The sequence below is a fragment of the Perna viridis genome, chromosome 11 (assembly GCF_037379345.1).
Source record: "Perna viridis isolate PV_CMFRI_1.1 ecotype Kerala chromosome 11, ASM3737934v1, whole genome shotgun sequence".
Lineage (NCBI taxonomy): Eukaryota > Metazoa > Mollusca > Bivalvia > Mytilida > Mytilidae > Perna > Perna viridis.
The window spans coordinates 34,872,874-35,127,686 of NC_142455.1; the positions used below are offsets into that span (position 1 = coordinate 34,872,874).

A 254,813-nucleotide genomic window follows, 5' to 3' on the forward strand; every position below is an offset into this window, starting at 1 on the left:
TCGTTAATCAAGTGACACTCCCTCGTAAGTAAATCTAGAGCGCGAACATTAGCACATGATGTAACTGGATAGGACAACCTCTGATGGAATATAATACAAATACAGTCACACAAAGTATGTAATACATATAGGAAGTCCTATGGAGTGAGGTAACTCTACTATCTTACTTGCTAGTAAATTACTATTAACACACATATCATGCACGGCGAGGATAAACATAGTATGTGGATACAAGAATACATACATATATATAATCAAGACCTAACTACACCACATCTCTAGAATCGTTGCGAGGTTATATAATATTGCAAATAACGTGCATCCCCTCCTAAAATTTACACACGAGATATCTGATCAACAAATATAATTTCTAGATGTACTGGTTTATATAGGAGAACGGTTTAAGAATAACAAAACACCGGGTATCAATTTATATCGTAAACCCACAGTCAACTTCCAATACTTATAAAAATCATCCCACCCAACCTCTGTCTTCGAAGGATTCATAATTGGGGAGTAATACGATTCATTAGAAAATCAACGCAGAGATAGAACTATTCAAGAACAAACTTTACCAAAGGGTTTACAATTTGGATGAAAGTAATCCATGGATACTAAACACGCTTGAGAATCTTGAATAAAAAAACACGTTAGAGTATAAAACTAAAAATGAGAGATGATCTTCGTTTTAGCTACATGTACTTAATTCAATCCATTGTTTAAACAAAAAAGATGTTTGAAAAAAACACTGGCATTTCACTGCAAATGACAAAGAAGCACATGCATTATTTCCCAGACCCCCGATAATAGCTTACAGAAAAAAAACGAAATTATAAAAAAATATCTAACCTCCTCAAAATTATAGACACTCACAGAAAATGGAAAATTAAATAAATATTCAGGTAAAAACAGATTCACCGGGTGTAGTAATCTCGGTCAAAGTAAAATATATTTGACTCTATTGATATGAAATCCTGGAGTACCTGATGAGAATGTACGGCCTTGGTCATCTTGAGGTAAATGATATCGAAACACAAATTGCTACTTCTTATGTGTACATTGAACATTACTTAGGGAATAACTTTAAGTCTAACATTTTGACATATTTTTCAAGTTATGCCACCTGATCGTCTTTTCAAAATCTAGCCAGGTATTTAGACGTGGACTAAATCATGACTTTTAGTTTCAGATAAACATACAATGTCATAATTCTAAATCAGATTAAAAAAAACCTGGCCGTGCTCAACGTAGAATAACCGCAAATACGTTTCATTTTTTGTGTGAAAAAAGTTTGAAAGCTTGAAAGCATCCTCGAAATGTATGTAAAAATACTAATCAGATCAAATGACGAATATGTGCACTGCAACTGTGTAAGTTACAATCAGGAAACCAAACAAATAAAACAAACAAACAAACAAACAAACAAAACAAAAAAAAAAGAATTATTCTTTTGATTATATTTGCATTCATGTTTCAATTTGAATTTTTCACCTAATTATTATTACCAATTTTAGTGACAATATGAATTTGAAAAGTCCTATGATCAGTAAACCAATAATTTTGATCAGTGTACAAGAGAAACCAGTCAGTACTTTATCGTGTAGAGAGACAAATACAATTACGAAGTGTTATCGTTAAGCTGAGAGTTGCTTGACATAACAGAAATATATTAATGTTTCTAAATGAAAATTAACAAAATTCTTACCTAACCATGGTAACCAATTATATTATAGTAGATGACGTAGTGTACGTTGTTAACATTATTACACATGTAACCTAATGGAAATGCATCATGTCTCTTTTTCGCCACACAAATAATGCTTAAGGTTACATAAATGAACAAAATGACAGACACATCCAACACCGGCATTTATAAAACGAAAGAATACTTTAATTGCAAACGACTTTTTAATGATTTCATTCAATGACACGGAATGATATCTGTTTTTTCAATATAATAAATACGTAACAAATCACCATCATCATCACTAAATTGAAATAAGTCGCTAGAACTAATGCATTTACAAAATAATCATTATTGAAAATGTTTTTTTTGTAACACAAGTGATAAACAATCTTAACTGTCATAACAAAATGTCGGTAAATGAAGAAAAAGTGTGTCCTGATCCATTGCGATGCGATCCATATTTGTTCCCAAGTATAGTTTGATTTCAACCCGGTTCAAACTTAATCCTATTCGTTTTTACGTTTAAGTCATGAGAATGCTCTGAATAAAAAAAAATAGAAAATGATACACATTTCCTTACAATAAAGGATCAATTACCGTTTAAGTAGATAACTCCTATTTCTGTCATATCAGAAAACATGGCTAATTTATTATTATTATTATCACGGGCTTTCAAAATAACTTAACTGTTTTGATGATAACTATGCTAATTGTTGGTCCTTCATTTGCATTTGAACAAAATTATGGGTAATGGTTGTCTTGCTAAGAACTCTTGTTGCATTTTATGGGATTATGATCTCACCGATATATTATGTGCGTAATACCACCACTAATACTCACTTAATCATCGTAGATTTTTATCATTTTTAAACAGCATATACGTTCCCTTAAAACACGCAGGAATTGAAATTTCTCCCCATTTATCATTTTCCAAACACAAATACACTATATTTCCATTCACAATTGTCTCATTAATTTCATCTGATACCTAAACTTCGGTTTTGTTTGTATCTGAACTTGCCACATATGATTGTAATCACGCCTAAATACTTTAACTCCGCCGCATTTGTCACTCTGTATGTCTTTTTTGCTTTCGCGCTCAGGTTTCTGTGTGTTGCTGACGTGCATTGGGGAAAATATTTGAATTGAAATACCTGTGTATAATGTTGTTTAGGGATCAGTTACAAGCCTGTCCTGTGTTGTGACGGTTTCATTGTCGTTCATTGAAGACCAATGAGTGGACTTGAACATTTTTCATCCGGATGAGGTTGTTTGCTCGTCGATATATCAACCATATCCATGATCGTTATTCTACTTGATTTATCATTTTTAGACATTTAAATTTAAAAAAATAGTAAGGAATTATTCTGTTTTAAATATATTAATTCAAAATGTCTTCATCCTAATTGAAATGACCATCAGTTGTTTTCGTTTGTTAGACCTTATTACCAAAGAAATCTCAATTTTAAGAATGTAACATTAAAAGCCATACAAGTCCGTTTATGTAATACTTAAAATTGTCGTCAAACTGTTTGTGTAATTAGTTTTATAAACTATAATAAATTAGCTTCCTTTCTTTGAAATTTGAACTTCTTTCATCGATGAATGTGAGCTCTCAATGTTCATAGAATAATATATTATACATTTCTACCATACTTTCAAGGTTATATTTAGTTTACTGTAATCTAAACGCTTTCAAATGAACCGATTGTCCTGAAGTACTCAGATAAATATTCACGGAAGTAATAATAACATAAGAAAGAAGTGTGTATATGTGTGTACATTGTAAGTATATTAATTAGATTTTGAACAGTATAAACCTAAGCTTACGCATGACAAAGTATCGACGTTGTACAATATTAAATTGGTTTTGTTTTTTATCATTTAAATAGAACTACGTGATGTAAACTAACTAAAGTTGATTATTTCATAATCTCCCTTCAACAGAAACGAAAGTACAACATTGTATTACATACAATTTGCCTATTTCGAAAGTTGAAATGGTACACAATAAGTAGATTATTACAAAAAAGCCTTTCAAAAGTTTCCAACAACAAACAAAGATTAAATAGACTAAAAGATGTGTTTTTGCCTTTTTAAATGGATGTCAATAAGTGGTAGTATGTTACTTTTCTTTTCCTAAGTATTCGAGAAAATGAGTGAAACGTGAGGATGTTATATTATTTTATTTTGTCATAAACTGTTCAAGAAAAAGAAACTTCGAAAAGTTGAAGTCCAAACTAAGTAAACGGTGTTTTTGACATACAACGTGGTTACAGTCCTAATTATATGAGACATACATTTCTTAGTAATAGATAGGTTTACGACGAAACATGTACTGGATTAACTCAAAAAGAATGCTCGTCCCATCTTCTCCATATTTAGTTGCTGATATTGTTTCTGATCTCTTGTGATGATCTAGATACGTTTTGCTATATATATGGATTGATTTACTACTGTGTTAAAATGTCCGGAGATATCCATCAAGGTCCCAACGAGGAAGCGACAATCCAAAGACAGGATATTGGTGGTAAAGAACTAATAACAGTAGCAGTGGACATCGGTACAGCTTTCTCTGGGTTTGCGTTCCTCAGTCGGAAGGATTTCAAGATCAATCCCTTGAAAGTACAATGTAAAATATGGCCTGTTGGGGAGCTAGGAACGTTAGTTAAGGATAAGAGTATTATTCTGTTGAACAATGAAAAGAAATATGTTGCCTTTGGTTATGAAGCAGAGAAGATGTATAATGAAATGGGTATAGACCAAGCAAAGGAACACTACTATTTTGCCTATTTCAAGATGTCTTTGTACAAGTCCAAGGTACATATTAATAGGTTTATACTATTTCACATACTTTGTAGTAAAATTTGGGACAGAGTATAATACATGTGCGTATTGCAAAAACAATATCATAAAATGATGGCTTTGTTAAATAAATGCGGTTTTTATCCAATGTTGACCCATTGGAACACTTTTATGGTTACATTATATTGAAACATTTGTATCAAGCCCACAATGCCGCTTATTGTTTTAGATACAACTTGTTATACGAAATTTGTGTTAAGGACAAACTGATGTATTTTTAAAAATCAAAATGCACAAAGATTGTTAAAATACCAATTCACGATTAATAATCATGGATTAAATCTTGGTTGCTTCTTGGTCTGTAATAGCACTAAAGTGACTATTTTCTCCGAAGCTCAAACTTTTTAACGGGTACCTGTGTAGATTCTTTATTTCATAAAGTTACAGTTAATAAGGAGTTCTTTTCAAAAAAGGAATCGATATCTTATAATTTAGTTTTAGGTTTCTTTGCTCATTTTTAACTTTTTTCCAAATAATAGTGTGCAATTGTTTGTCTTTCAGTATGCTCTGAGCTAATGATTTCATTCAGAGCTTGTACTGCTCATTGAAGACTTACGGTACCACAGATTAACCTTCCATTCAAATTATATGATCTTTTCAGATCTTTTTTATCCTGTAGTGATGTTACAACTTAAAAGCAACTTATCATTTTTCCGTGTTACAATAATTTACGATCGGCTAGCGGAAGAAATATAATGCATCCTTTCTGTAATTATAATACATAAATCACATATTTATTATTTAGAGTTTATTTTGTAGTCACTGCGCAAAAACATGAGGCTTACCGATGCTATGGGAAGACAACTGCGAGGCCGCGTGGTATTTTCGGAATCCATCCGCTACTTGAAAAACCAAGCTATGATGTTGCTTGAAAAATCAAGTGTTTACAAAGAGGAGGATGTAAAATGGATCTTAACTTTACCTGCTATATGGAGCGAATCTGCAAAACAGTTCATGATCTGGTGTTGCACTGAGGTAACAATATTTAAATATACATTTGCATACAATTTCAAGTGGTCAATTACTCCTTGACAAAGATAAAAAAATAATTTTACATTGACCCAGGACACAGAATAAGAGTAATCAAGGCAATCAAGGTTATAGCGGTAATCAAGCAAATGTAATCCAGGGACAAAGGCCAGACATGAAAAACAGACATACACAACAAAGAACATAAAGTAACTAAAATCATACATCTAAAGTAACAAAAACAAATGAGCAACTTGACTCCAGTATAAAAAGGGGAGCATGGACCAGGTGCACTGGTAGGGTAAGCGTCCTCTGCTTTTCTAGAAACACCCGCCGAGTTGCCCATGAAAAGTCAAGTCCGGGGTATACAAACGAGGAAAGGAAAGGCAAGCTCTGGAATACCTATGAGTTGTGATATGAACACTCCATACGTAGTTGCTGAAGGGATGTTGCCACAGATGAAAGGAAAGATGACAATTCTTAATGAAAAGTCATCACGTAAAGTTTGGTCAATAGCGTTCCTCTACCATCAATTTCTAAGTGTAGGTCAGGATATGAGGCTGATTTCAGAGTATCTGTAGTATTCTTTATCTCAAGTTCTTTGGGGTCGATGCAATGAATAAAATTCAAGAATTAGGATTGTTTTAATATAATACGTCATCTATATAGCGGAAGCTTACGACATTTAGATTATAATACTGCCTTGCCCTTCAACATATAATGCTAGTCCTCCAGCACAGTCAGGGAAATTCCATTGTAATATAAACAACAGGAAGCTTAAGAAAAAAAATTATAAAGTTGTCTACTTAGTACTATTAAATTTGTCTTCTTAGAAAACTTAGAAAAAAAAATTATGCTATAAATTGTTAATTGTAATGCAGACTCCATTGCCTTAGAAATCGATGGTAAAGGAAAACTATTGACCAAACGTAACGGCAAAGGTGCTGACTTTTCATTCAAAATTGTCAACTTTCCTTTCATCTGTGTCAACATCCCTTCCGCACCTACGTAAGGAATGTTCATATCACAACTCGTACGTTACGCAAGAGCTTGCCCACAATTCGCAGACTTTCTGTATCGCGCTAGAGCTCTAACAAATAGGCTTCTGGAACAGGGTAATGTTGATACAAGATTGAAGTCATCACCAAGGAAATTTTATGGTCGTCATCATGAACTCGTGGATCATTATGCTGTATCCATCTGCACAGTGAAAAATGATTTATTCAACGAGTCATAGTTTTTCTACTTGACTTTTTATGAGCAACTCGGCGGGTGTTTCTAGAAAAGCAGAGGACGCTTACCCTACCATTGCACCTGGTCCATGCTTTATGGAAATAAAAATAACTTTATCTACCAAAACCGAACTAATGTTTAAAAAAATAATTCATTCATTTAATAATCAACATTTCTTGTCTACATGCTAGTACCTCGTGTTTCCTCTTTCGTCTACCCTGGACTTTATATGAGCAACTCGGCGGCTGCTTCTAGAAAAGCAGAGAACGCTTACTCTACAGGTGGACCTGGTCCATGCTCCCTGTTTTTAGTGGAGTCCGAGTTGCTCATTTGCTTTTGTTACTTTGTATGTAAGATTTTAGTTACTATATTTTCTTTGTTGTGTATGTCTGTTTTCCATGTCTGGTCTTTGTCCCTGGATTACATTCGTTTGATTACCGCTATAACCTTGGTTCCCTTGCTTACTCTCTGACTTTCAATAATTGAATTTCGAAATATCAATGTTAGTGTAAACATGGCATATTTTACGCCAGTTGCTCATTTACTTATGTTACTTTATATGTATTATTTTATTTACTTCGTGTTCTTTGTTGTGTTTGTCTCTTTTCCATGTCTGGTCTTTGCCCCTGGATTTCATTATTTTGATTTTTTACTGGAATCTTGGTTCCCTTGATTACTCTTTTACATTTGTTATTATATTTATTTCTAAGGCCGGTATTAGAACGGATAGGCTAAAGATTGCATTAGAACCAGAATCGGCAGCCCTTTTTTGTCACTACCAAGAACTTGATCGTTATGAAAGAGATGGTCAGGTGTCAGTTCAAACGTTTAGAAGTGATACGAAGTTTCTCGTTCTAGATTTAGGAGGTAAATATATTTCTGAGTGGCTCAATAATTAAAGAATGTATACACCTTACAAGAACTACATGTTACATGTAATGACCATTCTGTAAGTAATTCCTCGTTTTCATATTGATAGTACATGTAAGAAGGGAGAGTCGAATATAGTGATTTAAATATAACCATTGAGCCTTAAATAGATGAACATTACCTATTTCACAATATACAATTTTCTTGTAAGATGTAATACGTACATTTTTATAACATAGCCGTTTCCACTTTACCATAACATCTTTATAAGAAGTACATATACAATGTATACAAGACCGTGAAACAACAGTGTACACAATATTATGGTTGGGTGAACAAAGAACAAACCGGTAGCTTACTGCAGACCTATTTGGATGCCTCATAGAAAAATTTCGACCTTGCAAAGTTAATTAACGAAACACATATTGAAGTATCGCTACTCTTTGCAAGATAAGTCCAAAATACTTTCAATATACCAAAACCTGCTACAATTCGAATTTAACAATTGTCGAATTCTGCATTTATATTTTTTTCATACATTTTTAAATGAGTTTTATAATATAAATAGTCAAACAGATACTTTTCGAGGTATATCAATTATAGGTGGCACGGTGGATATTACAGCATATATTGTAAAGAAAGGATCTACCCTGAACACATTGCATGAGATTTATAGAGCATCAGGAGGAGCTTGTGGGGGACGGAAGGTAGATGAGGCTTTTGAGGAATTTTGGAGAAGTGTTTTGAGTTCAGAAACCTGGGAAGAACTTAAAACAGAGTACAGAGATGAAATAAACGAATTTTTTACCATGTTTGAACTTAAAAAAAGAAGCTACAAAGACAGAGAAAACGTCATTTTAATTTTGCCTGAATGCATTAAAGAAATAGAGAACATATCAGAACTACTAAACAACTATTCTGACATGCCTTTACAGATTAAAAGGGGGAAAATAACATTTCCACAAAAACTATTCTTAAGTTTTTTTGACAATTCTTTAAAACAGCTTACTAAAATCTTGGAAAATTTATTAAATCAAGAAGAATTGTCAGGAGTCCATGCTATGTTGATGGTAGGCGGATACTCAGAATCGTCGGTCGTCCAAAACGCAATTAAACAGGTGGTAGATAAAAGGCCAGCGGTTAAGATAATTATTCCAACTGAAGCAGGATCCGCAGTCGTAAAGGGCGCATGTATTTATGGCTTTGCGCCAGATATCATTATCGAGCGTGTTTCCCGTCATACATACGGCGTTAGTACGAGGATAAACTTTGACGAAACACGTCATTCTCGCAACTCGATACACTGTGATGGACACTATATTGAAAACGTATTTCATAAGTTTGTATGTGCAGGAGATACAATTCCGATTGGTCACACTGTGACATATTCGTTCTATGCTCGACCATCGAACTCAGAGATAGAACTGTTTGCATCAACAGCAAAAAACCCAATCTACACTTGGGATCCAAATATGGATGAAGATTCTACATTCAGAATAGGCGAGGTAAAATTCCCAAACTTTGCAGAAAACGATATCGGAAGAAAGGTTGAGGTCAGTATGGTATTTGGCGATACACACCTAATTGTTTTTGCAATGTTTAGTTCTGGTGAAAGGATCGAAAGCAAACTAACATTGTTAAAATGACATATGTTATACAAATATCTCTTTCTATCAAATATCATGTAAACAAAGTTCGTTTTGGTGACATAAAGAAATACACACAAGAAGATTATTCAATGCTTCTCCAGATTATTACTAAAGACGTTTTATGATCATGATCACAGTTAGGGTGGCCGATATAAAGTGTTTGTCTCATTTGTGATATCCTCAAATAGATGTCATGACCTTCCGATTTCGAAACCCAACAATCTGACGTTTATTAGATTGTTTTGTAATGCATTGTGAGGAGTGATGTTGTCTGAACAGGACATGTTTGCCATCTGGAGACACTGATGTCACTGTGTTTAGATGGAATAATATAATTTTACACATATAATTTTTAAATATTCCGTAGTCTACATTGTGTATGCAGATCGTCTCTGTTTTCCCAATTCGGTGATGTCATTGGAATTTGATAATCCTGAATTAATCTTCTTTTTTGTATTTTATATACTACAGTATTGCCTGGTTATTCTTTTATTAAAATGGTGTCCATACATACACCAGGCATTGGGAGGCGCATGGTAATTATTTTTCATCCACTGCATATCCCAACTGCATCTTTTTTTATTTTATTTGGTGCAAACTTTGTTTCTTAATTTTGGTATCTTTAAAATCATTGATTGATTGATCGTTGGGGATTAACGCCCGAGCAGCAATATTTCAGCTATATTCAGGGGATGAAATTAAATGGATGATCAAATGAACATAAATGACAATGAAATGAAAAAAAGGATGGGTCACAAGGATAATAGGGTCAACAAATTTTGATTGGCAATAGAAAAGGGGGGATGGGTAGGGTCGGGCAATTTAGCCTCCTGTGGCGGAGCGCAAAGGTTCCTAATCCTATTGAATACCTCAGAAGGGTTCTTTTACGTGCAAGGAACGTGGCATCTTTCCCAACACCATGCACCACTATGATTTGCTGTCAGATTTTCCGTATTATAGCCTGACAACCCCAGCATGTAACACGTCAGGGGTATCCCATTCTACCACCTGGGGCACACATCCCAGAACACATTGCTGAGCACTATTTAGTCGCCTTTTACGACAAGCTTAGCGCGGCTGCAGGCCTAGTCTTTTGACACCCGGACGTGCACGGGGCTACTACATACGCAGAATAGGTACTGCAAGAACTTACAGATGCAATGACGACATTAAAAGTATAGGGAACCTTTCAAACCAATATAACAATAGCATAAATGTAATGAATTTATCTGACAAAAATCAAAGACGGAATTCGAGTTATGGCAATTGCCACTAAACGTCACCTAAGATGTATGATGTCTTTATAGATGGTCTTCTGCCTTTCATACAAAAAACTTCCTGGCCTTCATCACATTCAAACAAAACTATATTCTATACATCTTACTCTACTACACTCCCTTTACGAAATAAGTCTTGACACTCCTGTTTCTGAACCTTCCGTTTCATTATACAGACTTGTTGCCATTATTTTGGATATTGGTTACCACAGACTTTTTAAACAATTCGTGGGAAAAGTTAAGATGAAGAAAAACGATCATTTCTTCCACATTCCTTTGTCAACAAAGGTATAGATGTAATAAATTTGGCTAACATCCCCTATCACAAAAACGTAACTAACTAAATTTCCCCATATTTCAAGGATAAATCTATACCGATTATTTCATATTCCTACAGTTCACCCATTACATCCAAAATTTTCAATTATTAAAAAAAACTATTGCACACCCTCGAGATTAAGGACTTCAAAGCCAATTCGCCTGACTGTTCTTGCAAAAACTCTCCATTCAAACATGATCCTTCCGGTCACGTCATTACGGGAGATTAAGCATCATCGAAAACTAATTTCTGCGTAATATCCTTCTAAATGTCATGAATACAATGAACCACGCTCTATAAATTGGACATTTAATTTTTAAGTTCTTATGGATGCCATGGAGGACTACGCAATGGAATAGATGAAAGATATTGATTCTCTGTGATATTATTTCAATATGGATCCTGAAAAATTCGAAAGATCTTTTGGAGACTCTCAATCAAGGATTATAATCAGCATGAAATAATATCAAAAACAATGAGTTTTCAACACTGTATACTTTCAGTCCCCATATCCAATTAAAATCCCGACTCAAAGCATTATACATAGTTGTTTTTGCAAAAAAATAGTGCACATAGATAGAAATATATAGTTCTTGATAGAAATTCCTTATAATTTATAAAAGAATAATTCAAAATCATCTTTCAAGTAACTTGTTTTTAAATGCTGATTTTATTTATCGACAACATATTTGTTCAGTGAAGTGGACGCGTTTTTTAAGAAACGGTCGGCATTCCAATTGGAACAAATTGTGCTCAACTACTTGCTGACCTATTTCGTCACTCTTATGAGGCCGACTTTATAACTGATCTGATCCAAAAGAAGGAACTATCGTTTAGATAGATCTTTTAATCTCCGCTATATAGATGGCGGTTTTTTATTAGCAATCCTAGTTTCCAAGGTTTGATACAACGCATCTACCCCAAAGAACTTGAGATAAAGGATACTACAGATACTGTGAAGTCAGCATTGACTACACTTAGGAATCAATGGTCACCACTACAGAAGTTTTATGGGCGTCACCATGATCGTTACGATGTAGCCATCTGCATCATGAAACATTGTTTTGTTCAACCTGTCATGGTTTTTTCTTTCTTTTTTCGTCTATTCTGGACTTGACTTTTTATGAGCAACTCGGCAAGTGTTTTCAGATAAGCAGAAGTCCGAGTTGTTCATTCACTTTTGTAACTTGGCATGTATTATTTCGGTTTTTTTGTGTTCTTTGTTGTGTGTGTCTGTTTTCAATGACTGGACTTTGTCAATGGATATTATTCTTCTAATTATCGCTAAAATCTTGGTTCCCTTCATTACTCTTTGTTGTGTCCTACTTATCTTTTTCAAATTCGACCAAAAGGTTGTATTGTTTTATTAGTATATTCGTAAATATATGTAACCTTCTTTTGAGAATAGGTATATACAAATTTCATATGCCATATAATTATGTTGAGCTCAGAAATATCAAGACTGATTGTGCAGTATTTTTTTTGTAAATCCTTTGTTGTTTAGAATTGGATTTGTGTCAGATCTGGTTGACTGAGATTTAAATGTTATAATATACCGATAGTAGGTAAGGTTAAAAAGAGATAACCCCTGGAAGCAAAATGTCAGCCCAAGGCCACCAAATGATCTTCAATTACAACGTGGAAATTTTCACACCACACCAAAGTGCAGGCTGGTCCCGAAATACCGATATACACAGGTGCAGCGAACGAGTAACATAAAAAGAAAGTAAAGGTGTACACAAAACAATACATAGAGAGGCAAGAAATTCCTGACTTTGCACAGGCACAAAGAATGCGGTGGAGTTAAATGCTTTGGCGTGATTACTTACCGTTTTAAAATTTTGCCACTGTGGAAAAAATATCACACAATTTAACACGTCAAAAAATGAGCTAAAAATATCTGAATGCATTGTCATAACGAACATAAGGAAAATGTATATAAATTACACAGATGTACAAACTAGAGACTACTAACAGTTAAAAGACATGCCCGCTCCAGACCATTTGAAACCTACAAAAATACATATTCTGCCCGTGCTAGGTTGGGAACCACTGTACACCATAAGTCATACAATAAGGACACAACCAATGTCATGTCAAAACCTGCTTTTTAATATAGTGTTTTAATTTCTGTGTAAAAACCATATGAGCGAATCAATGCAAATAATAAACATTGCAATCGTTAGCGATTTGACATCAAAATCAAACCTCGGTTAAGTTAAAAAAATACGCCTACAAATAAGTTCCTAGTTACAACGGAAATAACGCAAATGAAAATAAATTACATAAATTTACAAACTAAGAACTACCTAAAGTTAACTGACATGTCAGGTCCAGATCAGTTTAAACCTACAAAAAAGTATGTCCCCATCGTATGTAAAATCAATCCTTATTTTTCTCTTGCGGGTATGCAAACCACGGTACACAACCCATGTCATTCGAAACAGTGCTTTAAATATAATGTTTTAATTTCTATGTAATGTCCCTATGAGCAAATTTAATAAAATAAACAAAAAATGCTATCTTTAACGGTTTGACAATGATATTATAACTACATCCCTTACGGATGAGCCTATTAAACGGTTTAGTTAACTAATTTGAGGAGTATAGAGCTTTCCGTGCGTGTAGAATATTACCGCAACAACACAGGGTGAGAGATATCTGCGCGCATTAATCCTTGCAAGTACATCTGTATTTGAGAATGAGTTCCTTGTATCGGTTTCAACAAATGTGAATGTATTTACGAGCTTGTGATATCGAAGACCTTGATGTAGTAATTTCCGAAATACTATTACATATACGAGCAAATCGAACCAAAAGTGATATGTAAACACTATATGTTGGTGACAAGGGGACGTTACAATCTTCAAACAGATAGTTGACAATAGAGAATGAAAAATAATCCCTTTCCTATCGTTAATTTTAGTATTAAGTTTACCATTACCGATATGAATACTACAATTAAGAAACGGACAATTTTTAATTATCAATATTACGTTAATTCAAAGACAGGTCTACAGGATATATATCTTGAGTATACGTAGTTTAACTACATGCTAAATCTTAATGATAAATGAGAAATTGTTCGTTTCATTTTTTTTTCAATAATGTTGGCTTTTGTACTAATGCATGTTCTAGTTACAGTAGATCACATGAAATTGACTAAGGGGATATATGGCAGCTTTGTTTTGCCATGACTATCGTGAGCCTCAAATTTTAATGGTTTTCCGGGATTCTTGTAAATTGTCTTATTTCTGCTACTTTTTTCGAATTTAAACCTCACATTGCTTTATTCTTAAATCTGGATGAATAGGAACAATTGACTACCGAGCAGTAACAGTAATCGTACTGATCAATTGAGTGTTGAACGACTTATTGAAATATAAAGAAAAAATGTTTTTGTTTAAGCTGCATATCTATATTTTATCATGTTTTGGGAATTTGCAGGAGACCACAGAGGTACTACATGTACTTGACGTTGATAACATTGGGAAATTTGTATGAATTAAGTGACAGTCTCTTTAAGAAAAAGGCACTAGGTAAAACATGGTATTGGAAAAATCCACCATTCGAAAGTGCATTTTGACTATTTGTGCCAATAGATATTAAAATCACATGATTTTCATATATTTTTTGTAAACTGCATTACATTTTACATTAAAATGCCCTAAAATGAATATTTCAAGGGCAGATAACTTTTTTCAAAACCTCATTTTTCTAGCATCATGGTCTTCTTTTAATAAAGAAGGCTTCCTAGAGTGAAGTTATATTGTCAGACAAGTGCCTTTTATATGCATATCCCTGATTATTCCCATTTAGCCTGATTCGTACAATAACTTACATTTAACAAGGAACAACGTAATCTTGGTTATATCAATAAAGTTATTATATTAACAGTATTGTATATAAATGTCCATTGTCTGGTTTTGTGAATATGAGAATAATAATGACACTGAACCAGTTGTATCATCAGACCTCGTTGTTTACTACGGAATACCTCGAATATTCATCTACAATACCAATGACGTATTTATCATTTCGGCTGGAACTTCTGTCTTCTGTTGCAGTCAAACTGTAGGTTGTGAAACAAGGTATAAAAGATTATTGCATTTCTGAAAAAAGTGGTCAATTTTAGAGAATGTACATTTTTAGTCGATAGGTGTTTGCTTATTCATTGTTTTGCAGCTGTTCATTAAAAGCGACGTGTCAGTAATGTAAGATCACAATTTATATTGCATAACAAGTTTACAGCTTAAACCAGGTAGTATTTTATTCTTAACGTATCAAGGAAATCACATAAATGTTTTGTTTGGTCCAACTAATTTGTTATGGCCCTGTAAATACATATTTATGGTGGAGGTCATTTAATGATATTTCGTCAATATGCTATGTCTTAATAGTTTAAGAACCTTTTGTATTGTACAACAAAATGTATGATCAAATCTTGTCATGTGAAAGCAGGAAGACAGATAAATATATCTGAACCGAAAATAGAAAATGGAAAATAAGTAGATTTATGCTTAAATTTAATCTTTGTGTGTGTGTACCTGCCATAGAGTTATGTAAAGCCAATTAATAGGGCTGTGCTATTGTCAACGAAATTTAAATGCGATCATAAAGTTATTCATCAAGGAAGTAATAAAGTGTTTGGCACAATCGAAGGGATGGTAAATCAACAACTATTGTACAAATATCGTGTACAACTTAGGTAGGCGAAGGTAGGATTACAAAAATGTATATCATATATGTACGAAAATGGTGTTCACCTATAAATATGGTTCAAGTTATAAATATAATTCAATTCTGCATTTGATAGTTCTAACTGAAAATAGAGAAGTAATAACTCAACAACATTCAACTTACGCAAGACCCATATGATAAACCATCTGTTACACACCTTTTTCTCATAATTTGCATCGTTCGAATGAAAAAAATATGGACAAAAACCCACATCATTTCTCAAATCAGGTTTGACAATATAACCGACAAATGAGTTGTTAAACTTATAAAACTCTATACAATTAAGTACAAATTCATTTGATAACCAGTCATATTCCAGATAATGTATTAAAACAACAATTTCAGATGAACCACTTTTTGTATAGTAATCTCCGATTGCTTATAACATGGACGCTTGTTTAAATCTCCTGTCAAATTGCGTCTGTATAATCATATTGCACTTTATTTTTTTTATTTATCTATTATCTATTTATATCTTCTTAGGGTTTACGTACAACAGTAACATTACCACCTGACAAGAAATTATAAGCATCTAGACCAATTTACCATATAAGATGGAAAAATACTATAACAGGAACATAATAATAATGTAAAAAAAAAACGTAAAAAACAGTTTTAATAATACAAGATGCTCCAGTGAGCCTGAGTCGCTCACCTTAAAAGATGTTTGCTTTTCAAGTGCAATAAATCTAACAATAAGTTGTCCAACAACTTTGGCTCCATGAAGACTTCGGTAGGACTTATAATGAGGATCATTTCATCAAACGAAAGTTTCGTTCCGTTTTATTATAGTTGTCAAGATATTGATTGACAACTTTGATCCCTGGAGACTTTTGTAGGCCTTATAATAAGAATCATTTCACCAATCGAAAGTTTCATTCTATCTATCATAGTTTTCAAGATATAGGCTGAAAACTGTAAAAGAAAAAAGTCATTTTTCAAATCTCAAGGGCAATACCCCTTACATGGAGTTTTCTGACAACTTTGATCCCTGAAGACTTTTGTAGGCCTTATAATAAAAATCATTTCAACAATCGAAAGTTTCATTCTAACTATCATAGTTTTCAAGATATAGGCTGAAAAATGTAAAAGAAAAAAGTCATTTTTCAACTCTCAAGGGCAATACCCCTTACATGGAGTTTTCTGACAACTTTGATCCCTGGAGACTTTTGTAGGCCTTATAATAAAAATCATTTCAACAACCGAAAGTTTCATTCTATCTATCATAGTTTTCAAGATATAGGCTGAAAACTGTAAAAGAAAAAAGTCATGTTTCAACTCTCAAGGGCAATACCCCTTACATGGAGTTTTCTGACAACTTTGATCCCTGGAGACTTTTGTAGGACTTATAATAAAAATCATTTCAACAATCGAAAGTTTCATTCTAACTATCATAGTTTTCAAGATATAGGCTGAAAACTGTAAAAGAAAAAAGTCATGTTTCAACTCTCAAGGGCAATACCCCTTACATGGAGTTTTCTGACAACTTTGATCCCTGGAGACTTTTGTAGGCCTTATAATAAAAATCATTTCAACAATCGAAAGTTTCATTCTAACTATCATAGTTTTCAAGATATAGGCTGAAAACTGTAAAAGAAAAAAGTCATGTTTCAACTCTCAAGGGCAATACCCCTTACATGGAGTTTTCTGACAACTTTGATCCCTGGAGACTTTTGTAGGACTTATAATAAAAATCATTTCAACAATCGAAAGTTTCATTCTAACTATCATAGTTTTCAAGATATAGGCTGAAAACTGTAAAAGAAAAAAGTCATTTTTCAAATCTCAAGGGCAATACCCCTTACATGGAGTTTTCTGACAACTTTGATCCCTGAAGACTTTTGTAGGCCTTATAATAAAAATCATTTCAACAATCGAAAGTTTCATTCTAACTATCATAGTTTTCAAGATATAGGCTGAAAAATGTAAAAGAAAAAAGTCATTTTTCAACTCTCAAGGGCAATACCCCTTACATGGAGTTTTCTGACAACTTTGATCCCTGGAGACTTTTGTAGGCCTTATAATAAAAATCATTTCAACAACCGAAAGTTTCATTCTATCTATCATAGTTTTCAAGATATAGGCTGAAAACTGTAAAAGAAAAAAGTCATGTTTCAACTCTCAAGGGCAATACCCCTTACATGGAGTTTTCTGACAACTTTGATCCCTGGAGACTTTTGTAGGACTTATAATAAAAATCATTTCAACAATCGAAAGTTTCATTCTAACTATCATAGTTTTCAAGATATAGGCTGAAAACTGTAAAAGAAAAAAGTCATGTTTCAACTCTCAAGGGCAATACCCCTTACATGGAGTTTTCTGACAACTTTGATCCCTGGAGACTTTTGTAGGCCTTATAATAAAAATCATTTCAACAATCGAAAGTTTCATTCTAACTATCATAGTTTTCAAGATATAGGCTGAAAACTGTAAAAGAAAAAAGTCATGTTTCAACTCTCAAGGGCAATACCCCTTACATGGAGTTTTCTGACAACTTTGATCCCTGGAGACTTTTGTAGGACTTATAATAAGAATCATTTCAACAATCGAAAGTTTCATTCTATCTATCATAGTTTTCAAGATATAGGCTGAAAACTGTAAAAGAAAAAAGTCATGTTTCAACTCTCAAGGGCAATACCCCTTACATGGAGTTTTCTGACAACTTTGATCCCTGGTGACTTTTGTAGGACTTATAATAAAAATCATTTCAACAATCGAAAGTTTCATTCTAACTATCATAGTTTTCAAGATATAGGCTGAAAACTGTAAAAGAAAAAAGTCATGTTTCAACTCTCAAGGGCAATACCCCTTACATGGAGTTTTCTGACAACTTTGATCCCTGGTGACTTTTGTAGGACTTATAATAAAAATCATTTCAACAATCGAAAGTTTCATTCTAACTATCATAGTTTTCAAGATATAGGCTGAAAACTGTAAAAGAAAAAAATCATGTTTCAACTCTCAAGGGCAATACCCCTTACATGGAGTTTTCTGACAACTTTTATCCCTGGAGACTTTTGTAAGTCTTAAAATAAGGATATTTCAGTAATGAAAGATATTGGACAAACCTAATGGTTTTGGAAATATATGCAGAAAACTACTGTATGACCCCTATATTCTATTTTAGTAAAGGCGGCAATTTTTTTTAACCTATCAAAAATCCAAACGGTCATTTTGTTAAGGATACCCTTAAAAAACAAAAACCAAAAAATACCAACTTACATTGTTTTCTGTAGAGTAGTTTCTGGGGAGAATATATTTGAGAGTAATAACATCAAAAACGGCAAAAAATGTCCAATAACTCCAACATGGGTCAGCTGATTTTCATCAAAATGTGACCAGATATAGATCACATCATGCTTAATACTTTTAAAAGCAAAAATCTACTGTCTGATCCCTATGTTCTACTTTCAATAACGCCAGCCATGTTTTTTAACCGATCAAAAATCCAAAAAGTCATTTTGTGTAGCATACTCTAAGGAATAGTCATTATAAGTTTCATGCAAATCTATTAAGTAGTTTCAGAGGAGAAGATGTTTGAAGAAATTGTTAACGACGACGACGGACGCCAAGTGATGGCAATAGCTACGGCCATGTGAGCTAAAAAGAGTAAAGTTATTATCGCTATTTTGTTTAAAATTCCTTTGATCTTGCTATACAATAATTTTCAATGTCACGCCAGTCGAGAGCGGATGAAAATTATCGCTAGTTTCTATGTCCCCGCGTGACATACAAGCAACAGCGTAGGAATAACCATCTGTTTGTGTACTGCGTATAAAATAACGGCTAATTTGTGGCAATATTTCTTATTCTATAATGGAAAATGATTAAATACAGTAACTTACCCGATTAGAATGAATAAATCCCAAAATTATTTAACAAATTTTAAACGCGATCGTCATAGTTTTTAAAAAAATGTGTATCACAGCTGCACAACATACGTGTTATCACGTAGCACATCGCTAAAAAATTGTCTCGAAAGGAAATTTTGCAGTGCTTGTAAAACGTATATATTAAGATCAAGAAAACTAATACCTTACAATTCAAGAAAATAGCGATAAACAGATTATTAAATATTTTCTTTTCAACTCGCGGGACGAGATAAGCACGAGAAACTCCCTCTCGTTGAAAAATATTAAATACTCTTATTAATATTCTAGGTATGAAGCGTGGTGTATATTTTATGACCTTTGTCATATATATTTTCATCATAGTACCATGGTTGATATAGAAAAGAATATAATATTTTCGTCTTTTTATTGAGATAAATACTCTTTGCAACTGCGAAAGTACAGGTAAATTGTGATAATATTATTCAAAATATTAGAGATCAATTTTGTCCTATTTTCTTATAAATACATATATTCAAAGATTTTATATGTATAAATGCTGTTTATGTTATAAATCATTCTTGACTTTTTGTTATTTCATATGAAAAAGTCAAGAATGATTTATAACATAAACAACATTTATATATATCTTTGAATCAAACTTCTATTAACTGTCAAAGATGGTCTGCAGTCCTACCACAACACTTGTAACTCCCGTAGTGGTATTAATTTAATGTGAATCCTGAAAAATTCGAAAGATCGTTTGGAGACAATCAGTTCAAGATTATTATCTGCATATAATGGCATTAAAACCTATGATTTTTCAACGTTGTGTACTTCTATTCCCCACACTCAGTTAAAATCCCGACTAACAAACATTTTCCAAAACAGATGGTACACCTAGATACAAATATCTAGTTCTTTGCAGAGATTTCTCATACTTTGTAAGAAATAATTCCAAATCATCTTCCAGATATACAGAGGAAGATGTTTAAAAATGCTGGCATTTTTAATCGACAACATATTTGTCCAGTGTGGTGGACGTGTTTTTCAACCAACGGTCGGCATCCCAATGGGAACAAATTGTGCTCCTTTACTTGCTGATCCGAAAGAAAGAACATCGTTTGGCTAGATCCTTTAATCTCAGTTTCCGATATATAGATGACGTATTATCTTTAAACAATCCTATTTCGGGGATCCGATACATTGCATCTACCCCAAAGAACTTGAGATAAAGGATACTACAGACACCGTGAAGTCAGCCTCATATCTTGACCTATACTTAGAAATAGATGGTAAAGGAAAACTATTGACCAAACTTTACGACAAACGTGATTACTTTTCATTCAAAATTGTCAACTTTCCTGTCATCTGTGGTAACATCCCTTCAGCACCTGCGTATTGAGTGTTCATATCACAACTCAAAAGTTATGCCAGAGCTTGCCGAAACTACGCAGACTTTTTGTATCGCGCTAGAACTCTAACAAATAGGCGCCCCGTGCAGGTCCAGGTATTAAAAGAATAGGCCAGCAGCAGCACTAAGCTTGTCGTAAAAGGCGACTAAACAGTGCTCAAAACCCTAGCCGGGGGCTAGGGCGCTCTGCCCACAGAGCAACTGGGATGTGTGCCCCAGGTGGTGGAATGGGGTACCCCTGGCGTGTTACATGCTGGGGTTGTCAGGCTATAATACGGAAAACCTGACCGCAAACCAAAGTGGTGCGCCGTGTTGGGAAAGATGCCACGTTCCTCACACGTTAAAAAACTCTACTGTGGTATTCTCAAGGAAAAAGGAACCATAGGGCTCCGCCACAGGAGGCTAAATTGCCCGACCCTACCCACCTCGCTCTATTTCCAGTAGCAATACAAATTATTGACCCAATTGTCCTTGTGTCCCATCCCTTTTTCATTTCATCATCTCATGTTCATTTTATCATCAATTTCATGTTCATCGTCTGAATATATCTGAAATATTGCTGCTCGGACGTTAAACCCCAACAAACAAACAAACAAACTAACAAACAGGCTTCTGACACAGGGTTATATTGCTACAAGATTGAAGTCATCACTACAGAAGTTTTATGGTCATCATTAACCCGTGGATCGTTATGGTGTATCCATCTGCACCATGAAAACGGATTTATTCAATGAGTCATAGTTTTCCTTTCCTCGATTGTCTTCACTGGGCTTGACTTTTTATGAGCAACTAGGTGGGTGTTTCTAGAAAAGCAGAGGACGCTTCCCCTATCGGTGCACCTGGTCCATGTTCCAGTTTTTTTAGTGGAGTCCGAGTTGCTCATTTACTTTTGTTACTTTGTATGTATGATTGTAGCTACTTTATGTTCTTTGTTGTGTATGTCTGCTTTCCATGTCTGGTCTTTGTCCCTGGATTGCCGCTATGACCTTGGTTCCCTTGACTACTCTTTCTACAATATTAAAATATTGAAACATCTAAAATGTTTCGATATACAACAATATGAATGACAGTGTGACTTGTATTCTTCCTACATCGTATTAATGTTGATTTCATTTATTATGTCAAACCTATTAGCCATTTTTAAAAGTATTTGACTATTTTATTCTTTTTGGGAATATTTTATTTGACCGAACATATAGTCATGCTTTCATATACAAATACCAATTATGTGAATATTATTTGTTTTTCAGAGTAATACTTTCAAAGATGACTAGTGTCAATCAACAGAAACAGAGAAACGAGCTTGTAACTGTAGCACTAGATATTGGAACAGCTTACTCGGGATATACCTACCTAAGTAGAAGTAATTTTGATATAAATCCTTTGAATGTGAAATGTGAAAACTGGCATGTTGGGGAGCTAGGTACTGTGCCTAAAGATAAGAGTATTATTCTCTTGGATAACGCCAAGAAATGCATTGCTTTTGGATGCGAAGCTGAGGACATGTACCATGAAATGAAAACGGATCAAGCAAAACAGCACTATTAATTTTGCATATTTCAAGATGTCTTTGTACAAGTTAAAGGTTTGTTTAAGAAATGAATCACAGCAACCCCATTATATTATTGTTTTAAAATGGGTGTGCCACTTTATTTGTCCCGATAAATTTCTATTTTAAGAGGATTAGTTTTTTTTTTAATTTTCTAAGAATAATCAAAGGAACCAAGGTTATAGCGGTAATCAAAAGAATATACTCAAGGAACAAAGACCAGACATGGAAAACAGAAAAACACAACAGAGAACATTACGTAAGTAAAATCATAAATATAAAGTAACAAAAGCAAATGAGCAACTCGGACTTTACTAAAAAACTGGAAGCATGGACAAGGTGGACCTGTAGGGTAAGCGTCCTCTGTTTTTTTTTAGAAACACCCGCCGAGTTGTTGATAGACAATAGAGGAAAGAAAACAATGACAAGCTGAAAAATAAGTTTTTATGGTACAGATGGATACATCGTAACGATCCAAAAGTTTATGATGACGACCATAGAACTTCTGTAGTGAGGAATTCAATCTTGTAGCAGAGTATCCCTATTTGTTAGAATTCTAGTGCGATACACGAAGTTTGTGTAATTTTGACATGTTCTGGCATAACATATGAGTTGTGATATGTACACTCCATACGCAGGTGCTGAACTAATGTTGCCACAGAAGAAAAATAAGGTGGCAAATCAGAATGAAAAGTCATCCCGTTTGTTGTAAGACTTGGTCAATATTTTTCCTTTACCATCGATTTCTAAGAGTAGGTCAAGATATTAGGCTGATATCACAGTGTCTATAGTTTCCTTTATATCGAGTTCTTTGGGGAAACTGAGATCAAAGGATATTATTTCTTTCCTTCGGGTCAGATCAGCCTTATAATAGTAAAAGGAAAATGTCAGTGAGTAGAGAAGCACAATTTGTTCCCATCGGAATGCCGACCGTTCGTTGAAAAACGCGTCCACCACACTGGGCAAATATGTTGTCAATTAAAAAAAAAACCTTTTGTAAACATCTTCCTCAGTATATTTGTATCTAGGTGTACCGCCTTTTTTGAAAAACAACGATGTGAAATGTTTTAAAGAGGGGATTTGAACTGAGTATGGGGAATAAAAGTATACTGTGTTGAAATATCATACATTTTAATGCTATTATATTCTGTTAGTAGTTTCCAAAAGATTTTTCGAATTTTTCAGGATCCACATTGACTTAATACCACTACGGGAGTAACAAGTCTTCTGGTAGGACTGCAGACAACTGTGAGTATAGTAGTTAAATATTTTGAAAGAGATTTGGTGGTACATTTTGCATATACAGCCATGTAACGTTGATTGTATGGATTCTTGTGGAGTTTAGGAATCCAGAACATAGACGGTAAATGACAATTATCGTCCTTGGTAGAGAGATTAAAGGAGGATAGCACAGATTTATGGTTTTCCACAATTTTTTCGTTTGAGAGTGTGGTAGTAGTATAAGTCTTAGCACTGCTTTTATTTGATACAATTGATAAATATTCTAAATGATGCAATTTATGCGTTACACGAAATGCCGACGGTTAAATAGCAACATTTTGCTGTTAATAAAGCTACTGTATTCTACTCCGTTTGAAAGGCGTCGGTCACTATATATTTTTACCAACGTTTTGCCACAGCATTGGTCTCAAAGCCTTTTAAAGACATCATATTATAACACTATTTCGTGTATTTTGTAGTCTTTAAAGAGGAACATGTGGCTTAATCTGGGAGAAAACTGCAAGGTAACATTGAATTTTCTGAGTCTATTCGCTACCTAAAAGACAGTGCCCTGGATCTGCTGCGGACATCTAACATCTATACGGAAGCGGACGTAAGATGGGTGATAACTTTACCCGCCATATGGAGCGAATCAGCAAAACAGTTTATGATATGCTGTTGTAAGGAGGTAGTTTAAGGGAGCTTTAATTTCTGGTACGAACAATATTTTTATAGGTCAGTTAAAATATTTAATTATAGCAAAACAGATTTGAACACAAGGAAGATTCAGCACGAAGCCCTTTTGTTACTCGTCACAGTCACAGAAAATATAAGAGCTATAATACCTTCAGTGAAAGTTTTAGTTTCCTTGTAAACAAGAAATTGTGTTGAAATTTTACTAGACCTTTTTCTCAACCGTTATATACAATAATGTTTGGTTTCTAAATAAGTAACTACTGCTAACGTCTTTTTGAAGGCCGGTATACAGACAGAGAAGCTAAAAGTTGCTTTAGAATCAGAATCAGCAGCTCTTTTTTGTCACTACCAGAAGTTTATTAGACAAGAAGAAAATTGCCAAGTAACTGTTGAGACGTTCAAACCTGAAAACAAATTCCTTGTCCTTTTTAGGAGGTATCATACCTGCGCTTGGTATTATTGAACATTTATATTCTAAATTCACCCTGTTCACCCGAACATAAAATATTTATGTGCATAAATTCAATTCATATATCTTCCTTACGAACAGAATCAAAAAGCCTTATCACGGAACCATTGCGAACGCTTTTAATAAAAAAAAACTATAACTAAATACATCTCATATGTTCTCTATTTATTGCATGTGACACGAGTTATAAATAAAGAAGCAAAAAAATTGACAGATCAATAATATTTGTATTTGAAACAATAATGTTGAATTAGAACATGTTACTTCGTGATCAGCCAAATTATTTAGATTAACCGTCGATAAATGATGATGATTTTAATATGATTTCCAAGAAAATATCCAAGTAAATTGGTCGGATAAGAAGACTTAGACCATCTATGTCAAAATTCTATGACAAAAGTTTCTAACTGTATCACATTGTATTATTTTGGTAATTTTAAGTTCTTTGTGTGTGTGTTTGTGTCTGTTTTCCATGTCTGGTCTTTGTCCCTGGATTACATACTTTTGATTTCTGCTAAAACCCTGATTAGTCTTTAACTATTGTTTTACTGTATTGTGAAGGTCAACATAAAATGTAATATTAATGCAATGTTTAAGTTACAGCTCGCATAGTGTACTTATATGTATTTATCTTGTCTAAAAAAGGCTATTATAGTCAAAGATCAAGAGAGGAGTATACATTAACTACCAATAATTGCACTACATTGAAGTAAGTAGTAATTTCAAGCTCTTTTATTTCATTGTTGCCAGTTGGAAAATTTAAGAATTTTTCTCCGAAATTAAACTGTTGAAATGAAAATTATATTATTAACAACATTTAAAGAATTCATGACTATCAATTTACTACTTAAGCAAACATAAAAGTCGAAGCAATCTAAGTCCCAATATGTTAAATAATGTATCATCCAGGAAATAATCATAATTGCACCCACAAGCATATAAAAAACTTTTTTCGTTGTCTCCTTTTATTTCTCATCTCTTTTATTTGATCTTCCGAAATGAAACTGGAAGTTCAACCAAGAGAAACAAATTTGACCGTTAATTCTATGAATAAATTCCAAGAATAAAGACTACGCAGGGAAATAGACACACAAAGACACACAAAACAAGCAACATGAAACAACTAAGACATCATGTTAAAAAAAACTAAAATAGCAATTCCGGACTTCACTAATGATTGCGAGCTTAGACCAGTTGACCTGGCTTGATAAGCATCCCCTGCGTTTAAAATAAAAAACAAAAGTAAAGTTACTCGTATCATCTGGGTTAGATGAAAAGTGGAGGAGAAATCAAAGAAACCAATGAAATATGTACACCGTCAAATGCTTCATACCCAGGACCTTTAACCATATTTAAGGACGTAAGATGTTTGGAAATTTAAAAAAATGTAATGATTTTGACTATCCAAATGCAAATATTCTATTTTGAGCTAACCTAGCCAAAGGTCATGAGAGCTTTTTCCACCACTTGGCATCAGTCGTCGTCGTCGTCCGTCGTTCTTATCAATAACAAAAAAACTTTTCTCTGAAACTACATGACCAAATAAAGTAAAACTTGGTATTAGTGTTCCTCATGATATTCGTTATAGTACAGATGGTGGCGGTTTTGATCCGTCGAAAATATGTCTACCTTTACTAAAAGTAGAACATATGGGTCAGACAGAACTGGTTCGCATATACATTGTATCTCAAAAACCGTAAGGTTAAGCAAAATTCTGATTCAAATGTAAAAGTTTTAAGCAAGATCTATCTGATTTCAAATTGTTTTACGTTCTTTTTATTTTTGGCTATTTTTGAAGTGTTACCTTTAAGAAATCCTTTCCCCTAATATTACTCGACAAATTGAAACTAAATTTAGTATGAATGTTCATTAGGGTATTGCGCACACATCTCATCTGGAGATTTCTATTTCGTCAAAAAACATGGCCGCTGTAACTACTTGTGAAAATAGAACAAAGGGGTCATCAGAAATGTTTCTCATAAATCTCCAATACTATAAGGAAAAGCCAAATTCTTATATTTGCCAAAATGATCCTTATGATAAGGCCTACAAAAGTCTCATGGTTGGAAGTTGTTGGACGACTCCTTGTGAGAGTTATTGCCCTCGAAAGGTGCAAAATGATGTTTTTAGCAGTATTCAGCCATATCTTGAAAGCTATGATACATATAAAGAAACTTTCATTTGTTGAAATGATCCTCATGATAAATTCTACCGAAGTCTTCTGAGCCAAAATTATCGGCCAAGTGTTAGAATTATTGCCCATGAAAGCCACTATTTTACCAGGTGAGCGATTCAGGGTCCTGTGAGTCCTTTGTTAGTGGCAATATACCAATATCTTCAGTCTATTGATTATATCTTTCACATTTTATCGGTTATAGTCATGAATTATGTCTGTACACTGACTTTCAAAGAAGAACTAGCATGCTACCGAAATAACTTCATAGATAGGAATAGGTCAACATTTTTTTTAAATAATTACAACGGAAGTATCCCTGTTGTCATCAGAATTTACCTAATAATTACAACGGAAGTATCCCTGTTGTCATCAGAATTTACCTAATAATTACAACGGAAGTATCCCTGTTGTCATCAGAATTTACCTAATAATTACAACGGAAGTATCCCTGTTGTCATCAGAATTTACCTTTTTCATTTTATATAAATTTCATTATGTCAAGCGAATGTATGTTAATTCTGATTTTCACATTATGTACGTAATCAGTTTGTTACTTGTTTTCATGTTGTAGCCTTGGATAGGAATTTTTAGGTCTCCTTTTGTTTTTTTATACTTCTGGTAATTTTGCCATTTTAGATGTGTCTAGCCACAAACCTATTCTATTATGCCGTAAATGCTCCTTCAAAAACTTCATGTTAGGTAGCTCTAGTGGGTGATATTTAAATTTTGTTCTAATTAATTGTATCATATCTGTATTTGAAAGAGTAATCAAGGGAACCAAGTTTATAGCGGTAATCAAACGAATGTAATAGAGTGACAAAGACCAGACATGGAAAACAGACATACACAACAAAGAACACAAAGCAACTAAAATCATACATACAAAGTAACAAAAGCAAATGAGCAACTCGGACTCCACTAAAAACTGGGAGCATGGACCAGGTGCACCGGTAGGGTAAGCGTCCTCTGCTTTTCTAGAAACACCCGCCGAGTTGCTCATAAAAAGTCAAGTCCGGGGTAGACAATCGAGGAAAGGAAAACTATGACTCGTTGAATAAATCAATTTTCGTGGTGCAGATGGATACACCATAACGATCCACGAGATCAGACCATACAACTTCTGTAAGTGATGACTTCAATCTTGTAGCAACATAACCCTGTTCCAAAAGCCTATTTGTTAGAGTTCTAGCGCTATACAAAAAGTATGCGTAGTTCGGCAAGCTCTGGCATAACTTATGAGTTGTGATATGAACACTTCATACGCAGGAGCCGAGGGGATGTTACCACAGATGAAAGGAAAGTTGACAATTCTGAATGAAAAGTCATCACGTTTGTCGTAAAGTTTGGTCAATAGTTTTCCTTTACCATCGATTTCTAAGTGTAGGTCAAGATATGAGGCTGACTTCATAGGGTCTGCAATACCTCTTTATCTCAAGTTCTTTTGGGTAGATGCAATGTATCAAATCCCCAAAATTAGGATCTAGCCAAACGATATTCTTTCTTTCTGATCAAATCAGCTATAAAGTCAGCCTCATAAGAGTGAAGAAATAGGTCAGCATGTAAAGGAGCACAATTTGTTCCAATTGGAATGCCGACCGTTTCTTGAAAAACACGTCCACCACACTGGACAAATATGTTGTCGATTAAAAATTCCAGCATTTTGTAAACATCTTCAATAAAGATCTTCCAAAATATGTTCAACATCACCAAATGATGGTAAAATTTACATTGAATATTTCGAAAAACCGATATCCTTCATCAGCATAAAACTAACAAAGTTCAAGATCAAAACATAAATTCTGAAGCTGAATCGCAAGTTGGTCGATTGTACCTTTATCAAAGGCACACATAAACAAGTGATAAGGAATCTAAATGAAAACGAGAACTTGTTTTTTTAATCAAAAACTAAAATGAATTAATGTGGAACGTGGAAAACAATTTAGGAAAGTCAAATTATAGTAGTACAGGGTATTGATGTATAGCATATAGCGCTTCAGACCAGAACCTAAAAATGGATTATTTTTTCTCGTTTATTCCATCTGAAGAAATTATTTTTAATTTTTCCATGCAAAGGCTTTCCCGAGACACGCTTTTACATTTTGATTAGTTGTTATTATGTTCTATGATAGTAACAACAATGTTGTGGAGATCCTCCTGGGTGTGTCCGGCAGATCTAAGATGGTGACTTACGGGGAGGGCTTGTTTACATTTGTAGTCTCTGTAATGACCATTCATGCGTCTGTTGAAAGGTTGTTCTGTTTAGGCAACGTACTGCATACCTTATCGGCAATGGAGAAGGTATATGGTGTTTTCAGTTGTAATTCGGTTACAATCTTATTGTAAACCGCACATTAATTTAAAACCCGCAATCTGACAACCCTGGTGCTGGCTTGATTTTAGCGATCTTATCTGATATTTTACTCTTAAAGACTGCCTCTGGTTGTTTTTATAGTACATTTAATGTGTCTATAACACTTTAAAAGTAAGTTTCGTTTCATTCATTCATTCATGCACTAGGTGAAAATGTTCTAATACTGCAGTGTCATGTATTCAAACATTTCTGTCTAAAATCAGATGGAAAACTAGCTAGCTAGTGTTTTCTACTTAATAAGCATGCAATGCAATGACAACTAAGAATAAAATTAAGAAAATATATCAAATATTTGAATGGAGGCTATTTAGAGGACACTTCCATACCAAATCTGCAAAAAAAGTTGAATTCGCGATATATACCATTGATATAAAATTTGCCATAAATCATTTAGTTTTCAACAAGTTTCTGTAAAACTTAACAATTGGACTCAGAAATGAATATTTGTTTTAAATGAAGCATTTATTTGAGTTTTAAAAATAAGCCGGTTTAAAAGATACGAGATCACAATTAACTCCCCTTGACTTTTCGTTGTATATAGTTTCTTTTTTTATGTATTTCTTACTGATTTTGTTCGTAGCCGTTCTAGACTTTAATGCTTAGTATTTGCTGCAGAAATGCAGGGCAAGGATCAAATTTACAAGGGATTTTTTTTCAATTTTTTTATTTCATTTTGAAGGTATGGCTTCGTCATGTAGAAGAAGGTAAAAATTTAGGACATTTCGTAAAGGTTACTTCTCATGTCTAAGAGGTCTCTGAAGCATAGGTGCTCAAATTAAAAAAAATAATGATGATTTTTTTTCTGACTCTCTTATAGAAATCTGCTGTTTTACATGTTTCTATATTGATGAGGTTTTATTGAGTTTAACGCGGTGGAAAATCAATTTTGATTTGTTAAAATGCACTACGAAATTAATTATGTTCTCGTACCTTAAGCATCATATTTTTTATATAATTATTCAGACACTGCCAATGCTAGAGTTGTAATAAATAGGAGAAAATATCATTAAACAAACGATGTTTTTCGTTCTACAAAGTTGTAGTTTTACATAACTTAAGTCCTTCTGAATACATATCTTCATTTTGGAGAAAACATCTATACCCATCTTAAATCAAACAAATAATAAAGGATAACATGTACTAACTGCTGCCCCGTGCAGGTCCGGGTGTCAAAAGAATAGGCCTGCAGCAGCGCTAAGCTTGTCGTAAAAGGCGACTTAATAGTGCTCATCAACCTAGCCGGGGGCTAGGCGCTCTGCCCACAAGGCAACTGGGATGTGTGCCCCAGGTGGTAGAATGGGTAACCCCTGGCATGTTACATGCTGGGGTTGTCAGGCTATAATACGGAAAACCTGAGCGCTAACCATAGTGGTGCACCGTGTTTGGAGAGATGTCACGTTCCTCGCACGTTAAAGAACCCTGCTATGTTATTCGATAGGAGTAGGAAACTTTGCGCTCCGCCACAGGAGGCCAAATTGCCCGACCTTACCCATCCCCCTTTTTCTAGTGGCAATCAAAATTTGTCGACCTTTTTGTCCTTGTGTCCCATCCTTTTTTTTATTTCATCATCATTTCATGTGCATTTGATCATCCATTTCATGTTCATCGTCGATCATAAAATTGCAAGCATGTCACACTTAGGCTAGATGTTGTTTATTACTTTTTCTTAATTGGGAATGTGTGGGTTTTTGACATTCATGTAGCACCCTTCTGTTTAAAAGAACGCTACTTAGTATGTGTGTATAATTTTAACATTATTATTCCAGTAACTTAAAACTTATGTGTTTGGTAAGTGACGTCTTCTATCAGTGGAAGTGCAATAGTGTTCCGGGTCACCGATGTGACTGTAAACTGTGCTGGTGATGCTATCAACGTATACAATGGTAAGACAAATACAAAAAAACCATTAAAAAAATGCAATATTTACGTATCTATCAGAAAATAAGTCTAATGAGTTTTCATGTATATAGCTTAATGATAGGTTGTAAATGGCTGTTTCATTATCGGTCAATAAAGTGATTGTGATTTAAGATGCTTTTCTTTATGAATTTTCTTGTTGAATACACTTCATCTGCAACAAAATAACGTTGAACTAGGGTTAAATTGAGTTATGATTTCTGGGTTTGGACGACCATAGTATTCAATGTTTAAATACATTTTCTATTAGGAACATCGACCAGTGGCAATCAAATTTACTTAAATTAATATTCGATAACAACAGCAGTATTTGAATACCAAGAAGCAGCTTCTGGTCATGTGTTTTTAAGTTCACATCAGACGGGGATAACACGTCATCAAACAACGAAAAAGGATATGAAATGTACCTGATCTCTGGAAATGATTTTTGTGAGCAACTATGCATATTTTGTGTTTTGCTTCTTTTATCAAAAATATTCTGTATTCGTTATACAGCTTATCTCTTGAGAACCCCTTCTCTTCTTTGACATCTATGGCAACACCACCTGCGCTAGGTCCCACGCTCTAGACCACTCGGCCAACTTGTCTATAAAATTATAGCTTTCGTTACCCGAGTGATACTTCCTCGTTGGTAAATCTAGAGCGCAAACATTAGCACATGGTGTAACTGAACAGGACAACCTCTGTTTCAAATTTCAAAGATTAGTAGATTTGTTTGTTAAGTGGAAGAAATAATTATTAAAAGCGTATGCCAAGGAAGAAAAATTGGGCCGCTTTTAATATAAGTGTGATATTTTTTATGTAATGCAGAGAATGAAAAGTAGGTATGTCAAAGTCTGAAAACTAAACTGCATTCTGATGGCAGAGCAATATCCCTCTAATAACGTAAGATGGTAGCCAGGTTTAAGGATGCTTTTTTAATTAAGTATCTCTCGGAATGTAGTCTGGCATATCCCCTGTCCTCCTGACATCACTTATAGCAACACGGCGATGCACCATTGAGAAACACAAGTAATTATCTATTGTGTTTTGGATTTGGCATTGTTTTCGATGGTTGGTGTCAATGTTTGGAGTGTAAATTAACAATGTTCTTTATTGTTTTCATAGCTGGATCAGGGTGTTATGGTATTGGATAAAATTTAACAACAAACGCAACAGAACAGTATTTATCTAGTCGTGGTTTCCGATCAGCTTATGCCATGTGTGTAAATGTTGTCAAATAAAGCTTGTCTGTTCATTTTTGGTTTGTGTTGGTATTTTTTGTTTCCTTTTCATGCCGGCTTAAATATATCTCCAAGATTGGTAATTTTAGGTTTAAAAATTATATAGCCTACACTAGCTTTGTCACTTGATAAAAGATATAATATAATTAAAATAGGTCGGAGTTTTGTTGGACTTGGGATCCGATGTATGGTTCCAGTGTTGTCATGATCACCTTTGCCGGAAGTTGTGATAATTCATTTAACATGTTAAACAAATTATCGGAAATCAATTACACAACGGATAATGAAATGTGTTAGTCCTTTGTTGAACGCATATAATGTTTTTGATTTTACATGCAACTTGTTTGTGCATTTTCGCGAAAAATTATAATAATGAAATATTGAAACGTATTGGCATGTTTAAATTCAAGCAGAAGATTTATGATCACTACATGTCTGTTTTGTATTTTTTCTATTTTGAATTTTGGAAGAAACATTAAGAAGATATTCATTTAATAAAATATTCAAGAAGTTAGAAGACCTCAGGTTTTGCGATTTAAATATTTTTTTTTCAAAACTAATTGGTTTTATTGTGACGTAATACAAGAGAACACATTGCGTTCAAGTTTTAAAAAGATAAATCTATATGTGCACAAGAGACACTCGAACAATAAAATCCGTGACATAATTTACAAATATCATTTCAATGGTTTATTTTTTAACTTTAAGTTAATAGTTTTGTACTCTATAAATATGTGGTATATTTGGCAACGAGTAAAGATATACATGGAAGTGGTACCTGTTGGACATCGATAAGCGCTCTTCATAGGGATGGTATATGCGTTGGACAGCGAGGAGAGCTTTACACTGACGACTGGTATATTTGTGTTCATGACGAAAAGAGCTCCCCTTAAAAGTAGTTTATGTTCAGGGAAGGACAAGGAGAGCTCTCACTAAAGGTGTAGGACAACGACCAGAACTCTATATATCTACATATATATTCAGTAGCATTGTCTTGCACTTATAAAAAACAGAATATTAAGAAAACAGTAAAACATTTTTTAAATCCCCAAAATATGTGTGGAAAATAAAACTTAATGCATGAAAAATCTATTTGCACATTATAGAGTGTTTATTTGTGTAAGCATTAAAATCCAAAATATACCAGGTAGATTTTCCTGAAACTTACAAATATTGACTTACTATTGTTTCCATGTTCGATGTAGGACGGGCACTGAACATAATTCCGGATGCCAGGTAGTGTATCGTGAAAGCACTCATATCCGTCCCAAATCCTCGGACAGTAACTTCCGTTGTAGATCTGTGGTGTTTCAAGTTGTTTTTTTACAGCATGCGATAGCAGCGTTGCTGCATTTTATCCAACGCGAACAATTCTCTTCTCTCGTTAAAACATTGCACACTTTAGTCGTAAATGTTGAGTTTGTTACATCAGCTGGAATCCTTGTGCCCACTTCATATTTTGATTTGCCTGAGGCAATTTATAATTCTCCTTTGTGATATAAGTTATTATTTTTCGGAAATAAAAATTGATAACACAAAGAACAAGTCAAGAGTTTGAAATACTGCTGCGGATGAGTACTAGCTACAGAACGACCTACACGTTCCATTCCGATTTGCAATGTTTGAATTTAAGTCTACAACTATGATGACCTTTCAAGCATTTTGTTTACCCTGGCACTAGTGGTTTTTACAAAATTGTTCTAAAAATGTGTCTGTATACTCCTTGGTTTATTTCAAATGACAATAATTTACTAGCAATTATCGCCTATTAGATAATTGGATTTAAATCGGCAGATGGTGCACATGCTCGCCGCTGTTTTTGAGATTTTGAGCAGCACCCACAGAGTTAATTTGAACTTTCTCAATTGACGCTACCAATTTATCATAATTTGTCTTGTATTGAAATAAAAATAGTTATGGAGTGACCATTTGATATTTATGGGGAGGAGGCTAGGATCAAATTTGAAATAAAAAGGCAGGACGCACCAATCCAGGAAACAATATCAGGACAGCGCTGCTCCAGAAAAAAAGGCAGAATTCACAAATTGGCTATAAAATTTATGGTCTATTCTACAAACAAATCATGCCCAGGATCAAATTTTCCTGAAAAAAAGGCTGGATGAAATTTTTGATCCTAGCTCCCCCCATAAATACCAAATGGTTGCTCCCTTATCAACTTAACAATCTTGTCCCCTCTCTAGATAATTGAAGGATCTATGTCTACTATTAAATGTTTAACATACCTTAAATATGTGCTGATTGAAACTAATGTTCCAGACCCATTTTCAAAAAGCCCTCCCTTTTTAATAAAAAAATGTTTTAATTTTCTATCTGACAAATCGGTGGTGGATCCAGAAATTTTCATAGGAGGGGACCCATTAAACAGGGTCCAACATTGGTCACACATGGGTGATTTTCTATATTTCCCACTATAAAAGGGGGGCTGGATCTGTCACTGTATATTTTTTGCACATAGTTATATACCATGGCTAAGCTTCAAAGTTACTTTTTTGTATTTTGCTTGTAATTAATCACCTATTTATCAAATTGTTCTTCTTTAAAGAGGGGGGCCTGTTTTGCTTTCAAGCTGTTAAAATATCTAAATAGCATAGATAACCAGTTTCCACTCTGTTCTACCTGAAATCTTACCATGATATTATGTTTTCTATTGTCACTAAATCTTTCTGTTGTGTTTCGTGCCGATTTTCCATCTCTATTTTTTTGTCAATTTCAGGGATGTATATTTTTGTGCTTTTTTTGTCCTTTCGGTTTTATCGGTTTTTTCCTTGTTTCAGTGCCATTCGGAGGTTCTCCAGCAAATAGAGTTACCGGCCTTTGGTGAAGTTCCGTGATCGTTAATTCAAAACAGACTGTTTTTGTGAGAATGAAAGGGATTTTACTGTCATTATGGAATATTTTGGAACTGTAAAGGTAATTAATCATTAAATTGGTATTCCGGGAGACGATTAGTGCCAACGAAACCACGAGACAGAACGCATTTGACAGCGAAAACGGCACAAAGAAAAAGCGGGTGAAATTTTTGTAATTCGCATGCCAGCAAAATGGCGGGTTATTTAGCTGCCTTGTTTATATTAGAGACAGAGGGAAAATGTCAGAGATGGTGAAAATACCGAGAAACCACAAATTGTCCCAAGCACCTGTGTGAAAAATACACTTACAATAAAATGACATCTGCAGCTGACTAAAACATCTTGACAAAAATGTATACCAAAACGAAAACTTGCATTCTTGTTTATTATTTTTTTTCCAGTAAACTATCTAGTCTTTTTGGCAGATATTCTTCGGCAGTTGATATTTTCTATATCAAGGTTATTCTTGTTTTGGATGTGATGATAAAACTGAGCTATATACTAACTGTCTTTTGCCTTAACTATTACTGTTATAAAGAACACAAAGTAATATTCTTGGCATTAATCATATAAAGCATAATAAAATGACCAAACTGTATCCAAGAAATAATAAACGTAAATACATGTAATAATTCACGGAATATTGTCAAGACCTAGTTACTAATTAAACCCCACTCCGTGTACTATGTGCCTGTCTACAAGCAAGCATTTATTATTATTTTGTGCCCGTGTGTCGTAATATATCTTAAAGTAAGAGTTTGAGAATTTGTGATTGTTTTGTTATCGTGGATTTTTTGTAGAGTTACTGAAATATACGTTACCGTTATGGTAACCTGTAAAGGTATTTACTGTTTTTGATTTAAGTTATACACTGGTACATATGTTTCGTTTCATAATATTTGTTCTTGTTTCTACATATTTACTTCAATCATATCGTTTCACTATTACCCGAAAAAAAGTACAAAAAAGGATACTCTAGAAACATAATTGTAATAAGCTGGCATAGCTCGTGTGTCAAAATGTTCCTACGTTAATTAAGCTTTTCATTCAGCTTCTGTCTCTATCTCTGGTATATTGTATGTAGATATGATAATTGTATATGATTTCATTTATACTTATAAGCCTAAGATCTTGGAATAACAAATTATCTGGTATTCGCTAGTTGGTCTAAATGTGTTCTTTAAACAACGCTACATTGCAAAACAAAGCTAGTAACTAATTAAAGGAAATATATAGAATGTATACATGTATGCAATTTCTTTCTTGAAAATTATGCTGACAAATATGATATATGTTCGCATATTACAGGATAAAAATGTTAAATTAAGGTTTTACATCGACTTCATATTACATTCGAAAAAAGTGTCATATTTAAGGAAGAACATTGAAAAGCTGTGAAGCGTCACAGAATAAATATTTTGAATACCTCCTTTTTGTCTCAAAAGATTATCCTAAAATTTGATTTAAATATGTTTTATCTTTTTGCTAGCGTTTATGAATAAACTATTCCTTGTAAGCTGTATTAGAAGATAATATTTTGAATGGTCAAGTCAGCAGAACCAAACTGACTGTTTTGCAACGTCAATGACTATGAGAATTGTACAACATAAATGCGTATATGTAACTCTGATCTGTTCCGTATTAAGTACAGTAAATGGACAATGTTCTGGCAATGTACAAACTCTAAGTGTTGAGTATTCTGCTATTTCGTTTCACCACCAGGATATCCTCATGGTTATGCTACGTAAGTATTTTATTAATAGATCACATATTGAAATGTCAGATCGATTAGATATCATATACGATTTTTAGCAATTAATTTACAGAACCATTTTTAAAATAAATATATTATACAATTTGACTTTTGACTATATAAAAATGTAAAAATAAAAAAAAATACCTATCGATACATGAGTAAAGTTTGTGCGCACCTTTCGGTAAAAATCGATTGGCTGTGACCACATACACAACTATATATAAATAAATCAAAGATGCGTGGTGTTGTTAGGTGTTTAACAATGGAAAGTATAACGATTGGAAACAATACTATGGTTAGCTGAATCAATAGGATGTAGGTTGATTCCCAAGCACCTTTAAAAAGTGAATAAATATTATGAACATATATGCCTATATCTTGCTCAGCATTATCATTACATAAAAAACATTTTACGTTAATTGTGTAATATTTAAAAAAAAAAAAAACACTTACTCATATATCTATATACATATACCGCTTAAATACAATTAAAAAAAGGCACTGGCAATGCTAGAGTTGAAATAAGAAGGGGAAAAAGGGGAAACGTCTCTGATCTAACGATGCTTTTTGTTCTACATTTCTATATTTTTACATAATTTAATTCATTTTGGAGACACACATACACCTGTCTCCTTGTTAAATCAACAATATCAAAGACGATAACCTGTATTAACTGCCAGATCCATACACAATCAGTAGACTTTGATCTCAAAATTGCAACCATATTACACAAAGGCTGGATATGCTTTTTTGTTTGTATGAATTTTAAATTATTATTCCAGTAACTTAGCATGTTCTTGGTTAGTAACATCATCTATCAGTGGAAGTACAATACTGTTCCGAGTAACCGATATGAATTTAAATTGTGCTGGTGATGCCATCAACGTATACAATGGTAAGATAAATACATATTCACATTACTTTATTTCTCAAATTTAATACTTATACATAATAATATCGGTACGTAAGTTAAAGTTTTTTGGAAAGTCATTAACACACTTGGTTGTTAACGACTTAAAGGTTATCGGTAAACAAACTGACTGTGAATGAACAAATCTTATAGCTGCTTATTCTATATGTATTGTTTATCTATCATTTATTGTGAAAAAGGAGGTTAAAAGTTTCGTCCTCATTAGGTCAACGTCTTACTAAAGTTCAAATAAGTGACCTTGTCTAGGTTTGGAGAACTATAGCATTCAATACTAAACTACAGGAACATTGACCAATGGCAATCAGATTCACACAAATAAATGTTCAACAACGATATTGGGATACCAAGAAGCAGCTTCCGGTAATGTGTATTCAACGTTCACATCAGATAGTGATAACTCGTCGCCTAACCTCGAAAAGGGATATAAAATGTATCTGATCTCTGGAAAAGATTTCGGTGAGCAACCATGCGTATTTAGTGGTTTGTCTTCTAATAAAAACAAATGTTGTATTGTTATAGCTTTTCCCCCGAGAAAACGGGTGCAAGCGACTTTTTTAAGATATGAGGCTGGTAGAAAGGGCAATATTAACAAAAGCAATTACACATATCCCTGTTTCACATGCCCAATATTTATTTGTATAATTGTATGTATTTTAAGTGTGTGGACCTCAGGGTTACAAGCATCATTGTCGGATGAAGTATCTGAATATTTCATTACAAATAAAAGTAGAATGCAATTTTTTCCTGTATTAGAAGATATACTCAGGATTAATCAAAAGGAACAATAATCAAAAACAGAAACAAAAAACAAAACGAAACAAAACAAAACCCAAAAAGAATTTGTATTTCTACTTCCTGATTATTTAGTCTATGATTTCTTAAATGATGTTGAATTAAGAACTTATACCAATATTATTATTTTGCAGGTTTGAAACGTACATTTCCATTTGTCTATAACATCAAAAAATGAAAACAAAATCAAAGAGTGAAAAGAAGAAGTGAAAACAGCATTTTAAAATAGCAATGACCGTAATAATAATTTTATCAATTATAGGTCACTACCCGTGGAGATTTAAATTTACAATCTACGATAGCGATTTCATTATGGAAACTTGTCACATCGAGAGAAAATATTTTTTTATGATTGAGGCTTACCGAGATACATGTATCAGTACTATGAAAATTCCTCGGTGTGTGAGAAGCTAATGTTGCAGAATGTGTTTCTTAGTTTAAAGTTTTCAAATGTGCAAAGGCAGAAATGCTAGCTAACGACACTGTGAAGTCAGCCTCATATCTTGACCTACACTTAGAAATCGATGGTAAAAGAAAACTATTGACCAAACTTTACGACAAACGTGATGACTTTTCATTCAGAATTGTCAACTTTCCATTCATCTGTAGTAACACTCCTTTAGCACCTGCGTATGGAGTGTTCATATCACAATTCATACGTGATGCAAAGCTTGCAGAAACTACGCAGACTATTTGTATCGCGCTAGAATTCTAACAAATAGGTTTCTGGAACAGGGTTATGTTGCTACAAAATTGAAGTCAATACTTCAGAGGTTTTATGGTCGTCATTATAACGGATCGTTATGATGTATCCATCTGCAGCATGAACACTGATTTATTCAACGGGTCATAGTTTTCCTTTCCTCGTTTGTCTACCCCGGGCTTGACTTTAATGAGCAACTCGGTGTGTGTTTCTAGAAAAGCAGAGGACGCTTACCCTACCGGTGCACCTGGCCCATGCTCCCAGTTTTCAGTGGAGTCCGAGTTGCTCAGTTGCTTTTGTTACTTTGTATGTTTGATTTTAGTTACTTCATGTTCTTTGTTATGTATGTCTGTTTTGCATGTCTGTTCATTGTCTCTGGATTACATTCTTGTGATCACCACTAGAACTTTGATTCCCTTGATTACTCTTTCAGAAATAAGAATTGCACTTGGACAATTATGGCATCGAAAATCGAAGCTCATATTTTCCTACAACTTAAATTTACAGATGTAGAGCATCATGCCACCTGCAATTATGACTATTTAGAGATAAAGAAATCCGGTATGTTCAATATGATTGAGGTAAAATGTCAACTCTAAAAGGATGATTATAGTAAATCACATAGATCATTGTGAACAAATCAAGAGATAAAATTATCAAAACCAAAGGACGCTAACCGTGGTTACCTGTTAAAAACTTGGTGTATACAGACTTGACAATTGTCTCCTTATATTTCGAATGTGTTATAGTTCGAAAGATCACAAAATATCAGTACTCCCCTACACATATTTCACATTCATACTTTTTTCCACGTTGCTTTATTTTGATTTTTGAAACGCATTTCTATTTCAAGAAACCACTGTAGCTAAATTATAACAGAATGACAGATGGGAGCCGACAGGAACATATACAAGCAGTGGCTCTTCGTTTTCTGTTAGATTTTATTGCGATGACATTACACAAAAACGTGGTTTCCTGTTGTCTTTTATGGAGATTGGTAAGTGTAATAACTAGAATCATTTCTTATGACTTCAGAAAAAAAAGTAACCAATATGAGTAATTTCACAAATATTTGAAGGTGAGTTATACGTGCGTTACTTCATTTGCAATAGGAAAACCTATAGTTGTTGTCAGACGATAAAGTACAAGTTCACCCTTATGCAGCTCTTATACATGTCTTATCGAATATACATGATTTTAGAAATATTCAACAGTATGGTCTCGACGAATAAATTAAGAAAAGTGGAGCCATGATCAAGTGTAATAACGAAATTATCGTTCTAATAAATGGTAAAAATAGTAAAACAAGTGTAGTCAAAAAGGCAAGTCCGTATAACAAATAATAATATCAAGCGATAGGTAGGAAACCGTAATGATCCTGACTTGCTACAAGCATTTAAAATTGTAATGGTAGATTAAACCAACCATATTATGTTCTTATTTTGCAATGAAAGTGTATTTTCTCTTAAATGAGGATTTTAAATCCTTGATGTTACACCTCTTGATCCGCCACTGAAGAGTTTTAACTGCATTTGGAGAAATGTTTGTTTTAGAAATTGAATCAATAGACTCTGCTTATGCCTTTTTTTTTAACCTTTTTCACACTTGGCTATCTTGCGGTCAAGTTTATAAGCAATACCATAATGCCGATAAATAATAGTAATACAAATATCGAAGTGTCAACAAATGAACCAAATCCAACTACATGGCCTGAACATGAAAACAGGGAATACAAACAATCGACAAAGACAATGTAGCAAACCGAATTGGAAAGCTTACACATAAACACTTATATATAAAGGTAGAAGGGGTAATTAAAAAATAAAGCACGTACATAATGAACTCCAAAAAAAAAAAAAAAACGTGAGGGAGGTGTTTCGTAAGGGTAAACATGTGATGCCCAGCCAGCGCGTGGCCCCAATCACATTACAAGTGAGTGTAATCCGGTAAAAGTATTGGTACAGTAATTAAGCTCTCCAATACGAGTCACTTTGGGGACCCCCAAAAAAGGCAATTTTTAATTCAAAAAAGTATCATGATGTGAAAAAAAAATGTGAATTTATCCAAAATCAACAAATTAAAATAATATAATAATACATTACAAGAAACACGGGATAATACGCATGTACCAACTATTTATGTAACAATCCCGGAACATAGCATGGTATTATATTTGATTATTCATGCGAACATCGATAAAACAACCTAACATTATACAAGTGTAATTGTAAATGAGAAAATACCGTAGTGAATCCTTTGATTTGCTCATATACAGTTATAACAAAGGAGCTAAAAAAAACCGCGGTTAGTATCTGTCCAGTTCAAATTAGTTGTCATTGCGGTAAGAACTGGAAATAAATTGAAGAGATGATGTAACGTCTGTGAGAAAAACCTCATGTAGGTAAATCATATTGTGATAACAATCATACATTTTTTGTAGTTACGATATTATATGAACCATATTTTGAATAAACTGATAACCAGACAATGAAAACTTTCTACATAAACTTGCTGTTATCAGTTTTGTGTTACATTAATGCATCTTATTATTCAACAGATGTTCCTACAACACAGGAAGAAACTGCATCATCGGAAATTATAAATGGACATTCAACTAATAATTTACGGAAGTCTTATCATATGGGAATGTGTGTTCATATGGACAGCTGTGGTTCTATTTATTTATAACAGATGCATTTTTAACTTTATTTTGCACAAATAACCAAACATTATATTGAGGCATAGAAAAAACAGTGAATAATGACACTGTCATACTTTGAGATACAGCTCCAACGTTTGGGAATATTTTTTACACGCTTGCTTCCGTTTCATAGATTATAGATTCGCTCTGAATACAGTAAAACATATTTATGCACACCAGTTTAAATTGTTTAACGTCAAGCGAGTCGCATAAGTCTGAACATGCTTAAAGGTTTGTGTGCCTATGTGTTCATTAAAATTTAGAAGCACGTTACACGAACGCGAGAGATACGTTTGCAACACGATCATGTGCGCTTGATCATATATGTAGATCGTTGAATGGAAGGTTTAGCGTCTCTCTAACGACAAAGAAACTTTTGTCTAACGTAAGCCTGACGACATGAAAACCCTATCAATGTTTTGTTAATCAGTTAAGAAAGCAGTGAGGGTCTCTATAACTAATGCATAAGTAGTTTTAGCTTTTTATTGAAACACGGACACTAATAAATGGTCAATGAATGCATTTGTATTACATAATTAATGGCTGATGAAGCAACTTCAATGTAGGATATAATCAGTTTGTGTAAAGCTGTTGCCCTCCAAACTTACGTGTGAAATTCGCAGGTCCGGCCAAACAAATATAAGTATTTTTGATTTAACGTATTTTATTTATTATCTCGAAACTTCATGCTGAATGTATCCTGGTTTTTTTTGTCAAAATCCGTGTTCTTGGAAGTTCATGTAAAGATCACATTCTCAAGAGTAATGGATCAAATGTGAAATGTACACTCCATTGGCTTGTGATGTTCTAATTATGTCACTAAGAAAGTAAAAATTCTCAATTGGTAAGTCAAAATCATTATTGTTGACATAAAGCTTGGATTTCAAATGTCCAGTACATTAATGCATCTTATTATTCAACAGATGTTCCTACAACACAGGAAGAAACTGCATCATCGGAAATTATAAATGGACATTCAACTAATAATTTACGGAAGTCTTATCATATGGGAATGTGTGTTCATATGGACAGCTGTGGTTCTATTTATTTATAACAGATGCATTTTTAACTTTATTTTGCACAAATAACCAAACATTATATTGAGGCATAGAAAAAACAGTGAATAATGACACTGTCATACTTTGAGATACAGCTCCAACGTTTGGGAATATTTTTTACACGCTTGCTTCCGTTTCATAGATTATAGATTCGCTCTGAATACAGTAAAACATATTTATGCACACCAGTTTAAATTGTTTAACGTCAAGCGAGTCGCATAAGTCTGAACATGCTTAAAGGTTTGTGTGCCTATGTGTTCATTAAAATTTAGAAGCACGTTACACGAACGCGAGAGATACGTTTGCAACACGATCATGTGCGCTTGATCATATATGTAGATCGTTGAATGGAAGGTTTAGCGTCTCTCTAACGACAAAGAAACTTTTGTCTAACGTAAGCCTGACGACATGAAAACCCTATCAATGTTTTGTTAATCAGTTAAGAAAGCAGTGAGGGTCTCTATAACTAATGCATAAGTAGTTTTAGCTTTTTATTGAAACACGGACACTAATAAATGGTCAATGAATGCATTTGTATTACATAATTAATGGCTGATGAAGCAACTTCAATGTAGGATATAATCAGTTTGTGTAAAGCTGTTGCCCTCCAAACTTACGTGTGAAATTCGCAGGTCCGGCCAAACAAATATAAGTATTTTTGATTTAACGTATTTTATTTATTATCTCGAAACTTCATGCTGAATGTATCCTGGTTTTTTTTGTCAAAATCCGTGTTCTTGGAAGTTCATGTAAAGATCACATTCTCAAGAGTAATGGATCAAATGTGAAATGTACACTCCATTGGCTTGTGATGTTCTAATTATGTCACTAAGAAAGTAAAAATTCTCAATTGGGAAGTCAAAATCATTATTGTTGACATAAAGCTTGGATTTCAAATGTCCAGTATTATCTATGTGCAATTTTATGTTCTATTTAGAATGAAGCAGAGGAAAGGGTATCAGTATTTTTATTTAATTTTATGATATTTGGAAATATTAGACACTTGGAGCCAGAAATAATTCAAAGAATAAAGATTAAATTAAATTAATTGAAAGAATAATCAAGGAAACCAAGATTCTATCGGAAAACAAAAGAATGTAATCCAAGGAGAAAGAGCAAATATATAAACCAGACACACACAACAAATTTCATCAACCATAAACTACCCAAAATAATAAGTACGAAGCAACAAAAGTAAATGAAAAACGCGGACTCCACTAGTAACTGGGAGCATGGACCAGGTGCAACGATAGTGTGAGCGTCCTCTGCTTTACTAGATATCGGTTCTCATGGTGCAGATTGGTCCACTCTAATGATTGACCATAAAACTGCTGTAGTAATGACTTCAATTTTGTAGCAATATAACTTGATTGAATTTTCAATTCAAAAGGTATCATGATCTGAATAAAATAAAAAAAAATGTCTTTTCTGAAATCAACATTGCAATATTTCATGAAACCTTCGTGTAAAAGGGTTACAAATCCAAAGCAATACACAAGATACAACACTGCAAAACGCACTTTACATTTATTGGGTCACTTTCATTCACCTTGTTTTGGTGACATGATCAGCTGTATGTACGGAAAGTCTATATGATTATAAACAATAACACATAAAAGTTTTCACACCATAAAGCGCATAGCAGAGTTCGTTATGAACAACTAGGCACTACATTTAAAGGAAAATAATCTAGTATATGTATCTAAACTGCCTAATGAATACAAAACATTGAGAAGACTCTGATTCTCGTAAGTATTTATATTACGCACTGTTCAAGAATTTACATGTTCCGAATTGCTCTAGTTACTACGCAGTACAAAATATAGACAATAAAAAGTACAATAATTCTGTCAAAATAACTTAACAATTACAGTATACCTTAACAGTTGGTACAAAGGCTTTTGTACAATAAATAATCATAATCAAGTGATGTCAAACAGTCGTACCTACAGTACAATATGAAAATCATAAATATCATTTCAAAAAAAGTGCTGCGGGAAACATTATATCAGTTTAGATTGTTTAGATTCTCAGCACTTTACCGTTGAAAATGTTCATGTGTATCTGGTTAGCTCGAAATACGAATTGCCTCTGGCAAAATTCCCGCCAGTATCAATCTGAACTCAAAGCATTATAAATCAATACCTTAAATATCTGACCAATTTCACGGTTGTTCGAACCTGAACTACCTGAATCTATTCCCAGAACAAATATACCTTGAATAAATAAAATAAGACCCTACAATAAAAATATAAACTGTACTGAAATATGAAATAATTAGTATAAAGCAAATGCAAAAATACACAAACAAACTAAAATACTATCTTACCACGCATTCCTCAAGCTACAAAATGACGCTCCGTTATTTATAATAGTCTGGAAGGACGATGCCTTAAACAGAAATGGTTGCTTTTCTGGTAAGGAAGACTAAAGTTGTTAGATACTCCGCTTTCCGACGTCTACATGCTGGTAAACTAGACTGTCTGATAAGTACAGGTGACGTCAGTCCCTACTCCTGAGACATATAACTATGGACGAAGTGACCATCAACGATATCCCCAGCATCAGCGGAAGCCCTTCTCTGTGACTCCTCAGACTAGGCGTTCCCATTCAAGCTGGCATTGTCAAATAGTTCATCCATATTCCATTTTCTTCAGCAAGAGTATTCTGTCTACTGTCTACATGGATCCAATATCGGACTCTGCATTTACTGTCGATTATATTTCATCAACTGATTCGTCTTCCTTTGTTTTTGCTGTCTTTCGTTTAGATCTTTGGTGTGGCACAGGTTTTGTTTTTTATGCAGTAGGTTCCTGGTATCTTTTATATCCCACGGGAAGGAACAAGTTTCGTTGAAGCTTCTTTCTGTTTCCTTTTCGGGTGACAGCAATGTCTGGATAAAGTTGGTCTACAACCACGTAAGGTGTATCACCCAACTTGTCTACCAACTTGCGTCGTACGTCAAAAACTATCTTCTATAGAACACAATCTCCCTTCTAATCTCATCTTTAATTCAGATATCGGACCCCTCCTTCCAGGTTGCCTGCGCTTTTCATGATGACTCTGCTGCCAGTTGATAAGCGTTGACTGAAACTTGTATTTATATATATTTTGTCGTCGGCATCTTCTTGACCCTGTGAAGGCTACAATCATGGTATGTTGAAATGCAAGGATGTCATCCAAAGAGAACAAACTATGGTGCACCTCCTATTGACTCGTGAAAAGCACAGTTACAAGCGTGGATCCTAGTAAGTCACTACTGGCATATTAAAGTATGGGAACATTTGCAAGAAATTCCTTCAAGTACTGGAAGGTATGATCTTGCTTGGTTCCCCTTTGCCATGGTTTCTGCTGTTGTTTCCTCAATTGGTTGGCTTCAACAGTAACTGTTCGATTTATAGTATTCTTGTTAACAAGGTATCATTGTGTCGTGCCAGTTCTTTTTCTCTGAGTGTAAAAGTTCGCAAAAGTCAAATATCATGGTGATTTAAGGTCGGATCTCTCCACATTCAATGTCCAGTAAGTTCTTCAATGGCATAGCTGCTTAATAGTTCCTACAGTAGGTATGGCTTAATGTTAAAAATGTTGAACCACTGTCTATTACACTTTACATTCAAATCATTGAATACAATTTCAGTCTCTGTAGGATGCACAAATAAATCTGGTGAAATTGATAAGGGACCTTGTAATGTGATTTCTGCACATAGGACTTTCGATGGCCCTGTTACATAGGCTTTTTCTCGTGATAAAGGCTGTTGGTCTTTGTTAAGAATAGTAGTGCAAGACTTCCTAATATGACGAAATTGTCCACATCTAAAGTACTTAGTTTCCTGGGTTCTTGGTCTGTTCTTGGCTTGATCTGATTTTGCTTGATCTTATTGTGGCTCATCTTTTGAAGAGACCTTCGATTTTTGTCCACAATCTCTACCCCTACAGCTGAATTGAATTTCCAACCTGTCCATTCTAGTATTGAGCTGGTGAATATTCTTTTTCCAATGTTCCATCTGAAATTGTTGAATGGGCTCAGATGATCTGGCAATTTAAGCAGCCTGTGGCTTCGTTCGTGGCATGGTGCTTCTTTTTCTGTCTTCATGATCTGTCTCTAAAGCAATCAACTCATTAAAGTCTTTGATGCAATAAAACTTGTGTCCTGTGATGTTCTTCAGCTATGTCTACAAATCAGTCCATAACAAAGAGTACAGCATGGTGTTTCTGTCATTTTGGTTCACTATTCCCTTTTCCAGTGCTCGACCGGTAATGGCTTCGACTCTTCAACTCTACTTAGTGACTCATCTTCAGCTTGTCTGTCACGGTAGAACTGAGCAAGGATATCATGCGTCTCCGTTCGGTGATATCTCCTGACGGTTTAGATGATGTCTTTTATGGTTGTACAGCTTATTCTGCGATAATTCAAGTAACCTCATTTCCCTATAATTCATAAATTTTTCTCCTCGGTTGTTACTGCCAGAGAAATCGTAAATTCTTGGTTGTTCTCTTAACCAACTCTCATTGGTCTTCTGCTCTTAATCCTCTGATTTTGTATCATACTCAACCCTTAGCCTTTATTTCTCCGCCGGTTGCTGGATAACTCTTCATGCAGTCCTTTACAACTTCTAGTTTGTAACCTTTTTCTCATCCTTTCTTTAGAATTTCTAATAAGGCACGATTTTCCAATGATACTTTTGGTTGTATAAGAACTTTTGTTTTTTTTAATTTGACATAAACATAGCCTAAAATAAACTAAATACAAATATGGGATGATATTGTTTTATCTGTTTCAATTTTTGAATGCATTGATAATTCTATAACAATTTAAAAAATGTAGGCAAATTTGCCTCAATACCACAAAAACGAGAACAATTACGTGTCGGAGTTAAATTTTGACTGTATGTTTTCAATTTCAACGACTTTGTTTAGGGTTAGAATAGAAGATTATTTACAAACTTTAGTATTTTTTTGTAACGCTAAGGCCGGAACTTTTCATCAATTATCATCAAAATCAATCCACTTCGCTAAAGTAAAGTAGGAGAAACAAATACACACATCAATATCACTGATATCAATGATAAATGCTTATTATCTTTTCAGTGCTTACTAAACAAATAAAACAAATAAATCATAACTCAAAAAGAGTAACAATCAAAACAACAAATATGAAATTAATCAATAATAAAATTGTAAGTAAAAAAAAGAATTGGGCTAAAGGAAAACTAAAGGCATATAAGGTTTTTGTTTTGGTCTTTTGTCATTTACTTTATTTATGTATCTACAGTTCTACAAGCCTAGGTAATTGTACAATTTCTTTGTTCATATATTAATTGTTTGTTTTAATAACCTAGAACTGTTATAAATGCTGCCATAATAGAAACTTAAATCACAAGTCTGCCAATAGATGTGATTGCAATAAAAGTCCTATATGAAAGTAAAGAGAAATTATAGTCACTGCTTCTTTGACAAACACTCGGAATATAAAAAAAATGGAAGAGACAGAGTTGGCTCTGAGACACAAAGATACATCTATGATGACCAGTTAACCTGCTGGGTATTGCTTCTTTGTGCTGGCACAGCACAAACGTGAATCAGCGTGTCAATCTTGTACAAAACCGATTCTTTATAATTACTCATAAGTGGTCATCTAAATATGAATGAAATATCTTCTAAAGGGAGTAAAAACACTATTGTGGTAGTGTTGGTTTTGAGCACTTCTTGTAAACAGTTTTTTTTTACATTTTGATCTTTCTATATTTTTGATTCTAATACTGCTAATGAGAGATTACTCTTTAAAACACGTAAACAGCATATCGAAATTTGCAAATATATGACTTTATTCAATCGGTCAATCAAAAAGGAACAGACAGCATTACGCAAGCAGGGAAATAGTCTGGGAGGGAGACAGAGAGATCGTTGTATTCTAGAAGTTTCCCGGAACAAATAGAAATCTATCTGCCCTTAAATCAACAGGAATCGTTATTGACAAAACTTATTATGAATTGTTTTAAAAATGTCATGAAAACATTTAATGATCCTGGCGCTTTGTGACATTGCTTAAGTTATGTATCAAGTGATTTTAACTGTATATTAAGGATTTTTTTTATTTTCAAAGTAATGAAATGACTATTTATATTTCATTTCCATATCGAATTTGGTAATAATATATGATTGTTACTTGTGTATTCAATCAATTTTGTTTTCAGGTAATTCATCTTCGCAATCAAGGAACAATGATTCCAGTGTGCTATCAAGTAGCAAAACGCTTCCAGTAATAGTTACAGTGTGCATTCTTGTAATTGTCCTTATACCGTCCGTTATATTGAGACTGAATTGATACATGTATGAATTACACCAAAACTGACGAACGCATTACAAGGAACATAATATCATATCTTCCTCAGCATAAAATTCATAAAACTATATGCATATACACCTGATGTTTTATATCTTTATTACATGGGTACCATAAGTCTGTTGATAAACGATACGATGTTAAAGACATAGCCTACTATTTAGATCTAGCAATAAGATTTTTTTGATAAGATATAATTAAAATAAATATCTACTTTCAATTTATGTAGTTGGTGAAAAAAAAATAAGGGTAGCGGTCCTATGTAAATAGTTAAGACGTCTTCTCTATCAAATTGTTTTTAATCTACAGAATAGGTAGTTTAGTCAGTATAATTTTTATAGACATGTTTTAAACGCAGGTATGTCGGAGTGCCACCTGGTGTATGTAACATTATTAAATCACAATGAATTAAATGAAATGTAAGGACTCTGCAAAAAACTGATTTTTTATAGGTTCAGCCTTTTTTGTTATTGTTTTAAAGTATATAAATTCCTAGATCGCATACAAATATGACCAATAATAACCCAGTTATTTTTTACAGATGATAGAGAGTCGCAATTACCTCAAATTAGGAACATAAAGATATACGGTCACCGAGTTAGCAGAAAAGATATTTGCAAAAAAATTAATAATTATAATTAAAATGGCGGGAAAATAATGCGGTATTTGATATGTTTGGTTAGGTTGTATATTGCTAGACTTTTTATGCCAGATCTGGGGCGCAATCACTGATAGGCAGCTTTAATATAACTCCCCTTCAAATATTTCTCTTAGGAGAGAGTAATCAAGGGAACCAAGGTTATAGCGGTAATCAAAAGAATGCAATCCAAGGAAAAAGACCAGACATGGAAAACAGACATACACAACAAAGAACATAAAGTAACTAAAATCATACATACAAAGTAACAAAAGCAAATGAGCAACTCGGACTCCACTATAAACTGGGAGCATAGACAATTGTGTCTTTTAAACCATCTGGAAAGGAGTTGAGAAAATCAGTGAAGATTATTCAGAATAGCTTCGTCAACATGGGTTCTTTAGGGAACTTTCTCTGTTTAAGCTCAAATACGATTCCTTTCTTTATTTAAAAAAATTAAGCCAAATAGAATAAAAGTAGGATGACGGATTTAGTATTTTCAGCCTATCGTGAATTATTTGATACTTAATTAGTATATACTGGCTCACCGAGAGCAGTGTATAGCACAAATACTTGGTACTCACTAGATTACTAGTCAGATTTGTTTGACCTGACTTCTTTCACAGACTGAAACCTGCAGTACAACAAAGTACGATCCTCTAAAAAACCATTCCTTATATTGCACGTGTAAAAATTGCGCGGTGGTTAATTTGACTTGAGTTTACTTGTTTACACTAGTTTTCATTCATTTTGTATCTCCAATGTTCTATCTATAAGAAAAATAATATTTGTTCATGTTAAGAATAAATGGACTGATTACGGGTAAATACCGTGGCAACAAGAGCTATTAGAATTGAACAAATTTATTTCTATCCAAGACTTACTTTGTCCGATATCTAGTTTTTTCTTTTTATTTATCAATTATTTTTTTCGACTTATTTTTCATAAGCCGTCCGACGGTAACGTCGACTAACTTTGTGAACAGGAATTCCCCGGAATCCCTTTAACACCATAAACGCATTGATAATAACGTTAAAAGCAATCTAGAAGCAATAGTAGGATATGTCTTTAATGATAATGATATAGATGCGAGCGTTTAACATTTTACTTATTTCATCTGCATTTATTGGCGTGTATGTGTCATTTTGATTAACAACATTATGAAATAAAACGAAATTAAATTTACTATCTAACCGAGAACCGCTTTGTTATTCCTGCAAAAAGGAGAATTTATTCCAGCTTTACCTATTTGAATAATGTTCAATAATGGAGAAATAAGGTTTTTAACATGAATAAAATAAAACCGTAGAGTTTGTTATCATTGGCAATGTAACGGCATGAATAAATGTGAGCTTTTTATCACTGTAACGGCATAACGTATTCGCCACACTCCTGGCATTTCCATATCAATAAAACGACGCATATTTATAAGAATTTTTATCTCAACACCAATACGGCACACCATACTATTAGCAATAGGATCCCTTCTTTGTTTATGGTTAACTGACTTTTATCTAAAAGATACCTGAATTTAGATTCCGGTAGCGGTGCCATTGAAAAACAAACAAAAAAAAAAAGAAACAAATATCATTATCTTCAGGATTGCTCTCCCAATAATTCAAGCTACCTAGAGTTATTACTATAATAACTATATGAACACCAATAAAATATATGTCTATGTTGATAACAGAATTGTTAAAAGATTGCTGCCTGTGAAATCACAAATATCTATTCAACATGACATTAAAGTTCTCTTATATCTTGGACAATCCGTATTGTGATATTTTTCTTCATTTTGTTTAATTATTTTTGAAATGTTTAATGTATTGTCATAGGTCATCCACAACTATATCCAAAGTATTTTGAAAACATTTTATAAAATTGTTTATATTATAGTAAAAAAGGTCAAGACAACATAATGAAATGAGCTAAATTTGCAAAAATTAGAATTGAATACATATGTTTAAAATTAGTTTCAAAAGGTATTACGCAGTGGAACCTTGATCTGCTTGAGCAAAGTATTATTTATTCAATGGCCTTTTTTATATACCAAATATTTCCCAGATAAATAAATTTGGTCAAACCAATATAGCTATTGCTTAATATTTAGGAAAAAAAAACAATTCTTATTGCCAACTTGTTAATTGTTACAAATCAGTGGAAACTTGCTGTGGATATTTGATCAGTATCATTGAAAGTAACATCCAGAGCATTGCCATGCGCATGTGCAAGCACAAACAGACAAGAAAATGTTTGGAATTACAGATGTTGAACTGGTTTAGGATTTTCCATGCAGATGAAGATGATTTTATAACGCGCTAGTTTCGGCAAGCTCTGGCATAACGTATGAGTTGTGATAAAGGAAAGTTGACAATTCTGAATGAAAAGTCATCACGTTTGTCGTAAAGTTTGGTCAATATTTTTCCGTTACTATTGATTTCTAAGTGTAGGTCAAGATATGAGGCTGACTTCACAGTGTCTGTAGTATCCTTTATCTCAAGTTCTGTTGGATAGATGCGATGTATCAAATCCCCGAAATTAGGATTGTTTAAAGATAATACGTCATCTATATAGCGGAAACTGAGATTGAAGGATCTAGCCAAACGATATTTTTTTCTTTCTGATCAGATCAACTATAAAGTCAGCCTCATAAGAGTAAAGGAATAGGTCAGTAAGTAAAGGAGCACAATTTGTTCCCATTGGAATGCCAACCGTTTGTTGAAAAACACGTCCACCACACTGGATAAATATGTTGTCGATTAAAAATTCCAGCATTTTGTAAACATCTTCCTCTGTATATTTGGAAGATGGAACTACGTATACTGCACCAGTTCAAGTAAAACTTAGTATTAATGTTCCTTGATTATTCTTGGTATTCTGTATAGAACCAATGTTGGGATTTTTGATCCGTCGAAAAATATGGCTACCCTTACTAAAATAGAATATAGGGTTCAGACAGAAGTTGTTCGCATATATCTCGAAAACCATTAGTTTAAGCAAAATTCGTTTACAAACGTAAAAGTGTTTAGCATGATGAGATATATCTGATTTCATTTTTTTTGTTGCTTTAATCTGTTAAGCCGTGCTGGAGTTATTGCCACTTTAAGGCTTTATTTTACTTAATTTAGTATGAGTGTTCCCTAGGGTATTCCGCATATATCTCATTTGAGGATTTCTGATCCGGCAAAAAAACCTGACCGCTGTAAATAATAAATAGAACAAATGGGTCATCAGAAATTTTTTCTCATATTTCTCCAAGACTATTAGGTATAGCCAAATGCTTTAATTTGTCGAAATGATCCTGATTTCAAGGCCTATAAAAGTCTGCAATGGATCGGAGTTGTCGGACGACTCCTTGGTACAGTAATTCCTTTGAAATACAAAAAACTATGTTTTAGCAGGATTCAGCCAATATCATGAAAACTATAATAGATATAAAGAAATTTCCGTTTGATGAAATAATCCTTCTGATAAGTCCTACCAAAGTGTTCTGAGGCAAACTTTTCGGACAAGTCCTTGTCAGAGTAAGTGCCCTCAAAAGTCATTTCAACAAGATGAGCGATTCAGGCTCTTAGGAGTCTCTTGTTAGTGGCAATATACTAACCTAACATCTCCAGTCTATGGATTACATGTTTTACAAGTTATCGGTTATGGTCATGAATGTTGTTTGTACACCGTTTTCTAAGAAGAGCTAGCCAATATTGATGTTTCTAACAATCAACCAATTATTATCATCTTTATTTGAAATAATGTATTTTCTTTCGTTAATAACAATAACATTAAGATGAATACGAAAATATTAATTAACGTCTATATTACCTAAAAATTTAAATTACGCATTTTGATATATAAAATCTATTGGGTTATGTTTCAATTTAAAAGTACTTCAATCTATTTGTTGTTCTGATGAAATGGCAATATATACGTAGATTCAACTGTAACACAAGAAGCATTGATTGTTCAAAGCACATAGCACAGGTAACCACTTTTCATCAGTTCAGGTAAGAACACCCTTTTTGTTCTGATACATATGTCATATGTATTAAACAAGTACAGAATACAGTGCTCATTTTGTAAACACAATTGTCCTGATCTTTATTTATAAAGATACAATTATCAGTTTCTGTGTTGAATAACTATAGTTTCGTTAGTCAAACACATGTTTTACCATTGCTATATATCTGTGTATAAATCCATGTTGTGATTTTTTGTATTTGATTTCTTAAGCATATTTTTCCATTTAAATCAAGAATACTAACTCGGGGGTGTGGTTAAAAAATGAAGGGTTTATTTCAGTTAAATGTAAATTTCTCATTATTTGATTTGACTCGCTTCGTCCGAATATTGGCAATGTGAAGTTTGTGTTGTGCTGAATTTTGAAAATATGTGTCAGTAAGGGAAACAAAGCTTTTCACCAGCCTGATTATGTTAGCTAACATAGGGTGCGAGACGTTTGCGTTTGCTTAAAATAAATCGATAAGTAAAATTCGGTTATATGACTTAACGGCACCCGAGTATATTAATAAGAACAAAGGGTAAACTACGGTTTAAGCAATGACTTCAGTAATTGTATATACTTGAAAGTTGTTTTACAGCTTGTCAGCATCTTTTATATATTTTGCATGTGTCATTCATGCTTGAATGTGTTTCAAAAACCTGAAACACTTTCTAAAAGGGCTGATCAATGAAACCATGGTACTTCTCTGTCTAATAATTAGGCAAAATGTGTATAGGGTGTGGCATATGAAGAAATAAAAACGCAAAAAGTATATTGCATTACCCATTTATTTATTCCTCATAACCTCAAAAATAATAATCAAATTTGTTTTGTAAAGATTGCACTTTTCAAACAATGTTAGGTCAATATTTGCACAATGGGAAAATGGCAGAAATTGTTTCCCGCACTTTTTTCCCTCTACAAGCAATCAGAATATAAATCGACGTCTCAAAAAATAATAAAGAGAACCATAATGTCAGCAAAATTCAAAAGAATGTACTCTAGGGACAACGACAAGACATGGGAAAAAGACAAGCAAAGAACATAGAATAACCAAAATAATACATACAAAGTAACGAAAATAAATGATCAACTCTGATTCCTATAAAAACGTAAAGCATGGACCAGGTGCACCCGAAGGAGTTTTCTACTTTTCTGGAAACACCTACCCAGTTGCTCATCAACAGTCAAGTGCAGGGAAGACAAAAAGGGAAAGGTAATCGATGACACATTGGAAAAATCAGTTTTCATGGTGCAGATGGATACACCGTAATAATCCACGAGTTCATAATGACGACCATACAACTTCTGCAGTGATGACTTTAATATTATAGCAACACAACCCTGTTTCAGAACCCTAATTGTAAGACATTAGCGCGATACAAAAAAAATTGCGTAGTTACGGTAAGCTATGGCATAACGCACGAGTTGTGATATGAAAACGCCATAGGCAGGAGCTGAAGGGATAGATGGAAGGAACGTTGACAATACGGAATAAACAGTCATCGCGATTGTCGTATACTGTGAATGTACTATTGTTCTTGGGTGCAGATTTTTGTGCTTTTCGTGGGAAGGCAAAACCAGGACATTTGTTGCCCAACGAAAAAGATCTCATTGATTTGTATACTGAAAAACTCACAACCACAACCACAGATTCAAGAATCTTCGAAGTTGTGTTTCTTCTCTAATCTTGATAAAATTGTTATCTACGAATTAAAGTACATTCACAGTAGTTTGGTCGATAGTTTTTCTTGACTATCGATCTCTAAATGTAGGTCAAGTGCCTGTAGTATCCTTTATCTTATGTTCTATAGGGAAGATGCGGTGAATTAAATCCCCGAAAGTGCCCGGTAAACGATGATCATTCTTTTTTGATCAAATCAACTATAAAGTCAACCTCATAAGTAGCATATGTGCTTTATGATTAATTTGAATAGCTTTCAGGTTGTTTGTTAGATGATACTATGAAATATATGAGGAAAGAAAACAAACTGAGAAAAACGACATGCCACCCATTGCCTCATTATTACACAGAATGGTACCTGAATGTTTGTGGAAAAAATAAAATGTTCTTAAAGATGTGAATTATATATCCTTCGATATTTAAATTGACTTCATTTTAATTATACAAAAATAGTATTAGTTAACTGGAATTCCCAGTAAACCGATACTTTGGTCGACCCTCAATTAGTTTTAAAATTATTGGATAGGCTGTAGGAATGATATCACATTTCCATTATTGATATTCCTTATACGATAGGGAAGAAATACAATGCCGTTAATTCATAAAAAAAGACACAAAGAGCTTAAAAGGCAATATATATTTAACGTTTTACTCATCAACACGTCATGTCATTGTTTATGTTAGTATAGTGTGGGCTGTAGTTCCTCTGTCAACATGATTATAGCGATTCGTAGAAGGCATAGGGAAATCTTTGGAATTGTCATGTTAAAAGTGGGTTCTCTTTTATTGATTTTCTTTCTTCGTTTCAGCATTGACAATGTATCCACGTGCGCGAAAAAATTAATAAATCTTTAAAAGTATCTTGTATATATAATGCAGAGTGGTCCAATGATCTGTGTATGAGGCATACACCCCGCGTGGCGAAAACACAACTACTTTGTGCATCATTTTCAGGACTTGAACAGGATTGAGCAAGTAAATTAGTTACACTCTGTCGATCTTCCTTTGTCGCTGGGTTATATCAATTAACAAGCCCGATAGACTTAATTATGACCAAGAGGAAGCTTGGGTGGCTTCTTTTATCTTTACATGGTTTAGAGAGCCTCGTGACACAGGTGTATGACTTCGACAATTGAAATATAATTGCATTTCATTTGTCTTACGAATTTTGAAATATAGCAATTTTTACATGGAGAATTTGACACATTTGTTTTATTATTAAAATTGATAAATGCCGTACCCATGTTAAAATGAGAACAAACTATCCCGTCCACGAATTATGTCTTATATATATTTATTTATATTTCTGAAGCTGGTTTGAACAATAAAAAGGTTAATTAAACTACAAAACGATCATCCGAACACAAAACAGACCCCGTTATATTGAATGCCGAGCAGCCAGGTTGGTAATGCCTGACCACAGATGCATTCTAAATAGACTATTTTAATATTTATATTTGTCCTTTGAATGTGGATGAGTCACTCATCACATCTTAGTACCTGGGGGGGGGGGGGGGGGCATAGGGAAAGAGTAATCAAGGGAATCAAGGTTCTAGTGATAATCAAAAGAATGTAATCCAGAGACAAGGAACAGACATACAAAACAAACATACATAACAAAGAACATGAAGTAACATGAAGTAACTAAAATCATACATACAAAGTAACAAAAGCAACTGAGAAACTCGGTCTCCACTAAAACCTGAGAGCATGGACCAGGTGCACCGGTAGGATAAGCGTCCTCTGCTTGTTTAAAAACACCCACCGAGTTGCTCATAAAAAGTCAAGTTCGGGGTAGACAAACGAGGAAAGGAAAACTATGACCCGTTGAATAAATCAGTTTTCATGGTGCTGATGGATACACCATAACGAGTTCATTATGACGACCATAAAACATCTGTAGTGATGACTGCAATCTTGTAGCAACATAACCCTGCTCCAGAACCCTATTTGTTAGAGTTCAAGCGCGATACAAAATGTCTGCGTAGTTTCGGCAAACTCTGGCATAACATATGAGTTGTGATATGAACACTCCATACGCAGGAGCCGAAGGGATGTTGCCACAGATGTGAGGAAAGTTGACAATTCTGAATGAAAAGTCATCACGTTTGTCGTAAAGTTTGGCCACTAGTTTTCCTTTACCATCGATTTCTACGTGTAGGTCAAGATATGAAAGTTAACAACAAAATTCAATGAGGTACTCGAACTATACTAAAACCTTGGAAAATGGACCAGACGCACCGGTAGGTTAAGCGTCCTGTGTTTTTTTTTCTGAAGCACCCTCGAATAGCTAAAAAAGTCAAGTCCTGGGTAGACTAAAGAGAAAAGCAAAACTATGATACATTGAATAAATTGGTTCTAATGGTGCTGACAGATACATCGTAACGATCGATCTACGAATTTATGATGACGCATATAAAAGTTCTGTAGAAATGACTTAACTTTTGTAGCAATATAATCTTGTTCCAGAGGCCTTATTGTGAGAAAAATCTGCCCAGCTTTACTTTCTTCTTTTTGTCTTCCGTCTTGTTTCTCTACGGTGTATGTATGCAAATAGGATAATGCATATGATTTTATGTATACTTATATGCATAATAACATTTTTCCTCAAAATATTATACTAAAATTTGATTAAATTATATGTCTATCGTTTTGCTAGCATTTAGCTAGTTACTAAACTATTCATCGTAAGCTGTTTTAAAATATTGCTAGACTATTTTGAATGGCCACAATAGCAAGCCTGCAGTAACGAACACTGCCCAGGATTATGAAAACCGTACAGCAAAAACTGGTATATGTACCTCTAATGTGTTCCGTATTGAGTACAGTAAATGGACAATGTTCTGGCAGTGTTCAAACTCTAAGTGTTGGGTATTCTGCTATTTCGGTTTCCCCACCGGGATATCCTCATGGTTATGCTACGTAAGTATTGTATTAATAGATAACGTCTTGAAATGTCAAACTAATTAGATATAATATATGATGTTTAGCGATTATTTTATGAAACCATTTTTAAAATAAATATATGATACAATTTGACTTTTGACTATTCAAAAATTCAAAAATAAAAAAAAAATATCCTTTGATACATGAGTATAATTTGTGCGCATCTTTCGTTAAAAATCGTTTGGTTGCGACCGCATACTTAACTGTATATAAATAAATCAAGATGCATAGTGTGGTTAGGTGTTTAACAATGGATAGGATAGCGATACTATGGTAAGCTGAATCAATAGGATATAGGCTGACTTCCCAAGCATCTTTGAAAAGTGAATAAATGTTATGAACATTAATTTTATTATATGCATATATCTTGCTCGGCATTATCATAACATGAAAAAAAAACATTTTGCGTTGTGTAATATTTATATAGAAAAATATATACCGCTTAAGTACAATTCCTTAAAAAAATTAAGACATTGGCAATGCTAGAGTTGAAATAAGAAGGGGAAAATGTCTCTGATCTAACGATGCTTTCCGTTCTACAACTCTATATTTTTACATAATTTTATTCCTTTTGGAGACACCCATACACCTGTCTCCTTAAATTAACAATATCAAAGACGATAACCTGTATTAACTGCCAGATCCATACAAAATCAGTAGACTTTGATCTCAAAATTGCAACCATATTACACAAAGGCTGGATATGTTTTTGTTGGAAAAAAGTGAATTTGTTTTTTTGTTTTGTTTTGTTTTTTGTTTTGTTTTGTTTTTTGTTTTTGTTTTTTGTTTTTTTTTTGGTTATGCATTTATCACCATCTATTTCATGTTTAAAATGAACGCTACTTAGTATGTTTGTATGAATTTTAAATTATTTTCCAGTAACTTAGCATGTTCTTGGTTAGTAACCTCATCTATCAGTGGAAGTACAATACTATTTCGAGTCACCGATATGAATTTAAATTGTGCTGGTGATGCCATCAATGTATACAATGGTAAGATAAATACATAAACACATTACTTTAATTCTCAAATTTAATACTTATACATAATACTGCCGGTTCCAAAGTTAAAGTTTTTTTGGAAAGTCATTAATGCACTTGGTTGTTAACGACTTTAAGGTTATCGGTAAACAAACTGACTGTGAATGAACAAATCTTATAGATGCTTATTCTATATGTATTGTTTATCTATCATTTATTGTGAAAAGGGAGGTTAAAAGTTTCGTCCTCATCAGGTCAACGTCTTACTAAAGTTAAAATAAGTGACCTTGTCTAGGTTTGGAGAACTATAGCATTCAATACTAAACTACAGGAACATCGACCAATGGCAATCAAATTCACACAAATCAATGTTCAACAACAATATTGGGATACCAAGAAGCAGCTTCCGGTAATGTGTATTCAACGTTCACATCAGATAGTGATAACTCGTCGCCTAACCTCGAAAAGGGATATAAAATGTATCTGATCTCTGGAAAAGATTTCGGTGAGCAACTATGCGTATTTAGTGGTTTGTCTTGTAATAAAAACAAATGTTGTATTCGTTATAGCTTTTTCCCCGAGAAAACGGGTGCAAGCGATTATATTAAGATCTGAGGCTGATATGTAGGGCAATATTAACAAAAGCAATTAAACATATCCCTGTTTTACATGCCCAATAATTATGTGTATAATTGTATGTATTTTAAGCATGCGGACCTCAGGTAGTAGAATACATTTTTTTTCCTCTATCAGAAAATATACTCATGATTAATCAAAAACAACAATAATCAAAAATAAAACAAAACAAAACAAAAACAAAAACAAAAACAAAAAAAAAACCAAACAAACAAAACAAAACAAAACAAAACACAAAAGGAATTTGTATTTCTATTTCCTGATTATCTAGTTGATGATTTCTGTTTTATGAAACTGTCATCTGTGTACTTTTAAAGAAAACGGATGTTAAATTAAGAACTTGTATCAATATTATTATTTTGCATGTTTGAAACATACATTTCCATTTGTCTATAACATCAAAAAAATGAAAACAAAATCAAAGAATGTAATGAAAGAAAAAATGAAAATATTCGAGGACTTCAAGACTAAACCACCTGACTGTTCTTGCTAAACCTCTCCATTCAAATATGGTCCTTCTAGTCACGTCGTTACGGGAGATTAAAACATTATCGAAAACCAATCTCTGCGTAATATCCTTTCTAAAGGTCCCAAGTACCGCGAACCACGCTCCATAAATTGGAATTATAACTTTAAAGTTCTTATGGATGCTGTCAAGGACTATGCATGAAAATGGATAAAACGAGAACAAGAAGACATTGATTCTCTGTCAGAGTGGTTAAAGGCCGTGAGGTCTTTAATTTTGAAACGAATGAAGGTTTTAAGTAGGTTAATGAGTGCCAAGGCTACAACAGTTTTCAAAGACCCCGATGTAGCAAAAACATTGTCTGCTATACATGACAAGTATGTTGTCGTACCAGCAGACAAAGCCCAAACCAACATTGTTTTTGTATGCAAAACGTTTTATATCCAATGTTTATTATCAGAGGCAGACGTAGAAAATAATAGCAGTGGTAAGACCTACACTGCTACCACTCTCTCCAAAGAAGAGATTGTGGAAAACTATAAATCTGTGCTATCCTATTTTGGTCTCTCTGCCAGTGACGATGATTGGGATTTACCGTCTATGTACTGGATTCCTAAACTTCACATGCAAACAACGTTTCATAGCTGGATCTGCAAAATGTACCACCAAACCTTTTTCAAAACTTTTAACTTCTATACTCACAACTGTCAAAGAGGGTTTGCAGTCCTACCACAACACTTGTTACTCCCGTAGTGGTATTAATTCAATGCGGATCTTGAAAAATTCGAAAGATCTTTTTGACACAATCAGTTCAAGACGATTATCTGAATATAATAGGATTACAACCTATGATTTTTCAACACTGTATACTTCTATTCTCCATACTCAGTTAAACTCCTGACAAAAAACATTATACATCGTTGTTTTTCCAAAAAAGATGGTACACCTGATACAAATATATAGTTCTTGGTACATATTCCTCATACTTTGTAAGAAATAATTCCAAATCATCTCCACATATACAGAGGAAGTTGTTAACAAAATGCTGGAATTTTTATTCGACAACAAATTTGTCCAGTGTGGTGGACGTGTTTTTCAACAAACGGTCGGCATTCCAATGGGAAAAAATTGTGCTCCTTTACTTTCTGACCTATTCCTTCACTCTTCTGAGGCTGATTTTATAGCTGATCTGATCAGAAAGAAAGAATATCGTTTGGCGAGATTCTTCAATCTCAGTTTCCGCTATATAGATGACGTGTTATCTTTAAACAATCCTAATTTCGGGGATTTGATACATCGCATCTACCCTAAAGAACATGAGATAATGGATACTACAGAAACTGTGAAGTCAGCCTCATATATTGACCTACACTTAGATATCGATGGTAAAAAAAAATATTGACCAAACTTTACGACAAACGGGATGACTTTTCATTCAGAATTGTCAACTTTCCTTTCACCTGTGGCAACATCCCTTCAGCACCAGCGTATGGAGTGTTCATATCACAATTCATATGTTATGCCAGAGCTTGCCGAAACTACGCAGACTTTTTGTATCGCGCTAGAACTCTAACAAATAGGCTTCTGGAACAGAGTTATGTTACTACAAGATTGAAATCATCACTACAGAAGTTTTATTGTCGTCATCATGAACACGTGGATCGTTATGTTGTATCCATCTGCAACATGAAAACTGATTTATTCGATGGGTCATGGTTTTCCTTTCCTCGTTAGTCTACCCCGGACTTGACCTTTTTTTATGAGCAACTCGGCGGGTGTTTCTAGAAAAGCAGAGGATGCTTACGCTGCCGGTGCACCTGGTCCATGCTCCCAGTTTTTATTGGAGTCCGAGTTGCTCATTTGATTTTGATATTTGTATGTATGATTTCAGTTACTTTATGTTCTTTGTTGTGTATGTCTGTTTTCCATGTCTGGTCTTTTTCCCTGGATTACATTCTTTTGATTACCGCTATAACCTTGGTTCCCTTGATTACTCTTTTAAAGCAAACAGGCAATGCGCCATCAACAGAGTTTTTTTCTGAAGAAATGCAAGTGTATATTTATGATTTATTTTTTTGTTTTTGTCTCGATGGATCAAAATTACCAAATTGAAAAAAAATCTAATCTAGGCAGTAATTAAAAGGAAGAGACAAAGGAAAATCTGTATACCAAATTGCAAAATCAGAGTAAAATGTCGGTGATGTCAATGTTTGTAGTGTAAATGAACATCTTTATGTTTACCTTATAGCTGGGTCTGGTTGTTCTGGTGCTAAACAAAGTTTAACGGCAAGCACAGTGGAACAGTACCTATCCAGTCCCGGTTTCCCATCGGAATATGAGTTGTATGTACATATTTAACATATGGAATTTGTTTTGTTTTAGATTGTTTTGTTTGTTTTTGTTTTTTTTTGTTGATAATTTTGTTGGCTTAATTAAAGATCTAAAATTGGTCATAATAGCTAAAGGGGTATATTGATATATAACCTAAATTGCCTCGGTCATTCAAGTAAGTTAAATTCGAAAAATTAGAGAAGATTAGTATACTTCAAAACTTATGTTTGACTCGAGCAATGATCTGTCTATATAGATGACGTATTATCTTTAAAAAATCCTAATTTTGGGGATTTGATATATCGCATCCACCCTAAAGAACATGAGATAAAGATACTATAGACACTGTAAAGTCAGCCTCATATCTTGACCTACTTAGAAAGCGATGGTAAAGAAAACTATTGACCAACATTTACGACAAACGTGATGACTTTTCATTCAGAATTGTCAACTTTCCTTTCATCTGTGGTAATACTCCTTCAGCACCTGCGTATGGAGTGTTCATATCACAACTCATATGTTATGCCAGAGCTTGCCGAAACTACGCAGACTTTTATCTATCGCGCTAGAATTCTATCCAATAGGCCTCTGGAACAGGGGTATGTTGCTACAAGATTGAAGTCAACACTACAGAGGTTTTACGGTCGTCATCACGTTATGATGTATCCATCTGCAGCATGAAAACTGATTTATTCAACGAGTCATAGTTTTCCATTCCTCGTTTGTCTACCCCGGACTTGACTTTTAATGAGCAACTCGGGGGGTGTTTTTAAACAAGCAGAGGACGCTTATCCTACCGGTGCACCTGGTCCATGCTCTCAGGTTTTAGTGGAGACCGAGTTTCTCAGTTGCTTTTGTTACTTTGTATGTATGATTTTAGTTACTTCATGTTCTTTGTTATGTATGTTTGTTTTGTATGTCTGTTCCTTGTCTCTGGATTACATTCTTTTGATTATCACTAGAACCTTGATTCCCTTGATTACTCTTTCAGAAATAAGAATTGCACATGGACAATTATGGCATCGAAAATCGAAGCTCATATTTTCCTGCAACTTAAATTTATAGATGTAGAATATCATGCCAGCTGCAGTTATGACTACTTAGAGATAAAGGAATCCGGTATGTTCAATATGATTTAGGTAAAAGGTCAACTCTCAAAGCATGATTGTAGTAAATCATGTAGATCATTGTGAACAAATTTAGGGATAAAATTATCAAAACCAAAGGATGCTAATCGTGGTTACCTGTTAAAGACAATTGTCTCCTTATATTTCGAATGTGTTTTTCTGCATATATCGAAAGATCATCAAATATCAGTAATCCCCTACACATATTTCACATTCATACTTTTTTCCACGTTGCTTTATTTTGACGTTTGAAACGCATTTCTATTTTAAGAAACCACTGTAGCTAAATTATGTCAGAATGACAGATGGGAGCCGACAGAAACATATACAAGCAGTGGCTCTTCGTTTTCTGTTAGATTTTATTCCGATGACATTACACAAAAACGTGGTTTCCTGTTGTCTTTTATTGAGATTGGTAAGTGTAATAACTAGAATCATTTCTTATGACTACAGAAAAAAAGTAACCAATATGAGTAATTTCACAAATATTTGAAGGTAAGTTATACATGTGTAACTTCATTTGCTTTGCAAAGGCAAACCTATAGTGGTTGTCAGTACAAATTCATTTTTATGTAGCTCTTATACATGTCTTATCGAATATACAGGATTTTAAAAATATTGATAAGTATGGTCTCGACGAATAAATTAAGAAAAGTGGAGCCATGATCAAGTGTAATGACAAAATTATCGTTGTAATAAATGGTAAAAAATAGTAAAATAAGTGTAGTCAAAACGAAAAGTCCGTATAACAAAAAATAATGATATCAAGTCAAAAACCGATAAGTAGGAAAGAATCGTAATGATCCTGACTTGCTACAAGCATTTAAAATTGTAATGGTAGATTAAACCAACCATATTATGTTCTTATTTTGCAATGAAAGTGTATTTTTCTCTTAAAGGAGAATTTTAAATCCTTGATGTTACACCTCTTGATCCGCCACAGAAGAGTTTTAACTGCATTTGGATAAATGCTTATTTTTTTAATTGAATCAATTGACTCTGCTTATGCCTTTTGTTTACCTTTTTTATACTTAGGTATCTTGCGGTCAAGTTTACAAACAATATCACAATGCCGATAAATAATAGTAAAACAAATATCGAAGTGTCAACAAATGAACAAAATCCATCTACATGGCCTGAACATGAAAACAGGGAAACAAACAATCGACAAAGACAATGTAGCAAGCCGAATTGAAAAGCTTACACATAAACACTTATATATAAAGGTAGAAGGGGTAATTAAAAAATAAAGCACGTGCATAATGAACTCAAAAAAAAACGTGAGTGAGGTGTTCCGTAATGGTAAACATTTGATGCCCAGCCAGCGCGCGGCACCAATCACATTACAAGTGAGTGTAATCCGGTAAAGTATTGGTACAGTAATGAAGCTCTCCAACACGAGTCACTTTGGGGGCAATTTTTATTTCAACAAAATATCATGATGTGAATAAAAAAAATTGTGAATTGATCCAAAATCAACAAATTAAAATAGTATAATAATAAATTACAATAAAGCACGAGATAATACGCATGTACCAACTATTTATGTAACAATCCCGGAACATAGCATGATATTATATTTGATTTGATGCGAACATCGATAAAACAACCTAACATTATACAATTGTAATTGTAAATGAGAAAATACCGTATTGAATCCTTTGATTTGCTCATATACAGTTATAACAAAGGAGCTAAAAAACTGCGGTTAGTATCTGTCAAGTTTAAATTAGTTGTCATTCCGGTAAGAACTGGAAATAAATTGAAGATATATTGTAACGTCTGTGAGAAAAACTTCATGTTGGTCAATCATATTGTGATGACAATCATACAACTTCTGTAGTTACGATATTACATGGTTTTACAAATTCTGAACGTCTCCGTGGTTAAAAAATTTATTTGACAAAATCCGTGCACTCACAAATCCATGTATTAACATGTATGTAAATACTATTGGCCTGAGAGTAAATGCTTACAATTGGAAGTAAAAACATCATGTTTGACACGACGTTTGGATTTAAAACATCCTGGACCTGTATTAACTATGTACAGTTTGATATTCAGCTACAAATGAAGCACAAAAAAGTGAAACAGTGATTTTGTTTTTTTAAGTTTATGATATTTTTGACAGATTAGATATAAGTATATAAGATTCCTTAAAACTATGAACAATCAAGGAATAAGCAGACAAAGAAATTAAAGGACTGGGATATTCGCAAATAATTTAAACAGTGTTGACGGAATTTGAAAAAAAGACATTAAAAAAATGTTGGCTTTTGTTATTGTAAATTGTTTTAAAATTATATATACATATATGAAAACTAATCTAAACGTATATGATAATAAAGCTCTTCACAATTAATATTCATATGAATCATATTTTGAATGAACTGATAACCACACAATGAAACTTTCGACATAAACCTGCTATTATCAGTTTTGTGTTACATTAATGCATCTTATTATTCGACAGATGTTCCTACAACACAGGAAGAAAGTACATCATCGGAAATTACAAATAGATATTGAACTAATAATTTACATAAGTTTTATCATATGGGAATGTGTGTTCATGTGGACAGCTGTGGTTATATTTATTTATAACAGATGCATTTTTAACTTTATTTTGCACAAATAACCAAACATTATGTTGAGGCATAGAAAAAAAAAACAGTGAATAGTGACCCTGTCAAACTTTGAGATACAGCTCCAACGTTTGAGAATATTTTTTTACACGCTTGCTTCCGTTTCATAGATTATAGATTCGCTCTGAATACAGTAAAACATATTTATGAACACCAGCTTAAATTGTTTAACGTCAGGCGAGTCGCATAAGTCTGAACATGCTTAAAGTTTTGTGTGCCTATGTGTTCATTTAAATTTAGAAGCACGTTACACGAACGCGAGAGGTGCGTTTGCAACACGATCATGTGCGCTTGATCATATATGTAGATCGTTGAATTGAAGTTTTAGCGTCTTTCTAACGACAAAGCAACGTTTGTCTAACGTAAGCCTGACGACATCAAAACCCTATCAATGTTTTGTTAATCAGTTAAAAAAGCAGTGAGGGTCTCAATAACTAATGCATAAGTAGTGTTAGCTTTTTATTGAAACACGGAAACTAATAAATGGTCAATGAATGCATTTGTATTGCATAGTAAATTCCCAACGATGTTCGAGTCCCGCGGAGGGAACGACAAAAAATTGCTTCGCAAAATTGACAGTCCTTACATCGTTGTGAATTTTTCAGACCCTTCTATAAGTTTACGTTATCTTCCCTGTATCAATTTGATCCGATGGAGCAGTGTAGAGAATAGAGTCGTCACATTCTGAGACGTTGTATAATATTGATTTGTTGTGACATGCATCATTAATTTGATCCTCTATCCTACATAATAACACCTAGATGAACTGTCCCGTACTACCATACATCGTGTGCTAAGTTACACCCCTAGATTAATCCTACGAGGAGGAATCACCCGGCCAGCGAAAGCTATATTTTTTTATATAGCCTAGCTGGTCGAGTGGTCTAGGGCGCTGGACTTAGTGCAGGCGGTGTTGCCATAGATATCACAGTGGTACGAGTTCGAGTCCTGCGGAGGGAACAGTTCTAACATCGTTGTGAATTTTTCAGACCCTTCTATAAGTTTACGTTATCTTCCCTGTATCAATTTGATCCGATGGAGTAGTGTAGAGAATAGAGTCGTCACATTCTGAGACGTTATATATATATATATATGATTGGTATTTTTGTATTTTATCGATCATTCAAAAAAGAACTGTCAACATTTGGCGAGCACGGTAATTGTCAGGGAAAAGAAAGATGGTTCTGTCCTATAATTTTTGAAGATTAAATGGAATTGATCCGCCTTTTAAAAGTTCAGGAATTGTTATAGACAAAGCTTAAAATGAATTGTTAATATAATTACATGAAACAATTATATGAACTTATTCCTGACACGAGTTGTTAGAATAAGTGGCAATTAATTTTCAATGGTTACATGTATTTGTACATAGAATTTCAATTGAAAAAGGATCCTTTGCTTCAAATAAAATAACTGTTGTAATTCATTTGATAATCAACCTTTTTTTTCAGACATTTTATTTCCTCACTCAAACAACGATGCCAGTGTGCTATCAAGTAGCAAAAGCAACAATAATGAAAAAGCAGTTGGTGAAATAACTGCAAAAACAGTTGGAGGAACTATTTCATCATTAATCGTTATATGTTTTGTCATAGTGATGTATGTAAAGATTAAAAAATCGAGTGCAGTATCTGTGAGTGTGAGTAATGATCACAGTTCAGTGGGCATCGATAAATGATATAACTTACAGCAATCAAACAAAAGATTTAGTATCTACGAATGTCTTATAAGGAACACAATCCCGCATAAATATCTATAAATGTGCAGAATAACGTATTCGTAGAATTCAGACGACGATAACCAACTCAATAATTCATAAATAGTTTAAATACTATTTTCATTATGTATTTAAATACTTAATTGTAATGACTGTTCATCCACACGTTTTACGATTAGAACTTCGCTGGATGGGATACTTAATGATTCGTATCTATATCATATCTGTACCATAATGTTTTCAATAGACACAGACCCAGTTATATTCAAGACTATTATAGTAATGCCCATTGTTTTATTTCTTCTTTTTTCTTTGTTGTTTTAATGTCCACAGGCAACACAACTTCATTTCAACCAAATTTCAGAAATCAAATCTATACGATATAATAGTAGTTAACATTAGAACTGTGTTTAGTACTCTTTATTTGAATTTATAATAATATAGATATGTGTCTTTTTTAGTGAATACCATTACGAAATATAACTTCATTACTAACAACTTGACCTATATGAAATATGAACTATAATGAAATATCGAGGGTTCATGAATAAAATTAAATATCTTTATAAGAGCTTGTTATCATTAATCACTAATAGAGTAGACCTAATTCACCACACTCCTGCTATTTTCAAAACCTTTTTAATTATTGGGTTAGCCAACTGGTAGCTATGGTACCTGACCTCACGGTATCACCAGGTTTTAATTATCACCTAGATTTTATGTTCCTGCAAGTATACCATCACAGGCAACCAAAACAAATCGTCTTCAGGATTCGAATATTTAACAGCACATAACCTTGTGTACAATTAATAATATCAAATTAGATGTTGATAAATGAATTATTAAGTACTAGTCCATATGAAATTCAGACATTGCCTATAGTATATGTGAGAAAAACCAACCGATATTTTTACGCAAGGATAGTCCTATTGTACTCATATCTGTATTTATAAGAAAACCATACATTCATCTTCCACTAAAATCAAACAAACTAAACGAAATAAATAGCAATAATTCCTGTAAAGTGCCAATTTCATACACAAGGTATATAGTTGTCATTTAGAAGTGCAACTACAGAATGACTTACCAAGACTGATGTGTGGTCTGTAATTGTTTCTGAATGAAACATAAAAGTACATTCGTTGGGGTTTCGACTTGCATGTTTATAAAGACTGCTACGTAACAGATCACTGACCGTCAAACCACAGAACAAAATTTTCAAATTAACATCATTGTATGAGTAGATATAGCTCTGAAACTATGTTCAATGTATTGTCATGTGACATCAAACACAGAAACACATACAGGTTCTAGAAACAATGTTTAATACTTTATGTTCTTTGTTGTGTATGTCTGTTTTCCATGTCGGGTCTTTGTTCCTGGATTACATTCTTTTGATTGCCGCTATAACCTTGGTTCCCTTGATTAGTCTATCTAGAATTTACAATGTACAAAGATGCAGACAATTTATTTGAAATTATGCACTTTAAAAATCAGAAGGTATTATAGTGTAGTGTATTTAAAAAAAAAAACACACAAAATAAAAGCTGTATAGGAAAACTATTGACCAAACTTTACGACAAACGTGATGACTTTTCATTCATTTTTTTAAATGTACTACAATACCTTGACTTTAATTACAAAACAAAATCTCTGTTGACCGATATTTGATCTCTCAGAACGCCAAATTGTAATTGTAACCTCGTGCAATATAATAATTACTTGACACTGTATTATGGGGTTATTGCATATATACTGGAAATATTATCCACAGTTGAATTCAATAGAGCACGAGTTTAAGAGTGCAATGTACATATTACGAGGGATAATATCCCCCAACTATTCATGCAATAATCTTTTTATTTTATAGCAGTATAATTTAGTCGTGTTTAAAATTAATTTTTGTCATGGATAAAATCACAAATTTAAACTCAACTTGCATTAGTGTAATATGGATATTTATTGCACGCTGACGTTGCGTTGCTTTCTATGGGGAAATTAAGCTTTCATAAAATAAATGTTAATTGCAATAATAGTGCTAATCCGGTGACCAGGACGTGTTTTGATTGAAAGAAGAAACCCAATATAACTGCACAAAATATCACGACAACGATGTTTGATCATGTATAATTCTCATACTTAATCAGTTTGTGGAAATCAAAACACTTCCAAACCTATAAACATCATGTAAATGCACTATTGCTAGTTACTGACACATGAATATATCGAGAATTGGTTTGCTGTAAAGGTAAAAAAACATCCCAACGTGTTGAATAATGTCACCTCGAGGCTACCAATGTGTCTTCAATGAATGACAAGAAAACCCTCCCATCCGCTGGCAGGCTGGAGCTGTTCAAAAAGCAACATTATACACAGGTACAGCGAAATCGTCAACCCCATATACTCCAGCAACTTAAATGTAAACCGAAAATAAGAACAAAAGAATACAGAATAGAGGTCCTCAATTCCTGACATGGGACAGGGGCATATAATGCGACGGGGTTAAAGTACTTTTTATTGTTAACAACCATCCCCCATTTGTTGTTCTTGCCACTGTGGAAACATATTACACCATTAACCACACCTAAAATCATTTAAAAAATGTCCGAGTTCCTTATACAAATGCACAAACAAGGGTTAATTAGTAGTTAACTGACACACCAGCTCCATACGAGTTTCAACCTACAAAAATATATGTCCTCACCATATGTATTATCAATTACAATTCTTCCCATGCGGGGTTGATACCCACGGTACCATCATAAGTCATACAATGAGGACACAACTTGTATCATGCTGAAAACCGCTTTTAAATATATTGAATTTACATTGTAACAGGCTTTGTGAAGAATATTACCATAAAATAGAGGGTGAGAGAAAACTGCATGTATGATTACAAAATGTCGCTTACAAGTACATCTGTATTTGAGATGAGTTCTTGCATAAAAAAAATGTAAATGTTTTCTTTTACGATTTTGGGATATCGAAAACGTTGACGTAGTTATGTATGAAAGTCTATTTCTGTCATCAAGATAAGTAAAATTCGCGAAAAATTATCTCGAAGTCATGATAATTGGTGTATTTGGTCGACATAAATGACAATTTCATTTCAAAAAGTCACGATAATTTTTGGTGATAGTTAAAATAATTATGTCCACCGTTCCAGTTAATTATCACGACTTATAGAGAGTCATGCCAATATGTAGCCTCGACATATATATTTCCGCGATAGCTTTTTACCAAAATCATTACATTACAGCTTATTATTGTGACAAAATGGAGACAAGTTATCTCAACTTGTCGTGAACGTATTGATATCTGTCGACATAAACTATCGCAATTTTATAGTCTAAAGTTATGAAAATGGCAAGTAGTGTCAGCTACAAAATGTATACATTGTATATCATCTTTGGCTACCTTGTGTTCAAGGAAACCTAGCATCAAGTCTATTTGTTTCTTCCATTGTAATGTCTAAATACTGTTTTCACATATCTTATTTAGGAAGAAATTAAACTGATAGTTTTGAAATCTAACTGTAAGCTTAAGTATATTGTTGTTGAGATGTTTTACATAATCTCCAGTGTTGTATTGTATGTTTGATCATGTAAAACACATGTACACAAATAGTTAGTAAGACACCCGTAAAGTTGTAAACATATGATCAGAAAAAAAATGATTGAAACTTTCAGAATTTAACATCAAATATAGGTGTAAAATCCAGAACATTAAACACTTTGTCATCCGTAATCCCAATATTGATACAAAAATAGATTATTTATAACACTTGTACAGTCGAAATTTTGTAAAAAAAAAAGTTAGGTTGGAAACAAATAAACTCAAACCTTGTCAAACTGTTATTCTTAAATAAGGTACCTTTTCTAAATGTTTAACAAACAAATGCAGATTGTAAAGCAAGTATCAAGAATCTTTTTTTTTCAAATGACGTTAATCTCGATACTTTTACATTTTATAGTTTTCCTTTCCTCCTTCGTCTATCTGACCGTTTTTATGAGAAACCCGGCGGGTGTTTCTAAGAAAAACAGAAGATGCATATTATGATATCTACGTTCATGTTTTTACACGAAATAAATGATATCATTTAAAATAACTAGACGTTATTTTCTTATTATTTCAAACTGAATCTGAAATTCCATTTTCATCACAGATGTGCGAATCAATTACATGTAGTATACTAACTGGGACATTTCAGCCAGGTACATCTAAAACATTACCTGAATTAATTGTGATAGTTTTTTTAAACGAAGAGAGTATGAAGTTGTAATCAGAAAAAAAAACTTTAAATTTCTAAAACTAGCAGCTTTGAGCTTGTTAAATTCCCTTCTTAATTATGGTGGACCAAAAACAGTAAGACAATTAAGACAAAACTATGGGGACCTCATTTATCAACGGTTTACATTAAAGCTAGACAATCTGAAGAGATCGCTTATATTTTCCACGTCCCAGTGTTCACTAGCGCTGCAGGTTTTTATATAAACATTCTTCCATCCATCACATATTGATCATGAATTAAAGGATATCATATTTACATTGGCCACTCCTCTTAATCAGGTAATACCTTAATAGGATTTGTCAAAAGGCATAAGGCATAAAATAGAAGTTTCGTCATTCAATGATATCATACAAATTTTCAAAGATATGGACTTAGAATTAGCTCATAATTGTTTTATGTATTCACTCTTGCGCCTCTTAGAAGTGACATCCCAATATGTATACTAGCAGCCCTTCATGTCATAAAAAGAGAAAGTTAGATTACTCTGAATAAATAATGCAGTTACCTGTCATAAGGAATACATTTAACAGTCAGTATACTTTGGCAGTGAGATAAGCATGTAATAAAAAATATAAACTGAAAAAGAATCTTTAAGAAGAAAAAATCAAATGCACAAAGACAACTCATCTATGATATTTAGACTTGATTATTCAAAACAGATAAGAACACATACACGCAAATCTAACTTCTGGTTTCGGAAATTGTATATTGGTGACTTTGACCTGTCGGCTCAGAACCAAATGCCCGTGTTTTCTTTATTTTGTTAAAAATATGCCGTCTAATAGTTGAACTGTTGTTTCTATTACATGTACGTTATAAATTAGTAGCCTCTGATATAGATTTGGACCAATAAGTCTGAAGTATATTTTTAACTTTTTCATTCAAGCATTTTCTAAAACAAAATGCTGTTATTTTTTTCTGTCTGCTCTGTTCTAATTTTTATAAGTCTCACCAACTTTGTAGATGAGTAATTTCAAAACTATCATGCCACCTCGATCAAATCTTTTATAAACCTTAAAAGAAGTTTGTCTGTAATATCTTTGAAAGATAAGAATAAGGCATATCAAATATTTTGGTCTTTTATCAGGTTGACAACAAAGTATTTTGAATGATGTAAACTTACCATCTACACATTAAAACATCCCCCATCCCTATTCTTTAAGGAGAATTCCGTATTCCCAATAGAAAAATCCCCATCTCCAATGCAATCATTTTTTTTTAAATTTACATTATCTTATAAAATTGAACTTTTTAAACTTTTACAATTTAAACGGTTATTCTTGATTAAATTTAATACATTTTTCATATCAATAAATACTAGATGAAAAAGCCATCAAGAAAACTAATTACCAGTGTTATGTCTTCTTCCATTGGTAACCTTGTTCAGTGAATAAGTAACTGTTACTATATGTTACGTTTTCTGAAAGCTCTATATCGGACATTTATCAGTCTATGACATTTGGGCAAAACATGTCCGTAAACACGTTCGTTCTATCAATGTCCGTCTAAATTTTAGTTTACTCATGCTGTGTAATGTTTTGTCAAACCTGAAAGAACAACAAACCAAACTTTCACGATTGTAATCCAATTACATAAAAAAAATCAAAGTGAATAATTAAAAATGCCGTTGTACAGGGAAGACATAAACACCAGAACAATTGCAAATGAATGTTTCTTGGAACCCTTTGGTAATTAGATTACCATTACTGCTTTCTCCATTTAATAAATTACTCAGTGAAGCGTTAAGGTCTATTAATAGATGTTCAACCGAATTTCTATAATGAAGGTAATTAGTGATTCACTAAAATAAAAAGGGAACGGCGTCACTATTTTCATTTATTAAAATTTAAATGCCTGAAGGTTTTGATTAACCGTTGTCTAAGCGTTTCCCAGTGAATGGACACGTTTTAGAACGATATAAAATGTAAAGGTGATACTCGTATAAATTATGAAATATCTGAAATGAGCACATCTTGTTTGTTTTGTGATTTTCTCAACAGAGCAAATTAATGATTGATTAGGGTAAGTAAACAACTATTTTATCATTTTTTCCCTAAAAAATGGTATGCATTGTACATTCAAATCATAAAACACAGCTGATCCGACCTTGACTCTCACACTTACTTATTACTTAGTATTTGTAATTGGATTATTCGCTATGAGGTTTTTCTCTTCTTTTTTTTCTTCTTGAAAATGATCCAGTTTATTTTACTGTTATCCTCCTGCATCTGAGATTTGAGACTTAAACTTAAAAACATAAAAAAAAAAATTATTAATATTTTTTGTAAAACAAATCGTAACAAAGAGTATATGAACAGTTATGATCATTTTTACCCATGCATATGTTTACATTAATTCAAGGTTATCCGCCAAAAAAAGTAAAGAAAATGAATGCTCTTGAAATACCTATAATAAGCTTAAAGTTCATTCCCTAGTTCCGATTGGTGTATGCAGTATCATATTCACCGATAAAAATTGCAAGATATTTTGAGACATAATGAAACTTGACTGCGACCAGTATGGTAAACCTGAAATTTTGGGCTTTTAAAAATAAAATATATCATACCATATGATTTTCAGTGACTTGTTTTTCATGCATTAATTCATTACTCAGAAACATGTGTTTTTCATGTTTGTCTTACACATATGACAATATATGTTGAATTCTTTCTGTGTAGTGTGTAATTCTATGTATACTTATATATTATATGTTGTTTTGCAGCAATAAAGTATCTGGTGTATAATCATAAATACCATGGTGTTTTTTTTCACAATTATTATGCTCATCACAATGAAAATAGTAAAGCATTCTACAAATCATAAGCTGGTGTTTTGTTACACTATATTATTGTCCTAGCATTTATGGATATTTATTCGTTGTCAGGTATTTTTAAGATTGTGTAGAAAAGTTTTGAATTGTCAAAACATACCGGAAGCCCACTTCGAGCCTTCCATGATAATGAGAACTATACACCACAAACCGAAAGCCTACTTCGAGCCTTACATGATAATGAGAACTGTACACCACACACTAATATATGCATCGCTAATACTATCGGTGTTGATTACAGTAAATGGACAATGTTCTGGCAGTGTACAAAATCTAAGTGTTGGATATTCTACTATTTCGGTTTCACCACCAGGATATCCTACGGGATACACTACGTAAGTGTTGGTATATATATTCACCACCAAGATATCCTACTAGATATGCTAAATAAGTGTTTGTATTTATAGATATATTCACCACCAATATATTCCACTGGGTATGTTACGGAAGTGTTTTTTTTTTTTTTATGAATAGATATGTTCACCACAAGGACATCCTACTGGATATACTAAGTAAGTGTTTGTATAAATAAATATATTCATCACCAGAATATCTTACTGGATATAATACGTAAGGTTTTTGTGTAAATAGATATATTCTCCACCGAGATATCCTACTGGATATGCTGAGTAAGTGTTTTATAAATAGATATATTCATCACCAGGATATCCTACAGGATATGGTAAATAAGTGTTTGTATAAAAAAATATATTCACCAACAGGATATCCTGCTGGAAATGTTAAATAAGTATTTGTATAAGTTGATATATTCACCACAAGAACACACTACTTGATGTGCTACGTAAGTGTTTGTATAAATAGATATTTTCGCCACCAGGATATTCCCTGGATATACTATGCAAGTGATTGTTTATATTCACCAACAGGATACTCTACAGGATATGCTACGTTAGTGTTTGTGTAATTAGTTATATTCAGAAACTGCCACCGGTAGATGTGATAAAGGGTTGGGAAAATCTTAATAAACAAACAATGGTTTTCGTTTGACATATTTTACAAACATATAGTCTTTCTGTAACAGACTGTATTTTGGAGAAACTCCTACATAAATATTCCACATAATTTTTTTAAATCAAAGGACGATAACTCATGCAAAGTGTCAATTTCATATGCATTCTAAAGACTTGTATCTCAAATTTGAAACAATATCATTATTAGGCAGGATATGGTGTTTGAAACTTTTTCTGAAATGGTAATTGTGTATCACCCTCTGTCTGGTACTTACACATACTGCGACTCAAACAATGTGTATGTAAACATTTTTTATTCCAGTAACTTCAAATGTGCTTGGTTAGTAACCTCATCGATCAGTGGAAGTACAATACTATTACTGGTCACCGATATGACTGTGAACTGTGCTGGTGTTGCTATCAACGTATACGATGGTAAGACAAATACATAAATATGCCAACACATAACTGTATGTCTCAAAAATAATATTTACGTATACATGGAAAGTCTTATATACACTTGGTTGTAAATGACATCAATGTAATCGGTAAAGAAACTAATACGGAATTAAGATTTTCTAGCTATAGATGCTTATTTTTATGTATCTTTTAATTCTTTATTTTTCTGGGTTTGGACACTGCATCATTTAATGTTATAATACATTTTCTGTCAGATATATCGACCAGTGGACATCAAATTCACACAAATCAATGTTCGCTAACAGCAGTAACGTTGGGATACCAAGACGCAACTTCCGGTAATGTGTATTTTACCTTCATATCAGACGGTGATAACACGTCGCCAAACTATGAAAAAGGATTCAAAATGTATCTGCTCTCTGGAAACGATTTGTGTAAGCAACTATGCATATTTTTGTTTTGCCTTTTATCAAAATGTTACTGTATTCATCATAACTTGTAATCTGATAACTCAAGCCCAAGCGATGATATCAAGATCCAGGGCTGATTAAAAGGGTAATTTTATCACACCCTTGTTTCACATGCATTTTTACGTATTGTAAGTATGTGCACTTATGAGATCCCGAGTGCCATTGTCGACAGAAGTATTTGAATGTTTCCTTAAACAATGTAATAGTAGAAATACAAATCTTTCTTCAAACAGAAGATGTAATACAAAATGATTAAAAAACAACAAAACTAACAAAATCAAAGGAATTTGTGTTCCTATCCCCTGAATTTTGACTTGTAATGTATTTTATAAGTGAAGAACGGAAGGGTGTTAAATTGGGAACTTATATCAACATATCAATTTGGCAGGTTGGAAACATATATTTAAATATTTTGAAAACCAGCAACCAATAACAAAAAATATTTAAGATACAAATTTCAGAAGAAAAGCGTGTGTCTTGCACTATACTGACCGCAATAATCTATTTTATCAAGCATACATGTACATTACACACTCATGGATTAAGTAAAAATATTTCATTAACTTTATACCATTAGTTTCCAGACCCCGTTGTAGCAAAAACATTGTCTACTATACATGAAAAATATGTTGTCGTACCAACAGACAAAGCCCAAAATAACATTGTTTTGTCTGCAAGTAGTATTATGCTTGTGATCTACCGTCTATGTATTGGATTCATAAACTCCACAGAACCATACAACGACGCACATAGCTGGATCAGCAAAGTGTATCACCAAACCTCTTTCCAAATTTTCTATATTCTAATTTCTTAATTCTATACACAAAGAATGTATCCAGTCCTTCCACGATACTTGTTACTTCCGTAGTGGTATTAAGTCAATGTGGATACTGAGAATAATCGAAAGATCATTGATATATCCTCAATTCGAGAGTATTATCAGCATACAATAGCATTAAAACCCATGATTTTTTAATTATTTAAATTTTTATTCCCCATACTCAGTTGAAATCTCGACTCAAAAACATTACACCTAGATACAAATATGTAGTTCCTGGTAGAGATTCCTCTTACTTTGTGAAAAATGATTCAAAATCATCATCTAATTATATCAAAGAAAATGTTTGCAAAATGCTCGAATTTTGTATCAATATTTGTCAAAATGCTCGAATTTTTTATCAATATTTGTCAAGTGCGGTGGACGCGTTTTCAACAAACGATCGGCATTCCAGCAGGAACAAATTGTGCTCCTGTACTTGCTGATCTATTCCTTTACTCTTATGAAAATGATTTTATAGCTGATCTGAAGGAACATCCTTTAGTTAGATCCTTTAATTTCAGTTTCCGCTATATAGATGACGTATTATTGTTAATCCTAGTTTAGGTGATTTGATACATCGCATCTACCCCAAAGAACTTAAGATAAGGGATACTACAGAAACTGTGACGTCAGCCTCATATCTTGACCTACACTTATAGATGGATTATAAAAGAAAACTATTGACGACAAATGCGATGAATTTTCATGTCGAATGTCAAATTTCCTTTCATATGTGGCAACATCCCTTCCGTACCCGCGTATGGAGTTTTTATATCACAACTCATACATTATGCCAGAGCTTGTCGTAACTATGCAGACTTATTTAATCGCTCTAGACTTCTTACAATTAAGCTTCTGGGTTATGATGCTAAAAGATTGAAGTCATCGCTACAGAAGATTTTATGGTCGTAATCATGAACTCGTAGGTGGTTACAGTGTATTCATTTGCACCAAGAAAACTGATATGTTCAACGTGACATAGTTTTACTTTCCTCTTTTGTCTACCCTTGACTTGACTTTTTATGAGCAACTCGGCGTATGTTTCTAGAAAAGCTGATGACTACCCCACCGGTGTACCTGGTCCATGCTCCCAGTTTTTAGTGGATACCGAGTTGCTCAACTACTTCTGTTACTTTGTATATGTATGTGTTATTCTGTTTATTATACGTTCTTTGCTGTGTATGGTCTATGTCCCTGGATTAAATTACATTTTTGTAAACGCATTGTATATATTTTTGGAAACTGTTTTATTGTAACTTGGTTAATAGTGGATTAAACTCTTACAATATTGTGGATGACACTACTGGTGCAGGACCTTATTACGCGTCCTTAGCAACTGATGTCACTACCGATTTTGTGTTTTTTTTTTTGTTTTTTTTTCTATTTATTTATTTTTTTTTTTTTTTTTGTTTTTTGTTTTTTTTGGATTTTTTTTTTTTCGTCTTTTTTTATATTGGTAGTGCTTTTGTTTTTGCGCCGTCTTGTTTCTCTCATTTTCAGGTTTAATGCGTAATCTTTTTATTCGGTTCGCTGCATTGTGAATGTACATGGTCTATATTTCGTTTTTTTTTACCCTTTGAGTTTAAAGACGCTGTTCTAAGGAAATACAAGTCGCCTCATCGCAATTCTCAACCATATTGGCTGAATACTGATAACTTAGTGACGTTCGAAAAAAAAGTGTATCGAAAATTGAAATCGCGTGCAGTGTGTTATTTTCTTGAATGAAATGTAGAAAACTGTAAGTAAAAAGAACAAACTTTTACTGTGTCCTTTTTGTAAAGATAGTATTGTTTCATATTGTCCATATTTTTAAGTGTTAATTAACATGTAATTATTTTACCTTATAGCTGGATCAGGGTGTTCTAGTACTGAACAAAATTTAACAGCTAGTAAAACGGAACAATACTTATCTAGTCCTGGTTTCCCATCAACTTATGACTCGTATGTAAATATTTAAACTATAAAGCTTGTCTGTCTATTGTAATAATTTTGTCTTTTATTTATTCATTTTTCCCCGTTTTTCCTTTGTTATTTTTTATTCATATTTGCGTAGCTATTGGTCCAAGGTCGGTCAAATTATCTAAATATTTATAACTTTGTGTAGCCTATACTGTCTGATCATTTTGGGGAAAAAACACAATAACATAAAAATATTTTGAAACTTATGTTTGATCTGGGATTTCAAGTATGGTATCAGCGTTGTTATGAAGACTTTTAATTACCTCTAAATTCATTCTTGAAGACAACAGTAGATAAAGAACGGATATGATGAAACGTAACAATTGCACCAGCGTATAATCTTAATAAAATATACAGTTACGATCACCTCTAACCTCTCTTAAATTCTGTCAGAATCTGTCAGGATTTCTGTTCTACGACAGCAGATAGAATAGAAATCCTGACAGAGGCTGTCCTGAGTCAGGACACAATGCCCTATTCCCTGATAGATCCTGACAGAATCTGTCATGGGTCGTGACAAAGAAAATACGAAAATCTGTTCTAAACTGTCATACCCATGGACAGTTCCTGACACTTAATCTTTCTATTCTGTGTGACGTAATTTAGAACATGAAGTCCGCGATTAATACGAAACTGTGTGACTAATGTAAATTAACAAATCCGATTAGGAAAAAAATCTTGATTTCACGGTCCAATCACTCATCGTTCAAAAATTATCATTGTTATCATATATATACATTTTACATTCTGTCATACACCTGTGATATTAATCAAATTAAATTATTTAATTATGAAATTAATGTTCTATAAATCTGTTCTAATTGTAAAAGTGGTAACCGATAACTTTGAGATGTTCAAGATTTACTATATGTATAAAGTACTTTTTCAGTGAAAGCTACTTTTAATAACATAGGGGTCATAAATCATTCTAAAAATGTTAGAATTGACAATTGTAGCATTAAATTGGTGACTGATACCTAAATATTTTGGTCGAAATTTTTTAAAATGCCACTTTTAGCAACGAATATGAGTGTGAACACTTCCAATTCACCTACCTGGTCTTATATGTAGAAAATGTAGAAATTAAAAATGTTAGTTTCATATTAGTGACTGTGACACCTGTATTTAAGTAATAATTCTAAAAATTCTGCCAAATGTATGAGTGCGAGCAGTTTTAATTTTCATAATGGTCTAAAACTATTGACTAAAATGCTTATTTTTTCAATATAACTATCATGTGGGTGACTGTGACACATATATTTCTGTCAAAATTCTTCAAAAATGTCATATTCCGGCATATGTATGACAGCCCACCCTTTTAATTTTTATGAGGGTCTAAAATTAATGACTAAAATGCTTAATTTTTCAATATAACTATCATTTAGGTACTGTCACATATTAATTTGAGTCAAAATTCTTCAAAAATATCATATTCTTGGCAAATGTATGAGTGCCAGCACTTTTAATTTCCATAAGGGTCTAAAATTAATGACTGAAATGCTAAATTTTTCAATATAACTATCATATAGGGGCTGTGACATATTAATTTGAGTCAAAATTCTTCATTGATTATTGGGGTTTAACGACCAAGCAGCAATATTTCAGCTATATTCAGGCAATGAACATTAAAGGGATGCTAAAATGAACATGAAATGATGATGATGAAATGAAAAAAGGGATGGGACACAAGGATAATAAGGTCGATAAACTTTGATTGCCACAAGATAAAAGTGAGAGATGGGTAGGGTCGGGCAATTTAGCCTCCTGTGGCAGAGTGCAAAGGTTCCTACTCCTATCGAATACCATAGCAGGGTTCTTTAATGTGCTAAGAAAGTGGCATCTTTCCCAACATGGTGCACCACTATGGTTTACGGTAAGGTTCTCCGTATTACAGCCTGACAATCCCAGCAAGTAACACGGCAGGGGTACCCTCATTCCACCACATGGGGCACACATCCCAGTTGCTCTGTGGGCAGAGCGCCTAGCGTCCGGCTAGGTTTCTGAGCACTATTTAGTCGCCTTTTACGACAAGCTTAGCGCTGCTTCAGGCCTATTCTTTTGACAACCGGACCTGCTCGGGGCCAAAATTCTTCATAAATGTTATATTGTTGCAAAATGTATGAGTGCCAGCACTTTTGATTTCCATGAGAGTCTAAAATATGCTATTTGTTTGGTAATATATATGTAAGTACTATGTGGGTGACTGCGACTGGTATATTTCAGTCAAAATCAGGGCGTAGCAAGCAATATTTTGTGTTGGTACTGCATGCATACAAAAAAGTCGGGTAAAAAAAATGAAAACAAAATCAAGGTTAAACATTAGCAAAGCTTCCTTCCCGTCGTACGAATCGGTATTCAGGTGCTACGCCTTTTTCCCGGAATCACGTACATGTACTGTATGTTATTCAGTCAGAGAAGTATTCTCGAGCTAATGACTGTCAGGAACTCTTCTAATCTACGTATCTGTTCTACCTAGAACAGTTCCTGACAGGAGGGTGTCAGGACCCATGACAGATTATGACAGAGCTTGTCCATAGTCTTGACAGACCCTGACAAGGTGTGTCGCGGGTCAGAACAGTTTCTGACAGTTTAGAACTGTTGTATGACAGCGAATCCTGACAGGATCGAAGAGAGGTTAGAAGTGATCGCAACTGTAGTTAATACTTACAGATATCACCAAAAGTCTCCATTAAGTGTAAACACACTGTTAAGTAAGCTGTAGAAGGCCCGACAACATAGTAATAAAATCAACAGTAATTGAACGATGACAATTCTACAAATCAAACGAAGTTCAATCATTTGCCGTACGGATAAAATCGAAGTTCCCTACGATCCGGATGGGAATGTGAAAATATGAAAAGAAATTTCCTAAACATTTTTATTTTGACCGGATCCAGACTTATTTTATTTAAGACATTACTCTATTGTTAATCATTATATATAAAACAGCATAATTTTAATAACCTTGCCACCAGTACGTTTTGTCTGTATGATCTTCTACATAAGATATTTTCTACATTTTAATGCGCCAGACATGTTCTTGTTATAAATTTATTAAAACACCTTATTCACAAATGTTTACATTTCCAGAAACAAGAATTGCAAATGGACCATTACGGCTTCAAGCAGCAAAGCAAATATTTTCATGCAAATTGAATTTCTAGATGTAGAACATCATGCAAGCTGCGACTATGACTACTTAGAGATAACAGAATCTGGTAGGTTCCATACAGTTAAGGTTAAAGGGCATCTCTTGAAGCATGATTTCAATAAACCGTGCGGGTCCGGGTATCAAAAGAATAGGCCCACAGCCGCGCTAAGCTTCATAGAAGGCGACTAAATAGTGCTTAGAACCCTGGCCGGGGGGGGGAGGGTTGCTTGGGCACTCTGCCCACAGAGAAAACTGGGTTGTGTGCCTCATGCGGTTGAATGGGAAAACCCTGGCATAATACATGCTTGGATCATCAGGCCATAATACGGATAACATGACCACAAACCATTGCGGTGCATAGTGTTGGGAAAGATATCACGTTCCACGCACGTTAATGTACCCTACTTTATACTCCAGCAATGCTAGAGGTTGTCTGGCAAAGCTGTATTCAGACTTGGTACCATCCTTACCTCTAGCGTCTGGCATGTTGAAAGCCACAGCAAATTTGAATAAGCTAAAAATGTGTTTTAAAATATTTTAAGTCTTTTATTTACACAAAAAAATTTGACCTTCCGGGAATCAAGCGGTAAAATCCTATTTTGTAAATTTTTTTTTAGTAAAATACCTTGAAAACATAGTCATTTTGAACTAGGTCACTACATTTACGGAATATAATATATATTTTTGACAAAACGAATTTAAATTTGGTAATGGCAATTCATTTGTTAATTTAATACATGTGTGGTTTGCTTTCGCAAATCAAAATACGCAATTTTATTATCTGGATAAATATACCCATTCAAAATGCTGAAAACCAATGTAAAGTTCATTGAAACTTCTTTTACAAATAATTTCCATGATTGGTGGGTTTTCTCATCTGGTAGGTCATTTGTTTTCCGTTAGTTTAATTACCTTCTCCCGTGTTAGGGTAAAAAACTGTATAAAATGTTTTAAATGGTAAATATTTTACTATCATTCTGATTTTACTATACTTCAAAGAGGTTGGGGTATGAAGGAACGGAATTGAAACTTCTTACGTCACGGAAGTTCCTACTATGGTATTCGATAGGAGTAGGAACCTTGGCGCTCTGCCACAGTAGGCGAAACTGCCCGACTCTACCCACCTCTCCCTATTTCCGGTGGCATTCAAAATTTATCGACCCTTTTTATTTCATAGTCGTTTCTTGTTCATTTTATCATCCATTTCATGTTCATCGCCTGGATAAAGTTGAAATATTGCTGCTTGGGCGTTAAACACCAACAATCAATCAATCAATCAATAAACCAAGTATATCAGGTGTCGCAACTGTAGTTCATTATTAAATATTAATGACATATAGAGTAGAGAATTGACTTACCTCCACATTTTCGGAAGATCACAAAAATAATTGTACTCTATAACGCCTATTTTCTAATTTAACTTTTTCACCCTGCTTTTTTTTTTTTTTTTTTTTGCTACACTTATCACTCAGTGTTGTTTTTAGGAAAAACGATAGCTAAATTATGTCGGAATGACGGATGGGAGCCGACGGAAATGTATACAAGCAATGGTTCTTCACTTTCTCTTAGATTTCATTCCGATGACATTACACAAAAACGTGGTTTCTTGTTGTCTTTTATAGAGATTGGTAAGAGTGATAATTAACAGCATTCTATGTTTTCAGGAAATATTTGAAATTTAGTTATACATTGGCAAAAGGTAAAAATATGGAAATCGTCTAAAAACTTCGATTGCTTAAATAACAAATGTACTCTGACATCTGCATTAAACACTAGTAAAAGTTAATGAAACATTAAGAAAGAGTGATCTAGATATATGATAGTAATTCCTTCGGATGCAGCTACACTGTACAGTATGATACTCACTGACTAATAAAGGCTAGAAACATGGCCTCAATTAACTGGCCAGTTTAAAAACTAAATGTACTTGCTTTAATGCTTGAATACAGCATTTTTTTTTAAATATAAGTTACTATTAGCTATATAGATGTTCTATCTTTCATTTCTTGTGATCTCATATCTTAAATTTTGTGTGGTTTCAATATTTTAGCAAACATATAGTTTAGTTGCATGATATTTTTTCGTTCGTTAACACACGTAGTATAAACACTCCTTAGCGCTCATGTTGTATTATACACCATGAAACCCAAAACTGATTACTAATGACCTAAAATTATTTATTATCATTCTACACATCTATGTCTACCGTAAGTTTTAAATAAAAATGGTATAATACGGGAAAGTTTCTAAGTCACATGAATCAAAACAAACCGTATATGTAAGAAATGAATGTGGATAAATTATTTTCTATCAACCTGTTAACCCTTTGGTAATATGATAGTATTCTTCGCTTTGTCCATTTAATAAAGTACTCGATGAAGCTTTAAAGTTTGTTTATAGATATTCAACCGAATTTCTGTAGGGGTGGTTACCAGTAATTTACTAAAACAAAAGTAAAAGGCGTCACTATTGTCATTCATTTGAATTTACATGTTAATAGACTTTATCTTACCGTTGTCTAAACATGTGCTGAGGGATTGACACGTTTTTGTCGAAAAATATAATGTCGAAAAATATAATGACAGAAACTCTAAATTTGAAAATAATCTAAATTATGAATTTTCTGAAGTTGGCACTTTTTGTTTGTTTTGTATATTTCTCAACAGAGCAAATTGATGACTGGTCGGGGTAAGTTATCTACTAATTTACTTTTTATTTCTAAAACCACACCATACATTGTACATCTGTATCCTGAAACGCAATCGATCCAAAATTTAACGTTGTATGTTACATGTTCCAATCAAACTAAAGTCTTGCATTTGAGCATGGTATTTATTTATGTTTGTTTCGTTGTTTATTTCTTATCATACGATGTTAGAAATCGACACAAGACGCTACATCTCTATGTTTATTACATGTACAGCTCTGAGCTTGTGGATTTCTGTCGCTTGAGTTGTGTCTACTTCATGTTTTAGTATGTATTTGTTATGTAGAAGGGATCATCTAGATCAAATAGTTTTAATTGAAGTGTCTTTAAGATGCTGAATAGCACCCGGTGTACATACGATGACGATTGTTCTTAACTGTTCAATAATTAAGTACCAGTCCAAATAAAAATTAAGACACTGCCTACACCTTCTACTCATAGAAGTATACAGTGTACATCTAAATTGTGTTAGTGCTTTATATTGTCCGTATGAGATGAATGCAAATGACGTTTTAATCACTTGTGTGGTAGTTACCACTTATGTACCAACTTCGAAGTCGGTGGCTAGGACCAAGGTCCATTGCATTGTAGTTCGTCTTGAGACTTGAATGATATTTTAGGCCTACTTTAGGAGTATCAATTCTCAAAATATTGGGAATTTCCGTATCTATCTCTGTCGTTGAGAAAATTTTAAAAAAGGGGGTCCCCTCACCACTTATGTACCAATTTCGAAGTCGGTAGCTGGAACTGAGGTCCATTAGTCCATCTTGGGACTGGAATGAGATTCAACGCCTTCTTTAGGACTATCAATTCCCAAAAGTATTAGGTATTTCCAAGATGGACTAATTGACATTGGTCCTAGACACCGACTTGGAAGTTGTAGTTTCTTGTAGTATTGTAAAGTAATTATTTCTCTTACAAAGTTTTATCAGTTTTGAAGTTTGTCATTAGTGACAGAGTTTTTTTTTCAATAGCAAAAGGACTTTCAAGGGAGACAATAAAAAATTATCATAGTTCCAAGGGTCAAGGTATTTTGTTATTACCATTCAAAACTTATAATATAATGAATATCTGACCGTCTAATTCCGAGATTTACAAAATTATTGTTTGAGTTATTTGTATATGTATATTTACGCCCCCCCCAACCTGAAATCTTTGATCCACCCTAGCTGTAGCGTATTCGATACACTTACTTTATTTTTTTATATAACATTACATCATTAAAAACTTATACATGTAAGTATGCCATGGTAAAGAGACTTACACGTATGTTATATCATTATTCTTATTTTCTGCACGCAAAACCTTACGAATAACGTATTCGAATTCCTGTATTTTAAATTTTTAAAAGTATTGTATGAACGTACCCCAATCTAATGAATATACACGAATATTATTGACGGCTAAGTTATCTACGGCTAGCAGCCATGCGGGCTTGTATCGACGGCTAGCTTAACACTGGTAAAAATTTGACATGATTGTATCACTTTCTAAGTTATATAAACAAGTACTGAATATAATCTGACAATATTTAAATAGTTATTTGTTTTAAATTCTAATACGACGTGCTTCAAGGCACTTAAGACCAAAGCAACGGTAAAAAAGTGATAAATACATGACCAACATTACGTGAAACACTACTTCTATTCATGAAGAAACTAGACCTACAGACCCTTTTGTGCTAACGTTGGGGTAGTCGATGAGCATGCGTAAAGCATGCTCAATATACAGTTCCGCGAGGAAAATTCTTTTGTTCTACGGGTCATAGTTTGCCTTTCCTCGTTTGTCTACCCCGAACTTGACTTTTTATGAACAACTCGGCGGGTGTTCCTAGAAAAGCAGAGGACGCTTACCCTACCGGTGCACCTGGTCCATGCTCCCAGTTTTTAGTGGAGTCCGAGTTGCTCATTTACTTTTGTTACTTTGTATGTATGGTTTTAGTTACTTTATGTTCTTTGTTGTGTGTGTCTGTTTTCCATGTCTGGTCTTTGTCCCTGGATTGCATTCTTTTGATTACCGCTATAACCTTGGTTCCCTTGATTACTCTTTCTATCCAAGCCCTACTTCGCGGAAGTGTGTATTGAGCATGCGCACCAACTTACCTCAAAAGGGTCTATTAGAATCGAACTAAATCACGGAAACTCTATTTCATCATTGTTTTACCACTATAACCATGTTGTCATTTATGTCGTTATTTAACTCTGAGTTTCCTCAATATCGCTCGGTATATGTCACAGCGGTATTTCTATATTTACAGTCAGGTCTGTTCAGAGCTAGAAACAAGAGTTAACTACACAGAAGTCTGTGCCGTGTTCGGGGCGTTTTGGTGAGTTTCTTTTGTTTTATATTTGGAGGTGAAATTATTCAGCACAATTATGCCTTTTGAATTATAAGAACATTTTATGTATTTTAATTACACATGTAGTAAATATTAATTTCCAGTAATTATTTGGTTGCAAAATATAATACAGAATGGTAAATTCTGGTAAAACGTAAATTTATTTTTTTTTCTTGTATTAAAAAGATAATTATTTGTTTATTTATCAGGTTATCATTATCTACAATTCATGTATAATTTTCGAAAATACAACTACATGTACCGACATGCATGAACTCGTGGACGAATACAAGTATTAAGGGTAAGTCAATAGTATTCGAGAAATCGATACAAATTAAAACATATGCATTCCTTGTTCCAAGCGCCATTGTAATACATGTACATTTTGTATATTGTGAAATATAATAACTTTGTTTTAAAACAGGTGTGTTACTTATGAAAACATTACAGAAGAATATAACGTCACGGTTTATTTTTGTTGTCAAGGCTGGACACACAATGGGGATCAGAACTGCTCTAGTCGTAAGTTTGTATAATTTAGTTATAACTGTATCTGACAGGCAATTTTAAAGTTGCGTTATTATTTATACTGTAAATGTCAGTTTTAGAACATACATTTATTTCGTAAATAAATATTATATAATTATGTATAGTAGAGGTACACGTAAAGACATTTTAAATCGTAATACCACAGTATTAGAACTTGCTCTAATTTGTTTGTTGTTCTTAATTCAAAGCCTTTTCGGATGTTCTTTTAAACGTTACGAATTTACATTCATATACATCTACTCACAGCATTGATCGAGGCATTTTCACCTGTTAAATGTATTTACAAGTATGATTGAGCTTTCACTATGTATTCAATTTTTTTTTTTCTTTAGCTGTTTGTGCAACTTCTTGTCGAAACGGAGGAACTTGCGTCAACCCTGACACTTGCGCATGCCCAGCTGGATATGAAGGATCGGTCTGTCAGACATGTAAGATTTACATGTGGGGCATTAAGTTATCTGTAACTGAACGTGTTCATGTTCGTCTGTCTTCCTCTACTCTTAGTTCAGTTGATCACCATTGACTTGACATACTAGGGTTTTATACTTGTACACACGCTAGAGCAATAAATTTCCTCTAAATCAGTAGCACCATAAAGACTCAACTCAATATAGTACAGGCAATAATTGATATAAAAGTACAATGTATTCTTGATGTTTTCCTCTCTGTTTGGGTCTTGAATGATTGCGAATTATATCTTAAATGGTAAGAAAACCGGGTAAATATGAAATCGATGGACACATATTATACATGAAAATTTTGTACATAAGAAATGTAACAATATGTCAATTGAAATAAAATAAATGTTAGATACACAACCCTCTCAAATGTTAAGAATTGCTCAACTCCAACGTCGGATATTTATTTTTCCATAGAAGGCTGTAAAGGGAATATAATAAATCAAGCCAGGTTAAAAAAGAAAAATCTGAAGAATAAATGTCTTTTGAAGTCGCTAATATTCGACTTCTTGCACTTGCATATTGTTTGCATAATTATATATTTATACTCCACGTAATGCTACAGATCTTTGCCGTATTTACCGCCAGAGCGCCATAGTTCCAGCTTCATACGAGATAGAAATATGCGTCTTAAATATCATACACCTGTGTTCTACATGTTTTTGTTTGCTTGTATGAGAACGGGAAGATAACATGAAATGATCGATTAGCATTGAATATTACCCAGTTTCCCATTCAGGCACAGGGGCTCGTTACAATACTATATTAGTCGTATACAGGTTACAGACCACCAATTCAACCAATGAGCATTTGGAACGTACGCAAAAATAGTCCTACGCAGAAATTACCCCTGTTCCTCATAGTGCTGTGAAAAAAGTTCTCATCTTATTTAAAAAATTTAAACAGTTTCTGAAAGGAAAAACATTTCTGTACATTTTATAGGTGCATTTTGCTTCTTGTGATGTGAAGCCTAATCTCCATAATGATTTTTAAATATACCCCTATCTTGTGAAAACACTGGGATTTCCCATGCTATTTATAGACCCTTCACTCCCGGTGACCAGTACTGCACTGCAAGTCTGCTAACCCCACATGCCATTCTGAGGATTGTGAGCTGACATATGTAGAATCATGCTGATATATAGTCCTCTGCAGGTTAAAGTTAAGGTAAAGTCCAGAGAAGCCATTGAATATTGTGAAATTAGCATAGAAGCCTATGGAAAGTGGAATTAGTGGTTTTTAGCCTTAATAAAGTAGCACGGCCCCGATATCTATGAATATTCATTGCCAGTTGTTTAATCTGGTTCCTAATCTGGTACACTTGTCAAAATCAGATGGCTACAACGTAAATCTTTTTAAAAAATACCATTCACATGTCTGCGTGTGTTTTTGCATGAGAACATGAAGTTTACAATTAAAGATGAAAAAATCGGTTAGCATTGAATTTATGCAATATATTACCCAGCTTCCGATTCAAACACCAGGGCTGGTTACAACTGACTGCGGGCATACACATCGATGTATATTACAAGGACACCGATATTTATGTATACCCATTTACAATTGTTATAATCTAGTTCCGGGAAATTGAAAGCATTTGGGTAAACACGGTTACGAAGGAGTACGCAATCATATCACGGGAACCAAGATTTTTGGCGGAAGTCTCCCGATTTAGAGCATATCACATTCGTGCCATATCGGATGTTGAAAGTAAGCCAAAGTCAGTGACAGAGAATATTTCACAATTAGCAACTTTGAAGACTTCAGTCTTTGATTTTTTTATACTTATTTAACGAACTCTACATTTTAAAGAAATAAAGAAGTTCACCTCTACACCTGCATACGCGAAGTTTAAACATACGTATTATAGTAATTTCAAGTTTGCTCTTCTTTAAATCAAAACGTTATTTTTTCAGAGCTTTATAAAATGTCTCAACATTCGAAAGTATTGTTTATCTTTTTTTCAATACTATAAAGTAAATTAAGAAAACACATGTTTTTTTCTGTATTTAGTGTCTCTCTGTTCACATCTGAGTCCGTGTTACCCCGGAAGTTGTGGAGGATCACCAGAACAGTGCGCATGTTCAACTGGATTTAGTGGAATATCTTGTTTACAATGTGCGTATACATCGACATGTACATTTATTCATTGAACTTCTTTATAGCTCCGGATATTAAGTGAAAGGAGCACCCCCTTTTTCCCATTTGCAGGCTTATACCAAAGACTTAAGCATTACTCATTAAGCACTTTGATGTATGTGACGAGTTTTACTGCTGGCTTGTTTAGCTCGATCGATCTGCTTGTATTCAAGTGACATGCGTTGAAGTGTGTCAAAGCAAAGTACATGTATTTAAAGTCCGATTCCACTTATTGGTCTCCCACATGCAGTCTACGAAATCATTAATTGACGTTAAGTAACATTCTTTTTTTTTGTTTAAATGTTTTGAATTAAAAGCTACAAAAAAAAGAAAATGATGACATGAAGGGGATCTTATATGTTAAGACAAATGTGCGTTTTTGTCAGACATCATCATATGCTTCACATACTGGCACGTTTTACCTTCTACATTTTCAAGGATTCTCCATCGTTTGTCTTCTCAATTTTTCTACTTCTTCATGGTATTTTGCCAAATAAGATCCGTTGAATTTGTTTTTGTTTATGATAACAATGAAACATGACAAAGAACTAAGTAACGGTAATTAATACAAATGAACTTAAGAATCCGATTTCAATCTGGCAGAAAGTTAATGGAGTATTTATTTACTAGTTTCCTATCTTTAGCGTAAACAAAATGTTCATAGCTCACATCTTAATATTTTGTAAAATCATGAAAAAAGCTAGTGCTTAACATTGTAAATGTAAAATGTGTAAAAATGTCAATGTATGTGGGGGTGGACAGGTGGCACTTGATCCCCGCTACTCACCCCTAAACAACGGTCTCTCATACTAAGCCTCTGTCCACCCTTTTCATTTTTAACCCCGTTTATTGCTCCGAACAATAATTCCCGCTTCCCGTATTTTTAACACCCCATTTCTGCCCCTTCAGCTACCGATTCCCGTCTCCTAAACCCCTGTACCCCATCCAATCTCCAATCTATTCAACTTTGTCTTCCTACAGGTTACACCAGCCTCATATCATTTGTTAATACACTCAACTGATCAAACATTTAAAATGATTGTTGCTTTTGTTTCAGTTACTAATACATTTAGCCCGACACTTCATAGCAGCAATTCAACTATAGAATATGTAGATCTATCCGGAAATACTGTATACACTTACACTGTTCACTCACAGTCTACTGAAACGGTGACATGGTCCAATCAAAACGAATATAACAGAATTGAATTATCAATCGAAGCTTCTTTTGACACGAACTCTTCCATTGGTGCTATCCCGAGTTTACCGAACTACGTTAGAGAAGTTAGATTCGGTATTGTTCAGGCAGGAGTGACGTTCCTGTATACAGAGGCAACAGGTGAGGAAAATTAAAGATCTCATTTGTTTTCAGGTATGAAATATAAATGTTTACCATTCTCTTCCAAACTTTTAGACGGAGAAAACAAACTAATATCCCAAAACAAGAGAAAGAAAACATGACCATCATTGAGGCCTGTAAGAGATATAATCGAACTCTCTGCAGATTGATTTATAAGATAATTACAATTTACAAATCCAGTAAAGAATAACATATAGGTGTATAAGTGGAGACTTGTCGGATTGTTATTATTCGCGTCTCCCGCTAGCACGCTTACTTCCAAAAAGACACAGCGTCGATCAAGATGAAGATTTACTGTTTGTTTGTTTGTTTGTTGGGGTTTAACGTCCGAGCAGCAATATTTCAGCTATATTCAGACAATGAACATGAAATGGATGATAAAATGAACATGAAATGAAAAAAAGAAAGGATGGGTCACAAGGATAATAGGGTCCACAAATTTTGATTGCCACTGGAAAAAGGGGGGATGGGTAAGGTCGGGCAATTTAGCCTCCTGTGGCAGAGCGCAAAGGTTCCTACTCCTATCGAATACCACAGCAGGGTTCTTTAACGTGCGAGGAACGTGACATCTTTCCCAACACGGTGCACCACTATGGTTTGCGGTCAGGTTTTCCGTATTATAGCCTGACAACCCCAGCATGTAACACGCCAGGGGTACCCCATTCCACCACCTGGGGCACACATCCCAGTTGCTCTGTGGGCAGAGCGCCTAGCCCCCGGCTAGGTTTCTGAGCACTATTTAGTCGCCTTATACGACAAGCTTAGCGCTGCTGCAGGCCTATTCTTTTAACACCCGGACCTGCACGGGGGTGAAGATTTACTAGGTTCAATTCAACTGATATTTGATCCAATATAATTGTATAGAAACCTAGATATAATCGTTACGCTCAGCTTTTAAATCGGTTCATATGGCTGCAGGCATGATTTTTTTTCATTTTTTTGGGGGGGGGGGCGGGGATGTCGGCCATTAAAAACTTTAATATGACCGATGTAAAGCCCTTGTGGTTACCTATTTTTATACCAAGTATGAACCTTCTACGATTTTTTTGTGATTTTTTTTTACAATTTTCTTTAAAGTTTGGACGGCAGACATTTTAAAATGGCTGCCATGTTTGAAATTTCAAAACTATGTGCACATCTACACATGGTGGTCTATAGTTGTGCCAAGCTTGGTTTCAATCTATTCAGCCGTTTCTGATGAGAAATTCAAGAGGGAGATTATAAAAAATAATTTTAAAGCAGAAGTAAAAACAATGTTTATTATGTCCACCTACTATGTTTAGGGAGCATGACTCATTGTGATGACTTATTTTTAAACAAAGTACAAACCTTCTACGATGTTTTGTGATTTTTTTTTAAGTTTGGACGGCAGCTTTTTTTGAAATTTCGGCCTTGTTTGAAACTTCAAAACCTTTGTGCACGTCTACATATGATGGTCTATTTTTGTGCCAAGTTTGGTTTCAATCCATTCAGCCGTTTCTGAGGAGAACCGTGAGAGGGACTTAACTAGAATTGCCAATGCAAGCATATACTAAATTCTAGCAAATGTATTTAACTATAAGTCTTTCATGAAATAAAAGACAGCCTGCCATCTATTTGACGATTTCTAATTTCAGTATATACAATTATGTTTCCCATGTTTATTTAGGAAGTAGTGATTTCTCTGTGCAGTGTTCCGGTCTGACAGAACCAGTAGAATATCTCCCATGTACCATCGCATTTCCTCTGTCACCGACATTCGATGTACATTCAGGTGATATGTAAGTCATAAATTAAAATGTTTTAATTATCTTATTATTACGATCAACCACAGTAATAACATATACTAATACTTGTTTATGACTGTCTCTAAATCAAGACGTTCGAGGTCAATGTGGGACAGAAAATGATCTTTTTAACAACTGGTTAAACCTATTTTTCTGTATGGAATGTTGCTCCAATAACCAGAACATCCTCAGCGCTCCTGTGCTTTAAAAGAAAAAAAAATGTGCAAATGTAACAATACTAAAATAATTGCTTATACATTGCAAAAATATTGGTTTAGCTTTGCCATAACAAACAGAGCTACATCGGGCGGGACAAGACGGTTAAAGAACCCGGATACCAATGCTGACACTGTGAGCCAATCTTACAATGGACATTCCGTTCAGAATACGTTAGAGTTCAGATTTGATTTCGATGTTCCCACACACTGTGTACAAACTTCAGCATGCCCAACGAATGCTATGGAACTCGAAGATGACACCACTATGGTAAATGTGTACTTGTTTTTGTTTAGATTTATAACACATTTTAAATTACGTATCATTATTTTCGAACTCGTCCCCTTTACAGAGGTCATTGATTTTATACCCCGTCTAGTCACATCAAAAACTTTGAATTAATAATTAAAGTTGTTGCTGCTTCTCCTCAAGCCTTAGAGAAATATAGTGAATAAATATTTACTCATTTTCACCCCCTCCCAGCTGCCTTTGAGAAATGTAAAGGATTTTTTTTTCATATTCAGAGTCAAATGAATCTGTCCCATAAACTTATCAGGGTGCTGTAAATACATGTACGTTTATAAAGTAATCTGATGCCATTCACTTGTATAATAATGGCAGTGTGTAATTTCAGTTTGCAATTAAACCTGTTTGGTCAGGTTGGAGTGACGCCTTATCTGGAGTGTATAGATATAGTTTCGAAGTTTGGAAAATGGAATATGATGCAGTAAATGACGGTCTACGAGAACCCCTTATTACATCATCATCAAATCCCGTGCCTGATTTCATAACTGAAGTTTTGTCAACAGATACGTCATATCCAGTTTTTACTCCATCCGAAAAAGGAGTTTACTCATGCATTTTGGAAATAAACGATAAAGCGAACAACTCTGAATACGTACGGAGGATTGCGGTATTTGATGGTAAACCAGAAATAACCATTAACGCTTCAAATAGTTTGTATGTGTCAACTGCAAGCTCAAATACGCACTATATCTGGCAGACAGAATACAATCTTGAAACACCTACCACAATCAGTGTTGTTTGGAATGGATTGTTTTCAAACCCATCTCATGTTAACGGCCATTTCCTTACAAAGATATTAGATTATGAACCAAGACTGAGTGATGGTATTGACCGACATAATTACAAGAGGATATTACCGATATTCAATGACAACGAAGGTGACAGGACAGTCAGTTCTATACCCAACATTAGGGGCATCGTCAAATACGAAATGGTTCATGAAATAATAAGCAAAATAAAGACCGAACCCCCGGACTATGGATGGGTAGACATCTCACCACTGGCGGAGTTTTCGTCCTTTACTATGGCGAGTTACACAATAGGCGACGGAGACTCACACCAGATTTGGATAAGGGCATCGGATGTTGTTAGTGGTAACAAGACTGAAACAACTATCATTCATTTTGATAAAACTGGTCCTCAGAGTCATCTAACGAATGTGCTTAGGAACATTAATGGCGGCACCCATCAGTTCACAAGCAGGTTAATACTATTTTATAACATTATTTTTCATAAAGCAGACAATATTAATATTCGAAACTTCGAGTAAACCTCCCATATTTATACACATAGTTGTCGAAACTGATACGGTTACGCAACTTCTTACAGTTTTACCGCAAACAGTTTGTATCTGACTCAATGACGAAACACATATTTGAAAAAATAATATGCTATTGTAGGCCTTAATTATTATTACTGATATAATGAATAGATTGCCATTTGTTATACGGACTTTCCTTTAGAGAGACTACCTTTTGACTACTAACTAGATTTGATCAGCTCGGTCGTTTTGTCATTACCCTTCATTTGCATTATGATGGCAATGATGTATAAGCTTTAAAATGTCGTAAAGACCAAATTTTTTCATTGATTTTTTTTTATCCATTTAAATGTCTTCATATTCTTCTGTCAAAAACTTACAGACCTTTTAATTACCATTTCAGAATTAACGCCATATCTCAAGATCTCCATAGTGGTGTTCGGAATGTGACATTTCAAGTTGTTCTGAACAGTACCAGTGAAGTCAGGTACCGAACAGTTGTGATTGTTACTAATGAGGTATGTAAAGGACGAAGTATAATAAGCCCTCTCGTTTCGTCCTCAAATACGAGGCTTGTGATTTTCACTGTAAGCATTGCAATAATCCATTCTTATTTGTATTCATATTATTCTATTTACATGGGTACAGAGTATTTATTTCTCTTTTATCTCTAGTTTTTGCAGAAATGGTTGCGGTCATATAGATGTACAATTTTATACGCGGACCAAAAGCACGTTTTAAGAAATGTTTAGCCTTCGTTAAAAGCAGCTAATATCGTAAACAAAAGTTTTTTTTTATATTCTATTCATATTTTAGATACAGTAGGTACATTCGTATTGCATGTTGTTTTAAAATGTCTAAATTAATACGTTGTTTTATTGGCCTAGTTGTAACCGTGTAATTCGGGTTATAAAATGTCGGTCAGTCGGGCGGGCGTAACATTCTTTTTTCTCCGCAATATTCTTAGCAACTATTAATCAGAGCCACAAGATGTACACAACATTGGTACGGGGTCTCTTTCTTTGTACACAACATTGGTAAGGGGTCTCTTTCATTGTACACAACATTGGTACGGGGTCTCTTTCTTTGTACACAACATTGGTACGGGGTCTCTTTCTTTGTACACAACATTGGTACGAGGTCTCTTTCTTTGTACACAACATTGGTACGGGGTCTCTTTCTTTGTACACAACATTGGTACGGGGTCTCTTTCTTTGTACACAAAATTGGTACGGGGTCTCTTTCATTTCAGGTCTGTTGTACTTCTACTCCCTGTTCAAGGTAACTTAGTCATTCCTGTCTTTGACCCATTTTATTTCTTTTTAGAAATGAGACAAGAAAGCAAATGTTTAAAAATGTGGCTACAAGCTAATATTAACAAATCATGATGTGATAATTATATTTTTACATTGTAGACTGAGGAGTATTGTCAACAGACACCTGACTGCTACTGTGTACCGATGGGCCAGTGTTTTATACGAACACTGTCTTTTGACTTTGACAACTGTTTATTGCAAGTGCCTCAGGAGTTGGTTGACACTGGTTTATATAGTCTTCATGTTACGTCTTTTAATACAGCATTGTTATCTACCATTACAGTTCATAACGTGAGTATACTTGCTATATAAAATACTTGTGGAAAGAAGCTTGTATTTCAATTTGAATTGTCGTCGGCATATAAAAGCGTTGACCGGAGCACAATTTAAATGAAGAATGCTCTTCATGTCTAAACATATGCGATCGGTCAACGGTTTTGCACGCCGTTGAAACATAAAAAAATGAGACATTAAATTCTAAGTTCTTTTAATAACAATTCATATGTTTCTGTTTTCTTGTTCTTGTATATTTAGTTTGGCATAAAAAGGCAATACACGGTAAGCTATAATATAGTTTGCTTAATTGCGGGCTTGTCTTATTTAAATAGCTCGAAAATGTGTTTCATAGACTCGTAAAACACCACGTGTAAAGCCGATTATACAATGGTAATTTGATGATAAACGCAGTAAATGTAATTATATTTTGACTGAATTAACAGATGATTAGAAGAAGACGGCTGGATATATATGTCATTGCACCCTTGTCTCATTTAATTGCATCATTATAAATTTTATTCGAAAAGTTTATCACTTTTTAAAACATACATTGTTCAAATACAAAAACAGATTACTTATATTCTTATAAAACTGCTGTGCAATGTAAAATAACGGCAGGTTATTACAAAACAGGAAACTATAATTTTAATAAGTGTTACATTATATTGCAATCTTTATAAAGATATTGATGTGGTGTTTATTTGACAATACATGTACAATCGGAATTATTATTTTGTTTTAATGTTTTAGTTTTTTTTTCATATTTACAGATTGGAAATGTGATACAATTTAGTGGAATCAATATATGTAAGTAAAGTATATCTGACTGGTTTCCCAAATTCAATTTCCTGTTTAAAAAGACCTCTACGTTTTGTGTTTTGTCAACATACGAAGTCAGACACGTTAAATATTGAATCAAACATAGGGTTGAAGTTTGCTATTTTAATGGGGTTTTTTTTTGGAAGGGGAGGGGGGTCAATAACATCTTGTTTATTACCATATAATAAATAAAGGTTAATAAAAAAATAACAGAATGATTAACTCAAGGAATAGTCAAAAAAGAGAGTCCAAAAAGCAAAATACAATATCAAGGCAAAAACCGCAAAGTTAAAATCAACTTCAATGGCCCTTACTTAGTCTAGGCATTCCCGGTTGAAATGTAGATTAACTCTGATTTTATAGCCTAAATCACCGGCTTCTATTAGGTTTAGCTGCGCGGTATTACTGTAAAACACACATCTCATTATACACATGTAAACTATCGGGAGCATATTTTGTCCTTAATGTACTAGCAAAATATTCTTTTCAGATCCGAGTCCAAGTTCAGCCACCATTTCTAACCGAACCAATACAGAGATCACGATAGAATGGACCACCCCAGAAACATGCTACCACATCCTTCAGTTCGTTCTGTATCTCCATAGACCTGGAAACGTGTCTGTCATGTTCAACATTAGCAGGGAAAATAGAACAATGACATTATTCGGATTATCTCCCGGTGCTGGGTACACAATAGACATGTATACAGAGTACGGAAATGAGACGTATGTTGCCCGAAGTTTGACTCCTCTGACTGTTGATTTTGAAACTGGTAAGAAATATCTTCGATTAAGCTGTTTATATAACCTGAGCTATAAATGTTGTAAGTTTATACAAATACAATCTTGATTTAAGGATTTTATCATTTTTCTGTGGATACATGTAAATAGTAATGTACATGTAATAAATCAACAGAAAATACATGTACATGTAATACGCATCATTATTCAAGATATATTAAAGCAAATATTTCAGCCTCTGCGAGAAGCATCATTTATTTTTTTTTGTAAATAAGCAAGCGGGGTGACATTTTTTATACATGTGAAAAAGGATATGTATTCTGACAGAAAATAATAGCAGATAACCTTGATTATTATTTCAGAAGAAATTCAAAATGAAAGCACAATGAATATTCTTACAATAGTTCTACCAGTGGTATTAGTGATATTACTTACTATAGCAGTAATCGTAATTGTTCTGTATAAATATGTTTACAAAAAACGTCTCCGACGACGGTCGAAATCCACATCTCCTGCTCCAGACTTACTACTTAAAAACAACGACAGACTTCCCATGGTTCAAATGGTTGCCAAATCCGGTTCATATAGTCTTTCTGTCCCGAAAAGACCGATTTATGATGGAAGTAATATGTCACCGGAAGAAAATGTCATGTTCCGTCTTGACTTGCCAAAGGGACGGGCTAATACTTTGGCTCCTATAAGCTCAAGGCTTGGAGACTATGCAAAAACATGATAATTAATTAATGCTAAATTTATTGTGTATAATAGTTTATTGTTAATAATGGCATGTAATGGTGTAATTTTGGGGAAAATGTCATTGGTATTATTTTATGGTTCCAAAATCATGATGTATCAGATAATATTTTACAAATATGGCAGCTTGATGCATGCGATGTCATATTTCATAGAATACTCAAATGAGATATTCACCGTGGCTCATGGCATTACTGTTTTATTCACCGTGGCTCATGGCATTACTGTTTTATTACATTTCTCTCTAAGAATTTCCCGCTAAGCGAGTTTCTCTTCATCGCGATTTTTAAAACAAATACTTTGCATACATTTAATTTGATCGAGCCAAGCGCAACCTTTTTTGTAGATGTTCCTTTTTATCTCTCGCGAATCTATGTAAAATGTTTGACTATTCAGGATATTAATGTTCACTGTATACGTTATATGAATAGCAAAATTGTAGTTGAAATCCTTCCGATTGAAATGTTCACAACTTTAAACAATATATTACTGTGAATGTTAAAGGAGATAAAACATTGTAACAGTAATCAAATCTATTGATATTTCCAGCTTCATTTTGTTCACATATACAGCCATGTTACCCTGGTCACTGTCTGAGTTACACCGACCTTTGTACCTGTACAAATGGATTTATAGGCACCTCATGCCTTATTTGTAAGTGTTCTGAGTTAGTATTGGCATATTAACATGTTTATACAAATGTACGTGTATGTTTTAATAATTATATAATGAAGTTGCCGGACTGTGCTAGATATTCTGTGGAATCAGCCTATCAGTCTTTTTGACTTATGTTTTAATAGCAAAAGTCTTTGTTTTATTTGTTAAATCATAATGGTGTTACATGTAGTCTTGTTTAACTTGTTTGTATTTATTTTGTTACTTTGTAATAAACCATTTCAATCTTTTCTATTGTCTGTTTTAGTTGATGCCCAATATAGGCCAAATATTCTGCGATACAATGCAACAATCAAGTTTGATAACTTTAGTACAGGGGAAACATTGTATGAATACAGATCTGACAGGGGCTATACCAACATCACTTGGTCCAATCAACCCTCATTTAATAACTTTGACCTTCAATTAGATGCAGATTTCAAATATTTAGAGATATTTGGTGCTGTACCTGCTTTCCCTAATTATGTGAACAATGCTTCCTTTGGAATCGTGGAAGGACGAGTCCAGTTTACGCATATAAGATCTGGAAGTGGTAAGTTTTGTCGTTTGCATCTGGTTATAGTAAAATATTAAGGAAATGTTTATATACTGCAATACTGAAATCAATAGAAGACAGATAGTTCAATTTTGGCGAATCTTATCAAATAAGTGAAAAGATATTAACAAAACAAGTTGAGAGAATGATGTTCACCATGCCTGTTCGTATTATAATTTTATTGAAGAATTAATAATAAAATCTTTTGCTAGGAGAAACAAACCATAACAATATAGACAGAACGACAAACAAAATGTAACATTTTATGTATATCGGCAAAAAATACCGAAGCATCAGCAGTGGGATAATTCAAATACCTTAAAATCCAAAAACAGGGATTAATATCAGATGCTCTGGAAATGAACGTAATAGTTAATCAACTGCTACTGGGACATATAAATAAATATATCCTTTTTAATGAGTTTGTTATATCCCAGAAAACAGTGAAGTAACATTTCATATAGACTTTAGCTAACGTAGTTGCAAAAGATGCCCAGAAATCTCCAGTTTTTCTGAAAGAGTTGATTCTGTGCACCAATGCAATGACTTGAGATCATATTATTAATTGTTCATTGTTTGTTTTTTTTTGGTGGATGACTGTCTCAGTAGAAATCATACCGCATCTCTTATTTCTATATTGATTAGCATTTACATGTTAATTGAACAAAACACTAAGATTAAATTATGTACGTGTTATATTGGTGTTTCGTGCTTAGAAGTATCGAACAGAAAACTGGTATGTCAGCAAGCTACACAACGACAACCTATTCAGGAACTGAGATGTCAGCTTAATGATTACACAGTGGTCGACGCGTTGTCGGGGGATAGGTACGTTCAATTTTAATTAAAAAAATAACCGTTGTTGGCAGGGGATAAACGCGTTCATTCAAATAACTGATTTTTAAGGGGAGAGGACCGTTCAATAAAAAAATAACCGTTGTCGATGTTTTGTCCGGGTATATGTGCGTTGGTTAAAAATAAAAAAAAAAAAAAAAAAAAAACATGGAAATGATTTTGAATGTTTTTCGAAAAATAAGTCAAATTGTTTGGTTTATATCTTTTAAAAAAGTAGCACTAGAGGAAACGTTTCATCATGTTTGCTAGATTGAATATGTTAAAATTAAAGGAATGTTTAAGGGATTTCATTTACCTCATACAGAATAATTTCAAATAGACCTCATGAAGTCAAATAACACGTTACCTTTTTTAAATTACAGCTTTAAATTCTTCTTTGAAGCAAGATCTGGTGGTTTTGTAGAACTAACCAGGATAAATGATGGATCCATCACTGGAACGGAATTTTATAACGGATCCTTGATAACTGGCAAGGTAGAATTTCACTTTGACTTTGACGTTCCCGTCCACTGTTTCGATTCATCCTCTTGTTCAGACCCTCCTCTGGTACTATTACAGGATGTTACAAAGGTAAAACAAATTATTAAAGTAAACATCAACGCGCTTCTTAATCGTTCTGTATCACTTATACATGTAAGACCAACTTTGCAGATAACTTTTCCTTTGAGTTCAATGTGTTTTACTTAAGTTGAAACGGTATAAAAAAAAAAAACATTTTGACTTTCGCCATAGTCAGAATGTAAATTAAAACGTGCACCTATTCGAAAACGTTTTGAAAATAAAACTGCTGGAAGTAAAGACAATTGCACCCTGTATATGCCGCCATGTGCTTGTTTTGCAATTAGAATTGTTAAATTTAAAAATATAGAATTCGATATCACAATTGACGCCTAAGATAAGTATCTCAAGTGAGCAACAAAATAAATGCAAAACATTTGTTATTTCAACTAGTCGACTTAATAAGATGACGTTTGGTAAATGTTTCATTGTTTGATGCAGAATACAGTTCGTCCGTTTTGGGTGGGCTGGTCTGACAGAATATCTAGTATATACAGATACACATTTGAAGTTTGGAAGCTTCAATACAACGAGACAACTAACAAGCTTCATGAACCACTGATTACAACCACTAGCAATCCTGTGCCGTTATATATTATTCAAGTCCTACCAGGCAACATTTCGTATCCTGAGTTTACACCAACTGAACCAGGAATGTACTCGTGTATTCTTGAGATAAATGACCATGCAAATAATTCAGAATACATTAGACGTGTGGTTTTATACGACCCGTTGTCCGAGATTGAGGTCAACCAATCAAATGCAATCGTTGTTACCTCGGCAAACCCTTTGACAAATTACCAATGGATTACTAATTATACTCTTTTGAGTAATTACGACGTATATTTACAATGGAAAAACTTATTCAGAAATAAACAGCATGAAGATGAACATTACCTTGCAGAAATTGAAACCTTTGAACCAAGGCTAAGTGATAATATTTATCGCCATAACTACAAACGAATACTCTCACGATTTGACGACAACGAGGGAAACAGGACAAAACATGCTGTCGATAATATAAACGGCATCGTTAAATTTCAATATAATTATGAAATAGTGAACAGGCCTTCTACAATCGTTCCTGTGAGTGGTTGGATAACTCTGAAACCGATAAATGACAGCACTGTCATAAGTATGGTAACTGGGTCAATTGGTGATGGTGATACTCAACAGATATGGATTAGAGCATTTGACATATTCAATGCCAGTAAAACTGAGACAGTGGTTGTTCGTTATGATAAAAGTGAACCTGTAACTTTTCTTTCAAATGTAGAGTTTAATGTACCCTCAGATGAATCAGAATTTAGAAGCAGGTAAGCTTATTCCCCTTTTACTTAAAAAAAAAACAAAATTCGACCTACAATTTAACTTGGTAAGTTTCTGACCTCAAAATATTTCATTAAAACCTATATCTATAAATGAAGACTGTAAATGAAACATATCGTTATACTTAAATTGTTTTAAAGCGTAATCAAGGGAACCAAGATTATAGCGGCAATAAAAAGAATGTAATCTTTATGTAAATAAAATAATACATACAAAGTAACAAAAGCAAATATGCAACTTGGACTCCACTAAAAACTTGGAGCATGGACCAGGTGCACCGGTAGGGTAAGCGTCTTCTGCTTTCCTAGAAACACCAGCCGAGTTGCTCATGAAATAAACATGGATATCCTTTCTGCAGGTTTACACTCGAATCAGAAGATTTACACAGTGGAGTTGTAAATGTTGATGTTAGTATCGTTCTGAATGAAACTGGCGAGGTTAAACTCAGCAAAATGTTCCATGTTCAGAATTTGGTACGTATTAAATCAATATACATAGTGTTCTTATTGGTTATTGTAACAATGTTTAAATTGGATATGATAGTAAAATCGTCTTTAATGTTATTTCATTATTCTTCTGAATTGAAATATGTCAGGTAATATAAGTATGAACCATATCCTCGTGGTAGAACCGGGATTGTGATAGCGTACCCCCCAAAAAATAATTATTTTTATGAAGTGAAATATAGAAAGTATCAAATCATAACTAATTTTTTAAAAAATACCAATCATACATATTGCAAATGTCTATAAAAATGTAAATAAAAAGTGTAAAATTTAATGCTGTTTTGGTACATGAGGTCAACTGTATTTATGACGGTCACAAACGACGTGCGTATGAAATATATCAATTTGTAAAAGTAACTTAAACAGATTCAAAACTTATTTTAGGACACTCAATTTGAATATTCGGACTATTCAAACGAGATATTACCTCATATTCTCCTTTATCGTGTTATATATCAATCGCTATTTACACAGAAAATACAATGCGAATGAAGAACAATGACAGGGAATATGACATCATATCCTGTTAAGGAGTCCAAGTAAAATATCATATACGGACTCAAAAAAAGTCGTACTTAATATTAGAACTGTGGCGACAATTATTATCATTCTAGTATTGTAATCGTTATAGACAGAAACAGAATGTGTTGCTATACTGGACTGTTATTGCATACCAATGGGAAAGTGTTTTATGCGTCCTATCATCCTAGAGATAAATAACTGTGATTTAGCACTTCACTTGGACAGGATAAAAGACGGTACATATCTTTTAAATGTAACCTCAGTCAATATGGCAACTCTACAGACATCAACAATATTACAGGTACTAAACGTTAATGTCACATAAATAACTTTATTTAAAATATACCATTGTTTAAGAAAAAATGTAATAAGCATGAAATTTACTGCAAAGTCATGTTTGTTTGTTTGTTGGGGTTTAACGTTCGAGCATCAATATTTCAGCTATATTCAGACGATGAACATGAAATTGATGATAAAATGAACATGAAATAATGATGAAATGAAAAAGGGATGGGACACAAGGACAGTTGGGTCGACAAATTTTGATTGCTTTTGAGAACAATGGTTTGTGCGATATTGTAATCCTTTTTAATCATATTATTTATCATAAGATATATATTATTGATCGAATCACCAAGTTACATTTGAAATGAAGCTAGACGATTTAAGTTTTCTACTTTTGATTGACGTCTGATCTTAACTATCCAATTACTGATTTATAAATAATCGCTTTATGCACAATTATACTTGATATTTGCTAACTTAAATATCAGTCGCTATAAGAATCAGGCAGAGGTTTAAACATGGTATGAAAAAACCACCATTTGGAAACTATTTGCACCATCAGAATCAAGGAAATATGGTAAGATTGTCCATATCATGTTGGTAATTTGAGTTATAATTTCATTGAATCGAACTTGAAATGAACATTTCAAGGGCAGATAAATCTGTCAAGAAATTAATTTTATTATATATTGTCGTAAAAAATTCTGAACAAATCTATTCATGCAGAGATCAAATAGTGGCTTTTTCATATAAAGAAATCCTCCTTAAGTGAAATTATATTATTAGACCGGTGGGTTTTTGACATGAAGGTTTCTGATTTTCCTATTTTGCCTGATTCTTACAAATAATTACACTTAACTCAGTTAAAACATAAATATTGTGTTTAACATATTATCATAATCCTGATATTGTGTTTTCTACAGGTCGGTGACGTACAAAATTTTAGAGGTATAAGTAAATGTAAGTTGAATTACTTATATGGTCATTCGAAAGTCATCAAAAACAATAAGCAAGAAACAGTATAATACAGCCAAAAAAAAAAAAAAAAAAAAAACGAACTAAAAAATGGGATACTGGACCAGATAAAGGAATGGATACAGGTAATAGCAACACCCATTGACGTAATGTTTTGCTATCAAAAGGTTCACGACAGGAGTAAGCTGTGGCGAAAGTGATGTTTTCGTATGGTATTTAACTGTGCTGTTACTTTGGTAATGAAAGTAAACTTATTCATGTATTATGTGGCCTTTACAGCATGCTTTATGGTAAGAGTTTTTCCCATCATTGTAGACCACGAGAGGACCCGTAGAAGTTTAATTGTTCATTGGTTGACGTTTGGTGGATTATTGTCTCATTATAGAACATACTACATCTCCTATTTCTATGTTATTGTAAATCAGTGAGAACATTTTACGGTAGAGCTGAATATAACTCATTTAGCTATGTTTGAAATGTTTGACTTTATTTTCTTTTAGATCCAAGTCCTCAGTTAGTATCAGTAATGAACAAAACTAACAGCCAAGTCACCATTCAATGGGTTGACACTCCAACATGCTATCCAAAATCGAATTACGTTATCATTCTTCATCATGCAAACAATGAGACAGAGCATTTTCAAGTAAATAAGGAGCTTAACAGTTTTATTGTCACCGGGTTGGCTCCTGGTTCAGCATATAAAGCTGACCTATATACTGACTATCTATTCGAAGGATTATTGATACAAAGTCCTGAACCATTGACAATTTCTTTCTCAACTGGTAAGATAGATATTGATCAATTACATTGAAGTAAATAATGTTTATATGCTTACGTTTTGACTGCATAATTGGTATCATCTACTCCATTGAATATACAACCTACTGGTATTCTATCTTAGCGGTAATTTGTACATTATTTATATGATTTATACTTGCTGACTACGCAAACTGACTTAATACAAGAAATGGTCGAATTAGTATGCAACTAGCATGCGCCGATTACTCGCGTATAAATCCACCTTTTTCATAGTGTCAATAAAATTACGTTTACTGTGACGTTGCAACGATTGGCGAATTTGTACTTTTAACCGTCACTAAAAACAATAATATCAAAACAAATACAAATAAAATGCGGTACATATACAATAAAATCACAATTGACAAATCTCTTAAAATATTTTTTTTTTCTGAAATGATATAAATAAATCAGTGTTGTACTTTTTTTAATCAACGAATAAGATTACCTGCATACTAACATGTACATATTTATCGTCTGGTCTCGCGGTGAAGAACAACGTGTTGGAAAAGCATGATGCTCTTACGATTTAATTGTTCTTGTAAACTACTTAGTATGAAGAACATAATAATGTAAACAAATTAATTGTTTTGATATGCACTTAGCTTCATCAACTGACGCACGTGATAAATTATGAATGGACCCATTCGCGAATCGTGATTATCCTTGGTCATCTGATAAAATAGTCCCCATTAAATGATTTCTTAGGTAATATTTTGAATATAATGTAGATAACGAGCATCATTTTCTTACATTAATCGCACATAACCGATAAAAGAAATACATGATATTTTGTTTTGAACAGTGACTTCGTCAAACATCGGGCTCACGCGATATGAGCAGTGATAAAGTCACTATGTTTTTTTAGCTTTAAATAAGCATATACTGCAGTGACATGTGTATGTTAATCATATGAAAAGCATTGATATGAAAATCATACAGAATCATGCTTACCACCAATATATACATTTAAATATACATTCTTTGATACTAAAATTATTTCCATGAAACTTCATATAGGAAAAGGGAATACTGTTTAAGATAATGAATGTTGCCATGTGTTTTATGTACAAAAACTTCAATTTCATTAATAATTCTAAACATTTGGCTCGATATGTTTACATATGTTGTAATTTTCCTGAGTACTGGGTAAACACTAATTTTTCTCTGCAACATGTTTCCCTTTCTACGATATAAATGGTACGTGGATAGAGGAGGATTGCAATAGACGTTGTTTAAATGATACGTGAATTGAGGAGGATAGCACTATACGTTGTTTAAATGATACGTGGATCAAGAGAGATTGCAGTATACTTTGTTTAAATTGATACGATGAATTGATAAGATTGCAATATATCTTGTATAAATGATACGTGGATCGAGGAGCATTGCAATATACGTTGTATAAATGGAACGTGGGTCAAGGAAGGTTGAATAGATGTTGACTATGTTAACACTTCCTTATTACAAGGGTCTTGCTGTAATCATTAGTAATTGTTGGTTTTCGGGTGGTCTTATGTTCAATATAAAGGGGTCAGGTTTATTCTTTCGTTAGTTAACATGCTTTGATTCCTTCTCAGGATGTCCAACAACTATGGAAAAATCTGATCATACAATGCTTGTCGACGAGTATATGCATAGTTGCATTCGTGTCGAATTTGAAGCAACTCTTTTCACTTTTAAACCTTCATAAGGTCACAAGTTTATAGGAATTGGATAAATTAAGATAAAAAAAAAACTTTTTATACGATCGAGAAATTAACTCAGCTGTGTTTATGTGCATGTTTGTTTTACATTGTAGAGTCATATTGTTCGCATTTAATGCCTTGCTACCCTGGTAGTTGTAAAGCTGACGTTGATGAGTGTATTTGTCGTAATGGATTCTTTGGGAATTCTTGTTTAGAATGTAAGTTCTAACAAAATATATAATTTGATGTAAAGTGCATTACATTATCTCAAAATGAAAGTAGAAAGTTGTTTTCTGCTTTTAAGTTAAGAAATTACTTAGTTTGATAATCTAATTCTTGTTTGCCCAGTTCGTTATTTAGCAGTTCTATTTTTCTCTGTCTTTGTATTGTTTCAATTGTTTTCTTTTATTGGGTTTGCTACACTTTAAGACAATTTTCTTATGAATGATTAATTCTACTTTCAGTCGATAATCAATATAAACCTATTCTGATGTCAGGCTCTGCGAAAATTGCCTACGTTAATACCACATTATCAAAAGAAGTGTTTTCCTATACTACTAATGCAACAAGAGAGGGCAATATTACCTGGACAAACCAGGCAGAGTATAATGTAATCAATTTCAACATTGAGGCTTCATTTGACGGTTTTGGGACATTTGGATTACTGCAAAACTATCCAAGTTACATTTCAAATGTCAGCTTTGGAGTTGTTGAAGGTGGTTTTGAGATTTACCATTTACGAGATTCAACAGGTAAAAATGTAGTTATTACTTCTCACTTAAAGAAATTTATTTGTCAATATATTGTATATTTGTTTATGTCTAGCGACTCTGTAAGTTAGTTTTCGAATGTAATTTATCGACGTATTATGGCTTATGATACTCGTATTGGATGTGATATTGAAATAGCGGCCCGTCTGTCCGTCTGCGTATCTGGATTGTAGCCTTTTTTGCTTTTGATATTTTACATGTACTGAGCCAATTGTTCGCATAACATTGATTATTGACTTTCAACTTTAATACGAAAGTTAAGGTCAGTTTTCATACCTGACAGATTCGTACATGGCTGTGATTTTATTAGATTTTTTATACTTTGCATGGAGGTTAATCCAGGACGATGCACGGTAGTCTAAGGACGATAACCTTTGACCTTGACCAGGAACCTTGGCATCAAAATTTTCTGATTTTGTATATGTAACATATCAATTAAAGGATATAACTAGTCATTTTTGAAGAAAGGTGTTCATATTTTGCATGTCTTCATGAATTCGATAATTATGCACCCCTCTGAACCATGAGATTCGGTGTTTTCACTGTGTCATAGTTTTCCTTTATTCTTTTTTCTACCACGGAGATGACATTTTATGTGCAACTCAGTGGATGCCTCTAGAAAAGCAGAAGATGCTTATCACAACGGTACACCTGATCCCGGTGTTTTACTGGCTTCCGGGTTCCTTATTAAGTTTTGTTTCTTTTACGTATAATTTTGGTTGTTCTTTGTTGTGTTTGTCTGTTTACTTCTGTTCTTTATCTTTGGAATATATTATTTTGATATATTTTAATATCAACAACACAAAACTTTATCTCAAGTATTGCGGAAAAAATATGGTATGCAAATTAGAAGATAATTAGATTTAACTCCGGATTCAACAATGAAATTCTCACTATTACATCTACTCATTTACCATTTGATATTTTATTTGAATTTTAGCCCTAAGTCATAGCACCATTGAGTGTACGGATGCCACGAATGACAACCCTGTACAGTTTTTGTCTTGTCAGGCGCAGTATGAAGACATGATGTATTTTGAGTCTGGTGACATGTAAGTTATACATCTCAAAACCTAGTTAAATAGTAATCAAAGGACGCAAGATTTCGAGCAGGAATCAATTGAATATATTCCAAGGATAAATACCAGACACACAAAACAAAGAACATGAAATAACCAAAAAAAAAAAAAAACAGTGAGAGAAACGAGAATATGAACAATCCACAAAAATTATTGCCACATTATCCAGGTTCATTCGCAGGTTGTTTAATTGTAGATTCCAGATTGTCATATCAGTACGATCAGGCGGGAATAGAAAATTGGTTAACTTAGCAAATGGAAACAATGAGGGAACTCAGTACTATACTGGCATTTCAACCAAACATCTGTTAGAATTTAGATTTGATTTTGATGTACCGTTGCACTGCTCTTTGACAAGTTCATGTGAAGACAGTCCATTAAAACTGAATCAGGACGTCACTAAGGTATTTATTGTGTAGTTTTGCAAACTGCCCATTTCCTACAAAGGTAACTTAAATAGAAGCAATGATATGGCCAGGTGAGCTATTGCACTCACTTGGCGTGCGTCTTCGTTGCCGTCTGTCGTCGTCGTTAACAAACATCTCCTCCTCTGAATTTACTGAATGAATTTGGATGAAACTGATTCCGAAGAGTATCCTGCTCAAAATGACAGTTAAAATTTTCGATCTGTTAAAAAAAACATGGCCGCCGTTACTAAAATACAACATAGGGGTCAGAAAGTAGTTATCTCCCAAACCGTTAGGTTTAACCAAATTCTGATTAAGGTAAAAGGCTTTGCCATAATGAGGGCTATCTGTGATGTAATTTTGAAAGCAGTTTTTTTTTATATATCTCCCAAACCGTAAGGTTTAACCAAATTCTGATTAGGGTAAAAGGCTTTGCCATAATGAGGTCTATTTGTGAAGAAGATCTGTTGACCCGTGTTGGAGTTAACGCCCTGTTTTGACGTTTTATTGCTGTTTTTGATGTTATTAAATTCAAAAATCTTTTTATCAGGAAAAAAACTGTACAGAATTCAATGAAACTTGGTATTACCGTTATTTAGGGTATTCTCCTAAAATTGGCCCATTGGATTTTTGAAAGGTGAAAAAAGCATGGTTGTCGATGCTAAAAATTGAACACTAGTTATTGTCAATGATATCTAAAACCGTTAGGTTTAACCAAATTCTGACACGAGGTAAACGATTTCACCACAATGAGCTCTTTCTGTGATGTAATTTTGATCTGTTGACCCATGTTGGAGTAATTGCCTTTTTGGGCGTGTTTTGTTGCTTTGATGTTATTACTTTCAAAGATTTTCCCCTCGGAATATACTGTACACAATTAAATGAAAGTGAATATTACTATCCTGCACAAAATGACCGTTTGGATTTTTGATTGATGAAAAAACATGGCCGCTGTTACTAAAAATAGGAAAAAGGGGTTGAAATACAGTTATTTTGGCAAATGTTTTAAAACTCGCTGAATTTAGCAAAATTCTGATGTAGAGTAATATTATTCGACATCAGAAGACGGACCATTGCCAAAATTTTCAAAATGATTTGTTGTCTGTTGAAGGATTATGGCCCCTGTAAGAGATTTGTTTGTCGTTTTAATATGTTTTACTCTCTGAACCCAATTGCAACAAAATTTTATAAAAGTTCCTTTTATGGCTTCCTCCACAAACTGACCATTTATAATTTTCCATCAGTCATCAGCCGTCGTTACCAAAAATAGAACGTAGAGGTCAAAATGCTTTTTTGTAGTTTTTTTTCTCAACTATGGAAGAATAATGAAAATGAAAGCTATCCATAAGATAAACATCATATTCTGAGTTGACGGTGGTATTGAAATTATTTTTTGGCGGCCATGTTACGACGATTTCATTCAGATGCTTAGATTCCACCTTTGGGAAACTAGGTAACTAAGTTGAATGATGATGAAAAAAGATTGTATTAGGCGGTAATTTTTTTGCTATTTTTTTGGTTTTGCTCTGATTGCAGCTATAATTGGTTTATATAGTAGATAAGGTCTCCAGATATGAATGATGATAATGAAAATATTGGATAGCCGTGGTTGAACTTCATTTTATGTTCTTCTTAGGAAAATCTATACTAGGCTAATTAATGCCCCTTAAGACCTGATGGAAATAACAAGGCATAGGGGACCCCTTGCCATATTTTTGTCGGAGGTTCTGAAAACATATTTAAGGCGTTTCCAATATTTTACAGTGCCTTAGGTACTCTCTATCATTCATCAATAGATGCCTTTTTTCGTCATTTTTTGTCAAACATGGTAATAAAGCATGATACCTTTACTAGCCTAGTTAACAAGGTAAGGTTTATCACGTGATCGATTCTGGCTCTTCGAGAGCCTCCTGTGTGGTCTACACATCCAATTTGAGTCAGGTTATTTTACACTTCTTGACAAAATAATGTCTGAAATGATCATAAATAGTCTTTTCGTGATTATTATACATTCAGGAAATCTTAAGAACTGTTTTTTTTATTTTTATAGATGTAAATATTTTCTACCACACTATTAAAATGTGTTGCTTTGGTCCTTTTGTCGACGTAAACGCAGCAATTGTAGTAATGAACATTTTTGAAATTGTTGTGATGGTCTTTTAAATAGACTTTTTACATAAATGAATCAATTCCGATCTGATATTTATGGGACTGCTATTTAAGTATTGTTTTGTCTAGACACCTTGCATTAATGGCTCATTACCTATTACATATTTATTATAACTTTAAATTGATGGGTTTTTCTTGTCTGGTCAAGGTTTATTTGCCATAAAATATCTTGGCATCGCAACGTCGAGCAGCATTCCTAAATTCAAATTATTCCAAACAAAATAAGCCTTTGGTAAAGAAAAGAATCTTAATTTTGAATTATGAAGATTTGTTTTCTTGATTGTTTAATAAAGTTATATTTGCGTCACTAACTCAGGGGCAGTTTACAAACAATGCTTAACTAAAACAACTATTGCTGTATTTAATCATCTTTGAATTGTTAGTTTTTATATGAATGATGTATATTATGAGGTGGTCGTGTACAACTTGTCACCGTACGTTATACGGTTCGAATAAACTTTGGTAAATAACACGTGTTTAATCATTTGTTTATGATTTCCCCGCGTAATTACATTGGTGTTGCTGCATTGGTCTTTCTATAGGTTTACCATTTGATGTTTTGAAAATACTAGTAAAATTATTTCTGAAATGAATAAATTCCAACTCGTCACTATTATAAAAAAAAACTTCTTAACTTGCGTTTCATTGGAAATAACGGTGCGGATTTCTAAAATACAAGGCTGAAATTCAAGGCGAAAACATGTCTTCTAAACTTTAAATGTTCAATTTAAAATGGGTTACAGACTTTTTTTTAAATGTCAACATTTCATTGTAATGGACATATGGAACTGTATTGTAAAATGACAATTATTTTCTTCTGAAAGATAAATGACTAAGCAATTGTAAGAACCTGAATTACAAATGGATCCTCTTCGTTTAATCTCAGTTTCTGCTATAAAAAGGACGTATTATCGTTAAACAATCCTACTTTCGGGGATTTTAAAGGATTTAGCTAAAAGATATTCTTTCTTTCGGATCAGGTCAGTTATAAAGTCAGTCTCACACGAGTGAAGGAAAAGGTGGACAAATATGTTGTTGATGAAAACTTCCGGCATTTTGTAAACATCTTCTTCTGTAAATTTTGAAGATGCTTTGGAATTATGTCTTACAAAGTATGAGGAATCTCTACCAAGAACGATATATCTGTATCTAGGTGTACCATACTTTTTTGGGAAAAACAACGATATCCTGACTTGATTTTTATAAGTAGCTCGGTGGGTGTTTTTAGAAAAGCAGAGGACGCTTACCCTACCGGTAAACCTGGTCAATACTCCAAGTTTTTAGTGAAGTCAGAGTTGCTCATTTTCTTTTGTTCCTTTTTACTTATTGCAACGGCTTGATTTGAGCATGATATGACACACACTGTATTATACTCCGTAAAACAGGATCGAGCCAGAGACCAGCGACAAACCGATTCGTCTTAAGAATTAATCAAGTCAAGTCAGTTATTTGGCCTTTTAAATATCATAACCTACCTTAACGCATGTATGCCGTCTTGACACACCTGCCAAACCTCAAGGGTCATCATTCCACATGAATTCAGTATTCTCTGTTTAAAATATTTCTAGTTATTGCCCTTTCACCAGTCAGTACAATTTTGTTGCTCAAATATGTATATACATATATTTGAAATTTGGTACAATTATGTGTCTATACTGTTACGAGAAATATATATATATATATATATATATATATATATATATATATATATATATATATATATATATATATATATATATATTTATATATATCATTTAACTGGTAAAGCTTTTAATGTAAATATTTTTTAAATTTAAATTCTGTGTTTCATCATGATTTCTGTTAATGTCAAATGATGTTACAATTACGAAAAATATGCATGTGCTGCATTCGACCATGTTTTGATCTCGTAAAAATGTACTTCTTGGTATCCGTCCGCACATCGCTTGATAACAACAGTGGCACTTTATGTACTTGAGAACCAATTTATACACATTTTTTTCACTGCCAAAAGTAGAGGTGGTTTACAGATAACAATAACAATATTTATAAGGACTAAAGCCGCCATATTACAAAACTATAGTCCTTTTCATGTACAGATCTGTATTTTGAAGAAACCCTTATCTTCACGTCCAACATAAATCAACCTAGTCAAGATCGATAACTCTTCTAAAGTCCTAATTTCATGAACAACGCTTATAACTTTTACCTGAATATGTGCAACAACCGGGTTTGTACATGTAACATTTTAAAATCTCATAAGATAAGATAATATATATAATAATTTTCGTAATCAATAATTAAAGTAATACTATGATGACTTACATACTACATCCTAATTTATCCACATATTTAAAGCATATTAACCATTGTCATGAAGGCTTAAATCTTGAATACTTATCTGACTTTTTCATCGCATGAGTTTCGCAAAGTTAATGTTTAGTAGTAGTTGGTCTTATAGGAAACCTGTCTGAATAGCAGCATAAGGTTGTATTACAAATATATATTCCTTCGTGAAATGCACTAAATAGTCTATCAGGTAAGGAATTCTGTGTATATACATCATCTTCCTGCTTTCACGTTCAGGGCACTTTTTTTTAGTTTGATGTATATTTAACTGCTGACATTTCGATACTTAGTTGCCGTTATCACTTACATCATGTATGTTTAAATTTTACTCCTCGTCTAAACTTTTGAAAATTAGATTAACATTCAAGAAATTTTCACGCCTGTTCCTTATTGTAACTATTATAATATGAGGGGGAGGCGTCAAAAGTATGTTATTTCACGTGTGTCTAGTACATTTTTATTTATTATTACAATGAAATTGCATTCAAAGAATTAGTTATCATAACAAATTACACATGATTTACCACATCTGTTCGATGAATTGGTTGTGGTTAATTTAGATAATTTCATACGTCCATTACACCAATAACAAGTGAACACCCAAGGCATGTTACGCGTTTCAAATCTGGTAATAATCCAGAAGATTGGGATTTCACTTCATGTTACAGTGAACATATTTGCATATGTCTGACATGTAGAGAACCGGTGTCCGTCCGATGCATTTTATACGTGGCAGAATTTCTTAAAATACATGATTTTTATTTTTATTTTTATTACAAATTGTAGAAAGTTTGTCTTGATATGAATGGTTAAAAGAAAATTGCCGAATTGATAGGCAAACGAAAACAAGTACATGTTACTATTTACTTTACGTTTTTTTTTTGTTTTTTGTTTTGTTTTGTTTTTTGTTTTGTTTTGTTTTGTTTTGTTTTGTTTTTGTTTTTTGGTTTTTGTTTTTGTTTGTTTTTTTTTATCAATTTGTGATGTTACAAAATGTACGCATGTTTCAGGAATTCGACAAATTTTATATACTAATGTTGTCCTTTATAAAGTTAAATCTTGTTCGTATATTTAGATGTCTAGAATATACTACTTTCTTTCAAGAAAAGAGCAACAAATAATTTTTCAAAAGTTGAAAACCGCTGTAGATACATCATTTGTTGTATGACATTACGGACTTCCTTTTTGAACTTAGTATTTCGCTTCCGTATAATACCTAGGCTATACTAAGTGGTTAGTTGTTTCCTCCCGTTGTCAAGATAGATTAAAATAACAATCAATTTGCCTTCAGAGATCACGTGGCAGTACGCATGCAGTGGTTTTTTATGGAGTGGAAAAGTAGAGTGGAGTTTTGGAGTAAAAGTTAAACACTTAAGTATGGTTTGAACTTGACAGTTTTTTTTTCTTCTTCTTTTTTGTTCGCAAACAAACCTGCATGTATTCATTTCATAAAACTATAAAACACCAATGATCACCCATTGGCGCCACTCCACGACTTTACGCAATAAAATAAACCATGCCCTGTATGATTCAGCTACGATTAATATCGTATTAAGAATGTTATTTGTATGTGTTCGTCACTGAGATATGATGACAACATGGTTATTTTTATAGACCTGTTTGGTATTGGGAATTATTAAGAGAAAAAAATGAGCTGATGTTTGATTTTAGTGACTAACCAGGGTAACCAAGATTCTAGCAGGAATTAAAATAATGTAAACCAGGACAAAATTCAAAACAGAAAAAAAATAACAAGAAACTTGGACTCCTCTAAAAACTGGAAACATTGACTTGGCGCATCAGTAGGGTCCGTTTCCTCTGTTCTTCTAGAATCACCTACCCAGTGCTCATAAAAGGTCAAGTCCGGAGTAAACAAAATAGGAAAAGACAAGTATGATATAATGAAAGAATCTGCTCCGCCATGAGATTGATTTTGAACTGATAGTTAATGTTCATATAGCAGTTGTACTTAACAATAAAGTGTGGCGATTTGTCATTATCATCATGCATCGAACATTTCAGATTTTTCTCCTTTTTTCCTTTAATTATGATTTTAAAGTAAATGCCCTCTTCATATCATTCAAAGATGTATTTTAATCTATATATAGATTCTCCTTCAGTCTAGAAGTGAATTTCTCCACTCAAGGTAGTTTTAGAATTCAACCCATGAGCTTAGACGGGCTTAATAATTGTTTCCCATGAAATAGGTTGTTAAAAAGTCACGTCCATATTTTAAATCGCCGGCTGGGAATGGGAGAAAATATGGTAATTGTTAGTTTATAGTATCAAACGAATATACATTGATCATACCTATTTCAGATTAACGATGAGGTATTAATATTAAAGTTTGGATCAAAACAAATGAAATAGAAAAGATTGTCCTCTAGATAACATAAAATACTTGGGAGGGATCTAGTCCAACAAATCAATGAGAGATTTTCATGATTTTGAAAACTGACATTAAAGTTGAACTTTAGGTCGCTTTTGTTGGATTGGTGTTCAATGTTGATTTATCTCGGTAATAGCTATTGATCAAATGCCACCATTTTGCCAATTATATAGCTGTCGTTGGCATTCGAGATCATTATGTAGAGCAAATTTGTGTGAATAAATTAAAATGCAAACATTTATCGGTGGAACTACTGGTAAATTATAATTAAGTGCATACAAGTTATAACAAAGTTATAAAACTTATAAACATACACCTGGATGGGAGATGGATAGAGAAAATGGAACAATCAATGATGGACCAGGAAAATAAAATTATCCACTGCATTTTTGATTTTGTACAGGCACTTCCAGATATGAAATATACACATTTCATTAGGTAATTTCATAAATTTGTCTGTTGAAATGTATTTCGATTAATTTACCTTCGGCCCATGACTTCTTGAAGTTTTTTTCTTTTTGTATAAGGCAATAATAGCTTTACATGTATCGTATAGCATGTGTAAATGGGAAAAAACGAAAATGATTGAAACATCAATTTGCACTCGTTAACACTACTTCAAAGCTCTATTAGAGGACACGAAGCTGTTCATTGAAATATCAGCTTCTTGGTATTTGACACTCTTTCTTTCAAATGGCCAATTGCAGGTAATCTAATATGAAAGCTTTCTTCAAAATCGAACTACTAAATATGGCTATGTGTTATAAATCGATCGGAAGGAGTGATAAATACAACAATTGTAGTGTTTTCCGTTAACAAGGTCAGAAGAAATTACTAGATATTAAGTACAAATTACAATATTTTCAAGCGGAAATCGCATTTTACTTTTAGGAGTGACAAACCCCACTAATTTCATTAATAATGGTAGTATGCATGTTCAGCAGAACAAGGACCATTTTTTCACACATGACTTGTCATGATCAGGGTTGCAATTTTCACCCTTGTCAACAAGAGCACTTTTTCATAACATAATCCTAGCGGGATGTATGAATCATTTGTCTTAAACAGGGTCAGTTTCTGGACATGGACATGATAGAAAGGATAGATGTTAAAATATTTAAATATTTTCGGACGCGTGTCATTTCTAACATATTACTTGCATTGAATTTTTTTTAAATTAAATTTACGTTAACTTGGCCAGATGAGATTGTATAAATATTTCTAAATTGCAGATCATATTCTACCTTAGAGTAATATATACCTCGACAGTATTGTTTGATGTGCCATTTGATACAAATAAATATACGTACCCTTTAAGATAGTTAGGTGAGAAAATGTTTACACTATTTTTTCAGAATAATGAAAAAGAATCAAAAATAACATTTAAGAGGTAAAAGGTAACTTAATACATTTCAAACGTACAAAAACACAGAAAATGATACCCACCTTTACGGCTTTACAGATTTGGTAAAAAGTACTAAAAGTTAAGACTGAGACAGGGACAATGACCCAAATTATTTTTAGACTGGATATCACTAAGAAGTGACTAATACATCGGTCGTAGGACTTATTATGCCAAAGAAATTTGATTGATTGATTGTTGGGTTTAACGCCCGAGCAGCAATATATCAACTATATTCAGGCGATGAACATGAAATGGATGATAAAATGATCATGAAATGATGATTTGAAAGAAAAGGATGGGACACAAGGGTAATAGGGTCGACAAATTTTGATTACCACCAGAAAAAAGGAGGGATGTGTAGGGTCGGGCAACTTAGCCTTCTGTGGCGGAGTGCAAATGTTCCTACTCCTATCGAATACCACAGCAGGGTTCTTCAACGTGCGAGGAACGTGGCATCTTTCCCATCTTTCCGTATTAAAGCCTGACAAGCCCAGCATGTAACACGCCAGATGTACCCCATTCCTCTCCTGCGGCACACAACCCCGTTGCTCTGTGGGCAGAGCGCCCTAGCCCCTGGCTAGAGTTCAGAACACTATTTAATCGCTTTTTACGACAAGCTTAGCGCTACTGCAGGCCTATTCTTTTGACATCCGGACCCGCACGGGACCATAACGATTTGAAAAATGTTGAATATATGTATACGTAACCATGGTCTAAAGGGCAAAATTGAGAATATTTTCAGATTGCAGGCTGCGTTCAGTTGACATCAGGAATAAAACAGATTTTAAATAAATATCATAAAATATTGTTTTAGGTATAAAACTGGGTGATCAAAGATAATTTGTTTACATTGTCAATTTTACATCAATATATTTTTGCGATTACACAAGGAAAATTGGAATGAATAATTCAATAAAATATTCATCGATAATTGTACATGATTTTCACATTCAAAAGAATATATATATTTATAAGTCATTTCATGTTTTCATTTTTTTACATCACCAATTACGGAATTGATTCTTCACACATTGTATTTTTATTGTTTTTATATGTTTATTTATGAAATATTTATGTAATGAGTTCGAAGAATATAAACACAACTGATAACAAGACAAACATGTAATAATTGTAAAGGTATAAATGCGAGTGGAAAGTTTGCCAAATTTAGATATCTGCACATAAGTATTTGGCTAAAGCTTGATTAATATTAAATTTGGGTTATTTTAATATAATTGCATATATTTTCAGACGTCTATTTCTCCCTACTGGTCAGCATGGACTGATGTGTTATCGGGAGTACACCGATTCTCTTTGGAAATCTGGAAACTTGAGTACGTCGAATCGGAAGACGGATTCAGAGAGCCTTTGAAAAATGCAAGTCAAAATCCTGTTCCGTTATTTATATACGAAACATTGGCTGAAAATACAATGTTTCCTCAGTTTGTTTTTACAGAGCCAGGACTTTATTCATGCATTTTAGAAGTAAACGATAGAGCAAATAACTCCGAGTATGTTCGTCGTATCGTTTTATACGACTCCACCTCTGATGTATCTGTTAATAGTTCAAGTGGGATTATTGTTTCCTCGGCATTATCCGAAACAGACTATTCATGGCAGACTGACTTTGATCCTAAAGATGTTACTACATTACAGATGTCTTGGTCGTATCTCTTTTACAATTTTTTTCATACGCAGGAACATTTGTTATCGAAAGTTCTAGATTATGAACCAAGACTCAGTGACGGAGGGCGGAGACAAAACTACAAACGCATTCGGTCGCATTTTGATGATTTGGAAGGAAACCGAACTATAAATGCTCTTCCTAATGTAAATGGTATAACACGATATTATTTTGCGAGAAAGGTCGTCAGTCGACAGACACCGGACGTTCCTGAAACAGGATGGAGTTTAGTAACACCAATATCAGACAATATCAGTTTGAAGATTGATGCACTTACTTTAGGTGACGGAAGTACGCTACAGATTTGGGTCAGGGCGTTTGATATATTGAACAATAGCCAATGGCAGTCTACTCTTGTCCATTTCGACCACAGTGCACCAAATATATTTGTAAACCAACCTCAGTATAATGTCAATGGTGAATTTTCATTCACTAGCAGGTATTACAATAGCTTTAGATCTAGAAGTACATGCATCTGTTTATTTGAAAAAAAGAAACAATCCATATCATAAGTGTTTCTCAACAAACGTATATCAATCCTTCAGTATAAGAGTAATCAAGGGAACAAAAACTCTACCGGAAATCAAAAGAATGTACTCCAGGGAAGGGAAAAAGAACAGACATGGAAAACAGATGCAAACAACAAAAAAACATAAAATAACCAAAATAATACATACAAAGTAACAAAAGTAAACGAGAAACTCGGACTCGTAAAAAACTAGAAGCATGGATCAGATGCATCAGTAGGGTAAATGTCCTTTCTCTGTTTTTCTAGAAACACTCACCGGGTTGCTCATAAAAAGTCAAGAAAGAGAAACGGAAAACTATGACACGTTGAGCAAATCACTTTTTATAGTGCAAAGTGGGCCTTTTCAGATTTAAACTGGTCTTGAGGTGGCAAGTCAGAAAACTGCTATTAGCCCTTTGTTTGTATATTTGTATATCGTAAACGGAGTTCTTTATTTCTATTTTATCAAGGGTGTGAGAAATTTTTTAACTGATATTAGGTGCAATGAGTTGTGTAATGTTTTCCATAGTGGCCAAATTTAAAAAAGAGGGTTGTAATTACGTCAAAGTATTTAAATCTCGCTGGATGTTTTGCGCCTGGCTAAGTCAGCAATGTCTGGCAACTGTATGTATTGTTTTGTTTTCACATTCCGTTTTCCTTTATATTGCTGGAGTATAAAGGGGCAACTACTTAGATGTACATGTGTTTTGTGTAGTTTTTGGGCCGGCTACAGCTGCCCAGAGGTGTGAAAGTTAATTTGTCATTCATTGACCACTCATGGGGGCCTTAGTTTTTTCATCCCGATGGGTATTTATTTCCTGGACACATTCACCATACCCATTCTCGTTACATTAGGAATATCCAAACGTTTATTCATATTGAAATTATGTCGTCGGCAGTTAATATTACTCATTCACCGCTATTGTACAAGTTAATAGTACTAATTCACCGCTATTTTATAAATTAATAGTACTCATTCACCGCTATTGTATAATTTAATGTTACTCATTCACTGCTATTTTACAAGTTAATGTTACTCATTCACCGCTTTTGTATAAGTTAATGTTACTCATTCACCGCTCATGTATAAGTTAATGTTACTCATTCACCGCTATTCTATAAGTTAATGTTACTCATTCACCGCTGTTTCACACTACACTATGTATAAAACAGAAATAACGGTTACAAGTTACTGCAAAATAAAACATTTTATGTTTTAAAGAACTAGTTTTTCTCATGGTCGTTATACTTCGGTCAAATAAAAATTTCCGCAAGGACGGAATAAAATATGAAATGTTGACAGATCACAAAATTTATCAGCATCTGTTATCTCTAATACATAAACACATTAAGCGCTTATATTTTACAAAACATTTTACAAAACCTGTTCTCATGCCGATAGCATAGCTGTGATTATATCAATAGATAATTTCGTGCTTTTCAGTGTATGACCAGATGAAATTGTTAACACAGATAACTTAACCTAGCAACGTCAAGTTGGTATCATTTGTTTTAATGGTGAAGCTAATGTATTGATCTATTTCAGATTTACATTCGTAACCCAAGATTTACATAGTGGTTGTGTCAATACGTCAATTAAACTTGTACTAAAAGACACGGGAGATGTCAGATATGAAACCAACAATACTGTACTTAATGAGGTATTCCGAATAATATGCCATCAGCGCATGTTGTATCACAAAGAGAAGATTAACTTGAATTGTCATTAACTCATTGCATTGACTGTTAAAAATGCTGTCAAAAAAATAATGCAATTACAAAATTGTTTGTTGCAACCAGTTCTACAAAAATAGTAGCATGGTAGTTGTGCCCAATTGATGATACTAGTTTGTTTTCTTACATGAGTGATGATACGCTCTTTTTTTGTACGAGTGAAGAGCAGTGGAACTAGTTGCAAATCATGAAGTTCTTTAACGGAGAACAGAAATATTGTTAGGAACGTGCGCTTGTTTCCGTTTTCTTCCGTCAAAACGCTCCATTGTATAGGCAAAAATATATAGTTAAAGAGTTAATTACAATGACAAGTTTTTTTGCTTTGTTTAGTAATCAGAATATTGTTAAGTTTATAATGACACAATGTAGAAGACGTTAGTAAGAAAACTCAAAGTCACTATCATTCGAATAGTAGAACATAATATTCAATCTTAAAGAAGGCTGACATGAACACAATATTGACACTAGATGTACATTAAGTGGAAATATAAATGTACTTGCCTACATTTAGACTTGGTTTAAGAACGATGTAGCATAACATTTAAAGGTCGCTTAAATTTTATTTTACAATAACGTAATATGAATATATATTTGTATATTTTAGACGCAAACTGACTGTTCTAAGTCATCTGACTGCTACTGTGTTCCAATGGGTCTCTGCTTTAGACGTACACAGACATTTGACGTGAACACATGTCTACTAGGTGTACCATTAAAACTGATTGACCAAGGAAAGTATACTTTGGAAATATCATCATATAACTCCGCAACACTGTTATCCCAAGTCTCCACAGAGGTAATAATTAAAAGTAAAAACTACCTGACCAAGTTTATTTCATTGTGTTATTTTTATCATTCGGATGTAGCTCTGAAATATAATTGATTTGATTTGTTAGAAATCGACATTTGCAAGTTTTGTTTTTTTAATTTTGTTGATTTATGTCGGAAATATATGCATATAGATTTCTGAAAAAAAAAACAGATCTAAATAGAGAACGCACTTCAATCACTTAAAACTATTACATATGTTGACAAAATAAAACATTGTTTGTTTAGTGGGTTCTTCTTGTATCATTTATCCAGTTTCAGAATTTAACATGTATTGGTAGTTAAGTATTCTATAATTGTAATTTTATAACCATTACACCATAAGTTCATATGCATTTCTTTAAATAAAAATAGCGTCCTTTTTTGTGTCTTTTTTGTGTTTTTTTAATGAAAATCTTATATGATGCCCAATTCACATTATTTTGGATTATCAGACAATTGATTTGACAATACATGTATTCCTTATGATAAATAACCGAAGAAAAAAGATGTGTACACACAATTAATTATATGATGAATGAATACCCTCAAAATCAACTTTTATAGTTAACGTATTCCCTAATTCCATAATTACAGATCGACGTCAATGATATAGTCGGGGTAAACCAGTGTAAGTTTATATGAATTGTTTGAACTTACTTAATCACCGAAGCTATTATAAATGGATATTTTTTTTTCTAATTTGTTCTGTTCGTTTCAATGTCCCTCTGGCACACTTTACTTTCCTCGCCTTGCTTCAATTGATATTTTCACTCATTTCCCTCTATTTATTAAGATACAGCATTTTTTTTCACCCAAAATGACACTTTTGATGACACTGAATCCTTCCACTTGTTACGAGGATTTATCGTATGTTTTTTAGTAACACAGCACTATTACTTTGATGTTACGTAAACACTTCATGTTTACTTCAGTTTACGAACAGAATTTTAATTTTCAATGAAACATTTCTTAGACTTATTTAGTTTAAAATGTATATATATACATATATATTTCAGATCCCGGACCCTTGGAAGTATCATTTCTAAACAAAACTAAGACAGCTGTAATCTTAAAGTGGACTGCAACTCCGACATGTTATCACGTTGCCAGATATGTGGTCTATCTTTACACACCCAATAATGCAACTCGAGAATTGGAAATATTGCCAAACATCACTGAAGTCACAATAATGGACCTATTACCTGGGGTAACTTACAGTATCGAAATGTTCGCGGTGTATCAGGAATTTGGAAATGAATCTAATGTTATAAGAAGCTTGGATTCATTTACAGTTGATTTTGAAACCTCAGAAGCAGGTACTTTTATTTAAGTAGCACTCTTCATACGAATCATACAAAATGTGATTCATAATTGGAAAGCCTACATATTTTTATTTTTGATATTTTAATTTCAGTGTCATAGAAAACAGAAAGTAACGTGTGGCTTTTCATAATACTCATGTTCATATGATAAATTAATTTTATAGAGTGTACTATAGAATTCAAAATTCGGCGAGATAACAAATACTGCTACCTAAATTCAATTTGATATATGATATCTTGTGTTGACTATTATTTAGTATATATATATATATATATACAACGTCTCAGAATGTGACGACTCTATTCTCTACACTGCTCCATCGGATCAAATTGATACAGGGAAGATAACGTAAACTTATAGAAGGGTCTGAAAAATTCCCAACAATGTTAGAACTGTCAAATTTGCGAAGCAAATTTTTGTCGTTCCCTCCGCGGGACTCGAACTCGTACCGCTGTGACATCTATGGCAACACCGCCTGCACTAAGTCCAGCGCCCTAGACCACTCGACCAGCTAGGCTATATTAAATATAGCTTTCGCTGGCCGGGTGATTCCTCCTCGTAGGATTAATCTACGTAGGCGGTGTTGTCATAGAACATAAAGTAACTAAAATCATACGACGTATCAAATCCCCGAAATAAGGATTGTTTAAAGATAATACGTCACCTTTATAGCGCAAACTGAGATTAAAGGACTAACGAAATACAGGTTACAAAAGGGGGAAAGTTCAAAACATAGGACATTGCTATATCTTTGAAACCAAAGTGGTCAGGAGCTTAAATGTGGTACAGTGATGGAATTCTACATGCAAAAATATATTATGCATAAAGAACGGAAACGATATATTGCCCGTAGCCATGCAATTGATTTCACATGCTCCGATTTGGAAGAGTTTTAAGAGTGGAAATGAAACGAATTTTGAGGTTCGAGATTAAGTTGCCCTTTCCAAGGTGACCAATTTTACAGCCAAAATATTAGATTGTGAGGTTTGAAATAAAATGGCGAGTCCAAATTTGAGGTTTTGAGGCAATTAAAACATTGGTTTTGTCATTGAACCTGATTTTCACGCCCAATTGCTAATTATGAAATTCTCTAATGTCAATAAAAAATGGATATTAATTTTGCTGTTTTGAGAATGTTTGGAATCATGATGAGTCATGTTTGTCGGCCCCCTCGTGATTTTTCAGTTTAAAACCATCTTTTGTTTACTTTATCGTCATAGTGTCTAGGTATGTTTTTGTTCTTTTATTTGTTTACGAAATTCCTTGCTGAATAGAATCTTATTTTTTAAATTTTGCTGAATGTTTTCATATCTACTGATTCTTGCTGAATGTTTTCATATCTACTGATTCTTGCTGAATGTAACAATATCTATTCAATCATGCTCAATGTCTAAATTTCGCTGAATGTAATTACATCTATTAATTTAGATGAATGTTATAATATCAACTGAATCATGCTTAATGGCTAAATTTCGCTGAATGTAATTACAAATATTAATATAGATGAATGTTATAATATCTACTAGGTCTTTTTGAAAGTAGTCATATCTTGCTGAGTGTAATCATCACTGTTCTTGGTTCCTGAATGTAATCATATCTGTTTTTTTCTGAGTATGATAATATCTACTAAAAGTCGCTGAATGTGATCATCACCCCACAATCTTGCTGAAAGTAAAAATATCTACTTATTCTTGCTGAATATAATCCTATCCACTTAATGTTGTTGAATTTTTTCATGTCTACAAATTTGTCTGTATGTGCTCTCATCTACTAATTTTTTCTCATGTACTTATATCTATGAATTCTTGCAGATCAGACCACCGAAAGCAGCGGACGAAATTTCGTACCTATTATTTTTGGATCAGTGGTTGGATTTATCGTTCTCGTGATACTGGTCATTATCTGTATCGTTTGGTTTCTTAAGCGTCGTCATAGAAACTTGTGTGTCGGACCAATATCCGAACCGGATATTGTAAATGACGCCAGTAAAAGACCAATAATGAAACAAACTTCGACGTTGTCTAGAAAGTTGTTAAATACGAGAAACGTACTTTCTGTTCCTCAGACTCCATCACTAGAAAAGGCTGACACAAATTTGAAGACCAATATATTTGACATAAATTTACCAAAAGGGCGTGCTCATACCTTACCCCCACTCCCACCGCTTAGTTCAGTCATGAAGCAAAATCACAAATAGTCAATTGTACCAAGCTTCTAGTCCGAAAACCTAGGCATTTGTTGTCATTATTGTATTTGTTCGTTTATAGATATGATCATACATAGACAGTCTACGTACGGCAAAGTTTCAATGTATGTAAAATATTGTACTTAATTTGAATTACATAAAGACTTATGGCGTCTCAAATGTAGGTCAATAAAAGTTATGGAAATATATCAAACGATGCATTTTTCTCTGCCTTGTTTTTAATGATAAACAGTCCTTGCCGTAACAAAAATGAATACTTCTGTAAACTAAGCCTTTTTTAAAGTCTGAGTTAAACGGATGACCCTGTTAGATTCACATAAAAATATATCGATATATTCAAAGAAATGCATTGCTAATACATATAGTCAGATATTTTTGCATTAGATTGAACTTGGATGAGCAATTGGATGAACGACACTTGCTCTAACATGAAAGTTCACTACATATCGAAAGTACCGAATGTAATGAACACTACACAGAACATATCAAGTACCAATCCAACATAATATAAACATCACTGCATATGATATTGACATTTCTGTGTATGATAACCAAAGCACCAAACATAATGTCTGAGTTACTAAACATGAAATAAAAACTACGAAACAAAATATAAATACTACCGAACATAGTAATGAAATCACCAAACATATCTACTATAGCAACATCAGAAGACAATAGTTTATTACCTTATCTTCTGATGTTAGGTTGATTCAGTTGATAAGATGTGGATTTAATTTGTAATTGGTGTTATCGGATCATTTTGTCAAGAATTTCACTGTTTTCGTTTATTCTATGTATATTTTGGGGGAATGAGTTAACCAATTTACATAGACGTGTATTTGTATTCAGAAATAAACAGAAACCAATCGCTGCAAAGGAATTCAAATGAAAAAGAAACCTTGATTTTATGTGCATGTCTTCTGATTCTACGTTTAAGTAGCGCTCCGCTTAAGGGTCATGCAAAATGTGATTCATGGTTGGGTAGCCTACATATTTTGTATTTGTAATATTTTAATTAAAATGTTTTCGTTTGTTTGATGGGATTTAACGCCCGAGCAGCAATATTTCAGCTATATTCAGGCGATGAACATGAAGTGGATGATGAAATGAACATGAAATGATGAAATGAAAAATGGGATGGGACACCAGGATAATAGGGTCGAGAAATTTTGATTGCCATTGAAAATAGGGAGGGATGGGTAGGGTTGGGCAATTTAGCCTGCTGTGGCGGAGCCCTATGGTTCCTATTCTGGGAGAATACCACAGTAGGGTTTTTTAACGTGCGAGAAACGCGGCATCTTTCCCAACACAGTGCACCACTGTGGTTTGCGGTCAGGTTTTCCGTATTATAGCATGTCAACCCAAGCATGTAACATGCCAGAGGTACCCCATTCCACCACCTTGGGCTCACAACCCAGTTGCTCTGTAGACAGAATGCCCAAGCCCCTGGCTATGGTTCTGAGCACTATTTAGTCGCCTTTTACGACAAGCTTAGCGCTGCTGCAGGCCCATTGTTTTGACACCCTGACCTGCACAGGTTTAATTAAAATGTCATAGTAAACAGAAAGTAACATATGGTTTTTCATGTAACCCTTGGTCAAATGAGATTAAAACATTATAGAATGTAGTGTTGAGTTTAAAATTAAGGGAAATACATTGTAACTATGACAATAACACTAAAATAAAATAAAATCTATTGGATTTTCCATGCAAAATTATATCCTAAGGACAGTCAGATTGGAATGAAAAAACATACATTTCATCATAAAGACCTATAAAGGTAATCGATTACAAAAATAAAAATATGTAACCTATGTGTATCACATTTTACAGAATTTGCATGATTTTTGTAAAGACTGCTGCTTAATACTTTTAGTAATCCGCTACTTTTATGCACATTTTTCAAATTACGAAGATTGTTATTATGTACGATATGCTTTATTTAAATAAGCGAGGGGGCTTGAGGTATCGATATTGAAAACTTTTTTTCATGTCTTACAATATTAATAATGAAAAAGTTGAAGCCGGTAAAATGTTAATTCAAGGCTTTGGTTATCTTAAATAAGTTGACTAGGGTCTTTCATGAATGTAAAAGATTTCATGTAGAGGTCGTGTTCATCATAACTTAATCAAAAATGGGTTTATGCAGAGGTCGTGTTCATCATAACTTCATCAAAAACGTGTTTCATATCCTTGTTCTTATGATATTGTAATAAAAGTGTTTTTACAGAATCATAGTGTAAACATTTTGTGAATAACCTTATCCGTATGGGTTAGCTTCACCGTATCATGACTCTGCTTATCTTGACTCTTGATTAATTATTGATTAACGTTCTCAGATTTCACTCTACCTCCTGGAATTGCCTTTTATCTTGGCATTCGCACGAAAACTTTGTTTTTTTTTAAACATTTAATGATATGATTATTTTTACTAAATCCATATGGATCTGTTTTCATTTATACTTTTGTTTGAGTAAACTAGGTGTGCTTATTCGAGATAGGTACAGCTTGTTGTCTGTTGTCTAATTTGCCAAGGTGTATTTCTATCGATCTCAATAGTTAAATCGGAATTCGACATACTTTTATAGGTCGTTTTATTCTTGTATTTTCCATCATTGTCATACGTTTGGTGTGGATTGAGCACTCACAAACATTTGCAACCCCGCCACATATTTGTGTGCCTGTCACAAGCCAGGATCCGGCACTGCAGTGGTTGTCGTTGTTTATTGTGTTCATTGTCATTCGTTTACGTTTTTTGTAGGTCACTTTTTTGTCTTATATGAATAGTTTCATCATTTATCTATGGGCTGTGTACAGCTTGTTTTATGGTATGAGTTTTGCTCATCATTAAAGACTGTGTGATGATCTGAGGAGGTTTAATTGTTCGTTGCTTGGCGTTTGGTGACTGACTATACCATTGCCTGTCTTACTATATATCCTATTTTTATAAGAGTTAGAGAACTGGAACAACACAATGTAGGCGGTCATGAAAAATAACGCGTCGTTGAAATGTACTCAACATATTAAACCATATATTTTCAAGTGGATGCAGAAATAAATACGACGGAAAAAGGGTCGCTATTGTGACTGATAAACTAATTAACTGCATTATGGCTCGAAAGGGTAATCAAGGGATTCTAAGTTCTAGCGGAAATTAAAAAAAAAGCAATCCAGGGACAAACACAACAAAGAACATTAAGTAACTAAAATAATGCATACTAAGTAACAAAAATGAGCAACTCGCACTCCACTGAAAACTGGGAGCATTGACAACAATTTTAAGTGATGCAATAATCTTTTATAGTTTAGACAATGTTGAGAATGAAATTTGGGAAACATGCTAAAATTAAGTTTGTCTTATTATATGATCTGTGGTATACCGTGGTTCTCATCCCCGCGTGGGAAACATTGTGATTGATAATACATACGATAAGTCATACCTTTTTGTATGTTTCAAATGGTTTGGAGCTATTATGACTGTTAAATGCTAGTAGTGCTTTGGGCATTTGTGTAATTTATAATCAGTTTCTTAATTTCTATTATGACAAGGGATTCAGACTTTTTTTAACTGATGTTTGCTGTGTGTTTACTTACATATTGCTGTAGTACATAGGGGCAACTATTTCACTGTTGTTTTGGGGCCCGCTGCTAGTCGTTTAATGACAACCAATGGATGTAAGGATTAATACATGCGGGTATATCTCATTCTTTACTTTACAGTATTAGTTTACAGAAAGTTCGTCACTTAACCAAAATGTTAATTAAACCGTTGTGTAGGCTCATTTGTTAAAGATTTAGTTATGTTATGTTATGATATTGTTGTCAAATCATTAAGGATAACCTTCTTTCGTATTAACATTGAATCGCTCATATATTCTTTACATAGATACTATATTTAAAAGCAGTATTTTATATGACATTGGTTGTGTCCTTATTGTATGAATTTGTGGTGTACCGTGATTCCCAATCTCGCATGAGAAGAATTGGAATTGATTTTACTTACACAGGGGACATAACTTTTTGTAGTTCTCAACTGGTCTGTAACTCCTAGTAGTCCTTACTTAAATTCAGTTTCTTTATTTCCGTGGTAACAAGGGACTCAAATCTATTTAGAATGATGTGTAGGTGTGTTTATGTGTAAAACTTTTTTCACAGTGACCAGATTTTAAACGGGAATTGTGAACACACTAGAGTACTTTAATCCCGCCACATTATTTGCATAAGTCCCAAGTGAGGGATTTCAGGTCTCTGTATGTCTAGTTTCGTTTTCATTATTTTTTATGATATTAAACTATATAGAGGGGGGCAACTATTTCGCTCTGCCTGTGTATAATGGTGATTTGTGGCCATCTGCAGGAAACCCCGTGGTATGGGGTTTCCTCGTGGTTCAATGAAGACCAATGGGTGGCCTCAGGCGAATATTTTCATCATGGTGTGGTGTATATGCCAAATGTCAGACACCGGCGGGGACAATGAGATCTTCACACTACAAGACAGGCAGCAGCGGCCCCAAAACAACATTAAACACAGCGAAATAGTAGCCCATAAACTCCTGCAACAAAAATCTGATTTGAGAATGAAAATGAAACAATACACAGGCCAGAAATTCCGGACAGGCACAAAACAAGGCGACGGGTTTAAAGTTCAAGTATATTTACTAGCTCTTCGAGGTGTTAGTGCATTAAAATCAGATAGTATCTATACATTAATGTTGTTACAGGGCAAAAGCTGGTCAACACTGGGACCCTATTTCGATTTTGATATTTCTATACGTGTCTTCTAAAATCTCTAATGTTGAATACTAAGTTTATAAAAATCATTAACTGTACATACTATCTAATGGCAAAGTAATCGACATTTGAATAGACTATTGTGGGACTATGTGAAAAGTAACATTGACTGCTAATTTGTGAAAGAGCAAACATGTTTTGTATAGATCGATGATTTATCGAACCTATATTTCGACTTCGATATTTCTACTTTTTCTATTTTGTTCATTATCAATTTCATTTTGATAGAAATTCAAATATCTTGTGAACAGCTTCCGACTCCGCGGTTTCGTCAGCAGACAAATGTCAAATCTGAAAAGATACATGTACATGTATTAGAAAACTTATATCGTGTAAGCAGATGTAAATAGAAACGGGATAAATTGTCAGTTGCTTCATTCATTTGCACATGTATATTTGGGCTAACTACTACTTTCGAGTGATTGTACACAATGTCACACACTATTATTATTTCTTCATAACTATTATCCGATTTATATATGCCCTATATCCTTCAAAGAAAATGTTTTTAAATTTTTATTTATCATTACAAAATTCCCGAGTCCCAAGATTAAATATGATGTGGAATGGTCCTTTACTGGTGATTGTAGATTAAGTATCTTTTTTCAAAGGTGAACAAAACCCGAAATCCATAGGTAACAAAAATGACGATATGGTATTAAAAAAATGTGTCAGCTGAATTTTTCTTGAAAACAACACGTTGGGTTTGAGAAAACTGCGGTCGACAATCAGTGTAATTAGCAGAGTATGCGCACGGATGCGTAATTATGGATATGTTGATTTTTATTGTGTATTTTGTATTGTGTATTAACAATATCTTGACAGTATCTTACAATTACAAAAACTGTGTGACTCACAAGTTGTACAAAGTGTAGATTTCATAGGATAATCTGTACATTTATTCGTGGTGTGTCATAAGTGATTATCTATTTTTCTTTAGTTTTAAATTTGGTTGTTTGATTTGTATACTGAAGACATAAAAATAGCACTCACGCCATATCAATAGTTATAAATAAAACCTGTAATATTTTAGAGCTATTTTTAGAAATAAGTTTCCCAGTTACTATATAATGGATAGAGTATAATGTAGACAGCATTTTCTATCGAGGTATGTGTATTAAATTAATTTTATATTTCTTATTGTAGTATTTTTTTTTATTGTGTTGCTTTTACTTTATGTTTTGTTTTGTTTTTGATTTTGGTTTTGTTCTTTTATTAGGTTTTTTAAACTTTCTTCATGCTTCTTATTTTTCATTTTCTACATACCTGGGACACATGCGTGCTGACAAAATATATGACGGCGAGGCAGGTTAAGACATGTGTGTTTGTGATTTTTAAAATTTGTGTAATTCTTTGAGTTAAGACAGCTGTTGTGTATAACTCATTTTTTTAAAGAATTGATTGTTTATATTGCAGATGGTATTTTTAAAACAGAACTTAGTTAGAGTCATATATACATTATCAACTGTATTCGGTGTATCGTTGGTTAAAGCAGTAACGTATCAGGAACATATAACAGACATTAGATGTATATACAGTACTACAGATGGTAAGTTTGCTACAAGTATAAACTTTCTTTAAAAAAATCTTAGGCGTCTTTATATGTTTTGGTGTTAGTGCACGTACTGTCATTACCTATTTGAAGTTTCAACAGAAACCCGGTTATTTTCTACGTGTACCTTTCGCGGGCTTTTGATTAATTGTAGAGTATGGTCAGTTTGAGTCATATTTTTTACAGCTGTACATTAACGAAATACATCTGAAAGGTTTGAAGTTCTGTGATGTGTTAGATTCAAGGTCAACATTCTATTCAGTGTCATCCACGTCATTTAATACAAAACAATTTTATATCTGACATTATCTTGGAACAAACCTCAAAGCTTTTACAAGTCCATCTCCTGCGATGTTGACAAAAATATAATACAAAGATTGCATGTTAACAATTTGTGGAAAATGAAATGGTGAAGGGTTCAATTTGGAAAAAATGAAATTAATCAAGTTGCAAGTCAGTTTATGAATCTCTCACTCTTTAGAATAAATTTCTGCAAATTGATAAAAACTTTAATCATCGGTCATCTTATCAGAATGAAATAGTAAAATATCAGTAACTAGGAAAAATTAGGGAAAATAGTGTCTCATTGCGAAGTTATCGATATCTATCACAATGTAATAAGAAATGAGATATTGATTCACTTCTACCGCAAACGCAATTCGGTCAATTCACTAGGTTGCGGGAAGAAATATGTTCATTTTAAGAACTAAAATTCATTCGCAGTCTACCGTGTAAAATTGTCCCATTCTTGATCCGCTATGATAATATGCAGGACATTTTTATCAAACCTTCGTAAGTAAAGGTGTTTAAAGATCTGGAATCGCGTATACAATGAGGCAATTTATTCCATAATTTAATGGCGGACGGTACGAAAAATGCTTAATAAAAAATTGTGCGAGTACGAATCTCAGTCATATTCCGTGATTGACGCGTGTTATGGGTATGCCGATCTGCGACTAAGGTTGGTATTATATTACGTAGATAAGCCGGTGTATTATTTGTCAAAATCTTTTGAAGTAATTGTAATCTATGCCGTTCTCGTCTTACGGAAAGTTTTCTACAAACCAGTCTCCTTATATATTCTATCGATTGAGGTAAGTTTTGTAGCCACAGTTAAAATTCTTGCGGCGTCCAGTTGAACGTTGTCAACTTTATCGATGAGGGACAGGTTGTGACAATCCCAGATTACATCCCCATATTCAAAAATAGGTCGAATAAAACTCATATATATTCTCTGCATAGTGTATCTATCGACAGAGAATTTGAGTTTTCTAATTATGTTTAGTCGCGTATATGTTTTTTTTAACGATATGATCAATAGGATCGTGCCATAATCCATTGTTCGATATTATAACGCCAATGTGTTTATGACCAGTTACCTCTTGTGTGTCATGTTGATTCATTGTCCACGGCGGTGAAGTAGTTTAATTTGTTTTCGTGAAATGACCATTGACTCAGCTTTTTTGCGGATTATATTTTACTAACCACCTTTCTGACCATTACTGAGTTATATCGATACCCTTACGCAGTATCTCTGCCTATTCAGCAGCATTATCTATTTCCAGATAATGAAGACTTGTATTGTCAGGAAATAATTAAATAGATGCATCGATTCCGTCCACAATATCAATAATAAATATTAAAAAGAAAAGGGTCCCAAAATAGAACCTTGTGGAACACCCTGCATTTATTTCCCTCCAATCGGGCTTTTTTTCCCGTTAAGGACTACTTTCTGTCTCCTACCTGTGAGGTAGTTTTTAACCCAATTTAATAAACTGCCAGGTATTCCATATTTTTCTAGCTTAGATAATATCACCTTATGCCAAGCACGTTCAAAAGCTTTGCTAATATCCCAAAATACTACACGAACTTCCGTCCCGCTGTCTAATGCCCTAGCAAACTCATTTGTAATATAAACTAGTTGGTTTATCGCTGAGTCACCGCAAGTGAAGCCCGACTGGTTAGGAGTAATAACATTATGGTCTAAAAGAAAATTGTTTTTTATATTTATAAACACAACGTTCCATACATTTTGAAATGATGCAAAGCAGGGAAATTGGTCAGTAATTTTTTACCTCACTAGGTTCCCATTTTTGAAAACGGGACTTACATGTGCTTGTTTCAAATTATTCGGAAACAAAGCAACGGACGTTAATAAATTTAGCAATCTACATAATGGATACTTTAACTCTGGTGAAGCTTCTTTTAGAACCCTGGGGCTGATAAAATCAGGACCAGTTGCTTTGCTAGTATCTAAACATGTCAAAATATCATTTTCAGAATTGTCTGTGTTTTGGAGTAAATGGCCATTTTATGTAAAGTTCAGTATTTTGCTATTTGACTCGTTCAATTTGGTCTGCGATAAAAAATATTCAACTCGTCGGCTTTTTCAATATCATCAAAATTCAATAAATAACCTTTCAATAACGGAGGAATAGTGGAATACGATGATTTGAGACCCGACATGTGTTAACCAAATCTTCCATCGAATTTTTTAAGAAGGTTTTTCGTTCGATAATTTATTCAAACGATTACCGTCGTAATCTTCACGCGCACTTCTAATTTTAGAGGTGACTTCATTTCTATATTTACGAAATTTTGCCCAATTGCACGGTCTATTGGTTCGTCTTCCTTTTCTGTATATTCGAATTTTGTGTCGAATACTCTTCTTAATATCGTGTGTTAACCACGCCGATTGGTTTTTCCGAATAGTAACCGTTCTATTCGGAATCGTTACACCGGCAGCTTCCAATATCACGTTAAAAATACGCGTCGATATCGTAAGAGTTAATTAAAGAATTCAATGCAGTCGTACTTTGCTAATATTCTCCTAAAATCGGCGTAATTACCGTGGTTATAAAACCCAATCTTACGCTTAGATGTGGTATATATCGTTTTCTGGATATTCATGAATCCCACAATGGTAACTGATGTGATCTCATAGTGACGGGCCTACAGCAGTATAAAATTTACATCATTTGTAAGAATGAGATCAAATAAAGACGACGAATGTTCAGTATAGTTCGTTGGTTCATCAATGAGTTGTGATAAACTATTACGCGTGAATATATTCCGAATTTTGAGTTCGCATTATGATTAAGTTGATTGTCGTTAAAATCACTCGTGACGACTACATAATCGGCATGATTATCATTAATGGCCGCTTCCATAGAATCATCGACTAATTCTTATATGTCATTTAAATTGTCTGGAGGAACGTAAATCATCCTATACAGAACCGATTTACCGTTTAGCTTAAACTTACGTGTCGCACAAAATTGTCATTTACATATACAATAACTCCGCCCCTTATTTTTAGGAAATTATCCAACTCAGTTGATTCATCGGAATGATAAGAATTTAGCAACGTTTCGGTAAACGATAAAATATCAAATCAGCTAATAATAATCAAGGGAACCAAGGTTATAGCGGTAATCAAAAGAATGCAATCCAGGGACAAAGACCAGACATGAAAAACAGACATACACAACAAAGAACATAATGTAACTAAAACCATACATACAAAGCAACAAAAGCAAAAGAGCAACTCGGACTCCACTAAAAACTGGGAATATGGACCAGGTGTATCGGTAGGGTAAGCGTTCTCTGTTTTTTTTTAGAAACACCCGCCGAGTTGCTCATAAAGTCAAGTCCGGGGTAGACAAACGAGGAAAGGGAAACTATGACCCGTTGAATAAAACAGTTTCATGGTGCAGATGGATACACCATTACAATCCACGAGTTCATGATGACGACCATGAAACTTCTGTAGTATGACTTCAGTCTTGTAGCAACATAACCCTGTTCCAGAAACCTATTTGTTAGAGTTCTAGCGCGATACAAAAAGTCTGCGTAGTTTCGGCAAACTCAGGTATAACGTATGAGTTGTGACATGAACACTCCATACGCAGATGCTGAAGGGATGTTGCCACAGACGAAAAGAAAGTTGACAATTTTGAATGAAAAGTCATCACGTTTGTCGTAAAGTTTGGTCAATAGTTTTCCTTTACCATCGATTTCACAGCGTCTGTAGACAGAAAGCGTTAAATGAATTGAAGGCGCTAGTTAAACAAGCCTATTGACAATTTTGAATGAAAAGTCATCACGTTTGTCGTAAAGTTTGGTCAATAGTTTTCCTTTACCAACGATTCCTAAGTGTAGGTCAAGATATAAGGCTTAACAGTGTCTGTAATAACCTCAAGTTGTTTGGGGTAGATGCCATGTATCAAAACGCCGAAGTTAGAATTGTTTAAAGATAATACGTCATCTATATAGATGAACAAACGATACGGATTTGGAAAATATCGAGAACGAGTCATCAGAGAAAACGTTCGAAGTTTCGTCGCTATCCCGGTCGGTAGGGTTACTCTCGATTCGGGATATGATTAATAAAATTTGGAAAAAAAACATGAAAAAGACAATTGCAAACATAAATATATATGTTTTTGGACCTTTGCAATGACTCACACTATTGTCAGAACTTAAATATTTAACTTGCATACATATACATAAAGCAATTCTAATAGCATTTTGTTTTTAGATGACAATAGCACAACATGGATACAGAAATTCTAAAAGATTAAGGCGTTTTTTCCCATTAAAGAATGGTAAAATATTGACCCCTTCTCATTCTATATAACTGTAAACTATTACCCATTAATTTAGTGACACCCGTATTACCCATCATAGAATAAGAGAGGTCAATAAAATTGATGCGTGTTCGATAAGGACACAATAAATAACACAATATGACTTGCAAAAGATATGGTTTAAACTCTTCAAACAATGCAAAATTGGTAAATGTAGGTAACTTAAGTGAATAAAAGAAAACATATGTAATAAGCATGTGTTCAGAAAAATTAAATATATAAGTGAAGATGGAAACAATATTTGGTTAAACTTGGTTCATCGAAGAAGAAATTTTTGTGAGAAAATTTACCAATTGATCAGACATACTTAAAGAACAGTAACATGGTAATACACGTGCATTTTGATTACATAACAGAATACATATAATGTTCGGAATACTAATTGATAGGGAGAGACGAATTATGTGGGGTGATTAATTAACAATTGAAAAAAGAACGATGTTGGAAATAATGGTACTTAAATAAATAATTGGTTGGACAAAGTATATCATACTGGTTTATGAACAAAATAAAAACAAAAAACAAAACAAAACAAAACAAAACACGTAATTCATTTCGACCATGAACTATAGAGAAAGATTGCATACATTAAAAAATAGCAATATCAATAAGCTATACCTACTGACGTGAAAATTTTTACAATAAGTGTTTTATAATTTTAAGGTAAGTAAAAAAAAACCTTATTCAAATGAAAATAAAAGTTTATTGATTGGGGCAATGTTTATCTTTAATCAACATTTAATTTACAACTGCTGCAGCTGCAAATGACAATTTTTATATTGCATTTGTTTGATTATGTCACGGATCAGATTTATCTGTTGGACAAGAAGGATATATAATGTTCATTGCACATGGACAATTGTCACTTTTGAAATCTCGGAACGCCGACACTGTATTTGTGACAATAAAACGGTCCGTATTGTCTTTCAAGAAGATCTTGCCATCAATTGTCTATGTTTGCTTTGTGAACTTCTTGTTTTTGAGTTGACGAGCCTTGTAGGCTATAGAATTACGAGTTTTGTTAGATCCTCGTTAATAAGTACAGCACTGTAATCTTCACTCGCTTTCAGATTTTTACTTGACTTCAATATTCGCTTTTTGACAGTAGGATCTTTCAATCTGACGATTATTTGTCTCGGTGGTAAAGGTCTGCCTTATTTGTCTTTACGTACGGGGTTACCGACTCGATGATACTCAGTATCAATACTCTTAACGATTTCGGTAACGATATTTGTAGTATTTTCAGATTTACTTTCAGGTATACCGCTTACCCGCATTTAGCCCCGTCTGCCATACTGTTCGAGGGCATCGATGTCGTTCCTTAATTTATTGTTCTCGCCTGAGAGACATTCAATTTCACAGACATAAGGTTTTAGAGCGGTTTCAATAGCATATTCTATTGTCGCTTTGATAGTTGTCTGTATTTCATTAAGTATTACGATTTTGAGTTCTTGGATAATCTTGTTCATGTCATTTTGTCTGCAAAGCAAAAGGGGTAGGCAGAGGTGAAGTGTACTGTTGCAGGCATGTACTTGGTGATGCATTAGAGAACATCTGCCTGGGGTCCATGACGAAGTTGTCAAGCTGGATATGTATGGGCGGAGATGTCACTATGCAAAATTTTTGATGAGGTTGGTCAGACGGTGGAGTCTGATAACTTTCTTTACGTCGCCTATTATCAAGATTGTAGAATCATATTGGAAAGTAAAACTCAGGTCAATTATGATGGTGGACAGTTTGTTTGTTTAAATTAATATACGTTACATTTTTCCTTTCCTCGTTTGTCTACTACGGACTTGACTTTTTATGAACAACTCGGCGGACGTTTCAAGAAAAGCAGAGGACGCTTACCCTACCGGTGCACCTGGTTCATGCTCTCAATTTTTAGTGTAGTCCGAGTTGCTCATTCACTTTTGTTACTCTGTATGCATGACTTAATTTACTTTATGTTCTTTGTTGTGTATGTCTGTTTTCCATGTCTGGTCTTTGTCCTTGGATTACATTTGTGTGATACCCCTATAACCTTGGTTCCCTTGATCACTCTTTGACACGTTCTATCTGAACTGAGGTATGCTCAGTAAAATAAACACATCATAACAATGGACAAATGAAATTAAAACGTCCTTTTCCTTTAAATGTATATCAGAAACAGTAAATGTACATATTCCACACTTAACATATAATAAACCAATTCTTGGAAAAGTTATATTTTCATATCCATGAATGTAAGTAGAAGCAATAATTCATGTCTCAAGTTAGTTTTCAAGTTATAAGGGGTCAAAGTGATCACACCACAAAGAATCAACTTTTTAATTTGGTAAGATTTCAAATTTGTAATTCTTTTATTTGTTTTTTTTTTATATTATTATTATTATTAATTTTTTTTTGTTGTTTTTGTTCATTGCATTCTTTATGAAAATGTCCACCTGCTTTGGTCAATCAGATTTCAGATATATCTTATTGTTTTCGATTTAGGGGTCAAATGGAATCGATTTTTTTTAATTTTTGGTCCGATTTTGAAAATTTGTACTTTAATATCAATTTTCCTGGAATAAGGTGTCTAAACCAATTGTGCTCATAATTGAGTTGTAAGTTCCCATGTTTAAGTGTGTCAAAAACTAATATTGTATCCTTGTATTTTAGAGTACTTAGAAAAACTTAATAAAGATCCATTTGGAGAGATGTGTGAATCAGGTAAGTAATTTCAGTTTCTACAATTATGATAATCTTTGTACTAAATTGTTTTAGGATTTGAATATGTCTAACCATATGTGTTAGCTTTTTTGCACTCTAAACCCTGGACAGAACATGCCGTATTAATTTTAGTGACTTTAGTGTTTTTACTGGCGTACGTGTATCATGCTTTAGTACAACTCAATAGTTGTTACTACCAAATAACGTTATTGTCGTAAGTCACTGTGACGAAACGAAATAATACAATTCACCTGTCAATCACCTATCAGAAGATAAGGTTACGTTTTTATGGTGCTGAAAACGATTATACAAACGAACGATGCCCATTCAGAACAAATTTATAACGACCCAAGACAGAAGATCGCATCTCGTGTCACCAGAACAGGCTAATTGTGATGTTTTCTGTCTCGACTCAAAACTGTCGTAGCTCTGCGAACTTGGATTATATTTTTACAAATCAACGGTTGACAAACAATAAACAAAACTTTCCAAAAACAACTCAGTGATAAGTTTTTAGAAAGTGTAAGCTGTACATGTACCACTAGTCGAAAAAGAACTAACGAGATAGTTTAATCATTTGGTTAACATTGACTATGTTTGGTTTCCGCTAGTGCATTTGATTTGGATATGTCACAAAAAAGTAAACGGGCGTCCTTGCCGTCATCAAGGTTTGGAAGTCAAAACAGATTAATTCTAGGACATCGAAACAATAGTTTAAGTAACAGAAACAATTATATGCTATCAATTCACATCAAGAAATCACTCGACCTTCGGGCTCATGGTTCCTTTTTTACGACTCAACGAACATGAACAAATCTAATGTCTTGCGAATGTAAAACGAAAGTGTTTACATGTAATCAAAAGAGTATATTCTTAGAATATTTATAAGTCTTATGAAACGGAAAAACGGGTCCGTTTTGCAAAGTTATCTATCCACTGTGATTCGTTTGGCATATTAATTGTATATTATCAAGTCATTGTAACATTTATGGAAAGCCATTTTCCTTCGCAACTACATGTATTCATATAAAAAATCAACATCACGGATGTCATTTACATAATGTAAGACCGAACAATTCAACATTTTACAAGCAGTTAAAAACATCTAATGCAATCAATGTAAAATTCAAAACCAATTCATTTCAGAAACCAGAGCACGACAATTTAGACGAGTTGCATAATTGATTCAATTATCCAAAAAAAAATATTCTTCTTCCTAGGTTCTGTTTTTGTAAATGAAACATGCGGTAATCACAGTCACAGTAAGTATATTACAGTATACAAGTACATGTATGCAAGTTATAGCCGTTTGCCAATCATTTTATGTTTTTTTTATGTACAATGTAGATCTATGACATGGTACTGACTACAAAGAATGGAACAAATATATTTCCTTTATTGCAAAATTTGTACATATATCATTGTGATAAGGTGAAACATTCCATTTTGTGAATTTAAACAAATAAACCAATTTCGTGGTGTTATGTTTTACATAATTTATAAAGATCTCAAGTTGAAGATTACAGGCTTATGTATGTTAATAATAGAAGTTATAAAACTCTGTGTTTTTTCTCTCCTATGTTCTTTACATTTGGCTTTTGGTGAATATTTCTATAATCCTAAATCCTGGCAATCTTATTTTTGGTCATGTATAATGAAACTTTAGATAGATCAAGTGATTAAGTGGCTGATCCCGGTGTTTCAGGTGGTTGGAGTTCCCTTATTATGGAACGTTTGGTTTATTTTGGAAAAAATGAGGAATTGGTTACATTATGTTCTACAAAAGTTCTTTCTCTGGGACTGAGGGGATGGGAAAAGGAGACACTAACATATTTGGAGACTAAAAGGATGGTAGAAAGGAGAAGGAGACTTTAATTTCAGAAGTAACTAGCTTTCAGCTCATAGACCAAATTTACGCATGTTATTTAGTGTGCACCACGTTATTTCTTCATAGACCGAAAAATCAAAACAATCATTCCTTAAAATAACGATATAACGTATTATACTTCTAAAATCTTGGATTTATTTACATGTTTTTTGTTTAAAAATTTTAAAAATTCAGGTGGTTTTTCTGTTTGTTTGTTTGTTTTTTTTGTTTGTTTTGTTTTGTTTTGTTTTTTGTTTGTTTGTTTGTTTGTTTTTGTTTTTGACGACGCGTTATGTTTGGCATTCATCAGTGGTTTCTCCATCAAATGATAACAATATTCTGTTGTTTTGTTTTTTTGTTTTTTTTTTTTGTATTTTGCAACTAAAAGGAACGTTAGCATCAGAATTCTTTATTTTTCGTTTTCAGGTAAACATAGGTGCAAAAAGTGTTCGGACGGGAAAGGAACTTTGCTTCCAAAATTTTGTTTTTGTGACAAGAAGGTTCAGTGCAAACTCTCAAAGAAAGATGCCATCAGAAAATATAATTGTACGTCAAAATATATGCTTATGTACATATGTATGTTGAATTATAATTCGCTTATTCTAATTTGGTTGTTATTATAACTAGCACAGTATCAAAGAGTAATCAAGGGAACCAAGGTTATAGTGGTAATCAAAAGAATAGTTCCAGGGACAAAGACCAGACATGCAAAACAGACATACACAACAAAGAACATAAAGTAACTAAAATCATACATATTTCTGTTCCAGAAACCTATTTGTTAGAGTTCTAGCGCGATACAAAAAGTCTACGTAGTTTCGGCAAGCTCTGGCATAACGTATGAGTTGTGATATGAACACTCCATACACAGGAGCCGAAGGGATGTTGCCACAGATGAAAGGTCCATGCTCCAGTTTTTAGTGGAGTCCGAGTTGCTCATTTACTTTTGTTACTTTGTATGTATGATTTTAGTTACTTTATGTTCTTTGTTGTGTATGTCTGTTTTCCATGTCTGGTCTTTGTCCCTGGATAACATTCTTTTGATTACCGCTATGGGCTTGGTTCTCTTTTCATTAATTTCATTTTCTGTTTTTTCTTTCGTCATATTTGTTACTATTATTATTTTTCATCGTCTATCGTGCGTTTAACAGCACGCTTGGAGCGTTCCTTTATCGCACGTTTAAACGCACGATAGGAGCGTTCGATTAAACGCGCGAAATAAGCGTTCGTTTATCGTGCCTTTGGTGAACGTTTAGCGTTCATTTAGTTATTATGCGTGCGCGAAACCTAAACGACTCAAAGGGTGTATCAATAGAAACATTAAAAAAAATCGTTGATGAAAACACAGGTAGGTTACACGGGTCTCTAATAAAGGGTGGGTATTTTAACATTTTAAATGAAAACCGCTGACGATAATCAATCTGGCACATTTTACGCAACATCACAAGTGTATTTTTACATGTATGATTTAATGAACTTGAATCTGATATATTTAGGTCAGACAGATACGACTTATATGTTGAATCTAGAATCCGTTCGAAAAAAAAAAGATGGATGACTTTCTGTTTTAAGCACATTCATCCTTATTTTTTAACATTTTGCAATAGCTTCAACAAATGATACACTCTTGTTCCGCTTGATTGGACAAGACAGTCGCTAGAGCCTATTTAAGCTTCTTGTTTGCCAATTGTCAACGATCAATTTCTCTTATACCACAGATCACAATATTTTGTAGCATAATAGGTTAAATGACCTTAATGACCTCTACAAATGATCCACTTTTTGTTTGATTCACTGTGGATGCTTTAACTTGCAATTTAACCCGACGGGTGACACATTTCGGCTTATATCTTTTCTGTTTCAATGACGAACACACTGGGCAGAAATAATAAATAAACAACTTTACCGTGTGACTATGTTTTGGTTCTGATTGATTACACAAGACAGCAGATACCTGAAACCACAGGTACAAGTACCAATGTTTTAAAACTTAATAGGTTCAAGTATCTCAAAGCCTACAAACAATGAACTTTTAAATGGGGTCAGGTGGTTCAGCGGATGGTTTGGTGACTCAAATTTGCCATTTAAACTATATGAGAAAACATATTCTGGCGTATATCGCTGTCAGAACATGACTCAGGTGGTTCAGTGGAAGGAAGACATTATGTAGGTATAGAGATCTCTCTTAACCCTTTGTTTGAATGATCATATGATATGACCACGTGGTATCATTTTTTTTTCTTGGTGCGCGATTCACGCGCGTTAGAATCTCTATTTTTTTTTATACAAATTGATTTCAGATTAAACAGATAATAATTGTTTTTTGTAGGTTATGAGTGTTTCAAATACTTTAAAAGTATGTTTCAACATAACATCAAGAGTTTAAACAAGTGTACAACTATTGAAGATCGATTACCTATAGACCCTAAGGATTGTAAGACAGGATATACTGGTCCACTGTGTAGCTCTATATCAAAACGTGTATGTACCAAATCTACAGATGACACAAAACAATTGGCAAACTGCAAGAATTCGAATAATCGCCAATGTCTTCTACGCTTAGGGAATGAAACAAAATATCATTGTAAACGTTTTACCAGTAAGTTTTGCTTTCTTATGTAATCAAGTCAAGTCAAGTCAATTTTATTTAAAGTCGGTACATTACAAAACAGTATATCAGTTTCCTTCTGACTTCTCCAGTAATGCTCATGGCTCTGAGTGCTCTCCACATGGATAGTCCAATAAAACCTCTGCATCCCACTTCTACAGCGAAGAACCAGATCATGCATCCATTGTGTTGACAGTCCTTCACCAGCTCTTTGTACTTCAGGTTCGTCCTCTCATATGCTTCTTCAATTCTGTCTTCCCATGATACAATTAGTTAATATGCTGGTAATATGTGTTCTAGATTTGTTGGCTTTCTTCATAATACAAACTTTGGATCTTCTGTCAGTTCTCAAATTGCAAGGTTAGTAGGACTCTAAAGGACGTCATACACTGATTTCAGCTTATCCTGCAGTCTAGATGGTTCCATCTTCCATATATCGTTCCATCCTAGATTCACTTGTCTTGCGCCTTCCCAGTTTAACCAGCTTCCTTGTTTTTTGGTTTTTTTTTTTTGTTTTTTGTTTGTTTTTTTTTTTTGCATTCCGACTGCCTTCACAATTCTAGCGTCTTCCTCCATTGTCCGCACTTCTCTCTGTACCAACTGTCTTTCTGCTGATGTTGTTCCCCATTTGTCTGCTGGTGTGACACTCTTCCAACTATCTCACTGTGCCTCAAGCGTGGCTCAGCTTCATCAATTGCCTTCCTTGTTGACCACTTCCTCCATGTCTTGATTTCTAGTCTTGCTGTTCGTACCTTTTCATTCTTGCTGTCTCGTAGCATCGGATACTGCCGTACTTTGGTCACCTTGAACTCTTCTGTGATGGATTTAAGAGGTAGCTGTAATTTTGGCCCCGAACTGTATAATCCAATACTGCTGAAACTTCTTGGTACATAAAGACATCTCCTCAAATAGCTGTTTGCTGTTGTCTCCATTCCTTCAACCGAGGTCATTGGTAAATCGTACACCAGCATACATAATGTGTAAAATACCTAAGTCCGTTCCTTTTTGATTCCGCTTCTTCAAATTGAATTAATGAAAAAAGTTTACCTTTTTTTCTACAAATAGAGAAAAAGAAAGATGACGAATAGAACTGACATTAATCCCTATTTATCAATTTCGAAATTACAGTCAATATAACTAGAACATTTGATATGATTTTCTATTGTTTTATTTTTTTTTCTTTTTTTCGTTTGTTGTTGTCTTTGTTTACTTGAGGCAAAGTTGAAAAAGAACAGCGTCTTGGCAAAGCAAAATGCAACTTGAAAATCTTCAACAAATTTACTGCAAATGAAAGATTGATTTCCTATTAATGAAATACATTTTAATATTTCACACCCACCTATTTAATCACGGAAAACATGTTATTTTCTTAAATTTTATCATTTCTGTCACCCATGACACTTAAAGAAATAGTTCAGTCTGTGTGTATATGTATAGCATTTTGCTTGTCATGTGTTATACTTTTCAATGAGTTTAACATAACGAGAATAGGTATGGTGTTTATGCCAAAGAGACAACAACCCCACCGGGGTAAAAATGTCAGACCTGGGCTACCCATTGGTCTTCATTTGAAAAGAGGGAATCCTCATATCACAGGGCATGCTGGAACTGGTCCCAAAACATCAAGAACAACAACAAATCTTTTGAGAATAAAGGTCGCCTTTGAACTAGCTAGCCCTTTAAGTGTCGACGTGTAAATTACAATTTGATCAAAGTGACATTTTTTTTTAAACCTATTTCTATTAATAAGATCCTACTCGTTGAATTGCTTAGCAGTTAAAATAAAATAGTGTCTAAAACGATTGGCAAAACCCCAGATGTATACACATAAGTTCTTCCTAGAAGGTACAAGACTCGAACAAAAATGTGTTTTACTTTTAGGTCAAATTATAAAAGATGTGTAGCCAAAAGTAGTGCAGCCTGAAGTTTTATTTTTTTTTCATTTCTTGAATATGCATTGTTTAATTAAGAATGTTTCTTCAATGTCAGAAATATCACAATCTAAAAACCCTGCATATGCCAACCTTTTTTCAAAGGTGTAACAGAAAACAAACATACTTTAGTAGTACTTTAGCAGCTTCACTGAATTATAACTTTATTAACTATTGTGTTAATTACAAATATATACATATCTACATGTACATATTTATGTTTATAGTAGGTGTTTTACAAATTAGAATATGCTTATAGTTATAACAGATGCTTGCAAATGAACTCATTTGTCTTTTTAGGTCGCAATTCAGATGAAATTAAGAAACTTATGGAATGTAAAGACACCATTGTGGATGGCCGCCCAAACTCAATGTCTATCATTGAAACAGTTACAGTACCTAACCAGCAACTCACTGATCCATCACTTTCGATGGTGCATCGGCCGTCGTCTTACGTTTTATCCAGCTGCTTATTTATGATCTTAGCAGGTCGGTTCTTCTCAAGTTGTTAAAAAGATATTGAAAACAAAGATGAAGAAATTTTAAGACGGCAGTGTATAATGGAGGTACATGTACCATTCCCAAATAGCACTATATATGAAACTGCTACTATTGTGTTGGGAAAAGCTAACGCCGTCACAATATAAACTGGTACCTATTATCCCAGGCAGCTAAAATAATAACTGAAAATAGTAGATGGTACCCGACTTGAGCAAATAACTTCTGCCAAAGTGTGTATTCAAATTTGGACATCACTAGACCTGTGTAGAAATTACATAAAAAATAACTGACTAAGGTGATGTATATATAATCGAAGATATAGATAATTTTCTTATTATAGAACGTGAACTTTCCTGAGGTATAAACGAAGCATCAGAAGACCTGACATTGCCTATCATCACCTGCATTTGAAGATGGATAAGACTTTTTGTATCGGGCTAGAATTCTATCAAATAGGCTTCTGGAACAGGATTATGTTGCTACAAGATTGAGGTCATCACTACAAAAGTTTTATGGTCATCATCATGAACTCGTGGATCGTTAGGGTGTATCAATCGGTGCCATGAAAACTGATTTGTTCAACGTGTCATAGTTTTCCTTTCCTATTTCGACTACCCCGGACTTGACTATTTATAAGCTACTCGGTGGGTGTTTCTAGAAAATCAGATGACGCTTACCCTACCGGTGCACCTGGTCCATGCTCCCAGTTTTGAGTGGAGTCCGAGTTGCTCATTTGCTTTTGTTACTTTGTATGTATGATTTTAGTCACTTAATGTTTTTTTTATTTTTTTTTTTTTGTTTTGTTTTTTTTGTTTTGTTTTTTTTTTTTTTTGTTTTTTTTGTTTTGCTTTGATATGAAATGTAAAATACTTTATGTAAAATGCAAAACACTGTATTGTGAAATGTATAACTGTTTTATCTAACCCATTGCTGTGACGTCAATTAATTGTTCCAATCCTAGTTTATTTTTTGCGCGTACGAATCATTGATGGATACAATCTACATAATTTGAAAAATCAGCTCAGTGCAACAAAAGACCTCTAATTGCATGTATGTGTTAACATAATAGCCTTAGTCCTTTTGCTTCACTGATCACTTCAAAATAAAGCTCGTTGTTCTGTGTACTGCAATTCAAATGAAAGCAAAGATACTTAACACAGTTTTACTTATTTTTTACTGATGTTAACATTTGCATTAATATTACTGTCAAGTTCAAGCTCGTTGATTTTGCAAGTTAATGGTTTGGTATCATGAAATGATAGACTTAAAGTTACTGATATCACTGGTTCAAACCTTCCATTTTACGCCTCAATGAACATCACACATTGTATCACTGAACGTCATCCTTTCTCCGTCTTTGAAAATCATCCGTGCGCTGTTGTGATAGGGAAAACAAGCCATCATAACCTTGTTGTTTATAATATGTTATAATACGCCTATATTTTTCCTAAGTATTTTGTTGGATATTTTTAAGTTTATATATTCATTTTCCTGTCGCCTACATTTTATATCGTTGCACAAGTATTTTTGCAAACATGTATTTGAAAGAAACATAATGCCGTATTTCCAACATGTATTAAGTGTGTAAATATCTTACGTAAGGCAAAATACATTGTAGATATTTAAGACTTGGTTATTAGCTATATAAATAAGGTATGCAAATTCTTGGATTATAGAACATCCAGATTCAGGATCGCATCCTAGCACTTAAAGTAGGCGGACTAAGTGACATGGAATGGCTTTTCACATCTCTTTATTGGCGAATGACAATTATTTGTGAGTGTTTGAGAATCTATGTGTAATTTATAACATTAACTTAACCGTGTTTAGCTCTTATAACAACCTATTGGATCATTACTTACTTCCATACTTTATTTTTGTGCACCTGCAGTCTGAGATGTTTATTTACTTATGATTCATAGTATGTACTATTTTGGTTAGTTTATGTTCTTTGTTTTCTGCTTTATCTTGGTTCCCTTTCTCACTGGCTAAGTTACATTTCATTTATAGCCATGTATTTAGCCATATATAGGCAGCTAAAGGTAAAATTAAGTGAATAAGCTGTACTTGTGTAATACCTTTCAGCAGGTAAATACCAGTAAAAATTGTTGAGCAAAACGTGAATTTCATTTACTCTGCGTACAGTGCATTTTATTTACTAACTTTTTTTTACTTAGATCAGATCTTGTGTATGTATGTATATGATTTGTGTAGTTATTATGTCTTTTTAGTAACCTTTATCTAGAATTATCAGTCATTCTTAATACATTTTAATTTCTATGGCAACCATGTAGTTAAATGTAGTAAAAAAGGTCCCAATGATTCAAGAACGTTATACTTATCATTGTATGTTAATGTTTTATTATACGACCGCAAAAAAAATGCGATCGTGTATTGGTATAGCATCGTCGATGTCCGTATCGGCGTCGTCAGTAGACACTTGGTTGTCGTGTGATAACTTGAGTGTTGGTTTATTTTTATAACATCTATAATAATTAGTAAGTCCCTTTGCTAAATTGTCAAAATTTAATACATGTATTGTGTCCACATCTGGCCCGGCTATTCAACGTCCGACAACTGTGGTCGTAACATGCTGCACTAGGCGAAGCTTTTTATTTTATATTTTTCATCGCATTACAAGCCTCTTTCATAAATGAATGTATAACTATTTGTCGTGGTTCGTCTGTCATATTCGATATTTTAAAGAGAACAAAAGATCGTAAATGGACTTATGTCATTTTTTATTATGTTCGTTCTGACATTTATCCAATATTTGTCTTCTTTCAAAATGAATTGCCATTGTTTTCCCTGTAGGCATAATTCAAGGAACGCCACTTCATTTATGACGTTGTTCAGTTATCCACATATGCGTTGAGGTTTCAGCGAAAGGTAAACACTTCCAAAAATAATAACAGGTGCCTTACTGTGTATCCTAATCAATTAACTATATTTGTTTGCAATAATGAAGGTAGATTTGTCACGAATTTAAAGTTGCAATAGCTGCCAAATTTGTTCAGTTTTGATTCTACTGATTTTTTCTGATTCAAAGAAATAAGTTAGCAGTAATGCATTTAAAGCAATAAATGTCGATAATAACTACAGAATATACTGAAAACAACGGGTTTTTTTTTAATCAGAGAAAATCGATGGCTCTGATCTATTATTTTTCGCCATTACTTCCGAAGATCTCCGACAGGACATTCACCTGGGTTAAAAAATGCTTTAACCTTTGTAAAAAAAAAAATTACAATAGGGATACACACATGTAAGCACGTGTCCTGTTTTCATTTCATTTCATCTACTTTTGATTAGTTTTCAAATAAATAATGACCATATTTGAGCCACATTATGTCACAATAGGTAAATTTCAAAAGGATCCTTGCGTTATATTCGCTTTGCAATCAGATTTGTTATTAAGGTATAATACCACTATTAAGGGGAACCAGTCGCCTGCACATACCAGAAAGTAGACCATAAAAAACAAAGTAGTTCTTAGGATGCATTGTATATTTTTGTGATTTAGCCAGTATATGCAAACTTGGTATCATCTGAAAGCTTATCATGTCAGGTACACAATGAATACAACAGTTTTGAACTCTGATGTAGAGAATAATTTGTCAGTCTAGGTCTTAAGCCCATTGATTTGTCAAATTACCAAAAGGAAAGTAGTATTTTAGTAGCTGTCTACTTTCACTTCATCGTTCTTTCTTAGAAACCATTAAAGGTATGCTGCAAATTTTATGAGAGAGTTTTTAAAGGGTCCCCTCTATGATAAACCTGTCATTAAAGTTCATTTTAACAAACTTTAAAAAAGATTGAGACCTTGAAAATTGCTTAATTCAACATAGAAAGTAATGGGACTTTTAATAGTGGTTTTACACCTTAAAGAGGCGACCCTAACAGCACATGCGCGGATTAAGGTAACAAGAAGTCACATGCATATGAATTTATCTAGGTCGACTTTTTGTCTAGCTAGACAATAAATATATAGACACCTATTTCCTGTATTTAATGCATTTTATTTTGTGGAAATCAAATGAAGTTATACATGAAATGTTCAATTTAGTAGAAACAATTCAAAGTTAAGGTATACTGCAACAGAAACAGAAATTTACGAAAATGACAGCTAATGTACCTTCTCCTATGAAGCTTGTGAAGCTGTTAAAAGATTGTCTTTCTGATGAAGAACTGGATGCATATTTATAATTACACAATGAAATAGTACGTGGGCTGAGACAACCCCATTGCACCCCCATCCCCCCACTCATCAACTAAAATATGATTTCCAGGTAGCCTTATACCTCTCATTTCAAAATATTTTGGTCGCCAAAAAATTCACTGAAGCATTGTTGTATTTTTTGTATACCTCGTTGGGGCAAAAATCCATTTTTTGAGTTCTTTGATTCTACGAACTTCAAAACGAAATAAACTTATACTTGTATATATCATCATGTCGTCCATTGTCTCCGCTTTACAATGGGACCTATTCCGTTGTATATATCATCATGTCGCCCATTGTCTTAGCTTTACAATGGGACCTATACCGTTGCAGTACTACTTAGGGTTTGGGGTAACATTTGTATATATCATCATGTCGCCCATTGTCTCAGCTTTACAATGGGACCTATGCCGTTGCAGTACCACTTAGGGTTTGGGGTAACATTTGTATATATCATCATGTCGCTCATTGTCTCAGCTTTACAATGGGACCTATACCGTTGCAGTACCTCTTAGGGTTTGGGGTAAAATGAATAAAATGTACCCTACCCCGCCGAAAAATTGCTTAAATTGACATATTTTTCAATGTCAAAACCTCTAGAGTATTTATACGTCGGTAAAAATGATTTATTTGGTATTTTCTGTTTAGTATTATCACAAATTATACTTCTGGGGTTATTTTGATAAATTTTGCCGATTTTCGTAGTCCAATTTTATCCAAAAATGTAAAAAATGGTATTTTCGAATTTTCCGTAAAAGTCAGATAAATTCTACTCTATAAGTTATTGCTCGACTGAAACGTCTATAATTTGGTATCATCCCATAGACAATTTTATTTTCTACATAAATAATTCACAAAACAAATCTAAGTGTTACCGCAAATGTCTTGGTATCATTGTAAAGCTGAGACGTTTGGCTACATGATAATACCTACATATTTTTAGTTTATTCACACATGTTATCCCAGGGAGACTTAGACGGTCAAACAATTCAGTCACAAAAACTTGGCTTTTTGACACAATGGGGTACAAATATAGGCTTATACTGAAAAGGAATCCGAGCATATTCTTTGGCGACAAATTGATTCGGTATTTAGAGGTATAAAGGTGTCTAACAAAAATCACCATGAAGTTGATGACTTGGGGCTGCACGGTGGACCGTCCCAACCCATGGACTCTAAGGGCGAAATTATTCATTTCTAACCAAGTATCATACTGCAAAAAAAATCATTTTAGTCATTACAAGAAATGAATTGAGAGCCAGATTTACCAAAGGACCATTTAATTGTATATGACAACTTTAAAGGAACAATGCCACATTGAAACTTCATAGGTCTTCTATCACAGACGTTACCGTGGAAACCTGATAAGATTTAAAGCAGAGAGTTGAATCTCAGAAAACCGATTTAACATTTTTAGTTAGTACTAGTTGAGATTGTATCAGATTTTTTTCTCAATGTATAAAAACGAAAATACAAGTATAAAATGCGTATTAAACTATCAAAGCTGTCAAGTTGTAACATAAGTGTTTTAATGGTCTTCAATTGCTTACAAAATTACATCACTAAAATTATATTTAATATCCATCTTGAATAATTTCCGAGGTCGAAATACACCTACAGTATAAGTTTACTTGGAAATAGAATTTGGGAACTTTATATATAACCTCTAGGTTTTTTTTTCGCTTATTTTGGGATATTAACATTCCCATGGAGCACTTACAATAAAATCAATTCAGTAATCGACCTAAGAGCACAATATGACCATTCGACGAGAGCACTTACAAGAAAATCAACGCAGTAACCGAACTAAGAGCACAAAAGGAATATCCGTCTAGAGCATACATGTACATGTATTGATTATGCAAATTCCGTTAAGCTTGTGCTGGTGTAGAAAGTAATCAGGGGAGCCAAATTCTAGAGGAAATCAGAAGAATGCAATCCACGGACAAAGATCAGATAGAAAAATAGATGCACATTATGTAAAAAAACAAAAACAAAAATTACCAAAATAATACATACAAAGCAACAAAGGTATATGAGCAACATGAACTCAACTAAAATGGAGCATGCGCAATTCGTGTAGTGTAAGCGTCCTCTGATTTCCTAGAAACACCCACCGAGTTGCCAGTAAACATGCATGTCCAGGATGACGAAAGATGAAAGGAAAACTGTAACACGTTGAAGACAATCAGTTCTCATGGTGAAAATTGATACACTGTAACGATCCACGAGTTCATGATAACGACGTATAAACTTCTGTTTTGATGACTTTAGTCTTGTAGTAATATAACCCTGTTGCAAAAGCCTAATTGTCAGAAGTCAACGCGGTACAAAGAATCTGCGTAGTTATAGGGAGTTGTGCTATTTTTATTCAGAAATCGAAAGCATGAAAAGAATTTACATACACATTGAATCTGGCGACTATTGCGTTCTAACCGGTGAATTTTTGGAATTATTTTCAAAATGTCTTACTTTTCAAACATTCAAATGTGTAAACATTTTCGGTATTTGTAAAAGAATCCTTTTATTATTAACTATATGTAAATCGTGTTTTCACTATTCGGTAAAGAGAGAGAGAGAGAGAGAGAGAGAGAGAGAGAGAGAGAGGGGTTAAGTAAGCACACCGCCACACAACTCTGTTGACAAATTGGTTTGTACATACATGTATATGTTTGGTGTGGTCGCTTTTTATTAGACAGCAGAAGCTGATAAAGGGGGTTGGCACCCCTATTTTATTTGAAAATTTTTAATTGGCTTGTGTGAAATTCACAAAAAATGACAATGTCCTAGCACCCCCTTTTGCTGAGGATACTCGACTAACAGCCCCCTTTTTTTCAAAGTGTCTGGATCAGCCTATGTTTTGTGTAAACATGAAACACGATATTGTGACTTGATGGACATTCCAGTGTACGTATATGTATATTGTTGCTATCTTGCGTGATTAAGGCAACAAATCATCGGCATTTTGTTCAAATAACGTTTTATATATTTATATGTCTGGGTCGTAACCACTAACAATTTACTTCTATAAACAAACATATAATCTCAACGATCTCTTAACTACATGTGTATATTTATTATGTGACTGTTCTCTCGTCTCCTGAATTACGTATGCACTGTATCTGTGGGGTTCTTCTATGACTACAGCTTTCTCTAATTGACGGAGCCTCTTAAAAAAGACGGATATGGTGAAACGCAACAAATACACCTGTATATGACCTTAATAAAACATTAAATATTTTCAGAGATCACCAAAAGGATTTTAACATGTGTAAACACTCTAACGTTAGTAAGCTCTGATAGGCCCAGACAACAAATTAATAAAATCCACGGTGACAGAATAATAACTTCTCTTCAAAATATGCTTAAAGGAAAACTAAGTACAAAAATGACCAACATCTCCTGGCTGTGGACAGGCGCATGCTACGGTGGGTCCAAATGGTTTTATTAGGCCTTAACTACCCTCTTTCATATGATATCAAAAAAATTAACTGAAACAACTAACAAACAATTATTACATTTACTCAATAACACATCCAATTCTCTCCATACAGTACCTCGAAATACACCATATAGACAATATCAACTTAAAGAACGAAGGTAGTTTTGAAATGTTAAAGATTATCAGACAAAATGGAATGAGTGTGTGTTTGTGTCTAGGTATTTATTGGAAGATATAGAATCTTTTAGACAGCAGGCAGCAGAGAGTCTCTTTATTTTTATGTACTGAAATCAGGCGCACATTTCATTACACATATTTTACTATGGCAAAAGTAAGCTTATCACTTTGTATTATCTTTAATCAGTTTCCGTGCTTAGCTGTCATATCCTATCTTTGTGTGCTTTACACCGGGAATTAGAATCTCGATGGTAATGTGTAAACAACTCAAAACCGAAAGTAGCATAATAAACTGGAATACATAACTATTGTGGGGTTGTGAATTCTTTTAAATAAAGTGAATGCCTAATGTTCTGCATATGTACATGCATGAAGTTTGAGTTCATAATAAATCCATCAATTAAAGGGGTTTTCTAGCTTGAAGCCGTTAAAAGATGTAAAACGTGACGGGAATTACGATCTCATTCCCTGTAAAATTTCGTCATAGGCTCCTCAGGGTATTATGCATAGAACTGGTGTTGGAATATTTTATCCATCGAACACGGGCTAGTTGAAGGCAGATATCCGCATTTCTCAACGTACACGTTTAAAAAAAGGCATATCACATATGAATTTATTAACAAGTGTACATGTTGAATAATGTTAATACAATAGAAAACTTAGGAATTAATTGCACTTCCTCTATGTTGAAAATATGAGATAGATATACAGTTATATTTTTGTTTAAAAAGATATATCTGCTATTTTACTAAATGTTAATCCGTAATCAATAATGTTTATTTTGTGTACATGAATATAAAGCATGATAGCAAAAGCGTAGGAACACTGACGACATGAGGAATTGCAGAGCTTGTATCATCGCCAAATTTCAAATAACTCGCATCATCTACATACACTTTCCACACGAAAAAATTAGAAGTACCGTTCTTGCCATCTTCAGAGAAGAAAGTATTCAGGTTGTTTGTAACGAACCAAAGAAAACCGTTGTCATCGAACGCAAACGAATCAATCCATTCGATCCTATTATGGAAAGCGACCGTAGACCGTCGATCTGCCTGAATTACTTCACCATTTTCAAATTCGACTGACCATTTATACACACTTCTCGGTCCTTGAGCGGAGTAATACAAATTATGTTTCTGTCCGTAATAAATTCCATCACTTTGATACTGTTTGTTACCAAATATCTTGACTTCATTTGCAAAATCTGTGTCTGACGATTGTTTGTTCCGTAAAATTTTCGCTGATACACGATAAACCTTGATGCCAGCTACTGGACAATAATAAACGTACCGGAAATCAGATGACATAGAGATGCCATTTATACCCAGAACGCTGTAGTCAGAAGTTGTATTACCAATTGTAATGTTGCTGTATTGTGGCACTGGGTTCATTGATTCGTGTGTAAAAGCCCAAGAGTCATCGAGTAATCGGTCATATACAATAAGTTTCCTACCGAGAGTGTCCGAAATATAAGCCCATCTAGCGGTCTTGTTCTTGTCGAAGTCAATTACTATATCGTTGAGATAGGACATCCCTGGCCCAATAACACTATCGGGAAAAGAGTATCGATGGACCTCAGTGTTCTTCACTAAGTCCCATATTATAAGTTTCTTTGGACATTGATCTGCAATGTTTACGGATCCTCTAGGAACAAAACTTGTATCAATAATCCACATAAATCCAGTATAAGGATCAATTTCCATGCTTTGAATTAATTTCATGTTTGAACAGTCACCTTCCATGTGAATATCCCAGTTTGGGTATGGTTGAAGCAGGGGTCTGATGGTGCCATCCTTTACTACCTTTACCAGAGAGAATGGTATACCGTCTTTCAGTTTAGGAATGGTTAAGTACACGTCTCCCTTGTGTAGTTTTATTCCATTTATTCCATTATTTTTTGGTATGTATTTGTTGTTCTGGTAATAATTCTGTCTAACAGTTTCATTTGGCCAATCCATATCAACTGTCTCCCATTCATATACTACGGAAGGCTGGGTGCTTCTATGACTGTCACAGAAAACAAAATTTAAGAAGGTCACACACAAGATAAAATCGGTTATCCTCGCCATCATTACAATTCGCGTAGGAAAATGATATATAATTAACTGGCAGCTGTAGTTTACGGCGCGTCGATCAGCAGTTCCATTGTCATTCTGTTGTTAATTTGGGAAGCGTGACAAAAATTGATTACAATACTGCCGAGTGCACCGTAGTCTTTACATTCACTAAAAGTATTTACTGTACAGTGTCAAAAACATCCTACATATGTGGATGCTCTGGATCCGGTTTCATCCAAAATCTCAAATTGAGCATTTTCTCATATTGTTCCTCGACTCAACTTCTCGTGAAATTGACGAATTGAGGAAAATCTCAATTTGATTTTTTTATGAATTCTAGGCTTGAAACATCGTTTTTGTCGGAAGTTACGCATTCTAGAAATGCCATATGCAGCAGGATGTGATTTTTTGAAGTTTAAACGCGAACGCAGGCCGTGTGTTATAGAACATATTGTCGTTGTCAAAACACCAGTAAACATCAGTGAAATGACATAGTGGTGCATTATCAACAAAGTCAAGCGTTACTAGCCTCGTCCCTCAAAGCCTTAATCTAAATATAAAAAAAAGTGATTTCGAATTCTTTTCAATTTTGAAATGATTGTGTAAATCCACAATTATGCCGTTAGGATTGTACAGTATTTCATGCTGTATATAGAACACAGATTTATTGTTGTCAGTGTTGTAATATAGGTTTAAATAAGTGACAATAAAAGACGAGAATTTTTATTTAACAAAAGTACCCGTTCGAAATATTTTCAACGGATGACTAGTTTAAACTATAAACAAATACTTATGTACATTTTATAAAGTAAAATCTGAACTCATGAATAATAACCATATATATACCTACATTGCGTAAAAAGTTGATATTTCACGGTTAAAATTCAAATTATTTTATTGAAATAAAACGATTCACAACATACAATTAATAGGTTAATAAAGGTGTGATATTAAATCGTATGGTTAGTATACATGTAAACCAGACTGAGGAGGATGCCCGTGTAAAAAAACAAATAATAATTGGCATTCTTAATTCGATTTGATCTTGGAGTAGACATTTCAAATATACAGATATCACTGAAACCAAAATCATTACTGAAGATGATGAAACCAAACTTATTTTGGTTGGACAAAGTGTGGAAACTAGGGTCTATATCAGTTATGTCCCTATAAAGGTTTGCACAAACTGTTTTTAATTCAATTCACTCTATAACAAAACGAAATCTATCTTCTATACAGGACATACATGTACATATAGTACATACTCTATACTCTAAAGGGATATTTAAGTGGCGTACCTTTTCTAAATAATGGTTACTTTTACTTATTCTTAACCAAATTTAAAAGAATAATTTTCTGAATATTTTCAAAATTCAAACCCCTTTTAACTTTCTATATGTAAGCTTTATCTGAATCTCTAAACTAGTTCTCAAAAATCTGATAAAGAGAGAAATCAAAGTGAACCAAGATTCTAGCGGAAATTAAAAGAATGTAATCCAGGGACAAAGACCAGACATGGAAAACAGGCACACACAACAAAGAACATAAATTAACTAAATCAATACACACAAGGAAACATAAGTAAAATGAGCAACTCGGAATCCATTTAAACTGGGATCATGGACCAGTACACCGGTAGGGTGAGCGTCCTCTGCTTTTCTAGAAACACCCACGAAGTTGCTCATAAAATGTCAAGTCCGGGGTAGACAAAGGAAAACTATGACACGTTGAATAAATCAGTTATGGCGCAGATGGATACATCGTAACGATCCATTATGACGACCATAAAACTTCTGTAGTGATGACATTAATCTTGTAGCAACATAACTGTTCCAGAAACCACATTGTAAGAAGTCTAGCGCGTACAAAAAGTCTGCGTAGTTACGGCAAGCTCTAGCATAAAGTATGAGTTGTGATATGAAAACTTCATACGCAGGTGCTGAAGGGATGTTGCCACATATGAAAGGGAAGTTGATAATTCTGAATGACATTTGTCGTAATGTTTGGTCAATAGTTTTCCTTTACCATCGATCTTTAAGTGTCGGTCAAGATATGAGTTTGATTCCATGGTGTCTGTAGTATCCTTTATCTCAAGTTCTTTGTGGTAGATGATGGGATGTATCGAATCCCGAAACTAGGCTTGTTAAAAGATAATACGTCATCTATATTGCGGAAACTGAGATCAAAGGATCTAGCTTAACGATATTCTTTCGTTCGGATCAGATCACCTACAAAGTAAGCCTCATAAAAGTGAAAGAATAGGTCAGCAAGTAGAGGAGCACAATTTGTTCCCATTGGAATGCTGACCGTTTGTTGAAAAAACGCGTCCATCACACAGGACAAATATGGTGTTGATAAAATATTCCAGCAAATTTTAAGTATCTTAAACATTGTAATAAATAGCCATTAAATGTTTATTTTTGTAGAATGTGTTTTGCCAAACATGTCCAAAACTCATCTTTTCAAATAACATTTTAATTATCTGGAAGCTGGATCTTATAATACTTGGCTTTACTAGTTTTTTTTTACGAAGAAGGCTAATAGCGGCCGAAATATATAAACGCATATTTTTTATAACAGTTTGCCACTGAATAATTTTGTATTCCTCTATTTTAACCTTCAGTGCCCACTTATTCCAATTAGCATGTAAACTAATAAAAATTGTACTGAAGCCCTTCGGGTTCAGAAAGAAAAACATTAGCTTATGATAAACAAGTTACTAACTCATTACAGGAGAGTTTCAGTCAATCATTAATATATAACATGTACAGGTATAGTGAAAATAAAGTGGGACAGAAAATACAAACCTACTGCAACCCACATACAACCCTACTGTAACCCTAATACAACCATAATGTAATCCTAAAATAACCCCACTGTAATCCTAATACAACTTTACTGCAACCCTAATACAACCCTACAGTACACACATCACTGTAAAACATAGTGAAAGTCAGATTCAGGTCACAGACAAACAACATCTATTAATGGTATCAAAAGCCTTTTTCAAGTCGACAAAGCATGTGAATAGTCGTTTTAACGACTTTAAAGACTTGTCAATTAAGGTCTTCAGAATGAGAATGTGATTACTTCTTTCACACCCCCTTCTAAATACAATTTTTCCTTTGTATAAGACGTGATTTTCTTTTATGAAAGAATTAAGCCTATTGTAAAAAATGTGTTTTTTTTAGTTTCTTCAAAACAACTAGATATTTCTCAATAATTTACATGTATATAAAGAACAAAAACTATGATTCACAATCAATACGTAACGATACATCTTTGGGATGTATTTGTTATACAAAAAAAAATCATCAATTGTGAAACAGTATCAATATAGCGGATGTTTATCAGATTTTTTTCTGTATCATTTTTTTAAATTAAACGTGTGCACATTTTCCCTGCTTCGCCAACTGTGAAAGCGAATCTAAATCTATTGCAAGTAGTCGTCCGTCCATCACGCTTAATGGGGAATACATGCCTAACTTGAGTTATATGCTGTAAAATAATTGATTCAAGATTTCTTAAATTTTGAGCAGTGTTTATAGACAGAACATAATTATCTCTTATAAAAGACGAATTCGACAAATATTTTCGCATATATATTTAATATCATATTGGTTATCACCAGTTAAAATGTTTGAAAGAATACTGTATGATGGATATCCATGTGGTCTACAAATGTATAAGTTTGTCCTTATCCTCAAGGCCTTTACTCCAAACTATTACTTTTCCGCTTTTTCTGTCATTGTGTCTTTTTAAACCATGCTCTGTAGCAAAGGAGGCTCCACAGTTCAATGACACACCAATTCTTTTTTCTTCTGAATAGCTTCTCGTGTGCTTCTCATAATATGACTTGCTAAAGAACACAACTAAGCAGGTGCCACAGATATACCTCCCCTGTCCTATGTGACGACATTCGCGTTGCCACACTGGTTATTATGTGTGGCCGTTACTGAATCAATCAATTTTATAATTAGCATATACATGTAACGTGTTATTTTATTTCGATTTTTACTAAAATTTACGTTTTGTGTTATTCAATGGCCGAAATATGAGCGCCTCAATTGTCCAAATCGCCAGTTATATATGCTGCACAAGTTATTTGTCAGCTGTAGTTGAGTGTTTGTGATTACATAGTTAGCTTCCTTTAATGTCCGTCTCCTTATGCGTGTATTCGATTTTTAATATAATAGCTTTATTTATTGAAATGATAGAACAAACTTACCTTCAATCGGTGTGTATGACATCAAAAAGTGCGACAGTTAACACTTCAGTGACGTGGGTAATACCAAATGAACACAGATAATGATGAAAAAGTGCACGCGACACGTAAACATTGAAAATATAAAAAAATATTGAAAACAAGTTTAAATCCTAATTAAAGACAATAGAAACGCAGTACAACTTTCAAAAGCTCTGCTTATCTTCCCTATTGTAAGCAAAAAAACTTTTGCACATCATGAATGAAAAAGGGTATATAAAACCCTTCCCAAAATGAAATCGGTTTACCCCAATAGAGCCCCATATAAAATGAGATGGTTGAGAGCGTCTGTAAAGATTGAACAGTTGATGGGAAGGACGACAATAAAAATCTAATTATAATAAAAATGAAAGGTCATACACCATTCAAAAGCTCCGCTTAACTTTCCAATTGTAGACAAAAAAAAACATGAAAAGAGGTTAGAACTACAACCGTCAGTCTTTAGGCATTAGATATATGAAGGACAAAACCCCAATAGAAACATTTACTGAATTCTTCAAACAGAATTATACACAAAAAAAATTAAACATAATTACCCCCCCCCCCAAAAAAAAAATGATTAAAACAATTGATGTTTGTTTGTTTGTTTGTTGGGATTTAACGTCCGAGCAGCAATATTTCAGCTATATTCAGACAATGAACATGAAATGGATGATAAAATGAACATGAAATGAAAAAAAAGGATGGGTCACAAGGATAATAGGGTCGACAAATTTTGATTGCCACTGGAAAAAAGGGGGATGGGTAAGGTCGGGCAATTTAGCCTCCTGTGGCGGAGCGCAAAGGTTCCTACTCCTATCGAATACCACAGCAGGGTTCTTTTGCGAGGAACGTGGCATCTTTCCCAACACGGTGCACCACTATGGTTTGCGGTCAGGTTTTCCGTATTATAGCCTGACAACCCCAGCATGTAACACGCCTGGGGTACCCCATTCCACCACCTGGGGCACACATCCCAGTTGCTCTGTGGGCAGAGCGCCTAACCCCCGGCTAGGTTTCTGAGCACTATTTAGTCGCCTTATACGACAAGCTTAGCGCTGCTGCAGGCCTATTCTTTTAACACCCGGACCTGCACGGGGCTAGAACAATTGAACGATAACAAATAATTTCCCAGTTATCAACATTATAACATGTCAAAATCTCCTTACAACCGTTATTAATTCATAAAGTACAATACAAAACAGAAAAAATCAACACAAAACTCCAATCAAGATATGAACTCGTGTCCATTGAAATATCATTATGTTTATATACTTTAATGCTTAGTTCCCTGCCATATTTATATTTTAATATTTGCATACTATGCTTATTTTGTGCTTTATTATATGTATTGCTTTGTGTGTATGTGTTTATATTCGGTCAAAAGCTCCTTAGAGCTTGTGTTTGTATTGATGATATGTCGAATCAAAATAAAGTTTAAAATGATATGTCCTCAAAGGAAATAGGAATTTCCTTAAAGCAAATGAGATTTCCCCAGAGGAAATCTATTTTTAAATGCTTACTGTGCTTAAATGGTTAGCAAGGTAAGAATGTAACTCATGTCAATTGTTTATTAGGATGTTAGTGCATCATTTCTGATATATTATTTCCGCTGCAACTTAAAATGGCGAAGACCATTTTTGCACTCACCGGAATTGCAAACTTGTCCCGGAGTTTTTATTATTATTATCTTATCTTTTCATGATCCAACATGTCTTTGGGTCGAATTGTCTGGCACTGGCAAAAATTGTGTTTCTTATAAATTGCGAAACGTCTGAAAATATTTCTTTTATTTTATTTAGTTTTACGTTTTTATTCATTTTGTCGAATTGTTTCGTTTTGGTTCTTTCTTTTGTCGATTATTTTCGTTTCGGGTTGTTTCTTTTTCGTTTCGCAATGTTTAAATACCCAAGAATTATGGGTATTATTTATTACTTTTGGCCAACCCTATCTTGAAAACGCATTCGATTTGTATGCAATTATCGAAAATAGCTAATATTTTCCTAGACTAGTTTGGTTCTCAATCGCTTATGATATGCAAGTACATATATACGCAAATGAAGCCGCCATGATGCTGTTTTTCAGCTCCTGAAAATGAAGGTACAAGCCGGATATTGATGCCTTTTCTAGCCAAAAGTATACAGAACCAAGTTGATAATATCAGAAGGCAGCGTACGCAGTGATTTTTTTTGTAAATGTGGATATTTATAAACCGTAATATATGTATGCATAAAAGTCCATGGAAAAGATGTCCAAACCCTTAAAACTTCATTGGGTAAAATAAACAAATAACTACAAGCTAGACGAATCCAAAAGGTCGGAAAAATTTAGTTGATAGTATAGGAAATCATTGAGCTATGACAAGACCGGGTCTCTCTTAGGCCAGTGTGGGGGCCCTTCTTTGAGAATTTCTGGATCCGCCTCTATAGACATAGATTACGCTTGAACAACCTTCTCCGTGTCTTTTTACATAACAAGATATAATTGTATAGATTAATTAATAAGACCTTAAGCGACAAAACAGTCCTATAATATTGCAAAGTAAGAATTTTCATTGTGACTATTTCATTCAATGATATCCTTTCGCAATAATTTGGAGTTTTACAGTTTTATTCATAATTTGGATTACTGTAACAACAGCTTTTATTTTCAATTATTTTTTATAATTGCACAAATACACCTGGAATTTTCATTAATGTAGTAGCAATTGACTATAATCGATGAGGTAGCCAAAGTTGCGGGTATTTTAAACGCTCTCCAGTTTAACCATTGTGAACGTTAACATAAGGCAACAATACAGCGTGAAATAATTAGCTATAGAATACGATGTTGACATCACTGGTACAGTATTTTGACATATTTTATTTTAATCGGCGATTTGTCATTAGATTGTAGGTACTTTAAAGTTGTATTAGCTGCCAACTTTTTTCAGTTTTGATTCTACTGAATTTTGCTGATTCGATGAAATAAATTTGTAGTAATGCAATTGAAGAAATAAATGTAGATAATACCTACAGAAATTGTGAAAACAACGTTTTCATAATCAGCTCTTATCTAATCATTTTTCGCCATTATTTGCGAAGATTGCCGACAGAATTTACCTGGGTTAAAAATACTTTAGCCTTGGTAACAAAATAGCAATAACGGATACACCGGTAAGCATGTGTCTTGTTTTCATTTCATTTAATCTATTTCTTGATTAGTTTCAAATAGATAATGACCATATTTGTGCTACATTATATCACAATACATAAATTTTAAAAGGACCCAAATAAATGCGTTATATTCGAACTATTTCTTTTACGGTTTGAGTCCGTCGGTCTTCCTTGCCGTTGAATAACCACTTTCGCTTTGCAATCAGATTTTGTTATTAAAGAAGCGACCCTTACAGCACATGCGCGGATTAAGGTCAACAGAAGTCACATGCATACGAATTTATCTAGGTCGATTTTTTGTCTTGTAAGACAAAAAATATATAGACACCTATTTCATGCATTTAATGCATTTTATTTGTGGATATCAAATACAATTATACAGGAAAAGTACAAGTCAGTAGAAATAATTCAAAGTTAATGCAAATTTCAACAGAAACAAAAAAAAAAATACGAAAATGACAGCTAATGCAGCTTTAACAATTTACAAATGGTCTCAGTATCGTATTAATTTTCCCATAGACCTCTATAGTGAAGTGCATATTTTTAGGATTTTTTAAAAAATATGTAAATTGATTCAATAAAACTTTCACTTATGTAGCATTTCTAAGGACATGTGAAAAAATAATTTCCTGCAAAGAAAATAGGGTGAGTCCACGAAGATTGGACAGAAAAGTAGTCTTGAACTATAAATAGCCATTTTCCCTACTTTCACTTTCGTTTTGCACTCACCTAACCAACCTTTTCAGTGGAACATTTTTATGATATTATGTTAGATTTTCTTTTAAAAAAGTTCTTCATCTTACAGTGTGATGTTTGCTCTATTTTTTAAGTCATTGTTCATGTCTTTTGACAAAACATTAGTTTGTAGAGAGGCAAAAAGAAAATGCACTATATTTTTATGGCATCCATGTTTTGACGTACACCCGCTCAGGGATATGCAATACGATACTGGTACCAAATGGATGATGTGAGGGAGGGAAGATAAACATTAACTACAATAACTGCTACTGTAACAGCTGAGCGTCAAGTACATGTACGTCAATGTTATGGGTGTAACTGTTATATTTAAATAAGAGAGGAATTTATTTGTCTAAAAATAAAATTTGGTATTTCCCAAATTATACAATTATAGAAAGTCCCAGTGCAGTAGAAAATGAACACCATATGTATCCAAAAGGGTTTTAAGACTACATTAGGGGTCGGATGGGGGTCCTACGATATTTCCTTATATGACGGTCCTATTGCGTAAATACCATAAAGAACCCTCACATTATGAGTACACGATGGGGTCTTATGTTATATGGTCCTTTACTCCATATAGGACACTCATATAAGAATATATACGAGAGTCCTTTAGAGGAATATAATATACCTATTGCTTAATATTTTAATGTATGTTGAAATCTCTTCTTTATGGTAAAGAATGTATTGGTGTCTAATAACTACTTATCAGGTACATATATGAAATCACTAGACCGTACTTCACAAAAAAGTATTTATTTTCAATGTATCAATGTTTTGATCACAGAATAAATTTCGAAAAATGAACCAGGAATTGAAAACTTCAAACCGTAAGAAGATCTCATAGTTAATTTGGACCCTAGGATATAACGGAAGACACCACAATACATATAATGTAATCTAGTGATGGTGTCTGATATATTCTGAGGGTCCTACATAATAAGGATGTCCTTTCATATTATTCATACGTGTAAATATTTTAAGAATTTCAATTATTTATGTCAACAACATAGCGGTGTCCAATTTGTAATTAATTTTTTCATGACAAATATAAAGAATAACTGTCAAGAATTTTAAAAATTTAAAAATGTTAACAGCCCATAAGATATTTAAGAATATCTTAATAATATTTCCTTATATGACTTATATTAGCATATATAGAATGGGGTCCTATCGTTATAATATACATATAGCTAATGCTTAAATATAACAAAGAAGCTTATATGCGATCATATTGCTTAAATATAACAAAGAATCCCCATATTAGGAATACATGAGAGATCCTGTGTTATATGGTTCTTTACTTCAAAGAGGACACTCATATAAGAATATATATAAGGGTCCTTTTAGATGAAAATAATATACTTATTGATTAATCTTTAAATGTATGTTGAAATCCCTTCTTGAGTATAAAGAATTTATTGGTGTCCGATATGTTGCTTAAATGGGAATGATTTATGATGTGTCCAATGGTGTATATTAAAGATGAACAGTATTCTTTATATGCATGGGGGAGGTCCGTCAGTTTCCATGATGTTCGAGGATGTTGAGAGCAATGTAGGACCCCTACGGTCATTAAATTAAAAGGAAAATTCACAAATAATTTAACATCCAGTGGGTTTCAAAAAAATGAATCACCTCAGGATGTTTACCTCAGAAGTAAACTACATGTATTACATGTAAAAAATTTACCTGAAGAAATTTATCGTATCATCTTAAAATGTCAATAAAAATATTACAAAGCAGGAATAGACAAAAAGAAATATTATGGAAATGTACAGGTTTTTTTTCGCACGCAGTGATTATCGGATAACACTCAAACGAACAACTTATCAAATTAAGATAAGAATATTTTTAATGAAATATCAGTTTTGACATACAGATATACACTTTACCAGAAGTACAGTGTATCATAACAGTATCAATAGATAACAAGAAAACTTTCAGTGTATATACATGTAATAAAGACAATATTTACATCATAAGTCTATAGTGTTATTGAAATATGATGACCCATTTCCATTTTTTAAATAAAATTCAGATACTAATGAATATGTGTTTAATTATAAAATAAAATCATTATATTCTTGAAATAAACTGATATATAATTAGAGGCAAAGTTAAGGAATAATCTTCTCGTGTATCTCAAAGTCTAATGATTTTTTCGTAGTTCATGTCTTAGTTTGGCCCTTTTAATGACAAGTAAATAGGATAAATATCCTATTCTGGACCCAAAATCGAAAATTCGTTTTTCCAACAATTGATCTTGTTCACGAAGCAAAACAATTTTCCTTTGAACATAATCCCTCTGATCATAAATTAGTGCACTGGTTCTGAAAAAATAAAGAAAATGTGTTGAAAATGAATTATTTAACAATAACAATAATGATAAACATTAAGTTAGATATGTCTTACAGACAGCGAGAACCATATGGTAGGCATTTATTCCATATCTCCTCAATTTATTATTCATTCTTTGAACACAATATAAAATAGGACAAAAGTCCATAATTTGCAAAATTTAACATATCATTATTAAAACTCAAGTTATATTTACAAATAGAAATAACTATTTTGTAAAACTAGAGCTAAAATATAAAACCTACAAAACGTCGAATTATTAAAGTGATGCAAATATGAATCTGTTTAAGTATTTGGTAGTTATACACAGTTTACAACATTAATTAAGACATGTCCTTTTACCTCAGAGATTCTGTTTGGCTAGATGTGAATGATGCTTCCGCAGTTGGCTGGTTAATTGATTCATTTACATCCATACCATGCCCTGGTATACAATTAATGAGGTTCATACTATAAAAAAAACTAAACATAAATTATAAAAAAAAGTTGTTACAATAAATTATTCTAATATATACTGAGTAAAAAAAAAGTTTAGCAGCAAAAAGTTGAAAAATCATATACCTTTTTCAGAGGCAAAATGTTAACATATTTATCAGTCTTAGTATGAAATTGATAATGGTTTTCATTTAAAACAATCACAAAGTTTTCAACTAAGGACTGTTTTCCTGGTTTTTTTTTTCTCTGGCATAAAAAAATTAGCCTGTTTGGATAAGAGTGAAAAAAAAGCAGTTTTTCAACAACAAAAAAATGTGTGTTTTTGTATTCATGGCTGATTAAAAAAAAATCACGTTAGATGAGTGCAAGTTGCTAATTAACGATAACAAAACTGTTGTTAAGTTCCTTTTTCATTAAGCCAAAAATTGTCCTATGAAAAGTTATTCCATAGGAAATTTCAAACTTTGATTTTGCGGAAAACATCATTTGATGAGAAAATTTAAACGTCATTTATAGATGAAAATAAAGTTTGAAGTACAATGTTAGACATACATGATTAGATATTTAAAATTTAGCTATTTTTGAAATATTTTAACATGGTCGAAAATATGTCGCTCAACTTTTTTTGCTCAGTATATAAGACATGTTGCTTAATTAAATGAGTATCAAGATACAGGTCAAGAATTGTTAACAACAGTGACTTCCACAGTGAAAAATGTATAGGAAATAATAAGAAAACGCATAAGAATCCTGATACTGTATGGTAACACCCCTCACTAAAAAAAGTTCCTAGTTTCTAGGAAGCATAATATTTCAATAATATTGTTTATTGAGAGGACATATTTGACATCAAATTATCAGTAGAATCATGTGATACACCTTAGAAGAAAACCATATATTATAAAAAGTCGACACCCAGCTAAGCAACTAACCACAACCTGTTTATAAATACAGTTAATTATTCAATTATTTATTGTCATTGCAAAATTCTGTTCTTACCTTCTGGATCTTTTATTGTTTTCCACGCTGCATTTTTTCAAGATAATGTTTTAGCTGAGTTTTCACAGCATCATTTCTATAATAAAATACATTTCAATTTAAGTAAAAGTACGTGTAAATCATATATACCCAAACAGAAATAAACATTAAAGTAAATGAAAAAAAAAGCATCATATTTCTGATAATAAAAAAAAAATTTATTAGCCATCTTCAAGACGTACTGATAATAAAAACGAAGAAGAGAAAATGTATAAAGACTTTATATTTGAAAAAAAAAGTTTGATGGAAGGGTCATTATTGGACATTAACATATACTGATGATTTTATTATTATTATTATTAGTTATTTTTTTTTTTTTTGGTCTCTGACAGATTTCTAACTTGGAAGTAATAACGATATCAGCTGGGATTCGAACATGAAATACATGTATGTTAAATTAAAAAGTATTATTGTCGAATTGGTAGCAGAGGACAAATGTCACACAGTTTTGTTTTCATATTTATAATTTGTTTCTCCAAAATGCATGAGAATTTCACACAAGAATAATGATATATTTACATATTTTTGTAATCAGTATCATTATCGTATCGTGGTAACATTTATTTATATTGCGTTACTTAGTGTAAAAGTAATAACGCGTAAACGTTACGCAAAACATGAATGACCAATCACCAAGGGTCAACAACATATCGGTCAGAGATTGGGCCAAATTTTGTCTGTGTTTGTGCAAAAACCATCTGAATATTCCACCTGAACTACGCAAGCATAAGGATGTCGTCGAATTATTTTATGTGTTATTGTACAAATGAATTGGACATATCAAACATGTTGTAAAAGAAATTGAATAATGGCAACACGTGAGTGTTCGGGAAATGAAACGTTAGATACCTGCGATTTTTTAAGTAAAGTTCGTAGAAGTTACTGGCCGCTGTGAATGTCCAATAAAGTAATGGTTCTTTAACATTACAATATATGCGGACAGCTGCTCATGGAAATGCAGAGAACATCTATGCTGTACGTAATGCATCAATATGACCACAAAAACACCGAACAGTAATCGAGGAAAAAATCCAGTATACGTTTGTAAATTATGACGAAAGTTGCATGCATGTTGGCTTTTTTTCGCAAAATTCCGACATGACTCGTTTCAAATGTAACCATCGTGAAATTTTTGTCAAATATCTGTGTCAAAGGTATCAATTTTATAAACAGATTTTAACAAATCAAATTAAATCAAAAATTTTATTGTCATATAAACAATTAAACAATTTGTGACAGAAACAATAAACACATGAACAAAATAAAATCATTTTACAATTCAATTTCAAATGAGGACCGAATGAGGCCCACACAGTTTGTCATAAGTCAAGAATCAATGAGTTCACAAACTGTGTAACCCCGTCACATGCCTGTCCCAAACCAGGAACCTATAGTCCAGTGATAGTCGTTGTTTTTTGTTTTTAATTGTTCATTGTCAATCGTTATTTGTTTAGGTCGATTGTCTTTTTTGTGAATAATTTCACATTTTTATTTTAGGGCCCTTTTCTCCATTGTTGAAGGCCGTATGGTTACATATGGAAGTTTACTTATTTGGTCTTTACTATTTAACGGGTTGCTGTCTCATTGACAATCATACCCGATCTCCATTTTTTATATCTATAGATTCTGTCTGAGCAATAAAGAAACTAACACTAGAACTAATTAATAAATATTATGATGAGATGTTTAACACAATCCTAATTTAGTGAAAACTAATGAATAATAATTTATTTCAGTACCCATGAATCATGGACCACACCATCTGGCACTACAACAATAACCTTCTCAGAACCAACAATTACAACAGCATCATATCCAATCAATACTACACTGACAGCAACAACAACACAAGAACCAACCACAGCAGATCTAATGGACACAACCAAAATTGGTATGTTCACCTTTACCTTTTTCAAGAATAGAGCAAATGGGGAACTTGGTCACTCTTTTAGTACAGTCATATCTTCCACAGAAAGTGCATATCATTGAAGCAAATAATGTGAAACAATTAGGTGAAAATAGTAATCATATCAAATTAGTTGTATTATTGTAGGATATTTCATTGCAATTTTTCCCCAACTGAATTCTTACATTGGTGTCAAGTTTGTTAAAAGAACAAAAGGAAAGAATATGGTGTCAAGTTTGTTAAAAGAACAAAAGGAAAGAATAGGATAAAAAAAGACTTGCAAAAAATGTGGGAAATGAATACAATACATCGTAAAATGACAGATATTTAGTTACTTGATTATCAGACTAATATCTAATTGTGTATTTTTTACTTTCTATCAGGTTTAATAGTGTGGGCCACATGTGCTACTGTCATCTTTGTCATCACAGCAATAACCTGATATTGTGTAAAACGCAGATCAAATGGCTACATTCAAGTTCCCGGCACCATCCCAAAATCCATCATATACACCATCCACCATACTTACTCCACCTTTCCAGTCAACAACACCATCTGTAAGGTATCATTCTATATCAGAAGATTCTGACAACTCATCTGCAAAAATAGTAAAAATATCAAATATTTAACTTTAAGGGCTATATTTACCTAAATATGGTGGTAATCAGCACTTGAAATCAAGTTTTGGGTAAATTTGAGCAAAAATTTGATTAGAAATGAGGAAAAACTCACTTTCATTACTGCGGTTAAGGACATATAAGCATTTCTATATGGCAACATGGAAAATCCATTTTTGAGTACTTTTTTTGCTTTAGGTGCCCTTTACTTGTCATGTTTTATTGTGAAAACACTGTATTTACAAATTTAAAGCCAAAGATATCACCTTTTGCGAAAATTTAAAGATTTAAGGTTTTTGACATGTGATCAAGAAAAAGAGGGAGACATGTCAGACATAAATTTTAAAAAATAGACCAATTTTTCAGAAAATGACTACTTTTAAAGGCTATCTCTTTATTAATATTGTTAAAAAACAAGTTGTGATTGATTTTGTTTATTTGAATTGTCAGAAAAAGTTCTTTGCAAATATTTAATGCATTTAAGTATGGTAGAATATTGTCACTTTTTTGCTCGCGCAACTTGGTTACCCTATATTTAAAAATCAAATATTTAAAAAAGTGCTTGTCACATTTCACTGAAACTTTGCAAATGCATTCAGTATGTGTATAGGAAGATACTTGTATAGTTATTTATTTTTTCTAAGACAGAAAGTGACTCTTAAGCTGAGGCCATGGCAAAATGATAAGTTTCTTGGAATAGCTTTAAACTACTTGAAGATCTTGTAAACTTTGCTATGAGAGGAATACACTACAAGAATCCTTCAAAATATGCAATTTTTTAAGTTATAGGTCCAAATTATGGAAAATTGGTCTTTTTGGCTGAATTTTATGTCCTATCTTGTGAAAAGTGTAGAAAATTTAGTAAAAATATCAAATATTTAACTTTGAGGGCTATATTTACTTAAATATGGTGGTAATCAGCACTTGACATCAAGTTTTGTGTAAATTTGAGCAAAAATTTTGATTAGAAATGAGGAAAAACTCACTTTCATTACTGCGGTTAAGGACATATAAGCATTTCCCTATGGCAACATGGAAAATCCATTTTTGAGTACTTTTTTTGCTTTAGGTGCCCTTTACTTGTCATGTTTTATTGTGAAAACACTGTATTTACAAATTTAAAGCCAAAGATATCACCTTTTCCGAAAATTTAAAGATTTAGTGTTTTTGACATGTGATCAAGAAAAAGGGGGAGGCATGTCAGACATAAATTTTTAAAAATAGACCAATTTTTCAGAAAATGACTACTTTTAAAGGCTATCTCTTTATTAATATTGTTAAAAAACAAGTTGTGATTGATTTTGTTTATATGAATTGTCAGAAAAAGTTCTTTGCAAATATTTAATGCATTTAAGTATGGTAGCATATTGTCACTTTTTTTATCGCGCAACTTGGTAACCCTATATTTAAAAATCAAATATTTAAAAAAGTGCTTGTCACATTTCACTGAAACTTTGCAAATGCATTCAGTATGTGTATAGGAAGATACTTGTATAGTTATTTATTTTTTCTAAGACAGAAAGTGACTCTTAAGCTGAGGCCATGGCAAAATGATAAGTTTCTTGGAATAGCTTTAAACTACTTGAAGATCTTGTAAACTTTGCTATGAGAGAAATACACTACAAAAATCCTTCAAAATATGCATTTTTTACGTTATAGGTCCAAATTATAGAAAATTGGTCTTTTTGGCTGAATTTTATGTCCTATCTTGTGAAAAGTGTAGAAAATTTAGTAAAAATATCAAATATTTAACTTTGAGGGCTATATTTACCTAAATATGGTGGTAATCAGCACTTGAAATGAAGTTTTGTGTAAATTTGAGCAAAAATTTGATTAGAAATGAGGAAAAACTCACTTTCATTACTGCGGTTAAGGACATATAAGCATTTCCCTATGGCAACATGGAAAATGCATTTTTGGGTATTTTTTTGCTTTAGGTGCCCTTTACTTGTCATGTTTTATTGTGAAAACACTGTATTTACAAATTTAAAGCCAAAGATATCACCTTTTGCGAAAATTTAAAGATTTAGTGTTTTTGACATGTGATCAAGAAAAAGGGGGAGGCATGTCAGACATAAATTTTTAAAAATAGACCAATTTTTTCAGAAAATGACTACTTTTAAAGGCTATCTCTTTATTAATATTGTTAAAAAACAAGTTGTGATTGATTTTTTTTTATTTGAATTGTCAGAAAAAGTTCTTTGCAAATATTTAATGCATTTAAGTATGGTAGAATATTGTCACTTTTTTGCTCGCGCAACTTGGTTACCCTATATTTAAAAATCAAATATTTAAAAAAGTGCTTGTCACATTTCACTGAAACTTTGCAAATGCATTCAGTATGTGTATAGGAAGATACTTGTATAGTTATTTATTTTTTCTAAGACAGAAAGTGACTCTTTAGCTGAGGCCATGGCAAAATGATAAGTTTCTTGGAATAGCTTTAAACTACTTGAAGATCTTGTAAACTTTGCTATGAGAGGAATACACTACAAAAATCCTTCAAAATATGCATTTTTTTAAGTTATAGGTCCAAATTATGGAAAATTGGTCTTTATGGCTGAATTTTATGTCCTATCTTGTGAAAAGTGTAGAAAATTTAGTAAAAATATCAAATATTTAACTTTGAGGGCTATATTTACTTAAATATGGTGGTAATCAGCACTTGAAATCAAGTTTTGGGTAAATTTGAGCACAAATTTGATTAGAAATGAGGAAAAACTCACTTTTATTACTGCGGTTAAGGACATATAAGCATTTCCCTATGGCAACATGGAAAATGCATTTTTGGGTATTTTTTTGCTTTAGGTGCCCTTTACTTGTCATGTTTTATTGTGAAAACACTGTATTTACAAATTTAAAGCCAAAGATATCACCTTTTGCGAAAATTTAAAGATTTAGTGTTTTTGACATGTGATCAAGAAAAAGGGGGAGGCATGTCAGACATAAATTTTTAAAAATAGACCAATTTTTCAGAAAATGACTACTTTTAAAGGCTATCTCTTTATTAATATTGTTAAAAAACAAGTTGTGATTGATTTTTTTTTATTTGAATTGTCAGAAAAAGTTCTTTGCAAATATTTAATGCATTTAAGTATGGTAGAATATTGTCACTTTTTTGCTCGCGCAACTTGGTTACCCTATATTTAAAAATCAAATATTTAAAAAAGTGCTTGTCACATTTCACTGAAACTTTGCAAATGCATTCAGTATGTGTATAGGAAGATACTTGTATAGTTATTTATTTTTTCTAAGACAGAAAGTGACTCTTTAGTTTACAGACCACCAATTCAACCAATGAGCATTTGGAACGTATGCAAAAATAGTCCTACGCAGAAATTACCCCTGTTCCTCATAGTGCTGTGAAAAAAGTTCTCATCTCATTTAAAAAATTTAAACAGTTTCTGAAAGGAAAAACATTTCTGTACATTTTATAGGTGCATTTTGCTTCTTGTGATGTGAAGCCTAATCTCCATAACGATTTCTAAATATACCCCTATCTTGTGAAAACACTGGGATTTCCCATGCTATTTATAGACACTTCACTTCCGGTGACCAGTACTGCACTGCAAGTCTGCTAACCCCACATGCCATTCTGAGGATTGTGAGCTGACATATGTAGAATCATGCTGATATATAGTCATCTGCCGGTTAAAGTTAAGGTAAATTCCAGAGAAGCCATTGAATATTGTGAAATTAGCATAGAAGCCTATGGGAAGTGGAATTAGTGGTTTTTAGCCTTAAACTCAGTCACTATTTCTACTTCTGACCCGTTTAATGTAAAATGTAGGTTTTGCAAATGTCTACCTTTTGAGAAAATCATTACTTTTGTTTTTTCTACATTCACTTTTAGTTGCCAGTTATTACAGTAATCATTGAACTTGTTCAACATATTTTGTAGATTATCGGCTGACTCCGCCATCAACACTGTATCAGCGTAGAGTAAAACGAATAATTTCAAAAATATATCTAATTCCCTTTCTAGAGTATCGTAATGCTAGCCAAACCGGTAATATTCTCGTTTTCAAAGAAATCTTGTAAATCATTTACAAATATAGAAAAAAGGAAAGGGGAAACATTTTCCCCTTGTCTGACCCCCATTTCACACTCGAAATAATCTGATTTACAACGGTTATATGATGCACATGATTTGAGATTTTGATACAAGTTAAAAGTAACATTATATATTTTCCCATTGATATTACATTGTAACTTTTTATACCAAAGTGCATCTCTCCAAACTTTATCAAACGCTTTTTCAAAGTCAACGAAGGCACAAAATAGTTTTTTTCTTTTAGGATTTCGAAAAAGGAATATAGAGTAAATATGCTATCGGTTGTAGAGTAGGACGGAAACCAAATTGATTTTCTTGTATTAGATTTATTTCATTTGAGTAATTGTACAATCTGTCGTTAAGGACTGCGGTAAACAATTTTCCTAAACAGCTAAGAATGGTTATAAGTCTAAAGTTTTTTGCATCAAGGGGATTGCCCTTATTTTTGTATATTGGTATGATATTACCTGTTAGCCAATTTTCTGGTATAATCCCCGTTTCAAAAATCATGTTAAAAACCTTTTCACAAAGTGGGAGGAACAATGTTGACGTTGATTTGATATATTTATTTACAATGCCATCTTCCTCACCTGCCTTGTTATTTTTGAGTTTCTTGATACATTTCATGATTTCATCAGTTGTTATTGGCCAATTCACTTGCTCGTTTATCTGATCTAGAAAAGGATTGTTTAAATTAATAGTCAGTTCATTTTCTGCTTTATTTAAATTTTTAAAGTAATCATAAAGATCTGTTATTGGAATATTTGGATGCTTTTTAGTATTCTTTCGGATCATATGACCTCATGTTTTTTAATTTATTTCTCAATTCTCTTCTATACATTTTTTGAGTTTTGTCAAGAGTTTTCTTGTAACGTTTTTCAGCTTCTGTGAGTTTTTTCTATTCGTCTCTGTTCTCCTTTTTTTATATTTAGGTTTTAGTTTTCTGAAGTTTTGTCTTTCAAATTTACATTCATTGTTAACCCATGGCTTGTCTGATTTGGGGGATTTATGGTGGGTTTTATAAGACTTTTTCGGTATATATATACCAAAAGTACGTTTCGCACTCGTCAGAAATATTTCACACATAGTATCTACAATATTGTTCATTTTACTTTTATCAACAGATTCGTTTGGTGTGCTTTCAATTAGATTTAATAAATCAGTGATTTTCTCTTCATCTACATTTTCTTGAAATATATGTGTTTTCGTTGAATCCCAATTTTTAATCTTATCACAATTTCTTCAATTTTGTCATATGTGTCGGGTTTAAGATAAGGCGAACCTTCTGGTGGAATATAGATATCACTGAGGACCAGGTCCTCGTCAGGGGTCAATAATTTTGATCCATAGTGTATAATCTGAGTAATTTTCGAGAACATCGATAAGATTTTCTAGCGATTCTTTAAAAGCAAGTAACATACCACCTGATTTGTTATTACAGATTTTTCTATTTTTTACTTTTATAATGTAGCCCGGTATATATATATGGTCAAGATCGTCCGTCTTTGTTTCTTGTAAGCAAATAACGTCATTCCTGAAAATTAATTCAATAAACTCTGGACAATTTAATCTTTGTTTGATGCCACAACAATTCAAACATAAAATGTTTATTTTTTGTTTTTCTACATCGTTATCAGACAACAGGGAAACATCATTTTGAGTCTCGTTAATATCAAATGAGTCGGAAAAAGAAATCGTTAAGTTTGATCGATCGTTAGAATTTAAATCATTAAATGTTGCGGACGGTGTGATATCAATGTTCATCCTATTATAGAACTGTCCCGTTTCATTTAGATACCATAGTTCATTTTCGAGGAATGAAAAATATTCATGCAGATTATAAAAAAATACAAATACAAGGGTTACATAAACAGTTACTACAACACATGGATTCAAAAGTGTCATTTACATCAATATTTACAATGCAATTCAAATTTAAATTCTAGTCTGACATTAATTCGGGTTGTTCCCCGTGGCAACCCTAGTATACATTGTCCGGATTCGGTGAACTATCCGATTGTCGCTGCCTCTTGTAAGGTCTATCACCTTCTTTAGGGGTACTTAACAGGCGGTCCCTATACGGATAACCCGGCTCGGCAACATGTTTCAAATTATTTATTGTTTCATCATTTTGAAAACTGTTATTTTCACCAATGTATTGTTCTCCGTCAATGAAAAGTTTGTCTCGAATCAAGGCCACTCTTTTCCCTTGACGCCGTGCCTCTTTTTGGACGGGGTACAATTTCTTACGGCGATCCTCTACATCTTCCGGGAACTGCTGGTGAACGCCATATGGAGTGTTCTTTAGCCAGGTTGCCTGCTCAAGAATATGGCTAAGGTCTTTGTGATAAATGAACCTGGCGACTATGGGTCGTATTTTCCCTTGAACCCTTTTCTCGAACCGATGAATATTGCCAATCTCTACGTGGTAGTCGATTCCGAGTTGTTCCTGGAGAAATATTCTAAGTTTTCTCTCAACATCTTCATATTTATGCTCAATAAGATTTGTAAATATTAAATTGTTTTTCATGGAACGGCATCTTCTACAGACTCTTGAATTTTCTTTATGGTTTCATTGTCGCAGTTGGACGATAACCTACCACTTCCTACGGCCACCTGCCTTTCGAGACTTTTTATACGCTGGTGTAAGGTATTGTGAATGTCGCTATGTCCATTTGCTTGTTTATCTTCTATCTGTTTTATTCTGCTGTCGTGTTTGATCATGTTGCCCGTATTTAATTTGACTTAACCGTTTATTTTATCAAAAAGGTTGCTCACACACTGACAACTTTCCTCAGGAAGCTTCTTACAAAGATCTTCATTGTCAATTTCAACCTTCCGTACTCGGGTGGTGACATTAGATATTTTGTCATTTAAATCAGTCAAGCGTTTATCTATATTCTTTTTCCATTTTAGACATTTTACTCTCTATATTTGTTACTATCTGTAATATCATATTCAAAACAGTCGCATTGTTATCGTTTCCCGCATCAACGATTTTTTGACTCTCGGTTATTAGTGACGTAGCCTCTGTTAGTGACATTGTTAGTGACATTGTCGTTGTTGATTGGCTATCATTCGAGGTCAAAAGTTTATATTTACAATCATTCGGTGTTCTTACTACGATTTTACTATGAGTGCAAAGTCCAATTTAGCAAATATTGTCGTGAACTGTTTTTGGCGCACTGTTTACGATAATTTGTACCCTAGGGTCATAATAAGGCCAGGTCTCAATGAAAAAGTTCAATTACATGAAAAGGAGCACAGGATGAGTTATCAAAATCAAATATCGGCACTAGTATAGTTATATTTACATTTTGGCGAATTTTTAAGTCCGAACACTATATTAAACTATCCAAATTCGTCAAAAATACTCAGAGAAAAAAATAACGCCATCTTAACCTAATCACATGACACTAACCTCAAATAAAAAACTAATTCTAACATAACTAATTGTAACATTATAAATAAGTTCTCATTGCTCAAAACTGTGAAAGTACTTTAATTCTTGGATACCAATTTTTGTGGATTAGGGAAGAAACACAAAATCGTGGATTCTTGAATTTATGGTTGTGAGATTTTTCAGTATACATTTGAAATATCTTTTTCGCATGGAGCTAAATTTAGTGGTTTGGCCCTTCCACGAAACCACAAAAATTGGGACCCAGTGAACAATAATACTTTCATAGTAGCATATTCTTCTATTCTTCCTATGGGAAGTGGAATTAGTGGTTTTTAGCCTATATAGTAAAGCTCACGGTGCTCGCTGAATTAGGTAATGCCTACCCCGTATTAGAAGAAATAGTAATTCGTATGAAAATTATATTTCACAATAACATGAGTTTCTGCGAAATTGGGAAAATCCATGTACAAAAATAGATTACGATATATTTTTAAACATTTACATGTATTTAGTGATGACCGACAGGAAATAACATCAAATATTATGAACGTAGCTGCAATTTTGTTTTCATACAAATACACACTCTTTGTGATCATAATTATTATTGAAGTGAAAGAGTAATCAAGGGAAGTAATATTGATTTTGAAAATCCCCAAATTATTTGACGATTTATTTACTTCCGTTTCAAGAAAAGAACAACAATGGACGTTGATGAAGTAGAAAAAGCTCTGAACGAGTCTTCTGGACCAATGCTTGAACTGTCGCCTGTACAGCCACTGACTCTAAGGACGAGGTTTTGTAAGGTAACATTTTTTTACATTTTTTTCTTACTTGAATGTGCTGCGGATAGGTATTAAAAAGTGCTTTAGCCTTTAATATAGTTTTCGAGTTTAATGGGCCTAGATGGAAGGATAAATCAGTGTAGTTTTTTGTGTATTGTACTTATCAAAGTAAAAAATGGTAAAGTTTTCTACTATTTTGCATTAAATAGAGGAGGGGTCAAAGATCAATCGACCCCCATATACATATACTTTGGTGAGTAATGCAAGGAAAATCGTGCTTTGTAGGTGTTATGAAACAGGTAAAATGCAATGTTCACATGTATAGAACTTTTTCCGACAAAAGTTGACTATTTAATCACAGAACAAAATTGCCTCTGAAAATGGTTATATTCTAGTGCATTTTAAATGATTAAGTGATTATAAGACACCGTATATATTACAATATATATCTGAATATCTCTGTACTGAATAACAAATAAAATAAACACAACTTTCTCGATTCAATTTGCCAAATTTGTTTGAAGTTGCAAATTTTCACATATTTTAAGTAGCAGTCCACCTAAGAATCATGCAGTGGGTGATTTATCGATATCAGACATTTGAACCAAATTGACTTGCAATATGTAGGTTTTAATGGAAAAACAAGAATTAATATAAAAAAAATGAAAATGTTTTCCCAGTAACCATAGCAACGACCATTTCTTAGCAACCACCAATTTTGGGCCTACAAAACACAAAAACATCACAATTTGAATGTATTTTTTTGTATCTAATGGTGGAAATCTGTCAAACTACATAATTATATTAATGAAGTATGTCTTATGAAAAACAATTTACAATAAAGTACAAAGCAATCAGATTGGTTTAGATCTGGTTACCATAGCAACCAAAATTCTTAATTTTGGACAATTTGAAATGTACGAAAATAGGCTATGTTCAGAACCGTTTTGCTAACAAGAGCCAAGAGCAAGAAGATACTAATTAAATGTATGCATGGATGTGTAGTTGGTGCTCTCCACTGAAACATATCAACAATAAAAATATGTAGCATATCTTTGTTTTTTGCTCATCTGCACCCAGAATCACCCCCTGTAAGAATTTTTCTTCTCAACGTTTTTAATACAAACTTTGTCCAGACCATAACTTTTTTGTCTTTTGACCTAGACTTCTAATATTTGGTATGTTGGTATATCCTCTCAGGGAAGAGTTTCAGTGAAACTTGCATGATTCTTAGGCGGACTGCTACAAAACTACAGTAACTACACGTAACTATACTAAAATTGTAAAATACGAAATCTGTTCCCAGACAACCTATCCTGTTACAGGACTGTTGGTACACCTGAAAAGCATTATTATTATCTAACGTAACTTATTTCTTGACATGATCAATATTTTAAAGTGCTTTTTTAAGCAGATAGATAATAGTTTTACACATTTTTGACTTATTCGATAATTGAGCGGCCAATAATGTTCGTTTTGAGGAAAAGACTGGGACGATTGGAAGGAATAACAGGTTATCGATAGTCAAGACAAAGGGCCTTAAATATAAAAAAAACAAGAAGAATAACATTTATTAATTTAATGGTGCAAGAATTTGCTAAAAATATAAGCGACTTAAAAATGAAAAAAAGTTGTAGAACAGACGTATACTCCGATTACCCATTCTAACTTCACCCCTTCCCTTCCTTGACTAATAATTCCATAAACGAATAAGCTGCGACATCTGGTATTCAAGTACCAGTCTTCATAAAATTCAGAAGCTGTCAGTGGTAAAGTGATTCGTGTTGTAGAAAAAACCCACCAAACAAACTAAGCTTTTTTACTCTACATATGCTATATTTTCACTTAACGGTAGTTATTTCAGCAATCAGATCTGCATTTTGAGAAAATCATAAATTCATGTCCCACAAAAATCAACCGAATGAAACCAAATGAAGAACGATGACTCTTGCTAAATGTCAATTTGATGTACGATCTAAATAGTTCAATTTTAAAAGCGCAACACTTAAATGAAAAACTAAGACTTGTTATGTGTCTAGTAATTGGTTCCAAAAAGAAATAAAACTGAATTCAGTAGGTTTTTGACACGAATGAATCAATTTCTGTCTGATTTTTAGAAAGACTGCTGCTTAAAACAATAACCGAAAAACCAAGTAAATGTAAACGATTACGACGTACGTAGCACAATACTGCACATGTACGTGTATTCATACATGTGCAATGATTCAGTGTTGTTGAGTTGGTTAGGAACAAAAATATGCAATTGTTTTGTTTAGAACTAAAAGTATTACAACCACAAAAAAGTTTTTTTATCATACACGTAAGAGTAATCAAGGGAACGAAGGTTCTAGCGGAAATCAAAAGAATGTAATCCAGGGACAAAGACCAGGCATGGAAAAGAGACAATCACAACAAAGGACATAAAGTAACTAAAATAATACATACAAAGTTGCAAAAGTAAATGAGCAACTCGAACTCCACAAAAAACTAGGAGCATGGCCAGGTGCACCGTTAGGGTGAGGTCCTCTGCTTTTCTATAAACACCTGCCGAGTTAATTGCTCATTAAAAAATCAAGTCCGGAGTATACGAAAGACAAAAAGGAACACTATGACATGCTGAACAAATTAGTTTTCATGGTGCAGATGGATACACCGTAACGATCCACGAGCTCATGATGACGACCATGAAACTTCTGTTGTGATGACTTAATTCAGTTTTGTATCAACATTACTTTGTTCCGGAATCCTAAGTGTAAGACGTCTAGCGCGATACAAAGAGTTATAGTTATGGCAAGCTCTGGCACAGCGTATGAGTTGTGATATGCAAACTGCATATATACATGTATCATAAAAATGTCATAAAATAAAATTTAATTCATTTTTATTTTTTCGATTAGGTAATATGTATAATACCAGTATTGATTGTTTTACTAGTAGTCGCTTTGGTGGCGTTTCTAGTATGTAAATTAACCCCAGACAACGAGCCTTTTCAACCACCTGTCCCTACACCTGTCCCTACAGAGCTTTACATAGAGAATAGATGCATCTATAGTACGGCAGATGGTATGTGATCACTCACATTATATATTAAGTAACCATAACCAGTCATCACAAAATTACAGTTATGTGTGCCATAGAAGTACTACAAAAATGAAAATTAATTTAATACGCCCGTATAATGGTATAGCGGGGGACAAAATGTCAAAAATAACACATTTAACTGAACAAATCAAGCAGAAACTGATTGAACGAAAATCCTGGTCTTCATCAGAATCGGGGAATCATCTTTTTTTATAAACACAAGACGAGTTAGGACAGCATGGAATAGTTAAGTAAAAATACACTGATCGAGCTCATTCGAGCCTTCCAACGGGATTAGGACTCCCACTGCAGGACAAGCTCATTATTCGGTATATGATCTATTTAATTGTGTCTCAGCACCGTATTCTGAAGTTATTCTTTTTTTTTCAGAGACAAAAACATACTTACAAAAAAACCCTTTTGGGGACCGTTGTGATCTAGGTAAGAGTTTACATGTATTTACTGCAATGTTTGTTCATTGGAAAATATGACATACACTGTCACATTTAATTGTTCGTTAAAAATGCTGTCACTTGTGCAGTTGATTAAGAAAGAGATATGTAGCTAAATTTAGTACATGTATGATTATATGTATTTTCTTGCCAGACGGAGCATTTCCTTGTTATTTTTTAAATTACTATACCGCCGAGATTTATCCCTTTGATCTTTATCTTAAATGTTTGAAAAGCAAGTAGGCATATTTCCAAATTATATTGCGAAATGCACATATAGATTACCCAACAGCTTTCTGGAAGTGACGGTACTCGGACTTACTACGGTTTATTTCGGTTAACAGGATATATAACTATTTAATTAAGTTCACATTCTGTCTAGTAGTAATCTGATAAACGCTCCCTAAGTTTGTTAATAGATATATACGGTGCATTTATGTAACTTTTTAAACCAGAACAAATCATTTTAAGCTACTTACCTAGACATTGATTTGCCCCCTACATAGTTTGTTACATCTGTGGGGGTGGATAAATCTGTTCTCTCGCGTCTGATGATACAAATAATTTTTGAAGGATACTTGGAAGGGTGAGGAGTTGATGTGTTTTACATGTAAGAACTAATCCGACATCTGTTACAATGCAAAATGTACATGCCGTGATTAGTCACTTTTAATCTGGACCTAAACGAGGTTCGGTGTCATATGTACATTTATATTTGTAGTATGCCAATGTATATTTAATTGAAATGTAATTCTTTTTAAAAGTATGCTGAATGACATTAAATCAATACAAATTGTATCTACGTTTGGCATACTTAAAGATTTATTTGAAGTTTTAGATTTTGTTTTGTAGGCTCTGCGTTCGTGAACAATACGTGTGCAGAATCGGGTGGTATGTATTTATTAACGACGCGACAGTTGAAACTTTGAAGAGAGGAAAATTGTTTTATATTTGCATCCACTTCTACTGTACATCTTGAAAGATGTTTTCACAAAAATGTCTTCATGTAGATTCGAATCTCTAAGTTCAATCACATTTATTGTCAATTTTAAGGATGATCACTGGTGATGCTCAGTCATTTTGGTAGAATTTTCGAACTTTCCTGATGTTATCCATTCAATAGCATACATATATTTACCCAGTGACGCCCACGTTTTTGCATTATTTCATTAAAATGTTATTTGAGAAGTTTTTTTCCTGAAATTCTTATTTCTTTAGGGCTTGATAAAACCTATTATGGAAAATTCAAATAAACCCCAAAATTTAAAAAATGCATATATTTTTGAAAACTAGCATACTGACCTACCATTTTTTTTTCTATTCATATTGTTCTAGCATGAATTATTTGAAAAGATTTCACAATCTTTTGAAATCATTTTTATTTTTAAGCGGAGTAGCTCACATCATTAAATTCATTGTTTTTTTTTACCAAATACAGCTAAACGTACAAAAAATACATGTACAATGTATGCTAGCTTGTTGATATATTTTCCACCAATTATTATTAATAAAGCATACAGTGACATCGAAAAAGTAGTATGGGCACTCAGGCAGATAAACTTACTTTACACGATTTTCACACAAATTAATTTCACGCGATTTTCACTTAGTTTGTGACGGAGTTCACGTGAAATTCTTGTGAAGCTCAATTGACTCCAGTTCCACATGAACAATGCATGTATTTGTCGGTAGACATACATATGCTTGCAGTTCACTATGATTTATGATCACGTTTCAGTTTTGTGTGAGGAATGCAAGAATGGTATGCTCCTGCCTCGGTATTGTTTCTGTGACCCAAAGGTTCATTGTGTTCGAGACCAGATCGATGGAATGTCGGCCAGAGACGCTAATAAGTCGTATAACTGTAAGTGTTTTCGATACACGGTTTTAAGACAATCAATTCCTGTCCTACATTGTATGTGTAGGTCTTATCATAACTTTACACTCCCCAGATATATCAGTGAAGGTTGTTTTAACAGCAAGGCCCTGTAGTAACCATTTCACTGAGTTTTTAGATAGTGTTTGATTGATAATGTCATTTCTTTTCTTTCATTGAAAAAAGACCTTTTTGTGTTAACAGTGGAATAGTTGATGAGCATGCGTGGAACATGCTCAATATACACTTCCGCGAAGAAAATTATTTTGTTCTACCCAAGCCCTACCTCGCGGAAATGTATATTTAGCATGGGCATAAACTTATCACAAAAGGGTCTTTTTAAAATCCACACATTACATGGATCTTCTGAATTAATATTCTTGATAATGGTCTAAACAAAATCATATTTTGAATTGCATGTACACGTATTTGCTATTCTATATATTTAACCAAGTGTTTCGAGCATAACCTGGGTCGTGTTCTCTGCCACTTTCCCACCCTGGACATTGTACTTTTTGAATGGTGTTTGTGTATATCTGTGTTTTACCAGTGTTTCTTTAGGGCAATTGACAAAGGAGTCGTGATATTTCAGTGGACGCACATGTTTTTTAATCAAGGGAGATATTTTTTTTAAATTTTACAACAGAATTACTAAAACCTGGCTTACAATTTCGGACTAGAATAGTACATCCCTCCTCAAATTGGATTAAAAACAAATCATTGCATCAAAGTTTCGGAAATTGAATATCAGTAACTAAGGAAACCAAAACAGTCTTTAAAGTCTAAATATTTTGATTGTCACTGCATACGTACATGTATATGTTTTTTTTCAAAAATAAAGTCTATCAAGTATTGTCATTCAACCACTTGACTAGATTAGAAATTTGACTGGAATTTGTTTGAATACTACTGACTTACCAAATACAATTCTGAGCATATAAGTAAACAAACAATTCATTTCATTTTTTCATGATTCACGATAATCTACTTTTCTGATCTTGCACACTTCATTTCTTTTAGGAGATTATTATTCCCCTATACTTAGTCTTATCTTAACACAAATAATCTTGCTGAAGTTTCATAGTCTGCTTCGTGTTGATCTTCGTTCATTGTGAATGGGTGGTGTAGGTCGTAATCCAATTTATTTCGGAGATTGTGAATCTGACAGTTTTACTTTGGTATTTCGAAATTTCATTGTTTTGTTATTGGATAAGTTACAGGTTAAAGTCTTATTTCCAATGCTAACACTTACATGTATCATGTTACATTTCTTATTAACAACTTCATCCGGATTTTGTTCATACATGTATACTGTAGTGAGTTTGTTCTCTTCTCGATCGGTTTTATGTAACAAAGAGTCTCCTATTTGGACCATTGTCCGTTTTCACCTTTGTTGGTATTCCGAATGTGCATATAACTTTATCAAGCACTGAAATTATTACTACATGTTTACTACATGTTTGCGCTACCTCTTTTAAAGAAGCAACCATTTGATTTTTTAGGGGGGAGGGGGCGCTAGGATAGTCTTTAGCACACAAGAAAATATCCACGACGAAAAATTTTATCCTAGCCCGCCCTCATAAAAATCAAATTGTGCTTCATAATCTTACCGGTTTACTTTTTTGTACATTCTTGTTTTTTTTTCAGGTTCTGTTTGCCAGAGAATATTTAAAGAAAGTATGTATGAAAGCAGAGCAGAAAATGTTGAACAGTGTAGGGATGTATCTGACAGACGTGTAGTCGATTCTCCAACGTGTAAAGATGGTTATAAAGGTGTGATGTGTAACATCATTACAAAAAGAATCTGTCAAGAGGAAGATAGTCAACCACAAAAAACTTTGAAAGCATGTAAAGAGAAGGGCTTCAATGGAGACGAATGTTTTATAAAAATCAGTAAAGGGACTTACCATTTATGTCAAAGTTTAAAAGGTAAGGTTGTATAAACTTGATCCTATAAATCTCTTCCCTTGTTCATACATTTATGTATTGCATTGTTGTTTTGTGCATTTAAATAGATCATAATTAATCAGAAGTGCTAAACGCAATATATGATTTAGAAATTTATAATTGTAACATATATGTACATATGGAAAATAAAATATTATATCCTATACCGTACATATATGTACATATGGAAAATAAAGTATTCTATCCTATATTGTACATATATGTACATATGGAAAATATAATATTATATCCTATACTGTACATATATGTACATATGGAAAATACAATATTCTATCCTATACTGTACATATATGTACATATGGAAAATAAAATATTCTATTATATTCTGTACATAAATTTATTGTAGAGCTACAACCCCTTGGGTGTCTGTAAAATATAATATACAAGAACATGTGTACAGTAACATGTATTTCCAACTCAAACTACTTGTTTATTTATATAGATATAAAGAAGGAGAACTGGCAAAATTTGAAAGAATGCAGTGTTCGGGTAAGTCATTAACTACTGGTTATCTAAATATGTATATATATAAAGAAGGTATGAAGGTCGATATATACAGTGCTAGCTACTATTTTATTGCAATCGAGGACACATGGGTTTAATCTCATTAGGGGGAAGACCAATAGATTTTTGGTGGGGGGGGGCATGCAATTTTTTTCAGGTCAGAAATTTTATTTCCAGCCTGGTGAAAGTCAGATTATTTATTATCATCATAACCTTGGCTAGATGTGCATATCGGTGTTACCAAAATACGTGGTTTGGGTTTCAGATACCCTTATACCTATCATCTTTTTGTGGCCAAAAAATAAACTGAAGCATTTTTGTATTTTTTTTTGGTTACATTTTATACCTATTTATACCTCGGTTACGCAAAAATCCATTTTTCACGTTTTTTTATTATTCGAACGTCTTTGAAATTCTACAAAACAAAGTCAACTGATACATATATGTAAATGTATATATTAATGTATCGTATCACACAAAAGCCTGTTAAACTACGCTATTCTGAAAAAATGACAAAAACAGGTGATATATAAGAAAATTTATTCTTGAATTCTGAAAATTCCCATTATTTCGGTTTTATAGTAATTGTCGTACACAAAGCAAGATCTAAGCGTTTGAATTGATCAGATATGTTGAGTACATCGATTTTTGTCTTAATTATAAATGCCGAAAGTATGAGTTCTACAGTGTCAGTATGCCGTGGATGAGAATTCTGTTCGATACTGAGACCAGTTTTCTAGGGGTAGGGATAATATTTTTGACATGTTTTGAAAATTCTTTCTTGCAAATTAGTTTTTCGTGGTTTGTTTATGTCGAAAATTAAATTATCTATCGACTGACACCAACCATTCGCTGTTTTAGTTGAGCAATAACTTGTAGAGTCGAACTTACGTATTTTTTTACGGAGAAATCGAAGATATATTTTTTTGATAAATTCTGACCACAAAAATCGCTAAAATTCATCAAAAGAGTCCCAGAAGTATTAATTGTGTTAATACTATAAGTAAACAGAAAATACTAAAATAAGTCATTCTTACTGAAGCATAAATACTCTAGGGGTTTTGACATGGAAAAATACGTCAATTTGAGCGAATTTTTCTGTGGGGTATGGGTACATTTTTTTTCATTTTCCCCAAAACCCTGTTACCGGAAATTTCTTGGTACTATTGTACATTTGAGACATTGAGCAATTTTTTTATAAAGGTTTTGTGGGGATCAGAATATTTATTTTTCAATTTACTAGCCAAGATCAGAATATTTATTTTCAATTCACTAGCCAGTGTCAGAATATTTATTTTCTATCAATTTGCAACGTCAGACTATTTATTTTCTGGTATGATGAGGTCAGATTAATTATTTCCTAAATAATCAGAAACAAATTATTTATTTTCAAAATCGGTCAGTACCCCATCCCCCCCCCCCCACACACACACACACACAAATCTAATTATCACGTTTTAGTCATCATGCAAACATGCAAAACCACAACAAAAGGGTCAAATCTGGGACAGGTACAAAAATAAGTAACCTTTCACTGACCCTTTGGGAATTTACAAGTTGGTCTAAAAATAACTTTTAGGATTACCTACTAAAATATGTGACAATAATGGCGGTAATAGATGCTTAGGTCAAATCATATTATACCTCTGTTTCCTATTACGTCAGAAAAAGGTCGGGATTTTATTTGCTAATTTTTTTTCAAACTTTCATAGAAAACACCTCCAAAAACATCTTTTAACCGTCTGGACTTGTGGAAACCGAAAATTGAATACCATCTGTAAAATGGCCTTTGGTGGTACGTTTTGTTGTCTGTTGGTGGTCGGATAACTGGAAACAGACGTATAATTTTATTTAGCCTTATGACGTCTGTGTCTTGATGAATTGTTTTTTTCTAAAGCAAGATCGTTTTTACAACCTTGACCTCGACGGTTATTAAAGATTAAAAACTCAAATGTCTACACGTAGGAAATCCCAGGAATTTAATACACATAAATAGATAACAAATATTCTAAATATAACTCCTATTAAAATCCCAACCTTCACTATTAGTACATTATATTAAATATTGAGGAATAAAGACCGAATCTGTCCTTACTATTTAAGTATTTATTTTGTTACAATTTTGTAGCACTGTATTCAAGGGACAGATATCTCTCTCAGACAGTTTCCCCACATTCTTTCCAGTTAGGGAGCAACCATTTGATTTTAAGGGGGGGACTAGGTTTAAAATTTGACAAAAGGCAGTATATTTGTATACATGTATATCATGAAAAAAATCCAGGACAGGCTGGATCAAAAAATAATAAGAAAGGATAGTCTTAATTTACACATAAAAAAATATCCAGGATGAAAAATTTGATCATAGCCCACCCCCAATACAAATCTAATGTTTGCTTCCACAAAGTCTGTCATGAAAATAAAAATTATTCCTTGTCAAAATATACACCGTGGACAAACTTCCTTCATTTTTGACACACGGAACTCAATATTTCGTGCTTAAATATGCAAAATTCAAAAGTTGTTGTAATTTATTTTCCAGTGATGTAAATTGGTCAGTTTGAACAAACAATAAAGTTCCTCCTATGGGCTGAAGATTATTCCATGATCTCAAGCGTCTGTGATAATAGAATGGAAGGTTCCTTAACAGTTTATTTCAAGATGTCCGGAGACAATGTCCAGTTGGTGATGACAGAATGATTTTTTTATGATATAAAGTCATGTAAATATTGTCTATTGCCAGGATATCATCATTTCAAATGTGCTATATGAATGTATAAAAATACTTCATTTCTAATATTAAAAAGAAATTCTCAAAAACATTACAGTGGCAGATCCAGAGGGGATGAGGAGGGGTTGGCACCCACTTTAAATGGAAAATGTGTAAAATTGACAAAAAATGACAAATAATGTTCTAGCACCTCCCTTTTTTTGAGGAACCCCGACTGGCACCCCACCTTTTCAAAGTGTCTGGATCAGCCCCTGCATTAAATCCCAAATATTTTATTTTTGATAATGGGCAGATTAAATATAATCAGTATCTACAGGTATGACAGAAAGACATGATTTTCTTACTACTGTGTCAACACTACATCTGTCAGTGTATAGATCTGATATCTTTTCATCATTTAAGACCAACCTACAATGTATGACATAAATAGTCTTAGATTCTTCTCGGAGATTTTTCCTTCTAAAATCTTACATGGTTATGGTAATGAACAGTTTATTTAGATGTACATGTATAATGTTAGTTGTTGCATGGTTTAAGTTTAGTTGAATTCCAAAAACTCACATTTTCCAGTGTTTACTTTTGCAAATGTTAATTATTTCACCAGTAAACCTCAGATTATTAGTATCATGGCTTCTGCTTACCAGCTGTTCGTGATTGATGTTAAATGTGCCCCTGTCAATCAGTAATGTACTCTTAGTGCTACAAGCATCAGCTTTTGTTAGTTTTGTTTGTATATATAGGGCATTTCACTTATTGTTAGGTTGACTTTTGTGAGAAATGTTTGACAGTTAATGCATTATTTGTTTTGTCTATAAAAATTTATTTTGCCAGTCTTGTTTTGTGTTTTTTTAGTTTGTTGTGTGTTTTAATAGAATGGGATCACAGGCATTTTCATCATTTAACTGCTCAAAGATACCATTGTTATAATATTTATTATTGTTATACATTTTAGACCTCAATTTGTATCATATATATGTATAAGAATTTGAATTAAGTCCAGAATGTCTGTCATTATACTGTTGTCATATGTGTACATACAAACATTTATCCAAGAGTTTATTGGTTATTACATGTACTACGTGTAATATAAATGAATATTGCTGAATGATTGGCACCAAAAAGTTACTTTGCCAAGCATAATATGTAGATAAGATTTCATTAGAAGCCTTATTTTTTTAAGATTTACAGTGTAGTTATTTCAAAGGAGCTTGTGGACGAGGGGAGATAACAAGTACAAAACTTGAAACTTTTCAGGGCGATATAGAACAATTCTTTTCTTGTCTAGTACATGCACATGTATGATGGACTAACAAATTAGGAAAGTTTTATATCAGTAATTAACCTTTGACACTATATCAAAATGTACCTTTTCCATGTGCTATATGTTAGCTCTTTTGATTATTCTACATGGGTTCTGATTCTATCTTTAATTTTTTTTAGTGATCAATTTCCAATTAGATTGTATGTCCTGCAGACAATGCTAGAAATGTTTTGTAGAAATTTACTTCATGTATATTTCACTTTTAGTATCTTTTTCTGTCTCAGCTCTTGGAATGACCTGCACATGAGATATTTCCAATGCGATTTTTTTGTCTTTTGTTGCAATAAAAGTCTTTCTATTAAAAATATTGTGCAATCTTTTAGTTACTGCTCACAGCTTAGTTGTTAAGAGTCAGTTTCTGTAAGAATCAGGCAGAAAGCGAAACATGGTAAGAAAAAAACCACCATTTTGAAAAATTAATTTGACTATTTGCACCATCAGAATCAAGGAAAACAGACAAGTTTGTCAATATCATGCAGGCCCACTGAGTTACAATTTCATTGAAATGCATTGAAAAATGAACAGTTCAAGGGCAGATAAATCTGTCAAAAACTAATTTTTGTTAGATTCTATTAAATATTTCTGCACGAAGCCAGTGACGCACAGATCAAATAATGGTCATTTCAAATAGAGAAAGTATTCTTGAGTGATATTACATTATCAGATCGGTGTGATTTTGACATGCATGTTTCTGATTTTTCCCATTTTGCTTGAAAAATTCTTACAAACACTTACACTTAACGTTTTCGCAGCATTTTTTTAAATTTTCGTTTCAGCTTTATTTGTTATGCCTTTTATAAATGCTTATATATACATTTATTACTGATTTTGTTAATAAATTTATAAATTGAAATTCACTTTAGTGTTTGTTTAAACCTAAGACATAAAACCCTGAGTTTTAAGCATCAAATTTAAAAAAAATAATTTAGGATCGATCGTATTCCCGACTTGCGGACCAACATTTTCTCAACATTTATCTCCCTTTGGAGCAGGTGTCTATTCGGAACACGTAAGGTTTTCCTTCCGATATCGACAATACTTTAGAAAATCTCGAAAGTCAAAAGGGAAATTCTCGTTCTATTGACACTGCCATAAATTTACCCGGGATACAGATGAAAATCATCCATGTGTAACCTACCAACAAAATGAAACACGCTGTAAATTTTAGAAACACCGCTGTGTTTGTCTGCCGGGAATTCCATTTTCATTCGAGTTACCACTTTTTTCTGCACCCGAATCCGAACATCGAATAAAGAGACTTCGAAATTACACCTGCTCTTACGGGAGGTAACTGTGCAAAAACAGAATAAAATATGGCTGCATCCCGAGCTCCGCAAGTAGGGAATATCCAGGTTTAATGATTCAGGGCTTGCATTTAGTCTTTTTTTTAAGATGAAAATTCCAGACAAAAAACTAAAACAAAATGAAATGAAATTTAGACAAATAATAAAAACAAAACAAAAAATTACCCCTTTAAAATAAAATTGAAAACAATTTAATAATTTTTTTATACGACCTCAATTTTTTTTTCTCGGTCGTACATGTATAATGGTAACATCCTGACTACGTCGATCGTTCGTTAACTTCATTTTATTTACAAAAACTAATCTAATCTTTTTCACATTTAAATTTAACACCTTGTTCTCAGAAACATGACAGAGGGCCCTGAGGGTGTTGGAGGTTTTCACCATCCTGTTTAGAAATAAGGGGCTAAAATGGGGAAAATAGGTGTTATAATTGAATTGATAGAAAAAGCTTATTGTTGATCCAATTTTCATGATTAGGGTGTCAGTCTGTGCCTTTCTGGGTGTGTTAGGGAGAAATGTCATATTAAATGGTCACATTTTCATAAACGAAAACGAGCTACTTTAAAAATCGTCTTAATACGTGAAATTTCGTCGGGATTTTTACTTCAAGTCTACAAGTTTATTAAGTAATACTTCCCGAACACAAAAAGATCAACAAATGCCAACATGTGCAAAAAGAATAAGTCACGTGATCTGTTCAAGACCTGGTCGAACCACATAAATGGGAAGATTTGTAAATTGCAAATTCAAATTTTAATGGTAAACCATTGAATATGTATTTTTTTCAAAAAAGTGCTGGGGGAAGTCTGAAAAATTTGCATGGAAGGTAATAAACGGCTCGTAACTTGCTTGAGATGGGATGGTTTGCGTTTTCTTGTATTTCAACGAATTTTAAACAAAAATGCTACTGATAAATAACTTCTCGCAGCACATCAGGTAAAGTGATAGATACTTTTTTTAATGAAGTATAAATCAAGCGCATCCCACTGCACTTTTGCATTTTCTAAACCATAAGATGTTTCACACAACAAGCGCACTGGTGGACATCCGATGGATACGCGTGAATGTCCGTATAGTTGTGATCCGGTATAGTCCAAATAAATATGCCGTCTTTGGAGGCTAAGTTTTATCTTTCTTGGTTGCCTCAAAAATGTAAGAAAACTTAATCTAACTTCATTTACACACAGGCAATGAAAAACATTTGTTACCTAGTTAAAATAAAATAAAAATTTGAGGATTTTGACATGCAAAAAAAAATGTTTCGGCGAACGTCATGATTATCTGGACTAGATCCGGTATAGTTGCGGTAGCAAACGACGCTTTTAAATTTTGAAAAAATAAAAACATATTTGATTAAATATTGAATTAATTTAAAATGCAATTTGCAGAAAAGTTAAACGCTCGTGTTTTCTTTTCTGAATTGTGCATAAATAAATACAGAACATTTCTAAGAGAACTTACATGTAGAATATAGCCTGTTTGGTGATATTGTTTACAGATATACATGAACTCTGTTTTAATTTATAAGCGTTTAATTTATAAGGAACATGAAGCATCAACATAGAAAATTCTTCATCAAATTTTCTTTGTTCAGATTTAGCCTTTTAGGTGGCAAAAGCTACTCAAGGTTTGATCTGAGCTTATGAATGAATGACTGCATAGTTTTACATGGATATGTATATGGCATTTATGCAAATAAAACAAAAAATATTGCCTGTAGAACCTGCTATGTCCTAACTATAAGGAATTTCGACTGATTTTTTTTTTGTTGTTGTTGCAGATACCAGTATGGTACAGAGTACCTATATTGACAATTTTAAACATTTTATACAGAAATTTTCGGCCTTTATAAAACTTAAGTGTTCACACTCATACATTTTGCCTTAGCATTTTAGTAAATAGTTTTAGACCCTCATGGAAATTAAAAGTGTGCGAACTCATACATTTTGCAAGAATATGACATTGTTAAAGAATTTTGATTGAAATAAATGTGTCTCAGCTACCCACATAATAGTTATATTGAAACATTTTGCATTTCAGTCATTAATTTTAGACCCTCATGGAAATTTAAAGTGTGGCACTCATATATTTGCAGGAATATGACATTTTTTAAAGAATTTTGACTGAAATATATGTGTCGCAGTCACCTACATGATAATTATATTGAAAAATTAGCCTTTTAGTAAATATTTTTAGACCCTCGTGGAAATTAAAAGTGTACGCACTAATAGATTTTGCAAGAATATGACATTTTTAAAGAATTTTAACTGAAATAAATGTGTCTCAGCCACCCATTTAACAGTTATATTGAAAAATTTAGCATTTCAGTCATTAGTTTTAGACCCTTACTGAAATGAATAGTGCTTCTATTCATACATTTTGCAAGAATATGACGTTTTTTAAAGAATTTTGACTGAAATACAAATGTATATGTGTTGCATTCACTCACATGATAATTATATTGAAAAAAAAATACAGTATTTTAGTCAATAATTTTGTATCTGATCTATAATGTGCACATGTGTTATGCCAAGTAATGCCTCCCTCTGTTAACTTTGCAAACAGGTCTTGAATCCTGAAATACATGTCAAAAAATTTCTCAAATTTCTTGCCACTCTGAAATGTGTTGAAGTACAGTCAAACTCCATATAAATTGTCACTAAAGTCTCTAGTCCAAATAATTATGTCGTCTTGGGGGCTAATTTTTATTTTGCTTGATCGCCTCCATTACTGAGGCATATAGTCAGATTTTTTAAAAATGCCTCAGCGAACGTCATCTAGACCGCAGTCTTATGAATTTTAGTCAACAAATGTAAAGAAATAGCGTATCTAAAGATCTAGGGATGATATTCTATATATCATATAGTCTATCCTGGCTAAACACATACACTATGTAGTAAATATACTGTAAATATCGTACATATTATGCATAATATCTCTGTATCTATGTAATATGGTGAGGAGAAATAAAGTTATATGATAACGATGGTGGACAGTGTTATGTAATTTGATGAGTTATGAGTTTTTCTTGATGCATAAACATTCGTTCAAAAATCTGATCGTTCGCTTGAGGATATGTAGTTGTTTTATGGGTCTTTATATTTATGATGAAATGTGTCTGTTCTTATGAAATAATTCATATAGAAAATATAATAGTTTTTGTTGTATCTTAGTGTCAGTTTTCCCTTTAATTTTGAACTATATAGTGCATTCCTTATAATTTCGATCTCCTATGAACAGGGTTTACACATATATATGGAAAGCTACATGGTAATTTATGTATACTATAAAAATATTAACTTAATATCAAAAATAAAAATGTTATGTAAGCTTTACATCCTTAAATCACATTTTGCATTATTCTTAAACACGAGATAATTTAAATTTGCAAAACACTAAATTGCAAATCTTGCGCCGCTTTTTCTTCGCCCTACCATGTCATGTGAGTAACCATTGGATGCAGATTCGCATGGGATTTAATAAAATGCATTTTGTTGTACAATATTTACTAAAATAAATTTATAGTTACAATTTCAAAATCATGGGATTTTTTGTTATCCCATGGGATTCTTCATTATCCAATGTGATTTTTTCGTGTCCCATGGGATTTTTTTCTCCCGTGGGATTATCTTGTGTAAAAATAAAATGATAGTAATAGAGAGTGTATGCCTTACATATTCACTTTGTGCAATTGTCTTCTGTGCAGTGTGAATAAAAAAGCTTAATGACTAAAAGAGAGAGATTTATTGTATTGTTTTGGGATGTTTTTGAAGTTTTCAATCTTTTATAGCTTTGAAATGAAATCACTTTGAAAATTCACTGATCAAACACAAATGTAAAACAACGAAATATAAAAAAAATATTCAAAGATACTCTGACTATAAATATGCTGCTTAAGAATATAAACATAAAATGCTATATGAGCAGTACTTTTATCTTAGTATTTAAATAAATTATAAAAATTCTAATGGAAGTCTAAATTCAGGTCCATAACCAGCTTTTTGGCACTTCTTTTTCTTCTTGGTCAGCTTCAAACCCATGAAATATGCTTCCTTTCTTGTCTCTGCAGAATAAAACAAATAAAAATCTTTATGTAAACATATATAAAATATTTTACAAAATCATTTTATTTGTAATTAAAGTGATCTTATTTTTTCTTACTTGATATATGTTCATTTCTAATATCAACCGCTGAAATTACTTGCAATAAGACTTAAAAGATAACATGAACAGACAAACAGACAGACACACAGATAAATTGCTTTCTATATAAGTTGGTGGCAGCATTTTTTATTTATTGTGCAAAGTATGAAAAACAGATGGCCGGACACCAGTATGCCATAATATGTCCCTGTTTCAAAAAGCGGGAGTATAAAAGTTCTGGAGTACAGTGTATACCTGATATGATTAGCTATCAAGTTTGCATATATTGAATTAGTCATTCACCATAAAGGCAAGCAGGTTGCTGGTCCCTGAAATGGAGAAAAACAATTCTGCATGACAATACATATGGTACTTTTCAACTTAGTTGAATTAATTTTCATTGCAAGCATCCTTAAAGCATTTATCTTGTCATGCACATAAGTATCATTAAATGTTTAGGCCAACATGCTGGGGTTAAGTTTAATCAAAATTAATTCAGAGATTTTGGAGAATGCTGTAGTTGAACTTTCAAAAAATGTAACAAGTTTAGTGGAGTCTGAGTTGCTCATGTTCTTTTGTTACTTTGTATGTATGATTTTAGTTACTTTATGTTCTTTACTGTGTATATCTGTTTTCCATCTCTGGTCTTTGTCCCTGAATTACATTCCTTTGATTACCGCTATTACATTTGTTCCCTTGATTACCTTTGAAACATAAGCTATGTTAGTGGTGCAAAGAGAAGAGCTTAAAAATAATGGTCCAGTTCAACTATAACTTTAGAATAGGACTTGACAAACTCTATTTGCAACTGAATATTCATACAATAAAGAGATTTGTTTTGGGCTTAATCATATAACAAAGGCATCTGTATATACAAAGAGATATCTCCTGATAGCAAGTAATAGTGATTTTTACCATAACTTAACATTTAGCTAGAGCTTGTTTATCTTTCCTCAGACATAGTTGGTTTAATATTTAATTTTGCAAGTTCTATATATGTCAATCATCTTTTACAAGTCATTACTAAGAATCCTTTCATGTATCCTCTAATCTCTCTTGAGCAACATAGAGCACCTTCAAAACAAAATTATACTTATTATGCATTATTTCAGAATTAGATAACTTTCAGATTCTGCAATAGACAGTAAAATTGAGTTATAAACATGTAACTGAAACAGGGGCTGCACTGGCTTCCAAAATGCTGTCCCTATTTTTTTTTTTAAATATGACAGTACTAAATCCACTGATGAAAGTCCACGAGTAGAATAAATAAAATCAATACAACTTATATGCTGTACATATAATTTCCAAATCTTAACACAATTTCTCTTCAAACACAAGAAATCTGACACCCCAATTCCCACTTATGAAACTTTGCATCCAGTCGTCAGTGTGTGATGGACAGATTGAAAAACTAAACTAGTATTTTTACATTTAAAATGATAAAATCAAAACTCTGTACTAAATTTGGGTCTAGAAGCATTGAATCTATTATGATTTCAAATGATCATATTTATATTGTTAATTTCAAATTTAAAGCCTTTCTGAATTGTTAATACAGATTTACAACATAAACAACTTACATTTGTACCAATAACTACCCATATCTACATTTTAACCAAAAAAAAGCAAAAAAAAAAAAAAAACGTTTGTACTGTATTTTATGTGAGAAAGTACCTACCTCTGTCTACTTTGTCTTACTGCATGCACAGATAAACGTATGAAACATCAGTATGCCATTCTAGAAAGAAAAGTAAAAGTCATGAATTCAGACTGTAAAGAAATATCATCTAGAGACAATCACATACAAAATGTATTATTCCAGCATTCAAAAATGGTCATTGCTTATACTGTTTTAGTCACATTTTTCACTCGATATTTATCCCGTCACTTGTAGAAGAATTACCATTGTAGTACATAAATAAAAATCATTGCTTAAAATATGCAACCTATAAAGTGTGACTCTGCCACATTTGCCCAAAATATTGAAAAAAAAATCCAACAAAAACTGGGGGGTCTAATCCCAGACCATACCCTTTGAAAAGCCATCATGTTTTCACTGTTTTAGTAGACATTATCTGGAAGTGAGACCTGCTCTTGTTGTCCAGTACGTACAGCCCACTTGTAGTAGTTAAAATGGTAACGACTGAGTGATCCTTCAACTCGCGTTTATTTCTTTAGTAAACGACAATATCGAATACTCGGGAATGAATGATTCTAACCTGTTTCTGTTTAAAAGAACGAGTTTATAATATTAATTACATCCAATATTTTGAAAGTTAGCTGGACTACTATATGTACTTAAAACTTCATGCAATTTGTATATGATCAGACGTCAGACAGATTTAATATGGAAACTCTTTAACATACCCGCATTTTGAAATTCTATTTTGAAACTTTTTCAATGGGTGGACACGCAACATTTTGTATCTGTCATCAACCGTTTTGAGTTGGAGTACAAAGTTCGGCCTCGCCAATACAATCAACCTTTGTTTTTATTTGTTGTCCGATTTCATTCTTTTATTTGGATTTCTTCTGAAAATCTCTGCCTGTGTATTTCAATCAGATTTCAAATACCGTTTTCAAGTTATAATCAGTCCATTTTTGTTCCGATTTCGAATTTCTTTATTTGAGTCCGTATGAAAATCCCTGCCTGCGTTTCTCGATCAGGGGACAACCTGCTGACGTCTCATTAAGGAAAGAAAGAACAGTAACCATTTGTCTTGGAAACTGAAAACTATTTTTACTTCATAAGTACCTGGTGGCTTTGAAATACATTTTAAATTGATTTGAAATTCAGTATGTTGGTGAAACCGGTCGGTACCTATCTAAACGTACACACGAACATCTGTATAGTTTCAACAAACCAAAGTTCAAAGGTGTCATTTACCAGCATTGTAATATTATATACATAAGTTGAAGTCGATTTCTTTTCAATTTATTATTTTCCGGAAACGGCATTTTTCCGTCAACCGTTTTGTTAAATAGTTTTTAAGTACGGTACAATTTAGTAACAGATAAGATTGTCTCTGGACAATCTAAACTCCAACGTGGTTTCACAAATGGTGCATCACCATCTAGGGCGGCATTAATAGTAACAGAGCTCAGAGCAGAGGCAAGAGATAATCGATCTCCCAAATTTTTTGGATTCCTAGATGCGGTCGAGGCCTTCGACAAAGTCTGGCATGGATCAGTGCTAAGAAAGATTTTTCTTGTCGGAATTGATGGAAACGAATGGATTATATTAAATGAATGGTATAAGAACTAAGTCTTGAGATCTCGAGTTAAATGGAAAAATAGTCTCTCGAAGGAATTCCAGGAGAATATTGGTGTGAGACAAGGTGGTGTCTGGTCCCCTTCTGCATATAAGCTGTCCATTAATCCACTCCTTAACTTGTTGGAATCATGTGGTATTGGTAGTTACATAGGACCAATCTATTGTGGAACCCCTACAGTGGCAGATGACAATACTTTAGTCTCAAATTGTCCATATGAGTTGCAGATTATGCTACCAATACAGGAGAACTATGCCAATCTAGAACAATACTCTATCAATGAAACTAAATCAACAGTGCTTTGTGTTTCCAACAGTGATACAAGTAAAATTTCATTCAGGTTAAACGACTGTGCTTTTTTCATTTTGTGGATTTGACAATTAAAGTATATAAACATATACCATTATCATATCTCTCGTTTCCCAAACACCAAATGGTATAATGGTGGAGAATTCAAAGAAGATGGGAATATCAGCTAAGTAAATTTGAAATTTGTTTGCAATTTTGTGCCAGTTCCCGAACTTTCTGAATGACCTAATTCCAGAGTTAACAATAGGATTCGGGACCTTTCCTAATGACTTGATGATGTAATTTGAGAAAAAAAATCCAGTTTTATTAATATACAGCAGAGGTTGTAATTTAGAGAACATCACCGATCCTACTAGAAATCCAGAAAATAGAAATTCGGATACAAAGAGACTGTGTCAGCATATAGATCAAGGTCTGAATGAGATCTTTCTCACTTTAACGACTACATGTATTCAGATGCGTAGGGTCTTCCCTACTACAAGACTTCGCACCATAGACATGCAATAAAACTAATGCGTGGTCTCCCTTATTTGTGCATGAAAAGTGTTTGGGTGATATCATTCTGATTTATTTAGTATTTATATAAAGGGATGTCTGATGTAGAATTCGATTTGATGCTAGTTCAAGTCTTTTAAACTATTTTGTTCTCTCTGACAGAATTTTGGTAGAAAACGAATTTAATGTTGCTGAATTAAGTTCAAGTTCAATAGTCCCTTCTGACCTTGTGACCGTTAGCACAAATACTTCTACACGCTTCTCTGCTACCTCCAATTCTCACCCCACAAATAAATCATAAAACTATACACTCGAAATAAAAATCAGTTCCCAGTGCAAAAATCATGGAAAAACTAGCTGTGTGCCAAACATTTAGGGGTTACCCGCATGAAAATGGTTCAGTTTTTCTTAATGAATTTGATTCATATGCATCATTACACAACATACACACTGATGATCATCAGCGTAGGATTGCAGAGTTTCATTTGCACCTTACGGGACCAGCTGAGACATGGTTTAATTCTCTCGACAAAAGTCACAAAAAGACCTGGGAAATTTTTTAGTCACTTCAAAAATAAATATGCCAGTTTGAGTTGGAATAACCCATCGGTTGTAATGGAAAATGAAATTTTGGAAAATCTTAAATTATCCCAATCGCAGTCATTGGAAGATTATCACTGCAAGCTTGTCGAAAGAGCACAACTTTTGTTAAAACCAGATAATGAAATATTATGTAAATTTGTGAAGGGTCTCCATGAAAAACTTGCGTTCTTTGAAAGGGCCGGTAACCACAGTTCAAGTAAAGCGCACTCTCCGCAGCAAAAATGGGAGAGGCGTGTGGATACTGAATCCACACGGAGTCAAGTGTAGCCACGGTTATTCAACAAAACACAACTGGGCAAAATACACCTAAACAAACATATGACGCAAAATCTGATATTGCAGAGTTGAAAGAACAGATGACAAATTTAACGAACATGGTACACAAATTTACGGTACAAAATGATCCTTCCCAAGGGAGACCGTTAAATAATTACAAAACCGAGCGAAATACTGAACATTCTCGGGATCAACGTACATCAATGCGTAACACTGAACAAAGAACGCAAGAAATATCCACTTGCAATAAATGTGCCGGCGCCTATTACATACAACGAAAATGCTCATGGAATGGCAGAGGAGAGCCAAATACTAATGTTAGGTGCCAATTGTGCAACCAATACGGACATTCCGCATTTCAGTGTCTAAAGTTAAACACCTCAACCGCGAGGGAGACAGGTTACGCTCCCACTGGCGGCCAAACTGAAGTGCCAGAAAGCGATATCCTTCTCCGAGCCGACTAAGATATGATTCCGATAATGAGATAAAGTCCAAATTCTTGTACACGATTTAAATATAGCTGCGTTGGTTGATGCTGGAAGCTCAATAAATGTTATATCTCGACAGTTTTATGAATCCGTAAATTTTAATTGTAAAAGTCCAATTAAAAATGTTTATGAAAGGATAACATTAGCTAACAATCAATAAATTTACATTATAGGCACCACTAACATAAAAGTTTCTGTGCCGAGAGGTAAACACTGGACAAGTGTCTATGTTCTCACACAAACTTCACATCCGCTAATCATCGGTACCAGTTATTTAACTAAGCATAATATTGTTCTACATTTTCGCAAATTTAGAATGTGTTGCAAGGAGGCTAAAGTAAAAAGCTGGACACGAGTCACTATTCCGCCGAACTCTGAATTAGTTGAATTCGGAAAGTTTAACAATAATATTTTGAATGGTAATTAGGACATATTTTCAAGTAGTGAATATTTAAACAAAAGGGGAATAATTGTTGCAAAAACTGTAGTTACAGTCAGTAACAGAAATCTAGTCCCCGTCAGACTACTTAGTGTTACAAATGAAAGTATAGTGATTCCGAAAGGAAACTTGTTCTCAAAATTTGAGATTTTAGGTAGTGACTATATTATCTCTCCACTCGATAGATAATGAAAGGACCAAATAATTGTTCAAAATATGCAATTATCGAAGCAATCTGGCGACGATCAAGTGGACTCAAAGTTTTTGTCATATTTTGAAATGCCTGAAAATTTGAGTAATAGAGAGAAAGCTAAGCAGAAAGAATGCTTAAAATCTCACAAACATTTGCTTGTGACGGACGAAAATCCAGATCGACGTTACACTGACTTAGTGCATCATAGAATAACTTTAAAACCGGATTATCGTCCGAGGTACCGCAGACCATACCGTTTACATCCCGTTAAAAAGAGGCCCTACGCGAGCATCTTGATGAACTATTACGTCAGAACATTTTTGCACCAGTGAATGAATCCTAGAGTGTACCAATAACAAGCCCCGTTGTACTAGTATCTAAGCGTACTAAACTAGACAAAGCTTCCGATGAACGACATAAGAGTGCATTGCAGTATAGATTTTGCTGCAATTTTCGTTATTTGAATAGCCAAGTACATGATTTTTGCTACTCGATTCCAGACCTGCAGGACCTCACTGAATATTTTTTCAACTAATCACCGAGTTTTCTAACCTCTATTGATATGTTTTCAGGATCATTTCAGCAACCGATTCATTCAGATAGTCAACGGTTTACCGCTATCAACACATGCTATGGTACTTTCAATTTTTTTCAGATTACCGATGGGCCAAAAATCATCACTGTCGTCTTTCCAACTTCTGATGGACAAAGTATTACATGGCCTTACTTTTAAAATTTGTTTGTGTTAATTAAATCACATACTAATTGCATCAGAAACTTTTGAACAACATTTGGATGACTTGAATAATGTGTTTTCTCGCTTAGAGGAAGCTGATTTGAAGTTGGGACCCAGAAAATATACCTTTGCACGTGATTCATGTTTTTTCAGGCCACCTTATTTCAAAGAATGACGGTCAGTCACCTCCTGATCGTATAACAGCAAGTCAAGAATACCCTCGCCTAAATCAGTTCGTGAATTGAGACGTGTAGTTGGTCTTTTTAACTGGTTTAAAAAGTATATTGATAATTTTAGTGTGACAATTGAACCACTGACTAGACTTTTATGGAAGGATATGCACTTCCGTTGGATTTCAGAATAAGAAACCGCTTTTATTGCTTTGAAATCACTGCTCGTTTCATCGTCTTTTTTAGCATTTCCGGATTATAACGTTCCGTTTCACCTATGTGTTGACACGTCTGCAAAAGGAATAGGTTATGTACTTTTTCATTATCAAAAGGATGAAGATGACATGGCATTACGCAGAGTTATTCGGTACGGATCGAAATCACTTAGTAGAAGGCAACGGTCGTACGGACCAACGAAGCTCGAACTGTTAACTGTTAGGTATGGTCACAACAATTCCAGACTGTTCGTTTTATTTGCGCGGAAGGCGCTTTGTTATAGAATGAGACCACCAAGCGTTGAAACCATTGTTCGAAAAACAATTAAAAAGTGCTATTTATGAACGTTGGATAGCCATACTTTCCGTATCATTAGGAATTTGTTGGTGATATTATTGTGGAAAATGGAAATAAATTTCCAGTTACTTTACATTCCGACTCCAGTGATACAGAGCAGGTAAATAACTTTTGTGTAGTGAAACTAGCTTTATTGAAACTACCTTCAATCATCAAAACCGACAGAATCCTGACTCGATGTACGACGCAGATACGGAATGTGACAATATACTAGATTTGAAAAAGTCGAAACTTCGTCGACGTCAAAAAAAACAAATTACAAGTTGACAATTCTCACATTGAATATAGTGCTTTTGAAGAAAGTAACAGTCACCGTGACGAAATTGACAATTCAAGTAATGATGACACGACAAAATTCTATACTCCGAAATTGAGTGATCCTACGTGTAGTACAAGTAGTAGTACAAACTAAGATACATCGACCATATCGAACACGGACATTTATGATAATTTTGATAGAACAACTTCGATTGATACTGAGAATGCTAGGAAAACAGATATTTCAAAAACAGATGAACGGACGAGAATGATAATTTTGATAAAACAACTGTGATTGATACTCCAGAAAATACAAATATTAAAGCATATAATACACATATATGTACATCAGAACGCAATTTAATTCCGGATTCGGAAGCAGATATACGTAGAATATTTGATACTGTAGACATTTTCGAAAATTCCAATTACAGTCCTGAAAGTTTGCGAATACTGCAAGAAAAAGACGAGCTGTATTACACGTACATTAAATATCTAAAGAATGGCACTTGGCCGGAATCACAGAAAGAAGCGCAAAAGTTACTTATTCAAATTTCGGATTTTGTGCTTATTGACGATTTATTCTTTCACTGTCGTATCGCAAAGTCCAAACGAACCAACGACTTCAAAAACTACTAATTAGTTCTTCCGGGTTGCAGTTACAACTGTCATTTCCATGTATCATGACTCTGCTCTTGGAAGACACGGTGGAATTCAGCACACCATTGATTTAGTCAAGGAGAAATATCTTTTTTTTCGAAACTAGCACAAAAAGTGTCGGATTACATCAAATGTTTCTTGAGTGTCAGCAGCGAAAAATGACTAAAGTTAATACAAGATCAAATATCACAGTTTATCGAACTCCTGATTTTCTATTTTAAGTCGTTCAAATAGATATGGACCGTCATAATTTCTTCAAAGGGAAATAAATACATTTGTACTGCAGTCGACATGTTCATCATATTCATTTTCGTAGAGGCTTTTCCGTTTGCAGATTCAATATCAGTTGCTGAAGTGATTTGCAAAATCATAACACAGTTTGGTATATTCGACATTCTGATCAGTGATTTAGGATCAGAATTTATAAGTAGGTGCACAAAGGAGGTTTGCCGATTACTAGACATAAAACAGGATCACCAAGCTTTTCTCACAATTGCCTAGGAGCGTGGGAAAGGCAACACAGGACAATGGGAGAGCGTATGGCACCCTATATTGAACAAGACAAAAATTGGGAAAATGTTTTACTACTAGTGCTATTTTCAATGAATATTACCATAAATAGCAGCCTCGGGTTTTCTCCTTTGGAAATCGTCTATGGGCGGCTTCCTAATTTCCCGTTATCACAACATTGTCGGAATTCCGATCTCAACACTCCGCCTAAGGACTGTCATGAATATTTGAATCAGTTAACGAACATATTACTAGTAATCCGTAATCAAATACAACAAAATGGTACGGATTCAAAGAATCAAATGTTAGCTATGGTTAATAAAGAGAGAAGTACACTGGCGTGCTCTACAGGAGATTATGTTTATTTGCACAAAGAGCCAACAGGACAAGGACAGAAATTTAAATTCAAATACTCTGGATCCTACATTATTCATAAAGTCAACAGTCCTCATATGTTTACAATGAAAGACTCGGTGACTCAAAAATGTCTTCCACGTCCGGTCCATATTGATAGATTGAAAACAGCTTTAGTACGCAAACCAAATCCTTCCAAATATTTCATGGAAAATGTTCAATCCAAATTAAGCGATCAAAATGTTTCTGTCTCAGAATCAGGTTCACTAAACGGAGAAACGTCTTTACAAGAATTAGTTTCAGTAGATGAGAGCAATAGTGACGCCAAACATTCTACTGCACTGAACGAAACTGTGCACGATTCGCATGTACACCGAAGAAAGAGAAATGTACGCAAACCAGCTAGGTACAGAGATAGTTCATTTACAGACAACCCTTCTGAGACTGTCAATTCAGCACAATTTAAGGTTAAACGTATTTTGGCGAAAAAAAAAATAGTAAACGGACAATGGCATTTTTTAATACATTTTGTAGGCGAGCCAGCCCAAAACTGGAAATGGATAGCAGACTTTATTCTGGACCCCACAATTAAGGAAATAACTGAATAGAGACCACCGCCACCGTAGTTCTGTACGGTGAGATCTTTCTCACAGCAACAAATAAAAGACATTATAATTGTGAGATCTTTCTCATAAGAATCAGACAATGTACTAATTTCAATTGTGTTGCCAATCAATACTTTCACGAAATCAGATATTGTGAGATCTTTCTCATTTTTGTTGATTACCCGAATTTCCATGAACATGACGAACCAATACTTTACCATGTAGAAAGAAACTTCTTTTTGAGTGAGATCTTTCTCATTAATAAATATTGACAATTTACGGACCTTTATAGTTTTATGATACTATTGTTTAATTTTGTTATAATGAGTACAAATTCGTGTACATGACTGGATGAAATTTCTATTCATTGTGTGTGTGGGTTACACTGTCTTTGTTCTATTAATGTTGATGTTTTTACGGTTTTATATGACTTTCATGTCAATTTGAATGACGCTATACATTCTTAGGAGGTATAAAATAACCTCTTGTATATACTCATGCATGTAAGAAGCATTAATTTTACCTCACTTTAGTAATAAAGTCGCCCGGACTTTATGCAAACGTACGAATGGTACATACATAATTGAAATTGTGTTATGTGATATGGAGTGCATGATATTCAGAAATAAACCCTGGAATATGAAATATTCTACTTGTATTCATTTATTATCAAGTCTTTCTTATACTATTTTTGTGAAAGTGTGAGAGAGCTAAGTAGACAATCGAAACTGTGCAAAGTAGTGTTTTGGTTTTGTAGACCGTGTTAATCTATGATTATGTAATATTTATATTTTTGAACATGTTAGTAAGAGTTTGGGCTCTACTGAATTGCTACTCTAATTTAGTTGTTGCCACTTTCATAAATAAGCATGTAAGATTTAATTGTTCGCAATAGACTTCGGAAACGGCATTTTTCCGTCATCCGTTTTGTTAAATAGTTTTTGAGTAGTAAGTGTCGTCTGTTTATAGGTACGAGGACACAATTAATTTCGTAGTGCATTTCAACAGTCCCATCTTGACATATAAAACAATTCCAGCGCTTCAAACTCAATAAAACTTCACCAATATGGAGACATGTAGAAAAGCAGATTTCTATGAGAGTGCCAGAAAAATTCACCATCATTTTTTTTTGTATTTTAGCAACTTTGCCTCGGAGACCCCGTAGACATGAAATGTGACCACTGTCAACAGGGACGTACCTGCCTATACACAAATACACAAATGCGTACTTTCGGAAAAAGTAACAAAAATAAAAACACACATTTTAAAGATGAAATAAAGGTTTTATGCAATGACAAATCCTTTTTAATACATAAAACTGGCTCCAAAATCGTTAAAATTCAGGAGTTTCCCTCAGGGCTTTGCCTTGCCGGACTCACTGGGGGCCTTGAGCTACCCCCCCCCCAACCCAAAGACCCCTCGCCGTAATTTTGCGTACAACTAAAACAGGCCTAGCTACGCCCCTGGCCAAATATCCTGAATTTTGACCTTCCATAGGACCAAATCACAACTTCCACATAAAATTACAGAATGAAAAAAAACCTTGTAAATTTGATCTTTGCCCTACATTTCTGCAGTTAATACTAAGCAGTAAAGTTTATGACAGCAAAGAAAAAAAACAGGAAGGAACACACTGAAGAAAAGGGACTATATTCGTATACAACGAAAAGTCGAAGGGAGTTAATTGTGATCTCGTACCTCCAAGTACATGTGCTTTTTCATTTTTTTTGGGATTTGATAAATTTGATAATTAAAGAATTTAAACATATACCATTATCATACCTCTCGTTCCCATAACAACAGATGGCAAAAGTAAAGAACACAATAGTGGCATTAAATATTTGACTGTTCAGCCTTTGGAAGTAGTCAGTAAACCGTCAGGAGAAACTCATTCCAAAGTCCCGTAGATTGGTAGAATTGAAATGGATACGGAAGTTACAAACAGTTTACCCTTTTGGTCTTAATGACGATATCATGGAAATTGGTAACATCTCAAGATCAGATTCGGTCAACATGTTCGATATAGTTTCTAAATCAATGCGTAACAAGAAGTCTCATGGACGCAGAGTAAATCGAAAATATCTAAGTAAACGGAAATATCAAAGTAACAATACTACGGATGCCATCAACTCTGAACCAAACTATGTTTAATGCCAGTCACTAGATTACACACGAATTATATACCAAACATTCTGACAATAGGGTATGTAAGTCTCGTCACGTAACTACGTGGTTTCGTAAGAATGGGTCCTAGTCTACCAATCAAATGTATGGAGATTCGTCATTAACATAGCATTGAGTTCCATATTAAAAGTGAAGTATCTTCTGTGGATAAAAAATACTGATTAAAATCTAGTTCCAATGGATAAAAATGTTAGGAATAGCATAAAACAGAAGATTTGCATTGTGAAGCAGCGTTTGGATTTCCCGGAAGTACACAATAAAATGCAGATCGGTCTTCGGATTTTAATACGTTCTACACTGGACATTCCGGAAGGGAAACTGAAACTAGAACGCGACTTACAAATCCTATTCAGTTATTATTGCCATGATTCCTGACATGAAACAGAATTTCAGTGAGTCTCCGACACAAAACCACGAGAATGAAGAGGACGCTTCACTTTTTAAAGGCTTCGTTCGAAAAAGGACAAACACATTGTTCTGTGCAATGTATGAGGTGACAAACCGTATGATCGTGTAAGCCCTGCGGTAAAATCGTTCGCTGAAGGGGTTTCAACGTGACATACACAAAACTGTTAAAGAAAAGAGAGAATCGATGGACCGCAACGTACACAATGAGAGTGAACAAGGCTGAACATGATATTGACATGGTAAACAATGAATACTCATTTTGGCCAGATAGAGTATACTGGCGTGAGTATGTGCCACACAACACTAACTACAGTGGAAATAACAAGACAAATGCAGAACAATTATCGTGATAAAATATTTTTGTATTTTGCATTTATTGTTATTTCTTATGTTAAGATTACTATGAGTGGTGTCAGGCATGGTACATCTTATTTAGGGGTGCTTTTAGAAAAAAAATATAGCGGTAATCATAAGAATGTAATCCAGGGACAAAGACCAAACATGGAAAACAGACAAACACAACAAAGAACATAAAGTAACTAAAATCATACATACAAAGTAACAAAAGCAAATGAGCAACTCGGACTCCACTAAAATGTGGGAGCATGGACAGGTGCACCGGTAGAGTAAGCGTCCTCTGCTTTTCTAGAAACACCCGCCTAGTTACTCATAAAAAGTCGTCCGAGGTAGACAAACGAGGAAAGGACAACTATGACCCGTTGAATAAATCAGTTTTCATAGTGCAATTGAGGAATTGTAATGTGACAAAATCCCTGATGACTACGATGAAGACTTCTATGTTAAAGTCACCAAGAAGGTACAAACATTAATTGACTTATCAGAAAAAGATAATATTAGTAGATTGGAACATCTGAAGAAATTAGCAATCAAATAAAAACTTTAAAAGTGAAAAAATCACCAGGTCAAGATAGAATTTCAAACGAACATCTTAAGTATGGCGGAAGAACTCTGTTGAAACATATGTGTTATTTCTTCAACATGATACTAGAACATGAATACCTACCAATGGCATTCAGACATGGAATTGTTATTCCTCTTTACAAAGGTTACAATAAAGACAAGTCAGATCCTAACAGTTACCATGCTGTGACACTCACATCATCAATAGGGAAGTTATTTGAAATGATTATCCTATGTCGTATTCAAACACACTTAGAAATATCTAAGCTCATCATACCTCACCCACTACAATCTGGGTGTATAAAGGAACACGTATCGATCCCAGTTTCATACGCATTAAAAGAAGTGATTCGGTTTTACACAGAGAGAAACTCTTGTGTTTATGCACCTTACTTGACAATGAAAAGGCGTTGGACAAGGTGTTGCAAGATGGCCTCCTCTATAAACTTTACGACATTGGGATAAAATAAGAACGATATGGAACTTGATATGTATTTCATACAAAACAGCGGCAGCTCATGTTCAATATGGTGGTATGACAAGCCAGGATTTTTGCATTAAACAAGGCGTTAGTGAAAGCCATGTTCTCTCAGCTTGGCTCTTCGCAGTTTTTATCAATGGCTTGATAAACGAACTCCTATAGCTATCTACCAACAAAGGATCGGCTCCTATCATGTTCCAGCCATATTACTAGCTGATTATACGTCTATTTTAAGCCCACCAGTAAATGGATGTCAGTCTTTTGTGTACTATTATGCTAAAAATGGAGATCTATGAAACGGAAACCATGCTCTTGTCAACATCGGATTTAATCCTCGAGGAATGAGTGCTCTAACAAACTGTTCGATTTGGAAACGCATCAGTTTACCAACAGCACTTTATGCGTGTGACATTTGGGGTCCAATTACTAAATATGAGTAACATAGAGGTACTTCACGAGATTTGCAAATGTATTCTACAAATTTTCAAAAGGAGTCCTATTGAATCATGTAATACAAACGTAGGTCTATGGTCTTTAGAATGTTTTGTTGACAAGATGAAACTTTTGCTTTTTTGGGAGACTTTGTCGTGCTAAGAGTGGATATTTTTTCAAGCAGTTATTTAATTTACGTGTTGCACAAGTGCTCACTTATGAGCTTGTTGAACTGTTGCGCAATAGTCATCCAGACTATAGACATCTATGAAGAAAACAAGAGGAAGCATAGCGTTGAACAACGACCTGATCTGCAGCGATACGCTCGTATTCATACCAATTTGACTGAACATAGGATTCTAAGGCTTGCCGATTCTTTACCATTTATGAAGTCAAAATTACCGATACTTATCAAATTATGTTCGACTCCAATCAGACATGGCATGTGTTCCTTATTCAAGTCCTTTTCAATAGACATTGTTAGACATTATGTTCTTAATTGCGAACAACTTCGAGATGTTTGACCAGAGATGTTTTATAAGATCGTTGATATGCTTCCTGTCCACGAATCCGTAATAATTTTTATCAGCATGGTGACCTGGTCGTGCCAATGTTGGGTGGAGTCACGACTGCCATGAACGCATTATCGTCCAATAAATGGGGTCGCCTCATGTGGCATTTAGCAGAATGTGTCTCAAAAATGTACTCAACTTTTTTGTATGCTCTTTTTCACCACTTACTTAGATGATGATGTATACAGCTGCATAAAATGTTTTGTATTAATTTGATGTCTGTAATGACAATTTAATTTGTGTATATAATGTGTACATAGCTTTGTCTGTATTATAGCTAGTTTTGTTTCTTAAATATCAAATCTTAAACCATGCAGGAAATAAAGATAGTCAATCAATCAATCAATCTCTTTTATAGATGTGTAATAAAATTTCGTTTACCAGTCCAAAATAAGCAGTTCAAATTATAATTGCCTACTATTATTCCAAACTTTTCCCAAAACAATTGACCGTCTAGAAAATCACAAAACTTACATTAATAAAGGCTTTAATTTCATCCACATTGCTGGTATATTAAATTATCATGCATTTAAGGAAACTATCCCTGCTTATATTGATAATACTAAACTCTCTTCTATTTTCTATATTTACAAAAGTCAACCTGTGAATATGTCTTTAACTAACGGTGAATTATGCAAAGATGGGAAGATTCAGTAAAATAAGCCAATACCTTAAAATTGAATTAACTTCAGATTTTTAGGTTTGCTTATATGTTTAATATTTTTTCCACAGTGGCCAGTTTTTAAAGGGGTGTGTGTGATCACTCCAAAGTACTTTAACCCCGCCGTATTTGTGCCTGTCCCAAGTCGAGAATTTCTGGCCTCTGTATGTCGTCTTTCGTTTTCGCCTTTAGTTTATTTTTTATGCTACTGGCGCATATAGGGGCAACCCTTTCGCTTTACCTGTGTATAATGTTGTTTTGGATCCAGCTGCAGCTTGCCCTGTGGTACGAGGATTTCTTCGTCGTTCATTGAAGACCAATAGCTGGCCTTGGGTCGACATTTTCATCCCGGTAGGGTTTTTGTCTTTGACATACTGTACATGTACACACCATACCTATTCTCGTTCTATGTACCGTAACGGTGTATACATCTGCACCATGAAAACTGTTTTGTCATATCCACCCTTTCATCTTTCATCTACCCTGGACTTGACTTGTTATGAGCAACTCGGTGGGTGGTTCTAGAAATTAAAGCAGAGGACTCTTCACCTACCGGTGCACCTGGTCCATGCCCCCAGTTTTCAGTGGAAGCAGAGTTGCCCATTTACTTTTGTCAATTTGTATGTATTATTTTGGTTATTTTATATCCTTGGTTGTGTGTGTCTGCTTTCCATGTCTGATCTTTGTGCCTGGATTATATTCTTTTGATTTCGGCTAGAATCTTGATTCCTTTAAGTATTCTTTGTATGTTCAAATACAATTGTATAAAGTAGTAGTTTTCTTATGAGCCCAAGTTACAAATATTTTAACTTCTCAAAGTCCAATTAGGTGACAAATTACCTCCTGCCACCCCTACCCATGAAAAAAATGAACCCAAATGTTTATTTTTAGCATATAATCGATGCAAAAAAAGACATACATGTATTGGGTACTAGTTTTTTAATTATCGATGTATCCACCTTTTCTGCTCATTTCAGGTGCGCATTTTTTAGTTTCAAAGTGATTCATAAGAAGGGGAATTTTCGGATATTCATATTTTCATCCATTTAAACTGTGATGTGCACTTTTTTAAGTACACTGCTTCAAACAAATTTTGGCATATTCGAACACATTTAGGTAGCATCTTAGCTCTCTAATGAGTAAAGACAATGCACCATTTAACGTATACCAGGCCATTTAGGCGAAAGAGCGGTACCCCATACCCACTAAAATTTCCATGAAAATCCACTATTCGTATGTGGTAGATAAGCATTTTTAAACGGTGTGGGGTACATTGTGAGTCTATTTTTCATCGTAGTTACTTCTTTGAAACCTTATATATAGCAAACAAAATCATGTTAAAACTGTGATACTTCATACAAAAAGTGCACAATTTACATGGAATACGTTTAACTATGCATCCTCTTGGCACATTATAACGCTAATATGCTACGCAAATGTGAATGAATATGCAAAAGCTTGTTTAAAGTAGGGTACTTAAAACATTGCACATTACAGGTTACATTTGTAAATTCAAGAAAACATGAACTTCCGAACATCCCCCTTTTTAAGAAAAAAAAATCATTATCAACCTGAAATTGAAAACAAAACGCAGCTGAAATGAGCAGATATGTTGAATACATCGATAAGAAAAACCATGTCTTTTTTACATTGAATATTTGTTAAAAACAAACATTTTGGTTCATTTGGCAAATTTTCACATAACTTGACAAAAAAACAAAAAACAAAAAACAAATATTTTTAACTTTGGCTTTTTGCAAGCTTGGACACTATATAAATATACTGTATCACACAAAAGCTTGTTTAAATACGGTATTTTGAAGAAAAAATTACAATAACAGGTGATAAAGAAGAAATACTGAAATTATGAACATTTACAATTTTACGATTTTATAGTAATTGTAAGCCCAAAAAAGAAAATCTAAGCGCCGGAATTTGATCAGATTTGTTGGTTACATGATTATCTTAATAATGAATGCCTAAAATATGAATTTTTCACTGTCGGTAAGCTGTGAATGAAAATTCTTTTTGAAACTGAGACCAGTTTTCTAGGTGTAGGGGTAATATTTTTAACATTTTTTAAAACTTATTTCTTCAAAATTATTTTTTTCATGGTTTATTCATATAGAAAATTAAACTATCTATCGAATGATACCAAATTTGACACGTTTTAGTAGAGCAATAACTTGTGGAGTTGAATTTATGCGACTTTTTTACGAAAGCCCATTTTTTTTTACATTTTTGTTATTAAATCAAATTCATCAAAAGAACCTGGAAGTATTAATTGTGATTAAACTAAACAGAAAATACAAAATGAAGCATAAATACTCTAAGGCTTTTGACATTGAAAAAAATTAAGCGATTTGTCGGTGAGATAAGGGTACATCTTTTTCATTTTACTCCTAAGAATAAACGCCACTTTCATGATACAATTGTATAGACATGTAAATACCGATGTATGTCAATTAACTTCGATTTTAAGAAAGTAGAAGTTCGAAGAATAAAAAATCATAAAAAATGATTTTTGCCTCAATGAGGTATACAAAGTAAGCAAAGCATACAAAAATACTTCAGTTTATTCTTGGGCGACAAAATAATTTGTAAATGGCAGGTATAATGGTAGGTGAAAGTCATACCTTGGTTGATTAATGGAGGTGGGCTGTACGGGAGGGTTATCTCAGCCCACGTACTATAGTCGTTACACCTTGATTATGTTCTTTTTGAATACCGTTCGAATCCTTGTTCTCTTGACTGCCCCTTGTCAAAATACCATTGACATTTCTCAATGTTTCATTAAAACAATATGGCTTTATAGACAACTTAACTGTCAAAGTTGTGCCCAAAATATCAAAGACCTTATTTCAACTGATGATTCTCTAAACTGCAATAATTATTCTGTATAATTAAGTACTAGTCAATTTAAAATTCAGACACTGCCCATAGTAAAGTGATTCATGGTGTAGAAAACAAACCGAACAAATGATGATTTTTTTTCAGTCAACATATGCTATATATATGTATTTACATAACGGAAATATTTCTAATTTTAGATCTATACTTTTGAAAAAAAAAACACATTAATCTCCCACTATAGTCAACCAAATCAAACAAATCAAGAACGAAAACTCTTGAAAAGTGCCAATATCATATACAATCTCTCATTTTTTTCTCGAAATCGCAACTACATGTACGAAATGAAAAACTAAGACTGATTATGTTATCCGTATCAGTGTCTGAACAATAGATAAAAGCATGTTCGGTGGGTTTTGGACATTTTTTTAAACTGCTACTTAAGGAGATATCTCAATTCGTCATGTAAATCATTAACGTACGATAAAACTTTATTTTTCACTATTTAAATGGAAGCAGACGTGCAAATAAAGAACAAATCCAAACACAGTAATCTATTTATGTTTTATGAATCGTTAAGGCATCCTTGTACACAATAGCCCGGTGATTACCAATATCTGCCCAAACCTTTACTGGTTAGGATCCAGACATTGAGGGCAACACTTGCCCTCTAGGTACGTTATTTCAAGTCCGTCAGGACACTGCCAGTATGGACAATCCACGGTATTACATCCAGCCTCTTCGGTATCCTCATAGCACCAACAGAAATAGCAAGGGTTTATCCACTTGGTATCACCGTGTTCTATTTCCAGTGTTTCTCCATCGTATACTGTCGTACACGTGTTATTGGAAGCTTCTACGGCACAACACACGGCCATAATAAGTAAGACAATCTTCATCATGTTTTCTGAAAAAAAAAACAAAAAACAAAAAACAATGAATTTAGATAAAAGTTTATATTTAAGTAGTACTCAAGATAAAAATCACGCAAATTCTGTAAAATGTGATACACCTAAAAAAAGGCTACAAATTTTTATTTTTGGTATTAAGTTGTTTTATGGGTCTATCTTATGAAATGTATAAATATTTATTCCAATCTGTCTGATCTTAGGAGATACTCCACTTTGAAAATCCAACTGTTTTTATTGTATTTTCGTGTAATCTCCCTTAATGTTGAATTCTACTGTACATTCTATGTAATTTTTATCTGATAAGAATAAAGGTTTTATGAAAAGCCACAAGTTAATTTAAGTTTACTAAAACATTTCAAACAAAATATAAAAAATAAAAATATGTAGGCTTTCCTACCTTGAATCATAATTTGCATGATTTTTACTGAAGTGATACTTAATTTATCATCATTGAAATAGAAAAGCAAGATACGAATGAGATAGTATACAGTGATTACATTAGGGTGCCATTCTATGATTCAAATCATAAAAAGTATTAAAAAATATTACATCTATTATATTCTGTATTAGTATTTGTAGAATATAAGAAAGTGTTCCTTCTGCTTAAAACATTGAAGCGGTTTTTTTTCACGTGAAGAGTAATCAAGGGAAGCAAAATTCTAGCGGAAATCCAAAGAATGTGATCCAGGGACAAAGACCAGACAGTGAAAACAGACAAACACATTTGCAACAAAGAACATAAAATAACCAAAATAATACACGCAAAGTATTCAATCAGGTTTCATTTTTAATATGGATAAACCGTAACCATTCACGATTTCATGATGACGACCATAACACTTCTGTAGTGATGATTTCAATCTTGTAGCAATATAATCATGTTCCAGAAGTCTAATTGTAGGAAGTCTAGTGCGATACAAAAAGTCTGCATAGTTACGGCAAGCCCTGACTATCTATGAGTTGTAATATGAAAACTCCATACGCAGGTACGTATACTGAAAGGATGTGGCTTGGAGTAAATGCGATGTATAAAATCCCCGAAACTAGGATTGTTTAACGATACAATGTAATACGTCATCTATGTAGCGGAAACCGAGATTTTAAGGATCTGGCTAAAGGATGCACCACACCGCTAATTTATGGGCTCTGCATGCTTACAGGAAGTGAAAAAAAAATAATAACAAGGTATGAACAAGTCATTAATTTCCAGTGTACTGCTCTAATTTGCATACATTGAGGCGGAGTTAAATACTGAACATGACAGACGTGTAAAACTGAACAGGAGAGGAAGTACTATGGCCACATATAACATCGAGGAAACAAACATTGCATTCCTAACATTTCTAGACTATTGGTTGTGAAATTCTTACTCAAATCACATCTTGAATTAAGGCTGGACTTGCTGTAATGACAGTTGAATTTTCTTTCTCCAGCATACTAGGTCATACTAGTACGTTTATCTCCAAATTTCTACTGTTTTTTAGCTTGTTTTCACTATAGTAGTTGGCCAACCCAAACTTTTACAAAGTAAATGTTGCGAAACGTGTAATGCTTACTGTCAAAACAACTCCTGATTACTGAATATGTGTAATGCTTGCTGTCAAAACAAAACCTGATTACGGAAACTACGTTTTAAAACAAAACAAAAAAAAAGCGATCAGATTTTGTTAATAACGTAAGGAATGATCATGAGGGCATGCTAGATGATTCAAAAGTAGAGCTTGATAATTTAGAATCAGTTGGGAAGAATTCTGTGAATTAAAGTAAAATTAATAACATACTGTATTTGAGAGAATAAGTAATTATTTTCTGACTATAGCTGTACAAACTATTGGTAAAATTGAAGTAAAACAATCCGGAAAGATAAGAACAAAAATCAACCTTAGTTTAATGATAAATGTAAGGAGAGTAGGAAGAAATTCCACAAACCCAGGAAACGATATAGATCTTAAAAAAATTGGAAAACAGAAAACTAATTAAAAAGACAAGCAAAGAATGTAAAGGTGAAATGAAAAAAGCGTATGATACCTTTCAGAATGAAATTGGAAATAATTTACGAAAAGCAAACAATTCTGACCCAAAGTCTTTTTGGAAAATATTAAACAGCATAGACAAAAAAGAAAAAGACGAAAGACGATATTTCTGTAGGTACATTGTACGATTTTTTCCTACAACTAAATGAGAAAAGGAAACATTGATGAAAATGAAACTTTCGATTTTGAAAATATTGTCAACAACTTTTCAAGTGAATTGAACGAATTACTAATCATGGTCCAATCACTGAAGACGAAATAGTTAGAAATATCAGAAATCTAAAAATGGCAAAGCCTTGATGATATTCTCAATGAATATCTTAAAAACCCTGTTTTGGAGCAAATACTTGTATACTTGAAGATTTTTTAATTTAGTACTCGATACAGGTATTGTACCAGAACTTTGGTCACAAGGAATTATTGTACCTATTTATAATAACAAAGATTTGGTATCGGATCCAAATAAGTATAGAGGAATTACACTAAATTCATGCTTAGGGAAAACCTTCTCATCCATTTTGAATGAAAGACTTGCCTAGTTTTCTGTCGAGATTGAGCTCGAAATGGTTATTCTACTGTTGACAACAATTTTATGTTACAATCCCTTTTAGCTATATACTTTTCAAATGGTAAAAAACTATTTTTGACATTTGTTGACTTTAAAAAGCATTTGACACAGTTTGGAGAGATGGTATGTTGCTAAAAGTTAAAAAATCCAATGTAACAGGGAAATATTTTCAGTTCATTTCAATATGTATCAGAATATTAAGTCTTGTATTAGGCATCAATGTAAACTCTCTCCATTTTTTAACTGTGGAGTTGGTGTAAGACAAGGAGATAACTGGTCGCCTTTTTTGTTCTAAATTTTTTGAATGATCTAGAAATCTTTTTGCAAGACAATGTACAAAATGTAGATTTGATAAAAAGTTCATGGTCAGAAATGTTGATGTATATGTCAAAACAGTTGTGATGTTTACACAGATGACACAATTATTATGTCAGGAACAAAGAAAGCTATGTAAAAACATTGAATGTGTTTGTTAATTACTGTAAAGAATGGCAGTTTCAAGTTAATACCGAAAAGACAAAAGTTGTTGTCTTCAGTAAAAGAAAGTGTAAACAACATCTTAAATTTCAAATATATAACAAAAATATAGAAATAGTAGAGTCGTCTACATATCTATAACATTTCAATTACAACTGCAGTTTCACTATTGCAAGAAAGCGTCTAATAGATCAAGCCCAAAAAGCTCTTTTTGCTCTCTAAGAAACATTCCACTGCCAATTGATTTACATTTGAAGTTATTTGATACTTTGATATCACCAATACTGTTATATTCTTCTGAGGTCTGGGGTTTTGAAAATAAGCAAAACATTGAAAAGGTGCATCTTAAATTTTGTAAAAATATCCTTAGGCTGATAAGCAGCACTCCAAATTTTATGGTTTCTTGAGAGTTGGGTAGAATTCCACTTGAAATATTTGTTTAAGTAAGAATGGTTAGCTTTTGGGCAAGAACTATGCAAAAAGAACAAAAACTGTCAAATCTAATGCTTCGGCTTATGATAAAATTGCATGACAATAATCCAACCAAATATACATGTAGGTGGATTAACTATATTAAATCTATCTTGGATGATACGGGTCTTAGTTACTTATGGAACGAACACGTTAAAGTAAATATTAACTGGTTTAAGGTCGCAGTTAAACAGACATTATGTGATCAATTCTATCAATCTTGGTTTTCACAAATGGACAACACATCTCGTGGTGAATTCTATTCTACTTTAAAACATGAATTCAGAATTGAACCATATCTTCTCAGATTGTCCCTAGCAGAACGTATTCATTTGACAAAATTAAGATGTTCCAACTTAAAGCTGCATTAGCTGCCAAATTTGTTCAGTTTTGATTCTACTGAATTTTGCTGATAAAATGAAATTAGTTAGTAGTAATGCAATTGAAGCAATAAATGTCGATAATACCTACATGATATTGTGAAAACAACGTTTTTTTTTTTAAATCAGAGAAGATCGATAGCTCTGATCCAATTATTTTTCGCCATTACTTCCGAAGTTTGCCGAGAGGACATTCACCTGGGTTAAAAATACTTTATCCTTTGTAAAAAAGTAACAATAAGGGATACACAGGTAAGCACGTGTCTTGTTTTCATTTCATTTTATCTACTTCTTGATTAGTTTTCAAATAAATAATGACCATATTTGAACCACGTTATGTCACGATAGGTACATTTCAAAAGGATCCTTGCGTTATATTCGAACTTTTTTCTTTTACGGCTTGAGTCCGTCGGTCTTCCTTACCGTTGAATAACCACTTTCGCTTTGCTATTAGATTTGTTATTAAAGAAGCGACCCCTATAGCACATGCGCGGATTAAGGTCACAAGAAGTCCCATGCATACGGATTTATCTTGGTCGGTTTTTGTCTTGCAAGGCAATAAATATATATGCATTTAATGCATTTTATTTGTGGATATCAAATGAAGTTATACAGGCAAAGTACAATTTAGTAGAAATAATTCGAAGGTATATTTCAACAGAAACCACATTTATGAAATGACAGCTAATGCAGCTTTAATAATACCAATAGAAACTGGGAGGTGGTCTAGAGTCCCACGGAGTCAAAGTATGTATAATCTCTGTAAAGAAGGGGTGGGGGATGAATTTCACATATTCTTCCAGTGTAATAATCCAACGGTTAAGTATTCAAGATCTCGTTACATCCCAGATTACTACTCAAAGCAACCGAATATGAGTAAATTTGGTGGGTTATTGTCTATCTGTAATGTTCAATTATACAAAAGAGTGTGTGCTTTTTTACGAAAAATATAGGTGTATGTATTCACCTATTTTATGATATATTGACTGTTCTGTGTATTGTGTCTGTGTATTAGTCTTATTTACATGTATGTACATGTTTGTATTTGTTTTTTTGTTGTCCTCTTGTACACCTTCTGTGTCTGAGGTTATAAATAAAAAAAAATTATGGGTGTAATAAGAAAGGACGTCGTATATTAACAAATCACTGTTATAAATCAAAACAATATTTATAACCTGAGAAATGGAGTTTTCTTGAAGGCCGAAGTAATTGAGATTGATTCGGGAGAGTTATTTTTTATTATTATTGGAAAAATGGGGAAGATTAATTTTCACTCTAAATGCTGGCAATTTTTTTTATAATAACAAACGAGGGCCAGTTAATTTTTTTTCTAAAACATAGTGTTCTACCCATCGTGTAAGGTCAACTGTCCGTGTCTTTATATTGTGCGTTTTGGTGGATATCCAAGAGTCTCATTATTTACTTATTACAAGATTAATTATAAGTTATTACTTAATTAATTAATTATTAATTATTAATTATAAGAAAAAAATATTCGACAACTCATTCCATTTGTAATTTGTTACATTAGTAGTATAAATAATCTTCTAATTAAAGATAAAGAAATCCAAGTTGATGTTTACAGAAAGCATGTGTTTTGCTACAGAAACATTGACGAAAGATTTCCCATTGAATGGACAAACTCCTGTGAACAGAATGTGTATATAGAAGGAACTTGATGGTTGAAGAACGGACAATTTCATTTGGAAGAAACATCACACATGCAAACTACTTTATTAATATTTTTGAATCCGTCAGTATGATAAAAAAAAATTGACCATTTATTTATTAAAAAGTTCAGCCTGTAAGATAATATACTGTTACAATGTTAACTGCCAAGCCGATATGATTGAAATAGATTCTTTGTTTTATTTATAAAAATACTCTGACATTATAGGTTTGCACTATTGTTCCTGTCCGGATATTTAGGCTGTCAGATCAAATCCGGTTAAAAACAATAGAGAAGGAAACTCCCAAGAATATACATTGTCCTATTTGATAACTACTACGGAAGCCCATAAAATTAGTATCAGGCGTTGTTTTATTTTCAAGTCATTATAACGGCTTACTATCTCGGTATAACGATTTACATTGTAGCTTACTCGTAATAACCACATAGTATCTCGTTATAACGACTTAGATTCTCATTAGAACCACTTAGATTTTTCGTTATAGCGAGATACCAACTCGTTATAATGAGAAACTAAGTCGTTATAAAGAGTTAGCCATAAGTCATTTTAACGAGATACCAAGTCATTATAAAGGCTAAAAAACAAAACAACATCTGACACTAATCATGAAAAATGGGATTCCGTAAGCAACAAATCACGTAGATAATGAAAATAGAAATATTAGCCTTTAAAACTTTACTCGGAAATGGACAAACAAAGTAAAATCTCCGAATGCTGCTGAAAAAAAATGTTTTCGCGTTTTCTCCAAAATTATTCAAATTCAGAAATAAATTAATGAGCAGTTTGAAAGAAGTCTGACTCCTCTCACGTATAACAATGGACCAGAAGTAAACTCAATTTAACGACGGGTATCTTGCTAAAACCAGGAACTAATTTTCTCAACATTGATGCTGGAGTTTTTTAACCATATGAGGTTAAAACAAATACATATAATGTACATATACAAGTACAATGTATATACATTTTGTACGTGAAGATACGCATAACATTTTTATCAAGTGATAAAATGGTTGCTTTGAAATACAAATAATTATTATATTAAACTTACATATATTTCTAAGAAAGGAATTTTGTGCGATGTCCAGAAACCAGGCTTTGCTCCCAAAATAAGTGTCACGGTGCAAATCAATGTTAACTATCTGCGAATGGTATGTCTTCCAGCGATATTATATACAATAAAATGTTTTGATGATATATTCAGGTAGCAGATGGCACGATCAGTCATAATATTGAAACTTAAACTTCAAAATAATATGAAAACAATAGAAGTAAACAGTGTCACGTGTGTTGCAAAGGTGCACGTGAATGCTATTGTCGGCAAAGTACTGGGTCAGATTTCCATTATGATTTAGCACTTTTTTAAATTTGTAGGTCTATCCAACATTAGTTTACTTATGAACATTTTGATTTTGAATTCACGATGTTATCAGTAACATCCTACAGGTCAATTGATACTATTATATTACTCCATAATATATGTAATAGCCTGTCTATATAGTACTCCGTCGAGCTCACGTAACCCCTTTTTGTTCAAGGTATCCGACCTTAAATAAATATGAATTTTTCTTACCGACCCCCCTCTCTATCTTGCTGCCCCCCTCTCTTTCTCTCTCTCTCTCTCTCTCTCTCTCTCTCTCTCTCTCTCTCTCTCTCTCGCTCGCTCTAGTATGTTTTTGTACAATATACTGTTCATTTATTCCTACATGTACGCTTTTGTCCATGAAATCCTGAAGATAATAAGAGAACTTGAAACTCACTTTACATTTGCTTTGCTAATTTGCTGTTCTGATATTTTATAGGTATACAATCTGGTTGTGAATAAACATTACGGATCCAGATGACGACATGTCACATCATTTGGACCGTAACGAAGGAAACAGCTGTTATATGTAGTACATGTACCTCTATGATCGCGGGGTAAACGACATGATGTAAACGTGGACTAATCAGCCTGTGGAAAGCAACTTTGTTATAGTATAGTTGAAATATAAACTTAATATATTGACAATGAAACAATTTCAATCAAGAAAATGTTATTATCCAAATAGCAAAAAGAAGCTTCATACATTTATAAAGAAATAAAATGTAGAAATATTTTGGAAATTCAAACATGTGTATTTCTTTATTGTACGTATTAAACACAATAACGCAGTCTCTATAAAAAAAAAACATATGCGGTACAGTATAAGTGGGAAACATCCATAATTGATGTCTAACTTGTCTGTTCAACTGTAAAACTGGGATGTTACAGTAGAAACATTATATAGGTAATGTATTATAGGCTAGAAACCACTAATTCCACTTCCCATAGGCTTCTATGCTAATTTCACAATATTCAATGGCTTCTCTGGACTTTACCTTAACTTTAACCTGCAGATGACTATATATCAGCATGATTCTACATATGTCAGCTCACAATCCTCAGAGTGGCATGTGGGGTTAGCAGACTTGCAGTGCAATACTGGTCACCGGAAGTGAAGGGTCTATAAATAGCATGGGAAATCCCAGTGTTTTCACAAGATAGTTTTAATTTTGTTTAAATTTTTTAAATAAGATGAGAACTTTTTTCACAGTACTATGAGGAACAGAGGTAATTTCTGCGTAGGACTATTTTTGCGTACGTTCCAAATGCTCATTGGTTGAATTGGTGGTCTGTAACCTATAATAGTCCGGAGTCGAATCGGATGATATGGCATATCCATGTAAGTTCTGTCAAAATATCTAATGACCGTAATAAGTATAGATCTGTAGTTGCTGAGAAAATTGTGAATATATGGACGGAATGACGAACGTACAGAGGGACACAATGAACATTATACCCCAGCATATGGGCATAAAACCTATAAAAATTGAAAACGTTTCGTAAAATCATAAAACCTTACCTTAAACTGAACGGAAGCCTTTTGTCAAAGCGATTTACAATTTTCTATTTTATATATGCACACTCCAGACGTATGAAAGTACAAATTTCCTGCTGCATAATTTGACATTTGTTAATGATAGTAAATTTGCTACAAAATAAGGCTGCAGATGATGCATATCTTAGTTATTGCAATTTTTGTCATTTTAATTGATAATGAGATTATTATATTTTTTTCTCTACATTTTTAGACAAATAACTCATATATGATATTAATTAATAAGATGTATTCCATAATGCCAGTTTTAATTTTTTCAATTTGGATCAGATGCATTTTAACGATAAATCAGACTTCATAATAATTTCTGAATTTAAAATTCTTACATTCATTTGGTGAACCATGTAATATATTTTTTTTTTCATTTGTGAAAAGTATGGGAAATAAATAAATTCATTAATCACTTATAGAAAAAAAGGGTAGAATTATAAACTGTCAATTCTACATATTTATTTGCATGCTGTAGGATTATATCAACTGTTTCCGGTTTATATTACACGTCGAATCCGTTCACGAGTGCACTTTCAATAACATGACACAAAAAACAACTGACTACATTTTGCATGAAATGAATGAGGAGCAATGCTGGTTTTTGACCTATGAAGAATATTAATGAAGTGGAGTAAGATAAGATATTAGACTTTTCATGACGGCAGTCTAAGAGGGCCCACTATTGTTGTTTTTTCCCAGAAACTTGACAATTGAGTTTAAATATTTTTATCTATATTTTGATCTCATAACTTAAAGGTCACATCTTGTCCAATTTCATGTCAGACACATTATACAAGTTTCTACCAAAAAATAATAAAAAAAAAACAATCTTGAAGATTATACATGTATGATAAAATTGTCTTATTTTTGGACTCGATTTTGGAGTGTATGTAATGAACAGATCATTACATTGTACTTATCGCATTATATGCTTTATCAGCCCCAGAGCCTGACAACCTTTTTGATAATATGTCTACTGGCTGATTAAATATATGACATGAAATTAAAAATATTTTGTATATAATTCAATTACAGAAATAACACGCTTCCTGATTGGATAAAAAAATGTCCATCATCTCCTTGACCAAATATTGTCATGTGACTATGACGTCATCAACCTTTTTTAAGGAATGACTGTTATATTTTTTCGGTCCATTTAAAATAACCTCAGTGTCCGTGATGCACACTTGTAAATAACTTGCTAGGCAGGTTATCGATTGTGCACCACGGGATTGAGGATATTTTTTCATAATTCAAAAAAATATAACAGTAATTCCTTAAATAATCGATATTTATCGTACCTCTATTCGGAATTTTCTAACATTTTCTTTGTCGATCTCAAATTTGTATCACATGCCGCTCCAACCGTCGATCAGTCAATAACAACCCTCTGGCCAGTGGTCCTCGTGTTGATATAGAGGTACATGTATCCCGGAAGATACAGCATGTGATACAGATTTTGTCATTTATTCTCTATATAATGAAAAAAATAGTATACTAGTCCAGTTTCATTGATGCGTACAATATAAGTGCAAACTTCTAAGAATTAATCATTCACTCAAAGAAGTGTGGGAGGGTACTATTTCAATAGCTTTTGTCATTCAAAAAAAAAAAAAAAACATTTCAACAATCAAACCCGCTGGATCCATTTTCATTGTAAAATTTCAAATTGAGATTTTATTCAACCCTTAAGTTTTTAGTTTTCTTCAAATCTTCAATTTCAAGCGATTTTATTGGTTGAAATTAGTGTTGAAGAAGAATTTTCAGAAAAATCTCAATTTTAGATATTTTATGGAGCTTCGGGGATTGTTTCGTTTATAGGTCACCAGGCCCAAAGGACTATCTTAGCTATTACCATCACTTTGTGTCAAACCTTTTCTCGTCTGAAACAGCTGGTCTTTTTCAAACCAAACTTAGTATGAATGTTTCTTAGGTATTCTACATAGAGCTGATATGGGGATTTTGATCTTTCGAAAATCATGGCCACCATTACTAAAAATAGAACATTGCGGTCAGACAGAAGTTTTTCGCATATATCTCCTAAACCGTAAGGTTGGGCCAAATTCTGAGATAGTAACTTTCAAATAAATCTGTTCAGCCATGTTGGAGTCATTGCCCCTTTTTGTCGTTAATGTTATTTCTTTCAAAAATCTCCTTTGACACTACCATATCAGTGAGAACCAAACTTGGTATGAATGTTCCTTAGGGTGTTCTGCATATAATAATATGGGGATTTTTCAACCATTGAAATGCATGGCTGCTGTTACTAAAATTAGAACATAGGGGCCAGACAGAAGCTTTGCATATATCCATACATAGATTAAAACTGCATCAACTTGACTTTAAGAAATTAAGGAGGGGGCAGTTAGAGGCTAAATCGCTTCTATATCCTGCCCCCATATGGGTGCCTTGTGAAGTTGTATACATCCTGCTATAGCAGGGTCATTAAGCTAGCAGAGTGATGCGTATTGAATCAGAAATTGGCTATGAGTCTGCGGAGGAGATTGGTTATGATAAATATTGTTAATATTCGGCATACATTTGTTTTTTATAAACATTGTTACATACACAATTTTGTTGTGACAATTGAAACAGGCACTGTGAGGTACGATCATTATATTAGGAATATCAACTTTTAAAATTAGTTCAATAATCAATATTCATAATGTAAATCGTACAGCTTAAATGGAATAACACAAAAAAGTGTGAATCACAACCGGAATCAAACTCCGAGAATGTAAGCAGTTTGCACCAGCAGTATTGCTTATTGAGGGTCAAAATAAAAAGGAATGTCATCTTTGAAAAAGAAATGGAACCTACTGTATAAAAAGGGAATGTCATAATCTCTGAACAAAATAATGGTATTTATTTATTGCGAAAATATGCTTAACTCTTTTAGAAAATCGGGGTTATTATCACAATTTCAAGAAAAGCGGAAGAGTTGAGAAAGGAACCAAGATTCCAGCGAAAATCAAAAGAACGCAATCCAGGTACAAAAGACCAGACATGGAAAACAGACAAACACAACAAAGAACATAAAGTAACTAAAGTTATACATAACAAATCAGTTTTCATTGTGGAGATGGATACACGGTAACGATCCACGGGTTGATGATGACGACCATAAAATATTTGTAGTGATAATTTCAATCTTTTAGCAACATAACCCTGTTCCAGAAATCTAGTTGCAAGACGTTTGGCGCGAAACAAAAAAGTCTTAGCATTTACGGCAAACTCTGGCATAACGTATGAGTTGTTATATGAAAATTCCATGCGCACATTCTGAAGGGATGTTACCGCAAATGAAAGAAGTTTACAATACGGAATGAAAAATCGTCACGTTTGTCGCATAGTTTGGTCAATAGTTTTCCTTTACCATCGATCTCTAAGTGTAGGTCAAGATATGAGGCTGATTTCACAGTGTCTGTTAACAAATGAGTCGCTTGATCTTGTGGGTTCGGAAAGAATGTTAATAAAAAAGGCTGTAAGTTTTCAGTTTTTATTGATTTTTACTGCTCAAAACACGAACAAATTTATTAAATTTATCGGACAAAAGGGAGTGTGTGTAAAACCAACCGAAACAAGCCATCATCGTACCATCGTTAATCATTATGAAAACACATAATTTCCGCATTTTCAACCGTATAAAATCAATGGCTTGGAAAATATGATCACTTAAACGTTAATTTTTCTCTAATATATTTAAATATATATATGCCAATTATGTTTTGTAATTTTGAAAATGTGAATTATGTCATTGTACAGAGAAGTCCTTTGATCTTAAATACCATTTTAGTAATATTCAATAGATGCCGTATGAGTATTTTTTCATCCTTTACCACTCATCCACTAACTATGCTGACAATCCACCTTTAAAACCTGTGATTTTCGCGATTTACTTTAAGTTAATTTATGTTTTCGATTTCTTGATCTGGGGCAGCTTTCATAAAACTTCTCAAATCGAGATTTTCCTCAAATCCTTTCTCAACCCAAATTTTGGCTAATCAGATCACTTGAAATTGAAGATTAAAATTTTGCAGAAAAACTCAGAACTTGAGCGAATTCTCAAGTTAAGATTTGTATCATGAAACCTAGGCCAGGTCTATACGCGCGGATTATATGTATCACATTTCTTGTTTTAATTTCGATCTCCTTGCTATGACCTTGATTATACCGTATTACATTGATATCTTTTCACGAAGAATAAAGCTGCTATCGTTTCCGTGCAGCTTATTGGTTTGTTGGTCTTCTAATGAATTCAAGTAGCAGTCATTATAAATTTCATATAGGAGGTGATTCATACAAATGAAGAACCAACAGAACTCATCACTTTTATTTCTCATTCAGTAGCCGTGTTGTGGATTCACATTTTACAGATTTTTCGCGTATTAGGCATTTCTCTCTAGTTATCGTTCTTGATTTGGTTGATTTAAGATGAAAATAAATATACATTTATGGTTTCCTGCAAAATACAGATCTGTATGCGTATAGGACAATAGTGGAAAAAAGCATCATTCGTTCACTGAACTATGCCTACACCATCTACATTGCCTGAAATTTATATGGATTGGTACGAACATGTACTTAAATACATTTTTCTTGTGATCAATACATAATGATTACTCGGTCATTTATTCTCATATGATCTCGACTTTTAAGCAACAGATAATTTGATTGGTTTATTGTTCAGCTTTACCATATTACACAAGAACAAATGCAGCATGTGTTCGCATATGTTCAAAGAACTTCTCCGTCTAAGAATCAGGCAAAATGGGTATAAGGTGTTGCACATGAAGTTGTTTGCTAGGTGCATTAAATATAACTTAAACACAAAACCTGAAATGTCTCGAAAACAAAAATAATATAATCCACGGTAACAGAACGAAGACACTACTTGAAAATAAACAAAGAATGAAATAGGCAGAATGACATGTAAGTGATCAAAACCACCCTGTTGTGAACGGGCGCATGTCTGCGGTGGGATCAAACTGGTTTATTAATGCATTAATCACCCCCTTTAATGTGTAATTTAACTCACAAAATTATATCTTTGCCTCCGAGGGTCGAATCCTAGACCGCTCAGTGACAAGCCTACGACAAACCGGTTCGGCTAAAGAATTAATTCTTTAGCTTGTTAAATTACTTATTTAAATCTCTCTACCTCCTAAAACACACAAACAAACAAACAAAAACACCAAAAGATTTACTCAGTAATACATCAAATTCTCTCCATGAAACACATGTACATGAAGATAGTTATTACACGATATAAATAAAATGAGGTATTTAATTAAAGAATAGGACCGATAAAGAATTAATGTTTTTGTGACTGTAAAATTCTCAGTAAAATATACTGACCAAAATTATATAAAGACCACATTTTTTTTCTTACATTTGCGATATTAGGGCAGGAAGAAGAATTATCTACTGGTATACTGGTATCTAAAGTTCCTCACATCATACAGTACACATACATGTATTTACATGTATACCGCAAATACAAATTCAATACAAGATGTTACGGAAATTAATACGTTAATAGAAAAAAAACATTTTCAACTAAGTTCGAGAGATATTTAAACAAGATATCAAATTATCTTAAAGTACAGCAACAAACAAACAAAGTACAGCAATGCATTGTTAGCTATTGTTCGTGGATGTTATTCACACTTGAAAATCCTTTAGTAAATGTTTTATCGCTATTGACAGATAAAACATCCGTACTATTGTACTGAAGCAAGTAAAACATCCGTACTATTGTACTGAAGCAAGTAAAACATCCGTATATTGTACTGAAGCAAGTAAAACATCCGTATATTGTACTGAAGCAACCATTAAGTTTCTCATGTAACGTGTTGCAAGGAACAACGAACGACTGTGTACGAAAGACCTAATATTAAGATTGCAACAGAGACATCAAATATGTAGTTCACACATAGCTGTGACAAAGAATTAATTAACCTTTGATATAAATTTAAAAATAAATTTGTGCAGACTATTTATGATTCTTTTGAGTATTCACAGATGTTTAATCCTAAAGAAGTGGCCTGTAGAGCTAAGAAGCAATTCATTGGTCTATTGACGAGAGATATTTGTATTGATTGATCTATTGACGAGAGAGATTTGTATTGATTGACGAGAGAGATTTGTATTGATTGATCTATTGACGAGAGAGATTTGTATTGATTGATCTATTGACGAAAGAGATTTGTTTTGATTGGTTTATTGACGAGAGAGATTTGTTTTGATTGGTCTATTGACGAGAAAAATTGTATTGATTGGTCTATTGACGAGAAAGATTTGTTTTGATTGGTTTATTGATGAGAGAGATTTGTTTTGATTGGTCTATTGACGAGAAAAATTGTATTGATTGGTCTATTGACGAGAGAGATTTGTTTTGATTGGTCTATTGACGAGAAAAATTGTATTGATTGGTTTATTGACGAGAGAGATTTGTATTGATTGGTCTATTGACGAGAGAGATTTGTATTGATTGATCTATTGACGAGAGAAATTTGTTTTGATTGATCTATTGACGAGAGAGATTTGTATTGATTGGTTTATTGATGAGAGAGATTTGTATTGATTGATCTATTGACGAGAGAGATTTGTATTGATTGATCTATTGACAAGAGAGATGTGTATTGATTGATTTATTGATGAAAAGGTCATAGTATTGATTGGTCTGTTGATGATTATGGGTTTGTTGGAAAATGGGTTTATATAATGACCTGTTGACAAGAGAGTGTTTGTATCGATTGGTTTGAGGTTGTTTGAATTGATTGCTTTGTCGTTTAGAGGTGGTTTGTATTGAACGGTATGTTGATGCAATGGTGATTGTATTTATAAAATGTTGATGAGTCAGTGTTTGTTTTAGTGTGTCTGTTGGTGAGTGGGTGTTTGTATTGATGTGTCTGTTGTTTAGAGATTGTTTTGTACCTATTGATCTGTTTATTAGAGTGTGTTTGTACCCTTTGTCCTGTTGTTTAGAGATTCATTTTACCGTTTGGTCTGTTGAAGAGATCGTGTTTGCATTGGTTGGGTTTTGACGGGAATGTGTTTGCATCGATTGGTCTGTTGTTTGGATTTTATTGTATTGAATAGCCTGTTGGTGGGACGTTGTATCTATTGATTAATCTTTTAGCGAGGTGTTTGTATAGATTGGTTTGTTCCGTCGGGGTTGTTTGTATGAATTGATTTATAGATAGAAGGATGCTTTAATCGATTGGTTTGAGGATGTTTTAATGGTCTATTGGTGAGTGGTTATTTGTATCGATTGGTCTGTTAAAGAAAGATTTTATGTATTGATTCGTCTGTTGATGAAAATATATTTGCAACGATAAGTCTGTTGAAAAAAAAGTGAATGAATGAATGAACTTTATTCTCATAAACTACACATAGTTACAGAGAAAATATATTCAAATTACAAGCAATAGATATATAAATAGTCATATGTGTGAACAACATATTAAGTATATTTGTATAGGAGGGCTGGCTTTCACATTTATGAATTTTATAAATCTACATATTTTTTCTAATATAACATTATCTGTAGAATTAAACAAACTGTTAAACTTAACAGTACTGGGATTTTTCCATCAAAATTCCGATAGAATTTATTTCTTTTAATTTTAATGAGCTGCAAGACAGTATATAATGATACTTATCACCGATGTCACCCGAGCCACAAAGATGGCAAAGTCTGTCATTTCTAGCCACACCGTGCCATCTTCCCGTCTCGACTGGCGATCGGTGACTTCCACATATAAATTTACATAATATATACATTAAATTATTAGGCAATGCATCAATATCATGCTCAAATTTGACTTCACGTTTAAAAATTCTGTAACATAGATATTTGGTGAAACATGAATCTCTGACAAACATAATTACTTAAACTGGTCTTTAAGTATTTTTTGATACCCATTTATCAGAATATTAATAAACCCCAATGTTTGACATGCCACAGTTATCAAGTACATCTTGAACATACATTAACCATTTATTTTCTAAACGATAGTTATTATAATTTATTAACAATAATCTATATAACAAGTGTGATATTTTATTCGCTTTGTCATTCAAAAGTCGACCCCAAAAATTAATCATACGAACTTTTGCGCTTAAAGCAATTGGATATTTTCCAAGCTCTGCATAGAGAATAAAATCAGGTGTCGATTGTTTTAATTGGAAAAACAATTTACAAAATTTAAGTTGAATACGTTCTAAAATGTCTATGTTTTCGAATCCGCAAATTTCAGATCCGTATAGTAAAATAGGCAACACTGTTTTTTTATATTAAAAAAGTTCTAATTAATATTCAATAGATAGATTATTTTGTCTACCTTTCCCAAATTGCATACATAGCTTTTGTACCCAGGTCATATAAATATTTTCGTGTTTTCAGAAAGGAACCACTTCTGGCAAAAATATACCAAGATATTGATAATCTATAACTATTTCTAATTCATTTTTTTCAATAAAAAATCAAGTTTTGTGGAATTCTTCCACAAGAAAATATTAGAACTTTTGTCTTCTCTGCATTTATTTTCAATTGCCAATTTTCACTGTAAATATCACATTTATTCAACAAAATCTGCAATTCAGTACTGCTGGCTGCTAGTAAAACAGTGTCAACAGCATATAACAAAAATATATTCAGGTAAACAGTAAGTTTATTTTCTAAATCCGAGCTAATTGATTCTAGGCCATTTAGATTAGCTCTTTCTAGATAACCTTGCAAGTTGTTTAGATAAATTGAAAAAAAACAGAGAATAGATTTTCGCCTTTGCGAACACCAATCTCACATGGACAAAAATCTGATTTTTCAGATTTTACACTTGATTTGATACTTCTATACATATTTTGAATAACTCGGAAAAAATCATTATTCAAAATCTTAATTAAAGTAAATATCTCTGTATCGAGTCAAATGCTCCCTGGAAGTCAATGAAAGTACAATATAGTATCTTTTTTCTTCAAATACCCGTGTCTAAAGCCTACTTGATTTTCATGTAAAATTAAAAGTTGATTCAAATAATCGCACAATCTGTTATTTACTAGTATCCATAGTTACCTTTTAACATTTTTCACTATATTGCAATCTTTCTTTAAATACATTTGATCCATAACGTTTATACAATCGTAAAGATTTCCTCTATTCTTGTCTGCTCTTTCTGCAGTTTTTACCAATCTTTGGTATAACACCTTTCTTTTGCTTTTTACCTCTAATAGTATATACGCAAAATGTTTTCTTAGCAGATTCAATTAACTTGATTTCTATCAATATTATTATTAAAGTCTTTTGTTTTGTCATTTTCCACTTTCCAATAAATGCTACGGGATTCTTAGTTGTGGCGTCCACATTAGTACATGTATTTGTAACTATCTCAGTTTTACAATCGATTTCGATGATCAATGGTGAATGAACATCCGAGAAAAGTTTGCTAAAATTAAAAAAAAATCAGAGTTACTTATTTTGTGAAAAGCAGTTCCTGAACATATACCGTAGTCAATTACACTCGAATTTCTACAGATCGACTTACCGATACAATCTGCATACATTCGACTACCTACAATTAACATATTATTGTTTTTACAAAAATTAATCATCTTTCTACCATAAACATTTACAATATGATCAGGTGAATTACGATGTTTTGAGATACCTAAATTATCTAATGAATGATATCTGAAAATTCAATAAAATCGTCTAACTCATGAACAAATTTGTCATCAAAATCATTTGTGTCATAGAAATCATATCAAAACCACGTATAAGCATATATAAGACTCATTTTGTTGATCATGAAACTCAATCGCTATTTCAGACATGGCATCATCTATAGCATATCTGGTATTTTCAAGTGGACTATAAAAACACCAAATATTGCATCTTGTTGAAAACCTAGAATTTTTTTTATCAATTTTGAACCCATTTACATACTGACATTCTGTATTACAATATAATCGGAAGAATGAATTTCCGATTTGTCATCATGAATTCGTGGATCGTTATGGTGTATCCATCTGCACCATGAAAACTGATTTATTCAACGGGTCATAGTTTTCCTTTCCTCGTTTGTCTACCCCGGAATGACTTTTTTTGAGTAACTCGGTGGGTGTTTCTAGAAAAACAAAGGACGCTCACCCTACCGGTGCACCTGGTCCATGCTCCCAGATTTTAGTGGAGTCCGAGTTGCTCATTTACTTTTGTTACTTTGTATGTATGATTTTGGTAACTTATTTTCTTTGTGTGTATGTCTGTTTTCCATGTCTGGTCTTTGTCCCTGGATTGCATTCTTTTGATTACCGTTATAACCTTGGTTCCCTTGATTACTCTTTCAAAAAAAAATGACTACACCCAATTGCTATACCACCTGATCTGTGTTTCGTAAATTTGTTCTGCTCTTGTAATAAAATGTGACATTTTCACAATCAATTCCATCTTGGCCATCTAGTTTTGTTTCTGTAAAACATACGATATCATGATTTTCTAATAAAGTTTTAAATTCTGGATATAATATTTTCGATTTTATACCACATACATTTAATACAAGAAAAGGTAAGTTTTTTTGCTATTTACAATGCTATTTACTCTACTACTATTATCACTGTAATAGTCTGTTCCAGTAGAAAAATCATATTGATTAAAATGAATGTCATGCGATCCTCCTTGACTGGTCTATGAATGGGGTCCGTGACAGGTCTTGTCATTCGATTTTCGACCCAGTTTTCGGACGTGCTCCTTGATCCGCATACAATTGTCCTTAATTGTTGCCATTATTAATTAGGCATCTCTTGCAGGTGGAACAAATTCAACACCTTCTATATAAAATTTGTCTTTTCTTTCAAATGTGCCTTTTTCTTCTGATCCTTTGCTTCTTAAAAGTACAGCCACAGTGACTTCCTGCGATCATTAATTTCTTTGGGATACCGTTCACTCCATACCGTGTTTCTCTACGAGCCACAGCAACACTGTGAACTTGTTACCAATCCTTGGAATTTTTAAAACGACATATGATCGGTCTCGTTTGATATAGCTCTCTGTGGTGTTCATCTTTCACAAAATATTCTTTCCCAAAGCGGTGAGCTCTTTGGAATTGTGATGGTAGATCTATTTTCAACTCATTTTCCATAAATTTCGTAACTGCGTCTTCTGTATCCTCAGTAACATCACACCCTGACAGAGACAACCCGGTGAATATAAGATTTTCTCTCATGGTTCTTGTCTGGAGTTCCAAATGTCTTTCAAATAAGTTGCCGAAATAGCATTTAAGTTTATTTATGTCTTGTGTCATATCATCATACTCAGTTTGTAATTGTGTTACAGAGGATACAATTTCTTTACGTTCAGTTCCACCCGTTTCAAATTGATCATTCATAAATTCCATTCCCATTTCAACAAAATTTTGTTTGCAACGTTGTTCATAGTTGATTCAAATTAGCCTAGCTTTTCTGCAAGTTTGCCATTTTTTGTCAGTTTTAGCATCATTTGATAATTAATTGTATAAGGGAGTCAATTTTACGGAACCAACGACAAAATCAAATTATAGGAAACCTTTCAAGCCAATATAAAAATAGCATAAATGTGATGAATTCATTTGACAAAAATCCAAGACGGGAAAGGAGTCATGGCCATCGCCACTATGCGTCATCTAAGTTACATGATGTCTCCATATATGGTCCCTTTCCTTTCATACAAAAATCTCTTGGACTTCATCACATTAGAACCAAACTTATTTCCACTCCCTTTACAAAACAAGTCTTGACACTCCTGTTTCTGACCCCACCTCATCATATACAGACTTGTTGCCATCATTTTGGATATTAGTTTCCACAGACTCTTTAAACCAGTTTGTATGAAAAGTCAAGTTGAAGAAGAACGACCATTTCTTCCACTACCGTTTGTCAAGGTATAGATGCAATTAATTTGGCTAACATCCTCTATCACAAAAACGTTACCAATAAAATTCCCCCATATTTCAAAGACAAATCCAAACCAATTATTTCATATTCCTATACTTCACCCATTGCATTCAATATTTTCGATTATAAAAGGCTATTGCAGAACCTTGCGATTGAGGACTTCAAGGCTAAACCACCTGACTGTTCTAGCAAAAACTCTCTATTCAAATATGGTCCTTCTGGTCACATGGTTACGGGAGATTTAACCATCATCGAAAACGAATCTCTGCGTAATATCCTCTCTAAATGTTCCAAGTACCGTGAACCACGCTCCGTAAATTGGAATAATAACTTTAAAGTTCTTATGTATGCCGTCGATGACTACGCAAGAACATAGATAAAACGAGAACAAGAAGACATTGATTCTCTGTCAGAGTGGTTAAAGGCCATGAGCTCTTTAATTTTGAAACGAATGAAAGTTTGAAGTAGGTCAATGAGTGCCAAGCTACATCGGTTTTCAAAGACCCCGATGTGGCAAAAACATTGTCTACTATACATGACAAATATGTTGTCGTACCAGCAGACAAAGCCCAAAACAACATTGCTTTTGTCTGCAAAACGTTTTACATCCAATGTCTATTATCAGAGGTAGACGTAGAAAATAATAGCAGTGATATGACCTATACTGCTACCACAGTCTCCAAAGAAGAGATTGTGGAAAACCATAAATCTCTGCTATTCTCTTTTGGTCTCTCTACCAAGGACGATGATTGTTATTTACCGTCTATGTACTGGATTCCTAAACTCCACAAGAATCCATACAAACAACGTTCCATCGCTGGATCTGCAAAATGTACCACCAAACCTATTTCAAAACTTTTAACTTCTATACTCACAACTGTCAAAGAGGGTCTGCAGTCCTACCATAACACTTGTTACTCCCGTAGTGGTATTGATTCAATGTGGATCCTAAAAAATTTGAAAGATCTTTTGGAGGCAATCAGTTCAAAACTATTATCTGAATATAATGGCATTAAAACCTACGATTTTTCAACACTTTATACTTCCATTCCTCATAATCAGTTGAAAACATTATACATCGGTTTTTTTTTCAAAACAGTTGGTACACCTAGATACAAATATATAGTTCTTGGTAGAGATTCCTCATACTTTGTAAGAATTCCAAATCATTTTCCAAATATACAGAGGAATATGTTTACAAAATGCGGGAATTTTTAATCGACAACATATTTGTCCAGTGTGGTGAACGTGTTTTCAACCAAAGGTCAACATTTCAATAGGAACAAATTGTGTTCCTTAACTTGCAGACCTATTTCTTTACTATTATGAGGCTGGCTTTATAGCTGATCTGATCCGAAAGAATGAATATCGTTTGGCTAGATCCTTTAATCTCAGTTTCCGCTATATAGATGACGTATTATCTTTAAATAATCCTAATTTCGGGGATTTGATACATCGCATCTACCCAAAAGAACTTGAGATAAAGAACACTACAGACACTGTGAAGTCAACCTCATATCTTGACCTACACTTTGAAATCGGTGGTAAAGGAAAACTATTGACCACACTTTACGACAAACTTTTGACTTTTCATTAAAAATTGTCAACTTTCCTTTCATCTGTGGCATCATCCCTTCAGCACTCGCGGATGGTGTGTTAATATCACAACTTACGTTATGCCAGAGCTTGCCGTAACTACACAGACTTTTTGTATCACGCTGGAACTCTTAACAAATAGGCTGCTGGAACAGGGTTATGTTGCTACAAGATTGAAGTCATCACTACAGAAGTTTGATGGATCGTTATGCGTTATGGTGTATCTATCTGCACCATGAAAACTGATTAATTCAACGGGTCATAGTTTCCCTTTCCTCGTTTGTTTACCCCGGACTTGACATTTTATGAGCACCTCGGCAGGTGTTTCAAGAAAAGCAGAGGACGCTTACCAAACCGGTACACCTGGTATATGATCCCAGCTTTTAGTGGAGCCCCAGTTGCTCATTTGCTTTTGTTGCTTTGTATGTATGATTTTAGTTACTTTATGTTCTTTGTTGTGTATGTCTGTTTTCCATGTTTGGTCTTTGTCCCTGGATTACATTCTTTTGATTACCGCTATAACCTTGGTTCCCTTAATTACTCTTTCTATTTGAAGCTACGCCTTGTTTCATTGTTGAATGCATCATAAAAGGTATTAGGTTTGATAATGGGGTTGGTGCAACACCGTTGAAATACACGGGGGATCGAGAATTTTCCCCCTTTGCCCAACATTACGAACCTTTTTTGAATTCATGTGATGAATTAGTCAACTAGCACTTAAGGCACACAGACACATATGCTGAGTAAGCTGAATATAGCAATTACCCATTTTTTTCTGATTTTTGCTCTCTTCTAAAAAAAAACACAGCCATTCTTCTTTACACATTCGCAGGTGTTTGCATCTATTGGTCTGTTGATGAAAAGGTGTTTACATTGATTGTTCTGTTGATTAAAAGTGTTTGCATCGACTGATCTGTTGATAAAAAGTGTTAGTATCGATTGATCCGTTGACAAAATGTATTTGCATCGATTAGTCTGTTGATAAAAACTGTTTGATATAGGAGTCTCGGGTTAATACAGCGTGTGATACAGATTTGACATGTAATATTCAGTATATCTAATATTGTTACATTTTGTAATTTATGATCTAAGATCTAAGATAATGATGTTTCCAAATGCTGATCGTAAAAAAAGCCTGTAAAAGATTTATTTTACTGATTATTTTGTCATAAAGATTTAGTGTTCAATTACTTAAATTTTTTTCACATTAATACTCTAATTTCTTGCTCATCCTGAGGTCACCCACAGTCTTAAGTGTTGCGGTGCTGGTGCGGTTTGTTTTTTTAAGGCAAATATTGTTCATGTGCTATTTATGGGAATCGAATTTCTTATCAATTTACATTGAAAGAATGTACTTTCCACAGGAAAATCACATAATATGACCGGAATTTAAAAAAAACGTGCACATAAAGTTCCTGTGAAGGCTAAATTCATTTAAATTATCACAAATAGTGTTTTCCCAATTTAAGTGAAACCATATAAAAGTCATTTGCAATAGTTTTGTCTCAGTTTAGATTTTTAATTTTCCTTTTCCCTCTTAGAATTTATTCATAGACTATTGTTCTTTTAACGTTTTCATTGTACCAAGTGTATATAAGAACAACTAGCTTATTTAGTGAACAGTTGCGAAAACTTTCTTACTTATTCAAATATCCCGTTAGTTATTTTTGTCAATTTCTCAAATGAAATAAATTACTTTCAATAGTAAGGATATTTCTTTAAAGTTTTATGGGAAGAAAATTTCAAATGCAAGACAAGTCTTAAAGTACAGAAACATTTCTGACAAGTCATGTAGTTTGCAAATGATTCGAATGAAATATATATGGATTTGCAAATTGCGGTTCTGTGAACTTGCAAGAAAATACTAAGCACTAGTGTAGTCTCGCAAAATATTACAAATATGCGCATAATATTCCAGAATAAGGCACACGGTATCCTCAGGCTATGGTCAAGAATTTGTTTATATACAGGTGAAGTCTGATCTTTTTTTCAAAATCAGTTTAAATTGATAACATACACCTGCGCTTCGTTTTATGAGCAACAACATGTAACTCGTATAGTTCTTTCTACAAAACAAAATTTATGTTTTTAGTTTTTTCGATATTCTTGAATATTCGTATTATTATTATGGCTATCAAGAACAAATCTTTTTTATTTACTCTAATAGCATAACATTAAATGGTGTAATAATGTCTGAATGTCGATGGATAGATAAACAACCATAATTTATTGATTCCAATGGTCTTTAGTCTTTATTAGGAACAACAAATTATAATAAAAGCTTCTATGTAAATTGATTCCCTTTACATCCATACAAACAGTTTATAATTATATGTTACGGCTCCTCTATCATTTCACAACTTTTGTTACGGTAGCCATAAATGGTAATTATGTTTTTAGAAATAACAAAAACAAACAAACAAACAAACAAAATACAAAGAACAAAATAGAAACAAACAAAAACAAAAAAACAAAAAAACAAAAACATAACAAAAACATATTGAGCAATGCGATTATTTTTGATGATTTAACATTCTTGTTTCGAGTGCCATGAAACGTCAAAGGGTTTGTTTGTGTGATATCAAATTCGGTCCTTGAAATGAACATTGTCAAATCAATATAGTAATTGATAATATCACGTAAATGGTGTGCCTTCTTCGCACACAAAATAAGTTTTTAGTTCATTCATAATATAGAAATCTTAGTTAAAAACGATTTGTATCTTATACATAGGTGAAGTGACAAATTGGGCTAAATTGCGTAAATTCTGTCAAAGGGGCGGAAACGTGTGTTTTCAGTACATTCAGCACATACTTGAACATGATGATTATGTGTATATTGATTCGTCTGGTGATGAAAATGTTTTTGATTACATGGGTCTATGGTGAAAAGCTAAGAAAGAAAACATATCATGGTATTTATGATAAATACATACTTATTCCAAATCAAAGATCGAACTTCTGTTTGACGTATCACTTTTTTGTGACAAAATTGTATAAAATAAGCGCAATATTTCACATTACATAATACATATTTGTTGTTATTATTTATATTTTCTTTTAATATATTTACATTTATTAAGGATATCAAACTATATGAAAACAGCGTAAGTTTTGTGAATGAAAGATATTAACAAAATAAACGAACCGATATACTTTAGGCAGTAGTAAAGGAGAATAGTCTTAAAAGAAATTCAGTAAAACAAATGGCAATATAGGGGTAAAAGTCGGAAAGTTGGACACCACCGTAATGGCTCTGACTTGGTATATACATGATTCGTTGATTGATTATTGAGGTTTAATGCCCAAGCAGCAATATTTCAGCTATATTCAGGAGATGAACATGAAATAGTAATCAAGGGAACCAAGGTTATAGCGATAATCAAAAGAATGTAATCCAGGGACAAAGACCAGACATGGAAAACAGACACACACAACAAATAACATAAAGTAACTAAAATCATACATACAATGTAACAAAAGTAAGTGAGCAACTGGGACTCCACTAAAAACTAGCATGAATCAAGTGCACCGGAAGGGTAAGCGTCCTCTGCTTTTCTAGAAACACCAGTCGAGTTGCTCATAAAAAGTCAAGTCCGGTAGAAAAACGAGGAAAGGGAAACTATGACCCGTTGAATAAATCATTTTTCATGGTGCTGGTGGATACATCATACACGATCCACGAGTTCATGATGACGACCATAAAACTTCTGTTGTGACGACTTCAATCTTGTAGCAACATAACCCTGTTCCAGAAGCCTATTTGTTAGACTTCTAGCGCGATAGAAAAAGTTTGGCAAGCTCTGGCATAACGTATGAGTTGTCATATGAACACTTCATACGCAGGAGCCGAAGGGATGTTGCCACAGATGACAGGAAAGTTGACAATTCTGATGATGATGAAATAAAAAAAGGGATGGGACACAAGGATAATAGGTTCGACAAATTTTGATTGCCGCAAGAAAAAAGGAGGGATGGGTAGGGTCGGGAAATTTAGCCTCCTGTGGCGGAGGTAAAGGTTTCTTCTCCTATCGAATACCACAGCAGGGTTCTTTAACGTGCGGGGAACGTGGCATCTTTCCCAACAAGGTGCACCACTATAGTTTGTGATCAGGTTTTCCGTATTATAGCCTGAAAACCCCAGCATGTAACACGCCAGGTGTACCCCATCCCACCACCCCGGCTTAGCTTCTGAGCACTTTTTAGTCGCCTTTTACGACAAGCTTAGCGCTACTGTAGGCCTAATCTATGCATGTAACTGAACGTTTTGAATCAATTCATTTCAACAAACTTGATGATTATGACTTTCCATTTGTTTATTTAATTTTTACATGACAATAAATAAATGCAGTATAAATCTTATATTGATCTTTTGTTGTCTGAATGTGATATTTTGGAACTAAATATCTGCATAGAAGGAGGATTCTGTCAAAAAAAGATTTTAAAATCATGGGCATACATTCAGCCTTTGGTTTTGTTTTCTGAAGCCTTTAAACTGTTTTTTCTGTCTGATACCTCGGCTTATTGTACTAGCATTTTGATGTGAATTACATTTTTTAATGAACTTCCGGGATTAATTAATTGTTTTAGTTGGAAGGAGTAATCAAAGGAACCAACATTCTAGCGGAAATCAAAAGACTTTAATCCAGGGACAAAGGCCAGATATGGACAACAGACAAACACAATAAAGAACATGAAATAACTAAAATAAAACATACAAAGTAAAAAAAAGTAAATGAGCAACTTGGACTCCACTAAATATTTGGTGCCTCGGTAAGGAAACATCTTCTGTATTTCTAGAAACACCTGCCGAGTTGCTCATTCATGTCCTAAGTAGCCGAAAGAGGAAAAGAAAAATATGACACGTTGAAAAAATCAGTTTTCATGGTGCAGATGGATATACCGTAACGATCCACGAGTTCATTATGACGACCATAAAACTTCTATAGTGATGACTTCAAACTTGTAGCAACAAAAGCCTAATTGTAAGCAGTATAGAGCGATACAAAAAGTCTGTGTAGTTACAAGAAGCTCCAGCATTAAGTAAGAGTTGTGATATGAAAACTACATACGCAGGTGCTGAAGCGATTTTGCCACAGATGAAAAGAAAGTAGCTGGGTCTAAATGGAAAGTCAACGCGTTTGTCAATATAGTTTTCCTTTACCATTGATCTCTAAGTGATGGTCAAGATACATCAAATCCCCGAAACAAGGATTGTTTAAAGATAACACGTCATAAATAGGGAAACTGGGATTAAAGGATCTAGCCGCACGATATTTTGTCTTTCGGGTCAGATCAGCTAAAAAGTCAAAAGAGGTATTTATGAACTTTGTTAACTCAAATTCTATTATTGATGTTCACGTAACACTTAAATGACAACACGGAATCACCACTATGATGCCAGTCGTCTTCTTTGAAATTTATTGCAAGCAGGTTTTTTTTCTGAGAAGTTTTGAAAAAAAATTTTCTTGAAGATAATCAGGTACTATATAATAATGTTGATACAAAGTGCAAGCTAAAGCAGTGGACATTTACCTCACTTTAAAAGCTATTTAGTTCCATCTCTAAAGATACTGTGGTGTCTGCAGTTCAAAAAAGACACATAGTTTAATATTGAAAAAACTCACACAGGATCATCTATCTAGATCTTTATCTCGATTTTCTTTAATACGAAAAAAGACAGGGAACCGGAAATTCAAGAATGTTTACCTTTTTTAAGACCGGGATCAATTTTATTTTGTCCCAAATAACTCAACAAAAAGCAAAATTATGTCGGAAGAAGGAACACCGCACCTGAACCGAAAACGAGTCGAAATCGTTGAAATAAAACACAGGATGTAGTAGACCGATAGGACAATCCAACACTTACAAACCGTAAATCACAAAATAACCAGAGAAGTATACACGGAAAAAGGAATAGCACGCACCTAACTTAAAAAACCGCAGTGCATTCAAATGCTCTGGAAATGTGAGTTACACAATTTTTATCTCTTTCAAGACACCCGCAGATTGTTGAGTCAAAGTTCTGGTCAATTATCTGTGAAGAAATAAATCCTAGTTCATTCAAATCGTCACACTATTTCAGAATTTGTTATTTGTTTTTGTTTTTTTGAATTTTTGTTTTTGTTTTTATACAAAGACTTCCCATAGGGCACCTATTGTGCACCCGTATTCGCCTTTTCCTATATTTTATCCAAATATTACGTTTACAGAAGTGCCACAGACTGGCACAATTTTTTTTTTAAATTTAGTCTCTCCTGTATAAATGCTGTTCTAACACTGTTGCCATTTCATCTCATCTATCCCCGAAAATATTGAAATTAAAGACGACACTGACAACTTGAAGTCTGCTTCTTACATTGATCTTCATTGAGAAAATGACAAAAGAAAATGATTTTATGGAAAATGCGACGACTGATTTACCAATGGGCAACTGTCATTTCCTTTTCAATCTACTCCTCATCAAATATGAAAGGAAGAAACAAATACACCAGCGTATCGCCTAAATACAAAATAGTACCTATTATCTGAGACCACCAAAAGGTCTTCACCAAGCCATCTTTAAATAAGCTACATTTTATAACTGATCACGAATACAAACGCTAAAAAATCCTTGAAATTTTTTTCAAAATAAAAATAAAGATAACGTCACCAAGACAAATTAAAGAACAAAATATCCTGACTATGATCAATGTCTGCATCGAGGTTAAACAAGTTTTCTAAGTCGTTACTAACCCTTTTGATGCAAGTGAAAAAAATAACTCTTATAGTTCAGAACATATTTAGAAATAAGAATGCCATAGAACTACCAGTGCATTTGATTTAGATCTGTAACGTCAAGTATTGAACTCGATAAATTTAATTTAGAGCAATATACAAAAAATGACTTAGTATACATAAGAATGCGAAACTATGGTTCATAGAATAGACAATAGTTTGAAAATCGTGTCTTGTCCTTTAAAATGAAATAAGGGCAGCTTACACGAAAAATACTCTGACAAGGAAAGTTGTTTCCAATTAACTTATAATAAAAATAACCACAAAATAACAAACACTAATCAATAATCAAGTCAGGATCAAATTACATCTGACTAGAGTACACCACCAGAGTAAATAAAACACTAATCCCTTCCATAATCAAGTCAAGGGCAAATTAAATCTGACTAAAATACCCCTGGAGGAGATAAAACACTAATCCGATCCATAATAAAGTAACGTGTAAATTAAATCTGACTAAAATATCCCACCGGAGTAGATACAACACTAATCTCTTCCATTATCAAGTCAAGGGCAATTAAAGCTGATTAAAATATCCCAACGGAGTATATAAAACACTACTCCCATCCATAATTAAACCAAGTGCAAATTAAATCTGACTAAAATACCCCCGGAGTAGATACAAAAAATAATCCGATCCATAATAAAGTCAGTGTAAATTAAATCTGACTAAAATACCCCATCGTAGTAGATAAAACACTAATACCATCAATGATCAAGTCAAGTGCAAATTAAATCTGACTAAAATACCCCATCGGAGTAGATAAAACACTAATCCCTTCCATAATCAAGTCCAGGGAAAATTAAATCTGACTAAAATACTACACCGGAGTAGATAAAACGCTAATCCCGTCCATAATCAAAACACCTGCAATTTAAATCTGACCAAAATACCCCGATGGAGTAGATAAAATATCCTTATGCAATAACACTGACATTCAAAATCATTATTTCATGACACAATTATAGTATATTTTTACATTTCTCTCTGTTTGTAACATTGATGCTGTGTGCATCATGGCGTCTAACTACTTTTAGTATCTGGAATAGAACTATCCTTTTATAACTTTTAGTTCTAGAAATTAAACAAAAACAAAACAAAACAATATTTTATTGCTTAATTTACGTCTCTGTCTTCTTACAAACTCTACAGCATTGACCTTTTTCTTCTTGATATGACTCTCCCTCAGGACAAAGAATGCCAAAATCTTCTGCACAATCAACATGATAACACCCTGCTTCTCCTCCATCGTCAGGACAGTGGCAAAATTTACAACCAATTGCTTTATTCTCACCTGGCTGCAACATCACCAATTCTCCGTTCATCCATATTTTACACCCGAGCATAGGTGGTGTGATGACAGGTGGTGATTCAGCATTAGCAATCACCATTACACCAACAAACATGGTTAGGCCAAGGACGTTCATTTTCTAGGGAGACTGAAACAATATATTTGATATCTGAATGATCTGAACCTCTAAAAAAGGTAATTCAAAATAACCGAACTGATAAACTCTACGCAATAGTCACAAGATATAGTTAAAATGGAAGTCCTTAGCAGAAATGGCAATATCAGGGTTCAAAAAAAGAACGTTAAAAACCATTGCAACAGTCCTGACTCTTTTAATTGCAAGTTGGTTTAAACCAGATTTTATTGTGCGCTTTATGTCCCGTTATAGTTACCGCTAATAATTTCTGATATATTTCAACACAACCGTGCAGCATACAATTTCTGCTGGTCTTCTTGGAAATATCAGTAGTCAAAACGGTACAAAAGATACGGACAAGAAAAAAGTGAAAATAAAAGATATGATTAAAATCGAGTAAATCAATTACACCTACAAACTAAAGCTTTGGTTTGTAGGAAAGGCGCGTCAAAGTGAGGAATGAAAAGCAAATAAAAAATATACAAATACATACTGAAGAATGTGCTTGTTGATATTATAAAGATGTATCATCTACAATCTTTTTCAGAAACATAATATTTCTGGATATAAAACTGGCAACATATGTAGCAGATTTTTATTTATATTTACCGTCCTGCAATGATAGCTTATTTAGAAGTATGAATAGTCGCTACTGACTCCGTTATTCATTATCAAGTGAGAATTATAAACATAATAGGCAAGTGAAGCAGGTATATTACTGCACAAAAAACGACAAATGATTTTTAAATCGAAATTATTTCGTTTATTAGGTATATGAAAAGTGCGCGACAACAAAATGTATGACAAATGTGTAATTTCTGCTGGATAAATAAGTGGAAGCCATTCTAAAAATTTGGATTATTAATAAAGAGCATATTGTCAATATTTCGATATATAAAATTGAGGGACCAAGCTTCCTTTTTTACCTTCTTCTCTTTTATAAAATTTTGAAGTAACTCCGATTCACATGAAAAAGGAGAATGACACACATTTGAATTTCGACGACTAGAATTACATTAAATAACACTGACATATAATGTTCGAAATAAATTTCATGATATTGAAGAATGAAACTTAAACATATGAATGACAATACCCACTTATAGGTTTTACCGGAATTCTATGTTCACAAGATAACTAGGACGTCATCTCCATAACAGAAATACATTATAAACCTGATATGGATAAAACTTTTTCTATTGCATTGTTTTTTAAACGATAAGTAGATCTATTTTTAACGTTTGGGTAAAAAATGCTTAATACGTTTTGTTTTCAACATTTTTTTCGTCTTTTTTTAGTGAGGGATATACTTAAAAATGTGATTTTGAAATAGGTCAAAATTCTTCAATTCATTACCATAGGCCTTAATTTTATATAAGTACTTTTTGAGATAATCCTATCTTACAAATAATAAAAAAAAACATCTCGTCTATAAATTTCGTTTAGACAAATAAAATTGACACCTATGAGACATTAAAAATATTAATTGAATATTATTCAGGCACCTAAAATTACCTATTTTGGTAACATTTTCCTGAAAATGATATCATTTCACGTCTTGAAATAGGCTTATCAAAATAAAATTCCAAAAACCATTTTTGACAAAATCCCACTCAAAACAGTTTATGGAACTTCTTAAACTCAGATAAAATTTCCCCCCTTTTTCGGACTTTTGTAGGCGGATTCATTTTCAAAGTATACCATTTTTTCTACTGATTTTGCGATGGAAAGAACATCGCAAAAAATATAGTATCAGCGAATTTGTTTTTTTCACACCATATAACGCTTATTGCTATCAAACCTGCAAAAAATGGCACCCGCGAGTTGATACAATTGACAGAATCAAAGAAAATTAGCAACCACAAAAAGTAAAACACTTCATGAATTTACTTGTGTACTACACTACACTAAATATCAACTCATCATTGAGCACAATACTTTATGTACTTACCTGTTATAACCAAAAGTCGACTTCCGATGAATTCTGATCTTACCATTTGCTCTTATAGTCTTATATTGATTAAACAATGCAACAGATGCAACTTTATTTTATTTGATACCATGCCGATATCAATTCGGAAACGTAATATGATATAATTTACAGTTTAATTTACACTTATATGTCCTAAGCATGTTACATTCGTGAAACCACGTCTTAAATATACATAACCTATCTGCATTTATATTTTGTTGCAAATAAAGGCACAAAGGACAAAGACTAGGCTTTTCCACTATTCTCTATCTTAATTTCCTTTTTAAGTTCGCTCCAAGCGATGTCAATCTTTTCCATTTCCGTTTCAACAGTGCATCTCCATGTGGTTTTTGGGCGACCATCCTTTTTTCTCAATTATACTTTATCCTATATGTGTCTATTGTACTGAAGATATGAATGACACCTTTACAGTTATCACAGATGGTTAAATCTTCTTTCGTTGGAAGTGTTTTATTGTTGTCATCGAACCAATAATAACATTATCTTTTTCATTAGGATATAATTTATTAAGTAAAGATAAGTAGGACACGTGGAATGAATTTAATGTTTCCTATTGTTTCAAGATTATTCATCGTTCTTTAGTATCATGATTGTTTTTATAATACCCAATGTTGATTATTTCCCTGTTTATATTTAAATATGTGTTTTGTCTGTCCAGAACTCAAAACATGTGCAATATCAAATATAACCAAAATAAACCACTTCGGGACAGCCTACAATGTTACACTTTTTTAAACCGCCTCTCGTTTCATGAAGTGTAAACTGTTCAAAAAATGCCTAGTAAAATATTGAAACATTCCTTGAATTGACAACACAGACGAAGATTAATGTAGATGGATAAGTGGAATATTTACCGTTGCAGGAGAAATATACATTGTAGTCAATAAGTAAAGGACAAAGACAAATGAGATAGATGCTCACACGTTACACTGGGGATATTATGTAATTGGTTGTGAATTTGTCAAAGAATAGAAAGATTGATTTCTGATATATAAGTTTATCTGTTGTTTACTGTAATGATATAATTAATCAACAGTCAATGCATTAATTAAAAGACGACATATTTATTAACGAAAGGCATGTTCTAGAAATATTAAATTGACTAGCAAAAGATCACATCATAGATATAGATGAAAACACGTCTTGTACGAATGGTGCTTTTTACTCCAAAAAAGTTTGTTAAGGAGTAATCAAGGGAACCAAGGTTATAGTGGTGATACAGATTTGACATGTAATATTCAGTATATCTAATATTGTTACATTATGTAATTTATTATCTCTTGTGATTTTAATGTCTATTTTGTTTGTGATATTTTCATTCAGAAAGTTAATTGAATGAACAAATTTACGGGTATCAATTTTCGTGGTTTAAAACATGATAACCGTTATAAAGTTTAACAGATTAATATTTCGAGTACTATTTGTTGAAGTTGGGTTTAAATAATCTCAATGCAAAGAGAGGGAACTAAGATAATGATTTTTCGAAATACTGATCTTAAAAAAGCCTGTAAAAGATTTATTTTACTGATTATTTTTTCATAAAGATTTAGTGTTCGATTACTTAAATTTTCTTCTCATTAATACTCTAATTTCTTGCTCATCCTGAGTTCACCCACAGTCTTAAGTGTTGCGGTGTTGGTGCGGTTTGTTTTTTTAAGACAAATATTGTTCATGTACTATTTATGTGAATCGAATTTCTTATCAATTCACATTGAAAGAATGTAATTGTCACATGAAAATTACATAATATGACCTAAATTTAAAAACGTGCACATAAAGTTCCTGTGAAGGCTAAATTCATATAAAATATGACAAATAGTGTTTTCCCAATTCAAGTGAAACCATATAAAAGTCATTTGCAATAATTTTGCCTCAGTTTAGATTTTTAATTTTCCTTTTCCCTCTTAGAATTTATTCATAGACTATTGTTCTTTTAACGTTTTCATTGTTCCAAGTGTCTATAAGAACAACTAGCTTATTTAGTGAACAGTTGGGAAAACTTTCTTATTTATTCAAATATCCCGTTAGTTATTTTTGTCAATTTCTCAAATGAAATAAATTAAGGATATTTTTTTTAGTTTTATGTGAAGGAAATTTCAAATGCATGCCCAGTCTTAGTACTGAACAATTTCTGACAAGTCATGTAGCTTGCAAATGATTCGAATTGAAATATATATGGATTTGCAAATTGCGGTTCTCTAAACTTACAAGAAAATACTAAGTACTAGCGTAGTCTCGCAAAATATTATAAATATGCGCATAATATTCCAGAATAAGGTACACGGTATCCTCAGGCTATGGTCAAGAATTTGTTTATATACAGGTGAAGTCTGATCTTTTTTTTCAAAATCAGTTTAAATTGATAACATACACCTGCGCTTCGTTTTATGAGCAACAACATGTAACTCGTATAGTTCTTTCTACAAAACAAAATTTATGTTTTTAGTTTTTTCGATATTCTTGAATATTCGGGTTATTATTATGGATATCAAGAACAAATCTTTTTATTTACTCTAATAGTATAACATTAAATGGTGTAATAATGTATGAATGTCGATGGATAGATAAACAACCATAATTTATTGATTCCAATGGTCTTTATTAGGAACAACAAATTATAATAAAAGCTTCTATGTAAATTGATTCACTTTACATCCATACAAACAGTTTATAATTATATGTTACGGCTGCTCTATCATTTCACAACTCTTATTACGGTACCCATATATTGTAATTTAGAAATAACAAAAACAAACCAACCAACAAACAAACAAACAAACAACAAAAAACAAAACAAAAACATATTGGGCAATGCGATTATTCTTGATGATTTAACATTCTTGTTTCGAGTGCCATGAAACATCAAAGGGTATGTTTGTGTGATATTAAATTCGGTCCTTGAAATGAACATTGTCAAATCAATATAGACATTGTAGTATAGTAGTATAGTAAAATCACGTAAATGGTGTGCTTACTTCGCACGCAAAACAAGTTTTTAACTCATTCATAACATAGAAACCTTAGTGAAAAAAGATTTGTATCTTATACATAGGTGAAGTGACAAATTGGGCTAAATTGCGTAAATTCTGTCAAAGGGGCGGAAACGTGTGTTTTCAGTACATTCAGCACATACTTGAACATGCTGATTATGTGTATATTGATTCGTCTGGTGATGAAAATGTTTTTGATTTCATGGGTCTATGGTGAATAGCTAAGAAAGAAAACATATCATGGTATTTATGATAAATACATACTTATTCCAAATCAAAGATCGAACTTCTGTTTGACGTATCACTTTCTTGTGACAAAACTGTATAAAATAAGCGCAATATTTCACATTACATAATACATATTTGTTGTTATTATTTATATTTTCTTTTAATATATTTAAATTTATTAAGGATATCAAACTACATGAAAACAGCGAAAGTTTTGCGAATGAAAGATATTAACAAAATAAACGAACCGATATACTTTAGGCAGTAGTAAAGGAGAAAAGTCTTAAAATACATTCCGTAAAACAAATGGCAATGAAGGGGAAAAAGTCGGAAAGTCGGACACCACCGTAATGGCTCTGACTTGGTATATACATAATTCGTTGATTGATTATTGGGGTTTAATGCCCAAGCAGCAATATTTCAGCTATATTCAGGCGAGGAACATGAAAGAGTAATCAAGGGAACCAAGGTTAAAGCGGTAATCAAAAGAATGTAATCCAGGGACAAAGACCGGACATGGAAAACAGACACACACAATAAATAACATAAACTAAATAAAATCATACATACAGTGTAACAAAAGTAAGTGAGCAACTGGGACTCCACTAAAAACTAGGAGCATGGATCAGGTGCACCGGTAGGGTAAGCGTCCTCTGCTTTTCTAGAAACACCAGCCGAGTTGCTCATAAAAAGTTAAGCCCGGGGTAGAAAAACGAGGGAAGGGAAACTATGACCCGTTGAATAAATCAGTTTTCATGGTGCTGATGGATACTTCATAACGATCCACGAGTTCATGATGACGACCATAAAACTTCTGTTGTGATGACTTCAATCTTGTAGAAACATAAACCTGTTCCAGAAGCCTATTTGTTAGACTTCTAGCGCGATACAAAAAGTCTACGTAGTTTCGGCAAGCTCTGGCATAACGGATGAGTTGTGATATGAACACTCCATACGTAGGAGCCGAAGGGATGTTGCCACAGATGACAGGAAAGTTGACAATTCTGATGATGATGAAATAAAAAAAGGGATGGGACACAAGGATAATAGGCTCGACAAATTTTGATTGCCGCAAGAAAAAAGGAGGGATGGGTAGGATCGGGAAATTTAGCAGGGTTCTT

The 254,813-nt window shown here is 33.4% G+C and overlaps 8 protein-coding genes and 4 long non-coding RNA genes across 69 annotated transcripts; 7 read left to right on the plus strand and 5 right to left on the minus strand.

The window, feature by feature from the left end:
- Positions 1–3,367: 3,367 nt before the first annotated feature.
- On the plus strand, positions 3,368–9,746 carry LOC148603866 (heat shock 70 kDa protein 12A-like). 3 transcript variants are annotated; one of them, XM_088553989.1, is made up of 5 exons: positions 3,368–3,472; positions 3,997–4,507; positions 5,312–5,527; positions 7,465–7,621; positions 8,228–9,746. In XM_088553989.1, the coding sequence occupies exons 2-5, from the start codon at positions 4,154–4,156 to the stop codon at positions 9,268–9,270; spliced, it is 1,770 nt and encodes a 589-aa protein (XP_088410115.1). In that variant the 5' UTR covers positions 3,368–3,472; positions 3,997–4,153; the 3' UTR covers positions 9,271–9,746. The 3 variants fall into 3 exon arrangements, with proteins under 3 accessions (XP_088410115.1, XP_088410114.1, XP_088410116.1); XM_088553988.1 differs by having other exon boundaries at positions 3,372–3,472; positions 4,110–4,507; XM_088553990.1 differs by lacking the exon at positions 3,368–3,472 and having other exon boundaries at positions 3,545–4,507.
- A 4,211-nt stretch (positions 9,747–13,957) lies between these two features.
- LOC148603867 (uncharacterized) lies at positions 13,958–15,948 on the minus strand. The gene is made up of 2 exons (XR_015916922.1): positions 15,733–15,948; positions 13,958–14,941 (listed from the first exon to the last, which is right to left on the minus strand). It is a non-coding gene; the product is annotated as an uncharacterized LOC148603867 (long non-coding RNA).
- Positions 14,764–44,242, plus strand: LOC148603868 (heat shock 70 kDa protein 12A-like). Of its 36 annotated transcripts, none has more exons than XM_088554001.1 (12): positions 14,764–14,960; positions 22,104–22,661; positions 23,588–23,650; positions 24,103–25,497; positions 31,102–31,681; positions 35,271–35,406; positions 36,835–37,089; positions 37,884–37,996; positions 38,315–38,488; positions 39,961–40,088; positions 40,381–40,524; positions 42,085–42,750. In XM_088554001.1, exons 1-2 carry the CDS (start codon positions 14,779–14,781, stop codon positions 22,399–22,401), a joined length of 480 nt encoding a protein of 159 aa, XP_088410127.1. In that variant the 5' UTR covers positions 14,764–14,778; the 3' UTR covers positions 22,402–22,661; positions 23,588–23,650; positions 24,103–25,497; positions 31,102–31,681; positions 35,271–35,406; positions 36,835–37,089; positions 37,884–37,996; positions 38,315–38,488; positions 39,961–40,088; positions 40,381–40,524; positions 42,085–42,750. The 36 variants fall into 36 exon arrangements, 31 of the variants coding, with proteins under 31 accessions (XP_088410127.1, XP_088410134.1, XP_088410131.1 ...); XM_088554008.1 differs by having other exon boundaries at positions 22,104–22,438; XM_088554019.1 differs by having other exon boundaries at positions 14,779–14,960; positions 22,104–22,216; positions 22,562–22,661; positions 23,588–25,497.
- Positions 44,243–54,133: 9,891 nt separating this feature from the next.
- Positions 54,134–69,364, plus strand: LOC148603869 (tolloid-like protein 2). Of its 5 annotated transcripts, none has more exons than XM_088552162.1 (8): positions 54,134–54,267; positions 58,660–58,869; positions 59,773–59,885; positions 60,205–60,378; positions 63,224–63,317; positions 64,298–64,425; positions 64,705–64,848; positions 68,530–69,364. In XM_088552162.1, the coding sequence occupies exons 2-8, from the start codon at positions 58,715–58,717 to the stop codon at positions 68,754–68,756; spliced, it is 1,035 nt and encodes a 344-aa protein (XP_088408288.1). In that variant the 5' UTR covers positions 54,134–54,267; positions 58,660–58,714; the 3' UTR covers positions 68,757–69,364. The 5 variants fall into 5 exon arrangements, with proteins under 5 accessions (XP_088408288.1, XP_088408292.1, XP_088408291.1 ...); XM_088552165.1 differs by having other exon boundaries at positions 54,225–54,244; XM_088552164.1 differs by lacking the exon at positions 54,134–54,267 and adding an exon at positions 54,326–56,922.
- Positions 69,365–74,945: 5,581 nt separating this feature from the next.
- Positions 74,946–128,449, plus strand: LOC148603870 (uncharacterized). 5 transcript variants are annotated; one of them, XM_088551511.1, is made up of 40 exons: positions 74,946–75,108; positions 75,971–76,251; positions 76,391–76,428; positions 77,210–77,322; positions 77,562–77,741; positions 80,445–80,538; positions 83,647–83,774; positions 85,192–85,335; positions 86,374–86,395; positions 88,672–88,740; positions 89,177–89,274; positions 89,634–89,729; positions 91,773–91,877; positions 92,956–93,237; positions 94,907–95,018; positions 95,303–95,510; positions 95,875–96,749; positions 97,211–97,325; positions 98,223–98,414; positions 99,170–99,206; positions 99,709–99,990; positions 101,261–101,365; positions 101,634–101,918; positions 102,638–102,749; positions 103,139–103,346; positions 103,776–104,650; positions 105,022–105,136; positions 105,801–105,992; positions 106,900–106,936; positions 107,452–107,733; positions 109,551–109,655; positions 109,902–110,189; positions 111,148–111,259; positions 111,483–111,690; positions 121,236–122,107; positions 123,723–123,837; positions 124,515–124,706; positions 125,315–125,348; positions 125,737–126,036; positions 127,855–128,449. In XM_088551511.1, the coding sequence occupies exons 2-40, from the start codon at positions 76,168–76,170 to the stop codon at positions 128,238–128,240; spliced, it is 8,097 nt and encodes a 2,698-aa protein (XP_088407637.1). In that variant the 5' UTR covers positions 74,946–75,108; positions 75,971–76,167; the 3' UTR covers positions 128,241–128,449. The 5 variants fall into 5 exon arrangements, with proteins under 5 accessions (XP_088407637.1, XP_088407638.1, XP_088407635.1 ...); XM_088551512.1 differs by having other exon boundaries at positions 76,158–76,251; XM_088551509.1 differs by lacking the exon at positions 76,391–76,428.
- A 5,196-nt stretch (positions 128,450–133,645) lies between these two features.
- LOC148603871 (uncharacterized) lies at positions 133,646–151,568 on the plus strand. Of its 3 annotated transcripts, none has more exons than XM_088551802.1 (7): positions 133,646–134,150; positions 134,459–134,591; positions 141,887–141,937; positions 143,158–143,199; positions 144,231–144,350; positions 146,134–146,285; positions 148,644–151,568. In XM_088551802.1, exons 2-7 carry the CDS (start codon positions 134,459–134,461, stop codon positions 148,821–148,823), a joined length of 678 nt encoding a protein of 225 aa, XP_088407928.1. In that variant the 5' UTR covers positions 133,646–134,150; the 3' UTR covers positions 148,824–151,568. The 3 variants fall into 3 exon arrangements, with proteins under 3 accessions (XP_088407928.1, XP_088407925.1, XP_088407927.1); XM_088551799.1 differs by having other exon boundaries at positions 133,662–134,150; positions 146,134–146,403; XM_088551801.1 differs by lacking the exon at positions 133,646–134,150 and adding an exon at positions 134,333–134,361 and having other exon boundaries at positions 146,134–146,403.
- Positions 151,569–157,281: 5,713 nt separating this feature from the next.
- On the minus strand, positions 157,282–158,865 carry LOC148603872 (protein yellow-like). The gene has a single exon (XM_088551798.1). The coding sequence runs from the start codon at positions 158,755–158,757 to the stop codon at positions 157,459–157,461; it is 1,299 nt and encodes a 432-aa protein (XP_088407924.1). The 5' UTR covers positions 158,758–158,865; the 3' UTR covers positions 157,282–157,458.
- A 7,214-nt stretch (positions 158,866–166,079) lies between these two features.
- Positions 166,080–173,384, plus strand: LOC148603873 (uncharacterized). 3 transcript variants are annotated; one of them, XR_015916879.1, is made up of 3 exons: positions 166,080–166,140; positions 172,452–172,606; positions 173,005–173,384. It is a non-coding gene; the product is annotated as an uncharacterized LOC148603873 (long non-coding RNA). The 3 variants fall into 3 exon arrangements; XR_015916878.1 differs by lacking the exon at positions 166,080–166,140 and adding an exon at positions 167,086–167,173; XR_015916877.1 differs by lacking the exon at positions 166,080–166,140 and adding an exon at positions 170,762–171,102.
- On the minus strand, positions 168,926–185,670 carry LOC148603874 (uncharacterized). Of its 9 annotated transcripts, XR_015916868.1 has the most exons (6): positions 185,490–185,667; positions 177,883–177,966; positions 173,151–173,218; positions 170,677–170,752; positions 169,585–169,703; positions 168,926–169,214 (listed from the first exon to the last, which is right to left on the minus strand). It is a non-coding gene; the product is annotated as an uncharacterized LOC148603874 (long non-coding RNA). The 9 variants fall into 9 exon arrangements; XR_015916875.1 differs by lacking the exon at positions 177,883–177,966 and having other exon boundaries at positions 169,585–169,666; positions 185,490–185,670; XR_015916870.1 differs by lacking the exon at positions 177,883–177,966 and having other exon boundaries at positions 169,585–169,692; positions 185,490–185,669.
- On the plus strand, positions 181,175–194,260 carry LOC148603875 (uncharacterized). Its single transcript, XM_088553710.1, has 8 exons — positions 181,175–181,498; positions 184,375–184,540; positions 184,949–184,999; positions 185,863–185,901; positions 186,749–186,874; positions 188,534–188,815; positions 189,297–189,343; positions 191,898–194,260. Exons 1-8 carry the CDS (start codon positions 181,397–181,399, stop codon positions 191,898–191,900), a joined length of 816 nt encoding a protein of 271 aa, XP_088409836.1. The 5' UTR covers positions 181,175–181,396; the 3' UTR covers positions 191,901–194,260.
- A 23,602-nt stretch (positions 194,261–217,862) lies between these two features.
- LOC148603876 (uncharacterized) lies at positions 217,863–225,390 on the minus strand. Its single transcript, XR_015916880.1, has 2 exons — positions 224,890–225,390; positions 217,863–218,217 (listed from the first exon to the last, which is right to left on the minus strand). It is a non-coding gene; the product is annotated as an uncharacterized LOC148603876 (long non-coding RNA).
- Positions 225,391–248,146: 22,756 nt separating this feature from the next.
- Positions 248,147–250,520, minus strand: LOC148603877 (uncharacterized). The gene is made up of 2 exons (XM_088553304.1): positions 250,433–250,520; positions 248,147–248,493 (listed from the first exon to the last, which is right to left on the minus strand). Exon 2 carries the CDS (start codon positions 248,479–248,481, stop codon positions 248,176–248,178), a length of 306 nt encoding a protein of 101 aa, XP_088409430.1. The 5' UTR covers positions 248,482–248,493; positions 250,433–250,520; the 3' UTR covers positions 248,147–248,175.
- Between the last annotated feature and the right edge of the window lie 4,293 nt (positions 250,521–254,813).

Bases quoted from the DNA above. Each gene is read 5' to 3' on its own strand.
- LOC148603866 (XM_088553988.1), top strand. The intron at 4,508-5,311 runs GTACATATTAAT...TTTATTTTGTAG, and splicing joins TGTCTTTGTACAAGTCCAAG to TCACTGCGCAAAAACATGAG. The intron at 5,528-7,464 runs GTAACAATATTT...TTTATTTCTAAG, and splicing joins TGATCTGGTGTTGCACTGAG to GCCGGTATTAGAACGGATAG.
- LOC148603868 (XM_088554005.1), top strand. From the start codon at position 14,779: ATGTCCATTGTCTGGTTTTGTGAATATGAGAATAATAATGACACTGAA. The intron at 14,961-22,103 runs GTATAAAAGATT...TTTGTTTTTCAG, and splicing joins ACTGTAGGTTGTGAAACAAG to AGTAATACTTTCAAAGATGA.
- LOC148603869 (XM_088552162.1), top strand. From the start codon at position 58,715: ATGAAAACCGTACAGCAAAAACTGGTATATGTACCTCTAATGTGTTCC. The intron at 60,379-63,223 runs GTGAGCAACTAT...TTTACCTTATAG, and splicing joins GATCTCTGGAAAAGATTTCG to CTGGGTCTGGTTGTTCTGGT. The intron at 64,849-68,529 runs GTAAGTGTAATA...CTTTTTTTTCAG, and splicing joins GTTGTCTTTTATTGAGATTG to ACATTTTATTTCCTCACTCA.
- LOC148603870 (XM_088551509.1), top strand. From the start codon at position 76,040: ATGATAATGAGAACTATACACCACAAACCGAAAGCCTACTTCGAGCCT. The intron at 99,991-101,260 runs GTAAGAAATATC...TGATATTTCCAG, and splicing joins GACTGTTGATTTTGAAACTG to CTTCATTTTGTTCACATATA. The intron at 104,651-105,021 runs GTAAGCTTATTC...TCCTTTCTGCAG, and splicing joins GAATCAGAATTTAGAAGCAG to GTTTACACTCGAATCAGAAG.
- LOC148603871 (XM_088551799.1), top strand. From the start codon at position 134,459: ATGGTATTTTTAAAACAGAACTTAGTTAGAGTCATATATACATTATCA. The intron at 143,200-144,230 runs GTAAGTATATTA...TTTCGTTTTCAG, and splicing joins ATGCGGTAATCACAGTCACA to GTAAACATAGGTGCAAAAAG. The intron at 144,351-146,133 runs GTACGTCAAAAT...TGTTTTTTGTAG, and splicing joins TGCCATCAGAAAATATAATT to GTTATGAGTGTTTCAAATAC.
- LOC148603872 (XM_088551798.1), bottom strand. From the start codon at position 158,757: ATGATGGCGAGGATAACCGATTTTATCTTGTGTGTGACCTTCTTAAAT.
- LOC148603875 (XM_088553710.1), top strand. From the start codon at position 181,397: ATGGACGTTGATGAAGTAGAAAAAGCTCTGAACGAGTCTTCTGGACCA. The intron at 184,541-184,948 runs GTATGTGATCAC...TTTTTTTTTCAG, and splicing joins CATCTATAGTACGGCAGATG to AGACAAAAACATACTTACAA. The intron at 186,875-188,533 runs GTAAGTGTTTTC...TTTTTTTTTCAG, and splicing joins CGCTAATAAGTCGTATAACT to GTTCTGTTTGCCAGAGAATA.
- LOC148603877 (XM_088553304.1), bottom strand. From the start codon at position 248,481: ATGAACGTCCTTGGCCTAACCATGTTTGTTGGTGTAATGGTGATTGCT.